General features: G+C 39.8%; 1 protein-coding gene and 3 long non-coding RNA genes across 14 annotated transcripts; all 4 read left to right on the top strand.

Annotated features, from left to right (window-relative positions):
• The first annotated feature begins 2,157 nt into the window (after positions 1–2,157).
• LOC128910050 (uncharacterized) lies at positions 2,158–6,952 on the top strand. 2 transcript variants are annotated; one of them, XR_008466592.1, is made up of 4 exons: positions 2,158–2,268; positions 2,827–3,035; positions 3,604–3,784; positions 6,799–6,952. It is a non-coding gene; the product is annotated as an uncharacterized LOC128910050 (long non-coding RNA). The 2 variants fall into 2 exon arrangements; XR_008466591.1 differs by lacking the exon at positions 2,158–2,268 and having other exon boundaries at positions 2,708–3,035.
• A 19,977-nt stretch (positions 6,953–26,929) lies between these two features.
• LOC128910051 (uncharacterized) lies at positions 26,930–43,243 on the top strand. Of its 2 annotated transcripts, none has more exons than XR_008466594.1 (4): positions 26,930–27,024; positions 33,566–33,641; positions 39,371–39,438; positions 41,344–43,243. It is a non-coding gene; the product is annotated as an uncharacterized LOC128910051 (long non-coding RNA). The 2 variants fall into 2 exon arrangements; XR_008466593.1 differs by lacking the exon at positions 26,930–27,024 and adding an exon at positions 33,010–33,107.
• A 2,534-nt stretch (positions 43,244–45,777) lies between these two features.
• On the top strand, positions 45,778–240,879 carry RAPGEF2 (Rap guanine nucleotide exchange factor 2). 9 transcript variants are annotated; one of them, XM_054204349.1, is made up of 30 exons: positions 45,778–46,300; positions 107,736–107,806; positions 111,956–112,012; positions 126,632–126,715; positions 146,503–146,578; positions 149,302–149,469; positions 191,547–191,678; positions 201,109–201,286; positions 202,894–203,030; positions 203,579–203,737; positions 205,325–205,477; positions 205,861–206,025; positions 209,428–209,535; positions 209,624–209,827; positions 209,916–210,024; positions 212,263–212,509; positions 216,997–217,154; positions 221,739–221,979; positions 222,230–222,613; positions 224,255–224,466; positions 224,554–224,677; positions 225,304–225,327; positions 226,375–226,598; positions 227,444–227,629; positions 229,371–229,523; positions 230,549–230,632; positions 232,192–232,417; positions 234,029–234,588; positions 237,143–237,448; positions 238,681–240,879. In XM_054204349.1, exons 1-30 carry the CDS (start codon positions 46,232–46,234, stop codon positions 238,704–238,706), a joined length of 5,025 nt encoding a protein of 1,674 aa, XP_054060324.1. In that variant the 5' UTR covers positions 45,778–46,231; the 3' UTR covers positions 238,707–240,879. The 9 variants fall into 9 exon arrangements, with proteins under 9 accessions (XP_054060324.1, XP_054060318.1, XP_054060317.1 ...); XM_054204344.1 differs by lacking the exons at positions 45,778–46,300; positions 230,549–230,632 and adding exons at positions 92,832–92,981; positions 93,288–93,529; XM_054204343.1 differs by lacking the exon at positions 230,549–230,632.
• A 4,759-nt stretch (positions 240,880–245,638) lies between these two features.
• LOC128910083 (uncharacterized) lies at positions 245,639–286,023 on the top strand. Its single transcript, XR_008466598.1, has 6 exons — positions 245,639–245,828; positions 257,729–257,850; positions 260,572–260,693; positions 262,408–262,816; positions 266,732–266,968; positions 285,786–286,023. It is a non-coding gene; the product is annotated as an uncharacterized LOC128910083 (long non-coding RNA).
• The last annotated feature ends 2,335 nt before the right edge of the window (positions 286,024–288,358 follow it).

Genomic DNA, 288,358 nt, shown 5'->3' with positions numbered 1-288,358 from the left:
CTCTATTTCTGACCTTAATAACACTCTAACAAGAGGAGTAACTCCTGGAAAAGCGCAAAACACGTTCATTCTGTTTCCCGTTTGTGACTCTGCTTCCAGACCATTACAGAGCATTGAGGAGGACGTGGGGCTGGCAGTGGGCAGGAGCGGGACGCAACAATCCAGCCAAACATCTCCCACAGCTGTGAAAGCTGTGGAAGGGCATCGTGTAGCTCTTGTTTCCTTCAAGAGCGGTGTCCTGGTTCTGCGTGAGTTATGACCGCAAATGTCGGTGCTCTGAGCACCGGCAAAGCAAGCTGCTGATAAATTAGGTGCGGTAGCAGCAGCTGCAAAATCGCTGCCCTGCTGGCTGGGGAAAGGCAAAGTCATCAGAGAATTAAGATGAACTGCTAAGCACATTCTGCGCTCAGAAGGCAGCTTCGTAGGAATTATAAGGAAGACAGCAGCGCCATATAAAAGTTTTTCTAGCTTCTGCTGGAGCTACAGCTGTTGTCCTTCAGGCCTAATATTCTTCCACACGATGAACTGCCCCCACTCAGCTTCTTCACACAGGATCAAAAGGGTCAGCCAGAAAAATCCATAAAGAGGTGGAACAATTCGAAGAAGAATGCAAAGGCTTTAAGCAGTGGCTGCTCGGAAATCAAGGTCAAATCATACCTTAATAGCTCTGGAGTACACTCCGGAGTTCAGATATCTTAAATCAGACCCTAACAGCCCTGACTGGGTACAGGACAAGAGTCCGTATCTCTCTTTAAACTCCTGTCTAGTGATTGGAAAAGCGGCTGTATGCTGCCAACAGAGAATAAGGAAATGTCTGCCTCTTTGAAAGCTTTTTGCCGATGTGAGATTGAGGCTTCACACTAGCCATGCTATAAAAATATCAGTAGGGAACCCCGAAGTAGTAGTAACCACTCAAGCTGTGCTGTGCTGGGGACATGGGAGTCCCACTGGAGCTGGGACTCGGTCATCTTCTTAGTTTAGACAAAATTATATTAACGGTATCAACTTTGAAAATTTTTTATTTTTTTTTTCAAACTTGTACTTCAGTGTAACTTGTCCTCAGTTATTTTGGTCAGGTGTCCCTCCAGTTCAGGACTTGGGACCACTATGGTGCTATTTGCACTTTTTGCAGTGTATTGTTTCAGTTACACATTAAGTGTGGCAAATCTTAGGTTTCTGTAATTTACTTTGCAGCTAGCTTCCTTTGCCCAAGCTAACTGGAAGCTAGTAAAAACTTTCCTTTAAACTAGCAACAGAAATAAAGCTGCCTTCTCTTTTTAACTCTTGCTGGCACCCAATGCTTCCTAGCGCAGAAAAATTCGATTTAAAATTACCTGGAAGCGTGACCAGCTGCACATATGAACTCTGAAACACTAAAACTTTGAATCAAAAGGATTCTGTTAGTGCAGCACTGACATCGTGCTGTCTTCAGAAAATGCTCGGACCTAAAGAACCTGGCAGAAGTCTGTTTCGCTGAGCAGCTGACTTCCACCTGGTCAATACAGAGTAGACTGAAGCAGACCTTTAAGACTAGCTCTCTGTGCATTTCTCACTCCAGAGGTCACGAGCAAGACTTCACAGGCTCTGAAATCGAAAGACAGGACTCTTCTAATATAAATCAGCTCTGATGAGGAATGGATGCCCATCCGCAGCCTCTGCGTCAGGACAGAGTTTTCCCCCACGTGTTGTGTCGGTGGCTGCAGGGTTGCAGCAGAGCTCCGGGCTTGGGCTTGGGCTTTCTCCCTCAGGGGTAAAACCAGACTACGGGCTACTGTGTGCGTGTTCATTTCCCCTGTCTGAGCCCCCAGATGAATCTTGCTCTCTCGCACTGGCAACACGATGCTCCCTTAGTGCGGAAAAGGCAACCCAACTGCAGGTGAGCGGGTGGTGGCTGCCAGAGGCACGTGAACGAAGCAATGATTTAGTCCTTTAACTTGACAGATTTAGGCTCTTTCACCATCTCCGTCTGCCCTGGGATTGTGAAACCTCTTAGCACACTGCAAAATTCCTCAACAATAGTAATTCCTCTTTCCCAAAGGTATAATAAGGTGAAAAGCTGGCCCTTCTGCCTGTGGTTCGGCGTAGCTTCCACGAGGCTATAGGGCAGACTACGTGGCTGATTCCTTTCTCTGTCACAAGACTGCCTGCGCCGCGGTGCAAAACTGCATTATTCCCAGGGGCTGGCCTCGCTGAGGTTAAATACGCGCCTGCCTTTATCAAACGGCTTTCTGTGATTTCCGCATGTTTCACAAGACGATTGAGTTACGGGTGAGTAAAATCTACAACCAGAAACCTCAGCCCTTTTAGAAAACCAAAGAGGAGTTGCAAGGCATTGTATGCATTTCAAAAATTAGTTTTTAGGTGTTCTGACGTGCAAGTTTAACTGATGCTAATGTCAGTGAAATAATTTTTTTTTTTAAGAAACTCTTTGCATCTGAAAAATGCAATCGCTCCAACAAAACACAAAGCTTAACCTGCAGAAACGAAGTGTCTGCAGCCGGCAGTTGGGCTGTTTAATAAACTCCCTCGGCTCACAGCCTGTATCCGTGCTGGCTTAGTATGTGAAAAATGCACTCGGTGCCACAGTGATGTCATGAGCCCCAGGCTGATAGCTGCTTATGGCTTCCAGCTGCGCTGCTGACTGCTGGGAGGCACCGCAAGCCCAGCAGATCCCACTTTCGGTGGAAGCAGCATCCAAAACCTACCTCATTTCCAGTACCTTCTGACCCAAATCCCTGATTAGTCAGGAAAACGTTGACCACCTCTGCTATAGCTCAAATGCAGCGGCTTTCCGTTCATTTTTCTGAGCTCCCTCTCCCCTTGCAGTTTGCTGCAGTTGGCCCAGTTCTGGTAACCTTCCTGTGGTGACTCGGGTAGTCGGAGTCCACGACTGCAATTGAAATCTGTGCTATTGGAGAAGGTCTGATGTGAGGCTGGCTGAGAGAGAGGGGCTGAATTTAGGAAGAATTCCTGTTCTGATGAGAGGAGAAACTCCGGAGGGATGTTTAATCACTGCAGATCAAGTGATATTAATGGTAAAGATTTTTATCCTTTGTTGTAATAACGAAATGTCGTGCTGCGTGGACATGCACTGATCGAGTTACTCTGTTCCCTTACTGGCCAGGGTCCTTTCTTTGCTAACACTACTCTCCCTATAATATTTTTTCCTCCTGTTCATCTTGGCATATCTAAAATTAGATGAACAGCTTTCCCAGGCAGGCACCTGTCCATGCTTATAAAGTTTCTGGTGTACTGTCTGAAGGCCACAAATAGATTAGTTAGCTCTTTCCCTTACTGTACGGTCTCAAAAGGGAAACTGCTGAGACCAGATCTTTCAGGAATGTAAATGACTCCCTTTGTCTATGCTACAAATGAAGAAACAAAGATAAATGTCACCCATGGTGACTCCTTTGGAGACTTATCAAGTCCGGTCAAATTGCTTTGGTTCAGGTGTTCCGAGCCAACACCATTTTCATACCTGAATTGGGAAATTGGGGATTGAACTGATGAATATGATGTATGTATTTTCAACAATTCACATATGTGTATTAGGGGTTCATCTACAGTACAGGATTCGGGGATTAGTGGAGTGCTTCTCCCCAGTCTGCAGGCTGGACTGGAACACAGAACAAGACTGAGGAAGAAATCCAATTTTCCCGGCCAGGTGATGCGGAGAGGGCAGTGTCTTCTGTGATCTGCCTGCGAGTGAGGTGTGCGGGGGAGCAGAGCTCAGCACGCGTGTTTGCACGCACAAGGTTTCAAGAATTCTAGCTCTTCTCTTGTGGTGAGTGCTCTTAGCTCATCTTTTTCACTTCAGAGAGAATAATTCCCAATGTTGGTGATTTTTCTTCTTTTGAGGTAGGTAAGACACAAACCGTGGTGGCACATCCAGGCTGCAGTTTCAGAAAAACTGCTTGAATTTAATGTTGATGAGAATCTGATGTTCCAAATTTGAGTCAATGCATCATGTGTCAGGCTTTCAGCAGCATTAACTTGCCAATACCTATAATAAAATCCTTATCCATCTGGCTATCCTTAGCCATGAAACCAAGAAAAAAATCTCAGTTCCTATCCAGCCCTAAACCTGTTTTCTTACTGAACCAGTCTGGATGTGTCATATGCCATTTAAAAGCTCCTATCAGTAACAGAGTTATAATCAGTGCTTTTGTTTGAATATTTTGCCATTTAGGGCATTAATTTTCTCACAAAACTTGCCTTGAGTAAGAGAGCACAAATTATGATTTTTTTTTTTCCTAAGTTGCATGGATAATTGATGCTTAAGAAGTATGTGGACAAAAAAAGCCTGTATGTAACTGATAGGAAGAAGAATTCATATCCACACAGCAGTTATTCTGTAAGGGGACCGGAATTTCTAGGTTGTCAACTCTTTGTTGATTATTTGCTTTCCCCCTGTGCTTTGCCCAACAGTCAAATCTGATTGTCTTTTAATGCTGCTACAGTAGGGATTTTTTTTATTACGTTGAAAAAAAGAAATTAAAACAACATTAAGGTTGCAGAAGGCAATGTTTAAAGGTAGGACGTGAGAGGAATGAGAAAGCATGTTTTACCCCATTGGGTTTTGTAGTTGTTAGCTAGGCAGCAGAGGTATGTTGACGCTCAAGAGCTGTCTGTTCCTTGTCAAATTCTGAAACAAAGTGTGAAAGAAGACCAATTTAAGACCTCTTCAGTTTTTACCTCTACCTCTCCAGTCTTTGTCTCCTCCTGCCTTGCAGCCTTTCCCCCCGCCATCCTCTGCACTAAAAAAAGGGAGGCCAGCAGGCCAAGGGAGGTCATCCTCCTCCTTTTCTCTGCCTTGGTGAGGCCGCATCTGAAGTACTGTGTTCAGTTCTGGGCCTCCCAGTTCAAGAAGGACAGAGAACTCCTGGAGAGAGTCCAGCGGAGGGCTACAAAGATGATCACGGGAATGGAGAATCTCTCATGAGGAAAGGCTGAGAGGTCTGGGTCTGTTTAGCCTGGAGAAGAGAAGACTGAGAGGGGATCTCACCAATGCTTATAAATATTTAAAGGGCGGGCATCAAGAGGATGGGGTCAGGCTCTTCTCAGTGGTGCCCTGTGACAGGACAAGGGGCAATGGACACAAACTGGAACACAAGAAATTCCATCACAACATGAGGAAAAACTTCTTTACCCTGAGGGTGGCAGAGCACTGGAACAGGCTGCCCAGAGAGGTGGTGGAGTCTCCATCTCTGGAGACATTCAAAACCCGCCTGGACGTGTTCCTGTGCAACCTGCTCTAGGTGACCCTGCTCTGGCAGGGTGGTTGGACTAGATGATCTCCAGAGGTCCCTTCCAGCCCCTACCATTCTGTGATTCTCTAATATCATAGGTAGTGCTATATTTCTCCCCATTCATCTTTTTCCTTGGACAACATTTTAAAAAGACAAAAATTCAGCCAGTACAATCAGCAAAATTCTCCTCCTTCATTAACTAAGTGCCCAAGAGACAAATGGACAAACAGCTAGGCTCTTCTATGCAAGAGGAGGCTGCAGATTAAATGATGCAATAAATTTACCCCTGGGTTAAAAATGAATTTTCTTCTAGCATAAAAATCACCTCTCAAAGATGTTGGAAACTTTACAGAATGCAGGCTAAAATAGTAGGAAATAGCCCTTTAGAGCTCTGGATGACATAATGCAGAAGTGGTGTATATCTATGGTAGTGTCCTTTACACCGTCGCTGGAAACAGCCTACTATGGCTGCAGTCATTTAGGCGGAGAGAAGAAACTCCCTGAAACAGAAGTTTGTCTTAAATACTTGAAGTTTAGTATCAAGTAGCTGTCTTCTGAATAAATGCTGTGGAATGTTGTGCACAATAAGGTAAACTGCTAAACCCAATAGTTACTGTTTTTTCCAAGATTATTGTTTTTCCCGATGAGACTCTTAACGGTGCATTTCCCATATGTTATTCACTTTATGGAACTGCATGTATTACTTCACATGTGCCTCATTTTAAATATTCAGTGGTATGTATTTTTAGTTTATGACCGAATATTTCAGTACCTAAGAAGGTGGGAAAATACTATTTGTCTCATTTTTGTAGCTAAGGCGGCTAGGGAATAGGCAAGTCAATGCTTTGTGATACGATATATTGGCATTTTGCTTGTGACTAGCAGCCTCCTCAAAACTGAAAGCATGACCTTTTGTGAAATGGCACTCTTTTATTGAACAAATGTGGTTTTAATGTATTCTGTTATAGCTGCTTGCTGTTGCGATTATATGAAATTGAACTGCCTTTTGCAACAGTGAGAACTACAGCAGGAACAAAGGGCCTGAGCTGGTTTTGACTCTTCATTCTCTTCTGCAAATCTGCAAAAGGATTTGTTGTAGCCTGTGCAAAACAGTTGCTGGGAACATTAGATCTCAGCTTCCAGAGTTTTGTTATGGGGTAGCCTGAAGTCATGAGTTTGTGACGAGAGAAATGAGAGAAACTTGAGCTGCAATGTTTTCCGGATTTTTATTTTTTTTTTTTTAAGTAGAAACCTTTAGTCAAGCCAAGTACGTCCTTACTCATTTGCTTGCAATTTTAACTCAAACTATAAACGAGTGGTGGCTGAGAACAGGTTATGTGAGTTCTTTGTGAAACCCCTTTCTGCAAGAGACAACATCCTCTTTCCCTCAGCTGGAAGGCTGAGAAAACGACAGGTCAAATTTCTGCTTATACCAAAGCCCCACTTCTCGGTAGTCCTGCAGCAAGCCCAGTGTCAGCAATTGTAATTCCTGACATTTCTAAATTGGAGGAGGGGAATGAGAAGGGTAAAGGAATTCTATTTATTTTAGAGAAATATGGCAGACCTGTTCATCGCCGAGGATGTATCAGCAGAGGGCACAGACAAGAAAATAATTTTGGTAGTTCATCACTTCAAACAAAAATATATTCTAGGCCTTGTACGTAAAGAAAACCTTCAAGATATGAATCAGCACAGCCGGCAGTATGAAGGTAGGAAATCTAACTTCTCCACTGGGAGCAACACTGGGTACAGGGAGACACAACAGTGATGAGCTGGAACTACTGCCTTTGTCTCTGAACGTGTCCAGATCTTGAATCATTTTTCTGCTGTTTACTTTGATAGACATAGTGAAGTACATAGGGAAAGCTCAGAAGAATACCACTGGAGCCTTATCACTAGCCTTAGTTGCACCCATGGACATAGAAGCTTCTGAGGAAGTAAATGACCTCTTCATTAAAAAGAACTGAGATGTTAATTATTGAGATATTCATTATTCCTTTCTGTCTAAAAGGGAGATAGCAGGACAAATGCATTAACATTGAGGAGAGAAAGACTGTCATTAATAACACCTGGATTCAAAAATTGGGATCGGCTATTCTACTAATAACACATGGAGGGAAACTGAAGGCCAGATGGACCCAGTAGGAGCTCCCCAAGGCATCCATGACACGAGATCCACTTAGGACATAGCTCGGATTGGTGGTTCCTGGGGCTGTTTATGAAGATGTGTCTCCAAAGCGTGACTGGGCTTTGACAGATCCTTTCTCTTCCTCTTCCAGAACAACTCATAGCCCAACTGGGGAGTATCTCCAGCCATAAATGACCTCTGCATAGGGAGGCAATTGCCAGCATTTCCTACAGCAACCATGTGATGGCTGGATGCGGTCTGGCAGCTCTGTGTGTGTGACTCATGGTGGATCTGGGCCTGAGGTTTTCTTTCTTTTGTTTTGTTGCCTTCTTATGTTTGCCTTTAAATTAAACAGTAAGGAGTAATGAAGAAGAAGGATGGTCTTGTGGTTAAATTTATCCAAGTTGTCAAACTGGAACTGGGAACTATTTCTGGCTCCGCCACATATATGGCCACGGACAAATAATGTAGTATCTCTGGGTCTCAGGGTTTTCCCATTCATAAGACGAGGATGAAAGCCCTCTGTGGGTGATTGAATGCTTGAGTGCCTTGATTCCCAACCGAGAGAGCTAGAGAAAATAAAAATAGGATTTTGAAATTGATAGTAAAAATAGATAGCTGATAATTATTCTGTCAGCAGCTCTTCTCCGCTCAGTCAGAGCAGTTCTGGTTGTCGGTGGGTAAGGTGATGCCCTGCGCTACCCGTCCCGCAGCCCCTTTGCCACAGCTGGGCTATCGCATGGAGACATAGGCAGGTGCTGGTCTACGTGCCAACGAGATCTGAGACAGAAAGTGGCATACGTGTAAGAGTTTATGGTCTTACCTCGCTCTCTAGGTGTACCTGAAGAAGTAGTTTATCCTGTTGTATGCACAGGAACAGCACTGAGCTGTAAAGCAAGAGTCAATCTCTGGCTTTCTCTGACTACTCCAGTGGGCTTTACAGTGTTAATGGTGAATAGCAGAGAAATGGCGTATTTATTCATTCTGATTTCACTAGCTGTAATGGGAAGTAATTCCCCTGAAGTCAATGGGATTGCAGTGGTGTAAGAGCTGTATCAATTTCTGTGCCCTCAGGCTGATGATAAAAATAATATATGACCATACTGTAGCAAACACCTTTTAGATATAGAAAAAGCCTCGGGGCAGCAAAACATTCTGTAAATGATACCAAAGCAACATATTTAGCAGATGAGCATTTAAAAAGTAGGAGCCTGAGGAAGGCTTACTGCTTGCCCAGTATACAGGGCTCTCGCCAATATTTTGCCTTTCCACCTCAGCACAGAGGTTCAGCTCTCCTAGAAGCAAGACTTCTGCACCGGCCATTGCTGGTGGGCCCAAAAAAGTTCACAGTAAGACAAAAATGTTCTGTCCCCATAAAAGATGGAGAGGTAGTTTGAAAATGGCAACAGTCATCTTTCTGGCTACTCCAGCTTAATGCTTAGTGCGGGAAGATGGACCAAAAACAGGAGGAAAAAGAGGAAGGAGGCTGTGGAACTGAGGGGACAAAACCTTTTGCTGTAGCAGAGGGTAACCCCCTCCTATGGCAAACTCGGAGCACGAGGCTCAGCCACGGCCAGTGACCTTCCCCTCCCTGTGGCCACAGCCGCAGCCTGGCGTGGTGGCTCCCCTCCTCTTCGTGACACTGGCCCGGGGGCCCCGGCGGGTGGAGGTGATTGAGCAATGGGTAGGGAACCGAAAAAGCAGGGTGGATGGAAGCTAAGAAACCAAAAAGGAATTTGGCAACAGGAGGGTACATGGTAAAGATGAAACAGGGAAGAGAACAGTGTTGCTTTTTTGCCTTCAAGAACGTGGTATGGGTCATTATTCCTTAAAAAAAAGAAAAAAAAGGCTTTTGATCCAGCCTCCCCAAGGTTATATGGCTGCAGTTATGAGAAGTGGGATGGGAGGGGGCAGAAGCCACAGGTCGCTGGGGGCAACTAGAACGATGCTCACGTCAGGCAGGTGATGAAGGAGAGGGTGGGCGGTGGGGGGAAGCAGTAAGGAGATCGTGAAGAAATGTTTTCTCTTCTGTGCTGTCCCTGCTTTAGCGCAACAGGGTCTGCTTTGGTTCCGAAGGGGCGGGAGGCTCGAGGGAGAGAAAAAAAGAAGGCAGAGCTCACACCTCCCTTTCACTGCAGCTGATCAGTCTTTTTTTCATCTATAATAGAGGATTTGGGTACATTCCACACACAGCTCTCACCTGATTAGTTAAAGGGGATTATTTTAATGCAACTTTGAGGGTACGCAGCCTTAAATCAGCTTTAACTTTACAGGAGCATATTAACTGCAGTGACTTTTTTTTTTAATAATAATTTTTTTTAAATCACTACAAGCATGTCCTGAGAGAAGGTTGCAGCAGTTTTACTGCAATAGCTGAAACCTTCGCGAGTTTTGTGAAGGAAAACTCTGCGTTTGCCCGTTTCATACCCTGGTCAGAAAAATTGCTTTTCACTTCTTAAGTCAAGCCCAGAGAGATTCACCCAGTAAATGACAGTAAGAAACAGGTTATTCTGCACGGTGGCGGTGGGGGGAAGGGACAGCTTGCTCCAGGGAGTTGAGGGTGGAAGTTCCTCATTGGAAAGCTACCGGGGAAAGTACCAGTACTGTGCAAGGAGAGCGTGATTGGGAGATGGGGGAAACATTTTTAAGGTATGGAGGGAATAAGGGAAGCAAGCCCAGGGAAGCAGTTGGGCTTGGGGGATGGTGGTGCTGGTGGATACTTAAGCAGCTACATCACCAGTCCAAAATACCTCAGTTACTAAAAGCTGCCTACAACTTAGTTATTTGCTTTTTCCAACAGGGAAAATATTATGTCTTGTGGGAAGTCATGAGGATGACATACCCATGAACATTGCATATTTGATCACTAATAATATAAAGTAAACATCTTTTAAATATTTCCAGCAACATCTGTCCTAGTTTAACTACTGGTTCATGTTGCATTCCTTTATGGAATTATACTCATCCCAGAAAGCAGAGCGTGTGTCACTGCCATCCATTACAAGAATTAAACTTGTGGGATTTTCCCTGTCTGTTGAAGCTGAATTCCCTTCAACCCTTAAAACACGTTTTCTCATTTTCCACCATTGCATAATGCTGATTCTCCAAAAGTTTGAGTGCTTGCCTGTGATCTTATATATTTAATATTTGGCTTGGCTAAAAAGGGAGCACGGTGAGATAGTGATTTCACTCACACTGGGGGAAAAATCCAGACAAAGGAGCTGCCCCAGTTCAATAGGAATACAAGATTAATTTTCTGGAAAAAAAGAAAACCAAACCAAAATGTCTTTGAGCCAATAGGAGAGATTAGTCTTGCTCTCCAAAGGGGGAAAAACATCAATAAATGACTTAAAACTGAAAATAGCAAACAATAGCAAAGAAGAATGTGGACAGAACTCCCCCTGTAGCCAAAGATGCTGAAGCCACCCAGACAAGGCACATTTGTCCTGTGCTAAGGTGTATAGATTGTATGTGCCAAAACAGAAAGTAATGTATTAAGCAGGTATACTTATTAGCATTTTGGAGTAAAATATTTCATTTTTACTGACAGGCACTGCCTTCTTGGTAGATTTACCATTTTTGCCAAAAAAGTAACTTTTTTTTTTACAGCAAAATTTACAATACATCCAATACAATGAGCAAAATTGTGGGTATATACCACAACTGAAATAATTATTTTTTTGGGGAAAACAACCTTTCTGGTAGCGAAGAGACAACTTTTTGTTAGAATAAGAAAAACAAAGAAAAAACTGTTCTGTTACTAGAATAGTAAATTTCCGGCAACTTTAAAAAGTTCTGGATGTGAATTCTTTGTGACTTTGAATTATGCAGAAAAGTCTTTGGAGGCCATGAAATACAGACACGTATTGGTCCCTGAACTGCTTCTGAAAAAGTCATTTTTTTCTCTCCCAATATACAAAGCGACTGAGAAAAAGCAAACCAAAGAAATGCAAGGATCTTACAGCTCCATCCGTGCTACAGAGAAACTGAGGTGTGTCAGGTGCCAGTTTCTCTATAGGGATGTTTTCCTCTCTTCCGTCATTGCAGGAATGTTGCCGGTCACCAAGTTTTGGTAACCTGTAAGATGAGGGTAGCTGACATTGTGCAGAAGGAGAAAGGTTGGGAAGAAGAGGGGAAACCCCCGAATTTCGCAATAAAACAGATGTCCAGACATAAGATGGGGCCAATCTGTTTTACAGAGACGGTACCAGCTCAAACACTCCTGTGGCAGCAGTTCCTTCTGTCCGTGAGGTGTATATTCTCCCACTACCAATCTATGGATTGGAAGAGTTGTTTAGCATTTCGGAGCATCGGTAAGCATTTTGGCTCACTCACCCAAGCAAGACAGAAACAAGGAGAGGATAGGTGTATGAGGCCAGGTTTCCCTATGGGGATGTCTACCCCTGCATGAGGTTGGCTTGCCTGTTGATGCTCCTGTGTCAGTTGTCCATACTATCAGTGTAAATCCCCTCACTTCTCATTGGCATTGAAACCACTAACCTGGCATTGGACTGCTGATATCGCAGCCTCTCTTCCCTGTAAAGGTTGTTGGACTCTGGTTTTGGGTACAGAAGTGAGAAAAGGATATTGGGGAGTGGGACTGAAACAGCAACTATGGCTAGGCTTTTGTTTTTCCTCTTTCATTTTCTTTTTTTTTTTTTTTTTTTTTTTAAGATTAGATGCAGACTCTGCAAATCAGAGATAGCAAGACTGACCTTAAGATACAGAGTTAGTTTCCATAGCAATAAGACCTATGAGTTCTCAAAATATTCAAGTCTCTATTAGGCTAGAAGGAGATAAAAATAATTTGCTTACATAAGGGCATGCCAGATCTCCTCCAGCAAAGCTCTCAACTTTAAGCACGTGAGTATTAAGATAATGGAGCTCCACATGTACCTGACTCTTTTGCTTGCCTGGGAACGAAACACCCTTGGTGAAAAGAGGTTTTATGTCCCTCGCTGACCCTTTTTCAACCCTGACCCCCCTGCCCAGGACCTTTGCCTGTGCTTCCTGCTGTCGAGTTATCTTTAATGCAGACTTTGGGTTTTTCCATGGGACAGATTGGTTCCTCTCTACTGAGAATGAGGGGCAGCATCAAGCACCGCTCCTTCCTCCAGCCTCCTCTCTAGCTTGGCTGGGGGCACCTTTGACCCTCCACCTCGTGATTCGAGTGAGATCAGATACACTTGCAAAGAGGAAGGAGCACGCTCTGAAAATACGTGTGCTGAATAGGTATGGACTCGCAGGAAATCTTGTCCCTTCTGCCCTGTCTCTTCAACAGGGTCTAGGTGGACTTATAAAGTTGTGACTGATCACGCACTGCATTTCTTAACCTCTGACCCTGCAGCATCCCAACCAGGATGGCGTGAAGGGAACGGGAAGTCTCCGCCACCACCCCACGCAGAGCACACCGCTGTGGTAGTGCACCAAGGAGGTATGTCTGGCCACCCTGTAGCTGTCCCCAGCAAATGCCACGCTGCTGTTAATTAACCTAATGTAAGTTGGATGGAGCTCATCCAGAATAACATTGCAAGGGCAGGACCTCAAATTCAAAAGACTTCCACCTTCCATTTTCAGTTGTTTTGCTGTAAAAAGGCATAAAAAGCCACCAGTGAACATGCTTGAGTCTAGTCTTTTTGTAACCAGCGGTACCAAGTCATATAGTAGCCAGTGAAACTGATCTCTGAGAACACTGCGTTCCATTAGAAAAATCTGAAATATGTTCCTTGTACTCATGAAGTGCAACAAAGTTATTTAGTTTCGAAATGCTTTTCACAAATTAAGCATTGATTATAAGAGTGAAGAGAGTCAGGACTGAAAGGTATGTCAGGGAAAGGAAAAAGCCTGTGGTGAAAAATAATCCCCTGAATATTTCAGATAGTTTCTAAAAAAAAAAATGGTGTTAATGACTTTAAGAATCTCAGCATATAAGGAAGAACTAATTTAATTTTCTAATAGTGCAACCTTTCGTGAGACACTCCATTAGCTAATTGAATGCATTTAATTTCTTTAGTTCCAACTTGGGTGACTTTGTTTTCCTATCCACCTTCCTACGGTGAAAAGCAAATAAACCATTCCCCAGGAGAAAATTGCTGCTTCTTTGTTCAACAATCTATTTATCCAAGTGCTTAATAAGGTGCGTGTTTCATGAATGCTTTACAAAAATGCAATGCTGCCTGATGGTGCTGGCTGCCTTCCAGCGATGGACTGAAGACCACAGATTTTGTAGAAGGGATTTTTACGTTTTAGCTTGTCACCAGGCTACAGGAGTCTCAACAACACGCTACTATAATAACCAAAATAAGCAGTAAGTTGATAATGACTTCCTACTCCCGGCACACTAGGAAGCATTCCCGTGCCGTAGTTTCGAGAGCGGCTGCAGCTTTTGAAGACCAGCTGGCCCATCTGTTCCCGGTACTGCTGCTACTACCAGCAATGTGGAAGTTCAGCTCGGAGGAGCTGCTCAGGCTTTTTGTGGGTCTATCCATCGCACCCAGTCAAGCCCACAGCAGCTGTGGCAGCTCCAGGTTGTAGAAATAGGCCGGGGGAAAAAAAAAAACCAGCTTAATATGCTGTGAGAGCGCCTTGTGCTATGGGGCAGCGTGCGGGGCAGCAGTGTCCTGAGGGCAGCAGCTCCCATTCCACAGCGTACGGAGGTGAGAGCAAAGGGGAGGGAGGAAGAGGCTGGGCAGAGTCATGTCTGTGTGTCCGTCTGCATGGCCTTGCCCTCCCCCAGCACATCCGAGGCAATGCAGAGATGTGGTTACGTCTGCTGAGCAGGGGCGGGACAGGTTTCCCCAGTCCCGGGAGCAGGTGGGCATGTTTGGAGACCCGCTGTGACTGTCGATGCACTTCAGTCATCACCTGCTGCTTCCCAGGCGAGTTCTAGGGAATTTAGCATTTCCCATTTTCCAGTGGAGGTCATTGCCTTGCACTCATTAATATGCTGTGTTTCCCAGTGGTTATTCTTGGGGGAAGGAGGGGAGGTAGAAAAGACTCCTTGGGTGGGCCTTCTCCATAAATGGCCTTAGTTCTTTCCACTGCTCCATATTTTATATGGGTCTCCATTATGAATGCTTCAGCAGTCTAAACTCCTGGTCATGGTGAACCTCTGGCATGGTGTAAGGTCTTTTCACATGCATGGTTTTGCTGGAAGAGCTTGGCCACTCTCATAAGGGCTTTTTCTACTATTGCTCTCCAATTTCTGTAACACATCCCTAGCTGAAGACGATTATTGCTAATTATTGCTTTATAAACCTGAGATTTCTTTCAAGCTGCATTAATCAAAGTAACCAGAAAAAATTATTTCCCACTGAAAAATAAATGGGATTCTGTGAAACAGGGCGCTCTCTTCAATGGGGATTAAATATTCCCTGGAGAGCTCTTCTAGCTGCTTGAAATGTATTGTAGTTTAGCTCTGGAATACTTCTATTGATTTATGACAAATATCAGCTAAATACTCTATTCTCAATGGTTTTCTGCAGCAGTGGGTGCCAGCAGTAGGCTTTCGTTAGATCTGTTGATCTTCAAAGTCAAGTATGCCAATAATTTGCCTATTCCAGGAATTCTCGGAGAATGTCCTCATAGGGCACAGATTAGAGCAAATTTTAAAAAAATTAATAAGTGGTTACCATGGGTTTTGCTACCGATGTGTTGCTTTATCTTCAGCAGCCTGTCGAATAGGTCCTCTCTGTCAAAGAAACAAAAAAAGCGTGGTACAATGTTAACCTTAAGGCGTATGTGCCACTCTCAAATGGAGGTGGGAAGGAAGACCAGGTCCATTGGAGATATGACAAAGAAACTAGAAAATGCAAAAAATAACAATCGCTACTTGCTTCCACACTGTGCAAGGGCTGCAGAGACAGTGGGCTCAGCAGCAGTTTGACTCACTTAAAATTTTGAAAAGAATATCTAAAGAGGTAATATAGTGTCACTCACAGACATGCCTTCCTGCAGATTTTTTAAGCAGAGGAAGAGTTTTTGGAAAGGTAAGGGATTATTTAAAAGGCATCCAAAGGTCACAAATGGAAAACAGAAAAGGGATAAAACCCAAAGTCCATGACAGACTGTAACTCTGGGATCACGGGACACAAATGCAGCCAGGATAGCAAATATCACTGTAAATAAGTCAAGGTTCAACCTTCAGTAATAAGCCGGTTTTTAAACTTAACTTGCTTGGGTGAGATTACCACATGTATTACATTTGTCTTGGGGAGAGAAGCAGCAGCACAGCGTATGTGTTTGTCAGCAACACCTACACCCCGAGTAGTCTTTATTTGAATTCCTGTCATGCTTATCTGCAGGCAGGACTTGGACCATATGTTGGGAAAAGAATTGGTACAAATAGCTGAATCAGAGCTCCTCTGAAGCTCAACAATCAGAGTGGCATGATTGTCCTGCCTGACTTCCCTGCTTCTTCGTCTTATTTGCTTGGTGCAATTGTTCAGGTCCTGTGCAATCAAACAGCAAAAATGTCAGACACAGATTAGGCGGTGACAACTGCTTTGGCAATTTCTTTTTCCTTAGCCCACGGAATTCAAGTGGTGTTGAAGCTGTAGCTCATGATTTGCCCAAGCTGTACTTAGAACTGGCCCACCTCCTCCAGTTTGTCTCCCCACTCACAGCTGTCTTTCACCCTGTTCTCCTCTTTCTCTTTGTTTTCCGTAGGACTGTACTAAAAGAATTGGTTCTGTCTGGCGGCCTCCTTCAACTGCTGAAGAATTTAGACAGCCACTTGAATAAGTAAGCATCCCCGTTCCCAACCAAAGGCAGAAAAGAGATACCGTTGTCCATGTGAACCCGTGCCGCAGTTGCAGCACTAGTGAGTCTGAGCATTTTTGGAGGGAAAATTGCTTTTCCCTCGTATGGGTGTCGAGTTAGAGACGGCCCAGTTAGAGACATAACGAGGCAGCAGCTGGGTAGACGTTGGTGCTTGGGCTCAGGCGCGCAGATTTATCCCTGTTGCTCAGATGGAGAAGGACTTGCCAGCACTCCCGTGGCTGTTGCAGCAGCCCACAGCACAGCAGGGGACACCGACCCTCCTCCCCACCCCAGGCATTGCAGGCTGGGCCGGGGCAGGATGCAGGCGGCTCCCCCCACAGCAGCCCCCCGAGCTGTCTGGCCTGGTGACGTGGGGGACAGCAGGGCATCCTGCGTGGGCACATCCTTCACAGCAGCCTCTGGGAGTTACATTTCTGGGCGCTGTCTTTTTTCCCCCCGATAAGGCATGTTGAGAGATAAGGAGAGCCTATAACAGTTCTGTTTCTCAGAGACGCCAGAGGAGATAAACCGAAGTTTTTCTGTGGTTTTCTCTGGCAGACGTGAGCAAACCCTAGTGAAATGAGCAGCAGCAAATTACTCTTAAAAACTTTAATTGGGTTTGACTCCACTGTACCATTTGCACAAAAGGGAGATGATTCCTGCCTTGGGGGAGGTTTAAGCTCCCAGATCACTTCTGCCTACTACAGCTTGAGAACCAGAGCTCTACTGGGCGTATCTACCCCCCTGTACCAGCTGGGTGTGCTCAGGCTGGAGTTCATGAGTCAAGTGCCTCAAATCGGTTGAATCCATATTGCCTTCAGGGTCAAAAGCACAAGTCCCTGACACCACTTACCCCACGCTTGCTCTTGCTTGTCTGGACAGGCAGTGTGGCTATTTCGAGAAAGTGCAAGCAACATCAAGGACTGGGGGATTTGGGCCAAGCGTGAGGTCAAAGCCGACATGACAGAGCAATTAGATAATCAGCTTCTGAAATCAGTGGCTATTAAGCATATGTAGCCCAGACATCATGGTGATTGGCACGTAGCAGTGTTGATGCTGTCTGTTAGCTGAACCAGCAGCTCCTTGCTGCAGATACAGGCGTTCTTTGGGGAGAGCAGATGTCCTGCCTTCAGTCCCTCTCCCCCCACTAGGGCCTTTAGGGGTGGCAGGGCGGGTGGAGTTGTCCCCTGGGTTGGATTTGGCCCGTGGATCACAGTGCAAAGCTTTCTGTGTTAGGAGAGGGCTTATTACCGCAGAAGCATTTAGATTGATACCGCTTGAAAAAAGCTTAATGAAAGTAGTATTTTAAAGGGTTTTGGTTTCATGGCCCTAGCTGTCACGGAAGCAAGCACAATTAAGAAAGAATTAAACTAGAGTAAAAGTCAGGAAAAAAAGAGGCAAAACAACTGTTTTGGTCAGCAGGTTAGGGAATGCTGCTCCTTGGGTCTAGCTGGGGGGTTATCTGTCTGGAGCAAGGCTGGGGGTGCCAACTGCAATTGCGCACAGCAAAGCAAACTCCACACAGGTTGCTGACCTGCAGAGATGTCCCACACTGAACAACCAGGTCAGGCTTCAATGCGCTCAACGTTTGCAAAGGTACGAACTTTGTGCTGAAGCCCTTTCTCACATTAAAACAAAGTATGACTAAAGTATGGCTTTTGCTATCATATATAATTTTCCTTGCTCTTAGTAAGCGCTTATGCAGAACTATGAGAGTGCCTGGTACTTCACCAATCAGAAAAATTGCTTCCCCGCAGCGATTGCTCAAGGGGGGGTGGGGGCAAGGATTTCTTGCGGTGAGATTGCATAGCATGAAAGGCAGCTAGATTTGGAGATGGAAGTGCGTAGCCCTTCTGCAGTGCATTGATTTTTACTCTCTAGCTATTGCGAAATAGGGCTGGGTGGTTATATTTGTTAATGATTTTATTTACTGGAAAGCAGCTAACGATATTTATGGATTTGGGCACAATTTTGCAAAACTTTCTACTGGGAAAAAAAGAAAAAATTTTGCAAAAACAGCTTCAAAATGTCTTTTTTTTTTTTTTTTCCTATTTTGAAGGAAACATAAGTGCTTTAGGTTTTCCAATACTAGAAAAATATTTTTCTTTTGGTTTACCCAAAATATTTTCTCTCCGTTGTTTTCAAGTTCATTGGCCAAATACAAATAACAGGTTCTTTCATCCTTTTCTGTGGATACAAAGAGAGTGTCTGTTTGTCATTTTAACTAAGGAATTTCTTTTGCGTTTATTCAAACTGATTGTTGTCTTTCTTCCATCTGAAGGGTTACTGTATTCTTGATCTTGAAAAATTCAGCGTACTACAAAATAATATTTTTGTCTCTACAAAGACATTGTTTAAAACATCATCTAGCGAAATCATCCTCAAGCAACCAAAAGCGTTTGTCTAGAAAGAGGGTGCGTTTGTTTGGTGCAATCAAGGAGACATAAATAAGGGTTGCAAAGTGTCATCTCTATGGCGACAGCATTAAGGCCCTTGTTCAGCATGCAATGTGCTTTCGTGTTCAGAAATTTGGGGGTGTTATCACTGGCAGAAGCACTGTGAGTTAGGAATTACCACTTTGTACAATATGTTTGAGAGCATTATTTTAATCAGGCTGGGTGGCTTAAAACACGCTTGGTTAGAATATCTCAACAGCGTCTCTCTCGTGTAAAGGAAAGTCAATATAAGCACCATATTATAGCTTACAATTCGTTAAAGATCATATGGTAAATAATGAGCTAAAAGCTTTATTTTTTTAATAAATTGTTCTAAAAGCTATTTAATGTAACTTCACTAAGCAGCTTAAATTGTTTTCATTTTAATCTGTGTTGAGAGCAGTATCTGCAGATCAGAAATGAGAGTAGTGGAATTATTTGTTGATGCTTAGATGTTTAAGAGAGATTTGGAATCCATGTCTGTTATTGATTTTACATGAAGAAAATGGTTTAGAGCTGTTTTAGTACTAGAAAAAGCCCACTTAGAAATACAAAGTAGACCATAAAATCTATAGGCTATAAAAAAGAAACCCCACTGAATACTGAAAATTCATTCTATATTGGAGAGTTCATTGATGAATAGACAAATGATAATGGGGAAAAAAAATGTGTTGTATTACGCTAAATTTTACCTGCCCTTTGCCACACGGGGAACCAGAGGGCAAGGCAGGAGGACCTCCGGTCGCCTACGCAGAGCTCAGCTTTTGCATGGCCGGAGCTGCAGAATGTGTCAGGCTGCGACAGCACATTTTACACAGCAGCTTCTTCCATAATTCAGAGATCTAACATCCTCCTTCTCTGGTATTAAATTCTGGACCGTGTGTTGGCACACAGCAGTGCCCCTGGGAGGTGCCTACTCACGTCAGACAAGTCTTTCTTAAATGACTGCTGCTTCCGAAGGACACACAACTCTGCGCAGAAGTATCAAAACACCCCTTCGTACTGCATATCAGTGCTTTTTTTCGGTAAGAAGGAAGAGAATTCAGGTGCACGTTGTTAAATTCAGAAAATATCACAAACCTAGTGTATAGGTATAACACACACATACTCATACACAGAGGTTATGGATAAGTGTAATATATACACACACCCTTATTTGTGTTTTCACAAGTTCGGACTCACACCAGATTTGTTTCAGCAGGAAATGTTTTTTGAGTGATGGCAGGAGATGTTAGCCAATACAACAGTTCTTCCCAGGACTGTACATCTATGCAGACTTTGCAGAGAAATGATAATGAAGATTCAGGGTTTGACCTAGAAAGGTGGTGTACAGCAGGAACGCAAAAAGGGTGTCCTCAGGGATCAAATGAGTCTTGCAGGCTGTCTGAATGCTGTTGACTTTTGTCTCTCTGCATGACATTAAGTCACAAAGAATCAACCCCTAGAAACTAAAGATTTATCAGTTTCATACCAGATATCACTTCCATTCAGACAGATCTGATCCAGTCAGGCTTCTTAATTTCAATGGTCAGTGAACTCAGAAGAGTAGCTCCATCCGCTTAACACACTTCCACCTGCAGCTACTTCCATGCCGTGCTACTGAATATATTCCCTTGCTTGTGAACAGCTGCGAGCAGGGGGAAAAAGATTGGATGAGTTCCTTCTCTTCCTCGTTCATCCAGGTGGGAGGATCAAAAAGGAAAATCTACCTCTTGCTTGCTTTTCTTCTCCCTGGGGAGGGCGGGGGTGGAGGGGATGGTCTGTTCTGTGCTTGGGAGCAGAACACCAGATCCCCATGAGGACTAAAATAGGGCTGCTGTTCAGAGCTGATAACACAGTGGCTGGTCTTTTCTACTTGAGGGGACTCCAAGTCAGCTACAGATTTGAGAAGCCCTACAACTTTTCTTCAAAGGTCCTCAAGAAGCCCAAAAGACCACTTGAGCTCAAAAGCTGATTTCAAATGAGCAGATATTAAGTCAAGGCGAATTTTACAACTGCAGAGAACTGGCTGAAACCAGACTCTGAGAGGTTGGTACACACACCTAACTCTGCTTGCTCAATCCATGTGGCGTTGGTCCTGTCTTCCAGGTCCACTCCTGCCCTAATAACCTTTCACTAGCTTCCTGGATTACAGCAAATGCTACACACTGTCCTTTCGCTCCCCAAAATTGTTTTTCTTTCCATCACTTCAGGATCCTGTGCCTCTGCTGTTCCCGGCAGTTTTCTAATCCCTGCTATGCCCCAGCTTTCCAGTTCCCAAGATTTCTCATTTCTACTTGCTTTTTCTACCTGTCTCTCTCTGTCCTTGGAAAGCTTCCTCCCTGCCAAGCAGGCTCATTTGCTCCCAGGAGGGACCAATTTCCCTTCCCCTCACTGCGTCCACTCAATGACCTGCATCTATTTTCATTATGGTGTCTAACAGACAAAAAACCATGAATAACCTACGTACTTTCTCTATTTTTGGTGTTTTAAGAATGGTATACTTGGAGGGATACACAGCGTTCAATGTAGACACACTGCAGCACAATATAAGTGCACCTTAACTACCGAAAAAGCTTGTTTTAGGAAAAAATCCATCACAGTATTTTTCACACAGCCCTAAAAAACCCAAACCCCTAGGCTATTTTGGGCTTCTAAAACTACTGCGCAATCAACATAGCAATGTTAAATATACACAGATTATCACGTGTGAATTTGCATGTATGCGTATAAGAAAAACGTGATGTACATCATATCTACATATATAAATATAAACTACAGCTTGATTCCTGAAAAAGATTTAGGGCTTTTTATTATAATCTTATGCAATTACAAATTCAGCTGTAACTAGATGCGTAAGCAAGAGGTTCAAAATGAGGGCCTAGAACAATGGAAAGAGGAACAAATTCAGGTGTCTGAAGCTTGTTGGCTACTCCTGCACCCCACGCCCTGCGTGAGACTGAGTAACATGCAGGTTTGCAGAGTTACCGGGGGTCTTTAAGCAACTGCGAGCACTCAAACCCTGAAGGATCCTGGTCACACAAAGGCTGCACATCTGATGCTTTGGGTCTCTTGGCAGCTTTTGGGAACCGGCCAGGCGGAATCACTTGATGGCTCATGTCGTGTTAGACCTCGCTCCCTCAAACGGCTCCTTCCTCACCTCTGTCTACTCTAGTCATGTGGAAAAATCCAGTCCATAGTCACTCAGCCCTTAAAAGCAACTGTGGGATTATGTTAAGGAGGATGCTTTAGTCAGGTTATTTTTCAGGCAGCTTCATCCACCTGGGAGCCTGACTTTGGGCAAACTGTCACAAAAATATTCCTTGAAGGTCTATCTGTCTGGGCTGATGTTTTGTTTAGTGCATTTTTTAATCTAGCTGTATTCTCTCTTGTTCCTTGCTTAGTCCACGGTTAATCTCAGCCCTAATGACAATTCAGAATGCAACTGCAAAGCAGAGCACAAATTCCTTCTGCCTTCTGCAACTGAGGTACTTTCCAATACAAAGTCTTCCTTACCTTAATCTGTGCTCCACTCTGGAGATGTTTCCAGGTGAAATGGCTGAGTTCCATCACACCCCACCCAATTTCTCCAGGGTAGTGAGTTCTGCGAAGAAGTGATACGTATGAAGGGCAGGGGGCTGGACGCCACAAGTAGTTAACATCGCTGGTACCCTCTATTGCTGGAGATGTCGCCCCTATGTAGTGAGTATGGTCAGGCTTCCTTGTTCTGTAATCACGTATACCATCTGGGCCTTACAGAGAGAACAGAGAGAAACTCCTTATTTAAATTATTTTTGCTACTAACCTACTTTGGTACACTTTATTCTCTTTTATCTTACTTACAATGCAACAATTTTATATAGCTGTTCCACTTTGCAAGAACATTGTACTTGTTATCCCTTTTGTTAGAGTGTGTCTCCTGGAGTGGGGGTCACGTATGGGTTTTTTTCCCTGAAACATTCCTTTTTCCTGCTCTGAAAATCTAACTATTGAAAAAGGGGCATGACACGAATTGAAAATAGCTTCCTTCTGGTAAAAAGCAAAGTTTTGTCATGTTTAACGGGGCGCCTACCTGTTAAAATAGTGCTTTCAGATTTATTTATATAAATATGTTCAGGAAATGAATACGTATTAGCCAAAGATATGAATTTAAAGTGGCTTTGGTTTACTAAATGAAGTCAATATAGGTATTCTAATCCAGAATTAAAGTGGCTTTAATTCATTTTAATTGATTTCAATGTCAACTTAAAATATCATTGAATGCAAAGTCACTTTAAATAACAAAGCCCAGTGGTTTTAAGAGACTTCTTCAGGTCATTCAGAGACATGTCTACAAGGAATTTTAGTGCAGAATTACAAAAGGGTCTGAATTTATGGAATGAGATGTTGTTCCAGTTGATCAGGTGCATATCCAGAAGGCACAGAAGAAGAACAGTGAAGAGAAGCCATACTCCTCATTGCTGCTCCACTGAGCCTTCAGGCGGGACATCTGGCTGGGAGGCATCACAGCTCCCGTCCAGGTTGAGTACCTGAGTTTTCCTTGGTTGAAACTCAAGGCATGGGAGGGTGGAGGCTGAGGCCCAGAGCTGACCTCAGAGTTTCACTCACACTGAGGTTCACCAGTGGCCTCCACACCACACTTTCACAGGCTGTAAAACAGAGGCAATGGTGCTCCTTGCAAGGAGCACTGTGAACTTCATAAGCTGCTGTTACGGTCTGTATGGACTAGATATAAATAAGTAAACCAAGTATTTAGAAGCCTGCTTTAGCAACACATAGCTAGAAGCTTAACCTAAGGGCTCGTGATTGCAAGCTGTGTCTCTCACCTGTGCAGACAGGGCAAGAGTGTTACGGGAACTCATAAATCACCAAAGTCTCTGTAGCATCAATTTACAGCCTGAGATTAGTATTGATATTTTTACTGTCAAAACTGAGGGTTGTTAGAGCTTCACAGCGTATGAAGGCAGACTCGGCCTTAATGGTTATTGCAAAGCACTTGGATAATAGCTTCAAAAAAGATACCCCAAATTTAGTATGACTAAGTTAACATTGTGATTGCCTGAGAGGGACAGTCTTGTTATCATTTCCATCATCACCTCTGTAACTGGGACTTTGTAAGGATTCAGCCATCGAATATCAATTAGCCAGACAAACCCCACGCAGGTTTCCCGCTGAGGAGCAAATATCTATTGTCCATGTTTGTGGGGGGGAAAAGAAAAAAAAAAGTAAAGCTCAGCTCTAGAAATGATTCATTGTTTAGTAGAACACAGGTCTTTGTGCATCAACCAGAGCTGCTTTTGCACCAGGCTCAGCCCTAAAGCTTTGCCACAGAGAGAGTTTATAAAGCATAGTGTGGGTTCAAGCCTCTGGAAAAGCCACAAGCCATGTTTTTAGTTAAAAGGACAAACCATTAGAAGCGTGCTGACAAAGTCTCCTACTGGAGCAGCAGCTGATGATGCCAGACGACTTCATTGCTGGTATAGATTTAAATCAATTCCCTGCTGGTCTGCTGATATTTATGCCATTGCTTTAGCTAGTAGAGCTGTATTGATCCAGGCTGAGGATGAAAAAAACCTAAAATCATCCTCCAAACTATCATAGTTACCAGAAAATAAAAACAGAGGTGCAAAACAGGAGGGTGAGTTTTCACAAGGTGCAGCTGTTGAAAATGGATGAAGCAAAACGGGAACAGAAAGGAACTCTTTTTGTGAGACACTTGGGGAGTTGTTCCAAAATAGTTTCTATAATTATATGTTAATCCAACTGAACTTTCAAGTGTAGATAATACTTGACTCCTATTCCTGGGCGAGGGATTCATTTCCAAGCCATATGTCTTCTCAGGATCCATATTAACTGAAAATAGATCACTATGTGCAGAGACAGTTGAAGCAAAGATCGCTCCAGTTCAGTTCAAAGTCAGGTTAGCCTCTCAGTAAAGACTGATCATTTTTGTTTGACTGTATTGCATGAAAAGGGAAGGGCACCTTTTAAAAACAGGTTCGGTCCTATTCAGCTTGGGGGCTAAATTTTAAGCGTGAGTAGTCCGTGCAACGCTTCCTTTAACATCATATCCATGTTTCCAGCATCCTGTGACCAGCAGCTGAGCTCTGAGGAACAGGTACTAACGGAGCCTGCTTCTCTGAGTTGATAGCTGATGCACAGTGTCGTTCCAAAGCCTCTGCATGATGGGGTTCTGCTAATTTATAACATTTTTCGTTGTTAATTAAAGGTGATGGGGAAGCTTTCCCAAGATGGTTTCACTAATCCAGTTTTCAGCATAGCCCCAAAACAGTCACATCAGCACAAGTGCAGAGGCAGTGGACTGTTTCATAGGTGCAAAAATAAAAAGCAGGAACCACTTAAATCAACTTTGCTGCCAGAGAAAATACAGCTTGGAACTATGTCCTGATTTTTCCATCGGGTTTATTATTTTTCAACATCGTAGTCTGAACACTCATGTAACTCCCCTTTCCGGAGAAGAATCTTCACTAATTACGTGTGTTATTGTTCTGTCTGGGCTTCAGAAGAAACAATGTATTTGAATAATTGGTAGAAATTGAACTGTAATTTAATAGAAAGTCGAGCGGTCTCTCAATGCTTCCCACTGTGTGATGAATACTCTGTAAGGAGTGCCTTCTTGTTTGTCATATGGAAAGCAAAGTTTAGACTTTCGTTCTTCCTTGTAGAATAAGGGAAAGGGTAAACAAAGAAAATCAATTATAAATGTTCCATTAATAAGGATGAAGATGGAATATATCTGTCACTGGGAAAAACCCTGGCTCGGTTCCCGAGGGACTGCCTCTCAGCAGTTTTGGCTTAGCAAAGACGTTTGAGCAGGCTATTCTTGGTCAGATAAAGAGAGGCGCTGCTGGCAGTGCACACTCTGTGGAGACTTGAAATCTCTACAGTATGCTCCCTAGCTTGGGCCAGATGCACTGATTCTCTAGGCACCGTGAAAGACATATTTATTTGATCAAGGGTTTGGAGAAAGCTGTGGGTATATTCCGAGAATAATGAATGGGAGAGGAGAGGAGAGGATGGTAAGAATGACAAGTTATTTAAATAACACTGCAACTGGTTTTCCTTTTGTTTCATTGTTACTGCTGAAATATTAATTATAAGCTAGGGCATTTAATTTTATTTATATTAATGTAAATAAATAATCATATAAATCCTAGCAGTCTTATTCCCCAGCAAGCACATATGCGAGTAGAGTATATTTAAAAGCACAGAGAACCAAGTCATTACTAAATACGGAACTGTTGCTCAAATTTACAACACCCTTTAGGGAATTAGTGTCCTCCCACTCCCTCAACAGCAACAGAAATAGTTCATCTTGCCGGCCAAACAGTAACTTCCAGATGACAATAATCTGACCGGCTGAAGCTGGTGGTTAGGATTACTGCTCGTGGTGGATACAGTTAAGCAAATTTTGTGTAAGGTTTCAGGGAATCAAGGCCAAAATCGTCACCCTGTGATGAACATCTTTAACCTGACCTATACCATATAAACATATAGCAAATACCACGAGTTGTGCTTGGTATTTCTCTGATTAACTCTTTTCAAATTAATTCCATATGTGGACTTTCTTTTTCTGGAGCAAGAGTTCCCAGTCCCAGTTTAACTGGAACATCCCAATTGCTTTCCAGTATAAAATGGCCACAGCTGGCGTTATCTAGGAATAGCTATTTCATGAAGGCTTAATGAAAAGCACAAGTAGGCCCAAGATGTGTGTTTACAACAGAACTTGTTAACTTTCATGCGAGCCGCAGGTACTCTGTGATTTGCAGGAGGAGTGAGCCTCTCCGAAAACAGAGCCCCAGGGCCAGTGATTCTGAATCAGTGATAAGAAGGTTTTCTGTTCTGTCTTAAAACTGATAAGTCAAGCCAGACCGAGTGCTAGATATTAATTTGTGAACAAGAAATGGAGAAATAATGAAAAGCTTAAGCTCTGTTACAGACCATAATTTCAAACATTACTCAAAATGCAAATATGTCTCTCTGGCTTATTTTACTTCCATTATTTTCTTCAAAAGATGGAGGCAGAATTTCAGCATCATGAGCTGCTTTCCGTCTTTCATCCATTACGTATACCTCCTCTTGAAAAGCACTAATGGCAGTCAGTAACCAGAGGTAGCCACTTGTAAGGGACAGCACAGGCATCAACAGTGCCCGCATCTCACTGATGGTTTTTTGCCTTTTTTTTTCTGCTTATCTTCAGAGAAAAAGATATCTCAGATATCTCAACCTCCTGGGTATACCCATGCAATTAGCAATCACGATGTTCACCTGCTTGGTGTAGGAATCCATCCTCTGAGAACTACCCTGAGATCATCACCATCTAACACGAGCCACCAGCACTGGGTGGGATGCCACATGCCATTTCTTTGCAGCCCGGCCAGCTTGAGCCCCTCCACCTGCCCACCCGGGGCTGCCCAGGGCGCTGAAACAACTGCACGTGCTCCACCACACGGTAAAATGCTTTGTGTTTTTTTCCTGGTTATTTTTAACACATACCACTTCACTGGTCTCATTTTCCATGCGGCCTCAGGGGGCGGCTTGGGGAGAAACAATTGTGCCAAAACAAACGGTGCAAGATGGGAACAAGTGGCCAAAGGTCAGCACTGCTGAAGCCCGTGTCACCCCAAAGAGGACGGCACCTGGAGCGGTACTCCCACCCTGGCGTGCACACAGGTTTAAATGCTTTTGGGTCCCTGGGGGGAAATGCGGCAAATGAGGGGCTACAGCAATCGGCAGATGAAATCACAAATAGCTCAATCAGTTGCGGTGCTTGTACAGAGAGTGGAAGTTCAGACTCTTGTATAGTCATCTTTCTTCTTTAGCACTTTCCTTCTCTACATATACGTTATGAAGACAAAGATGATAGGGCTCTTTGAGAACACAAGACGTGTCATTTTAATAGCCTAGTTAGGTAGCTTCCAAAGGTAACACGTATCAGCCAAGCATGCTCCAAGTAGCGCTTAACTCTGTTTTCATTTGCTTAGCTTTTTCTCCTAAATTTGATTAAGAGTAGGAGGTTGGAAGAGAGCAAAAGAAAGCTCTACCCTCCTGTCACCTGCTAAGAGTCATTCAAGCAGTTAATCAGGATTCTCTACGAGAATGACTGAAATGACACTGTGAAGAAGTCCTGCTTAGTCAGGTTTATCGTTCAGTTTATCATCTTTGCTTCCTTGACAAGATGGTTTCTGAGGCTATATGAGAAGGTCAAACCCCTTTTGACCTTAAGGTTGCCAGTTGGGTCAGAAGACCTTCTGATCTTTAAACCATTGGAAATAGAACAGTAATCGGGGGCCTATCTGGCATATTAGGAGCTTGAAACATAGATGCTTGGCTCTTTATCTGAAGAGTCCTAGAATGCATATGAATAATATGCTAATTGTGAACCAATCTGCTAACTTGTAAATCTGCAATAACACGCTTGCTTCATTACAAGCAACAGAACTCTATAAATAATCAGGTGAAATTTACTTTTGCCTTTACAAGCTATCAGTGTCACTAATAGCAAGCTGCGCATTCTCGATGAGCGATTATGTTGCCACGATTAAGTTACTTCTGGTGCTTTAAAAATAACCTTGACTATTCCTCTTGTCTCAGAATTGCCTGGCAGCAATCATTCACGGGAGCAACGCCTGTGTCACACAATACCGTCGCAATGTTATTGGACTAAGGACAGTCAGCAAGAAGAGTCCAAAGCACTTTCCAAGATTTGTTTCTCAGGAAAAGTGCTTTCCCCAGAAAACACGTGCTCCTAAGAGAGTGTAATCCACCATCTACTGAGAGTAGTAGCAATCTTACCATGATATTAGATAACAAGCAGGGTAGAAAAAGCTCTTGGGTAGAAAAACCTCTTAGGACAGCACATGGCACAGCCGTTGGATCGAAATAAGTTTATCCAACTCGACATTTTTCTGACACTGGCTCTATTTTTTAATGGTATTAATGATGCTGCAGAAGAGTCGAGTAGGTAAACTGACAGGCTGTTTTTGTCACCGGGTGCTATTTATACAACTTAGACCGTGCAATTTTACCACTGTGTGTCTGACAAGGAGTGGGGATGGTATCGTGTTGGCTCACAGCGAACAGGCAACACAACGTGACCTCCAGGTATTATGCCACTGAATATATTGGTGCTGCACCTCTATCTTGAACACTGTGTGCTGTTCTGGTTTCCCATTCTTACCAATCTCCCGAAATCATCTGTTAAAATGAGAAAGGATACTGAAAGTGGTTAATGTGGATGTACTTATCTACCTGCACCATTCTGTTAATTTTAACAGCTGAAAATTAGCAGTAACCTGGAATGAAAGACAATGTATTTGGCTCCACTTTTTCAGGAAACCTAAATAAATTTTATATTGTCTCTCTCAGAAATGACTGAAGAGGCTGTAGTAGAGAGGTGTTAAATAATGACCTTTATGAAGAAGGTGAATGAGGAGCAGTTGCAACATTTCATAAGCCAAAACCTAGAATTAACTTGCTAGGAATAGATTTAAAACATCAAAGGAAATTCTTTTTCATGCAGTTCATTGCTAAATTGAGTCACCTTTTACCGCAAAGAAGTTGCAAGGCAAAAACTATGAATGAGGTTTAAGCGCAATTCGGCAAGGATATTAGATGATATGAATTCTTAGTCTGACCCCAAACTGCAGTTTTTATGTTCCTGTTGCTTGAACGCCAATAGGAGAAACTACTGCTGTGGCTCACTTGAAGAGCACATGCTTATATATTCAGTGCTACTGGAATACATGTACTGTGTTGTAACACAATTTATACCATCCAGATATTGTTTCTAGTACCTTGGCATTTAAGGAAGAAAGAGAGTATCAAAGTACAACTTGTACAATTCTCATTTAATTATTACAAGGTACAAGGGCACCGAAAGGTGTCAGTCTCTAAATTTGTACTATTCAAAAATCATTATTAGTGTGTATCCACATACAGACCACGACAATAATTTAAAAGCTGGCTCCAGGACAAATTCAGATTCATTTCATAAAGGTACATATTTTTTAGTCCCTCAGTTTTATTCTTCGGTCTGCTCTTTTATACTGGTGCATTTGAAATTCAAATGGAGCTCTAGTAGGAAAACATCTCCGTAACCGCCGTTAACTAGAAACACCGAGAAATCCTTGCTGGCACTCAGCAGGAGGTTTTCATTCAGCCCCTCGGCCCAGAACCTCCTTCTCCCCTCGAACACCACCAGGGCTTTTTCTTCAATAAGCGGGTGCGGGGCACACTTTTTAAGTAATGAATGAGAACTGCTGAGCAGGGCACAAAAGCTTCCAAATTGAAAAGGTATCCAGTTCATACTACTGTCTCTGGGTGTGCGTGCATGTGTGTGCCTAGCACATGATAAATAATCCCTTGTGGTTGAAAAATACCCAGATGCTTAGTTGATATGAAAAATGTAAACAACTAAAGTAGGGGTTTTTTTTCTATTTAGGCATCAAGCTGTTCGAGGGAACAAAAACCGTGGCACCTTTTAACATATATTTTGGCCCACTACTTAATCTTTCTTCTCCATGCTGCTCCTGCTTTAATCAACAGTCCGTCGTGTTAAACAAGGGTTCACTGGATGACCCCAGCAATGCACACAGGCAGTAACGTTGCCCTTCCCCTGTCCCTGTCGGACCTGCAGTCCTGCTCCAGCCTGAAGCAGCACCCCACCGTGTGAGGCCCCTGGTGTCATCACCTACCCGAGAATATCACCCTTGCCTCCACGAGTGGTTTCCCTGCCGAGGCTCCGCGGGGGGAGGAGGGCATGGCGTGGGCCCTCCTTGCCTGGGAAGGGTCCACCCTGTGCTTCACCTGGGCTCCTCTGCCCACCGCTGCAGTGGCTGTGGGCTCTTCTCCAGCCCCACCACAGGCGCTGAGGAGTGATGCATTGTGACGTATTGTCCCCTTGGCTCTGCGAGTGTCCCTGCTGTTGGCCTGGCCCGATCTCCCCGCCAGCAGGGTGGTAGCCCTGGGGAGGCAGCTCCTGCAGCCGTCCTTGGAGACCTGACCCTAAGTGAGGCCCCCATCTGTTTCCATGGGTGCAACAAGTCTGATGGAGCCTGCCCATTGACACATAAAATGATTTGTCTTTAGGAAACTGGAGTTGTAGAGACCCTGACTTTTTGGGTTTCAGCTGCTATTTGCCACTTCAGGGTGTCTTTATCCAAAAAGGTGGCTCCTGGGCTGCACTTGTGGCTCTTCAGGGTCCTCTACTCCGTGAAAGTGGTCTAAGTGAGGACATGCAGGCCTTTTTCTAGAATAACTTTTTTCTGGTTCATTCATTAATTTTGTTGAGGTTTGGTGTGGGGTTTTTTTGGTGCTGGCAAAAGATGCAGGATAAGAGAGCCCCAGACAAAAGTCTGGCTGGTGTGCATGTCGGAGCTGCCTTGATTTCTGCCGATCCTCCAGCTGCTGCTTCCATCTGTTGTCTTCTGCTTTTTATTTCACTTGTAAACACCTTAGGGCACGAGCCTTTTCTACACATGCAAATCCAAAGGGACTGGTATGGTGCAACACAAACCCCCAGTGCTCCAGCAATACACACAGTATTAAAAATGCTCGGCAAGAGATTTCCAGTATATTTCCAACCGCATCTGAAATAAGACTTCTAATTAATGAATAATCAAGGAAGGCACAGTGCTCATTAAAACTCTAGTTAAACATACGTGGCAGCTCTGATTTGTGTACTGGGGTTTTTTATTGTTGCTTCAATAGTTTTCTTTTTCTCAGACGTCCCTAAAGGGCAGTATCTGAGCGTTTGATTGGCGATGCTTGTCTGTGCACGCTTGCTGGCACATGCTGATCTTCTGAGTAAGAACTGAGCTGGTGGACACTGGCTCTGAATCACCAAGGGTTACTTGTTCAACAACATTTTGCTCCTGGCTCCTCCTCTTGACCTTCCAGCTGCTCCTCCCAGAGTGACTTGTCTCCATCTCTCCTCCTCTTCCCAGTCTGGTCTCTCCCATGTCTCACTCCTCCTCCCTTCACTTTCGCAATAATCTCTTCCCCTGGCCTTTCAGCCAGCTCGGTTTGTGCTCTGTCGTGCCAAGGTGGGAGCGCACACAGCCACTGTCAGGCATCTCCAGGGCCTGGGTACAGCCTCCTGCTGTCATCTGCAATGGTCATCTGCAATGGTGTGCCATGCTACCAGAGGCTGGCTTCGTCCTCAAGCCCTCATCTTCATGGAAAAGTGTAGTAGTTTAAAACACTGGTGTCGTTGAAGAGGCGTTACGCTTGCACGAGCAATCTACACTTGTTAGGTGCTGTTGTTGGTATTGCTTTTCATACAGGAAGGGGTATAACCTTTATTTTTCTTGTTTGTCACTATGCTATGCAAACTTCTTCCACAATAGATGCTACGTGTCTAATTATGAAAGTAAAACACCACCCTTCTAACTGGCATGGTTATATTTTGTATAGGAAAAGCCTAATAAGTCACTGAAAGATAAAAGATGGGGAAATGGCTGCTCTGTTGTTGGACTACAGATTAAATCATATGACTTCAAAATTTTCAGCAGGAACAAGAACAGTAGCGTCATTAAAAGGGTTTGCTAAAGCATTCGCTAAAGGTTTGAAGCAGCCACATGGTGGACATCAGGACGTCCTCAGGCCTCACAAACAAGCTGTCTTGCCGGAGGGGTCTGTTTCTGAGATGGAGGGAGGCATGAGGCAACACTGGAGCTGCAGCACATGTTCTGCTCTTTCTACCTGCTTAGACTTGATAGCTCGCTTTATTTTAAAACAGAGTTTCTAAATGAACAACAGTGATAGCTGCATGCAGCAATCTATGAATACATGAATGTATGAACTTGCCGCCAAGGTTTTAGCTGAAAGGCTGGGTTAAAAATATATCTTATGTTTTTCTTCCTGGGATTTATTGGTAGCAGATATTAATGATGCTTTTTACTTGGTAGCAATGCCATTGCAGGTGGTATGAAGATGGTAAGGCATGCTAGAGACTTTGCCCTTAATATGTGATTTTCATGCTTCCCAAGGTTTGATTCTGAGGATTGCGCTTTGTCTGTCACCATATACTGTGGTTTTGTTTGGCGATTTTTTTTTTGTATGAGAATGAATATGTTTGTCAGTAATTATGGCAGGTCTGAATTTGGTAAAAAAAACCAACCCAACCCTGGAGTTCTCAGGCAAGTTATTGCTTTATTGGAGAATTTATTGGCTTTGTCTACATTTGAATCACTTCTCTCAAGCTCAAGTTAGGGCAGCTACACTGTGAAATGCATCCAAAATAACAGCCAAATGAATGCTAGTACTACACTAAGTTCACTTTTGCATGCTACAGACCTTCAATATCACTGTTTCCAGTTGCCAGTCTCTCTTCTGGAGGTTGCCACCCCTGTCGTGTCTGACTGGGTGCCATATATCCCCACCTCGGTGAACAGTGTTTGCTTCAGTCCACAGTGTGGTATCTCAGTTGCAGCTGCAGAGATTTTGGGTGAAGATGCCAGGCTCTGGGCTGGAATGGAACAGCTGAGGCATGGACACATGCTCCTCTGCCATCCCTGCCGCGGAGAGGGGGAGGTCAGGAAATCAAATGCTGGGATTAGTAATGCGATATACCATGGTAGGAAAATTCACCAGGGCTCATCTGTTGGATCCTGAACACTTTTGAGAGCATATTCGAAGTCTTTTGAGTGTGGAGTTTTGGGGGAGGTTGGGGTTTTTTTGTTTTGGGGGGTTTTTTTCTTCTTTTTTTTCTTTACTTTTTTTTAAAATTTATTTATTTCAGTGGACTGAGCTCCTCTATGAATTATGCTCCAGTGAGCCATGGCAGAGCTGGCCTGTTCTCCCTGGGCTCGTGGAGCAAACCGCAGGAAGACGTTAAGAGGACTAACGGAACTCTAACGCAGACGACCTGCAGCCACATTAATTATTGATCATGTTAGCAGTTGATGAGTTGTGCTAAATTGATCTGTGGCAAGATAAGGTGAATTAAAAGCTGCTTAAATATTTAATTCCGGGCTCTTTCTATATGGCAGGAATTTGACTGAAAGGCTGCACATGAGTCATGACTGGAATCAACTTCTCAGTGAAGACGAGCTATCAGAATAAAAGGTACTATCTAAATGTAAATTATGATTTATTAGAGGAGAAATCTTTTGCATGTAAACATTTTAACGGAGGACTGGGAATCTTTGCAGGTGAAATTCTCTAAACATGTAGACGGAGATTTTCTTGTTATTAGTTCAACTCCTGCACGTTTTAATTAGACCTTGCTGCATCCGAGGTAGCGCACGAGTCGCTGTAGGGAGAGAGAGGGACTGAAAGCCCGTAGGAAGTGAAGGAGGACTATTGGCTGAAACTCCATATGTTTGCCACAGCATTGCAACGCTGTACAGCTGCAGCACAGCTTGAGTGAAATGAATCCGTAGATGACTGGTGAGAGGAAGTAAGGGGGCTAGTTCTGACATTGGAGACAGATATGGATATATATATGTGTGTGTGTATATATATCAGAAGATAAAAAGAATTTGCTGATCATTCTGCATGAGGGCTTGTAATAGTAGGGGAGGAACTGGGGAGCCCAGTGCCCTGCACGTCAGCAGCACCTTTTGGAGTGCCTTTGACAGCGAGATAAGTCCCATTGAATAAAAAGGTCGGCATCTGAAGAAGAGCTGCCCAGACCTCCTCAGCATGCTCTGATCACACTGCGTTGCCCCACAAACTTTTTGAAGGACTTTGTGGTGTCGTGAATACAGTTTTGAAGGTTTGCACGCCTTCTTGGTTGGCTTAGGTGCCGCAGTTCCAAATAAATCCTTCCCTGGCTTCTCCCAGCCTCTCCACAGCGCAACATCCTTAATGTAAAGCAGGCCTGGTCCTGAAGTAGAAACATGTTTTATTTCAGCATTATAGTGCGTACAGGCTGGCGTTATCTGTAGTGTGAAGAGGAGGCTCCTGCCTACTGCAGTTTCTTCCTTCCCTTTCGTCTCACTTCATTCCTCCATCTACCAGAGAGCACTTTGGCAGTTGAGGGCATTTGTCTTGTTTTTTCTCACCCTTCACAAAGGCTGTCCTCTGCTTAACATGCACATTTTTTTCCTTTGGAGCCATTTTCCTCCGTAGGCTCTCTGGGCTGGCCAGCCGCCAAACAGTAGGGTGAGCTGCATGAAAAAGCCTTGATCATTGACAGGCTGTCTTACAATTTCTTTCTTGTATTCAAGATGCAGATGGATGTTATTAGAAAGGTTTTTACTTTGAATGTGCGCGGCTTGTCCGCATGCCCGAGATTAGTGCTCAATACTCCTTATAATGCTTTTTCATCCTCAAAAGGGCTTTACAAGCGCCAGCCCTCAGAACGCCCCTGCAAGGTAGGTGCACATGTTTTGTTATGTGCTTTATAACAAAGAGGGACACATGTTGGTGACTTGTTCAAAGATGTATCACACAGGAAGCATTATAAAGGAAGGAAATCTTTACACTTTCCTGGTGCTCTTCTGTGATGTTCTCCTGTCTAAAAAAAAATAAATCATAAGATTTCACTATGCGGCGTGGTTTTGCATATGAAAGAAGTGATTAGTGACATCAAAAATTAAAATGTATCTCAGGTTATAGTACTACTAGATAAATACACAGCATTTCTAAAATTTATGAGGCCAAATTTCCTACTGCACGAAGCTTCAATTAATCCAGCAGAAAAGGAGCCTAAGGGGATCATCAAAGAGACCCAAGTTTGATAGAAGATTTGGAGCGTTTGCCTCAAACCATACTTCAAAACGTAGGGAAATGATATTAGGAGGAGTGATGAAAAATGCCTGTCTTCTCAGCTGAAAGGACAGTGCAGGATTTTCTTTTTCTGCTTTAACTGCTTGATTATAATTAAAGCAGCTACAGCAACAGCAACAGCCCCAGTATGAACTCCCTGCCACTGAAGGCTCTTGTAATACTGTATCTCATCTTAGTGAGGGGGCTGGAATAAGCTGTAGCTGTGAAAGGCATCTTTATAATTATGTATTCTCACTGAGCTTTTACTGGCATGACTACGCTGGCATGCTTTACCTTGCACAGACAAGCCAATAAAAGTTTCAAGTGTCGACCAGCATACACAATCTGGCTAGGGCCGAGATCACTCTGTGAGATGAGGTTTCTAAACTGGGTCGGTAAGCCCTTGAAGGGTGTCTAATAATCAACATTAAGGGTCTTTGTAGCCTCAGTGAGCCTCAGGGCCTGCATAGGTAGCTGGAGGAAATTTGCTTGGAAAACAGTAGTTGCCTTAGCCCCATAAGGAATAGTTAATGAGGCTGTGAGACGGTGAGGCACTTGTCCTGAACCAACCAGCAAGGACTGACTGGTAGGAGATGGTAAGCAAGAGGATTCGCTTTATAGGCATAACTCCTTTACGCTTTCTGGGTAAATAGGTTGAGAAGAGCCTGTCGAGCTCAAGTCACGAGAAGGATAAAGCTACGTAGCTTAAAGCTAGAATTTATTTTAATTCTGACCCATCTTCTCCATTTTGATTAAGCTTTGTTTTCTTTAAGATTCTCTTTTTTTCACTAAGTAAATAATCACATAGTTACGTTCAGTGGACTCTGCAGCATTTTAGGAAAGGTGTTGAGAATTAGTTGCTGAACTCTGGTGCAGCTGAGAGGGCTGTCTTCTCAGGCTGCGTACAGTAGAGTTGAAGGAGTGGAAGGGAATAAACTAGACATGCTTTTTTAACCCCCCAAAATGGATCCTTACCTGTTTTCCAGACTAATTCTATGTTTGGATCTTATCTCCCTCTTGCTGCTCTGGGAAAGGTCTCTGCCCCCAGAAATTACTCTGGAGAAAAGGGAAATGTGAGCTCCTTCCTGGTTTTCTGACCACTATACAGTGTTTCAGATTAATTCAGGGAAATGATGGGCAGATGATTTCGTGAAAATTATTTTATGGGCAATTACAGCTGGAACAAGTTATCACATTTTTATGGATTCCACATCCATGGCCTTTAATGTCAACTGCCCTATTTCACTTTATAATCGTGTAAGTGAGTCCATCTGGGCCAATTAAGCATTTTCAGTTGCCTTCAAAAGATTTGCAAATGCCTGCTAGAGGTTGAAGACACCATATGATTCAACCTTGAACATTTGGGGTAAAGAGGTGCTCTACCAGGCCTATCGTGGTAGCCCTGCATGGTTTTGATGACAAAACATATGTAGGCTTATTGCAAAACCATGAGGTGTTTCAGTTAATATCTCAAAGCTATGTAATGCCTTGGATACGTTCACTGCTTTTATTCCTCTTTAAAATTTACAAAAACAAAGATATGCAAGCACTGCAGAATGGGTTCAGGCCACCTATGGACCATATTTTTTCAAATGCCATCACATCTCCACCCACACACAAATCCCTTTCTTATTTCTCACAAGACTACCCTTGGAAGTGTCAGGTTTGAAGCTCCCGAAAAGTGAAGTGCAACTTGACTCCCACATGCAACAGGTCTTTCAAGATCTACCCATACCAGGAAAAGACTTCCCCTAGCTTCAGTGGTGGTCTCCAAGTTCAAACCAACTGACTAGCTGTACCATTATTGCTGGTTTCAAAAAAATAGGTGATGTTTTTGCTTGAAAGGCCCCTCTTTATGCTGTTAAGATGTGATGATGTGTGTTTTTAATCGATTGTATTTACATCGCCGAGGAGTATCAACCCACTATCTAGCTCAGAGATTGACATAGGTGGTGAGTGAGGCCCTTACTAAAAGCGTATGAGTGGTGAGTGTGGGTTAAGAATCACAGGTACTTCAAATAAAGCTTCAGAAAGTCTATTTGAATATAACAAAATATCCATGCAAATACTTAACTTCTGGAGCATCGGTATTGTTTTTGGAACACGAGGGACCACGACAAATTAATTAGAGATGAAATTTTCTCTTGTACTTCAGCTCCTCTCTTCCACGGCAAGAGGAATCTAGCTTCATACCTGAATGCAATAGTAATGCAAAAGCTTGAGGCAAAATCGTCAGCTATTCACATCAATGGAATGAAGTTATACAGCTCACTTCCACCTGAGAGAAGAACCATTTTAAAAGTTTGTGTGTTGCTAACAAGACACAGATGTCGCTGTTGGGTGAACAGGGGCAAGATTGTTTTGTTGTTCGTCACGCACGCTTTCCCAGGGGTATGGCGGAGCCAGCGTTAGAGACGTCTCTCTTTCCGGGGGTTTAAATCATGTATTCGGGTGTTCTTTTTTTTTAGCTAGAGACCAAAAGGGGCATACCCATCCTCTGCCGCAACGCTGTGAGAGCTCCCTGCAACCCCGACAGGGATCAGAGCCAAGGGACAGGTCCTTAGCTGTTTTAAACTAGCAGGATGTTGTTGATCTCATTGAAATAGATGGATTTCATTCAGATGAGGACCTGGACACCTATGAAGACACACCGAAGCAGGAGAAATGATCCACCTCGGCTCTTCTCCTGCTGAAGAATCTGCTTCCTCACGTGGATGCTAATTGCACACGGGCGAGAGCATGTGGATGCCAATCCCCACCCTCCAGTTTATTTGCAGGAGATTACTTCTGAAGTATTTCAAGACTTCCTTATCCCAAGGACTAAATACACTGAGCTGTCTCCATGCCAGGTTGAGCTGAAGGCAGAGAAACAAAAATTAAACACGGATAACAGGAGTATGCTTATTGTGGCAGCATACAGGGCTCTTGTCATGCCAGTCAGCTGCCAGCATATGTCAGCAGTCTTTTAAGTTGCTAATAGCACAAAAAAGGGAAAATTCCTAGCAAAGAGCTTCCCCCTGACAAAATCTTTAAGAATTCATGTGTTTTTCAAAAACGTACCTCTTCCAAAGAGTCACTTGATTTCCCACAAAACGCCAATCTCAACTACCTCTTTCTGTGCAATTGCTTCCCACATCTCAGTTTCTTTTCCTGACTTAGAAAGCACATTTACAAGATATACTTGGTCAGCTGCAGATCTTCATTGGCAACTTCCCCGTGATAGTTGCTTTGCTAAGTGCAGCAATAATGAGAGGCATTTTTTAATTTTTATTTTTTTTTTAAACTTGTTCTGGAAATGAAAAGTGAACCAGACAGCAGGTTCCCGTATTTTTCCAGCAGTGGTACAACAGGGCAACAGTGGATGGTCTCAGCACAGATCAGTTACAGGAAGATGCGGTTTTATCACAGCTAGCTGCTGAACGTTTTAAGAGTATTATAAGTATCTGCTTCAGAAATGAAACAAATAGTGAAATTAAAAACAAAAAAACTGAGGCAAAGTGATCATTTGTTGCTGTCTGTCTTAAATATGGATCCAGGTAACGCAAGGAATACCCTGTGTAAACTTCTACCCCACAGTTAGTGACTGCTTACCTGTGCAGTGCTGCTTATTTTTGTCTGTTCCTTCGGGTCTCTGTTTTTGCATTAGCCAAGGATTTCTTGCTCCAATTTAATTTAATGCTTGAATTTATTGTTGTGTGTTTGTATGGAAGTTGAAGGTCCCAGTGGAAATAGGGATTTCTTTGTATTAATTCCTTGCAAAAAGGAGTAGAAAGTCCTGATTTTCACTGCTGACATTACTGGTGATTGTGGAGTCTATGTGAAACAAACTTGGTCATAAGAATGTTTTGAACACAAACTATTTTTTTCTATGATCTGTCGAATAAGAGTATTCTTGGACTACGGATGCAACGAGGAGCTCTGCAGCCATAAGGTTAGGTATATTGTCATTAACTTGTCCAGAACGGTCAGGACGATTCCACGTAAGTTTAGATCACCTTGGTAGCTTACCTCAGTGTTGATCTATCCGGAATATGCTTTCTTGGGATGAGGTAAAATTAGATTTTAATGCTGTTTTATTCCAGGTACTGGATGATTTCTTCCCGGAAAAATAAATGGAACATAAACTGATGGAGTGTGGTATCACTGATTTGTAAGTAACAAAAATATTAACTTTTCTAGCATTTACTGAACTGAAAGTTGATTCTGTCTGTTTAAATCGGTACCTAGTACTTGTCACATTATGATATAGGTGTGAATATGCTTTGCCAGGATATGTATGCACAGCACAGAAACATTCACTGAAGCTCACACCCACACATCCCCATATGCTTTGAACAGATCTAAGCGGTGACTGAAGGATGAAGAAGGCTGAACCGCATAAACATTATACACAATGACTATTAATTTCAAAGCAAGGGAATAATTTATAAAGGTTGTTAGGAAGCAATGTAAATGCAAATGCTCTTCTAATAAGCACCGGTAGCATCGTGTTGGAACATATCTGTGATGCAGTATAGCGTCTTAAAGCGAGCAGGGAAGAGCGCGGACGATTTCTGTGGAAGATGGTGACAAGAGTAAAGAGGTGAAAGCCGATGGGAATGTGGCATTTGGGACTCAGTCCAAGGAATAGTTCTAGCACGGGCTCACTTAGCAGTGCAGTAAGCAGTGCTGCTCGGTGCCTGAGCGAGGACAGGCAGTATCTGGAATAATTAATCAATAATTCATTACGGAAAAATGCTACTAGCTGTAAACTTAATTTTGTAGAATAATGCCCTGCAGTAATGCCAAAAGTTATAAATATATTCATTTTTTTTTCTGAAACAGCTAGTACAGACCGAAGCCAAACACTTCAATCACATGTAATAGAGCTGACTTTTTTAAAAAAAAGGTTTCTGATGGTAGACAGTGAAAATGAGGCAATCAGTATAGAATCCTAATACTGAAAATAGCACATTTGGAGCAAAAGGTCTTAATAACAATGTTACCAACAAATTTTTTTCTTATAAATATTTCATATCTTTGTGCAGGAATAAAATTCCTACGTCCTAGGTGTTCCATTTTCCTTGCAGAGCTTTACATGTTTTATTTATCATTCTGCATGATCTATAACTTTATCATCTTCTAGTGTTTCATGAAAAGCAGTATCGTTGGATATTAATGATCATCTGTCTATCCATCCTTAATACATATGAGTTAAATTCTTTTAAAGACTTGGCCAGCTTTGAATAAATAGTAATCCTGTCTAGATTGACTTCTAGACAATTTCCCCTTTTCATACTTTGGCACAGTCATGTAATGTTTGGGTTGTAGGAACTTCAAAAGATTATTTTAAACAACTCAATTACAGTTGTTTTAGAGTAGGTTTGTCTTTTCTTTTAAGAAACATATTGGTTTAAAACCAAAACACCGAAATGTAAGTTTGGGTTTTAATTTGTTCAGTAATGAAAACTTCAAGGGCAGTGAATAAGAATGAAATATTTTTTCCTTATTTGGGATGCTATTTACTGAAATATAGTATTCGAAATATATGTGACACCAAATATACAGTTCCCAAAACTGTGTTATAATATACTTTCAACAGTTGAAATCACTCCTATGTATATCCTGCCTGTATTAGACTGTGGATGACTATTTGGAAAGGAGTAGGGTGCATTTTTTAACCTATCTATGATTCCGAAAAGTGTCATCTATCTAAAAGGACCCTGTTTTCAGTCTGTCCGATACCTTTGCCACTGTGTAGCGGGTGCAATTCAAGAGCCACCCCAGGGCACCTCTCCTTGCTGGCAGCCTGTCCTGCAGCACACCAGCGCCGAACCACCGACTTCTTGCCATGTGCTTTGCACCATCCCACCGAAACAACCTCTTCCACTACACGTCCTGATAATGACAAAAGATGCTATTTGACCATTTCTATGTCTGTGGTTAATCTTCTGTTTAAAAAAAACCTAAAAATGTTGTTAGTGATATTAGTAACAGCACTTTGCAGTGCTTTCCTTATGTCTCAGAATACTTCACCTAAGAACCTGAGTTGATACTTTTTTGCCTCTCTTCACAGAAGGAGAAGCTGAAGCAGATGATGTCAAAGCGAGGTCCTGAGCACCCCTTTCCCAGTGGAGGTAGCAGGAGAGGAGACTCACAATCATCTCCCATCATCACTGCCACTCCCCAGAGATAAGGGGCACACCTGTATCATGGTCACAAGCACAAATGAAGCTTGTGTAGATGTACCTGAGCTTACTTCAGAAGTACAGGCTTGACCTTCAAGAGTTCCTGTTAATTTGTTCAGTCTTATCATAGAATCATAGAATGGTTTGGGTTGGAAGGGACCTTAAAGATCCTCTAGTTCCAACCCCCCTGCCATGGGCAGGGACACCTCCCACTAGACCAGGCTGCTCAAAGCCTTATCCAGCCTGGTCTTGAACACATCTTCATACAACACGTAGCATAGGGGGCCACCATCTAGGACTATGCCTCTGAGGTGCTGCTGCAATACAGATTTCTGCCATTTTTCCTTTTGCCTGGGCGCCTTTACCAGGGCAGCTGAAGGGAACACCCTGTGGGCTGTGAAATCCTCTCCAACGACCATGTAAATACTTGGATAGTATGTAAATACAACGACCATGTAAATACTTGGACTTGGACAGCCAGTCCCTGAGGTGCCACTGCTAGTATTAAACTAACTGGTTAAAGCCGGTTTGCATACATTTGCAACTACAGCAGAAGTCGGATGATAAATATTCCCAAATGTAGCTATGCAAACAGTGGCAAATTATGAATAAATGTATGAAATGCATTATAGTAGTCACAAATTCTTCTCTTTTTTTCTTTTAAGAAAAAACAAAAGACAAATTTTGCTTCATGCCACAGGCCAAACTCTCTTTTATAACCTTTTGAATTTTGTGTTGCCTTATAAGTAAGAAGGACCATAAACCGACAGTAAAGACTCAAGAGTGCTAAGTCCCTGCCACCTTCCTGTCCTACCCTGTGGTTCAGGGGCCACAGGGTGGTAGTTACATGCTCTGTCTGTACACTGGTGATCGCTAGTTGGCAAATAGCCACATAACTAGAGGAAGCTATGTGAAAAAACTAACAAAAGAAGACCCAAACAAACGAACAAAAACCCCACATGCCCTTCATCATGTTGTAACAGATGATAAAACCTGGAGTTGCAAATGGTGATATTCCCAGCCATGTATAAATCCCAAAAGGTGAGAGACGGCATTCTTGGAAATGTTGCCATCCCGAAAGACAGAGCACAGAGGCTATTCTTGTTCAAAGGAGATAGTGTCCCCTTGATAGCGGCCTCACTTGCACCTGAAATCATTCATCTTTGACTTAAAATCCAATAAAATTGGCTTCTGCCCAGCACAGTGGCGATGGCTACTGTTCTCAAGGTCAGCTCCAGGCTGGTTTGCCAGGCCCATACCGCCGTTCCCCTTTACTGTCCACTTCTACCAACCGTTATTAAAGTACCTTTTTTATGGCTGCTGAGAAGGTGCCAGGAGAGAGCTGGGCAGGAGATGGGCAGTCCTGAGGGCTGGAGCTCGGCCATGTGAATCTGCTTCAGCTGCCATGCCGTCTCCAGAAGACAGATGAAAATGAGTGTTTATCCAAAGAAGGGGGATAAAAGGACATCCATGCGTTTATATCCATACTGACTGTATATAATCTACTAAACTCCCCAAAGAGGTAACGTTCTGCTCCCCTGGCTGGGCAGGCCTGTCTCCTCTGAGCAAACCGGGCGCTTAAGTGTGGGTGACTGACAACTGGTGTCACGAATTAAAAGCCATGTGGCCAAATCAAGTGCAAGCCTCTCAATGTGCGAATATCATTTTAAGAATGAGGGTTAGCAAATGAGCAAAGAGCTCATGGAAATGCTGTTTCTTGTTTCCTTGGCATTTTAGTCACTGACCTGACCATTTCAATTTATCCCTTAAAAGAAACAGAGATGTTGAGGAAGGCAGAAACTCTGTATTTCTAAGGCAAAATACTTTTCTAAAATACTTTAACATAGTGCTTAGTTACAACTATCCAAAAGGATATTATGCTGAGCTGTCATATTTTGAGTTGCAGCCTTTTCATATTGCTGAAATATCAATACTGTATGTACTGCATGTAATGTACATGGTTAACTCTTGGTTTCCTAGTGTAACACGGGGTAAAAAACCTATGTAATGTAATAACATGACCGGTGCAAACAATACCTCCCCCTCCCCCAAATCCATTGTAAATCAGGCTGGAAAATGTAGCCTGAGGAATAACCAAAAGCAAATGCAAAATGAATGACAGGTTCCAGTATATATGTGTATTCTAAAACATACTGGTTTACTGTTGAAGTTAGAAAACAGGAAAGACTAAGAGAAGATGAAAGCTGCAAAAACGTTTGATGCTGCAAATTATATTTTGTAGAATATTTGCATGAAAAATAGGGATTTCCAGTGATAATCAGATGTGTTATCTAATAATTATTGTCCTTAATCTGTGTCTTGATGATTGTGTGCTGTTTTTTTCCTGTTCAGATGTAAGAACTATTATAATTTCAGCTAGAAAAAAACAGCATAAAGGACAGACTTGTATCCACCATGGAGAATACAGACAATCAGAAGCGTCTGCATTATACAAATATGTTGCTTACAGACACTAAAAAGGTGCTAATGCAACACTTCCTTAAATATTATTAAGAAATTGTTGAACGTATTTATACATAGTTCTCTAGCTTTCATTCATTCCCTTTTCTAACACTGCAGGTGGTACGTGATAGGCCTTTGACATACATCTGTAACCATCAAGATTTGTTACACTAATCAGAGTACAGTCAGAGCCCCCAAAATCCCATCGGCTGAAGTTAAGTATCACTGTGAATCACAGCTATTGTGTTACCAGATACCACAACAAAAAATGAATCAGAGCGAAACACTTCACTTGATGCTGGTACAGCTCATAGGTCTGAAATGAAAGATAATTGCATATTAAAATGGAGTGGGTAGCTCTGTTTTGATATAGAGATATGAAGATGTCAGGCAAGCTAGTCTGTAGCAGGAGGGAATGGGTGCCCTGAAGTGATTGAGGAGCAGAGCCCAGGAGAGCATTCCTTGCATTCCTGCGGCATTTGCCCTATACATATGCCCACAAAAAAAAGGGAATCTTAGCACTCCCGGGTTGGTAAGCTGAGCTTCAGAAACACTGGCACTTCCCCATAGCTGCGGGCTTGATTAATTTGAAGAAATGATACTCTCTGGATGATGAATGCGAGGCATATTTAAAACTGCTGAGTTTTTTAGGGCAAAGGACATTACACTTTCAATCTGGTGGTTAAAAAAATTAATAAAGAATTTCCCATAAGGTCTACTAATAAGCACCAACAAGCAAGATGTAATCGGGCTGTGGAGCCCTCCCTCGCCTTTTCCCATGGTCTGCCCAGAATTATCGGTATTAGCTGCAAAAATATTTTGCTGACACGTATGAGTGGGACTAAGCCCAAAGAGTTATCTTTGTTAATGAGCCATATGAAGAAATTCAGTAGGTTTAGTAGATTACTGTCTGAAGACACAGCCTGTTTGAGAGCCATGTGTGTCTGAAAGCATAAGATTTTGTCTTCCGAGACTGACAGTGTATGTCCTGTAAGAAAAAAAAATGGTTAACCCCATGAATTTTTGCAAATAAAAAATACAAATAAAAGTTACGCTCCTTTATTTGTGATTAAAATGTGCAAACCCCTGCTAGTGACGGGGAATCAAACCGATTTCTTAATGTTGACATTGTTTACATTGCGTGATCCATATCGGCAAAGGGTACACATCGCTTGTAAAAGCAAATACATTGATAGTATTACACTGCCGTTAATGGCACATTAATAATACTCCGATGGTTCGTATTTGTCAGGCTGCTGTTGAGACCCGCTCGGTGTCGCGGTAAACAAAGAAAATCAGCCATGTTGCAAGACCTTGACTCTTTAAAAACTTAAGTGCACGTGAGAAAAGAAGGAGCCGCTAGATAACACACAACCCCCCCCCCCCCCCCGAAAAAGTGTTAAATTAAAGATTTCACACCCTTCCCTTCCTCCTTTTTATCCCATGGAGCGGTGACAGAGGGGACAGCCGGCTGATCGGGATTACTCTCGAGAAGAGCGACAACAGGTGGCCTCCCCGAAGCTGGGAGTCACCGGATCCAGCAGATCAAGTCTTTTTATTATTATTTTTATTTTTATTTATTTATTTAACGGCCCAGCTTTCCTCCTCACCGATATCCAGAGGGATGCCCATCACCGAAGCTGCCACCGTGCGCGTCCCTCCGGTCAAGCCGCTTTTTTTGAGGGGGGGGGAGGGAGGGTTAAAAACGATAGGGATGGCTTTTCTGGGGGGGGGGGGCGGGTGGCTGGGGGCCGCGGACGGCGGGGTCCCCCCGCCGTCCGCGGCCCCCAGCCACCCCCCCCCCCCCCCGCCCCGTCCCGCCCCGATCCGCCCCCCCCCCCCCCCCGCCGCTCCGCCTCCCCGGGCCAGCAACTTCCCCGTCTCCGAGGCGGGCGCGGAGCTCCGGAGGAGGAGGAGGAGGAGGAGGTGGTAGTGGTGGTGGGAGGCGACGAAGACGACGGTGGTGGTGCCCGGGGGGATGCGGCGGAGCGGGTCGGCGGGAGGCGTCGAGGCGGGTAGAGAGGGAGCGCCGAGCCCTTGTCGCCGCCGCCGCCGTTCCCGGCGGGGCTCGGCTGTCCTTGTCCCCCCCACACCCGTCTCCTCCTCCTCCTCCTCCTCCTGCTGCTCCGGGCGGCGGCGCTGCTGAGCCCCGCGGTGCCTCCGCGCCGCCTCCCTCCTCGTCCTCCTCCTCCTCCTCCTCCTCCCTCCTCTTCTTCTTCCTCGCCCAGCGCTCCCCCGGCCGCGCAGCCCCGCAGCTCCAGGCCGCGGCCGGCCCTCCCTCAGCCCCCCTCCCCGGGAGGCAGGAGGGGCGTGATGGCGTCCTACGTGGATAACAGCTTCCGCCAGGCGGTGATGAAGAACCCGGCGGAGAGGAGCCCCCAGGTAGGGCGGCCCCTTCACCCCCCAACACCCCGCGACACCCTCCCACCCGTGGGGGGGACGGGACGCGGGACCCCCCACGCCGCCCCCACGGTCCCGCTGCTGGGGGAGCGGAGCGGCTCCGGCCCCGGGTTCATCCCCCCGCCCCCCGCTTCAACACATCCTATCCCCCCCTCCCTCCTAACACATCCCACCCTCCCCATCCCTGAATTCCCGGGCGGCGAGCTGACGGGAAGGGAAGAATTGCATGGAGGCGAGCAACTTTCCTCCTGCTCTCTAATTTTTTTTTTTTTTTTTTTTTTTTTGGGGGGGGGAGAGGGAGACGCGGCAGCTGAGTTTATTTTGAAGGTTGCTTCCGGTACAAAGGAAAATGCGCTTAAAGTGTGGATTTCTATTTATTTATTTATTTCTTGGTGTGTTTTGTTTTGTTATTGTCCCGCAGTAGGCTGTGTCCCCGGATTTGAACGCGATCCCTTACTTTTCCATAGCTGGCTGGCGCTGGCAGCGCGGTTTCATAATGTTGGGGCTGAGGTCAGTGGTATTCTTGGCAAGTCCCTGCTCTCCCAAGTAGGGTGAAATCCTTACACAATGGCACCCGCCAGGAATTTTTTAGATACCTGCGCCGGGCTCCTGGAGCCCTCTTTGTCGGAGGAGTGCGCGGGTTGAAGCTGTTTGTAAGCGTAATTGGGCTCGGCGGGGCTCAGGAAGGTTAAATCGGGGACTGGAGCGCATATAGAAACGTTTTGACTTAACATGACCTGAAAAACAACTAAACTGAATGAGTTCCTTCTGCTCCCGAACGGTTGCTGCAGTGGCTGTTGCTGCCAACTGTCTAAAGACTAATAAGCTTTACACTGATCCCCGCATCAAGCCGCGGTTCAATAGCTAATGATACAAGGAGTTACTTTGCTTGGAGTTGTAACGCCATCTGTCCTATTTTCTAAAGGCTTGTCCTGCTCTCCGAGCAGTCCCTGTGTTCTGGTTTTGGGGAAGAGATGGCATTACTGATGATTTTGGCCGGCGGCTGATTGGCTGGTGACGTTTTTGAATTGGGGGCAAAGAGGAAACCTTGACTTTCAGTCGGCACCCATAAGTCATTCCTCCTACTATAGATACGTCATTGTGGTAATGTTATTTTTATCCTCGTGCTCATGGAATATGTGTGAGAAAATAAAAACTCCCATGGAAAAACATACTGACTTGCATAGGCATCGTATTCAGCGGGTCTTTTTTGCAAATCTTCCTTTTTTTTCCTGTTTTTTTTTTTTTTTTGTTTTGGGTGGTTTTTTTTTTCTTAAAAAAGGGCTGCTTTTGGAATGTGTTTTTGTGGTGCTAAAGTTGTTTCTCTGTCCTTGTTTGACCTTTTCCAAATGTCTGTTTGCCTCCAGTGCTGGACCCAGCCCTTCAGTGTGTTGTGAAAGCTGAAGGGAGGCCGAGTGCTCTCTCCTGGGGAGGACTCTCTCCGCCAGCTCCTAGTGAGGTCCCTCGCCGTTGCAGAGGCATAAATTCCAGCCAGGGGAGCCTGCCGGCTGTGTCCGGCCTCAGGAGATGGTTATCGAAGGATGATCTGGTGTCTAGGAGAAGTGACACCGGCAGATGCTCAGAAACCAGTTGGTCAGGTAGTGGGGCCACTAGGCTGGGCTTGGGGAGACAATGCTTCCCCTGTGACAAGATCTGAGCTATGTGGACTGTTAAACTTTCCCCGTCCTTGCTGCTCGGCCCTGCTCTCTAGAAGGGATAACAAAAAAAAATAATAAAAAAAAGAGGCAGAAAGTAAGAAATGACGCAGTGAAGAAATTAGCTGGAACGCAGGGATAAAGCTGGTGTGAAGGGCATGGAGCAGAGAGCTAAATCGGGAACTCCAGGGCTGCGTTAATGCTGTAAAACTTCCCGAATCAGCAGACCCGGAGCCTGCTGTGGCCATCACCACGGGAAAGGAAACCCACCCTTAAATCCATGAAGCTGACACTGGCCAAAATAATCCACAAATAAGACCAAATTTGTGGGAAATGTAATGTGTCATTAGCATTGGAAATACCCGAAACTGGTGATCAGATGTGCCCTCCTGTTGCTGCTGGGGAGAGCAGAGAGTTTGCAGCGGAAAACTCGGTTGGCGTTTTTGTGGAGGGCTCATGTGGAATTGTGTGTGCTGAGGAGTTGTTTTCTAGTGTCGGTTCTCTGTTCTGGAAGTCCAGTTTTATTTTACAACAGTATTGGAATTTGAAAGAAATATGTTTATGCAGGGCATCTTTCAGTCATTAAGTAAAATAAAAAGTTTTGGTAGAAAGACACAAAGACCTTGTTTTTTCTTCATCCCTTAAAGTAACTTTTTATTGCCTCCATTTCTTTACTTGTATTTTCTTTTCCTCACCGCACTAACTTGCAGAAGTAGTTACTTAATTTTGGCCTTTGAGAGGTCATGAGGTATTTTTAAAGCTGAGAGAGGGTTGGAAAGAGAAAATGTATTTATCATATTCATGTCAGTACAGGAAATAACAAGAGAAGTGATGTTAGTAGCCTGTTTGCTGCTTGCTTCCATCAAGAAACTCATTGGGGCTCAGCTGCTCCCAGATCCCGAGGAGGCAGGTGGGCATTTGACGATACTGTTCACCTGGATTGTCGTGGTGCAAATTTGGCAAAAGGACGTGCCTGTGGGTGGAGAGGAGAGCAGTGGCAATGATGGCAGGACAGCCTGCTCGTGTCTGTGTATACAGCTTCCAGAGCTGCCAGATCTGATACACGTTGTCGGAGAAAGCAAACTTAACTTCCCACAGAATTCCCTAGTGCCCAAGTCTCTGGGTAATTTTGGACCAGATTGACTTTTTTTTTTTTTCTCCTTTTTAAGGTAAACTGCGTATTCCGCGATTGCTTAGGAAAATTCTTAGCTTCATATCTCTTTGGTGTATCCTCGCTTACAGAGTTTTCCTGAATTTCAACTCAATGGTCCATTGACTAAAGAAGCTCAAAAATAAAAAAAGGGAATACCTACATGGCCTGTACTTTAACATGCCTGTTGTGTAACAGAGCTCTCCTCTTTAATTGCTTTATTAAACTATTCATTTTCTCTTTGAAGATGTGAACTAGGAAGTTAATTTAACTACTTTGGGGAATCTAACTTCTAAATGTTCATAAATTACAAATGGTTTTATGCCCTTAAGCTGTGTGTAATAGCGATCTTTTTTTTTTTTTTTTTCTCCGAACTTCATCTTATATGAACTGTTATAGCTTTAAGTCTTTTCAAAACAAATTCTCATTGGCATCATAGGCCATCTTAGAAAGCGTGCAGTTTTATACCGGCGTAGCTTAATCTGAAAAAATGGGGCCACTTTTGTTTTCAAACAAGAGAAACCAAGCCCTAATCTCCTTTCTTTATCCTAACAACTCATTGGCATGGCATGGCATGTGAATAACTAGTTACCTCAGAAACTCTGCATACTAGTTCACTTGTTTCCATGCCATGCAGTGACGTCTGCGGGAAGACTTTTTTTTTTTTTCATGTATGCCTTATATATGTTAGGTGCCTAAGGTTTTCTTCTGGACCACTTTCTGTGGTACGTGGAGGCAATTCAGCGTAGTAGTAAGGAATAGCAGAGAAGTAACAGCATCAGGGGATGAGGGGAGAAGTGTACAGTTACCCTTAGTTCCACGCTGGTGCGTCACTTAGTGTCAGAAGACATCTAAACAGGATGCCACTGTTGGGCAGATATTCCCTTCTCGAGCACTCGAGAGGAACAATGGTTTAATTATAGGATGTACCTATGCTTTTTCCAAATAAACTTTCAGCGTGTTTCCCCCTTGTGTTATTTTTATACTTGTGACCACTGATAGCATGATTGTGTGCAATCTTCAGATAAGCCAGAAATGAACGTTTCCTTCTTGCTATAGCGACCTCTTAGCAAATAAATACGAGGCAGACTACTTTCATGGGATCATAGAAAATAAGCGTTTTATGTGCGAGTTTAGCATAAAGGATTATACTAAGTCTTTAAATTCAGGCTTATTGTGTGTATGTATATCAAATACACCAGAAGACTAAAATTATCATTTTCTAAAGAGCTTATTTGGGATTTCTTTCCTTTGGAAAACAAAACTATTTTGGAGCTTGAGTTTTGCTTTTGGGTTTTCGTCACTGTCAGCATGCTGCCATGTTACCATCTTTTTGATGCTGGTATTTAAGGAGGAAGGTAACCCCTGTTATCACACTGCTAACAGCAGTGTGATGCTGAGAACTGGTTCCGTTGCTAAATTCTCCTGCTGGTTCTCAGTAGCCCTAAATAAAGCGTAGGACGGTGGCAGCTGATATTTGGCTGTATTTACACCGTTATAATGGTCTTTCCGTCATGTGTCTCAGGGCTTTGTAATGTGGTTATTCAGGGGTAGCTTTAGTTTGCAAGGTTTGATATTCTGCTTTTTTGGGGGGTGAGAGCGTTTGGCTAACAAACTGAGATTCCTCACTGCACTTCCCATGGTGTAGCACTGAAGCTTTCAGCTGTCTGCAGTAACTAATTCTGAAGTGGGGGCGTGAGCCTCTTGCATTTTGTGTTAACATTGTGAACGTGGTTAGTAATGCAGCTTAATGAAGAAAAAGCTCTGTTGCAAGGTCTTGGTCCAGGCACTTTTCTGCGGCTTGACATCTGGCTTGATGTGAAGTTGCCATCGTAAAGTCGGTTGTCTTTGTCAGCAGTTGGTCTGGGCAAAAATAGCCCTCCAGATCCTGCAGGGATTTGGCAACTTGTTCAAAATAGTGAACATCATCTTCACAAAATGAAAGATCCAGTGTTTGATGAGCTGTACGTTAAGTGGTGTCCTTTGGTGTCTCTTGGGCTGTTAGTGGGGGAGATGGAAACAGGTAAAACAGAAGTTAAAATAGACATGTATATCTGGACCTTTGGACACAGGGTTTTTTGCCGTGTTTCAGCACTTAACTGGGAGGATAAAAAACCAAAATAACTGTTTGGAAAAGGCGAGTCTTTTACCTGACAGAGCAAGTAATGTATTTGTTTAGTACAGAAATAATATTAGAGGATGTATTTTTGAAACAAGTATACCTTTTTTTCCCACTTTGTTTTCTCTCGAGCTACTATTAATATGCAGCATAATTTCATGCCCAACAAACTTAATGATATGAATACGTCTTTTTGTGGCTGATAACTAAACCTGAAAACCCTTGCGTAGCTCAAGTTTTCTTGTGACCTCTCTAATCTCAGTCTGTCGAAACAGCCCTGGAATGTCTCATTCTGAACTTCCACCATAAATTTTCATGTGCTTCCTCAAACTGAGGGCATGTACTGCAACAGGCTGCTCAGTATCCTGTTTGTTTTGAAAGCAAATATGTTTATTTCCAAGTCTTTCTGATGGAGGGTGCATTTTCCCATAGCTGTTCGTATCTTTGTTGCCAAGAGCTTTGAGAACGGTGAGAACATTGACTTTTTAATTTTTTTTGCAGTAGTTCTCCCCTGTTATAGGGCTGGTACTTTCTGCATTTGTAGGCTTCTGTATCCTGTAGTAATATGAGTTTCACCAACACTTGCGAGGACCTCAGTGTGACCAGGAAACCTTCACCTATAGCGTAAAAATAGCTGGTTGGAAGCCTTATCCTGAACACTTGTCTGCTTTCTCATTGCATCAGAAGATGGCAGCTCAGTTAGCTGTACACATCCCAGCCAATTTGAAACTAGGTAACTTGGAAAGCGAGGGGTTTAACTGTAGCCCCGATAAGCTCTGTGTAATTTCCTACTTGATTAATGATCTGTTTGGGAGAGTTTGCTTTTGATTTCTGCCCTGCTGTGGCTGCAGAAGCGTTTGCGCTGGGTTCAGGCTGGGCGTGTTCCTGTGAGCTGTGAGCGTGTTTGACAGCCTTGTGGCCATATTCTCCTGCACAGAAAAGCTGGGGACTGTGACGATGCTGCCATGCCTTTCCAGGGCAACCTTGCCGAGGAAAGTTACTGAAGTCAGCAGTGCTGGGCCTGAAGCCTAGGGATCTACTCCTCAGCCCAAGCTTTTTTTGTCTCCTAATGTGCTGTTCAGACATAAGAGCGTGTGGTTGTACCCTCAGCGATGCTGAAGGGACACACCGTCCCACCTGGCCTCACTCAGCCCTCTGGTGAGCCAGGGGGTGGCCAGTGGTGCCGCGGGTGGGTTATCTGCAGTGAGGAGGATTGTCACAAGGCAAGGCTGATGGCCACAGCTAGGCTTGCCCTTCTGCTTAAGCAAAGTCATCCGTTGAACTTCTAGGACAAAAAAGACTGAGGCTCTTCCTTGTCATGGGGGTAAATGCGTAAAATCAGCAAAAGGAAATGGCACGCAAGTATTTCCCCAGAATCATGTTCTTCCTTGCTAGGAGGATACAGTGTTCTGTGGGTTATCAGGTTATTCATGGAAAACACTTTAAATCATCTTTTTTTTTCCAGGTACAAATGTGATCTCTGAAGATGCTTCACTTATTTTATGCGTATTACAGTAGAGGTTAGCTAAGGTTTTGTGAAAACAGTTATTGTTTCTTGAATTCTATCATTTTTAAAAATCTGTGTGCTTTGAAGTCTTTAAAAAGTCTGTGTGCTTATGTGGATTATTGAGTGGTAGCTACTAATTCATCAGAATGAATTACTGATCTGATTTTGATAGCTTTTTTCCCCCCTAAATCAGAATGCTGCTACTTAATCTGTTAACATGTTTCAAGAATAACCATATGTATACTGAACAGTCATTGTAAGAACGTTGACTTCCTCATTGAGGGTTTTTTGTATCCTCATGAGAAAATATATTTTGGCTTGTGTTTTGGGAACTTTCCCACAGTAGGAGATCTAATTTTTGCGAGGTATTGTTTGGGAATTCAAAAGGAGTGCTGGCAGAAAGATAGCTCTACAAAGATGCTTTGTGAAGGGCAGCTGAGCCTGCACGCCTTGTTTGCTGCAGCCAGTCTTGCAGATTTAATTTGCTGGATATATTTTGCGTGAAGGGATGTATTTGAATAAGTCTCGAAATGGAAGTGGTGCTCCGCCCCCCCCCCCCTTTTTTTTTTTTTTTTTGAGGTTGGTGAAGTTGACCACTTCTCTTGAAAAGGGAGAGAGAGGAGCCCTACGGCAGCGCTTTTCTCACAGCTTTGTTTTGAAGTTAAAATTAGCTGATTGTTCTCCCTCGGTACCTCTGTGTTCTGCCCCTATATCTGTAGATGTATTTCTTTGTGTACCTCTCTCTTGTCTGACCTGAGTAGTAGAGATTTAATATTTGATTTTGAGCAGCTTTAGAGAATTCTGGCCAACAATAACGAGCAGCATGTATATCGTTACCTGATCAGAACGGTGAAGGAATAAGATAAGGTTAAAATATTTAAATGTTCTTAGGCAAAAAAAAATAAAAGCATGAGTTTACTTTTCAGCACTGATAAAAATTGAAGGAATTTTCTTGTATTAATATTTCTGTGGATAGCAAGATCCATAGAAGATTTTTCTCTTATTTGTGTGTATTCTGATAAACACAGGCAACACACGGAAAATGCATCTGGTATCAGTGTAAATTACCTGGGAAAGGGTATTAAGTTTCATGGAAGACATACTGGTCGACCGTGCCTGTTGTTGACTGTCTTTATGAGTTTGGTTGTTTCTGTTTGCTTGCTTTTTGTGTGTCTTAAACTTAAAATAAACTTGGCTTAATAAATAAAAACATTTATTCCATAGTTATTTCTGGTTTCCAAAGGGGAAGATGGACCCTGTTCCCTGTGAGATGATGCTTTAAAATTTCTGAGGGTGATTTTTTTTTTCCCCCAGTTTACATTTGCAGTTCTGTATTTTTAAAGAAGCTCTTATTTTACCGCTTATTTTACTTTTTCTGTAGCTGGGAGAAAAAATATTCATACGGTCTTTTCCATTTGAAATTAGTCACTCAGACTTCTTGTCCCGTTAAGCAAAAAGTAACCCAAAATTTAGAGGGCTGAGATAGGATGTTACACAACTGTGGTTTGTAAGTTGTTGTTGGGAAAACAAGCCTGTACCACCAGTAGAGTTGGAAGAAGCTTCTGCTTGAGATTTGACTTGCTGAAACTAAAGGTTCTTTCATGGTACGTGGTATTTTTCTAGCAGCAAAGCTTGTTTAAGAGCTTTGTTTCCCATGCTGGTGTTCTCCGCTGCCTCGTTTGTGCCGATCCAACTGTATGTGAGGCCACAATATAAACAGGATAAGTGATACAATCTTGTTAGCTGAACAAAAGAAAAGTGACTTACTTTTGAGAGGTGGTGTGTGAGGGTTTTTTTTCTTGCTAAAATCTAAGTGACTCAGTCTGGTTTAGATTATGGCTCCAAATGTCAGTGTTGGTGCAGCTGAAGGTGTGAAGACTCGTGCTACAAGATTGAGAATAAATGCTTATGGTTATGTGTAGGAGCAAACCTCAGAAACAACTTAACATCCCCTAGAGACTATATGGTACTCTGTTTTCAAACGCTATCTTGAAGCATAAAAAAAAATTACTGGATGGAACATTATGAGATTATTTATTCTTGATGCATTTCCTAAAATGAGAATGTGGTTTGGTTTTTTTGTGGTGTTTTGGTTTTTTTTTTTTTTTTTTTTTTGCTTATGAGGCATATGTGCAAGATGCTTCTTGAGAGAGAAGTCTTCCATTTTTGTTTGTTATTCTGAAGATTAACCCCAAAGGAAACCTGAATATTAAGTCTCTAGTCTAAGGTTTTTCCCCTTTAAAATATAGCAATGGTAAGAAACCTGGGTAGTAACACTACCTTTGCATCCACTGAATTGGGTGGATAAGAGATGGTAAGAGCTGATATATTTTTTTATTTCTAATACTGAATCTTGTCTATATTATATCACTTTGTTGTATGGTAGCTGAAAAATGGATGCTGGTGGGCTGTCTTCCTGGGGGCAAACAAAGATGTAAAGTGAAACTTAATTTTGCTGGTGTGCAAGTTAAGTGACATGCACCCTTTTCCATTTGGTATCTGAAGTCTATTGGGACATATCTGAAATACGTACCCTATAATGTTTTTGTTTTGACTTTGAGATAAGTGTTTAATCTTGTCAGGAAACCGTTCCCTCACCAGAACAGAACATTTTCTCAACATACATAATCTTGCTGAAATCAGTAGCATGTTGCCGTTGTGTGAGTAGGCAGCACTGATTTGAACGGTTGTGTGGATTTTGACTGTTTGTCAAAAGACATATCAGAATACACAGCGGTAAATGTTTAGATACATTTTGAACTTGCAGTATTACAGATTTTTTTGTGTCCATTGTCAGTGTTTCTGGGGGGTTTGTGTGTGCAGTGTCCTCCCCCAGCGCTGCTGAAGCAGACGCAGAGCCCCGTCACTTGCCCTTACCCCTGTGCTGTGGCTTCCTCAGTTTTTGAAGGGTAGCATGGCTGTGGCAATAAAAAAGAAGCAGCGCTTTTGTTAGAATGGCTATGTCAATATTTTGAAGTCATGGTATTTTACTATGTTTATGTCTGATGGTACTTAGTGTTGAAGTAGCTTTGATCTTTAAGTTAGCAACTGCAAAGTTAAAATGCAGTTAAAATGTACTGGGTTGTGTCATTGGGTAAGAGCAGGCCCTGCACCAGACAAGATGATACTGTTGAAGTATGGCTGGATTCTGTGATAGCTGATTAGAAATCATTGCTATTAAAAAGGGAGAGGAAGGGAGCTGACTGTACCCGCACTGAAGGTCCTGCCAGGGAGCTCTGCCTGCGGAATCATTCCTTGACTCTGGAGGAACCACAGTCTCCAAGAGGATTCAAAAACTGGAAGAAAAAGGCAGGTGCCGGGTGCTGCTCGAGCAGAATGTGTGGCAAAGATGTTTTGTGTGGTTGGGCTTTTCATCCTGGTTAGTAAAGTCGTAAAAAGATGCTGAAAGCTGAAGGGATGTAGTCGATCTTGATTCACGTTGTGATTTCTGTTGAGGGTGGTTAACGGCTGGCAGTATCTCCAGTGAAAGCAGTAAGTGGCCCATTGATTGAAATTACATTAGTACTGTTCCTTTGTAAAATATTAATTTAGCTTGTGGGTGAAATGCACGTTGGGAACATGAAGAAATACAGTTTGATTGTATAGGTTCCTTTTTTTCCGTAGTCTCAAAGGAACAAGCAGCAAATATATCTTAAGAAAAACAATAACTGTGGGTATAGTTCAGGGAGGATGCTCTGAGTGTGAAACAAGAAATAAGATTTTGTACTGGCTAATGATGAGTGCTGGTCGGGTGGTCTCTCTCTCCAGACTCTTCTTTAATAGTGCAGTACCTAAGTAGTTTATTGAATGTATTCCCTGCTAAGAAGGTTGTGAGCAGATGGCAAACACTCCCAGTGAGGTAGTTTTCGCTCTGAATTATGGAAAGGTAGCCGTGAGGGTCTCAGTTGAAGTTGCATTTCATGTTCTCTGTCCATCTATTGTACACATTTCTAGATGGTATGGTGAATTTCTTGGGGGTCTCTAATGTATTTGTTACAGAAAGCACAAAAAAATCAGACCCCCGTGTAAAGCGCGCGCAGTGGCCTGTCTGATCGGAAGACTGAAGTATTTCAGGAGCACCATAGGTAGGGAAACACAAGTGTCTCCGCCAGTCACATGCTGACCAGGAACAGGCACTTGCTGGAATGAGGATAATTGCGTTTCCGACCTTGTCACGGCTTCTCAGTTACTGCTGAAAGCTGCTAATTAGGGCTGATGCCTTGTTTTAATTCGTGATGGTCTGGCTCGAAAATGCCACCTCTTCCAATTGTAGGCCGCTGAATGACTATCAGATGGCAACGCAATTCTAGCGCAGCTATTAAGAATGATTTGAGGTCACAACGCTGGGGGAAGGATGGTAGTTGTTGATGCTTCCTGAGGTGGAGGAGAGGAGTGTATTCCATCTCTGCCATATTTTAGGTAGCCATCTATTTCAGTGCAACTAGCTCGTGTTTTGCCAGACTGAGTATTGATGGATAGCTGGTCTCCACTGCTCCTGAATCCTCTTTAAGAAGCTTGTAAGACTCATTTAAGATAACTTTTAGGGGAACATCACTTCACTAGTTGAAAAACTTCTAGACTAATGGATATTGCTGGAAAATATGATTGTGTCCGTGACACGGTGCTGTATAAAGGCCTTGTTAGGTTTATAAAGCAGTTCTAAGGACCTAGAGCAAAGACATTTGAGATTTGGGGTAGAATACTTTTTGATCCACGTGAGAAGATGGTATGTTTCTGAATGCCCAGGTAAATGATCCTTTTTTAATTTCTCCCTTTTCTTATTCTTTGTACCTAGCCCTGCATGGTGGTTTAACCTCTGTCTTATTGATTTGATGTCTTGTAGTTTCTCAGTTTCTAAACCTCTCTTGATGTTGTGTTTGGTTTGGTTTGGTTTTTTTGTTGTTTTTTTTTTTTTTTAATTTTGTACCTTGAAGTCATCCCTTCAGATAGTTCTCTTACTAGGACAGCACTTAGAAAGAAGCAGGAAGATGCATTTGGCTAGTGCTTTCATTCACATGTATTAATTTCTGAGTGGGAAGTAAACTCCTCTTTATTTACAAATTGCAATATAGCACATTATACAAATTATTATCCACTTTTAAAACAAAGAGGACAAATACTCTCAGTGTGTCCTCATTGGAATTGGCATATGTCAAGTTTCTAACTTTATAGGATTGATAAACTAGCATTGCCATTTAAGGTCTAATGTTCTTACGTGAATGAATATTCCACGTGAATTTAGAAGTAAAGAGAAAATAATGGCACTTTCTTACAGTCCATCTTAGCGTGATAGTAAATGAACATTTAGCCATGACGAAAGTAACACGGTTTATAGTGACACAGCCTACATAAATCCAGTTGGATTTGCTGTTGACATTGGCCCATGTTCCAGCATACCAGTTACTCTACATTTCTTTTGAACAAAGGAGGTTTGTTTGAAACAGGTGCTCTAATGGTTACTCTGGCCTTTATAAATAGCTTTTAGGTGAAGTATTACTTCTGTTAGCTGTGGGTAACTTCACAAGGCATCTTGGTTTATTGCGTGAGGTTCCTATTTAAAAAAAATTAAAATAAAATCTTGGCTATAACTTCATGATGTTTACTGCCTCATATATTGCTGTTTATTTTTAGAGTGTGCTTGTCACAATTTGTCAGCCAAATATTGGCCTGTCACCTCTGCTGTTAGCTGCTGAAATGCTGTTCCCAAGATGACTTTTTAAAACTAGACATAATGAATTAATACCTACCCTGGTTGTTCCAGGGTACTCTTAGCTTCTGTAGGAAATAATGCAGCTAGGATTTGCCAGCTTTACAGAAACCATAAAGCAGTAGAAAGAAAAATTAGACACTTTCTTATTAAATATTGTGACTGTACCATAATCTGTTAAACTGAATTAATGTGGTAGAATGGTTATGAGAGTCTGTGGTAATTTGCCTGTGTGTGTCAAAAGGCTTGAGTGTTATCTATGAACAGTAGTGAAGAATATTTCTAAATCAGTTGTAAAATGAGCCAGGAGATAAGGAAGAAATAGGAGGGCCAATATCTAGGCTGCTAAGACATTGCTACTTACACACTCTGCATTGCTTTAGGAAAACTATATCAGAATTTCTTTTAAGGAAAAATGGAAGTTCTGCTTTATACAAGTGACATCTGATATCTTACTTGATTTCTTTTCCTGTTTCTTCTATTTATAGATGTCTTGAGTTTGGGCTCTGAAGGCTAAGGTCAGGAAGTGCCTTCCTCCAAAAATGCTACTTGTTGTGGTTTTCTGGCATGTCCTTTCCCCTCTGCTTCCCAAAAGGAACTGTACAGAAAGTATTTTTCCACAATAAAACACAGATCCTCAGCTCTGCAGATTTCATGCTCTGACTGTAGCATATACTGCTTCACATCCAAAAATCGAACTTTTTTAATCATCTCTTGGTGTCCATGTCAGTTATATGACTGTTGGATTAAAATGCAAAAGGCAGTAACCACTTTATTTTGAATTATTACTGCTTTGAGTAGAGTCTACACATGGGTCGGGATGTGGAGGCAGAGGAACAGAGGCTGTATCCTATTTGGTAGGACTTTTATTTCCCATGTGGATTTTCAGATTACCTTAATGACTTTGTTCTAGATGGGAGTATGTATATAGGTGGGGGAGATGCTCATCCCTTCCATAGGCTTCCACCAATCATTTAATGTCATGGAGGACTTTAAATGCAAAAGATCTCTCCCACCTTGGAGGCGATGGGAATAACAAGTACATGGTCATGAGACACATCAAGTGTTTTTGCAAGTATGGAAGAGGTTCTCCCCAATTTGCAAACAGAAGGCAATTACTTAAGCCAGTCCTCTGAGAGAATATGGCAATTCTGAGCGCAGCAAAGGTGTGGGAGCGCAATGAATCCTTTTGGCTAAATAACTGGTTTTGTCATAGTCAGGGTTCAGTGCAAGGTCTTAAATTCAGGATTGATTTCTCATGAGCAGCCTTGTTTAGTCATTAAAGCTTGCCCTGTTGTTTACGCGACTGAACTTGTATGCTTGTGGTATGGTCACTTACAGCAAGCATGTACCTCAAAGTACTTTTGAGAGGTAGCTATTGCCATAAGGAATTTCAAACCAAGTTATGTTTGAAGACAAGATTAAAATCTTTAACTAAATAAAGGCCCTGCCTCCAAGCCTTCTTGTGATGTTCCCCGTTTTTTTATTTTTTATTTAAACCTGTGTGCTTATTGAAACTACCGATGACCAGTAACTCTTCCTTTTTGGAATACAGATTTGACAGTATGTTATATTGACTTAGGTGAACTCTACAATGACTATTTTGTCGTTTTGATTTGTTTTATATTGTTTTATACTTCTATATGCAGCAACTAAACTGTATTTAAAATTAGGGCTGGCAATAGTAGTTGAACATTCTGTTTAATTTCGGATTTCTGTATCTAGCTGTTGTGTAACTCTTATAACGGACCCGATTTGTGTTTAGGACTTTGCGTTTACTTTTAAGAGACTTTGCAATCTGTTGTCTTGAACAGGTTTCAAGAAAACAAATTGTAAGTTTAATTGTCACTGTTTAACAATCTCATCCTCAGTGTGCAGTGCCAGTTGAAAGAGGCTTATGAAACCAGCTCTCTATGTCTGAAAGTCATCTTAGCTGTTGAAATTAAAAGTAGTGACCACACTGTTTTACATTTATTCCAAAAGGTAGTGTAGCACTTGTTAAGAAACAATCGTGAACAAAATCTTTTTCTTTATTCCTCCTGCTTCTAACCTTCATGGTTCCCTAAGAGCCTTTCCTTCTTGGTTTCCCTAATTAAATATAAAATTTTAATTCTGTATTTAACTAAGAGGTGGGATAAAAAAAACAAGTGTCATTTTGATGTGTGTCCCAGTGCTCAGAAGGCGTGTGAACTGAACCCGCTCCTTTTTTTCTCAGCCAAAATCTTCTATAGACTCTGCAGAGGGAGAGTAACTTGTGTGTTTTCACAACTTTTTTTTTGCTTTCAAATAGCCACCATAATAATTAGGCTGCTTTCATGTTTTTCTTGTATTCCTAATTGCTAACCCTGTAAAGTAACAGGGACCTATAATTAGACAAAAAAACCCAACCAACCTTAACATCTACAAACTTCTGTGTCTTGTCTTCCAGCTGTAAAATGCAGAGGGATGGTAAGCATCTTCTCAGGTGCTTTGCTGTCTGTTGAAAGCTTGCCTGGAAATCACTGGAGTTGGGTTGCTTGTCAAAATGAGTAATTTGTATTCAATTTAATGACTAGAATTGGTAGCTCTAAAGTACGGAGAGAGGCTGAAGATGATCCTTTTTGCATCCGCTACTCTATTTCTTAATTTCGTATCTGTACACTCTCTAAAATGTCAGAATAGACATTTACCTTTCGAGATGAATGTGTTGGGTTTTTTGTTTTTTGTTTGTTTTTTTTTCGTCAGAAAAAAATGACAAAGTAATGGCTGTAAGTAGTTGTAAAAGCAAGTTCTAGTTGTTCTGTAGACGAGCTATGGCTGCATCGTGACAGACCACCGCACATGGTGATCTGCAGGCAGCGCAAGGGTGTTCGGCAGCGGGTTGTTGGTGTTGAGGATTTGAGCAAATTCCAGCTCTACGGATAGCATGGCCTCTGTGATACCTGCATTGCAGCTGCTCTGGAAGGGTAACCTGCTCGGAGTGCGCTTGCAAAACTTGAAGATGCTGCAGTTATGAGTCATTTGGAAAATTTTAGTTAGGAGCCTGCTGTTCAGGAGCGCACATTTACGCACAGTAGCTTTTCAAAGAGTTTCCAACTTCATTCATTTACATATTCGTTACTTTGAGAATATTAAAAGGAAATTATTCCTGGGGAATTAATTCATCACCATTTTAGTTAATCTTCTCGGGAGACCTGTGAACAACCTGGTAAAGGTTTTTCTGTAATTAAATAAAAAAAAATACCAAAGAAAAAGAGGGGGGGAGTAAATAAGTGATGTGTGAGACCACCTGCTAACCAGAAGATTGTCTTTTGATCCGAGATAGATATGGAAAAATGGAGTGAGAAGCTTCCAGGTAGGGGCGTGATAGTGACCTGATAAAAAGCCAAGTACAGAAAAAACATTGCACTACTTAAGACAGCATCACCCACGTAGTGGGTCATCTTTTGTGTGTGTCAGCTTGCTTAGTATACTACCATCACCTAATTATATTTCCTCAATAACAAGAAGGCTTTTCTCCTTCCTCTAATTGAGAACCTCCTGGTTAGTATCAACTGTGATTGTTGGTTTGTTTTTTTTTTTTTTTTCTTGGCTACTCTTCCCATTCTGCTGTTTATTCTCTCTGCCCTTCTCATTCTCTTCACAGTTGCAGGCTTTTCTGTGTGTGGATCTTTATTTCTGATTGGTTTGTGCTGCCAGGATTCAGCTTTCAAAAATTCTAAAGTTATTCACTTCGGTAATGAACAATGCAAGAAAAAATGCTTTAGGGGTAAATGGGAATTCGGTCTGTCATAAGCACTAAAGTGTACTCGCTGTGGACAGATTCCTTCCCCAACCTAAAAAATGCCTCTTTTATAAATCCCATATACTGTCAAAATCTGAAGGATGAGATAACAATTGCATCAACCTCTCTTAGTATGCTGAAATCTAAAAAAAACCTGAGGGTTATTTTTTTGGCTTGTTACTCCTGACATTTCTATTTAATCAATGGTCTGTGGTTTACATTTGCTTTTTGTTAAAAAATGAAGTTCTCAGTAACAACAACATGATACTGAAATGACACACATTAGAAATGGTTTCTGACTGTGTTTATATTAAAAAAATTCTATTCAAACATCTGTTTACACTTGGATAAAATCAAGAAAATGTCCTTGCTGTCCTGTGGGGTGTGTGCGGTTTCTTTGGTTTTGTTTTATTTTGCATTAAGAATAAATGAGTTACGGCAACTGAAATTAACTTAGCTACACTGAAATTGTATTGATTGATAGCATGAAATGTTTGAAACAACAGGAATATGCTCTAAATGTTTGGTTGTGGAGTGTTTTCTGTTATTTTGTTCTTATTATGATGTCTTTCTCTAGCTAGTGTGAATTACAGCTCTATTAATATAGATGTAACATTTCGTAATTATCCTCAGTTTCAACAAGTAAAGTATGTTCTTTAAAAAAGGAAACAGAACTTCTCCACTTCATGTAGCAAGACTGTAAAATACCATAAATGAGTGTAAGAATGAGGATGTACTTTGCGAGTTGGTATTTCGTATTTGGGGTTGTACGTAGCAGTTTGTCAGACTTTCCCCTGGTCTGTTAAGGACGTGATCTGGAAAATCATAGGGCAAGTAAATTATTCAAACGTTATGCCAGCTTTAAAAATGTAGATGGCATCTAGAATTAAGTACTAATTAATAACTTTTAGTGGAACCCTGAAGGTGTTTAGTTGGATTTCTATGTAGTTTTGAGGGGAAAAAAAAATAAATCTTTATCTTTTGCGTTTTCTGTTAGCTGCTGTGTGTTTGGCACTTGACAAAGGAGCGGTGGGAAAAATTGTGGATCTTGATACTAAGAAATGCTTTTATAGTCAATGTAAACTTAGAGTGAGAGTAAAAGGTATATTTTTACGTGTGTAAGCAAATACTTTAATGCCAGACTGTTTTGCTCTCTATTGTCATTAGAGCTGGGAGACCGAGCAGAGGACTTGAGTGCTCTTTTTTTCCAGCCAATTTGCTGCCTTATAAATAAACCCTCTGGTGTGTATTTTTGTGTCCAGCTCCTTTGAGCATCTCTGGAAGTTACGGTGCTTCCAATCATAGCAATGTAGAAGAAAAAAACCTTTTTGCTGTTTCTGCATTACGACTGTACTGCTCTTCTGTAATTGCTACCCTGTGGACAGCTGAAAGATGTTGCCTCTTTCATGAGGAAGATTTTAAGGCTTTTCTGTTGATGGGGCTGGTGGTAGGCTGCAGTTTGGAGGGATCTTAGAGCCACTTAAATTATCTGAGTCATTAAAAAGTTAATTTTAAAACACCACAGTTGTTTTATCTGATCCTGTCTTTCTGTCACCCTTGTGCGCTTACTTTTAACGCTCCCAGGAGAAGATGATATTTGTGTGTCTTCCAGTTCTTTAAGGATGACAAAAGATCCTTCTGATGCCCTGCAGTTTGATGTGCTACGTGGATGTGGAAGGATCATGTGGTCTTCAGTAGCTAATACAGTTACACCGCGTCCTTACAGGGGTTCTTGGGTCTCCATGTTGAGCCTATAAAAATACTCAAAATTGTGAGGATGAGATAAAAGTTTTTACCAGTCATTTTACCAGTATTTTACCTAATAGCAACAAAAGTGATTATTAGTGAAACTATCTTTGGAACCTGGAAGACTTGAGCAGACTTTTGTTAGGGAGCCTGCTGCAGTTCCCAATCACTTTGGCCCCCTTTCCTAACTGGAGGAGGGGGGAGAGTTTTATCCCGGTTGCTGACTGGGTCAAGGTGTGCACGTAGGTTTGAGTGTTGTTAATGGACGCGGATGTTTTAACGCTTGCCCAGATGAGATGCTCTGCGTCAACCTGAGCACTGCTGTGCTGCTGTCTGTGTAAGGCTTTTATTCAAATAAACATCTGTAAGTTTTTGGTTTTTTTTTACCTTCAGAAGGAAGAGAGCATCCTGTGACTCTGTTGAATGCATTTTGTATACAATTAGTGTTTTTCCATGTTAATGTAACCTTTTCTTCCTAATGGAATATCCTGCATTATCCAAACCAAAGAAAGATTTGTTATCGATATTTTGTCCTATTTATCTTAGGAGAAACGTAGCGTAGCTTTCCTGGGTGGGGGGAGGAAAAAGTGTTCATATACAAAGGAAATGTAATGGCCGGCTTGAAAGTATACGTTGAATCATAACTTATGAACTGGTGCTAATATTTAAGAATAATATGGGCAATAATTACTCTCTTGGACAACTTGGAAATATTAGCTGCAAGCATTTTAAAATGTTAATAACCTTCAGCCCACTAGTCCGGACAGTTTCTGAAGGCTGAGGAAGCTGTTAAATAATGAAGTGCAGTCATGTTCACCAGAAGCAGCCTAACAGCTAACAGAGTAAGTAATACTTTGTGCGACGTTTTAACATGTCGTAGATGAATATTAACCACTTTACCAGAACGAAGTCTTTCCAAGAGCTTGGTGGTTTTTGAAAGGCTAAGCCCCAGGTGAGTAATATAGGAAAGGGAATGAAATAGAAGAGGACGGGAGGTCAGAGTACGTGATGCGTGTTTCCAGGTAGCTCCTTTTTCCCCCCTCTGTTAACTGTCCCCTCCAGCCACTTGGCACTCGATTTGTGGTTCTTTATAAAGACATATTGTTTCATTTACCGTAGTGGCAGAAGAAAGTAAGTTTCGGAGGAAGGTTATATAAGGAGAAAGTGATGGACTTGAGTTCATAGCGACTCAGCCCATTTTTTTTTGCTTAAAGACAGCCAAGTTGAGTTTTTAAGATAACCTCGTTAACTTTAATTTACAGAAGCAAGTATGTGAGTATCTTTTATTGCCCAAATAGCACGAAGGGCTTCTTCAGTATGACCAGCTTTTTAACTTATTTCTGGTTTGGGTTTTTTCACACATTATTTGTTGCCTTCATTCCGATCCAGGTAGCAATGTGCTTTAACTGGAATCAGATTTTAGCAGCTCCTTGATTTAAATGAACAGTGTTGGCCAAGCTGTCTGTCCACTGACTTAAGAGACTTAGTGTCGTACATAAATTGCATAGAGTACTGTAGCTGTGGGATTTTTCTGGTGTCTGAGCTGAGATTCTCAGAAGGAAGAGAAATGTGGGTGATGCTCTCCTGTAGAGTGGTACCATAGAATCATAGAATTGTTAGGGTTGGAAGGGACCTTAAAGATCCTCTAGTTCCAACCCCCCTGCCATGGGCAGGGACACCTCCCACTAGATCAGGTTGCTCAGAGCCCCGTCCAGCCTGGCCTTAAAAGCTTCCAGGGATGGGGCTTCCACCACCTCTCTGGGCAACCTGTTCCAGTGTCTCACCACCCTCATGGTGAAGAACTTCTTCCTGACATCCAGTCTGAATCATCCCATCTCTAGTTTTAATCCATTCCATGTAGTCCTACCATTACCCGACATCCTAAAAAGTCCCTCACCAGCTTTCTTGTAGGCCCCCTTAAGATACTGGTAGGCCACTATAAGGTCTCCTCGTAGCCTTCTTTTCTCCAGACTGAACAACCCCAACTCTCTCAGTCTGTCCTCATAGGAGAGGTGCTCCAGCCCTCTGATCATCCTCGTGGCCCTTCTCTGGACATGTTCCAGCAAGTCCGTATCTCTCTTGTAGTAGGGGCTCCAGAATTGAACGCAGTACTCCAGGCGGGGTCTCACGAGAGTGGAGTAGAGGGGGAGAATCACCTCCCTCAACCTGCTGGCCACACTTCTCCTGATGCAGCCCAGGATACGATTGGCTTTCTGGGCTGCAAGTGCACACTGGCGGCTCGTGTTGAGCCTCTTGTCCACCAGCACCCCCAAGTCCTTTTCTTCAGGGCTGCTCTCAAGCCAGTCACTGTCCAGCCTATATCGGTGCTTGGGATTGCCCCGACCCAGATGGAGGACCTTGCACTTGGTCTTGTTGAACTTCATGAGGTTGGTGTGGGCCCACCTCTCCAGCCTGCCAAGGTCCCTCTGGATGGCATCTCTTCCCTGCAGTGTGTCAGCCATCCCACACGGCTTGGTGTCATCGGCAAACTTGCTGAGGGTGCACTCTATGCCACTGTTCATGTCGCTGACAAAGATGACCAGCCTAACTTAACGCTCTGATCAGTGTTACATCGGCGAAAATGCTTTTGATCATGTCCTATCACCAAATAGGCGTTTTGTTCTGAGAAGTGACATAAACTGTACTGGCAAAACAGCTTTTGCAGATGTCTCCACTCGTGTCAGCTAGGTTTAACTGCCTTCGCAGGCTGTTCTTTTTATAGACCTGTCTGGAGAGAGAGGGAGTGTAGGAGGGATAATAACAGCTTTTCACGAAATTTAGTGAAGTGTTTGCAGTCTCCTTCATATCTTCCTGTACAAGTATTACTTCACCAATGAATTAAACGACTGTTAAGCTAACAGATCTGCAGATGTTCCTAAATTTTTGGATGTCTGTGATGTTGATAGGTGTGTCTCATCTCACTATGCTGCTATTCATAAAAGGTACCAAGAAAAAACTGAAACAGTCCTCTGTTTTCCAATAAAGTACAGAAAATACGGTGCAACTCATTACGAACCCTTTCTGGGGAGCAGAAAGGGGGAGAGAAGAACGCTGAGGTGATAAATATTGCTGAATGAAGCCATTAGGCAGGCTGACTTAAAAGTAAGGGTTGGGCTACTGACTGTATTTCATATTTCAGGAAGATGAGCAGGGCCGTGAGCTGGCTGGGTCTTTTGTAGTATTATTTCTGATTTTAGTAGTCTGGTACGTCTTTCAAAAAGAAAGCGCTGCTATTGTAAAGGGGGAGGGGAAATCCATAGATTCATGATTGTATGGGTTGGGGGTGATGTTGGTAAAATTTTCCTGTGGGGAGACCAGATATACTTTTGGTAAATTAGATAAACAGCCTTTCTGTACTTCTATGCTTGGCTACAAAACAGTGCTTATAGGGGGGAAAATTTTGTCCCTCTTTCATTGACAGTATAGTATGTGTAAACACAGGTCTGATACATTTAAGTTTTTTTTTTTTGCTTAAAGAATATGTTGTGACAATTTGAAATTGAAAGCAATACTGCTAATGTCAATTAAAACAAGTAAGAGCTTCAAATTTTGGTGAAGCTTCTTCTTTACATGGAAGACCTATGTATGTTCTTCTTTATTTAAAAACAGACAAAATAAAAGAAAACTGAAGGAAGTTACCTGTGCTGGTGTTGGTGGATACGCTGCTAGCACTGCCTCAAAACAGAAGCAACATCCAAAATTAATCCATGAAATAAAACTTTTAACTTGTGAGCGTGAAGAAAGTAAATAAGACTTCAAGATCTCCATTAACTCCCAATTTCTTCTTTTACAGTAAACTTATTGTTTTTCTTATTTCCGTACAGAAATATAATCTAAAATCAGACAAAGACTCAACCTGTTGTTGCCATTAGAAATGAGATATATTCACTCCTTGGGATCTAAGGCAGCCAAGCATTTCTGTGACTTCAGATGATCTTAAAGTGTTAAGAGTAGGATCCGTATTTGTGCTTGGGATGCTCTTGTTCTCTCAAAGTCTGTATTGTGTGCAGGGGGCTGAAATAAAAATAGTAGCATAATATTCATAAATAGATAAATACTTCAGAAAGTTTTTTTTTTCTTAATTCTCGGTGCCCAGCTGTCCTGGAGGGAGAGGTTTTATTTTGGTAATCTGAAAACAGATCTGTTTTCATCATAGCTAAACAGTAATTTTAGAGACAATGCTGCTTGTGTAAACTATAGAGACAAAAAATAGACTTCCAGTAGTCCTAGGACTTGCTTGTTTTTCATAGCTGCGTTGTTGCTCATAGGAAGGTTTGCAATTTGTTTAATTAAAGCTTGCTCTGTAAACAGTGGGAAAAGCTATCTCTTTTTTTTTTTTTTTTTTTTTACTTGATGATTCTTTTTATATCCTTTGAAAACTGGCATGCCAAATTTGACAGGAAAACTGACAGTGTGTTTTATAAGTTTGCTTGTTTTCCAGACCTGAAGTTAAGGAGGAACTTCTTTAAGTAGTCATAATCTAGATTTAGCAGATTTAAAAGTGAATCATTTTAGTGCTTTTGACAGCGTGCATTTAACAGCACGTGTTGTGTGTAGCAAAGAGGGAGCTGCAAGTAGATGGAGCGGTCCATCAGCAGCTGCCAAAACTGTACGCTGGATTTAAGCCATAGCTATTAATCAGTTCTGCTATGAACAGGAAAAAAATGCATCAAAAGCCTTTAGGGCATTGGGAGGGGAAATTCCTTCACTCTGCTAAACAGAAAAATATACTTTATTTAGTCATACAGCAGCTTCTTAAGTTGTCTGAACCAGTGGAGTTGCCTTTAAACCATATTTCACTTTGGTGTGAATTACGTTTGTTGCAAACGTGCTAATAAAAAGGTTTTTTTCTGAAAACGTAACTGAGACCATCAGGATTATTTTATTATCTTCTAAATGAAGCTGCAAAGATTTAATCTATTAAATTTTCTTTCTGCATTTCCTCAGAACATAGAGAGGAGGAAATGAACCAAAATTGGTTCTGCGGCTTCTTTCAGACCTTGCAAGTTCACTTTCCACGTATTCCCATCTGAAATACCTTTTCTGACTCCCAAGAAGATAACGCTGTAGTATTTCTAAGTAATAGGTTATACAACGCTGAAAAGGTACTGAGACATCATTTACTTGTGTGCTGTTGCTGACAAAGTGTAAGTTGTGCTGCGTTGAAAGTAGAACTGTAGAAACGGGTACATTGGTGGAACCTGAAGAAAAAGTTTTCTTTCAGATTTATATAAGCTACCCATACTGCTGGACTTGCTCAGATTTAAAGGGATGTATCTGGAAAAATCCCCACAGTGAGTCACGAACACTTTTCTCTCAGGAAACTTTGAATTTCCATTTCAGGAAGTGGAATATAAATAATCTTCTGTAAGGAGACCGAAAATTCTTTAGTTAATATAAAATTTTAGTAGTAGGAACTAGATTGCCCATGTTTTCAAGGCCCAAAATTAATCAAGTGTGAGTCAGTAGTAGTTGTGCAGGTTTGAAAAGGTTTGGTTTTTTTTAATTGTTTAATGTTTTTCTAGATCACTAATGGTAAAATAGTTGCAAAGATTGGAGTTGGATTTAGTCATAGTGATTCTCTGGTTTGATTTGCTACTTCAAAAGGTTTAATTAGGGATTTGGAATAGGGGATAGGGGCTATAAAAAAAAAAAAATAAATGGCCTAATATGTGCCCGTATTTCTCATTTATATGTGAATCAGTAAAAGCTGGATTTTTCTTCTGAAACTTCTGTGTAAACTGAAAATTAAATCTACTGTAAGGAATGGCTGCCTGTCAGTAGTCAAAATGTCACTTGTATTGCATCATGATTTACACAAATCCCTGGATCTCTGATACAGATCACAATTCCAGAAAAACACCTATTATGCTGTGGCGTGTAGCTGTTGAATTACATACATCAACTTGCATATTTCCTCAAGTACTACAAGGGGTGGTGTTACTTCACACAAGACAGACACCTTAACATTTTTCAAATAAACTTTGCAGATAGAATACTGATGCTTCTGGTTTTCTACCTAAACTTATTCTAAAATGTGTCCTCAATATGAAAATAAACCTGATTACAAATATTTGCATGTTTCTGTTAATTTGGAAGAGGATAAGTCAAAGTTTCCCAGTTATTACTACAGTATCTTAAAAGATGCCTACAAAAAGGAAATTTCTGGCTTATGTTTGTGAAGATAACTTGGCACGTTTGACAAGTTCAAGGTGTTTTGTTTTTTTTTTCATTCTGTATTGTCACAGCCTCGGCATCTCTGCTGCTGCGTATAACTTTCTCATGGTATAAGAGCAAAATGACTTGGCAGCAGCAAAATGAGAAGAAAGATGCCATTCCTCCTGTGAGATGAGGTTTTGTTAGGCATCCACAGAAGAAAACTTGCACGTAGGTTCAGACTCAGGGAGGGGCAGTGTGGACCAGGTAAGATGTTAGGAAGTATGGGATCTTGTAGCCAGTGGGAAAGGCTCCTGAAGAGAAGAGACCACTATTAGCGAACGATGCTACTGCTTACTTTTGAAATGAGTGGGAGTGGTACAAAGCTAACTTATTTGAAAATACTGGCTTTCAAGGTCTTCTCAGCCTTCTCCTACAGATTCCTTGTTTTGCTGCAACAGTGACTGGAGGGGAATCTTAACGAAGGAGAATCCTCAATTAGTACCAAAGTGTGCAAGGAGGAATGTTGCCAGTATCTCTTTTAGTCCTGACCCTCCTCATGTTTTTCGTGTTCTGTTCAGCAATTATGCTGTCAGGGATGCTAACTGATTGACAGCTATGCTTTGCATATTGGACAAGTGAGTGACAGAAACAAAACGGTCTTTGTGGCTTTGAAAGAGGCCTGATTTGTGTTGGGTGGAATATATGCAATTTTATGCTGCTAGTTAAAATGCAGGATTTAATTGAAAGAAGTAATGCCAGCTCGCTTGTGTAGCAAATAGGAAGGAAATAAACATTGTAAAATAAGTATGTGGATATATTCTTGTTTTCTAGGCTTATTAACTTGCTATAATGTCTTTACGGGACTGCCTAGTAATAGCAAAGTTATCAGTCCTAGCAATCATGTTGAGACTTTTTTGTGATTCTTCCATTGTCTCAACTCATAAAGAAGCTAGAGTAATGATACTGACGGGGGAAAATTAGTAGAAGTTTAATATTATAGTGTAATTAAATACTGAGTTAACACCTGTCTTAATGGAAGACAAAGTACTACTTGCCTGCCAAGTTCAAAGACTTCGTGCTGTCCTTCCTGATACCAGCCTAATGATAAAGGCCTTTCTTATGGCAATTTCCCCATATTTGATAGTTTTGGGAGGCTTAGCTGAAATTTCTATAGTACTGAAATATTTTTGTTGTATGTGTTTCGTACTTCCTTCATTCTCCCAGATGTAGGACTTTCTAAGGCGAAGCGCCCGAGTAAGCAGAGCTCTTGAGATGGGCATCTCTCTCTCTGCTCTGGAGAGACTCTGCTGCATCCTACGAGTGCGTTTTTGATGTGCACAATCTTGATACTTCTTAGAAATATGCTCAGAAATACTTTAAACACATCGAAGTACATAGAACAGACTTCCTTGCAATTTCTCGATATGCAAGCTTCAGGTTGACTAAAAACTTTTAGTGGCCAATTCATTTGAAAGGATATACAAGTTTTCTTCTAAGGATTGTAATAAGGATTCTTGAACTCTGTGGTGTGGTTACACCAATCTATTAAACACAACATCGTTAAGAAAAGGATGTGTATACAATTTTTATGGGGTAATTAAATGAGGCCTGAAAAGATAGCCCTTTTCAATCCTGACCCTGTGAATTGATTTAGCTTACAGTTTTGTTATTTTAGTTAAGAGACTTTGGTAATGCTGGAACTTGGTGATGTGAACTGTGTGCCTCGCTCAGATGCTTTCCAACAGTAAAATGGTAGTTTTGGGTGTGTAAATTGTATATGTATTGTCTGGCATCTACCATCTATCACCTTAACCTCTGAGCTCCTCTTGTCACAAAAAATGGCTTTTAAGGCATGTGTTTTCCCTCTGCTTCCATAGTCTGTTGTGGATATAGGGGACCATGACCTGCAAGGGTTTATAATAAGGTGCTTACAGCCTGTGGCTTGATTTCATGGTCTTTCTTTATACAAAATGTTGTAAACAAAGATTTTATTTGAACTGAAAGGGAAAGCAAGATATTTTACCCCAAACAAAATATGTAAGTAATTCATGCTCTCCAAGGGAACTTAGAGTTCATTAAAGGTCATAAGTCAAATGTCTAACTTCTTGGCTTTCCTTGTCATGAAAATATTTTCATGTCACTGTGATGTGTCTAAATATAGTGACCATATCCCCATATTTTTGTGCAGTTCCAAACAAAAATGCATCCTGTTGATCATGTAAAAATATCTAATTGATATCTACTTTAAAAAAAAAAGAAGAGCGGTTTTGTTTCCTTGAAGATTGAGGGTGGGGTCACTGGTAAGGAAGAGAGATGTTTGCAGACAGGAACTCTCAATTTTTTTGAAACGGAGACCTATCTTTCAAGAAGGATGAATATTTTTATTCTGTTATTTAAGTTGATATGAACCTCAGAGTATCATATAATCCAAATGGAAAATAATGTAATGGAAGCTGTCTTCTCATGGTATTTTCTACCTGAAAACAAATGGGAATGGTGCATGCTGGTCCTTTCTGGGGGAGAAACCCAACAGTCCAGGACTAACCAGGTTAGACCAAGCACAGGAGTGTGGATATTCTAGAAGCTCTAACTTGCTGTTGGTTATGTTTATACTCAATCTTATACTTAGGGCTTCATCTTTGCTCAAATCATGGTTTAGTGTGTTTTTGGTTTTTTTTTTTCCCCTCAAAAAAACAAAATTCCAAGTTTGTTTAAGGTAGGTATCTTGATTTGTGTGTGCGTGTGTGTCCCCATTTTATAAAGGCGTGATTTCTTGTATGACTCAATTTTATACGAATAAAAACAGTTAAAGTGTTGAATTTGGTAACAATGAGTCCTACAGAAAGTGTAGAAGGGTGGATTGATTTTTCCCAACAAATATGTGATCCAAATAATGGCATTGTCAACAATTGATTATCAAATGTACATTGTGATTAAGGAAGACTGGGACATGAGTGGTGGCAGTGAGCAAAAGACGTAAGCCTGAACCATAGCGTCAGGATGGGCACAGGCTTGTGATGAGGTGTTGGGTTGCACTGGAATCTCAAAGTATTGGAAAACTGTCGGTACGTGTTGTAGAGTAGCAAGGAAGGTGAAATGAACAGTTCTAACAACACATGTTAGTATATCAAACCGTATCTATTACAGTATGTGAATGTGACACCCCTGTTGGAACAGCATACAGAGAGGTATGAATTGCTATGGAGTAAACCAAAAACAACCACTGATTGTTATCTCACTTGAATAAATTGCTATCAAAGACAGTCCTGCCGATCTGTAACCCTTCCTAAAGGTAGCCTAAAGGGTTTGTCTAGCTTTTATTTCCCTAACTTCTATTTTGCTTATCACCTTATCATCATGACGCTTTACCTGCTTTGACTCAGTAACTTAATATTTGCTATAACCTACCTGGTAGTCCTTGTACGGCTTCTCCTTTTGAGCTCAAAATTAACGAAGGTAAATACAGGAGGGATTAGCTTTTGGATGCTTAGCTGTTACATTTGCATAACTTAATGGGGGCAAAGAAAGAAGAGAAAAGATGGTTGTGATGACTTGTGATTTGTGAGTGTTTTCTGGCCCGGAATTCAGAAAACACTGGAGAGGAAAGTGATGGAAAAAGGTGTTTATGGAATTAATGAAAAAGGGGAAGGAAGACAAAATGGAATCAGAATATTCAGAAAACATGTTTCTAATGAGGGGCTGCACAAAGAAAGTTTCCTGTGGGAGGATATCAAAACCACCCTGACCCACCGCTTGCTGCTTGGTTGCACAAGGTGGCCGAGGACGTGCTGTGGAGGAACCTGGTGGGCAGGTGCTCGTGGAGGACGTGCCATTTGATGCGGCGGTAATCTTTTTGGCTGGCTCTTAATTTCTGTGATTCAGTTTTACAGCACAGCTGCTGTGTGGGACCGGCTCCTGTGTGTGACTGCTGCAGTATTTATGAAGTGCAAATGAGTAGGATTCGTCTTTGTTTGCGGCAAGGCAGGTTAGAGATAATAAATGGTAATTGTTTGGTAATGAGAGAGGTGTCACTTCCCAAATGAGCTTAAGCTATGCTTTTCTTCTAAGCAATTGTAGTCTTTTGTTTGCTACAGCAAATGACAACTTTTACATAACAGAAAAAGATGGTGTACAGAAATTATCCTAACACTGAATAAATCTGTTCAAGTATGATCTCATTCAGTTCCCTAAATGGCTTTTATCCTTGTGTAAAGCAGCAGCTGGGAAGTTGGGAAGTGTGATACCATGGAATACTGGCCCCCCAGAAAGTGCAACGGTGCAAGTCTCTCCCTGCCTGCACCTCTTGAAGCTTTTGCCTGTAGTAGGAGTTAGTTTAAAAAAAAAAACAACAAACAAACAAACAAAAACATTTGGGATTTTTCAGATCATAGTGAAACTTGGGAAAAAATGGGATAATACATTTCTTTTAGAAGTGCTAATTCTAGGTAGTGGGACTCACCACTCAATAGCTATGCAAAGGATAAACGTTATGTGCTTAATGTCAATATTTTTAAAGCTGGATTCACTGTGCACACTACTTAATGCTGAAAAAGGAGTTTAATACAGGAAATCCTGTTTGGGTGCCACTGGGAGGATGACAAGGGAACGTATTTCAGAAACAAACTTATTTGGCAGAACCAACAGCTGGTTTTGAGCCGTGTTGGCAGACGTTGATAGCTCTGACTGTCTGGGGTTTTTTTTCTTGTTAATGTTGTGGCTGCTCTTTTCCTGTTACCTTTCATGTATTGGCTTTCTTCTTTTTGCATACCATTTTAAATTGGTACTCCACAGCACAATTATGGAATTTTTACATTCCAGATCATAGACTCTTATGAAATTAGAATAATGTCATTAGACAACTTTAAGCTGGCGTTTTCCTTTCTGTACTCATGCCAGGATGTGATTGTTGGGTGCATTAAATGAGACATATGAACTGAGCAATTGAGAAGGCTGAAATTCTGTTGAAATGGTGCTGGAGGATACTGCATGCCTGATAGATAGCTCTAAAAAGGACTACCAAAAAGGCATTTGAGGGAACTACCTGAATGATATGAACTCTGTTAGAGACTTGGATTTTGCTGCTTTCCTCCCAGAGCTTTACTTTTGGGGGGAGATCCCTGGTTAGCAGAAGCCTCTGGTCTAGTAGCACTGCGTACGGAGAGACGACAAGATAAACCAAAGAGATTCATGATCTGAATAACTAGGAAAATGTTAATTGTCAGGAAGTGCTTGAGGCAGGTGACTATTGGGGTCTGAGCAGATTTTCTTGCTTGAAATCGTAGATCAAGAACTGTTCTATACTAGTGGGTGTAGAAGTTATAGGTGTGCTTCTGTATGTGGTGGTATGGTCTGCTGCCTATGGGAGATCAGACTGGTGGTTCTGCACTTAAAACTGATCATAGAATCATAGAATGGTTCAGGTTGGAAGGGACCTTAAAGATCACCTAGTCCAACCCCCCTGCCATGGGCAGGGACACCTCCCACTAGACCAGGCTGCTCAAAGGCCCATCCAGCCTGGCCTTGAACAATTCCAGGGATGGGGCATCCACAGCTTCTCTGGGCAACCTGTTCCCGTGTCTCACCACCCTCACAGTGAAGAATTTCTTCCTAGTATCTAATCTAAATCTACACTCTGTCCGTTTAAAACCGTAACCCCTTGTACCATTACCTGATGAATGGCACACTGTGAATTCCAGCTATTACTCTTTTTCTGGAACACTTTGAGGTATTTGGCATGATTCAGTTGCAGTCTAGCTTTTTGCTATTAAGATATTCAATGAAGATGAGTAACTGTACTTGGTGTAGGTTATCTTGATGTTCTCTAGTTTAAAGAATCTCATAAACTAGTGAGGTCTCTAGACTTGTCCGGATCAGCTGGTGTCTGGATTTAGTGACTGACTGTAAACTGTATTCCTTCTGAATTTCTCACTTTGGATTGATAGACTCAGTGCTTATAACAAAAATTTTATTAGCAGCTTAGTATTTTAAAATATGACTTTATTTATCTATACTAGCTTTTCCAAGTTTGTTATTGTGTGCCTGGTCCCATTTGTAGGCATAGAACTATGAATTTGCACTCCATCTCCCCTTCACCCTTCTTTCAAAGGAATCTGTTCATAATTCAACAAAGCAAGCAGCTTGCCAACGTTGATATTTTTCGAGCCGCGTAACTGCTGTGAAGCATGAGAACTAAAGAGCTGAGGAAATACTTAAAGTTGCTATTCTCCTGACTTTAATTGGTTTTGCCCTTCTCACTCATTTTCCACGAATGAGAGGACTCGATTGAAACTTTCCATTTACAGTAAATATATTCAATAGGAAAAAAAGGATAAAATGGGAAAGAAATTTTTCAACTTTAAAGACGATATTGAGGACTTCCCCGTCTTGTTGATTGTGTTGGGTTTATTGAATGCTGAACTGTGCCGGAGTTACCAGTGAAGCAGCCCCTGCTTCCCCTGCTACCTCCGATGCTGATCAGTAAGGATGCAGCTAAGGATATAAGTTGGTTTTGGTTTAGTTTTGGTTGAACAAAGGTTACTAAGTAATGTTTAAACTCAAGTTTATGAACAAATTGATACTAAGTACTATCCTTCTGTGTCTGTGTTCAGAAAGCTAATTGTTATGTGGGCAGCTTAATTTTTTTTTTCTCAGTAGTGGAGGCCTGCTCAGATACTTAGTTTTTTCCTGGTCCATTACTTTAATTTTCATTTTTCTTAACATAGCTGAGTGTCTTCAGTGTTTAATACCTGTGTTTAATACAACTGTGACCGGTTCTAAATTCTCCTGAGTCACCTTAAATAAGGCCAGTGCTGGTGGGAGGAAGGGGGAAAGCAGGAGAAACAATAGTTTGTACCACCCAAATTGAGCAAGAAGTTTCTTGCTGCATGCAATTTCTGAGAAATCCAAATTGCGTTGGTCTCCAGAAGATGGAGCTTTAATTATACCCTCTGAAATGTTGCTTGTCCTTATTTATCTTTTCAAAATTCTGGTCAAGCTTTTGTGTCCAGCATTATTCCAATTTTTGAACAAAAAGAACATGCTCTCCTTTCAAAAATGCAAGTGAACTTTTATATTAAATCTCTTACAGCATTGGTGTCAGTTCACAGTTGCAGGAAAAGGAGAATAAAATGCTTGGCATCCAGACAGTGAATCTTGACACTGGCAGTTGATGAGTAGTAAAAAAAAAAAAAAAAAAGTAATTTTAAGTTTAAAATTGTGCTCCTTAGAAGAATGAAGTATTGTGAAGCAGAAAAAAACACTTATAGGCTTTAGGTTCGGTGTTGAAGTGTTGATAGCTCTACATCATGCAGTGAATTTAATTTTTTGCTTCTCTTTCAACTGTTTTAATTCAGTAATCAGTGTAGTCTATGCAGCTCTATTTTTGCTGACAGCATTGGTTAGGCACAATTTATTTAAAATAGGGCATTTTGAAAGCTTTAATGGCAAGAAGAGATCATTCACCTATTTGTAACCCATGGTTCTCAGGGCGTAGGTGAAAGCTGAGAAAGGACTCTGTCTTGGAGGTACACAAGAACTACAATTCTCTGATTCAGCTCATGGAAGAAAATGATCTATGGTTAATCTTGTCACCTTCCTTCTCCTAATTCATGTGCCAAAAGGTAGGAAGGATAATAGGGAAGGATGTGTGCCAGACCCGAGATGAGTATCAAAGATAGAGTGAAGGGAACTCAACTTACTGGTTTCAGAGTCCTGAAACTAATTACCATGCCTGGGCTGGTACTAAAGAATGAGGAACTGGGGATACCACTCTCCTTACTAATATTAACTTTGTAAGTGTCAAATTGATGCTTGAATGTAATCCCAAGTGTCTGCCACTCATTCATCTGCGTGTCCTATTTCTTAAGCTGAAAACAAGTAGCTCAGTTTGGGGCAGACGGTGGGCGGGGACTCGTGAAACGTGCGTGGTGTTACCCTTGGTGAGCTATACAAACTTCCTAGCTAATCTGTTGAATTATGATTACTGGTCTAAACAGTAAAGCATGCAACTGTTAAACTTCCCTGTGCAAAGCAGGGCACTAGTCTTCCTACTAACTAGGAAATGAATAAATTGATTTTTGTTTTAATTTTATTTTTCCCCCCCCACAAATTGCAGTTCTGAAGTGGGCTGGGACATTCGGCTTGAATGAAAAAACCCTTGCTAGTGTTTAAGTCGTGGTGGTTTTTATGCTGTTTTTTAAAATCTTTTCAATAACTTTCCCCAATACTACAAATAGTTGAGTAACGCTTCTTGGTAACCATAGGAGTTGAACTCACTGCGCTTCCTACTCTTGGACTTGGTGAAATGCGCACATGCTCTCTCTATTCCTTTTTATTTTATGGCGAGAATAACCATCATCTTAAAAGCCAAACATCCTAATTATCAAGGTAATAAATGGTTGATAGTAGCTGTAGCCTAATGATGCAGAGTCTTTGCACCATCTCCTACAGGTGTTTCCTAATGAAGGGCAGATGGCTGATATGTTACTGACTCCTTGGGGACAGCAGGTTAGGAGAAGGCAGCTAGAGCTTACGGCTTCTAGAAAATAAATTTAACTCCGTGTAATTTCATTCCTTTAAGGGTTTCTCCTTGTTTATGTCCTTGCTAGAAACTTTAAAAGGTTTATGTAGCTTTTACTAAAAGCAAAATTAAGAAAGAATACGGAATTTTGAGCTTGCTGTTTGATTTAAGTTGCAAGCCTTTAGGAATTGGGTGAGCATGTGTAAATTGTAATAGTTTGTATATATAACTTGTAGCATAACTATTGCCAAATCTAAGCAAGCAAAAATCACGTGATGGGCCTGAACTGTGTAACTGGCTTGTTAATGAAATGAGAAGAGGGTTTGTTTTGTTTTTCTAACATCATACACTTGAGCCTTGTTTTAGGACTGAAACAGAAGAGCCCCTTGGGTGACAGAACCCATCTTTTGCAGTTACAAACTGTTATGTGGCACAGTGTTTCCTAAACTGTTTGTATTCCTTCCCAAATTTACATTGCAGTGGTGCTTACATTCTTAGGCCAGTTTTTTCTTCTGATAGTCTGTATATTCTGTTTAAGTTGAGAGACCTGCAATTGCCTGTGTCCTCTTGTGTTGTCTTCACATAGCCGGCTTTGGGGGAATCCTCTCTTGCAGAGCAGGCTCTGTTCTGCAGCTCTTCTGCTTTTGAATGAATTTGAAGGAAATGATTAGGTGGGGTCTCAAGAGCAGTTTGTAGAAAGGCTTAAATAGTTCTGCTCCTATAGGATTTACTTCTCTCATGGCTATGTTAATGGATCTTCAAAACTGTCATGTTATCAAGTAGTATGTAAGTATTTTTTATTAGTTTGTATATGTTTTTGCATTGTGTATGACTGATTTTTTTATTATTTTTTTTAAATATTGTTAAAACCCATTTGTTTATGCTTTGTTCATCCACTGGCTGTACAGTCCCAACTTAGTACCTTTAGCAGAGTTTTTTTTTTGGTCATAGCCATAAGTTTGGGGGAAAAAAGTTTAATAATGAAAAGATTGGCTTTAAAATCGGCCCACAAAGGTATTCCAGTAATACCTTTCTATAATACTTTGCTGTATTCCTTTTTAACTAAATCCTCAGCTTTTGTTTCTTTAAAAATAGTTACATTCTCCAGCTTTAAAAGTTTTCTACGTGGCACTGTATTCAATGTGTTGTTCATTAAAACAATCTAATCTTTCTGGATTCTATCTTAAGCAAGCAAAAAAAAAATATAAATAACTGAATGTAACCAAAATAGTGTAACTAAGAATGTGGTTTTGGTTATATCACTGCCTGTGTGTTGTAATGACTTACACTTTCGGATCCGCGACCTTTAAAATTGTTAAAAAACCTTCTATGTTGACAAGCCTAGTTTCTTACATGCCCTGTTTAAATGAAGCCTCTACAGGCGCTCTGTGTGTGTGTGCCCATCACTTGGCAGATATGCTGGAAATCCCAGCACGGGCGAGCTGTTCTGTTTGAGTATTATGGGATGACAGTGATCCAGCCCTCTGATTTAGTGCGTTAACCTTTTTGCCTTCTGCTTGTATTTAGTGTATGGTAGTTCACACTTCCATATGTGGGTATTTTGTTTGGGTTGTTATTTTTTTTCTCCCATTAATGGTTGTTGTTTTGCCTCTTACATCCAGTGTTACGTTTTCTTCTTGACTAACTGTACGGATACAGTTTATTTTGAAGAAGGTGATACCTAATCTCCCATTACACATTTTGGAACAGCCCCGTTTTTTCTTTCTTTGCTCTCTACTAAGGTGCTTGAAGAAGCTTTGGATGTTTAATTTGCCTTGCAAGCTTCAGCTCTGTTTGATTTATGATGATTCTTCTTTCTGTCACTGCACATCCTGGTGTCAAACTGTGGCTTCTGCTATAGAGTGAGTGACACCATATTGAGAATACATGCAGGCTGCTGATTACCATGGAAAGAGAGGAGACAAGCGCTCGGGAGTGTGATGAGGTAGTAAAAATGGCTAGTTTACAAAAATACCTTTCCAAATTTGTTGTCACTGTTTTAAGACATTGCTGTAGAGAGCAGAACAAGTTCTGTAAAAAGCAGAACAAGAGATCAGCCCTGAGTGGAAGGACTTGGAGATATTGGTGGATGAGAAGCTCAACATGAGCCAGCAATGTGTGCTCGTAGCCCAGAAAGCCAACCACATCCTGGGCTGCATCGGAAGAAGCATGGCCAGCAGAGTGAGGGAGGTGATTCTGCCCCTCTACTCTGCTCTGGTGAGACCCCACCCGGAGTACTGTGTCCAGCTTTGGAGTCCTCAAAACAAGAAGGACATGGATCTGTTGGAATGGGTGCAGAGAAGGGCCATGAAGATACTCAGGGGGCTGGAGCACCTCTGCTATGAAGACAGGCTGAGAGAGTTGGGGTTGTTCTGCTTGGAGAAGAGAAAGCTCCGGGGAGACCTTATAGCAGCCTTTCAGTGCCTAAAGGGGGCCTACAGGAAAGATGGGGAGGGACTCTTTATCAGGGAGTGTAGCGATAGGATGAGGGGTAACAGTTTTAAACTGAAAGAGGGGAGATTTAGATTAGATATTAGAAAGAAATTCTTTCCCATGAGGGTGGTGAGACACTGGAACAGGTTCCCCGGGAAAGTTGTGGCTGCCCCATCCCTGGAAGTGTTCAAGGCCAGGTTGGATGAGGCTTTGAGCAGCCTGGTCTAGTGGGAGGTGTCCCTGCCCATGGCAGGGGGTTGGAATGAGATGATCTTTAAGGTCCCTTCCGACCCTAACAATTCTGTGATTCTTAAACTGCATTGGTAATGTCTGAGCCGCAAAACATCTGCAAATGAACATAAACATGTGCGGTCTGAAAGTAAGGCAATTTTGCCAAAAGAGGGGAGTGAAAGCAGTGGTTCTCATTTTGTTCTTGGTATCCAACAAACTCGTCTGAGGGATAACTAAGTGATCAGACTGCATCTGTGTATGGCTTGGGTGACTGCAGATCGAGTTTTCGAACAAGCTGCGTATGATTCTGTCGGTGTTTTTTTCAAAGCTATTGTGTTCTAGAACATTTATAGACAAATTATTGATACCAGCGTCACATAACAGATGTTGTAGAGTAAACATTGGTGATGCCATACAAGGAGAAAAGCATTGACATGTTCATACAAATATTCAGTTTTGTGTAAAATGACTTGTGATTTACTTTCTCTAGTTCATCTGGTAATTGTCCAACACCTGGGTAGGTAAAGAACACAACAGTGTGTAAGTTGCTGCTTAAAATTGTGGTTATCCTTGAAATCGGGGAAGGGGGGGGAGGGATCAAACATTTCATGTTGAAAAAAGGTAATTAGCCTTATTTCAATTAACAAGGTAATGCACCTGTAATTCTTAGGATTCCAGGCTCAGCGTTAAAACCTCGAATCAAGTAGGCAGATGTCCTTTCTACGGAGGATGTTGATCACCTTTGTCCAATCATCTTTCCCCAAAGTGTGCTTTTGCCAAAAAAAAAAAGCAGATATTAAATTCTAACATTCTGCACATGCAGATCCTTGTTCAGGAAGATGAATGGGAAAAGTAAAATTTGAAGATCTGCAAAAGTCTGTTTAGGTGATAGTGTTTCTTCTGCTCAAAAATAAAGAAAACAAGTTGTTTTCATAGACAAGGAAGGAGAGAAGCAATTTTTGTGCTTGTTCTGGAATAACAAGTTTTCTTTTCATCTTAATAGGCCAAAATTTTTGAATGTGCAACTGTTGTTAAATCGTAACTGTGCAAAAAAGGTATAGAAATTGCAAATGCTTATTCAGTCACCGCAAATACAATGAACAGTTGTAGGGCTAGTAATCATCTGTGTATTTGGTGCGCTGTTTTGGCGTTCAAATCTCAGATGCAATTACAAAGTAAATTTAACAGTAAATGTTGGTGCTGTTTGAAAGAATATGAAGTGGTATGTGACCCTTTTTTTTTTTTTTTTTTTTTTTTAAAAAAAAAAAAGCAGACTCAATAAAAATATATAAGTGTCAAGGGCTGGTTGTAAATAAACCAGCAATCTTATATAGCAAGTGCCTGGGGTTGGGAGTTGTGCAGAGGAGAGAAGGAAGGAAAGCTGTGCCTCCCTTAATTTGCTGGTACTGTGATACCTTTGGGAAATAAAAAGTAAGGGGAACAGTATGGGTCGTGATCTTTCCTGATCATATCTTTGCCACAGCGGAAATGCTCAGATGAGTTGTACTGCTATAGCTGTTCTTCCGAAGAGTTTGTTTTGCTGGGAAGAAGGGGATATTTCCTTATGCAGTAAGGAAGGTGCTTCTTTTTTACCCCTGTGTCTTTGTGTTCGTGCTGCAGCTGACCTGCTCAAATTCTTCTCTCTGTTTTGAGTGGCTTTTTTTTTGTCTTAGTATGGCGATGCTTTCTGTTGTCAGTAGCTCATACTTCCAATGCAGCCTCAGTGCATATGGTATATAATTTTGCTTATTTCACACACGTATTGGTTGGAGTAGGAAAAAAAAAATCAAAACTGGAGGAAGAGGAGTTGCTTTGTACTGGGACACAAGAAATAGCTATGTTGAAAGCTGTCCAGAAGTCACTGATTTGGACAGCTGGAAATATTTCTGATGAGAATGTTGTGCATCGCCTTGTTACAGGGGGCAGTCGTACAAAAAGACTTCTAGATATTCCGCTCAGTCATGTTATGTATAGTACCTAATACAGATAATAAATTGAGTGCTGCTGTAGCTTATCTGGTGTTCAGTTTAAGGAGACCTAGGATACTATTGCTGTGCTTTGAGCATATGTTAAAGAAATAATGTGTTTTTCCTTTGGTCTAATATGGTTTCTGTCAGCTTGAACTGCAACTAGAAAAATACCTCTTTGGTATTGTACGGTGTATGATCCGTCACAAACTTTGTAGTGTGCTTTTTTTACTGTGACTTTTTTTTTTAATTGGTGAAATGTGTGCAATAGGCAATTGGAAAAAAAAAAGCAAACAACCAAACACATCATTAGACTTAAAAAAATGCAGTTTTGAAGCTTTGTCCATTTTTTTTTCGAAAATAAGACAATACATTTTTTAAGAAAAACTGGCAGATAAATATGACATTAACTTTGTAATGTCAAGACTCTTGACTCATTGCTATAAAAGTTAATGTGTTTGACTGCACAGTTGTCTATCTGATGAGCTTGTGTAGCTGCTGTATGCTATTTTTAATATATCTGGAAGCTATTTCAAGTCACTGAAATCCTTTAATTGATCGGTACTGGAATGCTATTTTTTTTAAGAAGAACTGAAAAAATAGAGTCCTTTCTGAAAAATGGTTTGAGAACTTAAAAAATACATGTTGCATCATGTCAGTGTGTGTAACACATCCTCTTAGCAGCTAATAAGTGACTTAGCCTGTTTTCAGATGGGATTTTTTATTATAGTTCCAGATGTTTGTAGACTTGTGTGATTCGACACAAAAATGATTTTCAAGTGGTTCTGGCCATGACTAAGAAGGAACTAGATCATCAGTAGTCTGGGGCTGTGTGAATTGGTGCAGAGTTTATTTAATTTTGAATCTAGGCTTGTTCCTTAATGTGAACATTTGTCAGAGGGATGAATATGTATGGTGGCAGCACAATTGGCTGTAAACAGTCTCTAATGCTTTTCTTTAATAAAAACATGCAAGTTAGTTATCTGAAGAATAGCGTAAGGCACTTGGTGAATACTGAATTCAACGTAGTTACTCTTGATGGAAGTCACATTCTTCTGCAAGACACAAAGAGAGTGTCACTAATTGATGCTGGAAGCTTGTGGCAGTATTGAGTGTAAAAATAGGGTTTTCCTGCTAGCAAGCACAAAAGAGAAAGTTTCCTCCAATGTAACGTGTAAACTTTTGAGATTAAAAAGCAAAACAGAGTTGTGTTCTTAGCTGTTGTTCCTTTATTTATAACAGCTCCACTAAATTTTAAGCATATTCTAGATTCTGATGGGTTGTGCTTTTGCTCCATGAGACATGCTTATGGTTTTCATTCTGACTGCAACTTTTCTCCTTCTTAAGTGCTTCTGACAATTCTTCTCCCTACCCCCATTTTTACGTTGTGGGTGTGTGGTTTTTTTCTTTTTTTTTTTCTCTGAGGGCATGCCTACCTTTCAAGTCCAGGTAGAGAACGCAAAACTTAACTCTAAATTTGCCACAGTGGTATGAAGCTCAGTACAGACAAACTACCAAAGATTGTATATAGCGTGTCAGGAATATCTGTCTGTCTATCTATCTATGTTCTTTACAAACATATATAAAAATAGATAATCTATATCTTAATTTTAGGCTGCATAGGACAGGTACAGTCTTTTTTTAGCTCAGGTATCCCTGAATTTGGAGCCTGCTGGAATGTATTTGCCTACCTGGCAGATTGTGTTGTAGATGCGTCTTGAAAGGTGGAACCACTTTCTTCTGCAGGGTGCAGCTTCTCTGTGGGCACCAGTGTTGCAGCCCAAGGTGCACCCCCACTGTAGTAGCCTGACTGGTAGGAGCTGCTGGGAAGAGTTGAGCTATAAGGCAGCTTGGCACAGGGTCTACGAGTCTTTGGAGAAAGAAAGAGTCGCTCTTCTCCCAAAGTCCTCTGCCACCAGCAGCTCCCGAGTATCACATGGAACAGCTGGATCCCAACAGTGGGCTTAACTATGTAGCCAGTGCAATACTGTTGTCTTAATACACTTTCTTAAGAAAAACTTCAATTATACTTTTATGAACTAAAGGTGCTGATGAAAAATCTAAGTATTTCTAATGTAATTTAACTGATAATAGTGCTAATTTGGATTAGTGGATGGTATAACGTAATGTAATTGGTGTCATCAGGAAGAAAAATACATCAGAGAGGTAATCTTTGACATGGATCAGTGAAGTTTTAGTATCCAATGAGGGTAGGTAACGGCTTTCTCCTTTTTCTCCTCTTCATTCGTGGATCCCCTGCTGCTCATGGCACTGGGATCCATCCTTGTCTCCTTCAGATGCAGTTTCACAAACCAGTGCTGAAGGCATTTAGATTTCCTCGTCCTCCACTCCTTGCGTCTCCCTTGTTCTTTTGGTCACTCGGGGGTGAGCTCAAAATACTGGGTACCTACAGATTGGTTTGGAGTGTGATGTATGTTAAACACTTCCTAAACTCATGCTCCTAATAAAATGTTCTTCAGTCTTGATTGTCTGGTAGCACAGGCTTTTGTATTATGTTTCTTCTATGTCCTCCTTGAAAATTTGAGGTATGATTAAAATGCAAATAAATATATACTGATAGGCCTTCCAGCTACAAAAATCTTCATGGCATCTCGGTTTTACTTTTTCCCACAGGTGAGTTGAAGTGTTGCTGGTTGTACAGAATATGACAGCTCCATAATCTGATAAATGAATGTTAAAATAAACAACAGTTCCACTCTTTGTGGTTTCCATCATTACTGTTCAGGTTTGTCTTATGTCAAGAAGCTAGAGTGTATGGAGGTGACTTGCATAAACTATTGTATTTATCTTTTCACCTTTTTGGTCCTTTATTTTTTTAAGATAGTGGTCCTCTCAATTCAAAGAAAGGGGGGAAAAAGTACACCTTGACCCTTACTTCCAATCTTCTCATGTAACCGATGGACCGCTGAAACAATAGCAGTCACATCTGATACAACATCTTATTTATAGATGGAAGCAGCTGCATCCTCTGTCTTTGCATGCAAGAAGCCCTATTGTTTTCAAGTCACCAGGTTAATGAGACTGTGGGAAAACCAAGGCCTACTATAAAAGCATTATTAAAGATAATTATTTAACACAAAAAGGAAGGGAGGATGTGGCTGGTATGACCTGCTCTTAAACTTGAGACAGGTGTGGTGTGAATGTAAAGTTGTCATCACTAACAATTAAAGCTATAGTATAGCCTTGTGTTTACTCATGGATTCTTATATCGCACTTAATGTTTGGCTGCATTAAAACCATCCATTTCCACAGGCCTGCAATTTCTGACGACTGAGGGCTGAACATTGAATAAATTCAATATGTAGGGAAAAGTCCCTGCCTTGTTATACTGCTTTTCCACCACTGAATTCTTTCTACTCGTAGGCTTCCCCCAGGTGGGTTGTCTGTCTGGGCTGCCCCGGTCGGGGCACAGTGTGGTTTCCTAGAATCATAGAATGGTTAGAAGGGTTAGAAGGGACCTTAAAGATCATCTAGTTCCAACCCCCTGCCATGGGCAGGGACACCTCCCACTAGACCAGGTTTTTCAGCAGATACTTCTGTGTCGTCCTCACTGGGGCAGGGGATTGCTGAGGCTGTAGCGGGGAGTGGGCGTCACTGTCTGTGGTACAGTTTTCTTCAACTAGGAAACGCTCCTCTGGGACCTGTGACCAGCTGGCCGGCCTCTGAAACTGGAGCATGGAATTTGGGAGCTGTAATAGGTTGTTAGGGTCCTCTGGGGGTCTTCTGTAGCATACCTGTGACTTACAGCGAATGAGGCTTTTGAAAGCTGTCTGGTCCTGGTGTAAGTGGTAAGATTTGCTGAATCCTTTGGGTGAGCTTTCTTTGTTTTTTACCAATCTACAAGAAAAACAACGAAGACACCAATAGGCCCTGAAACTTCTAGTTTGAATTGTCTTGTCCCAGGTTCTGAGTTATTGAATTTCACTGTACCACATTCTGTTGAACTGGGATTTGGACACCTGAGGCATGATGCTGGCTTGCAGGTGGTCATCAAGTCTGGGTACCTCAGAGCCTTCTTTTTTTCTAATTTCAATTAAAATTTGGCTTTAGTTCACTGATTTGAAACATTATGCTGTTCCAAGTAGGAGGGTTTTGTGTGTGTGTGTGGAGGATAGGAGTGTGGGATTCAGGATTTTTTTTTTTGCATACGCTCTTGAACTTTAAAGGTAATTAAAAACAAGGAACTTACTTTACTGGTCAGTTTGTTACTTGGCTTATGTTGTAAAGTGTTTATCATAATTTTGGCTCTTGATTTAGCCCATCTAGAGAATTTTTTTAAATGAGACACTTTATTGAAAGTCAGCAAGGTAATATCTTTTTCTTCTGGAACATATTTTTATTTTTAGAAGAAACCATTATTAGGGAGATGTTTTGCACTGCTTAGGTCTCTTGACCCTTCTTATCTTGTTGAAAATCTAGCTTCAGTAAATCTTTTAGTATTAGACTGCTTTGTTGCATGGATTCTTTGGTAAATAGATTAATCTCTGGGTCTTGTGACTGTATTAATCTTGCTCTGCTGCTTGGGTTTGTTGAGGGATTTCTGATAATTAGGACGTCTTTGTGCTTGGTCTCAAAACAGTTACTGTATTTTCCCGGGATTCTAATGGTGAAGTTGGAAACGGTGGAGACCACCAAATGTATTAGCAGTGAGAGGTTATTTGGTTACTTTTGCTTTCCATGTTGTGTAAAAAGCTTATAAATACTTCAGTAGTTTTTGTAAGATACAGACCTGAAACAGAACCTTCTAAAAACATAGTAAATGTGGGATTCGGTGTTGATGTGTTCATGTAGGAGATGTTAAAAAGAAAACAAACAGACTTCTTTAAAAAGTGCAGGCATTTTATTGCATCTTCTGATACTTCACTATGGGCGTTTGTAAACTGCGGGCTACTGCAAGGCTAAATCAAGTATTTTAATAATGTCAAAATTATTTCTACAGTAACACAGTTCTTCTTTAATGGCATCCAGGACTTTGGACAATCACATGGTGTCACTTCTTGCTGAAAAATTTGTGTTTATCAAAAGGGTTTGTTTGATTTGCCTTCTCATGCCTTTCATTAATACGTTTGGAATAAAAATGTTGATGCCAGAGCCAGGTACCAAGAGGCCATGGAATATTTCTTGTGAAGAAATGAAAGCTGTTGAGTGTATGTTTCTTGCAAGTCTGTTTCAGCATATTTCTTCCAATTACTTAACTTTCAAAATTTTACTGTTGCTTCAGTCTTATTTTAGGATGCTTTTTAGTATCACGTGAATAGCAAATAAAGGAGGCCTTTGTTTGTTTTACACGATGCTGCTTGGTCAGTATTTTTTTTGGTTTTTTTGGATAAATTGTCAACCCATAAACCTTTTTCCATATGTGGTGTGTGTTGTTATTCGTAAAGCACGCACTCACCCACAAAACACACTCCAGGAGTTAATCTGGACACATGTGAGCCATCTCAGTGTTGTGAATGCATTCCAGGCCTCTGAGACTTTCCTCTGCTGGCTTGAGGTCAGAAATAAAACTTATTCTTGGTAATAGTCGTATTAAGCACTCAAACAGCAGGCTGTTCAACTGAATGAAATGCCATGAACCAGAAGGGCAATGAGAGCATTTTTTTTGTTGTTGTTTTAATTTGCTTAAGAGAATGAGATTACAGCCAGAAAATTGTCTTGTCAGACAGCCAGATATTGACTTCTTGGTCTTCCATTGCCAAATGCTCAAGCTTCTCCAGCTCCCCCCTGCCCAAGCCCTCTGCCAGTTCACCACGAGAGCCAAGAGTGAAAGCTTAGGCTAGCCCTTTCCTTGTTTGTTGGGCAAAATGTTACCCATCAGAGATCTAGGCATTATTTTTTACAAGATCTGAAAGTTTGTGTAAGGTGTGTTTACTTAAAAACTAACAAAGCTCTGTTTTTCTTGAAGTCGTCTCTTATTTGGAGGTGATATAAAAGTATATTTATGACTTGAAAGCACGGAGGGTGCTCTGATTTGCTAACATATAACTCACTTTTAGTAACCGTACTAAGGGAAACTTGGTATTAAATATTAACTTTAATTTAGAAAGTCTGGAAAAGCTGAACTTCTGTTTCAGGTCACTTGTGTTGGTATGAAGTACTTGACAGGTTTTTTAATTTTTAAAAAGAAGTTATTCTGTGAGCATAAAGAATGTGTGTAAATATTTGTGTTTTCAAGTGTTTGATGTTCCCAACTTGTGCCTTCTGTGTGCTTCCCAGCCCTTTAGCTTGTTGCTTCCAGTTTCTTTGTATTTCTTGGTTTCATCCCTTCGTGTTGTAAATCATCCGTGTTGTCAAATAGGTTTAAAACTAAGCTAGTGGGCTCATAAGTGACAAAAATTGAGATGTACAAGTTGTGTACAAAAGCCTTCTTTCTTCAGTCAAAAGAATAAATGTATTGAAATAATAGATGGGGTCCTTGATTCACTTGTTTTATATGTACCTTTGAAAAACTAGTCCTTTGTGTCAACCTTAGCCGTTACTGTCTCTCTTCTCTGAATTATCTTTCCAGTTTTTTAGTTCAGGTTTCCAAGTTCAATCAGTTCCTGTAAAGCTGTTAGCATAGTACTGAGGGTCTTTTTTCTGCCAGGGTATCAAATCGAGCTTAAATACAAGTTTTCATTGCTGATAAACCTTTATAATTCCACTCAAATTAGTTCTGTAAAATGTTTTTTTGGTTTTTTTTTTTTTTAAGACTTCCTAGGTTTAATTGAATGAAAAAGAGAATTATAAGTAACTTTTAAAAAGTCTGTGTGAAATGAGGCCCGCTGCAACTCAATTAGTTTATTACTGGGACTTGTGCTGTCTTCTTCGAGTGTGTCTCGGGATCAGTGTTGAGTTCCCCTTCTGCTGTCCCTCGGGAATTTGAAGTCACTTGCAGCAAAAATAAGTCTGATTTGCCTTATGTAAACTCGGATATTTACCAAGTGAGACCACACTGATGCCACAAGGTGCTCAGATATTGCCAAAGCTTAACAAGAAGAAATACCTAAGCATCTATTACACAACATTGCCGCTCAAAAAATCCTTTATGCCACAGCTTAAAATATAAAAATGATGTAATTAATTCCCAAAGCACTTAATATTTTTGAAGTAACTGCAGAAAGCTCTATTGCCCAGCACAGTAGGAAGCTGACTGGTAGACTTTCTGACAGTAGCCTGAGCGTAGAGCTGTCCTGTGATCTCCCTGCACCCTCACTGCTGTGACCAATGTTCCCCAAATGCCAAAGGAGCCCTGTGCCCACCATCCCCAAGATATAGTTAAGGATACGTTGTTGACCCTAAACTACCTGGAGTTATCAGGTGGTTCACTGAAGGGCAAATAGTCTTTGCATATACTTCCGTGGCCAGCTGTACTCCCTGAGCGCCCTGTGTGTGACTCTAACCTTAACCTAGTAAATAGCTAACCTCTAATAGCCAACCTCTTACTTCTTGCTCAGCTTGTACCTTCTCTAAGTTCACAGGGCAAGTTAATAATTTCAGAGAGTATGCGTTCTTGCATTTGGTCTTGAGTTCAGGCTTTTTTTCACGTGCCGTTGGAAAGAAAATCAAGATAGCCTTGGAAGGAAACTGTTCTGTAATTTCAGGTTATTTGGGTAGAAATTCATGGCTTCTTGATATATTAAAATGAAAATGTATTATTTCAATGTTTTAAAAAGAATAATAACCAAAACCACAAAACAAGGCATTTGCTGTTCTTAACTTTTAAATTAATTCACGGTCTTCCAAACAAACAAACAAAACCAAAAAAAACGAAACCACAAAACAAACCAAAAACAAAAAAAGAAAGAAGCACAAAGAAAGGGAGTGCAACTCAATGTCAAAGTGCAGAACAGACCCCTGGGTGAGACAACTGTACAGAGCCAGCTACATCATGACTGTAACACTGGAGAATCTTCTCTGGTAAAACTTGCCGTGGAAACTTGAGGAGCAGCTGCCTCTGTCTGTCAGCATGGTCTGTCATCCGTACGGTACCCACCCGAGCAGAGCTGGCAGTGGCAGAAAGGAGCACGTAGTACATTTGCTGTGTCAATACATAACTTGTGATCCTAAAGCAATCTCTGGGAGGCTGCAAAAAGGCCTTCCCAATTCTCCAGGACAGAATTTCAATTTAACGGAGGGAGCCAATGACACTGGTGAGTGCAGGTTTCCCCAAACTGCATGCTTTTTCATGGCAAGTTTTGGGACGCTGTGCGTACTAAATGGAAGGGAGCAATTAGGATTTGGGCCAAGTGGAGGGAAGGTGTTAATGTGAACTGCAGATAGCTTAAATCTGTTGCTTGTGACAGCAATCTGCAGCCAAATCTTGCTTTGTTTTCTAGTCAGTTCAGTTGTGGAAGAATGGGTATCAAGCAAAAGCAGTGCGGTCTTGGTGTTCTGCGCTCAGAGGAGGGAAGGAAAGGAAGCCGTGGGATCCCCTATTTGAGAACAGCCATAAAGTATCTACAAAATTTTCAAGAAAATTATCTCATTGGTGATCATTTTCATGGACACATCCAGCCAATGTACTTGTTCTAGAGCTCCTGGCTGCTTCCCATACCTTCACAAGTGCCAAAAAGCTGTAGTTGAAAGTACAGCTGGAACCTACGTACAACTTTTACCAGATTCTGCAGGATTTGGCTGGCCATAAAAACGTGTGGGGCCTTGGAGCTGCTGCTTCATTCATTCAGTCTTTTTCTGGTATCTGAGACTGCCAAGAGAGGTGACAATTTCTTTCCTCCCCTGGTAGTTTCTTAGGGCTCTTTGCCCTGTAGCAGCTGCTTTGAGGTCTCTAATTCATTTCTATGCCGGCCATCAACCATGTGTCTGCCTGTTGTGCCTAAATACTAGTATTAGCGAAAATATAGAAGGGAATGCAGCAGAAATGTAGTGAACTAATTTCTTTGAATTGAGGATGAGGAAAAAGCAAACGGTAGACATATTTGCCAGTCTACAACAATTGCTAGGTTCATGAATGAGCAAAAAACCTCAGGTCTTTATGAAGTGGAGCTGGTGAAATGGGTTAAAAATGCTGGTGAGGGCAGGAAGGCAGAGGATCTAACGTGACAAATCCGGAACTTCATTTGGCAGATGTGCATGTGTCCTCTACATAGAAACAATGACTTTATAACTTGAAACCACTGTAGTTGTATCACCCATTGCAGATGAAAAGTTTACAGTCTGACTACTGTTTCTTAAACTAGACAGTTTCCCTGAGGCTACTAACCATTTGCAGATTGGTTGCAGATAAAATCCGGCAGATGAGCCACCCTTTGATATGTTGGACACTACAAATAATAATCGTGATCTGTGTTAAATGTAACTGAGGATGTTGTTTTAAAAGGAGAAAGTCTCAGCCCTTACAGGCTTCCCTGTCGGTTGTTATCTGGATTACACGTGCTGTGCTGATCTTTTAAAGAGAGGTCAGGTCCCGCCGGATGCTTTAGCTGAGAGGCAGCGCTGCGTGGAGGCTGTGAGGAAGGCTTGTGACAATGCTGGGACCGTGTGAGTCACTCCTGAGCTATGTTTCTAGACCCGGGGGCAGTGAGCAGAATGCAGAGACACCTTGGGTTTCCACAGAGCCAGTTTCGATCTAGCTCTGTTGCTCCTGAGCCGATTCCCTGTGGATCTACCTTCTGCACTTCACTCTCCTGGGTTTCTGTGGCTTATTTCACCAGTGGAGCAGTGCTGTCGAAATGCATGGAGACTGTGGTGGGTATTGCCAGGCTCCTGACTTAATGAGCCCTTCCCTGTGGGGCTGGAGAGCAGAGATCAGAAACAGTAGTTAGCTCTGCTGGTATCAGTGGAAGGCCAGTGGAGGCCAAAGCTAATAACAAGGCAGCCTGTGTCTCGGTTCCTCGTGCAGAACGCCACAGACGTGGTGTCCTCGTGCCTTGCCCTCCCGGTCCTCTGCAGCCTGAGAGCTGATTCACCTCAGTCACCGTGCCCAGCCTTTGTAGGAGTCTTCTGCTTTTAGTCACACTCTCGCTAATCATCCCTCTTCCTCTGTGCCCAAAGCTCAGGAGTGCTGCTGAACACCGACCAGCCACGAGTCCCACGCCCTGTGCTCCTGGAATATCCTCCTGGCTGCCACCTGTCTCCTGGAGAAGGAGACGGTGGTGCTTCTGCCTGGGTCTCCCATGTCTTGTCATCCAGCATCATCCTAGGCCAGCGTACCTTCAGGAAATGTTCACTGCTGTTTGAAATCACGTTTGTCACACCTATGTTCTTGTGCCAGACTCAGGAAAAGGAGTGGAAAGGTATTTGTGTCTCATGTTTTAGGACATTCTAGGGCTGTGCAAGCAGGTAATTAACGTTGGTCATATTTCTCAGTACACTTAGGAATGCTTTGTTATGGACTTGGTGCTCAAATCGGTTGAGAGTTGGGTTTCTAATTCCATTGGAAGGGCTTCTGTGGGGCAGGGATAGGATCTCTCCCATCTCTCACCTATTGTCCCTGGGAGTGCTTTGGGGAGGGGTGCCGCCTTTCGCTGATGGCTTTAGCTGAGCTCTGCTTGGGGTTGCTTTTTGTGTTCAAAGTGAATCATCAGACTCACTGGTAAATTCAGGAGATAGCAGTAATCTCTACTGAGGAATGTGCATAGTTTTAATGTCCAGTTTTTGAGTTCAAACACATGATTTTAAGCTGCTGTGGAGGTATGCATTCAGTGTTTAAGAACAAATGTTGATTGCTTATCAGTTGATAAGCAGTATCTTGGTTTGCAAAACAATCCGTAAGCTGTTCCATAACAAGACTTGGTTTAAAAGTTTGTAAATAATGATGCTTAAGATGTGGGCCAAAAGACTGTGTTATGAAACCAAGGGTATGCATTTTATTATGCACGAGGAATTCAGTGTTATATCTCTAACCCTTTTTTAACTTACACTAAGCAAAGCGTGTGACATATGGTACCCCTCTGGAAAGACTAGGGAGGTTGAAAAACCTGTTTCCCCTTTAATATGGGTCGGATTAAGATTCTGAGAGATTGCCTGCTGCTGTGGACGGGGTTTTCATGTGTTGGTGTGTTTGGTTTCTCCATCACACAACACTTGTTGGTCTTTTGGCAGCTGCACCACCTGCTGACTTGTAAATGCCTGTCTTTGTTGAGGCCAGTGTGGGGGAGAAACTAGTGTAGCAAATGGAGGGACAGTCTTGAATGTCAGTAAATAAATAAAAAAAATCAATTGTGACATGACAGACAGATATCTCATTAGCAGTTATTAGAAATTGAACTCTGGTAGGCAGTTTGTAGACCAGCCGTAAGCAGTCACTGCTATTGGGTTGCCTTGTGTTCTTAACTACGAAGGCCCTGGTCACAAAGAAATAGTTGGCAGTACCTCTATGTCTTTACAGTTGTTGGTAAAGTTATTGAACAAAAAATACAGAGCCAGCCAAGTCAGGGAATGGAGTAAGCAGTACATCAGCTTTATTCACAGCTTCCAGCCTCTTCAGGATCTCCTGTATGTGATAACGAGTGAAAATCTTGTCCCTACGACCATCTCTGTAACCCCAGGTACAAATGCAGTGTTTTAAGGCATAGAGTTGAAGATCTGACAAAAGATATAGGTATTAGGTCTTGGTGTTGAGCTATCTGATGCATAGAAGTGGATTTAGATCTGATGGATCCCTGCAGCAGGTGTGATGAGATGAAAGGGATTTCAAAGTGCTGAGAAAGAGCCATCTAGAGGTGCTAATGGGGGATGTTAAAGAGAAGGGTCTTCCAGATTCCCTCAGAGTGGGGTTTAACAGTACAGCCAAACCAGTTTGAATGGCTTGTTCCCTCCAGAAGGGATTTTTTTTAGGGACTGGCAGAGTGTTCCAGTGAATCATAGAATCATAGAATGGTTTGGGTTGGAAGGGACCTTAAAGATCATCTCATTCCAAGCCCCCTGCCATGGGCAGGGACACCTCCCACTAGATCAGGTTGCTCAGAGCCCCGTCCAGCCTGGCCTTAAAAACTTCCAGGGGTGGGGCTTCCACCGCCTCTCTGGGCAACCTGTTCCAGTGTCTCACCACCCTCATGGTGAAGAACGTCTTCCTAACGTCCAGTCTGAATCATCCCATCTCTAGTTTTAATCCATTCCATGTAGTCCTACCATTACCTGACATCCTAAAAAGTCCCTCACCAGCTTTCTTGTAGGCCCCCTTAAGATACTGGTAGGCCACTATAAGGTCTCCTCGTAGCCTTCTTTTCTCCAGACTGAACAACCCCAACTCTCTCAGTCTGTCCTCATAGGAGAGAATTTTCACCATCTTGAGTTCTCTCTTATATTCGTTAAGCTTCAGCACTGTTCCTGATGTTTTTCCCTTGTGGGTGCAGTGCCGGGTAAGGCGGAATCAAGAGAGTTGAGTCGTTCCCCATAAGGGCAGTGATCCGTTACATCGGCTGAAGCTGCTCCGTGTCACTTCATCTTAATAGGCAGAGGCAGCGCAGATGGGCTGAACCCAGCTCATCCGCCTGCTTCGCCTCCAAGCCGGGGTGGTCCCACGTGCCCTTCGTGCCGGGGCAGCTGCACGTGGGCTGGCTGCGGGTATGCATATGACCTCTGCTCATTGGGCTTGGACCATTAAACTCAGACCATTAGCCTGAGTCAAAGAGGAGGTGTCTTTGGTAAGGGGTTTGGCTCATGGAGGCATCAGATGCTCTCCCAGTTCCTGAGAGAAAGTCCAGCCCATTTGGCGATGGAAAGCTGTTAGTTTGATTTTTCCATCTTGTTTTATGGCGGTACTCAGAGCTGCGTTTAGGTCGCAGGGTGGTGACCTGAGAGGGGCCATGCTTCGCCGCCGCCGTAACCCTACAGATGCGTGACCTCTGTAGGTGTTTCCCCATTTCACTTGAAAATTTCTTAAGTGGTTGGTGTTCTGCTTCTAAGAGTGCAAAAAACTGCTCAAGGCAGATCAGAGCAGTGTCTCCAGTAAGGTCATCTGGGAATTGATTCAGCCCCAAGTGATACTTAAAAACAAAACAAAAGAACCTCAGGTCCCTTTCAGAATCCTACAGTTGCTCATAGGAAGGAAAAACAAACCCAGAAGATAAAAATTTGGAGTTATTAAAAGCAGCCTCTGTTTCAGGAAATACCTGAGCTAACAAATAAATTTAGGCTTGGAGAATACTTTGTGGAAAGTACTTTAGCATTTTTCTAATGTTTGCCTCGTTTGCACAGCAGAGTAATCCCAGCTCTGGGAGGATGTGTCCACTAGCAGCTTTTGAGCTGAATTTTTGGGTGAGGATTGATTTGACGTGCAAATATGTACTTCAGTGTGATCATTTGCCTGATAGTCTGGGAATAATTTTCATGTGACCTACCATTGATGCTTCGAGTAAGATTAATTTCTGTTGGAAGAAATGTTCTGAAATGTGCTGCTGTAAATTCAGCTGCTCCAAAAAAAATAAATGAATGTGAGTCTTCGCTATCTCTTTTTAAAACATGAAATCAATTTATAAAGCTTTTGTTTAAAGTATAAGCTGAAATAAGAGGAGTTGTATGTTTGAACGTGGGAAAGATTGTATCTGTCTAAATGGATTTTAATGCTTTATTTAAACACATGAATATAAAAGATGTGTATTGGGGTATAAACCTCTGAAATTAGCTGTGGTATAATCTTTTCTTCCCCTTCCTCATGTTTTTACTGTATCTGCTTTTTTTGATTCATAAATATAAAGAAACTGAGCAACACGTTTTTTCTTAAAACCAAAACCGCCAAAAGCGAAAAGGAACATTGCCGTTCTACTTCAGCTAATACCTGCTGTTGCCTCTGTGGTTGGAAAGGCGAACTCCGTTTTTGTTTTGTTTGTTTTGTGTTTTTTGCTTTGGTTGGTTGTAAGCCAGCAATATGAAATGGTTGTAGGCCAGCCATAGAAAATAACTCACTGTATTTTCTCTTGATTATAGTACTACTGAGATATTTCTGTTGCGCGTTCTGTCAGAGCGCAGTTTCCAACGCGTGCTGGTTCTTTTGTTTCTGGATGTGAGTTGTCATGGTAATAAGCCAGGGAGCTGCAGCGCAGAGCTCCTCACCAGCTCAACCCGCCTCGGTGGTGGCTGTTTGCAACAAGTAACCTCTGGCGAGGCTGATCGGGGTCTCCCTCAGCACTGGGGGCTTGTAGAAAATCCCAGTTTACAAAGTGGAGGAGGCCCTGATGCTCCAGATGATTCTGGAAATGAGCGTGCCGCTGTCTGGGTTGGGATTGAATTGTTCTTGGGAACTGATTTTTTTTGTTCTCAGCCAGTGTGTGAGGTTTGTGTTTCTGGGATGGTTTGGGGTTTTTGTGCTTGGCAAAGGGAGCAATGCCACAAGTAGAGGGTGGAGCTCGGTGGTGTTCAGCAGTTGGGACAGTGCTGGAACCTACCTGGGCACTCACTGCCGGGATCCTCCGTCCCAACCACACGAGGAAACCAATTCCAAGGTCTTGTTTTAACAAGGTAAAATGCCAGTATTCCCAAGAAGTTAGATGAAACGTGAGCTGTTGGGACCGTTACAGCTTCAGATGCAGACACATGATGACTGATGATTGTGCGGGGGTGACTTATCGTGTTACGCCTTCATCAGCCAAACAACTTTGCTGCCTCAGCCTGTTGCTAAATTCAAAAAGCTTGTTTGCAATGGAAAGCTTAAAATGTTCACATGAGCAGTTATTGTAGAAGAGTTGACAAAAGACTGCTCTTTAATGTCACTGCGACTTACTTGCTTATGATTTGGGGTACTTGCCCCGTTTAACAAATCTGGTAGGCTGTGAAGACCAGCGTACTATAAAGCGTATGTCGTGGGGATTTTTTTAATGATGCATTTGAAGAAGGAATCCTGTGTAGCTGTGCTTACCACTTAGATATGATGTTGAAGTACTGTGACCTAGGCTTTATGGAAATTAAGGGTGTGTGGGGTTTTTTTTTTTGTTTGTTTGGGTTTTTTTTTTTTTTTTTTTTTTTTTTTTTTTTTTTGAAAATAGATTGCTCTTGCCCACTACAAGGAGAATTGTATCAAAAGCTGGCTTTTGGGGAATCCTGTAAGCACAGCTAACTGCAAACCTTCTTTTTAGTAGGCAGCCCTGCCTGATATAATGTGGTCTCCTTTTCCTGGCCACCTTGGTTGCTCTTCCTGATGTTGTTCTCCAGGCTGAGGTCCTTTAAAATGCTTCTATCGTTACTGTAAGGTGCCAACTAGGAGTTACTTTCTGGCTGTTTACTCCAGAACCCTTGTGTATCACTTCATTTTCCCTGTTCGGTTCTTTTTTCCTGATTTTTTTTTTTTAAACAAATTTTGTTATTTAAAAGCTGCCAATCATTGTAGTCCTCTGTATTTGGATAAACTTTATCTAAAACTCACCTCTGCTACAAGTAGTTGTTCGAAAATAAGTCCAACTGTATTTAGTAGCTGATATATTTGTTAGTGCAAGATCGATTTTTTTTTTTTTTTTTTTTTTTTTTTTTTTCATTTAGTAGGATATTAAGTCTTATTCCATATAGCTAATGGAAAACATGGGACAAATAACAGACTGTCTCAAAACAATTTGAGACTCTTCTTAGCATTACCAAAAAAAAAAAAAAAAAGGAAAACCCCCTAGGAACTGGCATAACTCTGCAATAAAAGATGTGAATGTTTGTCCAATGAATGTGAAAATGGATAGAACAGATTTAATGCAAGCTTCCAACTGTTGGCTATAAATATTGAAAAGGTGCGAAAAGGCAATTATATATATTCTTAATGGTGAAAAATTTAAGTGCCTTTCATATTATGGACTCTGCAGTCAGTAGGAGAGATCTCTTGTAGTGAAACCATTTTGTTTGCATTTGGACATGCGACCAACGTTTGGATTTTTGACTAGAGAACTTAGGCTTTTGTGTTAAGCATTTAATTGTCTGACTTCTGAGAGCCTGGAAAGCAGAAAAGAAATGCATAGTGCTACCCTGTAATTTCCTACGCTCATTAGTTTGTTCACTGACTTCTGTGAGATGGCAGGCTTTAATTTCCCATCTACCCTTTCCGCGTTTATCCCCATCTTATGGGATGATTATAATCATGGATGTCTTGATTTCTTTACTTTATTCTGCTAAAAGCTTTATGACCAGCAGGATATGTTGAATCAATTGGACTAATCTTGAGCCAGTGTTAAATGTCTGTTGGTGTGGGTGGGTCACTGAACCTTCCAACTCATTTTTATACATTTGAGCAGGTTCTGCTGGCAAGATTGAAAACCAAAACCTGTTTATATTATTATATGTAAATCTGTGAGGCATTACGTGGAAGTAGAGGTTTTTAACCCAGTTCCCACTAGAAAAAAAAAACAACTAAAATGCAAAAATAAATATGTAATGAAATTGTTTGTTTGAGGGAAGCTCTTTTAAAAAGAAAATAATTCACAAAACAAACAAAATGTATTTGAAAGACAGGAAGGCTAATTTAAGTATCCCATTGAAACATCTTGTTTTTCCACAACTATTTCACTGTGATCCTATGGTGTTTCTCTAGTCTCTGACTTTTAGAGGCAGTAATGCAGCTGAAGGCTTTGGATAAGCATATTTTTGTTCTCTACTGGGACAACTCCCAGTTAAGACAAACCAGGAAAATGGGATTTCTCCTTTTTCTTTATGAGGTTTTGGAGTTGTTCCCGATTAGCTTCATGTGCGGGTACTTCAGTTCCAGATTAAAATTGCCTGTTCCTCCTGTTTCTAATCCAGTTTAAAAATTCTACCCATAACCCAGAACAAATGTCCCCGTCCTCCCCACAGTAGAGCTAAAAATAACGATTTTTTTTTTGTGTGTCAACAAGTCTTAACAAGATCAATACAATTTCTGTATTTCTTTCCCACTGCTGAACTGAAGCAGAGGAAGAGAAGACTTGGGTTGGCTTCATGGCCTGTAAACTGCCCATCTGATGAAGGCTGATGCCCAAGCTTAGTCACGCCTGGTTGTCGTGGAGTCACGTTTTGTTATAAACTTCCTGAGGCAAAGTCATACAGGCTTAAGATGGTAAAGTCAGAACTTTAATGGCCACTAACAGGTTTGGCTGAAGTTCATAACTACTTTGTCTGCAACAGAACTTAAGTTCAGAAGTTGCCTTTTAATCCCAGACACCTCTTTGGAGTATGAGTAGGAAGGTATTTGTTTTTAGAAACTCCTCAGTTTCAAATTGTCTCATCATTGTCTTGGAGAGCTGTGGTTTTGAGGTAAGCCAAGCTGTTGCCTGGAACAGGCAGTCTATGGAAAGGTAGACTAGGCTGGTGGGTGGCAAACTGGGGACAGCAAAACTACTCTGCTACAGTCAGTTGTCTTCCTACCCATGTACCTGGCTTTGCTCCACACCTGTCTCTGATAATTCTTGCTTCCCACCCCTCCACTTCTTACAGTTTTCCTGTGCCAAGCAAAAGAAAAGGAAGAAATGATAATGGCAGTGTAGTGCGGTGGATTGTGCTTATCAGAGCAACCCAGCTGAACTGTGTCCCCTTGAATCTGTGGCATGAATGTTGTGTTTCCAGGCTTGTAGTTTGCCTGGGAGCTCATGGTGCTGCTCCTTGGGAAGGGGACGGCTGTGTTGGGCTGGATGGTGGCTGGGTAGGTCTGGCTTGCTCTTGGCAGGAAAACAGGAGTCCCACAGGAGTAGAGATGGGCAAACGGGATCTGAAACTGTGCTAAATGTGGGTGATGAACAGGATAGGAACTTCTTCAGCCCTGCTGTGAGATCACCAGAAAGGGTAGTGTCACCTGATTCTGTAGGTTTTCTGTTGGAAGAATCAAACTTCAGTATTAAAAATATCAAGTTTTGCTAAAGGAATTGCTAGTTGATCATTTTGCAAAACTGATAGACCAAGCTTTGCACCCTAGACTATGCTTAGGCATTGAATGTATTCAGAATTAGCAGTTTTATTCTCCCTTCAGGAATGAATTTTTATTAGTCTTTGATAGCTTACAGTTTTTGTATACTTTTTAAAATAGATTGATATAAAATAAATAGTTATTTCAGGTACATTTATGAAAGTAAATTACACTATCAATATTCATCCTTAAAATATGACCCGTGGGATTTCATTCACAAAAGTGCCAATTTGGGCCATTTGAGAGATGTAATTTCACTTACTTAAATATTTAATCTGTATCTCTGTAGCTGCCAATTCAGCATCAAGTCAATAAATTGTTTCCTATAACTTTGGCTTTAGATTTTTTAAGCCATGGATCTCTATGTACACTAGTAAGAATGGCTTGCAGAAAAATGCTGTGGTAGCTTACACTGAAGTTAAAAAGATTAATTTATCTTAAATTGTAGTGTAATAGGTTGGACTCTGGCAGGCTTCCTGTGTGGCGCTCTCCCCTCTTCCCCCCACCTGAATAAGAAGGTCCCGATGTAAGAAAAAGAATGTCAAAAATTTGTAGCACATGACAAATACTTTATTTTAATCTCTTCAACAAATTAGTCTTGGTGTGGTTCATTGATAAGTGCATACATACCTGGGCATGCTCCTGCACAGCTGCTGTGAGTGTGTTTAGGTTTTTTCCCCACTGCTGGGAAGCCGTAGGTGAAGATGAATACTTCATGTGTGCGTGGCAGCGATTTTGGTATCAGTAATACCTGATTTTTTTTGTCACAGTGTAAGTTGGTTTTTGTGGTTTTGCTCCTCTCTTGGCAGCTTAATATTTGCAAGATGTGAGGTTACCCTTAGGGTAAGGTCTTGCCTTCAGAGATGGGTTTGGCTACGGTGACTGACGTAGCTTTCCCCCCCCCGGCCTGCCTTTCCTTCAGAGGCAGTAACTTGTATGGTCTCCTGAGCTGCTGTTGGTGAGAGGCTGCCAGGTTAGTGCGAACCAGATGGGAACAAACCTACTCAAGAGCAGACATGTCTCTTCTGTGGACACGGAAATTTCTGTTTTGGCCAGATGGGATTGATGTTGCTGTCGTCCAGTCTGTTTCTTTTGGCGATGCTGGCACTGTTTTGGCCTTGGTGAGCAAGTACAGGCAGGCAGGTGCTAAATCAGTGGTAAAAAAAAAAAAAAGAAAATATAAGTGCTTGGTGTAGCTGCCTGAGTGGCTGAGAGTCAAATGATTTCAGGTGCTGGATGTGAGAAGAAAGGGACAAAGGCAGGATCCTGCAGCTACAAGGAAGGAGAGGCAGGACTTCAGCAACCTGGGTTTGGAGTGGGACTTCGTTGCTCACTAGGAAGAAAAACTTGGCGTTGCTGCTCTTGTTAGTATAGCACGATTTGGCGGGGGAAAAAAAGCATTAAAATGCTTGAAGAAAAAAGGGAAGTTCCACTTGGAGCTAAAATAACTGTGTAGTCAGCCATATAGAAATGATAGACCCCTCCCTTCCTGCCAGCGGTTTCATGGTCTGTTTAAAGCCACCGAAGACTTTGAGGTCCCACCTTCTCCCCACCGTGACTCCAAGACTGGACCTCGTGGGTCTCCTGCTGCCAAGAGAGAGGCTTGATGTTTGGTCCCCATGAGTGGGTGCTCCTCCTGGGGCCAGGGAGGTGGCAGGAGGACAGCGGGGAGGGACCGGGTGGGACCTCCCATTTTCACAAGAGTGAAACCCGGGCTTGGGGTGAGGTCTGGAGCTGCGGGGCGTGATGGGGAGTGGGTGCACCCACCCTCTCCTCCCAGCCGGGTGTATGGGTGGTTGGCTGAATGTGAGCTAAAGATGGGTTATTTTAACAAAGATCAGCCTTTCAAAACCTGGTGTACGCTCAGCAGGCAGATCTTTTTCAGACTAAGGTGAATATCGGGTGCTTTGAAAAGGTCCTTTTTTTTTCTTTTTTTTTCTTTTTTCCCCTATCCTTCAAGACAGTGAATTAAGGAATTACCTTGTATTTTATTTTTATCCTTTGAGCTAGAATAAACCAAACTATTATAAGATGAAAGCTTCTCCGCGCTTGTTTGCCACTTCACAGAAATGAGTGAATTTCTCACTAAGAGGGCAATGAATTTCTTAACTCAGCATTTTGCTTGTTTCACAAGCGTGGCCTGTAGTTTCACAGCATAATGCAAACCAGGACTGAAAACAGTGTAAGTCTAGGATTTTTTGAGAGGTTTAACTTTTCCAGTCCAAAGTAGTGAATTTTGACGTGTCTATCACTTTACCAAAGTAAAAAATTCTCCATTAAGCTAGTATGAATTTGGGGCCAACGTTTGGGTTTGTCAGGTTTGTGTAACTGGTGTTGCCGAATACGTTTTAAGCACAAGTGAAATGGATAGAAATGTCTAGGCATAAACATATGCTTAATTTTATTAGAACTGAGAGTTGAAGAAGGGCTGCAGACCAATGTGTTTCTATGGATCTAATTGAAATTGAGCACTCTTAAAACTTGAGTCTCCCTGTTTCGTTTCGAAGTACAGTCAGAATTTTAAACTGAGCCAGCTGACACTGTGGAAACAAACAAATTAAGAAATAACACTGAATTAAACAAATCTCAGGCTGCTCCACACACAGCAACACAACCATATGACTTTGGCTGCAGTACAAATTTAAGCGTAGATTAGATTTCAGTCTTTTAGCCTGCATTTAAATAAAAACATACTTTAAAAACTGCGCTAATTTGTGCTTCGCATTTAATTTTTGCTTTTGGAGTTCCCATTGAGATGTTTTTTCAAGCTTGTGCCACAAACTTTGCGTGGAACTTGGTTCTTGTAGGAAAATCAGCTGAGCCTTTGCATTGCTTTTTTTTGCTATTTTTTTTTTTCCAATTTTGCTGTCTGGATAAGACTAGAAAGCAGAAAGTTGGTGGTTCCTCTGTGCTTTTATATATATAGTCCTTCCCGTAGCAGAATATTTAACCAGTTGTAGGGTGATGATTAGCTTTGCTCCTCTTGACTTTTATAAACTGTTACAAAGTTATATTTTAAAATATGAAGGGGGAAACCCTGTAATGACCGACTTTCTCTGAAGTTTTCATGGCTCAATCTGCCACCTTGTGGTAATCTGAGTATATGTTTAGTAAAAACAACCAGCCGAAAAGCATGAGACTGCTGCTTTCACCTGCATGCTTTTATATGTTCTGTGGATTAGTTAGAGGCTGCTCTCGGGGACGCTGCGCGCCAGCAGAAATGTTTGGGTAAGTCACAGTGGGGTTGAATTTTACTGCTGCTTTAAGGTTTTGGCTTGACTAGCCGGCATAAATCACAGAGGCAGGCTATGTCCTTCTTGAAAGATAAAGTGCTTTTCCTGAGAACTTTAAAATTTTAGCTTTTCGATAAGTGTCTAGAATATAAAAATTAAAAACTTTCATAGCTTACACGGCTAACTTCATGTATGTTCTTTTTTTTTTTTTTTTGTGAAATGGTTTTTATTAAACCATCATTTCAAGCATTTGGAATCTGTTTAGAATTTTACAACTCTTGGCACAAATATTTTTGAAGGACTCTTGCATTCCATTAATTTACTGTAAATTAAGAAGTTGAATCAGCTACTTATGTGCCATAACGAATATGTTTGCTAAGTAAGCAAAGCATATTTTTTCCTGAGATAAAGGGAAAAGCGAGGTGACCTAATGACAGTAATTTGATATTCTGATTTTTTTCTTTTTTTTAATTTTCCAAACTGCTTTCCTACTCTTTAATGCTGCAGACTGACTAGAAGCGTGCAGTGCCTACTGACAATATACGAAAATATATTCAGCTCTTTTGACTCTACTGTAGTTTTCTGTACCTCGCGCCGTTACGGAGAATTTAACAGAAAGAAATGATGCTGGTTATTTGTGACTTAAATTTCAGTGCCAAGGTTTTGGTGCTAGAGGGAGCTGTTTCCTGCTAGACACCCTCTGGAAAGGTACAGTTTAAAGGTCGGGCTTGCAGCACGCTTTCTGGAAACAGTTGTCTGATTTAATGGCAGTGCACGTCAGCTGCAGTGTTATAATGACTATTTGCTTTGATAGGACCCACTGCCTGGAGCACCGGTCTGTTTTCTTGTTGCGTTTTTTGCAAATCAAAAGAAACACCTTAGTTCTCTGTGAGATGTCTTCAGCTTTACCTTCCCCACGTTGTTGCAGCTAGCAGCCATGATGGAAGCAAAAGTAAAGACTTGTTTGGGTTTTTTGTTTTGGTTTTTTTTTTTTTTTCACCCGCTCCCCTTTTTTAGATCTCCAGGTGCAGATTTGAGAGGCAATGAGCTCCGCCAACCACAGTTCCTAGTATGGGGACTTATGGGATGTTGTATTTGCAAGTATTTGACAAGTATGCTTATATTTTGAAGAGGGGTTATTTATTTTTTTAAAAAGTGCTCCCTGAACTTACCTTGTTGTTTGTGGTACTGATCAGAATGACTCCCTTCAGAGATTAAACGCATTCCCCCTGTTTGAGTCACTTCAGCTCCATTTCTCCGTGAGCATAACCTGCGTTCCTTACAGATTTGTACATCTGCAGGGTTGGTCACTAGGTTCGGGTCACCCAGTAGTTTTGGAGACTAAATGTCCATGGATCCCTTTTAGCACACACCGCCACTTCTAGGACCCCTGTAAGCCAGCAGCCCTAATGGTTCCTTGTTCGTCAGTGAATCCTTCAGCTGTGCCGCTCGAGAGAAGCCTCAGTGCAAGCCGGTGGCAGAGGGTTATTCTCCTTCTTTTCCGTGTCTGCTTGTTGTTAGACAGGCTTGCTGAAAATGAATTACAGTAGCCCCTTCTGGCCGGGCGCTTTTCCATATAATCCACTCTGTGGGCATCTGATCCTTGGTGGTCCACTCACAGCTTCCCACGGTTGCCGGTGGCTAGTGCCGCAGAGTCTGGCACATCAGATGAGCAGCAGCGATGCCATGGGGACTGTCGGGCTTCCCTCTTACCCTGCTGCTGGCACAGAGCTGCCGGGAGCCTCTGCTCACCCCCAGCCTGTCTGGCAAGTGAGCAGGTCACTGACTGCGGCAGACATGTCATTTCACACGCTTTTATTCATATATTTAAAAAAGAAAAAAAAGGGTAAAAAGGCAAGCGACTACTGTATTTTCTCTTCAAAGCCTTCTGTGTGCAAGGTCCCTCCATCCCAAACCATGCATAATTACTTTTGTCCTTGGTGTGTCCTCTGCTCCTCACAGGAGGACCAAAGCCTCTAGAGGGCAAGGGAACAGAAGGAGCAGAATAGAAGTGAAATCACAGCATTTTGACTTGTGAATTTCTTCCACTTTTTCAAACTGAATATTTGCTTGCGGCAGTGTGAGAAAAAGACATTCTTTTCGATACTGAATGAAAGACATCTATTTAGTCTTAACCATTGAGTGTAACTCCTGGTGTATTTTCTGATCTGTACTGTGGCTTAAACAAGTACGGTAACATTTCTACACTTAATGTATTTAACTAGATTTTATTTCTATTTTTCTTACTTAAATACAAGTTCTCTGTGTGACTTCACTCCTAACGTTGTTGCCCAATACTGCATCTAGCATTCCTTCATTGTGTTGAAAACTGAAGTATTTCTGTACTTCGTGGTAAATTTTAAATACACAAATATTTCCCAGTGACCAAATCTTCCATAAATTTATAGCTTTGATATATTCAGTTACGTGAAAACATATTCTTACAGTAAGTTATGGGAATGGAATTGGTGTTAGTTTATTCTCAACTTTGTCAGTCTCAGCTAGCGGTTGTGAGTCACTGCTCTAATTTTCCGTGAATTGTGGATAATGTGTTGTCTCTTAACTAGCATGTTTTAAAAAATGGATGATGAAACAGCGTCAAATCCATGAGCCAAAGTTGATCACCCTGGAAGCTGTGGGCTGCCCTGAAGTGTTCTCTTACATACTGTCGTGATTTTTAAGTATAACTTTAGCAAAGCCTCTAGACTGACATTAGTGTTTCCAGAGTTGCATCTTAGGAAGTTTTACCCTTGGATGTTGTTTTCATATCTTTGTTAGTGTTGTTTTATGAACTGGCTGTTGGAGGTCCACAGTGGTTGAATGTAACACTTCGCGTGTAACTAGAATTGTATTTATGATTTTTTTATTATTATTATCCAGTGCCTACAATTTTCTGTTCGTGCCAACTTTTTTCTCATTTAAGCTTGTGGTTTTACCTTCTGTTTGAAAGGATACAGTTTTATAAATATTTATGTACAATGGGGTATTTTGTTAGACTGTCTTGTACTTTTTTTTTTCTCTTCCCCTGAACATGAAAAGGCCAGTTTCCATGAGCTTGCTTTATGACATAAATGAAGGGCTTTGGGTACGTTGGCACAGGGAAGCAGGACAGTAGTAGCTGCAAAGTAGCTCACTGGAATTCTTGACCAGGCTTGGTTCCTGGACGTGAATAATGACAGCAAAAGCAGAAAAGCTTCTGTTTGTATTTTCCGATGTGGACATACCATCATTCTTCCCCATGTCAGGTTCCAACGTATAATCAAAGGTATTCCTGCAACTTGCCTTTAACCTCTTGTAAATGTGTTATTTCAAATAGCCCTGCTGCCCCTATTAGGAGAGCTCTGGATGCTTTGCAAAACTAGTATTTTAACAGCTTGTACGAAATTGAGACTCCTAACCATGTTTTCCTTATGTTTTTAGGATTTGGAGATTGTGTATTCCTATTTACATGGAATGGAAGCCTTGTCTAACCTGAGAGAGCATCAGCTAAGGTATGATACTTTATCATTAAAAACACATATATGTTAATGCATTAACAAAGCAAAGGCATGGTAGGTTTGGTAACTGTACGCTACTCTTGTGTACTCTACCTCAAACTGAAAAGCTGGCTATCACTGCATCTATTTCTTCCCTTCTTTATCATCCTAACACTTTCTCCTTCTATGTGTGTATATGCGTATCCCTGTTTGTTTCTTCTGATTTCTATTATGGATGTGTCTGTTGTTCTTCTCAAACTTTTCGGACGAGAAGTAAATGCTTTACATATGGAGTACAAGTTCCAGTCCTGAAAGAAAGTCCATGTATAGTCCAAATCATTTATGGAACGTAATAATCATGAGAGCAGAGTCTGTTATTCAGCTTCTGTTTCAGTTTGTGCTTGCTTTCCCGTGGAAGTTTTAGACAAATTGTGTACTACGCATGCAAACGGTACTTAGTAAAAATTACTAATAAATGTCATCCACATATTTTGTAATTAAAATGCTTCATGAAGCAAATAAATTCAAGTAAAAACTTCCAGATGAACTTCCTATTTTTTCCTAAAGACTTGTGTTTGACATTTAAATAATAGTTCCACTTGTCTTCACATAAACATCTTACAGCAGAGGTTTCTAGGGGTATTTGGACAGTGGTGTGAGGGTGGCAGATAGGGAAGGAGGCCAGCACGTCTCCTGTACGCTTTATGGGGACAGAGGGTGAATTACTGCTGTTTTTATCCTGATGTTTGCCAACACTTGCCACATCTGAAGATGCTGAAGCAACTTTGTCTTGATGAATGCTGATTTAGGTTCTAATTTCTGGCCTCTTGCTTCGTCATTCTGTCAGAGTCCACATTCCCAAACCGATATTCTGTAATTTGGAGAAAATAAAAGGCGGGGTTTTCTTTCTCCCAAAGTGCTTAAGACACATTTCGCAATGTGAATGTTGACTTCAAATGAGTCTCTGTAATTACTTCTGCTTTTGAAAGAGGCCACGATCACATTCAGTTAAAGTATTTTGTGTTATGCTCTTATATGCAAGACTTCTAGCACAGCAAATTTTGCATAGCTGGAGTTGAACTGATGTTAACTTATTTACAGAGATCAAAGTGTGCACATATGGTTGCGTGGTATGTTGATATGTGCTTCTTGGCTTCCTGTGCAGAATGAGGTTCTTGCTGAGGAATGTGTGGAACTCGCTCTCCCAGCACAGTGAATTCCTAGAAGAGAGCTTCTGTTTACAGTACCATACATGGAAAAGGCTGGGCTCCCAGCAGATGCGGGACAGAAAGCTTTTATAGTATCCTTTAGGATATGACATTTCTTGTGGCAATGGGATGCCACAAAAACCTCTGAGATGCATTGAAAACTAGTGTATTAAATATAGCCTCTAGTACTGAATAACTTACCTTATGACTTGTTGCTGATCTCCTCTTGAATTTATTACGTTTGTTTAGGAAGCTGACAAAGATCACGTTCAAGCAAAAATTAGACACCAGTGTTGACCAGAACTAATTCAATTTTTCAAATATTTGAGGAAGCAATCTACTTTGTACTACTTGGTCACTGTAATTTCTAACTGTTCCAGTTTAACACAAGAAGTGAAACACTTGGTTACCTTCTGTAAGAGGCGTTTTCTCTCCTATTCATATCCTAATAACGGGACCAAAATGCTGAAAAACTCAGAGAGTGCCAGTGGTGAACTTGCGTGACTTTGTCAAGAATGTATTTCCTCCGCTCCCAATTCAGAAGGGAACAAAACTTGCTTGTTAAAGTGATTCTGTTTCCTATAACTTCTGCTCTTAGATGGCCCATTGCCCAGCATCGTTTCAGACCAGTAGGACACAGGCTATCCTTGAGCAGTATTTTAATTCTTAAATCTGACTGCTAGGAATGACTTTTCTTCTGGTATCTTCTACCGGTAACCTCATATCTGCTCTTCCCTTCCCTCTCAAAACAGAGGATCAGAGAGAGAAGATGAGGACCCAGGAGGTAGAAGCAGACAGTAGTAGTCTGTAAAGGATTTTGGCAAGACCCAATGTTATGGTGGGGAGCAGTGTCTGAAAAAGAAGGTTTTGTGGGTCAAATTTTTTTTTTTTTTTACTGTGCCGGGAAGCAAGAAGACTTTTCATTAGCTGAAATTGATATACGATACATAGTACTTCATTATATACAATGCAGAACAAAAGTTCTCAAAGATGGTCCAAAGCGTAGATCTAAAATAGCGGGGTGGGGGAAAGGCCATGGTAGTAAATTTTTGGTTTTTTAAGCAAAGAGAATTAAGATTTCAAATTTCTATTAACAATTTATGAATAATCAGGGTACCGCTATAAGCCTGCCACTTCTGGACGGAAAAAGCATTATTTCTTAGTGGGCTGATTTAATAGGTAAAATCCTGAAAGAGACGAGGACTAAGGTAACTTTTGTAGCAGTCTGTTGGCTGTTGAAATGGATGACCTAGGAAATAATGGGAAATGGCAACAAGAAGCCTTTTAAATGTCACATCAAACCCAGACCAGTCTTCCAGGCTGCAGATCAACTTTTTTGAGACTTTTTACCTGAGCAGAAACTCTTCAGCACTTTTGTCACGGAATCATGGAATCTTCAGAGTTGGAAGGGACCTCTAGAGATCATCTAGTCCAACTCCCCTGCTAGAGCAGGATTGCCTAAAGCACATCCCTCAGGGCTGCATCCAGGCGGGTCTTGAAAATCTCCAGAGAAGGGGACTCCACAACCTCCCTGGGCAGCCTGTTCCAGTGCTCTGTCACCCTCACTGTAAAGAAGTTTTTCCGTGTATTTGAACGGGACTTCCTATGTTCTAGCTTGTGCCCATTGCCCCTTGTCCTGTCGCTGGGAACCATTGAAAAGAGCCTGGCTCCGTCCTCCTTAAACCCACCCTTTAGGTACTTGTAAACATTAATCAGGTCCCCCCTCAACCTTCTCTTCTCCAGGCTAAAGAGTCCCAGCTCTTTCAGCCTTTCCTCATAAGGGAGGTGCTCCAGTCCCATAATCATCTTGGTTGCCCTTCGCTGGACTCGCTCCAGTAGTTCCCTGTCCCTCTTGAACTGGGGAGCCCAAAACTGGACACAGTACTCCAGTTGTGGCCTCACCAGTGCAGAGTAGAGGGGGAGAATGACCTCCCTTGTCTGCTTATGACCTTGCCTGCTTAGTATGTCATTGCAGGCAGCTGGTCATCGGTGCATTGAGGTTCTGATGATTGATTCTGCGAGGAATGAGACTTTCTTTCCCAAGTTTAAATATAGTTCCTCGTTTGAATGTTCACATGAGCCTCTTAGGCAAATCTCTGTCTCACTGTCTGTCAAATAGCCTTGGTGTTTGCAGTCTGCTTCAGAGCCGTAGAAAATCCAAGGGAGGCAGTGGGGTTTGTTTCCTTCCCACCCCCCCAGTAATTTATAGTGTCCATGTCCTTAAAACAACAGACAGAAATGACATGTTGATTTTTATTTTGTTTTACGCCAAGTTAACATTGCCTTTCCTAATACATGGTAAGTTCTATTATAGTTGCTCTCTATTATGCCACATTTGTCAGGCAGACAGTGAATGCAAAAGTGCTTTAATCCTCCCCTCTAGACAGGCGATTTTCCTGCAGGAAATTCTCTCCACTTTGAGCCCTGTGGGATTTCTGCATTAAAATCTCATGGTAATTTTTAAGTTGCTGAATTTGATCAAAACAAGAATCATTGATCTACCATGCAACATAATTTCTTGTTTTATCTGTTGGGCCTGACTTGAAAAAGAGAGCAGTTTTTATATCATGGTATTTCTGATCAGTGTTACATATCATAAATTTCCATCCATTTTGAAAATTCTGAATTTTTTCCTTATAAAGCAACTTACTTTTATCAGATAACTTTATAAAATGAGATCAGTATCATTTTACCCGTTTTGTAGAATTTTTTTTTTATGGGAGCAATTCCATCTAGTGTCCTAAATCGAATATGATCTTGGATGAACTAATAACTTTAATGCTTAGATTTAACAATTTGTTGTATTAAGTTAAAAATCAGTTCAGCTTTAAATTGATGGTTAGTTTCTGCAAGTGCTGGAGACAAACGTGGAAATGCTGACTAATTTTAGAAAGTGAAATCTTTGTGGCACTGATAAGAATCATAATTAAAAATGACTTCTTCCCTTCTCTTTCAGACTGATGTGTGAAACCGTTAGATATGAAAGGCACGAAGCAAATGAAGTTCTGTACTAGTAAGTATTTCTGCTTCCTTTCATATGGTGTTCAAAGAATTAATTCATTTTAGAGTGTGTTAAGGACAGTGTTTAATGCCAACTCCCTCGCGCAGCGCACGGTCTGTAAACATAAATGAGCCACTTGGTTTTCATCGTCAAACAGTGGAGACATTTGCTGGTGCCAGGGAGGGAGCTAACGGCGACTCTTGCTTGCTGATATGAGTTGTATTACTTTTCGTAACCGGCGAGATTATGTAGAATTTGGGGAATGTGGGATGTCTTCTCGTTAGAATAAGTTGTCATTTAGTCTCACTTCAATTTTCCCAAAGTAGTAGCGACCAGCTTTTCTTGCCAGAGGTGCCAAATCGACGTATCTAACACGGCTTATAATTAGCAGGGATGTGAACTAATGTCACCTCGGGTTTACAGTAGAGATCTGAGGATTGCAATTGCTTTGTTTGTGCGAGCAATTTAGGAAACAAAAGATTTGTCAGATTTTTCATTTAACGGCCCCTAAACTAGACTCTAACTAAATGCAGATTTTTCTGGGGTTGTCTGGTATTATTTGAACAAGGAATACACCTGTATGCCTTCTTTTATACATGTGTAATTTTTCCTATATTGACCATCAGGGGGAAGATGTGATTGAACAAACTTTAATGCTAAGCCTTGACCATTCGGCAAAGTTAAATTAATGTCTAATGAGACCCACTAATCAGTTATGTATGGGAAATGCAGAAGGTCAAAATCTATAGGTGGATAGATAATTTTAATTAGACCAATATAATCTTTATTTGTTTTACAGACTAATTTTCTGGTGACCATTGCGCTGGTGATTTGTCCTTTTCTAGGCAGTTGTTTTGTGTCCATTATGTGTACTGGTGTCTTTGTTTAGACCCCATATCTTGGTTTATTCTGACTCTTGGTTACATTTGAATTATATGCTGAATGAATCAAGGCTGCTAGTTGTGCATATACTCAAGGTAGGCAAAAGTTACCAGGAGATAAGTACCTGAGAAAATACAATGCACAATCAGAAAATTGTGAGATCTAGGTTAACTTGAAGTGCTTTTTGCCATTCTTTTGCACTGATTTCCTTTGTCACTCCTTTCATGTGACTTCATCTTCGCTTTGGTTGTTTGCCTGTCATTCCTATTTACTCGCTTCTTGACATTTTTTTTTTTTTTTTTTCCCTCCATGATTTATTCAGTAGATTTAATGGGCAGTTTGTCAGTTTCTGGATAGAGATGCTAATGCAAATTGTGCTTCCTCTAGCATTTCACATCTGATTTGACGTTTAATGCACTAAACCTAAAAGTTTACACTAAATATTTTTTTTTATTTAAAAAAAATTTAAAAAATCAGTACTTCGAAGCCAGAAATATATGTTCTGTTTCTCTGAGCTGTAGCTTTACATTTTATTTTAATGAACAATTTGAGATCTACTTGGGAAGAAAATCCCATGGAACCTGCAGTCTAATTTCAGTATTCTATTTTTAGGATAATGAACTTGGAGGAATCCTTTTTTTGTTTCACAAATTCAGCATATGTATTGAAGATGTATTCTTCTAAAAAACAGAATTCCAATTTTACAATAGACATGTTTGGAAAAATTGTTTGAGTACTACAGGAGAGAAGCAATGTGATAGCCAGGTTAGAATCAATCCACTCGGTTATGAACTACAGGAAATGAGCTTGGACAACCTGGTCGCTTTTTATTGAACATGCCAGAATTGATCACTTGAAGCTCTTACTTTGGTCACGAAGGCTAAGGTTTTAAAAAAGCATTAAATTTGAACTCTAAGTTGCAACTTCTTTCCCCCCAACCCCTCCAGTGATGGTATGACTTGCAATGAAATCTGAAATTGGGTGCTAATCTTCTGTGTTCATTAGAAAAATCTATTAAAATAGCTGCAACTGTTGGAGCTGTTAATTGACCTCTGTGTGTGACCTCCCTGAGGCACAACTTAATGTCTCAATGCGGATAAGCTAAATCTTTATCCCTAAATGCTAACATGAAAACTAATACAGTTGCTCTGTTTAATTGATCAAATTTTTTTTCATTGTGACCATTTTGTTCACATCTGCATCATCAGCTGTACTTACAAAAAGGTAAATTTCTATTGCATGTACGCAATGCTGAAAATAATTATACCCATTCAGTACAAATGTAGTAATTTTTTTATCTTCCATTCATTTGAAAAAAGCTGTTAATTTTCATAGTATCTCTATAGATTTATTTTTTTTTTATGACCAAAGGGATAAAATGGAACACGTTGTTTAAAATTGGCTCATCTCATCTCCATTTACTTTACTATCAGCGGGTGTACACGGTAGTGACAAATTCTCAAACCCTACAGCCATATCGCTGTTTAAATGGAAACTGGGTTATTAAAAGTGGCAGTTCAGCTCGAGTTATTCTTCATTTGCCAGTCGTCCTACTGCTTCCATTTGATGGGGGGTTAGTGATAAAAGGGCTTATAACCTGCAAGGCAAAACTTCGGAATTGAGGTTTACTTGACACATATACCTGATTTTTTTATTTTATTTTTTTTTAACCTGCTACTTTTTTCAAATCTACTTAAAGATCCCATTTAAACAATATTTAGTTTGGTCACTTGATATATATTTTATCAGTAGTTCAAAGAAAAAAAAAATATTTTTTTTTTCATATCTCATAATTGTTGTTCTTGATGTTTGCAACAGAAAGTTTCTAATTAGCATTTTCTTTGGAAACCAAGTTTTAGCAGATTTGTAGAGGGTGTGTATACCTCTTGACAGTTGAACAAAATTTTTCAGATCAAAATTGAAATGTCCGCTGTAATGGCAGAGGAATCTTTGGCAACACATTTTGCTTATGAGCAAATGAATATGTCTCTAATGAAAGAAGAAACACCTCCTCTTCCCCCCCCCCCCGGCCTCATTAGTCATACAGGGGCTGTATGTGGTTTTCGGCCATGCTTTTTGATATTTCTGCCTGTACGCATCAGTGGTGCTTGGCTTACGCTTTCTCTAAGGAAATCTTGTATGTCTTTAAGGTTCCCTTATTTTCTTCTCAAAAGATATTGGAGCGGTAGAAAATATTTTAAGTTTCGATGACCTGCTGCCCAGAGTCACTCAATAATGAACCGCATGTGTTTCTGAACGGCCATGCTGCAACACAGTGTGTTTTTGTGATCTCGTATTTGGTTTCTGTGCAGTTAGACTTGGAACTAACTTGCTGCTGCTTATAATATTTTTAAAAAATACAAAACAAAACCTAACCGAGGTTATTGTAAAGGGTGTTTTAGCTTTTTAGAGAACCTTCCAACAAAAGCCTGGTAGAATATATGCTCCTGCCTCCCACATGTCTCTTCTGAGAAGATTGCAAGATGCGTATTTCGGATTTAAGCTCTTATCAGTAACAAATTTCTCATTCTGTAGCAATTCAGTAGCATGCTAGTGGTTTTGATTGCGTTGATTCTTAGAAAAGGATGAGTGTTTAAAGAAGAGTAGTTATCTCTTGGGCATCTTGAACTAAATTTTAGAGTGTTAGTGTCTATGGCTGGAAAAGCTCTTGTGTAATGTCAACGTGCTTGTGCGCTTTTACGCCATTCAGTCATGCAGCCTTCTGTGCTGTAATGAAATTCAGTGTTTTCAGAGGACTAACGTGAAACCGAAGTAGAAGGCACACATGTAAACTGGAGATTGGAGAGGAGAAAATGTTACGTGTAAAACTGAGTTATTACTGCAGAGAATGCCCACAGCTGAAATGAGAAATAGCCATCTCTTAAGTTTCTAAATTGCTGACTGTGATAGGCAGGGTGTGTAATACATAGCTGTATTTGCACAGTTATGGTTTGTCTTGCCTTTTTTCTCGTTCCTCACTTGTCATACAATCTGGATGAAAACCATCCACTTGTGTTAACACTCTAGTGCTTATAGTGGGGGGGCGGGGTGGGATTAGAAGAGGAGAAGGCTACAAAACTGGTAAAGATACATAATTTCAGCAGGTCTCTTTGGATACTTCCATGTTTAGGAGCAAATTCTCAGGTCTGGTAGCTGTGATATCACCATCCAGTCTCAGCCAGGTTTTCTGAGTTACATCACCGTGGCACATCACAAGACTCAAAATACTTGTTTCGTGCTAGCTGTGCTTGGCCCAGCCACCAAAGCCTGAAACGAAGGAAACCTGGAAAGGAAATAAAAGGAGCATGGCTTTTTGTTTGTTACAAAAATACTTACGGTTTTCTTGGATGAAAATGTTAGCTTTTTTTCATGAGGCAGAGCAGAATGTCAGAGAAATGCTGGGGGGCATTGCTTTTGTGCAGCTTTGGGATGGGTTGTCAGAGGACTGCCCGAAGACACAGGGGAGATGGAGCCAGGGCAGCGACTCAGGGGCAACTCGCAGAGCTTCTTTAGGAGGATGCTTCTCCCAAGGAGGAGACGTGCCATCATCTGGCCAGGTATCGTGCATTGCACAAAAAGTCAAGTAGGGATTTTGGATGTAGCTGTAAAAGCCTCTGGGTGTGTCTCAGCTAGACAGCTAAGCTGTAGTTTTATTTGCAGCTGCCGGTCTGTGTAGTTACTATACAGTAGTTCTGTGCAAGGACAGGGGAGAAATAGATCCACGAGTCGTTTTTAAGAGTGGGAATCTGGGAGTCAAACTTTTAAGTCCTACAAGAAGAGCGACACATCGCAAATTCATGGTTCTGTCACAGTAGCAGATTGCCCTGAAGACCCTCAGGAGGATAGAAGCAGCGTGTAGAAAAAACAATGAAAAGTTGATGCCAAAGTTGCCGTACGCTTCTGCATAGCCTGACTTAATTGTGCAATGAAGTGTGACAAAAACGAGCTAAAAGCTTCTTTGGTGCATGATTTTTGAACAGAACAGCTCTGCAGAGACCACCTCGCTGGAATTTGTCTTCTGACGCATACATTTGTGTTATGAAGGAGTGCTTTTATGTTCTGTACATGTTCAAGAAGTTTTATGATGGTGGTTTCATAAAAACAATTTATTCTGTATAGATATAATATATATATGATCTATAGCTATATACGTTTATATCTTTTAAATGTAAAACCTAAAACACTACAGAAAGGAATTGCGAGAGAAGTGTGAGGATCAAGCTGATGTTTCCACTGTGATATTTTGAGTTATCAGTAAAATTATTCTCTTGTATGCTTTAATACTTTACTTTTAACCAGAATGTCTGAGTTTTTGGAGAGGATGGACCTGTTTGTAGAGGCTTGGGTCACATTTCTGCGTTTACTGTTCCTGTTTAATGAATATTCTTGACTTCAGAGAGCCCCTGTAGAAGATGTCTTCCTTGGTCTTATAGAAATATGAGGTGCTTTGAAAATTACTTAAAATGCTCTGAAACACAATAAACTCAGAATATGTCTGTTTGAAGCATCTCTCTGGGTCAGTATCTGAATTTTCAGGTAGACCTCTGCAGACAATATATATTCATTCTGCTTGTGCATCCATAGGTTTCTGTGGAAGTCGTGTAGCGGTATATTTAGTAATGCAAAGAACTGCTGCAGCAGGGCTGATCTTTTTTTTTTTTTTTCTTTTTTCTTTTTTTTTTTTTTCGCTTAAAGTATTCCTAAAGGTATATTGTACCTTAGGACAGTCAGGCAGTTGCCAAAGTGGCGTTGGGGTACTGCCAGTTTTGCATTGCAGTAAATCAGGAACCTGAATTCATATATTGTGTTGTGGATACATTTTCTGTGGGGAATCGCTTAGACGAAGTGTATTATTAAAACAAATCCATTCAATGACTTGGCAGTCGGCTCTGACTCAAGGCTTCTTAATAGTGTCAGTGATCAACGTTACAGTCTGTTGGCTTTGCACAGCCAGTTCCAAATTTCTGTGTTATTGTTTGACCTAATTTTGAGACTTCTTTGGATAAAGACTAAAGTAAGGGTTTTTTGAGAGGATTTTAATTTGCACTTTCTTTACTGTAAATGTTTCATTAAAATCTACCATATTTTTGTTGTAGTAATTTTGAGAATAAAAGCTTTGATTTTGGAGAAATATTAGAAAGATGTAAGATTTAATAATAGAATTGTCTGTCTTGATTTACCTCAAGAGTATTTTGGATGCAAGATCATTTAATTTTACTACTTCTGTCATTGTTTTCCTGATGACTTAGGAGACTATAATTTTTTCATTCTGAATTTCTCTTCTGAAATCAAGGGGTAATTCACTGTACAAGTTTAATACTAAGACTTCAATGACAATAGGTCAATTAGCTTGCATATGTATATTTGAATAATGTAATTATTGATTACCTGTTTAATTAGCTGCCTTAGACTGACATGCATTCCTGACAGTCTGCAATAATCTCTGAAGGCTGAATTTTCTGGTTTTTTGTACTGATTTTATTTCAGAAGTGGAAAAGAGTACAAATAAATTAATACTCTAAAGGAAAACATACTTCTGATTATTTGTTTTCATGAGTACTGAGGCATTGTTTCCTGTGGTTCATTCTTCTTTACTTCCCACTTTTGCTACCAGCAGACAAGACACCAATTTTCATCTTGTGTCCTTTAATAAAAGATAATCTTGGACATCAGTTGAAATATGCACTCTAAGATGCCTGTTTAGTGAAAATTAGAAGTTCTAAATTCTGAGTTATTGGTTTTACTACTGGATATTTTTAAACTTTTTCTTATATTTAGAGCGAAGAATAGGAGTAAGAATAAAAGTAACTTTAATGTGTTCATTACAAAAAAAGAAAAAAAAAGTATTTGAAAGTTGTGTGTGGCTAATGCATTAAGCACCCAACGTGTTTTACTTCTGTGTTAGGGATGTAGCTCTTAATGTCATCAAGAGACATTAAAATGCTCTAGCAGATGTCAGGTAACTGCTTAACTAGCTTATTAAGGAGGGTTATAGACAGTGCTGACAATGTGGGTAAACGGTTTTCTGATTATTCTGAGTGTTACAACAATGCAGTGCTAGTGGGCAGGATCTTCAGGCGATGAGATGTCTACCTGGGAATCACTAAACTTAAAGACATGTTTGACATCCCAAGGCACTTCAGGGCTAATGTCTAATTGTGGCAATGGTTATTCAGTTAAACGATAAAGTACCTATAGCTTTCAGCATACAGAGGATAACCAAAATGAGCAAAGAGAAACAGACAGATTAATCTGCTGAAACAATATCCCATGGAGCATAAGCTTGCAGAGCAATGTTCTTTCTAATTTCTTCTTGTGTAGTGCTTAAATGCTTGAAAGAGGTACCACTTCTGACATGTCAAATTTTCATTGTTTCTGTTCCTCTCAAGTGGAGATCTGGGAGTATGAACAATGTCTATTCTGAATTACTCAGTGTTTACTTTTTGAAATTTATTCAACTTTCAACAACATTGAGTATGATTTCGTGAAAATGTAATCTGCCAGATACATCTTGGTTTGTAATATAAGTTCTTTTATCAAAACAATTACAAATGTTGTAGCTTGTAGGAATGGTACTATATCCAGTTTAAATGTAAGTCTTGAATGAATCCTTCAGTGGTTGGAATTTTAATGATTTATGGAGAGAATAATTCTAACTAGCTTTTTCACAACCAAGAAATTGTTCTTGATGATTTCATGACCTTTTTATGAAATAACTTGGAAAATTCCCCTGAATTGGAAAGTAATTCTGGATGCTGATGTTTGACTTACGTTAGGGGTCCTTGCAGCATCTAGTGTTGCTGGACCATTCTGTTGAGTGTTGGAGGGAGAATGACACCTCTGTTGCTTAGGTCTCCGGAGAGACACATCTCTTGTAAAAGGAATATTAAGCAGTTACTAGATGGAAGCCATTTCCATGCTTGTTTCCACTGAGACCTGCATACTGCTTAGCTTTTTTCAAGTGCTGTCTTAAAGGAGTTGGCTGAGACACCAGTCACCAGAAGGTGGTCAGGGCAGCAAAGACTTCTGTTTAGCGTGTGCTTTCAAGTCCAGATGCTGAATTTTGCACTGAAGTGATGTCTTATTTGACAGAATTAAAGCATGTTTGACAGCAGTCATCACAAAGACCTGCAAATTCTTGCTACTGTACATATCTCAGTTGAACCAAATGCACACAAGCAAGCATGTGCTGAATATGATTCATTAATCCAGAGGTTTTGGTAGTGCTACATCTCATCTTGATGGCGAGTAAGAATTAAATGGATGTCTCTCGTTAAAATGTAGTTATTTCTAAAGAAGTTTTAAGGGTAAGTGATGCATCAGGACTTGTTAGGATAGAAGAAGACACTAGAGATGGTGTGGGTATTTGAGATTTATTGGGTCTTTCAGCAGGTTGACTTAAATATTTATTGTAGCTGAATATTTTGGAAGGTTTTTCAGCATCTTATGTGATCAGGAAGTCTGAAAGCTAAAATTGGAAACTACTGTAGGCAGATGCCTTATAGAATAGGTATGTGTGGAACGTATTGAAAGAAGTTATTTTGTTGCGCAGGATTTCTTTGGTATGCTGTTAATACTGATTCAGATTTATAGTTACAAACTCGGTGTACAAGTGCTGCAGATTCCTTCAAATCAAAATAAAATAATTATAAAATAAAACTTCAGTTTTAAGTAGTGTATATTCAGCTAGCTGTGGATCTGGGAGTATGAATCTGCCCCTTCCAGTGGAATAAATAGACTACAGCTTCGAGAATTTGATACAAGTGCTGAAGACTTTGAGAGAACCTGCAAACTTCTTGGATCTCGGCAGTCTGGAGGTTGATAAACAGTTCCTGATTTTTGAACTTTGAGTACCTCTGAGGTCTCCAAGAACAGTCATATGCTAGAAAATGTAAAGAATTAAGTCTGAAAATACTGTCTAACCTTATTAGAGGTGACAGCCTGGTGATGTCATCATAGGCTACCGCGTAATTATGTAACTGAAGTTTCCAAACAGAACAGTTAGTGACAGCTATGAAGTTACTTTGCAAAGTTCTGTCTTCAGTTTTTTGTGTCATTTTCAAAGCAGAGAAATGTGTCTGGCTGCAGGTTGTAGTTGCGTAAAAGGGCTACATCCAGGAAGCTGGGGAGGGAAAGGCAATGGGAAGGCATTGCAATCCAGTCTCTGCATTTCCGTTTCTAGATCCCAAATTCCCGTAACTCAAGCTCTCTTGCATTCTGGGAAATTAAATATAAATTCCCCAGGAAATCCCCTGCTCTCAAAAGTGCTATAATACAAGAGTCAAGAATTAAAGTAGCTTTATTTAAATTTTGTATGACTAACTTACTGCAGATTATGACTAAAGTCTGCATATTGGTGACTGTTTTGGTGTTGGCTTTCCATTTTGCACAATTTTGAGGTTGCTGCTAGAACCTGAGAGTTCTGAAAAGTTTATCAGTAGGTAGCTCTATCATAGTAGTTTTAAGAGAAGAATGTTAAATCTTTGTACCTGAGTCCTTCTGTTGCTGTCTTCACAGAACACAAATCCTATCTTCTGCTGAAGATCTCTTGCTCTGCTTTTTACTCTTAAGATTTAGGCTCTTTCCTCTGCACTGTAGTCAAATGCTTTGAGCGCACATAGACATACAGGCATTAGTCTAATCCTAGTGCGCTAACACAAGTTACCGTTGTGGGGCAGCCAGTGTCTTGAATCTGGCCATAGTCCTGTTGGTTCTGTAAAGGATGGATGGAAGTTTGCGTCACCAGAGTTTCACTGGGGCTTTTGCTGGCTTTAATATAGCTAGGACAGAATGACTACGTGTATTGATTTTGTTGTTCTGACTGCTCCTTAATGTGTGACTCTTGGGCTGGCTTAGTTCTGATTTCTCTTGAGGATAAATTGCCTGTGTCATCTTACTTTCTTGGTAATAAATGTTGTTTTCTCTAACTTGGGAAAGTGGATAGCTGTGCTGCATTCGGTAGGCAATATAGTTTTACCAGTCCTGAGTTTCATCCAGATGAATATCCAGAACAGTAGATGAGCTGGGAAAAAGCAAACAAAAACCACACCACCCAAAAAAATGCCAAAGAAGCTCCCACCGGTTTTACATATTTGAAGCAATGTACTCCATCACTGGAGGCCAACAGGTAAAGTTATTTCTTGCCTGCAAAGAAGATCAGTGAATGCCTGCTTGGAAATGTACACGTGCCAATAACTCCTGATTTCAAGTGTTTCCACTGCTGTGCGTGCAGCCTTGCAAGACTGGAGAGAAGGTGTGGAGAGGAACTCGCAACTAGGTAGAAGTGCTGTTTGCCTGGGTTGGGCGGGCTTGGCGTTCAGCCCAACATGGATCCTTCACTGCACTTCCAGTTTCCTAGTGTCTGACAGCTGCTGCTTCAGTGCTGGTGGTGATGATAGGCAGCAGTGGCACCCTTTACAAAACCTAGTCATTGGAAAGATCTTACCTAAGCAAATGGCTTTCCTTTCTACATCAGCTTGACTGACACGTGCTACTGGACCCTACTCTCAACTAGGCCAAAAAAACCCTCTAAGGATGCCTTTGGGGGGAAGTCATCAGCATCTATGCTGCTTCAGCTAATTCTGGATTAAGTGCTTACGCGGGGTTAATAACCCTCCTGCAAACCCAGTCAGTGATGTGTCCTGTCCACAAAAGAACCCTTTTAAGCACAATTTGCTGTCATCTCTTTGACAGAAGAAATATCTTTAGGTGAACAAATACAGTTTCTAGATACCTCTGTGGGCTGCCAGTGGTAGGCAGCATTCTAGCAGTGAAAGAAAACTCCATAATTAGGCTTAGATTTACTATCTAGAATTCAATTTTGATGTTTAAAAATAAAGTATAAAATGTGATTGCAAAGAAAACCTTTCAAACGTGGATATTCTATGTTGGGTAAAAAGGAATTTGCATGGGTCTTCCTGTGGCTTGAAGGATTACTTTTGTAGTTCAGTATAGGCTTAGTCTATAGTCCCTTCTGTTGTTCATTACAGGCACAAAAGTCCTGAAGAATGCAAATGCATTGTTGATGAACAAATGTCAAGTGTAGAACAGAAAACATGGAAACTTGATTGAAAGCAACCTGATGTTTGAATAGGATTGTGGAAAGCCCAGGATCCTTAAAATGAAAGAATTGCATGTGTTTATTTGTAATGCACTCTCTAGCAAGAGCTGGCTGCCAAATGGCTTTGTTGAGGCTTAATTCTAAACAACTGAAAGTGTAGCAAGTGTTGAGAAGTGCGGGAGTTAAATATATTTTCATATGAAAGGAATAGATCAGTCTTTCATTTGTCTGTGGTTTTGTTTGGTTTTTTTCTTGGGTTTTTTTTTTTTTTTTGGAGGGAAGCATGTGTGTTCTGGAGGAAGGAATGTATTTGCTGTACATGTTGAGGGTTTTTTTGTTGTTTGTTTTTTTTTTTTTTTTTCAGATGTTTTGTTCAAGACTATATAAAGACACTAGTAGTTGTAAAAATGAAGAGAAAGAAAACCCATCTGCATTCTTTGCTCTTGAAGACTGTCTTGGAAATATTTATGATGTTTTGGCTGGCAATGAAAGTTTAAAGGAACACACAGTGTATTTTGGGGAAGATACCTTGAATACGTGTATGTTCTGTAGTAACCCACTGCTATTGTGACACAGCAATATTGAAGTTTTTTTTTTAATCCAGATAATAAGTTGGTCCAGTAGATATCCATGATGCAAGTACCATCGAGCTTAGAAATTCTCAAACATGACTGTAAAAGTAAAATCAATTATCAAAGTACACATAAAGCAAAAGGAAAATAAAATCAATCAGATAGTATTCCTAAATTTTGATTTTATTTTTTTTTAGTCAGCACTTTCAGCTGTCAAAAGAACAGATGCTTCTTTTGATTATATAAAATGTGGATAAAGTATGATGTTCATGACAGATAAGTGAGAAGGAGCAACAACTGTTGCTAACTTGCAGAGAAAGCGGATAAACCTGTGAACTGACAAAAAAAAAAAAAGATAAAACTGAGTCGGATGATTAACTGAGTGAAAAGTCATGCTGTGTTGTGTGTGATCAAATAAGAAAAGCTTAAACCGCTGCAGTTAAATGTGTAATCATTATAGCTGTTTGTTCAGTGATTCAAAGGTAGATTCAAAAGTAGCATTAAGAATTTGAACATATTGACTGGTGCAGCCAGTGGCTGCCTTTCTCTTTGGAGATAAAAGCTCTCTGGTGAGAAAACATAACTAAAGCCCCTTACAAATAGGTGATTTGACAGAGGATTTAAAATAGTTCATCAACTCTTAAAGGAGGCAAATAAAAGGTTGTATACTGGTAGATTTGCAAAAGTTAAAATATTTTCTGTTGGTTTAAATAAATTTTTTATTTTTGCTTCTATTATTCTACCCTTGGAAATGGTTTTCTGTAAAAGTATAAACAGATCTTCTAGATTACTTTTGCTTTAGAGTTATAAAGCTTGTGACCCCAGATGAGCTTCTTTTCTATCAGAATATACTTTTATACTTAGTCACACTGCCAATTTTTAGGAAAAGGAAAATAATCCCCAAACCCACAAAACTTATTATGTGATAATATAATGCACTTCAGTCCACATGGAAAAATTAACATTGACATCCTAATAGAGTTACTTCCCGGCAATTTGGGAAATCAGTCCGTCTATAGACATTGCTGAAAATGCCTATTTTAAAAACTTTCAACTGTGCTGATTTGTGCAGATTATTTGTATTAAGAATGGCATCTATCGACAAACAGAAACAACAAAAAACCCAACAGCCTTGCAGTTCAGCAGCAATGCTGGTTGTATGCCTGTCAACTTAGGCCTCATTTGGCGGGAGGAGTATTTAAAGATGTGTGACTTAACTCGGGTGCATCTTTATGCTTTTGAGAACGGTATTTTAATTTGAAGTGGTGGTTTTCTTGAGTTTATTGGCTTTAACCCGGTTCTCTGTACTTATGTACAATTTTTTCTCGACTAACAAGTTTGAGGGCAATACAGGTCCATCTGAGAAGCAAGCACGTGAAGCACTTTGGAAAAGGCAGCTTGGTGCTCTTCAACTATGTAAATCAAAATGATCTGTTGTTTTAGCTATGACATGATGTTATTGCTTCATTTTCTATTGTCTATCGGTATAAAGAAGTGTGCCCTGAAGACTTCATTTTGAAGATGTTAAGTCTTCACTGGTGGGTGTGGGTGACCAACATGGCTTCGCTCGTCAGGCCATAGGCTGGTAGAAAAGAAATATGGGTTGCATCATCTTAGTCAGTTCTTGTGTTCTTAGTCATAGATTGTGTCCTCAGTTTCCTCTGTTATTTCTTCGTGTTTCTGATGTTTGTCCTTTCTCTTGTGGTTATATTATACAGTGCAAAATGGAAACGGAGCAGGTTTTTAGATTGGATGGTTTGCTGGTTTGCTCTCAGCTGTTTTAGGCCAGCTCCCTCTCTCTCTCTCTGACTTCAGCTTCCCTTTTAGAAAGTGTAATACAGTGAGTGCTGAGGAAATGGCACTGTTGTTCTGAAGACCCTGCTGTATAGGTACTTCTTAAATTGCAGTTCTTCAAATGAAAAACACGCTGCTAACACGTACATAGCCTACTTAGATTTAAGATTGGGTTTTAATACTATGCTGTCATCGTCATTAAAAGATGTGGGCTGTTCTTGCTCAAAGTTAGAACTAATTGTTGCTAAAGACTTGAGACATGTAATTTAAAAAAAAAAAAAGAAGGTGCTACAGATTAATTAAGTAATCTGCATCGCTTAGTGTCACTAGGGATGTGGTTTTCAAATAAGAATGCTCATGCACTTCGTAACAGCGTACTGGAATCTAATTAGTGAGCTTCTTCGGAAGAAGCAGGAGTGGTAAAAACTGAAGTAAAGTACAGAGATTCTCAGTGTTCACTGTCAAAACGACACAAGACTTCTACTCCAGCTATTTCTAGTAACCTTTAACTATTTTATTTTCCTGTCCAAACGTTATTTGAACTTATTGAATAAGAGTCTAAGCCTATGAAAAAGATTTTGTGTTACTCAAGGAGCAAGATCTGAATCCACAGTAGAAGGAACAGGGCCTGGATGACAAAGTCCTCATCCAGTTCCTCTACAGGATGAAGAGAGTGGAAAAGAAAACTCTGTCCCTTTTACTGTTGGAAATTTATTCTTGTGCTGGGAAGAGGCGTGAAAGGGGCAGTGCGCTGTAGCAGCAGATAAGGTTGACTAGCAGATCTGATGTAGGTTTACCATCTGCAAATGTATTTCATGCTCCCTTACCTTGTGTGAAGGCAGACTGATGCCAAAAGACAAATATCTGTCTTGAAGAAAGAGTGAAGGAGGAGATGGCTAGAATTGGGAAAGGAAGCCTTATTTATAGAGGGGAAGATGCTACAGTTGTCTTCATCAGGAAGAAAGTAATAGATTTGACAGAATACAATAATATACATTTACTGTAGCTTGACTTCATTTCAATTGCTTTCAATTACATTTCATTGGATTTGTGCTGTTACCAAATGGATAGATGTATGCTTTTTAATGCTTTTTTAAAAAGTGAAGTAAATGAAATAAGGCACTCTAATAATGTATATATTTGCAGGTGGAAATTAGAATTGTTTGACAGAATCGTTTTGTACATGATTGAACTGTGGCTTTCTTCCATAATTTTGAGTAGTTTTGCCTCTTTGATATTCTTCATACTGCAAATGAGTAACTGAAATCAAGTGTCTTAAACTGTGTCCTTTCTTTTTTTATATTTTTTTTTTTTTTATTCCAGCCCTGATGATATTGGTACCTGTTGGTATATCCTGCTGTCTGGCTCAGTCTTCATTAAAGAATCTATGTTTCTTCCAAGGAGCAGGTATGTCAACTATGAATGTACTGCATTCTGTATTTTAAACATAAATCCTGAGATGTAGAGAATTTTTAGAATAAAAGGCAATGTCTTACGCTTAATAAAACACAGAAGTACACGCATAAACACACTTTTCCTTCCTTTACTAGCTGTGGTAATTGTTTTAAGCCCATAGCTAGAATTGAAAGCCCATCGTTGTGGGCAGTGTACAAACATTCAAAGTGTCATGCAAGTGCTGTCAATTTAAAAATAAAACCACCAAAACCCCTACAGATGGAGTAAGTGCTGGGTAGTCTGTTCCTGTGAATAATCAAACTTTAAATCATAGGATGCACTAGACCTTATGATGTTGTCCTGAGGCTTTACTTACCGTGCACAAGTCTTCAGTGCCTGTTTCAGCATATGTTTAGATCCTGTTACTGCCAGTTTTGCTACTTCTGTTTAGGTTCTGCTTCATGTAAATGGATTTGCAACAAAGAGTGGTATTTTACATAGAAAAAGATAAGTTTGAGTGTGACGCGCTCAAAATTTATATTGCTATAGTAAAAAATTTAATTATTTTGAGCTATGGAAAAACATGCAAATGACTGCAAGGATTTTAGACTAAGGTGGCTGAGCCTGATCATTTTAGTGGAAGCAGAGCAGAATTGCTTTAAAACGCTGGTTATATGCATATTCATTCAGACTACTATAAAAGTCTCCTTTGAAGTAAATACCATGTGATAAAATTTGTGAAAGGCGGAATGAAAGAATGACCCGTCTCTGTATGGTATGATGAGAACGAAAGCACTTGAAGCTTCCTTACAGTTTTAAACAGTGGGAAACTGCTTCAGAACTAGTCTTGGTTGACATATGAACAATTAGATGTTCAAATCTCCCTTTCAACGGGAGAGCAGTGTTGGTCTTGGGACTCCCATTTGATGATGGTGACATGTTCTTGGTGTAAGCAAGTGTCTTGCATCTGTAAAAGGACAGGCACTGCTGATAAAATGGTGTATTTGATGTGCCTTCAAACAGTATATGCTAAAGGTGCAAAACTGGTTACTGTAAAAAGTAGCACAACAACAGATTATAGGATCCCTGCTGCTGGCAGATGGAAGAAAATTGTCCCATATGTCATCCATGAACAGGCAATGCCAGAAGAAAAGCTGGCAGAAAGTGCTACCTTTAGATCCTGGGAGAAGGGATATATGATATCTGAATTAATGTGGGGTAGTTGTATATAGTCTGTGGCAAGAAATTTCTGTTCCTTTGAATTAAAGCAATGCTTGTGCTTCAGGCATTTTTTTGACACTTGATGAGAGGTGGGATTTAATATGATAAACAATGAGCTTGAGATTCTTCCTGGCAGAATGAACAGAAACTTACAGGTCCTGTGACTCCAAGAAGAGCGTTCACCTAGTGAAATTCAGCAATGACATTTAGGAGTGTGCCTGAGATCTTGCTGAATTGCAAGTGTGGAATTTGGCATTAGGAGAAGTTTCATAGTTGTGGATGGAGTCAAGTAGCTGCCAAAGCTGGTGTCATGGGAAGCAAATGCAAGAGAGATGAGTTGTTAATTAACAAAAATAACCTAAGTCCAAGAAAGCAAAATTAAGAAACTTTAATGATATAAGATAGAAAGGATTTCTGGAGAGCAATATCAGAGTCATTCAAGTGAGAGGCTTTGTGCACAGAAGCTATAGTTATTAAAGGGTAGGTGAGTGCCTTATTTAAAATTAGGACAAGGCTAATCAGGATTTTTACTTTGTAGATGAGTAAGCTGCAATATCTGGGCGTTGGGCTCACCCATGAGTAAGAAACTCGGGAAAAGTGAGAGGGCACCCAAGTTAAATTTCTGATTTGGAATACCGGTGGGTAATAAGCGATTTATTTATTAAAGCAAAGGCTTGAGAAGAAAACTTAGTTGTCCAGCTTGACTTCTGCTGGCAGTGAATTGCTCACGAGGAAATAGTAAACTGCTCAGATATATGGACAGGGTAGAAGAGACTGATTAGCAGCAATACTACAGTAAAATTTTAAAGTGCTCTAGAAAAAAGGGAGCAAGACCTCCTGGAAAGACTGCTATTTAGAAAGAACTGATAGGGTGGTATTTTGAAATAAAAAGCTGGTAAAAAGGCAGTTATTGGGTAGCTGTTTACTTAAACTGAATATAATATTTACACATACAAGGAGTAATGATTTCAAGAGCCTTTTGAGCATTGCATAATTTGGGAGTCTTGATGTCTTATTGCCATTAAGATGAATTTGCTACGCTTTAGCAAATAGAGCACGGCCTGATGCATAATTGATGTCAGGTAATAGGAAGAGACCTAAACATTGCCAGGTAGAGATCATCTAATTTTGATCATGTTTGGCCAAAACATTGTCATTTGAGCAAACTTATTGTAAATTCATATTTAGACTATTTTAGTGGGGTTTTTTTTCCAGTTTAGTCCATTTTATCTTTGCCCATCTAGAAAGCTACCAGAAAATAATTTTGCAACATGCGAAGCTTGTGAGTAAGAGAGCAGGATGGAGCTGAGAAATCCGTGTAGGAGCAGAATGCAAGAACTATATTCCTCTCTCCAAATCTGGGTGACTCAGAAAATTCTCATTTCCTTAACTTTTCCCAGAGTGTCCCTCCTATACCCAAACATCTCACTATCCAAAACTCCTCCTTTTTTTTTTTTTTTCCCCTACCTTAAAATTATTCTCCCTTTTTTGACAGCCTGCAGTAAATCCCTTTGCCCAGGTTCTCTGGGCTGCACCCAGCTGTCCCAGAGGGACCTTGGGAGCTGCCGGTGCTGCTTAGACTGAGGGCTTCCCCTTGCCTGTCCTCCTGGCTTTGTCGAGCTCAGCTTCAATTTCAAGAGCATTTGCTATTCTTTGTTGGGTTTCACTCTTTTAAAATGTATGTCTGTACAAGCCAAGGTAAAAGTAGTACCTAGTTAGGCTAAGTCAGATAGCCCTGGTGAATAGATCTGCCTGCCGTTCTGGAGGGTTCTGTGCTGAATTCCATCCTGCTCTTAACTTCATGGCTGTTGGCATGTGAACCTATGAGGAACAGGATGAAGTGCTATCATCAGATTTATAGCTGACACTGGGAAGTACTTCAGTGCATTTGACTGCATGTGCTCAGCATATTATTTGCATTTGGGGCCACTATTACCTAATTTAGTCGCATTAGTTTCAGATATAGCATCCTTAGAGTATATCCACCATGCGGGTTGGTAGATAACACTGGAAATGCTCTTTTGTTGTGTATTTTGTGTCAGGTAGACTTTTTTTTTTCCTTCCAAATCATTGTTTCCACATCTTTGATTGCTAGTGTTAGATACCATTTAAAATTCTTTGGGGAGAGGGAGTGATGAGTAGGTTTGGCAGATAGATAATATATAGAGGAACGTCTTAAAAAAATTAAAAAAAACCCAAAACACCAAGCTGTCTAAAAGCATAAGAAATGACCACCCCACTGCTTTCCCACTCAAACCAGAAACAAATAATAGTATAGCAGCCCAAAAATAAGCAGCTTTGTAATGCGCTATATATGGTCAAATAACTGCTACTTGAAATAGTTTGAAAGGAGTGTCATATAGCTGCCAATTTTGCCAAAGTTCTATAATGTCCTGGGTAACTTGTAAAACTACTTGTAACTGGCTACTTGACAAGTCTTTAATTCAAAATGAAAAAAAATATGTTCAAGATGGAATATTGGAATACATGAGGTCCTAAATCGTGTAACTTGCTTTGGAAACCTTAACATCTAAACTACATCTGTTTTGTGAAAATAGCATAAGTATAATTTTATTTCCTTGTTGTAATATAGTTTGTCTTGTATTTGTTCAAATGCCAAGCCATCAGCCAGCAAATAGGGTTCATAAGATAAGATGGATTTTTTTCAGTTAACTTATTATTTTGGGAAAATTTACAGTTCAGAGTTTTAAAGAATTTTGACCTGCACAATTAAAGCTGCCATATTTTTGGTGACACAAAGTAAAGCTTAATCTTGTTCTCCTATTTAATTTCTGTAAATTGCAACAGTGAAATTTATTCTGACAGCTTAATGTGAGGAAGATTCCCCCCATATTTAACTATTAACAGTTGTCATACTTCTCCTTTTCTTTAACGTATCAGGCACATATTATGGTCAAACTAAACATTCCCCCTTCCCACCACGACCACTAAATTAGCGAAATTAACACTTGGTCCCCTCACTGTTTCCCATGAGCTTCTGTACCCTGAAGCAGTTCACATGGTAGAATGCGGTTTATGTACGAAGGTCCAGAAAATAAATGAGCAGAAAGTACAATTCCCTGAAGGTTGTCCTGGTTCTCATGTGTTTTCACGTGGCCACTGACAGCAGTAATGTGACAGTCCCTCAAAATATCTTTTGGAATGGCCTCCAGCATCCCTAGGTCTGCTCCATGCTCTCATCACATTTGCTCAGCTGCTTGGACTTCCCGTGTGGTTTTTGTTCCAGGACTTTGCTTCTAGTGTAAATTTTACCGTGGTCTTTCATCTTTATTTGCCTTGGAGCTGCACTACAAAAACGTCTCCTGGATCTCCCACAGCTAACCTTGTGCTTGCCCGTGGCTTCCACGACTGGAGTATGCAACAAACTCTTACCAGCAACAAAATACAGAATTGCTGGGCAGTTTTTCTCAGACTGGTAGGGCTCTGGTGCTTGGGGTTTTCTGCTTTTCTCCTAGAATTCTTCCAAGACTGTCTGGATTGTGTGTACTGTGCTGCTCGGGCAAGCTGCAGTGCCGACTTGCCACATGCAAACCTGGCTTTGCTCGTCTTTAACTACTCACTCATGTATGCGCTTTCCTTGCTGTAGCCTCTTCTTTTCCTTCCTTCCTGCTCACATCCAACCAGTTATCCCCTCACCATTGCACATGGCGATGGAGAGCTGCCCTCCCTTTGCCAAATTCCCAGATTTTACAGATTTAAGTTTTTTCCTCTAGCTAAAAGATTAATTTTTGAAGTTGAGATTACATCTGCTTTTTCTCTCTTAAAAATTAAAAGGGGGGTACCTATTTGAATATTGATGACTGGTCTTTCCTATACTAAAACAACTTAAAAGACGGAATGGAGTATCAAATTCTACTGGAGAGCCATTGAAGAAGTTGTGGACTTGCTTTGAATGTGTTTGAAGCAATAACAAAACTAAATTTGTGCAAAAAAAGATTTGTCCTTGTCCAGGTGTGTCCTGATTAGCTTAAGGAAGTAACCTCTCTCAAAAGAAAATGTGTTTGGGATTTTGGCAATTTTTTATTTATTTTGACAAAAAGTGCATATGAGTATAATAACGCTGGAGCAGAGCTCGTGGCTACGTAGATGCATTTATACAGCTTTATGTATCCTGAAAAATACTTCCTAATTTTTGTGATGCCTGGGACGTGCCTTTTGGTGTGGTTTACGTATATCTAACTGATGATACATTTTGAGTAGAGAATTGTCTTTGAGCAATCTCTTGGGTGAATAAAATCCTCCTCTCAATATATGACCCTAATATGTTTGCAATTTAGGGTTTATTAATAATGGCTATTGCTGTCTGAAGCTCATGGGGTAAGAGAACAAAACTGGTGCTTTAAATGAAAGAGACTGACCAATATACACAAATATTTAAACCAAGATAAATTTTGAATTTGACTAAAAAGGGATTTATTTATTTTTTTTGCCCTGAGCAGGAAACTGAGAGTTTTAGAACAACGGATTTGAGGGAGGCTCAGGGTTGTACTTTTGTGAACTGCTGGTTTAGTTATTTAAGTTGCAGAGGGAGCTGATCAAGAGCTGTGCTGAGCTTACAGGGCTTTTCCCTGTTTGAGTTTTCCTTATGGCTAAGGTTTTACAGTGCCATGATGGAAACACAAAGACCATACATTGGATCCTTATAAAGAAAAATAACTCCTCAGGTTATGGTTTAAAGTCTACTTAAGAAATTACTTGAAAATGTGTGCTTTGGATTTAGTTTGCCCTTGGAACTCTTGGTCTTTAATATTCAACTTTATTTTTTTGCTGCTAGTTGATTCTGCTGGGTTTTTCCATGACCTGTTTGTTGCTTCATTACTTCTGTATCTGGCTAGCGCTGTTCTGAAGCCACGCTAATGACTGTCTCTCAAGGCTGGTGGGAAGGTATAGAGTTCTGGTACTGCCATGGGCTGACCCTCAGTGCCATCTTGTCTTCTGTCTGGTTTGAATGCCTTGCTTCAGAATTTAGTCCATCAGCTGCAGCTGAAGCATGAAGGAGAGTGAGAGTGATCATAATGGTTTAATCTAGGACAGAGTGAGATCACAAGATGAAGAAAGAAGTTGGAAGAAGTAGTGGAGATATCAGTCCATTTATGATTCAGTATATGTCTACCGTTAATTACTCGCAATGGATTTTTAAATAGACATTGAGAAAGCAACACTAATTGCTTTGTACCATCTGCATCCACCTAAAAGACTGTGTATGTCCTTTGGGAATGCAGATGTTTACTGTTACCTGCAAGCACAAAATTAGACTATCACAGTGCATGTGACTATGAATACTTTTTGAGACTCAAACTCCTGTAGAAAATAAAAGCTTGCTTACAAGGGAGAGCGTTTTATTGGGAGTGCCTGATCTGGCCATCTACCTTGAATCTGTTCATCTCCGTTAGTATCATGGCCAGTGTTACCAGTGAAGCCTGGAGCTCGCTGATGGGTGGCATCACTCTTCTTCCTCATGAGGTGCCGGAGGAGCTGGAGCTGCCGTGGGTCTGTCCCTGCACTCAGCTACCCGAGGGCTGGCTAGCAGGGAGGGCGTGCAGGGAGGCTTTCAAGCCCTCTGAATCTGGCTTCTTCCCCTCAGACACAGCCAACTCCAGGTGTAGCTGAATTACCCAAGCCATAAATTAATGGGGCCTTGTCTTGTTGTATCACCTGCTGTTACAGCAAAGCTCGTGGTGCAGAGCACATGCTGCTTGAACCAGTAATGTCAGCTGAGACCATCCTTACTGTTTGCAGAAATTGGTATACAGCTTTTTAAGTATGAATACTAAAAATGTTTGTGTTTTTTTTTTTTACAGCTAAATGAGTTTGGTGTTATGTACATTTTTGCTTTATTCTACCAGTCTCCTGTTCTGCTGAATAATTTAAGAGTTCATTGAGGTTTGAAATTGGTCATCTTCCAAGTGTGCTGCCAGTATCTGAGGTGTTGAGAAACAGAAGAGCACACAGTTTCTAAATGATGAGATTGGGTGGTGTCTGGCATTGTTCCTGTCAAAACAATTATTTCAACGCTACTGGAACTTTGTTCTTGCACAGCTGATAAAATGTTAAGGGACTTAATCTATTATGCTGGCATCTTTTGAAAATAAAAATAGAAATCCAGTGTAGTGGGGGCCAGTGCTACCAGGCTTTCTTCCAAGTTTGTAATGAGGAGATGGGAAGGTAACAAACAAAGAAGCAGAAAGTGTCAAATGACCTGAATAACTTTTAAGTGAGCCCAAATGTGTCTGTTTTCCTCTTAAGGCGGAGGGTTCAGGGATGGAAATGCTCTATCCTAGGAGAGAAGCCAAGAAGCCCTCACAAGCTGACAAATGCAAGCCTTGTACTGGTTTCTAGGTTTAAATCCTAGAGCTACAGACTTCTGTCTCTTTCCATATGAAAGACCTGATGATGGACTTGAGAGAGTCTGGATCACCTGCTGATGCTCAAGGGTATTGGTGGAATGTTCAGAACAACTTCATGCACTTTCTATAGAGAGACACCATTAATTGATGGTGTAGAGCTTGTAGATTCACAAGTCCTTGTTCTGGTCCGGTTTCTCATTGTTTCACGCACGGTAATTGTTAAGCTAAGACCAGATGGCATTTCCTGCCACTGTTCGCCTCTAAGAACAACAACAATCATAAAAAAAATCGAAATGCTTGTTATGTAGAATAAGTATAATAAAATTTTTTCAGTGGGATGTGAGTATAGGATGTAGGTCAATGCTAAGGAAAACACAAAATCTGGGGGTAACATGGAGAGTAGAACTTTTCTGTGTAAGCATGAGTGTATCTTAAGGAAAAATTCAAATCAAGCAAGCAGAGAGGTTTAACAGACTAGATTTATAGGGGATGATATCAGAAAGTAAGTAGAGGAAAGGAGAGAATCCTTGACAGGTAGCTGACAGAGGAAATATAATCTTTGACCTCTATGAGTGATACCAACTCTTACATCCCATTTTTTTAGATGTTAAAACATTGGCGTTAAAATTGTGGCTATTTAATGTTTGAAAAATGTGCTGAAATGGTGGGCTTTTTGTTTTTACTGGGAATGTTTTAGCATGCTCTATAGGATGGATGGGAAAAACGTGCATTCCACTGAAAACTTGTTTTTCCTGAAGATGTTGACATACCCTCGTTGTTGAAAAAAAATTGGTGCTTCTTAGTTGATACCTGGTTTCTAAAATGTGCTGCAATGAAAACTGGCCCTGAAACAGTATGGTTTTTATTGCTGACTCTTCTCTTTATCTTATTTTGTGTCTCATTGGTTAGAGAGACCTTTCTAATCCCAGCATTAAGGTTTCTAATGGAGCATGTCACAATTTGAAGTAATTGAGAACAACATCTAATCAATCTTGGAAACATTGTTCCTCTTTGCTTTTGCTTTTATTGTTCTTCCGTACATTATAATTATGTGATATTCATTTAATTTCAACAGTTCTCACTTATACTGTTATTTTCTTTGTAAAATTTCAGGCTTGATTTTAATATTAAAAAGCTGTTATCTGAAATTATAGTAAATTACTTGCATACAAATGTGTATGTGGAAAAAACCTGAGAGCTCTTTTTTGAGAACTTAAGGAGGAGAGAACTCCCTATGTAATAAAGTACGTGGTTATTTTCAAGTTAAATGTGAGACCTGTTGTACCTGGATATTCACTACTGCTTACATTGCTAATTTAAGATATCTATCAGAAGAAACTGTTTGGTTTTTTTCACAATTGATACCGCAGATGGTGAGATGACCTGTCCTGCAATCTATTCTTTCTGATTTAAGGTTTCTTCTGATTCAATACTCTAGTATTTAAGTTTTTGAGGTTTAGTACGAACCCGCAAAACATTAAAAAACCCCTCAGTTACTTCATGAGATTCTTGCTGAGGGCAAAAGGAAGACCGTGTTTGTTTTACATGCTCACAGGGTTTCTAGGCAAGTTTTATACATGTAATGAACTGAGAAGTTATCTGGTCATTGCTTACCCCAAAATAACAACAAAATGAACCATGTGCAAAAAAAATAGCATGAAGAATACCAAAGAGGGAGAAGTTTACTCATGTGGAGAGAGGGGACGGAGTGCACTGCAGAGCAAGAAGGTCTAGATGCTGGTCTAGGCATGATATGCTGGGGAAAAGACCATTTTCATCAAGGCTATGAAGTTTTCACAGCCTTAACATTAACTAGACAAGGAGGTCCATTTTAAATCTTGAAATTGGAGATAATTTGTTACTGCTGAACAATTATATTTAAATGAAGAATATAGAGAGTGGAAGATCATGCTTACCATAATTTGTGAACTCTACATAAAAGTCAAGAGGTACCTTATAGAGTTCATCCTGTGCTTACAAGTGCAAGACTTAAAAGTCTTTTTATAGATATATATTACAAAATGTCCAAGAAAGATCTTGAGGGAAGTCCGATATAAATGTGATATGGGATGGCTGTCGCTGCATTTAGGTTTGGGGTATATGTGGGGAAGAGCCTTTTCTTTGCCTTATGTGGAACTTGGGTGATCTAAACTTCTATGGACTTATCTTTGGTGAAGGACAATCTTGATAAGCTGAAGTAATAACTCTTACTTACTGATGTATTTGCAGGACTGTAGAAAGGTGGAAGGAATCAAAACTATTGTTTTGATTATTAGCATGATTCTGCTACTATAATTCTTCTACAAATAGTGTTTTTAACAAAATGTTATTTCGTACTGTAGAAGACTTTAAAATGTCTGGGAGTTTTCTTTCAGACAATGCTAAAATTTTCAAATGTTTCTAAAAAATAAATCCAGGGACACTAGATTTAGTATAACATGGTAAGTGAGGGATAATTTATTTTCAAATTATAACCTAAATAGCTGAAACAAAATTGTCAGTATTACTTCACCGTTTTAGTTGTTTATTCATTTACATTTATAGGGCACTTATTACAAAGATATCTTGAATATATCTGCATTGTACTAATAAGATTTATGGAAACTAGTTATTGAGGTCATGTGTTTAGCCTTCCATGTGAGTTAATAAGTGGGGGTGGAAAATGTCAATATGTATGGTCTTATTTTACAACTAAAAACCTAGATGGCATGTCAAGCTATTAATTTTTAAATTTTTTTTAAAAATATGACAATTTCTAATACCTTAATTATGGAAGTCTACAGGGGGACTTAAAGAAGCTTACTTTATGTTTTTCAAGGTAAAAAACAAGAGAACAGTCTTCATTTAGGATCTAACATCTAAAGGCTTTGTATGAGGTTGGAAAAATCCTCCTCTGTTTTAATGAATTTCATGAATGTTAACAAGCCAAACTGTGTTCAGACAAGGTCTTGCCTCTTAAGTAATGTTTTCCTACTACTTCTCATTCTTTGAGACCATTATGTAGATCTTGTGATGTCACAGTAAGCTCCATGGCAACACAGACGTCATTAAGATGAAGCACAAGCAAAGCTGTCTTTATTCAAACCATTCATTAGTTATTTTATTTTTTTTTTTAATGATAAAAAAGTAGGTTAGGAAAAAAGCTTTCATCTTTGAATGTTTTCCAAGATAAAGTAATAGGAGAACTTCTAATTTAAAAATAAAATAAGGAGAATGTTTTTTTTTTTCCCCAAATAAAGGTCTCTTCTTTCAGCTGCTCTGATGAGGTACCAGCCTCCTAGCTTTCTGTACGGGAGATGCTTCAAAGAGGAACTGCTGCAACAAGCTGAACTTTGTTGTTGACACTACTTCTGTGTTCCAGTTTTGTTTATCTATGTATTTGTGTATATAGTTTATAAATACACAGCTAGAGCTTTACAGGAAAATTTCATAAACACATTTCTCTTGTTTAGTATATATGAAAGGGTCATAAAGCACCCTAAGTGCTATTCTAGTCTGAAAAGTATTCACGATTATCTGCTGCTATAAAGGCCCTGAGCACCTACCCTCATTTGCAGTAAATTTGCAAAACAATTTGTTATTCTTTATAGCACTTTTTCAGATTAGGTTTTCAACCATTTTTCAGCTTAACTTTAGTTTTAAGGTAACATTATAAAAAGCTAACGTGAAAAGCAACAAATCTGAAACTTTACTGTTTTTTCTTACTGAAACTAGTAAAACTCGCTGCCATACTGAGTCTTGAAACCAGGTAAAATTTTAAAATTAACCACGCTTTTCAAAACAGTAGTCTGTACTAAAAGAAAAACTGTGTGAAGATCATAAGGCCTACGTTTCAGGGGTTGGCCGAAGGGGCTGTCTCTGGAAGCAAACCTCCAGAATCTAGCTAATTTCAAATTATTCACTGTTTCACTGTGGGTTTTCAGGACCTTCTTTTGAAGTGCTTTCAGCAGTCAGCTATAAATCACCCGATTAATGCAACCTCTGATCTGGGTTGTATTTGCATAAGAAATAAAGAAATCCCTATGAGTATTACGTAGGCTGTCATCTATAAGGATGCTAACTAAACGTGTTCAAAATACTGAATAAGTTTTGGAAAGCTTTCAGCTGGAGTTCAAATTAACTTTCACACATTTTTAGCAGCAATTATTTAGAGCATTGATATACTATAAATGTGCTTATCCGGTAATTTTAGTGTCCGTCACGTGGACTAGTTAGACATCTCAAGCGTTCTCTGTCTGGCTTGCTGGCTTCTTTCCGCCTCTGCACCCTCCTGCTGCAGCACCCGGGTTATTGCCCATGGCACCCTCGTTCCTCTTCCCCCACAGGCAGCGGGCAGTTTGGGTCCCAGGGCAAGCAAGGAGCTGCAGGGATGTCTGAGGCTTAGTTTTTTCCTCTTGTGAAATTACTCCCTCCCTAGCACCGCCCCCCCCCGCCCCCCCAAGTATTATTAAGTGAGATGTACTCAGCTGTGATGCTGTGAGTCCCTTCCCTGACAGGTGAGCTGTTGTATCAGAGCCTGTAAACACCTAAGCTATCACGTGACACTGGATAAGTCTGATCATCCTTATCTGTGGTATGTAGTGAGCTCACGTCTCCAGGATTTGCAAACAGTGACAGGTTTGCAAATGCCTCTTCAACTCCTATTCCTGTTGCCAGCATCTCAGTTTTCCTTTCAACTGAAAAGCATCTCTGTAAAGCAGCTATTTGCTCTTGCTGAAAATAGTGCTATCAATAGAATAACATTGTGAGAATTAAAGAAGTTTAAAAAAAAAATAAAAGGTGAATCTACTGATTATTTTGCTATGCAGATGACTGCCACGTTTTAATTAAAAATAATATTTTAACACAAGTCAAAGAGCAGCTTGGGGATTCACTCACATACTTGCTTATTTTTCCTAAAAGGCAGGCACTAATTTGAATGAGAATCAGAAACATCAGCCTATATAATACAATTATGTATATATATCAAATTATCAGATAACGATCCTCTGTCTTTTAGCTGCCAAACCCCTTGCTTTCATAGTTTCCAGTGTGTGGCTTTAAGCGTGGGGAAAGCCGCTGCTGCCTCCCCCCTTGCCCCCTCCCCAGCGGAGGGCTGTTCACGTTCGAGCAGCTCTGCATGCATGAAGGCCTCTGTCTTTTTTTTTTTTCTTTTTTCTGAGGGGTCAGAAAATGGCCACGCCAAATTTAGTTTTCGTCAGAACACTTAAGTGCTCCCCTAGGGACGGCTTGTGCATGTATGCACACTTCTAAATTGGAACTTTCTTCTTTTTTTCATCCCCGGCAAGGGCGAGTCAGGTGGAGGAACAGTCTGGGTTTCACAGCACGATCAGGGGAAACACAGCTAAAACCTATCTTGCTTAGAATAAGCCATTAAGAGGGACTGCTGTTTTTAATTCTAATCTGGAGGTACCAAAATGAAAAAATGGTTTTTAATTAAAAAAAAAAAAAAGATACAGGAGGAGGAACTTGACTGAATCCCTTACTATCTCCCTAAACAGCAGATAGAAGAGAGTCCTTGTTTCCCCCTCTCTCCCCCCCATCTAGACATCTACTAAATACCGCTCTGTAATATTTCATTCAGGAATTCAGCGTGGCTGGTTTGCTTTAGAACTAAATCTAACGCGTTCTGGCATCGTTGCAAGTTAAACGTCGATTATTACATCAAGGTTTGACTTTGGGATTTGCCAGAGACCAGATGTTCTGCCCATGTTTGCTTCTGTATCCCCAGGGAGTAACTGATGGGGTGATGGAGAGCAGGTGCTGGTCATGGCCGAGGTCATGGTGCTGGTATGAGGGAGCAGCACGTGCAGCAAGTGATCCATCCAGAGGAATGGTGGCTCCTCTGTGCCCTGGGACTGAGAAGTGGAGAGCAGGGGGAAGATGGGAAACGCAGTAGAGAGCATGGGAACGTAAACAGTGATGGCAGTAGTTGCATTTGCAGTGGGGGTGCTGCCCAAACGCAAATGAAGACTCTTTGGCTTACATAGCTTCAAATTATAAATGTGCTTAATGCAATACCTCTGTATTTCATTTTCGTGGTTTTCTGTGATTCTCCTAAATGTAGATGTCAACTGGAGCAATGTAGTTTTCACAAAGAATTGTATTGGGTTTATGTAACTTAAGATCTCTTTTTATCGTTAATATGTTAAAAGTGTGAGAAACTGAACTCAACTATGCATAGCCTTGTGCTTACAGATCTATTCAGGCACAGGCGCAAAGAGAAAAGGACTGGTTTCAGGGAAGGTGGGAGAGGGAAAATGTTTACTTTAATCTCCGTGTATATTTAGATGTCCCGCATTGGCAAATATTGCACAGCAGTGATCTTAAGCTTATTGTACATCCCACTTGAAAATTTCAGAACAAAGAAAGCTTGTCAATACCTGACTTCTAGAGTTTTGGCATAAATCTCCGCAATGCTCATGTGTTATATTTCTACTTTTAATATATTGCAGATTTTTTTTAAGGAAACAAAATTTATATGGAATTCATTTCCTTGCATAAATGTACCATAGCAAATTCTAAGAACTTGAGAAACAAGAAAATGTGTTATTTGTATTTTTCCTTGCATTAGAACATATCTAAATGGAATATAGTTTTTCACTTAGAGGAAGTGCCAATTAAATGGACTTTATTCTAAACCGGCAACTTTGTTCCAAAAATTGTATTTACAAATACATAAAACTATAACAGTATTTTGCTCTTAAAAACGTGCTGAAGAACGTGCACCATATAGATGACCATACTTTGTGGAGCTTTCTTTGAGGAGACTTAGATGTAGTTTTGCTAAGACTTGTAATTCACATGTGAACTACTTCCTGCTTTAAGCTAATGCAAGGTGGTGAATATCAAAAGAAAAAAAGGTTAAGACTGCATAACCTAAATTTTTGTATGTCCGTTTTGAAACATAGTTGGCAGTAGTGAAATTGGGTTTTCTGCGAGCGATCTTTGAGCTTTAAGAGGGAGGAAGAAAAGGGCTTCTCACTGAAAAACCTTTTCTTGGTGCGCGTCGTCAGCGGAGTTTTCTTCAGATTCCGCATCACTTTTGATGAATGCATTTACATTCCAGTGCTGAGAAATAACTTTCCATTTGGGAGCTGGGCTGACGTGAAAACAGGAATGTGGAGGCCCCGGGCGAGGGGACAGGGCTGAATGCTGACAGGGAAACGTTCCCTCTTCAGTAGCTGCCGCCTTCCCTGCGAGCTTTGAAAAGAGCATCTGTGTGTGTGCGAGTACCAGTATGTCTGGGGACCTGGGGAAATGGATGGGGCACGTCTGGAGAAAACGGCTGTGTCCGCCAGTGTCACGATGATAACAGAAAGGATAGAGCTAGTCCCCCTCAATACCTGGAAGGTTTTGGCTGTCTCTATGCGTAAGTGCTTTCAGAAATTAATGCGTTGCTTGTATCCTTAGGTGTTTCAGTTAATGGAGGTATGTTGTCGTTTGGGTTTGTTAGTAAATCTAATAAATTTGAAGGGGAAGAAATGCAGACAGCTGCCTCAAATTATTCTCAGGTTGCTGTTTGTTAGCCACTGCACTGATTGTAGTTTTATAATGGAAAAGGTTTTTATTTTTTAGTGAAAACTGGAAGTATAAACTTGGGAAACATGGAAGCCTTTAGCTTCCACTTAAAACTTGTCTTCTATTATCCAGCATGTTATAATCTGTAGTACATCTGTTCTGTAGACAACTGTGTATGTTGTAAGATATATATGTATTGAGGTACACTTTTTGAGGAGGGAACTGTCATCTACAGTCAGCGTAAACTCGATTTTAGAATGCATTAGAATGGAAATTAAGTTGTATATTACTTACATGTATTAAATACCTGCTTTTTATACATATAGTGAGCAAAAGTAGGTGGTTTTTTTAGTACTAATGAATTTACTTGGAAATAATGCTTTTGAATAGTCAAGCGGGAAATTGGACTTTTTGTCAATTGATTCAGGGAACAGTATAGTTAGAGAGCAGTTGGTTGGGGAGAATATTTAACCTTGTAAGAGTTTGGGTTTTTTTTATCATCCGCTTTCAAAATTGCTACTGTAAAGTGAATTCCTGCAAATAAAATTGTTTTGTATATCTTTAAGGTTTTTTTTTTAAAGTAGATTTATATTCACATCCTGCATTCAGTAGGTTTATGGGGAATAAAAGTAACTGTGATAGAAAAGGACTCCAGAAGTGAGGTTGCCTCTAGGACAGGTACTGAGGAGAGCATCTGTGAAGTTTAATACTCAGGGAACCTCAAGTCAGAGCTTAACGTGGTAGCAGCAAAAAAAAGTGTTGGAAAAACTGCTGCAAAACAAGGTTCTTTGGGGAATTTAGGTGAGGCCGCAATATCCTAACCAGGCAGCCTTCTGGCTATCTAAATTACTGTTATAACCTTTATATCCCATGTTGACAGCCACCATTGCAGAGATAACTTTAAACTGCCTGAGCTTCCTTTGGTGAAATTCTCTCATGCACATCACTGATGGGGAGAAAATAGTTGCAAAGCTGGGATTCTCTCAGGTGCATCACTGGCTTAATAGTTGCTATTTTTAGGAGCTGAAATTAATAAGGCTTAGGTAGGAGAGGAGATTTTATCTTTACATAATAAGGCAATTTTGAGTGAAATTATTAAGGAATAATATGATACAATCGAATGTGAAGTGTACATTATGTAAAATTCTCTACTGTGTTTTAAACACAAAAATGTGGTTTAACCTTAAGCTCCCTAGTGAAGTCATACATCCACAAGCTTATTTCACACTGCAGTAAGGGAAGGAATAAATTTGTCAAATCCCTGGTCCATTGAAATTGGCTGATAAGGACTTTCTACGTTTTACTTTAGCTAGCTAGTGCTCATGTAGGCTGCATAGTTTGTGATAAATCTGGGTAGTCAAACTTACTTTCTGTGGTAAAGCTGGTCTAGCATCAAAATTTGAAAAGAATAGTGTCTAGCAGAAGTTACTAAAACGGAGCTGGTATTATGAAGATAATCTGTCAGCCCTTCTGCTGAAACTTTATTTGCTGCTACTGTTTCTTTGTGATACCTAAGATCCCTCAAGCCAGTTTGCATGCCAGATTGTGGTCCTTTGTGTGAACCTCTTCTCCTGGTATTTTATAGAAGCCTTTACAGCTTGGGCTTTTTGATCAGCTCACTAAATGCAGCAGACTGCATCATGTGTTGGGTATTTGCTTCTTTTTACTGCTTACTAATATTTTAGGTAACTTATTTTCAATTAAATCAAGCTTGTTTGGTGGCTTCCTCTGCCTACTGGCCGGTTACTACAGCCAGGGATTTCGGGTGGAGCGGAGTGTCACATGAGTCCTTTTTTGTCTTTGCTTTTTGCTTTTGTGCGAAGCTCTGAGAAATTAATTCTGATAAGACTCACTGACTTTGATATCAGTCTTCTGAATTGAAACAGTAGGATTGGCAGTGCCCTGAGATCCCAACTGTTTTTCTAAGTCGTGTGTCAACAGGTATTTGTTTGTGTCACCGTGTGTAGGTATCGAAGTGTGGTTCTACAACAGCTAGTATGCAATACTGTGGTGGATGTTCTACCACAGTAAGAGGTGGACACTTCTGAAGTGTCCAGACGTAGTGGACAGTGACAAGAGAATTTCCTGATTTTTCACTCATTATGTGAATTCCTCACTGATGATGAATTTTCAGCAGCAGATTGGAAGTCAGGAGGTTTGGCTGGCATGTCATGTCTGAGAACTGCAACACTTGAAAGGTCATTTGACTTTCTTCTGCCTCGATTTACTTGTCTTCTTGCCTACAAAACTTCACAAAAATTACAAAGTTTGTTTGCAGCCTGCATTGTCTTGTGATCTTTGGTCAAAGATAATATATACGTGTGATGCACTGTCTGCTCTGATAAATTTTGTGCTGTCATAGGAATCTGAGCAGTGCGGCGGTAACGTGGTTATTTGCTGTGAGAACCAGTGTGTAACCGGGAACAGAAATCGAGAGTTTTCTTTATAGTAATTCAGTTGTGCCTTCTGTCTTAATATGTTGACTGCCTGTTTCCTTGTGCAGAAGGGTAAAATCCAAACAAGTTATTCAAGAATAGAAAAGCACATCCAAAGTACAGCTTTTTCTTTTTACTGTGTTTGCTAAAGCTTGAAACTTTTGGATGTCGGCAGTGATTAGCAACAGGCAGAAATTTAAAGTTGATACTTAGAGACAGCAATAGCAGAAGAAGAAATCGTGGAGTGGAAAAGTGCATATGCATTTTCTGGTGAAATTAGTGTTTGCTATGAGGCTAGAAAATGGGCTGGCAAAAAAATACTACAGTAGTGCATTCTAGACTAAAACCAATGGTTATGAAGAGGGGGACAAGAATCTGCAAGAGGAAAGGGACTATTTCTGTGTTTAATTTCAATTAGAATATCAAATAAATTGACTTCCTAATCACCGTTTTTGCATTGTTGTTTTTCAATCAATGAGTTGATTTACTTTCTTCTCTCTTCCCCTCCTTTCCTTTTTTTTTTTTTAAGGAAAAACTGTGCATGTGGATCAGGTTAATGACCAAGAAAATAAGTTTGTCGCTTTTGCAACAGTCTAATGAATCAAGATAATGGCTTCATTTTCTGGTATCTTTAAGAGTAGTTGAAATTGTATAAAATTCAAGATGGCATTGTAGAGTAAAGCACCCTGTGTTTTGTTGCTGGACTACGGGAGGAAGCATGTGTTTGCCTCTAGGAAAATACACATTTTGTCGAGAGGCTTCTTTATTGAATGTTTCTTTTCAAGAGGCTTAGTATTCTGGAAAATTTTTTCTATTGTAGAAGTCCCATGTACCATTAAATGCGATTATTATTTTGATGAATAAGCACAGCTGGCATTTCTTTTCAATATCTGACTGCCTTCTTTTTGAGCTATAAACGTGCTGTTGTCAAGAGATTAGCCTTTGGGGTAGCAAGTTAAATTGTTCATTTCTACTAATTGCCAGGCGGGACAGGAGAATAGATATAAACTGGCTAGATATACAGTTCCGAATTGTATATGAACTTCAGTTTGCTTGTTATGAGGTAAAGTTTAAAAAAAGCTACTTTTCACAAACATCGGAGCTTAAGTGTGTCACCCTGTGCATTACAGGGTTGGTTAAAATTCAGATTTTACAATTTTATTGAGTCGGGTTTGTTTTTCATAAACTTATTTAATACCTGTTACCCTGTGAACTTCAGGTAGGAAGGTTTCCCGTGCCAGTTGCACAGTTGAAGAAAGGGAAAAAGGCTAAATAGTTGCATTGGCTCTTGCCAAATTTTAGGGCAGGATTGTTCCAGCAGGCTATAAGAGGGGTCCTGAAGTTCCAGGCATTTTGTCATCTGCCCTGCCTCTCTGCGACTGGAAAGCTCCGACATTGACCTGACAGGCTTAAATATGAACTAGCCGGAGGGTGAAGCACACACCCCAGAAACAAACTTTAACCGGTTGTCTTTTCTTCCACTCCGATGGCTCACGATTAAGGATTTAACCAGGAAGATCTTGTATTTCACTGAATTATGTACTGGTTCTCTGCACTCCACCTTTACAGCTGCATTTTGAGGATTCTTTGCTGTTAAGTGTTGCAGACACACACATTCATTAATATGGGCAGAGCACTTCAGAAACTGAAACTAAAATAGCTCTCTACTTTATCCCACAGGAAGCAAAACAGTATCGTGCTTAATTATTGCACTAAGGTGCGAATGTGTCATGAAAGGCAGAACAACCTTTTGTCCTCATCTGTTCAATTTGGGAATACTCTCACATGCAGCATCCTTATGTTAATTATTTATTTTAAGTAAAGAACACAGCTAATTGAAGTTGATAGCCTTTTCATTCTTTCCTTGGTATGCTAGTTAGCTTTCTTCATAGAAATGCAGATGGCTTAAGTAACTTAATACTGTAATGTCAGAAGATACTAGATCAAACTCTGTAATGTAGTTCAGAATCAACCATGCATCTTCAGTAGGCAGCACTTGATTGACACTTGTTTTAGGGTTAATAGCATTATCTAGCAAATACTCCTAATAAACTACGTAAAGACAAAAAAACACAGCGCTTGATGTCCTTGGGTATCAGTTACTTGTCGAAGGACATATGCGTGAAACTTGTATTGTGCAGAGGTATGTACGTTTTTTTCTGCGCTTGATGATACCGGGAGAAGATGTAAATATGCTTAGGGATTGTGTTATAGCTCTGATTTTTGTTCTGATTGATGTATTTTTGTTCTTCAGTTTTGGCAAGCGTTCCGCAGGAAGCTTCAGGCGTGGCTGTGAATGCATTGTTTTAGAGCCATCCGAAATGATTGTGGTAAGAATATTTTCATTCAGTTGCCTTTAAATTTTACAGACCAGCTTTGGTAACATTTCAGCTTCTAATAAAACTCGAAGTTTTCTGTTTTGCATGCAATCTTTTCATAAATCTAAGATGTCATAAATAACTTTCTTGCCATTCTTTGCACACATACTTGCATTGTTTGAGTGATAAAGGCACCTTTTATATTGCTGTTACATTTACTTTTGCATATTTCTTAAAAAAAATAAAGTTTTCTTGTGCTAGCCAAATAGTAGAACTTTTTGTGTGTGTGTTTTGGGTTTTTTTTTTTTTAAAGCTGCTGTATTATTATAGGTAAGCATAGATGCTTTAAAGTGTTAATCTCAGGTTAGCATAAGTAGTTAATGTTTGATTCTAATTAAATTTATCATCTGCTGCCTGACGTTTTAAGAAGCAGTTTGAACATTTTTAAAATTCTGCTGACTTCTGGGTGAAGGTTACTTCCTCAGCAGTATCTGCTTGTAGTCCAGTGCCAGAATAGCATCGTCTCTGAGGGTTCGCAGGCTCAAAAAGTTCTTAGTTGCCACCTCAGGGTGCATCATCTGAACAAATGCACAACCAATGGGCTAAACGTGGGTTTTTTTTCTGTCACTGACATAGTGACCACTTCATAATACAGGTATGACAATGATCTGAGCCATGTAGAGACGATAGCTCAAATACAGGCTGTGGCGCTAAACTTTTTTTTTTTTCTGAAAAAATGACAGTTTCTGTAAAACTTGGAGAAGCTCAGAAAATTGTGGTATAGCTTTGGGCTCGTAGAAGAGATTAGGTTACTTGCTTAAAGTTGATCGGTAGAAAAAAAAAGTAGCTTTTTAACTTTATGCAAATGTAGGCATGCTTTTGTGGGTTTTAAGCTCTTTGTGATTTCACTGTAAACAGATAAAGATGATTGTATAATGGTAGCTTTTTCTGGCGGATGTTTGATGATGTATCTCCCTCTTCTAATTCTAATTAAGAAAATCATTTTAGGAAGCTAATACAAAATAGTAGAAGACACAGAAGGCATATGTGAGAAATGCCAATTGCCTTTTTGCTATCCCTAACTAAAGCTCTCTGTAACTTTATTTTGTAAAGGAGCAGCTCCTCAAAAGCAGCCCCTTCTGCCTCCCCATTTGCCCCTGTATTGGCCCCCCAATTTGGCTGGCCAGTTTGTGTAACTCCTATCTGACCACAAGTTCGGGAAACAGCTTGTTGTCCCAGATTTGTTCTCTAGAGGTATACAATTTGGGTGGTGGTAGCTGTGTGGATATCTCTGTCTCATGTGTGCCTCGATAAGTTATAAAGAAGAGTGATATAAAGATAGGTATAGGGAAGGGAGATGACTAAACAACAAGATTCCAGAAGGAATCTACTAGACTGATGGATAATGTTGGGTCAGGGGAGGTACTCCCACATGAGTCATCTTAGTCCAAAAAAAACAACTTCTAGAGTTTTGGGAAAGCTGAAATTGAACACTTCAGTCCAGCCTTTCAAAGGAATAATTGTACCTTGACTAGAAAGAACCCCATCCCCAGAGTTTGGGCACAGTAACTTTCAGTCTCAGGGCTGGATGGGGTCACTCTGTGGGGAGGAGAGGCGGGAGAGGTGTCGGGCGTGAGTGTCCGATCTGCAGTAGATCACCTCAGTGGTGAGGAGGTAAGCGTTACCAGCTCTTCCTGGTGAACCAGGGACTGTGCTCACCCCCTTGTGTTCGTACGCTGAAAGTTAAGTGACAGGAGCTGACTAGTACGTGACACTTCTGACACAGACACGCCACAAATTCGTAGGAGTATTTTGTCTAATATTTCTTTTCCCCGTTGAAAAAAATATAGAGGAACCTTGCAAGGTGCCTCATAAGCTCTTCTTTGCATCTTCATAAATACTGTTTATCCTTAGGGGGTGGAACTGCATAGAAGGAGTTAACTGAATCCCCATATAGAGCCAGTGCTGAAAGGTTGGCTTTCTTTTTTCTCATTTGCCTGTTAATCTTGAGTAAGGTTTCTATGAATAGGGTGAACACGGAAGAGATGTTGATTTTCAGCCGAGTTATACTGTAAAAAGATTGTTCTCTTTCAGGAAAACCAGAATTCCTCGTTCAGATATTTTCATTGCAGTATACTGTTATGTAGTAATTTAGGACTTTTACTTGGAAGACGCTGAAACTGAGAAGAGTAATTTTATATTAGGATATACCTAATAGGTATTTTTTATTTTCCCTGTTGTTTTGAATTGATTTGTTTTTACGTAAATCCAGTCTGTTAGAAGTCCTTCTTTTACGCCCTCAAAATATTTGAGGTAAATAATAAAACCAGTGCTGCCTATTGGAGAGTGAAGCCTTTGCTGTAGGTTAGCTAGGGAAGATCCCAAGGGACAAATAGAGGTCAGCAGGAAAACTACCAAAGTGGTCTCTCATACCAGTTTTCTTATTGTAACGTATTGAGTGGTGAAATGTTTATATTTGTGCAAGAGTAAGAAGGGGGTGAAGAAGGGAGAATTTTTCTTCTGTCATTTTTGAAAAGTGGTCGTATTCAGTGATGCTGTTCATACCAATGTTGATTTTATTTTATCTTTTTTTTTTTTTCTGTGGTGGCTTCAGTCAGTGCTGAAAATGCAGGAAATTCAAAGCTAACTGCTTTTTTTTTTTTGAATAGGATTTTTTGTTTTTCTACCAACATTTTTATTTCTTGGGGGAAATGACACTCTTGCATCTGTTGTAGGTTGATTACATGGATGAAAATGAGGAGTATTTTCAGCGTCAAGCTTCTCATAGGCAATCTCGAAGAAGATTTAGGAAAATCAACCAAAAAGGGGAGCGACAAACAATTATTGATACTGTTGACCCTTATCCCGTGGGGAAGCCACCTCTACCTAGAGGCTACCATACGGTAAGTTGTCTGTATTTATGCTCCACAAAAACATAAACAGGAAAATTACTGGAAATAAAACAATCAAAATGGCTAAGCTTGCTGGTATCTTTAAAGAAGTGTGCTTCTGTAGGGAGGTTTCCCCTTAAAATACCGTGAATTTGGCCCATCAGTATGTGAACATGTGTGCAGCTTGCATTTCAGTTCAGAGTTGAAAGCACATTTCTTATGACTGTGAATGTCATATATTATTTCTTAGCGTTCTAGTCATTATTTGAAATTTTGAAAGAAACTGTGTTCTCACTTCCTTTTGATATTAAGTTACGTAAAAATAGTTTAGTGTACAGTGTTAAAAGTTCCGTTAGTGAAGCACTCATTCTCCTCTATGATAACAGTTGTTACTGTGCTGCATTGCAGTAGGCCAAATACTTGGATTACATCTGTTGTTTCTTTTTGGTATCCAGAACTTGAATGTCAAATTAACCTTTACTGGTGTCTGCCTCGAGCCCTTTATGCTTGGGTTTCAGTGAGCTACATAGTCTGCCCATTATCAAGATCATTTGGAGATCATTTGGTCATTTTACTTGATTTCTTTTTTTTTTTTTTTTTTTTTTTTTTAGGGGGCGTAATCTTACGTGTTGAAAGTTTCCAGGCTTTTTCTTGAGATGAAAATAAACTAATAATTACAACTTAGTCTGCAAAATATTTGGCTTTTAAATTGAGAAAAGCTCTATTAGATTAATGTTTGGTTGGTGGTGATTTCAACTGTAAGCAAAATACTGGAAAAGCTGTTTGTCTTTGGCTCTCATTTATTTGTTTAAACCCCCAAATCTGCTAGAACCATAAAGACACAGGCATAAATAACTTTGTACATATTTAATCCCATTGAGTTCATTGGGCTGAATTTTGCACGACGTAAGCCACATGCATAAAAATTTGCAGGATTAGAGCTTTGGTGTTTTTGAAATACTGTCTTCGACCCATTGCAGTTGTAGGTTTTTTCCATTTTTCCTTCTTTATCCTTATTCCTTAACTTGTTTGCCAGTTCCCTGTATATTCAGTGTGTGTCTGTAAGTGTGTAGATGTTTGATTACATCTGTTAATTATACAGGCTTTTCCTCATGAGTTGAATAATTACATTTTATGCCAACAATTTGGTTTTGTTTATACAACAGCTTTTAATGGTTTAATTTTCAGTGCAGTTTTAATTGCCTCTAAATTTAATATGGATTGAGCCAGTTCACTTGGTTTGAAGATTTACTGGTCTGTTTTTGGGAGAAAAAAAAAAAAAAAAAAAGTATGTGGTATTGTACTTTGTAGGAATTACAGGAAGAATTACTTTTGGTTGTATTTAGATATGTATGTTGTGCTTAGCAAACAGTTCAAGTGTGATTTTTATTTAACTCTAGAAGGGCAATGATTAGATTACACACAGTGCCATTTGCATTCGTAGGTCCTTGCCTGTTGTATAAATTTCACTTTAGGTATGCCTAATGAGTTTTTGTGAGCTTAACTGGTGCTAAGAGCAAGAGCCCATTATGTGTCGTTCTGTTGTGTGAGAGTTCATAATGATTTCGTGTATGTGTTGGGAAATTCATTGCAAGCAAGATTTCATGTTGAGTTGGAAGAGATTGCCAAATAAACTGTAAAATTTGCAGTAATTACAGTCAAATGTTGCTTTAAAAAGTGTAATATGATGCATGTGACTGACTTTTCTCCCCACCCCTCCCCAAAGAAAATAGAGTCAAATAAGCTCAAATGAGTTTTACAATGTAGTGAAGACTCTTCATGCTGGCCCATTCCCTCCTATTTTTACAGTATTTGGTGATCTTGTATACGTCGTTCTCTCATTCACTTATACTACCAGTATTCTTTCTATTGCTTTAACCATATGTGTTAAAGGCTGCATTGTCTTTTCTCCCTTCCTATTTTATGTCTCTAGACCTCATTGTTTTAGTCTTAATTTCTTGAAAAATTGACTGTAGAAAGCAGGGGTTTTTTGGAAACATATAGGAAGTCAAAGCATATTTATAGCACATATCTTGTGGGCTTGTTGCCCATCCATTCTTTGGTCAGCACCTGTCAGGGTCTCATCTTTGATTCTACTTCTTAATTTTGGATAAATAATGGAAGAAGCATTAAAAAAATGCATATGTTCAGATATTGCAGTAAATAACATGCTAAAGCCAAATTTGAAAAGGATTAACATGATGCATTTGTTTTCAAGTTTGCTCTTCCCTGTGGTTATGTTCTGATTTAGGTGTTAGGTACATGAGATTCAAACTAATAAAGCTGCTTTGATAGCATCCTCAAAATCTTCACAAAATGTGTAATTTTCTTATACTTTGTTTTACTCTAAATCTGTAGCTACCATGTAGAATGACTTTTTTGTTGTTGTTGATAAATTATTAATGCTTTATTTGCAGTAGTCTCTGAGTGCTTTTCTTCAGAAAGTTCAAACAGTATTTTCTGAAGAAAGTTTTCTATATCTTTGTGAAAATGCAGTGTGAAACTTAGAGCTTAAATGAAGGTGCATGGCTGTGCTTTTCAAGAATTGAAAATTAAATGCAGTGTTCTCAGTTGTGGCATGGCTTTCTGCAATAGAGTCAACTTGTAGGGGATGGTGGACCCTCATTAACATAATTTTAACATTATCTTCATAGTGGTGGAATGTACTATGGCATGTCTGATAATGTTCATCTTTTCCTTTCCTCCTATATGGCATTCATTTCATTTTGGCTCACAGGAATGCACTAAACCTCAGGTATTGTAACTTACTGTGTATGGTCCACTAACAATTTACTTGTGGGTTTGCAGTGTGATATCATAATACTGATATGCAATGTTATGACTAAAATTGCCTCCTAGCCTTTGCTTTGATACTTGGGCAATCTCACTATGATGTAAAAATACTAATGTCAATGTGGAATTTGGTGACAGCACAGTGTCTCTTGCCCAGCCTGATTGACCTTTCTTCCTTGCTTTGACGTCCTGTGATTTAGAGAAAACAGAGAACAATAAGCAAACGGTATATGTAAAATATTAAATGTTTGAAAGACATTTCACTCAAGTGTCTCTTCCATGACATGGAGGACTTAATCTTTGATTTTGATTTAAAAAATAGGGCCCTTGTTGCTGTTTACTATCTATATGTCAGTAGGAGAGGGAAATGGAGTGCGACAAGATGAGCACCAAAGAAGCAACAAAAAGTTTGTGTTAGCTGAAAACTTACAAGAGTGCTTCTTGCTTGTCTTCTGTTCTGATGATGCATACTGATTTGGTATACAGAAGCTGGAGTTTGCAGACTCCTGTCAAAGTATGTGTAAATGGTCGTTATTTGAAACATAGGCTTGCCAAGCTAGGGAGAATAGTGTGCCTGGGTGAGTCCAAGTACCTTGGAATGGTACCAAACCAAACAAAATATAGAAGTTTTGTCTGACCTTGGATCTCAAATGCAGTCAGAGTAATCTGAATATCTGAGTGGCGTCTTTTAAACTTAACTTGTTTTTGTAATTGCATTTGTCAATGCCAAAGTGAGTAAATACTGAGCATCCACCAAATACAATGTTTGATAGAATGTGTCTTGTCAAACTGATAAACATCCCCACTAGTGTGCTTGAGAAATCTCTTGTGATAGAGTCGAAAACAAATTAAAACTATTTTTTTAGCTTCAAAATTCTTCCTTTCCTCATATATTACTTTAATCAATTCTTCTGATATTTTATCAGGAAATGTGTTTATTTTTAAAGTTCCTTCTGTGTCACATTAGTCAATTCATTTCTTTATCTAAAAGACCTAGAGGGTTCAAATTTCAATACGGTTCCACTGTCATAGGCAAGTGCTAAAATGCCCTCTTTCTTCAATATGTCTGCTACGTTTCTTCTAGGAACCCAGTTTCTTATCTTCTGATCAGTGCTCACCAGTTTTTCAGTGGAATGGTCACTTGGCATTAAGTAACCTATGGTTACTAAAATATTATGTCAAGAGTGATAATGTGCTTCTCAAATTATGATAGGAATTTGAAATACTTCGTAGTATTTTGATAACTTACCCTAATGCTTGAAGGACCATTTGAAGTGAAATCTAATGTTGAATATCGTACTTTGGCATGTTACATTTGGAACAAGTGTTGCTGATTTCTAGGGTAAGGAAAAGAGAAACCTCATAACGTATGGAAATAAAACGAATGTGTTTTATCAGACTGATAAAATGGCATCCTTTTTGCCTCCATTTGTAGTTTGGTAAAACAGATCTGTTCTTTTTCAGGGTAGGGAAAAAAAAAGCCTAGTAAGTTTAGGTTGAGCTGTTCTTACTTGAATCTGGAAAGCCTTGTTCAGATTTTTTTGATAGAAAATTTTTGCTTGTGCTTCTAATGTGTCAGAAAGTGATTTTAACTAGATTAGCGTTAACATCTCCTTACTTAATAACAGAAATTGGATTTTAACTTCTGAATGTGGATTTTCTTTCTGCGTGTGTCTATACTTAAGGCTACTTAATGTTTTCAGTGAAAAGCCCTTTTTTTTTTTTTTTTTTCTTTGAACGACTTGACTGAAAGAGCGTGGACCCTTTCTCCCAAGAACCTACATGACTTTTCTTCTGCTTTAGGCCGATTTAAAAAAAAAAAAAACAAAACCAAAAAAAAACAAAACCAAAAAACAAACTTTAAAATAGAATAGTCACCTAAGGAGTGAATTTAAAAAAGGGTAGACTTTGTTGTAATGCTTTACTGACAATAAGCTTTGTGGCTGCTTTAGTGCATCCATGAAGAAGCGGTCATGCCCTGTCTGAGTGTTGCTGAGCTGGTTATTGTGTATATAATGCATGACATATTTCGTGTAAATTAACAGAAGTTCGTAAAGGGAAAGAACTTCATCCAAAATAATATGCTGTTCTTTAGTGGCACAGAGTTTATGAGTAGTAATTTATAAACCCCTGGTTTGTGATAGTCTGTATGTCCTGTGCCTTGGACTTGATATGTAAACTGAGGTGTGGGCTTTCACTAGTCTGTACCGTAGCCTTTGCTTTGCTAAAGGTAAAATACCAAAGCTTACTGGGGGCTATTTAGAGCGCTGCAGGTAGGCCTGTAAATAAAACACTGAAGCACCTGTGAGTAGCCCTGAACAGAAAGTATAGTGTGTGGGTTTTGACTCTGTGAGAATCTGTCCAGATTTGAATTAGTTCAGAGGCTTATGAAAATTTCCACTAGTGCATCCTCAGCCGGGCTTTTTTAACCCAGCTGCTGAAATCCATGCAAAAGGTCTCTCTGCATTGAGTAGCCTTTCTTATCCCATTCAGCTTGAGATTCACGTGAGGGGACAATCCGTTTACCCGGTGTCGGAAGGAAAAGAGCAGTGGGCATGGAGCCATCAATAACCCCGGCTTCTTCCCCAAGTTACGAGCATGCAACAATTTTATCCTCACACACTGTGCTACGGAGCCAGTCATCGTGCCCATGTGTTAAGGGCAGACAAATATTGACCCTCTGGATTTTATTTGAAGGAGGTGACTGAAAATTTGAATGAGAAGAGGGCTGGAAATGAAACCATATGTATAATGTTGCTGAGTCAAGTCTCACCTGCAGCCATGACTACCTGAAAAAATAAGTATGAGGGGCTTTTTTCTAGCTTTTCAAATATTTTTTTAAAAAGTATTAGAAGCTGCTCACTTAGTAGCAAATTGTAGAAACCTTGCTTCCTGCCCCCATTGTCTCTTATAACTAATACTTAGTGCAAAGCATTGGCAAAATAGCCTTATTTCCTTGATACTATTTGCATTTACGTTGTCTGCTGAGGGTCTAAAATTTCCTATATTGAAAATTTATGTTCAGATTGTCCTGTCTTACGAAACAAATTTGCCTTTTCCTTTGTCTGCAAAATTACATTTTAAAAATCAACAAAGCTGTTGTATGTCATACTTCCACATTTAGGGAAGGATTTTAAAAAAAATATGAATTTTAAATTTTTCTGCCTGAACTTGATCAAAAGCCTAGTTTTCCTTTGTTCAGTGTGTGTGGCTACTGAAGCAATGTGGAAGTTTACAAGATGACAAGCAGTGTATTCTTGTGGGTAATATAACAGATGAGAATTCAATAAAGGTGATTGTATTTTAGGACTTTGTTACAGAAGTCCAGTATAATTTGGGAGAGCGCTTCATGTTAAAAACCAGCATAACACAGTTACTTCTCTGCATGTGTGTTTATGCTCATGTTGTAAAATACATATTGCTGGGTGTCTTTCCACGGACACTACAAATGATCATGAAACACCTCATATGTGCTTGCTTCGCAGCAATGTGGACTTTACAGTATTGTGATATACCTTCTAAAATGTATTCTTCTTAGTGCATTGTATTCTACATTGTAAATTGATGCCAATATAGTAGTGTACTCAGTCATCATTATTACATATAGAATATCAGTTGTTTTAGTTTGAATCAGTAGGAACAATTGTCAGATACCCGATCTACAAGAAATCAGTTTAAAGGAATACTGTCAAATCTTTCAACCCTGTAAATAGCTTCAACTTTCATTGTATCTGATGGTTTTTAGGATTATCTGGCACTTTCATTCTAATACAAGTTCACTTAATAAAGCAAAAAGCAAACCACAGAATCAATTGTGAGTATTCGCATTAATAAAACTTGCTTTTAGGAAGAAATAACTACATCTAAGCTAATTTGCCAAGTCTAAGAAAATTACTTGATAGGGCAATGAACGAGGAGGTGTGGACACATTGAAAGCTTGACGTTATAGACAGGTATAAAAGATATGGTGAGGTCGTGGGGGTGAAAAAAAAACCATCCTTGACCTTGGAAGTGTTGTGCAAGTCTATTTACAAAGGGAAAAAGGCACAGAAAAACTACGGGGGATCTTAGTCAGGTACACTTGGTCGTCAAAAATGTTTGGGGAAGCAGGATGTTTGAGGTGTTTGGCTTTAGAGACTCGTATGTGTTATGGCAGCTGAGCCTATTTAAATAGATTCCATTTTTGAACTGGATGCTAGTTTAGTTTTCCCCCAGATAGAGGATGAATGTGAAGAGCAAGGAGAAAGGAAGCTGAGAAGGTCCTGTTATGTGCCACATGCAAAATGAAAGCAAAAAGGTCATCTCACTTAAATAAAAATTGGACTGGACTCATTCTGTTCCTGGATATGAAACTAATTAATTTAAGTAATGTAAGCACAGAAATGGTATCCAAAACATAATTGTACACACACCTAAATTTGCAGTGTATTGCCGACAGGAAGTGTCGTGGTATGTGAGGGTGATTTAATCACATGTTTTTGCATGTGTGATTAAACACCTTTCTGTTTTTGTTTGCAGAAACAAATTTGTCTCTAGTGATAACACATTCAGTTTAAAATAATTTATTTAATATTTCTAATGTTTATATTTAAAATGAAATAAACTGTAATGATCATTCCATTAATAAAAGAAAGGGGCTAGTTCTTAACATTGTCAAGTGCAAGTGGAAAGTTCCTTTTACCAGGAAAGCTATCTGTTTAGTTGCTTTTGTTCATTTACAAAATTAAGTGTGCAATTTCAAAAGCAGCTGGTTTTATTATTCTATGATGGTGACAATCTACTCTTGGAATGAGACTGATCATCATGCTAGGAAGTAATACAAAATACTAAGTAGATATACATAGTATTTGTAATAATTGAACACATGGAGTAATGCTAATTCCTGAAGCGCGTGTCTGTGTTACATATGCAGGTGTATTTTGAAGTGAGACGCTACAAATATTGTGGGGCAGTTTTATCTGAAATATGAAATTCCTGAGATGATCTGGGCAGTTCCATTAACCATTTTTTGTATAGGAGTTGGATGTTTCATTATGGGAACAGCCCCTGGTAATGTTATTATGACAATATGTAATTCCCATCCCTGTGTTCTGTGTTTGTCGCAAAACGCAATGTTTTTAGTCACACGGCTTCTTTCCTTCCTCCGTGTTAAAAGGGACTATTGCTGTTTAAGGTTATGTAGTATGTTATGTATTATTGTTAATATACAAGAAATGCTATCATTTTATTTTGTGTAGCACCCGAAGCAAAACAAAATTGTTAGTTCATCATCCTTTTAGTAGTGTCTACTGGCAAGCTAATGCAAAATTAATGACATGCAGTGTGTTATTTACTCGACTTGCAGCTTCTGTCAGAGGATGTCTATTTTTATATATTACATCATCCCTGTTGCAGGACTCGGATATCCATTGGGATTTGCTGTTCTTCCATTCCCTTTGGAAGGGCTCACATTGATGAAATAACTGGATTTGTAATTGTGATTAGATTTGGAAATTCAAAGAGAAACATTGAAGCTGTGCAGTATTTTCTGCAACTGAAGTGTCAGTAATGTTACTGAGTTTCTTTTTTTTTTTTTTTAAGATATATTGCTGACACTAGGTCCTGTTTACCGCTTGTAGAGTTTCCAATACTTTGTGACCACACATATGTGAAACTTTGCTTAACAATAGCATAGATCTTGCAAAGTAGCGTGAGCTTTTTTGTGGTTACTGACTTGTGATGTGCTCTTTTATATTAAATGAAAGATTGCTTTTCTGAGATGTAGGGTATAAAACTAAATGTGAGGTTTGTCATCAAAGCAGACAGTTGTTCGTGCCACGGAAAAATGAATTTTTCATAACTCTTTTCTAAACTGATCATTGCACAATGTAACTAAACACAAATATTGAATTTCCACCACTTAAGCTTGATTAGAGCTGAGGAAGATTAAAAAACCAAACACATACATGTGTTCTTAAATATTTTTTTAAATAGGATATCCTCATTAGCGTAAGGTTATTCATTTAGAAACAATGTTTGCATATAAAAATACGTATAGGGAAATGGGATCTGCATATGCATTATATTTGTAGAATACCAATACAGATCCTTTCAACACTGGCATTTCTATACAGATGAGCATCATGAGTGACAGTCCTAATGTGGACATTTGCTTACTAAAGCATGGAAAGAAGCTGTCAGTTCATTTTTTCCCAAGCATCTGAGCCACTCTTGCGTGAGCTGTGCTTGACATAAAGACTTAAAGATAAAATGATTAGTATTTGGTGTCAATCTTTCCACAAAAGGTTCTGTTTCTGATCACAACAGTGCTCTTGTATTTGATTTGAATCATTTAAAATGATCATTTTGCTGAGTGAATTTCAAACTCTAAAAAATTAATAAAAGTAGTAGTTTAAATATCCTGAGCAACTAAGGAAGTATGTATAGAATTGAAAGATGGGAAAGATGGAACATTCCAAGAAGGCCAATAGCATGCTGGCTTTTATCAGAAATAGTGTGGCCAGCAGGGCTAGGGAAGTGATTGTCCCTCTGTACTCAGCACAGGTGAGGCTGCATCTTGAATACTGTGTTCAGGTTGGGCCCCTCACTACAAGACAGACATTTTGATGCTGGAGCGGGTCCAGAGAAGGGCAATGAAGCTGGTGAAGGGTCTAGAGCACAAGTCTTATGAAGAGCGGCTGAGGGAGCTGGGGTTTAGCCTGGAGAAAATGAGGCTGAGGGGAGACCTTATCGCTCTCTACAACTACCTGAAAGGAGGGTGTAGATAGGTGGGTGTTGGTCTCTTCTCCCAAGTAGCAGGTGAATAGGACAAGAGGAAATGGCCTCAAGTTGTGCCAGGGGAGGTTTAGATTGGATATTAGGAAAAATTTCTTCACTGAAAGGGTTGTCAAGCATTGGAACAGGATGCCCAGGGAAGTGGTTGAGGCACCATCCCTGGGGGTATTTAAAAGATGTGTAGATGTGGTGCTGAGAGACATGGTTTAGTGGTGGACTTGGCAGTGGTAGGTTAACAGTTTGACTTGATGAAAAAGACCTCTTAAAGGTCTTTCTCAACCTAAATGATTCTATGATTCTAAGTCCAGAAGGTCAGTTATTCTTTCACTTCAATTCAGGGGAGCTAACAAGTCCTTAGTAGAGCAAGGTAGTTACCTTGAATTTACCGCAAGGTTTGTGTGTAAATTCTTTCCCTCTCCTTCACCACCCTGTTAACATGGTTACGTAGCCATACTCAGGTCACGGTGAAACAAAGTTGTTAGATGTGAGGCTGAGCACCCTTGAGCATTTCTTAATTCCTCGTATTTGGACATCTCTGATGGAAAGATTTATTTTTTTTTGTATAATGAAAAAAACTTTTGTTGTTTCATGGAAGGTCTAGTCAAAGTGTTAGTATTCTGTTGTATGCGTAATGGGTATGGGGAGCTGGATTTTTGTTTTGAGCAGTTAACCTTAATTATCTTTGAATTTTCAGATAGTAAAGTTTTTATACGCACCTAGAACAGCTGGCAGGTGTTATGTGTATTGTTGATGTGGCTGGCATAAAAACTACACAGATTGTGCTCTTGCTCTGTTTTGCATTATTTGTATATGTGTGCGTGTGTGCATGTGCTAAAATGTAAAATATTTTACCTTTTCTTCGTTTCACTTCACTAAATTATATTCTCTATATTACTCTTGAATGTTGTAATTTGGTGAGTATAAAGGCCTGCAGCTAACTTGTTTTAAAGTCTGCAAATGATCCATGGTGCGCAAAAGATCATCTTAAAAGTAAGCACGCTAACAGGTCTTCTGATAATCTTGGAATACAAAACAATATAGAATCAAATTATTAGGGATACTCAATCTGGTAGATGCACTTCTACCTCATTTTGTTTAGCACTTCTATAACTAGGTAACTGATGTTGAAATTGCAAGGGAAAAGCGTAGTTTTAAATTTGCAAGATGGGACATCAATCAGTTGATAGTAGTTTCCAGGCCCCCTGTTTTATTTGATAGGGGAAGAGGAGAGGGAAAGGGCATTTCTTAGAATTTTATATTAAGGTCTCCTTATTTCAAGGATATAATGTTGTGTTTTGACTTTTTTTCCTATCTAAAACCAATTTGGCTCATTTTGCTTGATAATTATTTTTAGAAGTAAGGGTCAGCTATAGTTTGTTACTGATAAAAGCCAAAGGTCTGGATAAATGATTTCTGTTCAGCTGCTAGAGCCAGGGCACAAAGCTCTGAAGGTATGTTAGTGCATGGTGCATTACACAAGGGAGGATATACAGGGGCATGAGAAGAGAGTTTTCCAAAAAGAAAATGATCTTATGCTGATAAACTGGTTTTAGCATTGATTTTAATTGGGAACCCCTGGAGTGGGCTCTTTGGAGAGTCTCCCTGGGAGGAGACTGTGACTGGAGACAAACCCAAAAGTTACTTCCTTCCAACAGACAACCGAAGTGAATGAAAATCCTCTGTAACAGCAAACGGCCCTTTGAAAGTTAAACTTCCTCAAAATACGAGAGAGAAGTAGTTAGATGTTCAAATAAACATTCAAGGAGATGGACCGAAAGGACTCAACATTTTACATATGGTAGTAAAATTGATGCGCAATCTCCACCATTATTTGGGGAATCTGGAAACCTAAGGGCAGACTGGAGGATTTCTGCCAGTCCCTGTCTATGTCTGCACCTGGAACATAGTGATGAGAGTTTCAGATTCTCCCTTAAAGCTTCTGAGTAAAGTTCAAGAAAAACTGTTAGAAAGCGTATTGTGTTTGCTTAGAACAAAAATACTCCCCCTCCACTACTGCCAAAATCTCCCAATGAATAAACAAACAACAAAACCCAATAGAAAACCAGCTAGCATTTAGAGAAGAATGGAAAAATCTGGGTTTTGTTTGCTTTTAATCCATTAATATTTTATACTGAAACATTAAGTAATTGTTCTGCTGCCTGGGGTGGTCTCAGACACATTCAGTTCCGTGCCAGAACAACCATCCTTCTGTTTCAAACATGTCGGTGTATTTCAGGTAATGGGATTCAATGGGGCTGGTAAAGAACATAACGGTCTAGAATTTGGGCAGTTGACTGACCTCAGAAAAATCACTGAGTGTTATTCTTACCTTTAACAGTGCAGCAGTAGGATACATATGAGAGAGGTGTGCAGTTATCCAGCTTCCATAAAGTTTTCCTGCATTATTATACAGTGAAGAACATGAAATTTTGGGGGTGCCTCACATAAGTGAAGAACTTTTGTCCTTGGATTCCTGCTGTGAAATTAGTATGGACACAATGATACATGGCTTTTTGTGGGTGTTTTTTTCTGTCTTGTTTTTCCTCCAAGATAGTCAGGCGATTTCTATCTCGGTAGTGAACTTCGTCTCCAGCAAGTATGGGTGTCAAGGTATTGTTTAGATCTGGTAAACAGGCCCTGCTAGTCATCATTAGGCCCAGCTAATATCATCATTCTTGACCTTAAGAAGAGTGTTTGCTTTTTTTCTTTCATGCTTGTTTTCACAGTTTAAAAGCAGAAAGCACATTCTCATGTTCTCTGATTTAATTAGCACATTATCTTAAACTCTTGTCCTTACACCAAAGTGAGAAAGTTTTATGAACATTGGGAAAAACTTCATCTAGCCTAACAGACGGCACTTTTTTTTTTCACGTCTCAAGTACTGAAGCACTTAAGGCAATCAAACTAATCTGTGACCATTCTGCCAATTGGAATCATTAATAGCTCAAAATTTTCATGTCTAATTTTTAACATTTAATAATGATAATATATACTTATATGCATGTTATATGCATCAAACTTTAGGCTTGTGTAAGTAATAACCCTTTACTTTATTTAAAAAAAAACCAAAACACAGGTAAATCAGTTAAACATCACACAAAGTGACTTCACAGACATACGTACTAAATATGATTTTGATCTTGCAAGTAAAATTTAATAAGTAAGACCTTACAAGTGTTACAGGAACACAAAAGATACGTTGATCTTTATTTTATTTTTTCTTTAAAGCCTTGTTAGATTTAAAGCATAAGTAGATATGGAGTCCAGAGAAAAGTTTGTGTGCTGTGTTACTGTGGTGAGCCTTTGCTCAAGTCAGTTTTGTAAGCTAAAATAGATACTCTGGAAATGGGACATCTTGTCACGTTTGGGATGAGTATCCATCAGTTATAGGTTTTCTTTGTGTCTATTCTAACATAAGTGTCGTATGTAAGATAACTCGATGGCAAGTATTTTAAATGAATACCATCACTTGCTTCCGTTTTAAGATGGATGGCACGCAAACAGAAAGTTCGCTCTACTGAAAACAGAGCTGTGCACAGAAGGTGACAAATGAGCCTGCCGTCAAGGGGAAGATTGGCAGTCTATGGCACATCCACCCAGCTGAGGCACCAGCCTGACTGCTCTGGGCTTGTCATTATTTTAAAGATCGGGATTATAGATTCATCTGCAGCAGCAGCTCAACAGAAGGGCATTTGCTCAAATGGTCTGTAACATTAGTAAATGTGCTAGCAAAACAGCACTCATCGCCCCATTGTAACTGTTGCTTTGGTGTTGCCAACAGGGCGGTGAGCATCGTTATAATGATGTTAATGCCACAGCTTTGTGAATAAAAAAAAAAAATAAATAATTTGACAAATACCGTTACTTTTGGGTGAGGTGGTATTTTAGTCGTAGCAACTCACCTTGGAGAATGTATTTGGTAATTTTCCCTTATTCAACAGAGTTTTATTTAAAGTTCTCAAAGTTCTTGAGAAAACGTGAATAGGACAAGTGTGCCTGGACAATCCCATGTCTGCGTTATGCTGATAAACAGGAACTCGCTTGCATGAAATTGGGTCGTATGGACAGAGATTTAAATTACTGGCAGTAAATTTGCCTAAACACATTAGAATAAAGCTTTCATATTGTACGGGACATTTAAATGTACTGTAGCATTTGGAGTGAATTATTGTTCTGGGGTTTTAGTGGTTTCAGTTGGTGTTTTTAAATCTGATGGGAGCATCAGATTGTTATTTAGCAATCTCTCTCCTAAGGCTAGTGGGAGGGAGAGAGCATCAGCTTTATAAAATTCAGAAGCATGCTCCTGGGAACCGAACAGTTTTGTGTCCAATAGCCCTGAGCTTAACATCAAGTTTTAAACCTCCATTTCTTTCCAATTGAAAGAGGCGGGGGGAAGCAAAGATACCTCTGCCTTATTTTCCTTAAAAGGACATATACCATTTTTGCACTCTGCAGTGTAGCTGTCTATTCCACCTACACAACTGTGCAATACCTGTGTAATAGTCCCTTCACTGTGAAGGTTTCTGGGGCACACATAATGGTTGTGGGTTTTTTGCCTTATTCTTTGGTGTTTTTTTTCTATTTCTTTGACTCCCCCCCTCCCTCCCAGTTTCTAGCTGCTGGAGTTGTGAAGTGGCAGTAAATTTGGTGACCTTACAGTGTTCTGGCATCTTTTGCCTAAGATTTTGAACACGAAGGAAATGATACTTTATATTGTGTTTAAAGGCAAGGGGAAAATGTGCTGATAAGTTCTGTTTTTGAGGTACTTCAGGAAAAGGATGGTTTCTGTCTACGTAATCTGCATAAATGTTTAAGTTCTCCTGTAAATAGACGCGTGTTAAGGTGACTGCTTGAAATTGAAGATTTGAGGTAATCTGTTGTTGCAGCATTTGCCATTAACCTAAAAAGGTTTAATGCTCCGAGCATTGTTGACATTGCTTAGGAGAATAACATCCATGTGAGATTACGTTGTAGAATGTAAAATAGCTGAAAGGCATTAGTCAGACGCTGCTGAGGTCTGTATCATTTTCTACCTAAATTCAGAACTACTGTTCATGAATCCTGTGGGTAGTCCAATGATGTCCTAATGTTTGTAGTTGCTTTTGAAAGGATTTTTTTTAACATTCTTTTCTGCGACTCTGATGCCAGCTTTCTCATAAATACAACATTTTGAAAGCAGCTGGGGATAGCCCGTCATGTCCAATTATTGCACATCAGGTTTATTAACATCTCACTTTAATTGCCTAAAAGCATCAGCAAAACTGTTTTGCTCTTTTCAAACTTTAAGTCTAAGTGAGGAGTTCTTACATGGGTTTTAAAGTATGCATGAACACGAAGTTGCAGTTAGGTTTTCTTTAAGCTATTCGTGCTTGCTTAGGATAGAAACTTCCCAGGATATATTGTTCTAGTGCTTTACACTGATTTAAATTCTATTCATTCTTCACTGAAACATATAATGATTCACTGAACTTCTGCTTTAATTATTAGGTTTTTTTATAAAATGTAATTTATATGTAATTATTGTCTGAACTGATAATGGACAGTACATATGATTACACTGCACCACAGTACCTGGAAAGTGGTGGAAGTGGTGGCAGTTGAGGAGGAAGGAATAGGGAAATGGAATCAACTGTTTATTTCTTGGAATTGTTTTGATTCGCAAATTGCCCAAGTGGTGTTTTCTCCACCTAATTACATAAATATCACTGTCCACCTTTTGAATGTGAAGAGGCTTTTTTTGGTTTGTTTTGGAAACCAGCAAGTTTTCATCAGTCTGATGCACGTGAATGTCAATTAGACTTTGCTAAGTTACTTTAAATTTTGCATTTATATACGAAGTACTGACTTAATTTTCTGACAGGGCAGTAGAAGAGTATAGTAGTGGCCAGTAAGGAAGTGTTTGATGGCACCATCATCTGGAAGTTTAGACTTTCACTACCGTTTTAATGGTTTTGTTCATGTTTTCGTGTTAATCTTCAAGGCTTATGCTACAGAAACATAGGCTAGATTTTAGCTGGAAATACCAACTGATGCAGAGTAAGATGTGTGTTGATAGTTTCGTATGTAATGGAGTTCAGAAGGTGGTGTGCTCCCGTGCTACGCTGGGGAGATATTTCTGTCTTGGCTGAACTTCTTTTTTTTTTTTTTTTTTTTTTTTTTTTTTCCCCCTGACATGAGCCTAGAACCCCACGTTCCAATTCTGCTCATGGTGTTAACCGCAAGGCCACCAAATCAGGCTCAAGAGGGTTGTAATTGCTTTGTCAACAAGTAATATTTTTAAATTTTGTACTAGAGAGGGTTTGTCTAAGCTTCCTAGAATGAATAACTTCCGCTATTTCTGGTCAGCACTTCATCAGAAAATTGATTGCGCTCATCATTAGACTGTTTTACAAGGCTTAAGCATAATTTAACGTTTTTTAAATCATCTGTTAGTTGCACTGGCGCATTACAAAGACTTTTAAAAATTCTGAACTAATTTTTGTAATTCAGTCGTTTAAAGAATAGCTTATCTTTTAGCATATACTAGAAGACCAAGAGCACAAGTGTCATTAAACTCTAACAAATGTAAATATATTCGATTTATTATGTGCTGTGTGTGAAATGGTGTCCTTAGAATAACTGTGGAAAAAATAGACCAGATATTTCAGGATATTTTCTTGCCTTACTAGAATTCATTTCCACTAATTTTTATAGCCTCATTTACTAGCAGTCATTGTCATTACTGAAAGAAATCACTGTGTAACAAACTAAACTAATTATCAGTGGACATGTTATTTGGGTGGAAGGCAACTGCTGGTTGCATGACATAGTATTCTGTAGTAGTCATATTTTTTCCTGTGTGTTTTTGCCTGTGTAACAACTGTTAAGTCTTTTTTCTATTGTTCTTGTTAAGGCAGGGGCGGGGGGGGAAGGGACTTTGAAGTTACTTTAAGTACAGATGGTCTCTGATTTTAAAGAACGTGTTGTAAATGTGTTAGAGAACTGTATTAAAGTTGAAGCCTAATGGAAGAGTGGCACGTTCCTCTTTGCCCTGGCTTGGGCTCCCCTGTGTCAACTGGGGAGAATTTTTGGCACTTACTTTTTGGCACATTGTATAGGGCTGACAAGTTTATGGCTTAAGCGTGTTCCCCGTTGCGTTTTAGCTCCTCTGCAGCATGATGTGGCTAGTATAACAGGAGAAGTGGTATAGTGCAAATGGGAGTGACCAGGGAAATTTCTGTGTTTAAGATATAATTGCAGTCAGAGAGGAGAATTACAAGAGCCATATGTATATCAATCTCTTCCAGATCTCGCATTTTTAGTGGGATTTGTGTATTCGGTGTGCAAGGAGAAGCAGGAGCTGTGTTCAGAAAGACTTTAAACGATGTGTTAAAGGGTTCTGGACGTTGACCTGCCACAGTCCCTGGCTATCTGTGGCCTGCGTCGTGGTGAAGCTGCTGAAAATCTGAGGGAGCTCATCAAGCGCGCTGTTTATAAATACTTGATAACAATGTTTACAGCTCTGCAGCAACACTCTTTTGGGTGGGGGAAAAAGGAAGGTGATGTCAAGCCCTCTGCTTTATCCTCACCTTCGTGAAAAGTCGTGTTCGGTTCAGGATTTGGCGAGGTAAACGTGGGTCCTTATTCCCACCCTGACTTCGGTGATATTCTTAGGAGCCGGCAGCGAGCGGATCCCTCCCCTCTGGGGCTGCCCCGATCTTCAGAGGCTGATACCAGACACAGGCAAGAGCTTGCTGTTTTATCTGCATTGTCCATCTCTACCTTAATGAGTGAAATGGTTAAGTATCCGAGGGGGCGAGCCTCGAGGAATGTGTCTTCCATTTGACTTGAATATTTCGGTGGATAAAGGGAGAGGAAGGGAGAGGGAGGGAGAGGAGAGAGTGAGAGAAATCCACTTACATCACTGGAACTGCATTGAGTGTGTGCCTGTGTGCAGGTTAAGAGACAGACTACAGTGTCTTTGCTTTCTGCAGGAAGCAGCAATGCCGTTTGTATCCTAAGAGGAATTTTTTATTTAGAAAAGGAAGCATTCTTTCTACCCAGGAAATGGCTTTCCTTGTGCGTTGCTATGCCAACTGCCTGCAGCCATGGTCTTCCAAAGTAAGCACAATAACGTAATTATATTGGCGTATTGCATTCAGAGTCATGATTCTCTGGGTTTTTGTGTGTGTGTAACTGTGTTGTATTTCTGTTGCTGACTCTTTGGGCGGTAGACGTGCTCGTCTTGATTGCGAGGAACAGGCATCATAAAATTAAATGTCCATCAATGTCATGCTGTTAAGATTAATTGTGCAAACTTGGTTAGCTGAGTGGAACAGAGATCACTGGTCACTACTCTGTCAGCATCATTAGCAGCCAGGGGAGGAGGTCCCTATCCGCGGGCTCTGCCCTGATTTTGGGGGAGTGGAGGGTAGTGGTGGAGCCGGGGGGAGGCTGCGTGTGTGAATGTGTGTGATTGCAAATGAAACAGGAGTATTAACAATGCTTGGCTGAATGCTGGAGGCTGGTTCCTGCACCCTGACTAATATAATACTGTATTAAGCCTTTTTGAGGGAGTCTCTGTGCAGTCAGCCATTTTAGCTTTTTTCCTCCTTTTTCTTTGCTTCCCATTCCTCGGGCTCGGGGAATGGTTTTGTTCCCTTGGATGAATGCTGGCTATGTAGGGTTTCATCAGGCTCTCTACGTCCTGACATGCTTAGACTTTCAGCGTTACGAAAATGGAGCCTAACGCTGTCGTTTGGATTGCTGCTCTGCACTACAAGTGCGAGGGGGGGGTTGAGCTTACCAGTAGTGACACTTTTAGCTCCAGCTTGCTTTCCCCCCCCTCCTCCTCTTTTTAATGTGATGCTGTAGAGGGTGACTTGCCATCCATAAGAAATTGGTACATGATGTGTAAATTCAGTTCGGCTTATGTTTCTTCATTATGAAACCACTTGCAATCCCAGCTAACCATGGAGTTATGGGCCAGCAGGAGAAACACTCAGTAAGTATTGCAAATTCTGTTTGTTCTATCAATAACCTGTCACGGGCAAACTGCATGGAGATTGAAACTGCTTGCCGTCCTGCTCACGGGCTTTCCTGCTTGTGAATTTAATATAGTGGGTTTCGAGGGAAGGCTGTACCTGAGGTGGCGTTAGAGTCGGTGACTGTATTTAAGATTGCTTTTAGCTTAGAAAAGGCAACTCTCTAGGCTCTTTTTGAATGTTAAAAATTTAGTGGGGAAATGCTGACATACATGGGGCAAGAAGCGATATGCATTCAGTTAAAATTGTTATGCATTTGTTAAAACTTCAGAGAAATATTCAAGCTGTATAACAAGTGATATAATTGCAGGTGGTGATAAGAATAGATTTATTCTGTCTCGTGTATGGTACTAGCGTGCTGTTGCCTTGTAGCATGGCGTTTAACATCTGTGATATACTTATGCTGAAAATGCAGAAACTGTTAGTAAAACATGGAACGAACAAAAGGCGTAAGTACTGATGCTTTCTAATTGATCCCATGAGTCAGCTACACCTTTGTCATGCTTTAATCCCATAGGCTGCCTGTGTTTATTGTTTGGGAAAAATGCATTCATAAGCAGAAGAGCAAACATTATTTAACAAGGCCTCAGGTGTCAGGAATCAGAAATTTAGGTTTTTCATGATAAAAAGATTCTAGAAGTATATAGAAGTATAGATTCTTATTGCTCAGTTAACATGCTTAAATCTTCCTGCTAGATTTTCCTACGGTTCAATATAATTTTCAACCTGACAATGTTTCTTGAAAAGATATTTATATAAATATGTTCTGTGCATACTATGTGTGTTGGAATGTGTACAGTATGTTCAGCATATACAGCTAAGAATCGTGAATGTTGGGAAGATGTGATAGCTGGAACTTTTTAAAGTAGGAACATTTTCTTCATAAATTCAGTTTTGATTGTGTAGAAATACGGAAACTAATCTAGAAACATTTCAGAATGCATCTAGTGGATTTTTCTTATGCACATAGCAGACACATCACACTTTCTTGTTGTAGACTGTCTTGTTCTTTTCCCTTATTCTTAATTACATTCTAAGTATAAAAGAGTTCACGTTACCCAATCATTTGGTGTTCATGAAATATTTAGAACTTAATCTAAAAAAGAAAAATCTCCTTTCCTCCTGAATCTCAAGTACTGAAGAAGCTGAAATAGACTAGGATACCTTGAATTTCGAATAGGAATAAAATGAGAAAGCTCTTTCTACTCTGTGAAGAATGTTGATGAAAAGTTCTAGATTGATTCTGGTAACCCAGCAAGTCTAACTGTTTATAGATAAAGGAAAAAATTAACCTGGCATTTTAGAGACTCTGAACAAGTTCTGCCATATTTTAGTTATATTACTTTGAATTAATTAAATCAGAGATATAAATTACACTCTCTGGACTAAAATGTAGGAATAGTAAAAGGGGAAAGCTTACGGTATTGCTTTACAAGAAAATGAGGTTACCTCAAGAAATGTCCACATATATGTAAGAGAAAGAAATCATACTTTGACATAGGGCTGACACACAATTGCAGATTTTGACATAGTTTATAGAAGTTATAGAGTTATAGAGTTTATATAGAAGTTTAACATGGAACTGTTAGGACAAAATGTAGCTTAGCAGAAAACACCACTTTGGCAAAGAAACTTTACATGCTTGGGTCTCCAGGTAGAGCTTAGTTTGCTTGGAAAATTGAACTGAAAGATGTGGATTCTTGGTAGAGGGGCAAGGCAAGCTTGGAGTTTCAAGGTATATAGACTTTGTCTTGCTTTGCGCAAAAGGAAAACTTATTGAATTAATCACTTCTGGTGATGAGTTATTTCCATATTAGTATGTTCCCAAAATCCTAAATCTTTTATTGATATCCAACTTGATCTTATTTCAAGGAGAGAGCCTTAATTACTTCTGTGACATCCCCGCCTAGAGTCTCACAGCTTAATTTGCTGGGACAATCTGGAATTGAATGCAAAAATCTTCTCCGCAAGGTTTCACAAAATTCTGTGAATTAATTTTAGTTTATGTTGTTAAATCTTAATTTTACATTTGTTTAGTTAGGGAATGAGGGATATGCGTTAAATCTACTGTTGTGTGAAAATGGTATGCAAACTGACCATTATGTTTGTTGTGGTGAGAATGGAGGGAGGAAAAGTAAAAACTTGTGTTGCGTTTCTGGGATTACTTAATATAAGAAATAAAATCAGATGCACCAATCATGTACTGGTGCTACATGTCTCACACTTTCTAAATTGGAAGAGTTTGAAGCAGTGCTACGGATGCCTGTCTGAAGGTGGTGTTGCTCTGTGGGTGACGTTCCTTGATACACAGCTGTTGTCATCTGCTGAGCAGGGACTAAAAGTATGCTCTGGGTGAAGGATGGCAGAGAAACGAAAGCTGGATTGTTGAAAAAGTAGTTCTGCTTAGTTATTGTATTTAAAGTAATTAACCAGATTTCGTGTAATTCAGTAGGTTTGTTCTATTTGGCTGTATCCTTGCTGATTTTTAAGAGGCCTCTCAACTAGCCTTGTAGTGCTGTCGTTATAATTTTCCTAATTTTAAATGTTAGGAGGATGAGTGTTGTTTCCAAAATGGTCACTTTGTGGATGTTGAAACAACTAGCTCTTGAAAAGTTTTACACATTGCATTGTATACTTGCTTTATTATGTGGAAAAATCACGTGAAGGTCTAGCATATGAAGGTTCCCACGGTAGATTTGGGCCTTCTAAAATGTTATCTTTCCATCTCATGTCTCCTTTTCTCTTGTATGTGTTGTTTGTAGGAACTTTGATTGAAGTTAGTTTAAAAAAATATGAAAAAATTGACAGGTGTAAAGGCTCTTAAAAATGCGACTTGAGATGCCTAGTTCTTTCATGAGTATGTAACTTAGGAATTGCAGGGTACATTGGAGTGCCTTATGTACAACCTGTGAGAAAGGATAAGTTACATTTTTACTTTGGGTACTATTGATATTAAGTCTGCTAATAAGGGTTATGTTTCACTGCCAGCCCAGTGACTCTCCTTTAGTCATCATGTAGCTTGACCTGTCTTGAATTACTGAAAAATATTGAAAGCAGTAAGGCAAATCTTTGTGAACTAATTTTGGGTCACAACAACCAGATGCGGTGTTACAAGCTTGGAGAAGAGTGGCTGGAGAGCTGCCTGGCAGAAAAGAACCTGGGGGTGTTGGTTGACTGATGGCTGAATATGAGCCAGCAGTGTGCCCAGGTGGCCAAGAAGGCCAAGAGCATCCTGCTCTGTATCAGGAACAGTGCGGTGAGTAGGACTAGGGAAATGATTGTCCCCCTGTCCCCCTGTACTCGGCACTGGTGAGGCTCCACCTCGAGTACTGTGTCCCATCACTACAAAAAAGACATTGATGTGCTGGAGCGTGTCCTGAGAAGGGCAATGAAGCTGGTGAGGGGTCTGGAGAACAAGTCTTACGAGGAGCGGCTCAGGAAGCTGGGGTTGTTTAGCCTGGAGAAAAGGAGGCTGAAGGGAGACCTTATTGCTTTCTACAGCTACCTGAAAGGAGGTTGTAGAGAGGTGGGGGTTGGTCTCTTCTCCCAGGTAACAGGCGATAGGACAAGAGGAAATGGCCTCAAGTTGCGCCAGAGGAGGTTGAGATTGGATATTAGGAAAAATCACTCCACTGAAAGGGTTGTCAAGCATTGGAACAGGTTGCCCAGGGAAGTGGTTGAGTCGCCATACCTGGAGGTATTTAAAACATGTGTAGACGTAGTGCTTAGTGATATGTTTTAGTGGTGGTTTTTGTCAGTGTTAGGTTGATGGTTGGTCTCGATGATCTGAAAGGTCCCTTCCAACCCAGGCAATTCTATGATTCTGTGACTCTAAAATATGGTAAGAACAAGCCAAAGATTTGTGGCCCTTTGCTAGGGCCCTCCTTGCTCCCAGGAATGAAAAGGAAGTGAGTGGTATTTTGAGGAAGAGTCTTGTCTGGTAATTGTTCAAATATGGTTATTTTAGCTTGGTAGTAGTGGTGTTGACATAATATTCTGGAAGAGATTATCCATATTGTTTTATAACTCAAACAATACAGTAACCTGGGATAGTTATTTGTCCTTGGAGTGAGCATCACGCAACACTAATAAGACATGGGAAAGAGAGGTGTGATGGTGTGATCACTGGCTATGCTTGGTAAGCTGAACAATCTGAGGTGGCATCATACCTGGATATTTATATATACATCTCTCTGGAAAAAAATACATGTATGCAAAAGAACTTTGAGTAGGTAGTAACCTGTTAGCTGCTGGTGGTTCTGATTTTTCGTCATCTTAATGAATTAGATTGCACTGGGACTTGATACAGATTTTTCCTGTTGTTGCACAGGCAACCTTTATTTTTATTGCCTGTTGAAACGAGGTTTCTGGTTTGGCCCCAGCTGATTATTCCTTTCCTTTTGGAAAAAAACATCTTCTCTGTAGACCAGTGAAGGAGTTGTGGGTTTTTCCTGTGATTAGGAATAGTATTTCACCTCTTCATAGATACAGTCTTCATGATACAGTCCTTAATTACATGACCATATATCTTCTGCAGGATTCATCTCGAGATTAATAGCTCTGGTTTAATGAGCAGCTGTTTGATATTTTGGGCTAGCTTCATTGCTCAAATGGCCAGGTTGTGTTTATGGCATATTATTCAAGTCCTGCTCTGAAACTGAAAGCATTACTTTTTGTTTCTTCTGTGGCTTTCTAAGGTGTTTTTAACTACAGTGTTCATATGATTTGTTAAAGTAATGCAGGGGTGGGCAGTATCTTTGTTTTTCATGTAGCTCTGTTGAAGCAAATCTTTGGCAAAAAGTAAGGAAAGAATTTTAAGAACTTAAGATGCTTATTCCTCAGCATAGCTAGGCCTAAGTGAGCGTTCAAAGCATGGATTTTGTTATTTGAATTTTCTGTGTATTGGCCCAGTTCAGGTACTCAGGGTTGATTTTAATTGACTTGCTTGGCATCCTACCAGAGATCCGTGGTGGAGTCTGGCTAAATTCCTGTTCTCCAGGACAACATTTAACTGCAGATATTCTCAAAAGCTTATAAATGGTGAAATTTGGGTCATTTCATAGAAATGACAGGGAATACATTAGTGACCTGTAGAGATGGCAACGAAAGCATCCTTGGCATATAGGAGATGTCCTGCAGTCTTTCTGTTACTGCTTCAAGGCCTGGGGATTGCACAGCACATTTAAGAGTCGGGGAAGAAAACCACACCAAAACCCCACCATCTGTATGTAGATTGTGCACGTGTGCACAAAACTGCTTTCTCTACCTTCTTAAGAAGTAGATGAAATTTCTTCAGGTCAACATGGTTGGTGTTGAAGATCTCACAGTAGGACACTTCTTTAGAAAGTTTATGAAGTAGGAAGAGTTCAGGCATCACAATGAGAATGGCGAAACTAATGTAATCAATATTACTGGTTCTGGTTTATGTTCCGAAGTGACCAAATCTGGTGGTGGTGTTGGAGTGCTTGCAAAGTGGTATTTATGATGGTGCACACTGAAATGTGTCATTTATAGTCACAATACAGATGTGAACCTGGAAAGGAAAGTCAGCTTCTTCCAAAAAGCTATTTTGAGACTAACAGACTAATACTATTTATCACTACTGAGTTGTAGGCACTCCTGCCTGATCTTCAGGCATGCTGAAAATCCAGTTGAAATTGCGAGCTGCCGATACCCAACAATTAAAAAAACAAAAACCCAACAAACAAACAAGAACAACAACAAAAAAACCCCAAAACCAAACCCAAGCAACCAAAAAGCCAAGCATCTAAAGAAACAAAAAATCCTGAAGCCCTTAATGTAGTGTTGATTTGCTCCTGATTTTATGAGTTAATAAAGACACGGGAATAATAGAAGCTCTAAAAAGCAGAAGATAATGGACTGTGTTGAGCATAGTAGCGTAGGTTAAAAATATCAGGGAATTAGCAAGACGCATGTAGCAGAGCATGAAGTTCATTGTAGCTAGAAGCAGGCACAGTCAACTAAGGAAATCCTGTGCCTCAAGCTGATTCTTCCACCTGCAAAATATTTGCACTCCCTTGCAGAATACTGGTTGAAGAGTTTTAAACAGTGGTACTTGTGCTTGTACTTAAACACAAGTGACGTAAACTTAACAGTTTAAGTTTAGCAAATGGACCGGGAAAAATATTGCAACAAGATGAAGTAGATTAGCTTTTTGGAAATTTAATGCTTAATTATCTAAGGCAGGGAATCTCAGATAGTGGTATGCAAAGAAATATGTAGCTTATAAGAGGATTGGAAACTGCTGTCAGTTGTGTTATTTATTTTTGCAGTTGTGATTGCCCCTGCTGGTACTACTCCAGTATGCAAAAGCAAGGAAAGTGTTCTGTATCTGCTGCTGAGACGACATGAAGCTCATCTGCAAAATACTGTAAAATACAATCTGTACTTGATAGCGTTACAGGTTGTCTGCAAATCAATGAAATATCAAAAATAACTGTACGTGATTTAACAATACAAGCATTAGGAACCATGATTTCTAATTTCTAAAATAGAATTGGATGAATATTTGAATTGTGTTCAGACCATCAGCTCTCTGGGATAATGAATGATGTTGATGCTGGAAACTCTTAAGTATAATTATTTTAAGCTTATTTAAAATTTGTTTTCCTTCAGCTCTCTGAGATATTTTTTTATTCCTTGGCGTATACTAGGCTTCAAATTATTACTACAAATTAGTCCTTAACAGCATCCTTGATGTTTGAAAAGCTGAACTAATTTTGCTAACCCTTTCAGGAATACACAGTGGTGTGATTTTTGTCTGGCTGAAATAAATACAAGATTTTCAGGATCTCAGGATTATTTTATTAAAGTCTGATTTTGATTTTTGATATCTTAGTTGCAACAGCAGATATATAGCCAGTCTATTAATTCTTTTCACTTGAATTGATGCATTCTTGTTAGTATTCTCTAAATTTAAAAATTCATTGAAGTAACATTACTGGAAAGAAAAAAACACCTTGAAAGTAGAGTATTTAGGGAGTTCGTGAAGGTGAGGAAAATACTGAAGCAGTGTTTCCCGTGTTCTTTATTGCCAATGGATGAGAAGTACTACTGACTGTGAAGACCCTACGTGATAAGTATAGTTAATGTTAAGGATTTGAGAAAAATGAAATATTAATGTCTCAAGATTTACCCTTGACCAAAGAACCTTGTACCTGCCACACTTCATTTTCAATGTTGTATTTAAAAGAGTCTGGTAGCTGTAGTCTGAGAAGTGTGGGATGACCTCTGCAGGTTTGCAGATTTTTTAGGATTCTAACCTCTGCGTGCTTAATCCCTCAATCTGTTACTGAAATGTAACTGGCACTCGTCCGATATCCCAGTACTGGATAGTTGGTGGTTCTTCCAGTTTTGTCAGCTTGCCAGTAGTCTTTTTTTGCTGTTCATTTTGAGATGGTGATGATTCAGCTGAGAACCACAGGAAGAATAAACTGTACTGAAGGGGTCTCTGCTCGGTGGGTTGCTTGTGAAAGCTGATCCTATGCCCGAGAGCTGGAATTTATAGGAGTGTTTGTCATTCCTTCCTAAACTCGTGTGTGCATGGGGGTACTAGAAGGGCAAATGAAGGACAACAGATTGCAGTGCTTTTCTGTGGGTGATGTTTGACAGTAAATAGCCTTATGTTAACATGGCAACATAGCACCTGACCCAAATAGTGCTGCTTAGTCCCTAATACATCTGAGATACAGGGGTGGAGATGAGCTATTGCCTAATTGTTTGTTTGTTTGCTTGAAAAAGAGGAAGGATCACAACCAGTTGCGTTTGAAAGAACTGGAAGACAGTATGAAATTTTGTGTAAGTGGTGTTTGTAATTTACGCTTGTGATGCTGGACTTGGTTATTAGATTAGTGCAGTATAGTAGTGTGGAAGAATGTGGGTCCAGCCTTTGGCCAAAAGGCTTCATCTGTCTGTTTGGGTTGCACTCACTGCAAATGTGAAGCTTGCTACCACGAACCAGCCTCATAGTATTTAGTTAATCTGGCGTTCTCCGCTTGGCCTAAACCTTAAGCTGGTCAAAAAGCTAAAAATAAGGGCATCAGTCTTTTTGTGGTCCATGGTCTCCATTGCAAATGTTGGAGCACAAAATCCAGCATTTTACTTCCCTTTTCATGAAAAGTGAAAGAGGATTTTCTGAAATGGAGAGTAGCCTGCTAGATCTCACAGCTTGGACTGGCTAGTGTGTTAGCCTTTACCGAGGCCCGTGTTACAGGCAGTCAAGTTAATATCCCCTACAATATGCTATTCCTACCAAAGCTTGTCTAGAGCACCGTAAAAAGGCATCAAATAATTTGATCTGCTACAAATATCAATAGCTCCTGTGCTTTGTGGTCCTTGTGCTAGATGGTGGGTGGGAGTGTGAGTGCCCCTCCTTTAGTTCAGAGAGGCTTTCTGATTTTTCGTTACGTGTCTTCTGAGTTCCAGTTTAGTGACTATAGTAAATGACAACAGAAAGCTCTGAACCATTTGACAAAATGTGAGAATTTTGCCTTGAATATGAAGATGGTTGTGACTCTTCACACTCAAATATATGCACACCTCCATGGCATTTGCAGCTTGTAATGGCGATGACACTTCTCCTTTGGACTGGGAATATGAAAACTGGTTTAGTACCAACCTTCTCTTTCAGCCCTGGCTTCTTGACTTGAATCAAGAGCCAATTGCTTTTCAAAATAAAGGAGAAGCAGGCGTGTGAGTTAGGATGCAAAGAAGTGCAAAGTATTACATTATAGCTGCATTTAGTATCTGTTAATAAGCTAACAGATGCTGTGGCAATGGTAACATGTAGCCGCATGCAATCCTTGTAACTTCTACCTGTCCTACTTATTCCAACTGTCCCAGGGTTGGTTGGTGACCAAGTGAAAACGTTGCTGACGTTTGGTACCAGTAATGTGTCCTCTTGGTAACTGCAGTTACCTGATCTTCAGAGGGATATGGACAGCCAGGGAGGAACCACATTGTAAACCCGGACAACAGCCCAGCGGTCAAATTCCTCAACCTGTGATTTCTTTCACTCAATCTATAAATATTGCCTCATTTTATCTGGCTGCAGCCTGTCAGCTTGCTTGCTGACAAGCCTAGGCGCTGTGCACTGGGTCATTTGGACGCACTGACTGCGTAGGATTTATTACTTTACAGCCCGACTCCAAACTGTGACTTTGCAAGTAAGAAAAATGGATTAAAGCTGGGTTTTTGTTTTGTTTTTTTTTTTTTTTCCTTCTCTGAAGAATGATTTCATAAAAATGACGTTGTGCTATTTTGCAGGTCTGCTCCCTTTGTGTATTTAGTTGTGTTGGCTTGCTTTATAGTTAAAAATAGGCTTTTTACTGTTCTGTGCTGCTGTTATTCCTGCAGAGCCAGGAGAATGAGAGCTGGGTTGTGCTCATAGGACTCCATCCATAGCATTGTTTCCTAAATGCCTGTCTGCTGCTGCGCGCCTGCCAACCTACCGAATGCTGTAGGAGTTACATGAGTGTCAGGAAGGTCTAACGTGGGATGATTTGAAAGGGCATGGTGAGGCCTGAAAAAGAGAATATGGCTGCAGAACTGGACCATGGATTTAATATTGGTAGTGGGATCGGTGGCTTGAAAGTGGAGCGATGAAGGACACGGTACCTGAAAACTGGATGTATTTGGTTGCGGTTGAAAAAACTAATCATTCTAGATTGTGGGAAATCTAAACTGAATTGTGGGAATTATTTCTTGGTTAGCTATATCCTAGGTTTGCTGAACCGTCAGCGCTGTTCTTGTTTTAACACATACATTTTTATATTTTTTTTTTGTGCTCTTGATTTGTTTGGTTTTTTTTCCTTATACGTAAGCAACTAAAGGTTCTTCAAAACTTGCATTGTACATTTTCTGCCTCTGCTGCTTCACTGATCAAGGTACAGCTTGACCTCTAAATCTTAATGTATTCCTGATAACAAGCTAGGAAAAAAAAAAACCACCTTCCAAATGCTTGGCAGGCAGGAGCTCTTTACTCTTCTAGATTGCTCAGGAAAGAGCCAGATGTCAGACTTGGATGTGTCTCCCTGGCACGCTTGCCTTTTCAGTTTTGACCCACATCACCGGTGGATTTTCAGCTAGGTTTTTTGTCCTTTGAATAAGGATCTGACTGTAGAGGGATTTTGTTTGAAATATCCAAAAATAATGTAGAAGGATCGTTTTTTTTCCTGTTGTCCTCACTTTTAAGGAACCATGAGTAAAAGGAAAATGCATGAATTTATGGATTTCGGAGCCTTTGTAAAGTGTCCTACTTAAATAATTAACTCCGCATCTGGAAATGGTGGTCCACTGAATTTTTTTAAGGCAAGTGAGAAGACTCATAATAATTCTTTTGAAAGTGAAGCTGTTAACAGCTGTAAGAGCAGAATAAAAAGCAAACTAAAATGAAAACGGTGTTAGTTTCTGTTAATAACTGTAGGTCTGTATGCTAGGTGTACCTCTCCTTGCTCGTTGGTGTATGACTTCTGCAAACATTTTCTGTGGTCTGACTCCAGGAGTTTCTGTCCTGTTTAATTTTGCTCGTTTTGAAAACAGTAGGTTCTTTTAGTTGATAATCTTGGGTTTTGTGGTGGGTTGGTTTTTTTTTTGGTTTTGCGAGAAGATGAGAGATCTCCTGCATTTCAGAGCAAAGGATTTCAGAAATTTCCATTTAGCAGAGAGTTTCCAAGATCCCCGAATACAGCTGCTATTCCTAAATAAACGGATACTAGATCTTAGTTTCACAAACAGTGGCATGCATGTCAGCAGTAGTATACAGAAAATCTAGTTATCTACCTCTTTCCTGTTGAAGGAAGAGGTTGTTTAGACAGTTAAATGTCACTCCTACACCTGCCACTTCCATTAGTATTGTACATTGCTATTCTTTCTGTGATGATGGTACCCAGGGAAAACTAAATTTAGGCATTCCTGAGTTAGAGTAATATGATTTTTTTTTTTTTAAGTGCAGGTTCAGTGTTCCAGCTGGGGTTTTATTCAGTTAAGCATGCAGAGATAACATGTTTTAATGCAGTAAATGACTAAAATGTCTACCACTTTTATAAAAGAAAGTAACCTTCTTAATCTCTTGCACCACGGGGTGTTACAACAAAGACCATTCTGGCACTGTCACGAATCAGCAGTGAAGATTTGACACTCAAGTTTTCTGGTGACTGCAAGGTGACCTAGTGCAGTAGGTGATGCACATGCAAACATCCTGGGTCTCTATAGTTTATCTTCTGGTAGGTGGGAGGAAAAAAAGATGAACTTCACTAATTTTATTTGTAGAATGGGATTCAGTTATTGGTCCTGGTATTTCCCGCTGATTTCTGTGCTGCTTATTTTTCTGCAGCTTGGCAATCTCTGATTTAAAATCTCTTCCTAAATAAACACCATTAAAATATTTCATGGTGTCCATAGAATATAGAAGCTGCTACGTGGATTGTGTTTTTTAGTATGCTGTTGGCTTAAGGCAGGAGTATAAAGGGTGATTTAAACTCTGTGTGCACACCTGCACAGACATGAATAGGTAAATTTCTGGAAGCCACATCTGAATGTCAGCATTTTAAGCAGAATAGCACGGTGCTTCAATTGACAATGTCTCTTTGCTCTAAAGCAGCCTTGGTTTTAGCGGGCTCCATGTGGGGCCTTCTTGTTTGCTTATTTTGTTAATATGCTGTTGTGGACCTTTGTAAAAATTAGGTCATTTTTATTTATTTACTTATTTATTTCTAAAAAGGAGAGGGCTACTTGAACTTAGCATTTAATATTACAGTTGTGAATAACTACCACTTAGACGATAAAGAAAAGCTCTGCAGGTTGCTCCAAAATTTAATGGAGATATTACTAATATAAAAGATGCTTCTGTGTTGATCTGTGTAAATAATTTTAAATGGCTTTGCACAGTTATTGCTGCACCGTGCTCCAGAATTTAGGGAATGTCTTCGCACTCACTAAACGTGCTGATGAAAAGAAGAAAAATGATCCTTTACTTTTTCCCTGCCAATGATCACAGTGAGCACACACATGTAGATCTTTTGCCCAAACTAGTAAATATTCGTAGTAGTTCAAGGAAGTTGGAATCTTGTTCTGTGTGACAGAATAGAAACTCTGGAGGTATTGGGAATGCATGATACCACATACGGTTTTAAAAGCTTGTGTCAGTGTGAAAGAATTTCATTAATTTTCTTTGGCTACCAAATGAGGGAAAATGAAAAAAAAAATTTAACAAGCAAAGCTGGGAGCGTTACAGCAATGTTCAGTGTCGTTATATTGCCACCGCATGAGTACAGTTCCACTGTCAAAACTCATAATATAAGTAATAAAGCTGTTTGAGTAGTCATGTTAGTATAGCATTAAAAAAATCATGGATAAGGTAAAATCGTACTATTTTAAGATTTTGCAACGTTAGTCATGTATAAAGGGAAATGCTTGTCATTTAAAAATATTTTGAGGTGTCTTGTTGCTATACTGTTTTTACATTATTCAGAAAAACAGCAAGACGTTACCTGTATTACACTATAATGCAAATATGACACCTTTTTATTCTCTGTGCATTGGTCTCAGAAGTATTATCTATAAACTTTAAGATGTTTTTAAGTAACCTTTATTTTAAAATTCACCTTATTTTAAGACTAAAATACCTGTTTTTAAGTAAAATTATTTGCTCATTGTTTTGACCGGCATTTTTTTAAAATTTTGTATCATTGTTTTGAAATGCTTGCTATTATGCAATTAGCAATCTCAAACCAGTGATTATGGTAATACACGTTTTTGCTTTCTATTAAAGACTGCTACAATCAGAATATTCTTAAAAACAAGGTTTAGCAAGTGCTTTGATGTCCACTTGTGTGTTGAGATGCGCATCTTGTAATATTGCAGTTCCTCAGGGTTTTTTTTGTTTGAGGTGAATCAAAAATGTGCATGAAAATAGAGGAAACTTCCACTGTAGAGCAAGCACACAGAAAAAAAGGTAGTCACGGTGCTTGATTTCTTATTTGGAGCCAGTCGTTAGCAGAAGAATTATGCATGCTTCTCTCCTATTGCTTAAGTTACTGAAAAGCACAGTCATTGCATTAGGAAAAAAGGAAGCCAACCCACTTTTCTCATGAGCTATTCCTTGATACTACAAAGCAAAGATAATCCCATAGTTAAAACTGCCAGGGTGGCATTGACATGGCTGCAGACATCAAACATAAAACCAAAATAATTTCGTTTAATTACTTGTGAATTGTCATGTCTCTATTTAAGTTTTCATCAAATTTCTTTCAAATAATTTGGTATTTTATAGAGGTAAGACTCAGTTTACAAATGGAAATCTCCAGTTTTTGCATCTGTGCACAGCATCTTCCTACATATCTATATCTTTTAAAAACATTTTCCTTGGAAGTGTACAGAATACTTAAGTCTTTACTAAGAAGGTACCAGTAAGAAAATCTCAAATGTTATGATGGTAATAATGTTGAGTTTTGTCTTTTTTTTCCTCCTTTGGTTAGTCTGCTTCTGAGTAATAACTACATAAAAACACAGGCTGGCTTCAGATTTTTCTGCTTGGAGGAGTGACATGGATCTGGAAGGGATTTTCTGGGTCACTGCCATTACACACTATTGCACAGCACGTCCATAACTTTGTCTAGCTTTGGTTTGAAAGCCTTCTCTACCACAGCTCCTGTCGAGCCTGGTTTTGAGAATCTCTGTGGTTCATTAGGTAGCAACCTTCTTTCAACTTCCTGCTCGTTAGGCTTTGCCACCTGCATTGCCTTTTACTGGAAATATTTCTTTTCCCTCCTTCCTATTTCTAGATAGTGATCGTACCCTCGCTCAGCTTGGGCTGAATAAACCATGCTCCTCTTGCATTTTCTCAAATACTAGTTTTTCTTCTGATAACCTGGTGGTTCTTCTCTGAATCTATGTATGTGTATGGCTTTAAGTCCGCCTTTATTGCAAACATGCAGCTGGGAATGTGTGCTACATTTCAAAATTAGGTCTCTCCTGGGGCCACGGAGAAGAGCCCAGAACTTCTGTATTTCTGGATGATGCATGCTGTGATCTTACTGGGTTCTCCTTCTGTTGCGTCACCTTAACAGTTCAGTCACCTTCTGATTAGCCGATACGCTGAAACTCTTTTCACAGTCATTTCTCACAGATGAGTTCCTAGATTCTTGGGTTTTGTCTCCAAGTGCATGATCTCATGTCTTCTTATACTGTATTTTATTTCTCTTACTCCAAGTAGGAGTCATCCTACTCTCACACAAGACTGTCCTGCTCATTTCTTGTACCAAGAGTGTCTCTTTGCACTGTGTTACCAGCAGGTTTTACGAGCACTTTTGGTTTTTTCCCCACTTGGAAAGAGGGGAATTTTAAGATCTTTCTGGTATCTATCATTTTTCTGTACATAATTATTTGGGTAGCCCTTAATTTTTTTTTCTTTACTCTAGAATCAATTCGCTTTGATTTCTTTTGCTATTGTAAGTTAGTTCAGTGCTGTAGTTCAGCAGTGAACTGCAGTCGTTCAGATTAAACAGCTGCAGTTCAAAACTGAGATGTCCCTTCATGAGTGTTTTGAAAAGCTTAACCAAGCTTAGGTAGAGTGGGTAGAGTGCTGTAATCATGAAAGGAAATATTCTATGATTTGTATAAAACAAGAAAAGCAACACGTGCTGTAAGAACACCCTGCTGATGGAGGCTTCAACGCTTGAAATGTATACATATTGGAGGTCTTTGCTTTAATCGTTTAAAACGTGCCCAGGATAGATGTTTTCACCTTTGGGCTAGACCCTTTACTTGTCTATAGTGGTTTTCAATCCTGAGTGGTGCTTTGAAGCTGACAATAAAATCTGGCTGCGGGTGCTGTTGGTTTTACCCCTGCTGGTGTAATTGCTCTTTAGCGGCCCCCTACGTCCACTGCTTTAGACCCAAAATGACTCTCTGTACAAGGTGTACATGAGCTTACTTAAAATGTCCTGCAGTATTTAGAACATCTTGCTTGAAAATGTTTGAATTAACATTTCCTGTAAAAGTATGTGCCCGCATAAAATGTTCTTGGGCTTTTCTTGCTTTTACATCCTTAGGCATAAATCTTTTGTCTGATTTCCTGTGGAAGCAAAGTTTGTGACCAGGTTCTCTGTTCCTTCCTCTCCCACAGTGACTTGTAACAGGCCAAAGAGTTCAAAATTTAACCTTATAGGTCTTCAAAAGTCCCCAAAGTAGGCCATTTAGTTTCCAGCCCAGCAGTAGTTCTCAGTGTATTAAACACGCAAACAGCCACAAGAGGAAGTATTTAGAAATAATCTAACTGTGGGAAAAACACCAACTGGAACATGCATTATGTTAGTATGAAAATCAGTTATTCCCAAGAGAGAGATCTCTGCAAAGCCGGGCTTTATTAATATTTTGTCCTCCATGTCTACTGCTACTAAATAATGGGGAGCTTTTACAGAAATTCAGTGGTTGAGCTCGGTTTTCTACGCTCCTACCCTAGAGAGATTTCAGAAGTCAATTGAGATGCCTCAGAACAGTCTTTCCTTCAGCTGAAGCTGCAACCGTCGTGGAGTGCCTGTCCCTAGTTGTCAGTTCTTGTTATGTAGATTTCCACAATGTGAATTCCCTTCCCAATTTTATTCAGTGTTTTAGGGAAGTTTGTGTGCGGGCCTGGGCCGTGCCGGCTCCATCAGTGCTGGGTTGAGGCAGTGGGTGCTACCAAGAGCGATATAAAGGTGCGGGCATACTATACTCGAAGAGATTTTGCTTTTCACACTTTGAACTGCTGTTCAAGGATGGGATCGGATCTGGATCATAGACATTTGTAAAGCAAACCAAGCCAATCATATAAAATACCAGATCCCGCTGGTGAAAAAAGAGGAGGAAGACCTGAAAAGCCTTCGTACTCAGTTCTTCAAGGGTTCACTTCCACTGCACTGTTTGGGAAAAAATTTAGAAGATAGGACAAAAGAAAAATCTCACGGCAATTAAATGGAAGGTACAGACAGAGACGTGGATCTCTTCTGTGAAGGAGATGGGGGAAAAAAATGTCTGAGAAATGGTGTGCTCTGTAAAATCAGCCTCTCCCATGCAAACAGCACCACTTCGTCAGTAATGTTAGGTGAGGTGAAATGACTGAAGTGTAAGAGGGGAAGACCACGTTTCTCCATGTGGTTGAGGTTGCCAGAGAGTTTTGCTACTTAAGTGTATATCCACAGGCAGAACAGTTGTAGAACAATCTCTTTATTTTGATCCCTGGAGCAGACCTGCTCTAACTTTAAACCCACCACAGATACTGTATTTCAAAAGCACTAAATTATCCTTTGTTGTCCAGCGAAGAAGTTGCACTTTTACCAGGCATTTTCTGGCTGAGAAAGACTTCTGAATAAGCTTCTAAATAAAAATACTCTAATCTTGCATATTGCTTGCTGTTCATTTTAAATATGGTTTGAGTTCAGAATTTCAGAACCCTGAGAAGAGCTTTGGAAAATTCAGTATGTTTTAGTTCAGTATGATTTAGTGCAATTTAGTATGATTTAGTTCAAATCCATTCTGCATTTTTTTTACTTATGTATTCTTGGTTTACACTCACTGTAAATAGCTGCATGATGCAATTTTCCCTTTTTTTTTTTAACATTTTTAACATCATTTTTTTAACATTTTTTTTAACAATTTATGTTGCCCATAAATTGACATGTGTGTGCAGAAGGAATATTGTTTATGCCAGGTTTCCTGAAGAAGGCACTTTTGAATATAAGGCACTGCCTTGAATTAGTGACACAAATACGGTCAAAAGAAAAAGCAAATATTAAGAGTTCTGGTCCTACAACAGCTAAGGTAGTTACGTTAAATAAGAAGGGGGGGTGGCGAGGGCGCCTGTCAGTGGTGCATTTCGTACTTTTTCTTTGGAAGGAGTTGTCCCTGAGAGCTTTTCTCCATTCCCCAGATACCCATTTACGTTTCACCACCTCTGTCCCTATGCAGAAGTCAATAATCCTTCAAGCAAAGGATAATTATGTTCAGTGCATTGAACGCTCATAGGATTAGCTGCTGAGAGGTACGAGGTGTATAGGAAGTGGCAGTCTCTGTGTGTTTTGCAAGGGAAACAAAATGAAGTTCCTGTGCACTTGCTCGGTCTCGCTCTCTCTTCGAGACCAGCAGATCATGTTGTATTAGCTTAAACCTCTGAGTAGTTTTATGGGGGGCTACCTATAGCAAAGTACCAGCGCAGGGCAATACGAAGAGCTTGGCAGAAAAGATCCTTATAATGCTTATTGTTTTTGTTAGAGGTGCTCTGCTGTGGGCTTTGTATATAAACAACTGCTTAACAGCATCAGTACCCAAAGGCAGTATTTTCAGAGCATGGGTTGTGTCTTGTGTTGTACTCAAGATGAAGAACACTTTGAGCCACAGTTTCACATAAAGATGCCTATTTGAGGAAAATGTAGAGATTCAAAATACATGAGATACTATTGTATGAAGTGAATGATACACAGAAGACATAATTCAAGTCGGAAGGTTTTTGTTTAACTCCCAGTGAAGTTTTCAGAGAAAATACACAGAAACATCTTAATGTTTTCCATCCCACCCCTAAATAGAAGGAAATCCTGCTTCCATGGGAATTGCGTCCTAATTTGAACTGTATATAGTTTAAACTTTTATTTTAGATTTAACTCTGCACTGGACATGTCAGCCTGCATCATGTCTGTAGACAGAATCGATAGAAATTACTTTATTATTCTGTAATTACTTACATTGACTGCTGTGTTTTAAATCACTGAACCATAAAAATGTTTTCCTTGATGTCTCTCTTGGTTAGTGAAAGAATTATGTTGAAATAGCATGTTGATGAATATACACCATTACTAGAAGTATTTCTTCCTTCAGTCATTAAGTACCATAAATCTGGGTACATCCTTAAAACACATACAGCAGACTTATAAACATCTAATATAAAAATGAACATTTACATAAAACAGTGGGATAAAATGTTAATGAATTGATAGGATACTGAAGAATACTGGGTTGGTAATCTAGACTCTTGTAGTGCAGTAAACATTTTAGAATTTCTATCTTGGTGGGGAAAAAATGGGAAGGACTAAGGCATAGTATTTATTTTGTTTGGCTGCTGTTGTTCTTTACAAAAAGATACAGAATACTAAAATAACTTTGCAATTTACTTATTTAGATAAGTGGGACTAAATTCATCATCTATAGAAGAAATAAACAACGTTGTAGTGTTTTAAGGTTTGTTTGTTTTGGTATTTTTTTTGTATTAAGGTGGCCTTTATTATATTTTATTCGTAAAGAGGTACTACAGAATAAGCACAGAGATGCGTGTGTTCAGAGGCTGAAGAATCAGTGTTTGCTTGTGTTTCTTTAATTGCAGAAAGTGGAAATAGTTTATAAAGGTGATATTTTGTGTTGTCTTATTGTCTACCATAGTTGCTCGGCCTATCTCAGAGGCACCTAATTACCTATAGGATCATTCATCAGCAATTGCATAATAGAATGTTATACCTTTTGCTCTCTTAAATTCCATCTTTCTGCATATGTACTTCAGTCACTTTGCAGGTTTTATAGATCTTTCATAAAGTGCTGACTGGCCTTCAGTAGAAGACCTTGTTCATAAAATGCTTACTGATATGTTTGCCCTAAAATGAATGGTATATTGGAGCTCTCCAGCCAGCGTTCCTCTTGTATTTTAGAATTATATTTGTGTGTATATCTTTCCCATTGGTGCATTTATATTTGTTATTTTCACATATAAGCGCATTTATAAAAAATAAAACCAAAACAAAACCAAAAATACCCTGCAATGAAAAAACAGAGGAATGCTATTTAAAATGAAGAAAGGATTTTGATATCTTTTCACTCTTGCTGTTTTCATGCTTTTTTATTATTAAAATCTGAAGATTTTAATTTCTTGCCTAGTAAATATTCTGAAAATATATTAAATTTTTTAAAAATAAATACTGCATTAGTCGGATGAGCCCAGTGCTTTCTTGAGTAGAAGTTGCACAGAATGTAGCGGAGCTCAAGCATTTGGCCAAGAGACTGAGAAAGAGGAGAAGCCCAGCACAGTCCCAGAAGTAGCACATATACTCATTGCCTTTTGTCATACAGAAGGGCACGCTGGAGGGTAGGAGAAAATCATGATGTTCTTAAAGTAGGAGGAACATATTCAGAGCAAAGTAATTGTTAGCTTTGCATGCATAAAGCGGTGACTCACTTTGAGGGTGGAAGTAATGAAATGCTGCTTTTAAGATAGGAAGATGTGATAGGGTTTAAGGTATTGTACAGTTCAAAATGGAGATACCACTTTGTCCTTAAGATAGTTTCACATGATTGTTTTAAGTTTTCATTTGTTTTATGGCTTTCAAGAAATAAAAGCATGGAGTTCCCAGATGTGCTGTTTTTCCTCTGGTTTCTTGATGTGTGTGTAAACTGTTTAAATGTGCATATATACGCACATGTGCACACTTATTAAGTGCTATATACATATTTATAAAATAATGTTTTGACCTCTGTCAAATGAAGATTAAGGCTTCAACGTTAACTGTTTTATTGCTCGTGTTTTATATTAAAAGCTTTTTTCCCCTGTTATGTCATACTTCATTAGTTCTATGCGTATTCAACCTTAACATTTTCTCACTTACGGAGTTTGTCCTGAAAATAGGTTATGAGTTATCTGACCCCTTTGATGACTGTTAATTGTTTAATGTAGTGTAATGAAACTCTGTTTACTTAAGAACGACTCATGCATTTATTTTTCTAAATTACCCTGCCATGTTTTTTTCTGTCGCCTAGTTCATTTGCATGCTTGGACTCCAAGTGTTCAGTAACAAAGCTAAGAAATATTGTAGTTGCTGTTGCATCAGCAAAGCTGTAGTTTAAGTGTTGTCACAGAAAAACAAGTGCTTGTTATGGAAAACATACAAGTTGCTTTTGTTTCTTATTACTTTGAATGACACCTTAAAACTAGCCATCATTTAATGAAAATGCAAAACAAGATAAAAATGTCGCTTTGGTTCTGATGCCATTTGTGGTGTCTTTAGTTTGTTATAGCTGATGTTACTGAGGCAAAGGGTATTATGTCCTTAGACTTTCCCATGTTGCTGCATGGTCTGGAGGATAAGGCATGTGTTATGTATCTAGTCTGTACGTGCTTTAACGTTACATGAAAACCTTTATTTTTACTGTGATACTAAATACCTAAGTCAATACTAAACTGTTGAATGGAGCGATAGCTGAATACAAGCACTGTGTGCTTAAAAATTTCATGATCAATTGTTATTCACTAGCGCAGCAAATACACCTGTTGCAGTGAAGTTAACTGGCTTATGTTTCCCAAAAGCAGAATTGATGTTCCTAGCCATTTTTTCACTGGATATAATAGCACAGTTTCGTGATGCTGTTTTCTAATGATTTTTCACTGCAAGTAGGAAATCAGATGTAAACAGCCTGGTCTGGGGCAGACAGCTCTACGCTGGTTGCTGGCACTACTGAGGTGGTTGAACATTGCATTTTATTCTTGCTCTGCTTGGCGAAAACCATTTACCAAACACTGTGCTCCAGGAGTGACAGCTGTAGCCTCATATGTAGAAGACATAAGCGCATGTGATTTTTTCATTGTCTTCAGTGCTTTACTTTTTCCCCCCCATTGTGTACAACTCTGTGCATAAAATATTTTAAATAGCAATGTGTGACTAAGATAGAAATTCATGTATTTCTCACATGCACTTTTCATTGAGCTCACAATGTAAATGTTTCAGCTTATTTAATTTTTGGTTTGTTTTTGGTTTGGGTTTTTTTTCCTTCCTCGCATAATGTCTCACCTTAACTTCTTTGGGGATGGGGCAGTCGAAGTGGATGCCGCTCTGGGGCATGTAGCACAGAGATGTAGTATTCTGCAAAGATGTGAGCATGTGCTTTCTGCTTGTGAATAGTCCTATTTGATTAGGATCAAAGTGACTAGTTAGGTCGCCCGAAGTAAAATGCCTGCTTCTGATCTTCTGCTGTCACCGCTTGGCAAGTCCAGCTCTCGTGCAGCACGGCTTTGACTTGAGGAGTTATTCTAAAACCAGTAATCACCAAACATTCAGCTCATTGTCTACAGCCAAAAAAATTCAAAAGTCTTGCTTTTATTTGCAGTGTATTTCATCAGTTATTGTGGAATCCCCTACCTCTTCCTATTGCTCGTGTAGGAACAAAACATAATTCCTTGCTGTTCATTTAAAACACTAAGTGCAGTCATTATGTTAAGCAGAGATTGATTTTATTTTGTAACATACTGCCAGCATTTGCTTTGATGTAAGGTTCTTAAGAATTGTTATTGCACTGGTAAAAAAGAAATGCACTTGTTAATGATGTGGAGATATTTGCAGGGTGCTATGAAAAATTGAACGTGTTTGGCTGGGCGGAAGACTGTGTTGACATGCACCTCCCTATGGGGTTAATACTTATTTGGGATTGAAATGGTTATTCCTTTATAAAATGTGAAGCTCTCAAAATATTGTAACTTTGAGTTATCATAAAATATATGAATCTTAGATGATTTGTGCGTGTATCTTAAAATAATATGTAGGATTTCTACATGGAAATAAACCTGAACTCCTTTAATTCTAAGAGATTGTATTTTTAGGAATATTCATTGACACATAGCAAAAGCTATAGTGGCTCACTTACTATATATTTTACCTATGGAGTGTATCCTTATTTGTATAATAGTTCTAATCATGATCAAAAATGGATATAATGGCCTGATTATCAGTAAATACTGTTCAGTTTGGTGCTAATTCAAATTTACAGATTGAAAAGAGAAGTAGCAGAGACAACAGATATTATAACTAATGCCCTCCGTCATACTGTATTTTCTCCTCCTGGTATATAATCAGCAGTGGTGAGCTTAATTAGATTTTTCTGCAGGCAGCATCCGTGGCTGTATGTATTAGAGTATTGCTTTTGTTAATTGCCCTTTCTTTGTTGATTGGTATATGAAGATCAACTCTAGCTCTGGGCTTACTGAAGCTTTTTAGGATTATTAATTTTTAGGATTATTATTACTCTTCCAGGTAAAATATTGAGAAATAATTGTTTAAAATGTAGACATTTTTGCTATCACTGGATGCAGTCATATTATGGTAAGGAAGAAATCCCTTTCAGGTGTGTTAGAATAAGAACTACAGGTCAGTCTAAGTAAGTGCTTCCACCACAAATCCTAAAGCCAAGGTTCTTTCAGGGCATGTTCCATAAACAGGCAAACAGCAGTAAAATCATTCAGTACCTTTAAATGTATGTAGCTAATCCTTTTCTCAATCACACTTTCTTGTGACTTGCAGATTACTTGTTTCATAACCTTTTATAGTGATTGACTTTATTATGTCTTAATGCTGAATGAGCGCTTATTTTCATTACCATCCGGGGAGAATGGTGTCAAGGTGTAGTATTCATAACTGACACGGGATGGACACACTGTATATGACGTTCTCAGTACAAAGCACAAATACACCTCCATAGAGAGTATCTACCTTGAAACAACAACAACAAAAAAAAGAAAACAAACAAAAGAGCAAAGTTGTTTGTTTGTTTAATAATTGAGGCATTTATTGCGTACCAAAATTGATACATTAACGTATTTTTATTAACTAGCGGAGGGATACAAGCTTCTTAGGGAGAGGAGTAATTTGTTCCTGAAATTGTATTTAGATACTTTTTCAGAAAGCAAAAATTTTCCGTTATCACAGTTCACTTTCTGCAGTCTGGCAGTATTTTACACTTCTTACAGAATTTCATGGGAGCTGTGTGCACAAAACAGTCATAAAAATATACATCACAGGTCTTGGTAGATGGTTGTTAAAAGATTAAACATACTGTCTCGATTCGTTCCTCAGCACCACGTGTGAGCAGACTCATTTCAGGGTTGTAGCTCTTTGCAGTTGTGTCAGTCTTCCCACATTTCCTATTTGCCATCATACCGTTTGACTTCAAGTATAACAGATAGTTTGGTGCCTTGGATTTTACTTGTCTGTAATGTACTTTGTCAACTTCAGAAGCAAAAGTGTTAGCTGAATCCAGAGCAGTACGTGGTGGTTGTTTGGTGGGTTTTGTTTGTTTTTTTTTTTTAAAGTATGTGACTTTACTCACTGTTAATCCCATTCTGGGGGAAACCATTGATACTGAAACTAGCACAATGTTCGTATGTGCTTTAATGTGATCCAAACCCCATAGCAAGATACTGAAGAGTTTTGGCATAAGGATTGTTGCTTCACTGGTGTGAATATATGTTTTTTTTAAAAATCTCTCCCATCTGTAGCAATTTGGTGGTATTTTGCTGACCTCTGCGTGAATTAAAAATCCTGCAAAACTCAAACTTTTATGCTGCATTCTCAAGCCCCAGTGGTTTTATTTAATACACTTGGTACTGGCAGAGAGTAAAGTATGACATAAATGATTTGAATTAATTTTGCTGTGTATCTACCTCAAATTGTAATGATGCTTTTTCTGCTCCACCTATAGCTTCCTGCAGATTTCACAAAGCTGCACCTTACTGACAGTCTCCACCCACAGGTGACCCACGTTTCATCTAGTCACTCAGGATGTAGCATCACTAGTGACTCAGGAAGCAGCAGCCTTTCTGATATCTACCAGGTAAGACTGGAATGGATGCTGATGGGAGGTGTAATTGCCGAGAGTTTTGACGTTAATAGCTGAACGCCCGTGCTATTGCGTATTGTCAAGTTTTGTCTGAAGAAGCGCTCAGTAGATTTCAGAAAAACTAATTTTTTTGTTTGAATTGTAATAATTTCAGGTTTTTTTTCTGCCACATACTAGATTTGGTGTTTGAAAACTCAGCAAGTAATATGCAGCACAGTGACTCAACATGTGTTGCCATAGTTTGTCAGGATCCTAGTCAGCAATGTAGAGGTGTAGTGACTGGTAACACTGCAGGCTTGCGCTTCATTAATTTTGTTTGTAATTTGTGATTTTGGGGGAGGAAATCTTCCCGAACTTCAGCATGGAGAGCCAGTCTGGCTTCTTCAGCAGATGTCCATGGTGGGACCTTGGAGGTAAGGGGTTTCTGCTCCTGACTCTAGCACTTCACCTCATCTTTCTGTCTGTCTGATTTGCCATACGTGTAACAGCAGCTGTGATGTTTGCGGATCAGAATTTCGAGGCTATAGATTTAGGACCTTGTAACATGAGGGATTTTTCTTCTTGATGCTGTATTTTACAGTTCTTAGATGTGCTGGCTTCGAAATCTGGAACATATTCAGTGGCAGGGAGAAAGAAACGCCCAGTGAGCAGCCTGTGCTGGCCTGACTCGAGGGGCACGTTCTCTTTTCCCCACCCTGTAGAGACCTGGTGCCATCTTCTTGGTAGTGCTTTCTCTCCTGGCTGTCCTGGGAAGGGTGGGGAGGTGGAACTGGTGACACTCTTTATGTTGTTATACTTCTGAGGGGGCTTCTTGTTGTAAAGCTCTGTGCTCTTCGTTTGGAGCAGCTTGAGTTTAGAGACACTTACTGGGAAACTGGTCCAGAGGGTCCTTAGAGCGCTTGGGGCTCTGAGCACACGCATTATGTGTGCCTCCTCTAAATATAAACTGGAAAAAAAATCTGAAATAAAATAAAATGGGGAGGTCTACATCCTTCACTTGATGCTTACGGTTCTTGCAATGTCAGAGGAGGATTTGTCCTTCTGATATCAAAGTATAGCAGTTTGTTATTCTGAAAAATAGGAATGAAATGTAAACAAAATGTTGTTCTGTCAAAATGATCATAAACAAATCAGCGAGACCACTTCTACATGAAGTACTGTTTACTAGAAGAAGAATAATGTTTGTTTGGGATGCTTCTAAAAATGCAAATGTAGCCATTTAAACAATGCGAAAAGCATTGTCCATACAGATACAGACTGAACTTGTGTTCAGTTGTGAGGGTAACTGTAGCATCTAGTCTGCTTCAGGTGGAATAAACTTGTAGGCTTTTCTGTGGGAGAAGATAGATTATAAAAAGGTCCCAGTTCAATTTAGACAGTAATTGCAATAATGCAAAGGTTTATTTTTGTGAAAAATGTCAAAGTATCTGAACACTTAGGCATAGCGTATGCCAGTCAAGTATGTTTGTCAGAATTTCTTCTGAAGCGAGGATTGCTTAGAGACAGGATTTAGGTTTATACTGTGAGGGTGAAGAAGATGTAAAATCAGCTTTGTTCTTCAGGTCTTCTATAGATTTTCATACCTTTCATTCCAAAGATTCTTCACTTTAACATAAAAATAACAAGTACCTCTAGAGACACAGTTGTAGGTGGCATGTAGTCATAGTCATACAGTTACTCTCTAGATAAGTTGGAAGTAAATTTTTGCAAAGATTTTCAGCAAAACTTTCATAGCTGTGAAAAGGATCACTGAATTTCCTGGAAATTAAAAAAAACCCCAAACAGCTCTTCAGAAACTTCAGAGAAATGCTTATTTATGTAATCGCCAACCTAGTGTATGACTCCCATGATAAGTTTTGTTTGCAATAATGGAATCAACAGAATGGTTTGTGTTCAGAGAGGGTTAATGGTTTTCTGAAGTGTTTGCTGGGAGAACATCTAAAATATTCTTTTAAATTTAATTTAAAAAATAATCTGTTCTTGGTGATCTTAAAACATACTATCTGGTTTCTTCAATTAATCTACAATTAATACCTCATTTAAATATGTCTTGGCACAGATGTATTGAGAACTGTGTAACTGTTCAATGTCACAGTAATTGTTAAAATAACCCGTGTCCCTATCAAGACTGAGAAACATGAGCATGTACTGTGGAATGTACACAATGGTTTTGTGTTAATGCATATACTTGAAGAAACATTTATGAAGGAAATTAATTGATAATTTCAGGTGTGGAAATGGGTAAGGTTCTTAAATTCTTGAATTTAACTTAATGGTACCAAGTATTGTTTGACTTCATGATTTCTGATATTGTGGTAAATCATGAATTTCTGACCTCAATGTAGGAATGTAATGTAGCAATGTTAAGTTATGTTAAAGTACTGCTCAAAAAACCCCACAACAAAATAAAATGGACGTAATTTGAATTCTGTAGGGTTAAGTCAAGGATTAAATAAACAGAAATTCTTCTTGAAACCAAGAGATTGGATCAGTCATTCTCCCTCAATTGTTTGCCTTTTAGTTCTCTCCCAAGTGTTTACTCAAAACTAGTAATCCATAACCAAGTCATCTACATGTTATTGTTTTTCTTCAAATTTAATAGGTCTTAGTCAAAGCTCAGAATCGTTGTTCTTCTGATTCTTATGTTCTGTATATAATGGTATTTTTCTGTTCAGTAGGGTGGACTTCGTTATGGCTAAGTAGAAAGCAATGATTTAGAAAGATTGCCCTCTTATCTTGCAATTGATAAAATAAATGTTTTCTTTTTTAAAATTATACTATTAATTAGATCTTTACTGTTGAAATCTGAGGTAGTGATATGCCATGTTTTGCATCCTAGTAAATTTTAGCTCTATAGCCTTAAGAGCAGCTGTTTGCAGTGAAAATATGTTCATGGTCTTTTAAGATTTTTTTGAATAAATTATGAAGCTGAATCTTCAGATGCTTTCAGCATTGCGCTGAGAATATTTCCTTTTAAATATTAATGCTGTAACTAAATTTGTTTGTCAAATGTTGCACATGAAAGAACTTCTTTTAGGATGAGAAGTACTTACCAAAATAAAATAAATAATCCTTTGTGTTTACCCTACCCGAGTCTCAAAAATATTTCAGGTGCCAATCAGTAAGTTCCTTAAATGTTGTTACTTTTATTTTAGGAAATAAGTTCAGAAAGTGACTAACACCGTAATATGACTGGAGAGGAAGGGGATGCTGAATGTTAATCGATTGTGTGCCGGCTTGTGTTTGCCAAGAGCAATACTTGTGTTGATTTGGCAAAGCAGATTGTTCACTGCTGCTTCTCATGCGTGGCTTCTCACTCCTGTTTCTCATGCTTAGTTAATGCTTCCTGTATGGAAGCATATACCCATTCCTATATGCTCCTGAAAGCTTCCTATACCTGTTACATATATTACCATATGACGATCCTGGTTTGAGAGCGAGGAGATTTTAAGCCTGTGAACGCCTGTTATTCAACACACACACGCATACACACCCCTCCCCCGTTTTGGGAAGGTGCTGTTGTGTTGGCTCAGCTCTTTCCTTTGCCAGCCTTCCTTTGCCTTATCCTGGCCTCAGCCCGGTGGCTTCCTGCCGGCCCTACGTGCCCTCTGGTCTCTGCCCAGATACGCCCGGCGGTACAGGAAACCGGGAACATCCTTTCTGAGACCCTCCCAGGATGTGTGTATTGCTTGGAAATTTTCAAGATGTCAACTTTGTTTTCTCATGAGTCTGACACAGTAACTTGTAGAAGAAAGGTTCACCTTCCAAAAAGTCTTCCCAAAGGAGCCCAAACCTTTTTCTCTCAAACCGGAGGATCCATGCAGCCTGCCCCTAAGTCACTGTATGCAAAAATAAAGAGGTTTTACCTTAAGATTAAGTCAGTCTTTCTGACCGTATCAGCCTTCAGGGCTCTGGGTATCGTAGCATACCAGGTCGGAAGGGACCCCAAGGATCATCTGGTCCAATCTTTCTTGACAAAAGCACAGTCTAGACAAGACAGCCCAACACCCTGTCCAGATGAATCTTAAAAGCGTCCAGTGATGGTGAATCCACCACTTCCCTGGGGAGATTATTCCAATGGCTGATTGTTCTCATTGTGAAAAATTTCCCTCTTTTCTCCAGTCAGAATCTCCCTGGGACTAACTTGTACCCTTGTAATGCAAGGATGTCTGAAATGGCTCAGGTAAACTAGGTCCTGCTGAACTCCCCCCCTGCAGCTTCGGCTAAGTCCTGTGGAGTACCTTAGCACCCACCTGGATTCATTCCTGTCCAGCCTGCTCCAGGTGAACCTGCTTTGGCGGGGGTTGGACTAGGTGATGTCTGAAGGTCCCTTCCAACCCCTACCATTCTGTGATTCCTGCTGAGTTTGGGTCCTCTAATCTATTCTGCAGTTTATAGCCTAAGAGTAACTTCCAGAGTCTTTGTTCCATATGCCTGTGGTCTCAGGAAACATTGCTCCGATAGGGAGGAAACATTGCTGGCGATAGGGGAGGATGCTGCTCCTGGTGTGCATTATCTGGATTATTACATTTTTCCATCTCTAGGGAGGAATAGTGCTCAGACTGACTCCGGTGACAGACGTAGACTACTGTGCTGTAAATTTTATAGTAGATAATGGAAGAATAAATATGAAGAGAGAGCAGTAGAAATCTTAGACTGAAGCAGTTTTAAGGTATTTCATGGCCATTTGCACTTGTGTTAGTAGAATATAAAAAAAAATTTTACTACCTTAGATTTCTTTCTGTATGATTTGTGTACATGTAATAGTTCTAATTGATTGTTATATATGCGATAATTCTTTAACAAACAAATACATAGTATAATTACATGGAATGAATTTCATAGTAATTTATTTCTATTGTAAACTTTTGCCCAGTGAGTTGAAGCCTAATGTAAAACAAAACCCCAGCCATGTTTTCTCTCTGTGGAAAAGCTGGATCCAATGTGCCTATGTAGTGACAGGAGACAGTCTTTTCAAGCTACTACTGGAACTTTTGTAAGTGATTTCACAAGACGTGTAGTGCCAGTGGTCGTGGTGTTTTGTATCGTCTCATTAATTATGAAGTAAAAAATTAATCTTTTCACTAATAAACATTCTTAATTTCATTTTTTAGTTTATTTTTTGGCCCCTAAACTACTATAATCAAAAAATACGGTGGGGGAGTTATTTTTCAGCTGAGCTTGGCTGCTTTGTTAGCTTCATGGGCTTGAAGGACTGCACCAGACAACGAACATATTTTTGTGCAACAAGCGTCTTCTATACTTTAAAATTCTTTTCCAGTATTTTTCACCTGCACGTTTGGAGATTTTGGTTTGTTGATTTAGGTGGTGACGTTAGTTACAAAGGGGATTTATTACCCAAAACAATGCATTTTTTTTCTTAATGTTTCCTAAAGGAAATGGTTAAAATAAAAATAAAATTAAAAAAAAAAAGTCTAGGCTAAAATATTCTATTGAAAATACTAAGAAATCAGTAGTTAATTTGGTTAATTTTAAGGGTTTTCTAGTTTTTTCTCTTTATATTGTTAGAAGCAGCTGAAAGCTTGTTCACCAGACCAGTGTAGAAAAGAAAACTGTGAAGGCCACCTAAAACAGAGCCAGTCATCTTGTAAGCAGCTCTCCAAGTCTTTGCACTTTCTTTCCTATAATAAGGCTGGTACGTGTATGCAGGTGCGTGTGATGAAACAGTTATAATATGTGAGGGAGAGTTACTTGGTTGTAAAGGCATATGTCTGTTGAATAAGCCAACATCCCCCTTGGCCTCTGCTGTTCTTGTAGTCCATCAGCTCTCTCCTTATGTCCGTGTTCATGATGCCTCCAAAAAATGAAAGACCAGTGGAGTTGGGCTTGATCAGTTTCCTCTTGTATCAGTCTGAAGTGCCCAACAGGATCTTCCATTTCCCAAGTCCCACCAGTTTAACCTCATGAATGATAGTTCTTTTCTTTGTTGTTTTTTTTTTTTCTACCCCTCCTACAATCAGTCAAGGAGCCAAGGGCTAACTGAGAAAATGTACACAAGGCTCCTTTACTTTTCATGTTTTCCTAGTTATTTCATGGTATTTTTTTAATTATCTGCTATTACTCAAAACTAGAAGTGACTTTGGCCTTGGAGATCCTTAGCAGCTGGAACAACCATTTTTGTATTACTACAATATTAGCCTGAAGAGACAACGCTTAAAATTGGGCAGGTCTCCTTAGGTACTAAATGTGAAGTAACTCTTCAGCTCAGGCTTGAAAATGTCTGTCTTAAGCCTCCTGACTTTTTTGTTGGTGATGCAACAAATAAAATATTATGCTGTCGTTATGTGATTCCTTTGAAGCTTCAGCAAATTTTTCATGCCAGCGTTCCAAATGTGAAGAAAATTTTCATTGCAACTGGTATTCAGACTTTGGAGAGACATTGTTTTCTACTTTAAGCTGTAGCCATCATTTTTCTTACATGCCATCTCTTTAGATTTATTTAATTGAAGCTAATTTCTCTTATTACCCAAAAAACAAGGGACAACCTGCGTCTATGAAAGCAGTGATTTCCAAGTTGTACTTCATCCTTGACTAAATGCCCTGGGAAGCTCTAAGCCTCATGACCAACTGTAGTGCAAATTCTGTCGGGTATTCTTCTTGTGTTCTAGATTTTCTGCTGCTGAGGTTTATAAGGAAGCCTCTGTCAGCAAAGGAGCTAATCGAGGTTTTCCCTTTAGTCTTATACAAATGCATGGCAGTCGCTTCATAACGAAGGGTTCCTGTGCAGGTATGCTTGACTCTTCTAACACATGAGGGGGTACAAAAGTACTTGAAGTAGGTGGGTTATGAAGTTTAATTAAGTGTCAGCAAGAGGACCTTGAGTACCTAATGTCATACTTGATGCTACTAAGCCTAAAGAAGCTATTCGCAGTGTTTTGTAGATAAGTTGGTTCGTGCTTTTAACATGAAGACAGATCCAATTATTCTCCATAATGTAACAAAACTCATGCAAAACTTTGTGTGTGTATAAACTGAGAATGAGTCCCTGTGGGAGGAATTGCCTGATTCTTTACTACTGTGAATGCGTGTTGCCTATGTGAAAAGACTGTGTTTGTGTTCCTTTGATAACTTTTGCATAATCAGATCTTTTTCAGAAAATTGCTTTTAAAAAAGTATCTTTTTTTCTCAAAATATAAGGTTTATTTTTAAAAGTTAAAGTTACATTAGTAAATTTTCTTGTTACTCTGTGGATTTGTTGCATTCAGTTCTGAGCTTTGTTGCTGTGGTTCATATTTTTGGATAACTAGGAAGTTAGAAATATTTGCTTTATCATTCAGATTTCTTCCAACGACTTCAGTTGTCAAAAAGATTTAATTAGCTCTGTAAAAAGTGATCATCTTCAGCAAATACTTGTAACCTTCAATTGTAATTTTTAAAGTATTTTCTGAATACATAATTGCATTTGATTTATGTGAGATTTTTTTTTTAAATAGCATCAATAGATAATAGAGCTTCTACTTCTGTTTGGTTTTGGTTTATTGTTTTAAGACAGTCAAATAACTTGTCTTTTAATAATCAGTTTTGTACAATATGTCTGATTTTTCTCACGTGTGTTAGCATCGTGTGACTAAATTTACTTCTGCATTCATCTTACCAACATGCTTTTGAGAAAGCTTATTCCAGGCAGGTTGGGGAGGCGCTTGTTAGTAATGGGAAGGTTTGCAAAATTGGCTGTGAATTAGTCAGTCTCACTGCCACTGGAATTATCACTGTTGGAGACTCCCGATTCTGACAGATCGGTGTCATAAGCTGTGTGTCTACTGACTCATCGTCGCTAATTTTTCCACCAGTCGCTTTTGATGAAGGCTATTTTGTAAGAGTAGTTAGAGCAACTGTTTCAAATATATCATAGGGAACATGCATGTTAAGCACAGTAAGACTGCTGATGAAAATACTGCTATCGGTGCTATCATTTTTGTAATTGATTTGTATGCCTGTATAGCAACCTTCTTTAGCCTGCTTAAGAAACGCTCAGCATTTCTTCTTTAAAAAAATAAACCGCATTGTGAATAACTTGAATATTGTGTAGGTGCTGTTATGCTTTTTATATTAACAAGACCCTGTTACAAAGCTTGTGTTGTGCTGTAGGACAGAAGCATTTAAGGATGACACCGGCTGCCCTGGTGGTCTCCAGCCATATGCTGCCATTCATAAGGTGGCTGCCTATAATGGCATTAAAGTAACAGATGTCAGCCACAGCCAGTGAGGCAGGACTAGGGAAGATGATTCTACGAAAATACCAACATAATTTGTTTTACCCTCTCTGTGTTTGGAGGGTGACCTAGTTATTGGTTTGGTTGTGTTTGGTTTTTGTTTTTCTTTACCAGTGTGAGAGACTGATCAATGAAACTGTCTTTAGTCGCTGTGTTTGCCCCATCTAGTATTTTTAAAGTAGACATGTGCTTCTGGAGTCTCAGAAACAAACCATCCCTATAAGGCGTGTGAAACTTGTTTTCTCGAGCCACGGCTTTAAACTTGGTGATTAGAAGCTTGCATTTCCTTCAAAATTGTCATAGATAAGCCTTGGCAGCTGCCGTGGTATTAAATCAAGTTCTGAGAAAAAGCAGCTTTGTCAGCCGTGACAGACAAATGTTTGTGGGATTTATTAAGTGTTTGGTCTTAAACCGAATCATTAAAATGTAGTTACCTTTAGGTGCTATACTGATGACCTCAGGCTATATATGGACTATGTTTTCCTTCATTTTAATACAATTTAAATGACGTTAAGTTTGGTAGATAATCTGTGTAGTCCATCTTGTGGTGTTTAAGTAGTGACTTTGCATTTTTTCTGCATCTGTAAAATTCTTACACAGTTTATCAGCAAATTAAAGCCATATTTAACTATGTTCGACTGGAATTTTAAAAGAAAAATACAGTCCTAGGTTACTGCGACATAGCAAAATTCATATAGTGTTTTGATGCTGTACTTATTTTCCAAAAATCTGTCTACTTAAAATTATATTGCATTTCTAGCTGTCTGAAAATGCACAGATGAGGCGGGAACGGAAACTGTTTTAAATGAACTGCTTATTTAAAAAAATCAGCTAATATTCCAACAAATTCTTGGAAGAAATTCCAAGAAATTCTTCCTTGAAATATAACTGCCTTCAATTCCCCCAAGACCCACTGATTAAATAACGTCAGTTGAATCCTGTTTGTGTGTGGCTGATTGAAACAAGTGTTAAAAGCCCTGTTTAAACAATAGTTTTGGTTTGATTAATTGTTAGTTGTTTTAAAAAGATATGTAAAGAAGAAAGCAATATAAAAAATATTGAGTAAATCTGAGTGATCTGTTAGGTGATAGAATTAATTTCTGTACATTTAACTAGAAAACTGTATCGGTGAATAACACATTTGAATGTTTTCATAATTATTTTTTTACATTTTTTACACATGAATTTAGGCTACAGAAAGTGAGGCTGGTGATATGGATCTCAGTGGGTTGCCAGAGACAGCAGTGGATTCTGAGGATGATGATGATGAAGAAGACATTGAAAGGGCATCGGATCCTTTAATGAGTAGGGATATTGTTAGAGACTGCTTGGAGAAAGACCCAATAGACAGGACAGATGATGACATTGGTAAGTATTGAAGTGTAGTAAATTACTGTCAAGCTTGTTCTCCTTCACCAAAAAAAAATTACTTCTTGAGGTTTTATTTTAATCATTGGCTTTTGTAGTTGGTAAGTTTAGTATTTATTCTGTGAGGTGATTCATAAATGCCATAAATTCAGCCAGTGAATGAGTACAGCCAAAGAAGAAGAAGAAAACATATATAGTACGGGTGAAAACCTCTTAGTTGCTGGCCCTTTTGACCTCAAGCTTCAATTTCTAATTGATATTAGAACTGGTTTACGAAGTAAACATCACTGTGTACTGAAAGACAGTTAGACAGAACTGTCAATATTAACGTAAGTCAACATTAACGTCAACACTGGATGCTTATCACATTACATTTTTTAATTGTAAGTGGTGATGTTGTGTCTGTTTTTAACTAGATATACATTTGTGTTAAACATTGGAGCCATTAAGACATTTGCATAAATGTGCATCTAATCAAACTAATTTGCTATGATTAGAGAAGAGAAGGCTCAGAGGGATCTCATCAGTGCGTACAAATATCTGGAGTGAGGGTGTAAAGATGACAGAGCCAGGCTCTTCTCAGTGATGCCCAGTGAGAGGATCAGTTTGTGGAAGGGGCACAAACTGAAAAGCAGGAGGCTCCATCTGACCAGTAGAAATGCCTTTTTTTTTTTTTTTTTTTTTTTTTTTAATACTGTGACCAAGTACTGCACAGGTTGCCAAGAGAGGTGGTAGAGTCTCCCTCCTTGGAGATATTCAGAAGCCATATGGACACGGTCCTGGGCGATTGTCTGTAGGTGGCCCTGCTTTAGCAGGCAGGTTTGACCAGATGACATCCAGAGGTCCCTTCCAATCTCATCGATTCAGTGATTCTGAGTAAATAAAAAATGACTAAAAAGATGGGGTCCTATTGACTACTTTCAGTAGTTCTTTTAGATCAAACTGAATGCAAAAATGTCTAGCATTTAGGACATATAATCCCTCAGCAGGACTACTAAGAAAAATTGAGTTCCGTAGTTATGAACAATGTAAAAAGCAGAAATACGTGAGAATTTCACTGTTGAGTACAAGTGCAACTCCAGTGACGCAGAAAATAGAGCAGCAGTAGTCACCTTTAAGTCACTAATCCTGTCTGATCCATCCAAGGAAACTTTGTGAATCTGCCTGATGATGATCAGGTACAATTTACTGTTAAGTCTAGCCTAGGAAGGGATGACTTTACCAATGAACTTGCTCAGTTTTGTGAAATTTCCCTTCTTAATGTCTTGTTGTGTTTTATATAGGCCTATCACAGTCTTAAGGGATTACTGCCCTGGCTTGGAGTATTACAAATATGATTGGTTGTATTCAGAGCTCTTGGTTACATTACAATTCTTCCATTATGCTGACTTTTACTTTGCAGGGCTTCTATTGATGGTATGACCAGCCAGTCTGTGTCTACAGAATACCCAGTAATTACAACAGGCCACTGTACATGATTTATTAGTATACAGAAACGATTGTGCAGCATTTTAGCTTAAGTAGCCTCGGGCGTCTTGCTGAAGAACTGTCTTTACTGTGCTTTGTTGTTTTGACATGCACGACTCAGTGGGCTTTTTCTCCTTCAGAACAACTACTGGAATTCATGCACCAATTGCCTGCTTTTGCCAACATGACAATGTCAGTGAGGAGAGAGCTCTGTGCTGTCATGGTGTTTGCAGTTGTGGAGAGAGCAGGAACTATTGTACTAAACGATGGGGAAGAGGTCAGTAGGAGTTACTTTGGACTCTCCTATTATACCAGACATCCCAGATTCCGCAAGGTTAAGGTCCTCTTTCGTTGCTAAAAAAAAAAAAAAAGAGGTAACATTGAGCAGGTAAATTAAGCCCTTTTTGTTCTGGGTTACTTTGAAAGCATTTGTTTAAGCACTTGCACATTTCTTATGCAATAAAAGCATAAGAAAATATTCTTCGTAATGTAAAAAAATGCTTCCTGCCTATTGGAGCTGATTTTGTGAGTTTATTTCAATGTTTAAATGTATTTTAAAACATAAACATCCCTTTACAAAAATATTTATTTATTTATTTTACAGTCTTACATAAACTCTTAACATTAAAGATAAGCTTAAGATCCCGGTTTTCTTGAGCTGGAAATAGCTGCACGTTGAAGGTAAACTAGCTTATAAATGCTCTTAATAGGTACTAAAAAATAACTTTTCCTTTGGAAAAACTGTGAGGGTTGTATCTGTAAAGTATGATATTACAAGGTTAAGTAATTCGCTCTTCATGTATCCTGCACTATTTTGGTTTGTAGCTGGATTCCTGGTCAGTCATTTTGAATGGGTCTGTGGAGGTGACGTACCCTGATGGAAGAACAGAGATACTCTGCATGGGGAACAGTTTTGGTGTTTCCCCTACCATGGAAAAAGAATATATGAAAGGAGTGATGAGAACCAAAGTGGATGACTGCCAGGTAGAGTGTCGGACTGTAATACATGCAAAATCCATACATGTAGGCGTAGTGCAACTCAATAGCCAGACAAGTTTTTATTTTAAACTGAATATATGTAAAATCTCCAGTGCGTGACCCTGCACAATAGTTGGGAAATACGACTCCTGCATACCCAGTCTGGGAAATTGAATTCTCTTCATCTGGATAGGGATAATTTTGGATGAAGAGGTTTGTCTACATGCTTCCTCCAGAACTTGAGGCCCAGCAGCCTGTTGCATACATCCATTGCTTCAAATTTTCCCTTACTAGGATCTCAAGGTCCATTAGCCATTGTAGGCTCTTGTACAGGTAATAACCATTCTTCCTTCCGTGAATCAGCTGTTGAATCTTAAAGTAATACAAGCTTCATCTCCAATGGTTTGAGTGGAAGATCTTCTGCTTTCTGCTAATCTGGCCTTTCAAGAAAAATGCCTTAATGTTTGCTGTGACACAAGCAGTCAGATATAAGTAATGCTTCTCATAGCATAAGATTATTAGGCTAATCTGGATACGTGATTGCTATTTGCTTATTCACATCCAGAAAATAATAGCCAAACGAAATGGGTGTAAATGGAGTCACCTGGTTTAATTTGACCATCTGACTTCCAAAAAGTGCGTAAATAGTCTCTTGTTAGGATAATGTTTTGCAACAAATCCAAACCGTGGGACTCCTGTTTCAGCTACTACTAGCTGCTAGAAATAGAAAAGGTATGTAAATGAAGTATAAAGAATGCAGGAGAAAATACTATCTCTGTGAATCTCATTCCTTTGTCCTAAGTGTGTACATGATGATTTAACAGGTTTTCAATCAGAAGAAACATTGTTATTTCCTTTCAGTTAAATACCCAGGTTCATATGAGAAGACAAAGGTATAAAAGTGTTAATAAGTTATGGAAGGCAATTCATAGCGTGTATTTTCTTTTTCTAAGCTGTAGTGGGTGGTCTTAATTATATTTGCATAGTGTAAGTGCTAGGAATATTCTTAAGATATTTATTCTTGCACTTATTCGTGGCTGGGCAGGTGATTGTAGAAAATATTTTTCTTGCTGTATGCCTTAATCCAGAAGTAATTTGTTTCTGTGTTCATGTAATTGAATAAATGTTAGTTTTCTTAATGATTGACTTTATTAATAACCAGCTATGAAAAATGAAGCTTATTTACAATACAAATAGGCACAAAAAATAAAAGCTAGGTTTTCTCTTCAATCTTTTAACCCTTCTAAATACCACACAAAAGCTTGTGTGGGAGAAACAAATACCAGCTAGGATACTGAGCTTCCTATCTTCAGCAGAGCGGAGGCCAAAGGAGCTAAACAAAAATGGCTGATAATGCTAAATCATTTTGCTGTGATGAATTTTGGTCTCCTCTAACTGCAAGATTGTAGTGGAAGTACTGTGCTTGCGTATTCATCTGCTTACTACAGCTGAACTGCTGGAAAGACAAATTTGGCTCACTGCAGGTTGAGAAACTACTTTATATTTTCTATTAATAGAGTACTTGCATCTTAAGTCTAAATGCTTTTCTGGAGATTTTGCCTTTTAATACTGGTGCGCGATGATTCTTTCCAGTTTGTTTGTATAGCCCAACAAGATTATTGCCGCATCCTCAATCAAGTGGAAAAGAACATGCAGAAGGTAGAAGAGGAAGGGGAGATTGTGATGGTGAAGGAGCACAGGGAGCTTGATCGCACCGGAACAAGAAAAGGTCACATTGTCATCAAGGTAAAAGCAAAAGAGGGAGTATCTTGCAAATGTCTGAATTCTGTAAACTTCTTAACTTGGCAAGTTAGGTCCAGGATTAGTTGAGATACATATTATAAAAATATTTATTTGAAAATAGTTAATATTTCTCGTTTTTTCTCTTTACAATTATGCACATTGATAACTAGGTGATTTCCATAGAATGCAATTACAGACATTTTTTACATTTCTTATCACAATGGTTACGCTGTTATTTGCTTAGCTTGTCAGTTAATAGATGCCAGTATTCTTTCTAGTGTAACGCATCATCAGTATGTTATGAGAAGACAAATTTGCATTTATTGAAAATCTATTTTAATAACTAAGGTTTGGGTGTTCTGGTTTTTGTGTTACTTTTTTTATAGGGAACAGCTGAAAGGTTAACAATGCATTTGGTGGAAGAACATTCTGTGGTAGACCCAACATTTATAGAAGACTTCCTGTTGACGTATCGGACCTTTCTTTCCAGCCCAATGGAAGTGGGCAAGAAGTTGTTGGAGTGGTTCAATGACCCCAGCCTCAGGGATAAGGTTAAAATCCCCTGAATTACATACCTGTTAGCATTTGCATTGAAACATAGGCTATTAAGAAGAAAATAAGTTTTAGAGGGAGTGACTAAACTGAATAAGACACAGATAGCTCATTATGTATCTTAATGGCAGAATATATGGATAAAACTGAGAAAATGGTTTTTCCTTATTTTATTGTATTTTATTTAAGTACTAATCGTAGAATCATAGAATAGTTTGAGTAGGAAGGGACTTTTAAAAGGCCATCTAGTCCAACCCCCCTGCAGCGAGCAGGGACGTCTTCAACTAGATCATGTTGCACAGAGCCCCATCCAACCTGACCTGGAATGTTTCCAGGGATGGGGCATCTACCACCTCTCTGGGCAACCTGTGCCAGTGCCTCACCATCCTCACTGTGAAAGAATTTCTTCCCTGTATCTAGTCTAAATCTACCCTCTTAATTTTAAAATCATTGCCCTTTGTCCTATTGCAACAGGCCCTCCTAAAAAGTTTGTCCCCATCTTTCTTATAAGCCCCCTTTAAGTACTGAAAGGCTGAAATAAGGTCTCCATGGTCTCTTCTCCAGGCTGAATAACCCCCAGGTCACGCATGTGTTCAGGCAAGGTAAATTAGCCATGTTTTACCTTGCTGTGTTTTTACAACATAACCTAGTTGCTTGCGATTACAGGAAAAGTTTTTTTCCAGTAATTAATATTTTTATTTAATATAATTCAATAGAATTCTATTGTGTCTTGAAATTTGAGCATATAACTAAGTTCTGTGTTTTCCATATATATTACTAGTTAACGCAACTTGGCAAACATTTTGTGATAATTTATTTTTGTATAAAGACACTATAAAATAATCGCCATTGTTAAGAATCTGTTGAGCCTTACACAGCATTAAAAAAAAAAAAGCCACCCAAACACAAGAAACCAATCAAACATCCTTTTCCGTAAACGAAACCGCCATGATGGAAGAATAAGACCCTGTATATCCAGTTTTGGCACACTGATTGCACTGTCTATTGAGGCTATACTGTGCTTCACACTCCAATGCTTTATTTTCGCTTGTGTACAACTTTCTCGTATGTCAAAAAACTAGTGAAAAAATTCAAGATGTTATTTGCAAATTTGAAAGCAAGGGAATTATATCCATAAGGTTAAAGAGAAATTTGGTTTTCAACTTTTATTTAAATCTGGGTATTTCTTCTAGAAATGCTAGTATATCTGTGCCTCGGGGGAAGGATCTTACATTTGGCAGAGAGGATAGGCTTTGCAGCTAATATTATTTAGCATAGCCTTGTTACAGCTTCAGAGCTGTAATATTGGAGTTCATCTTTAAACTTATTTTTCTTGTCCTCCAATGGATAATCCCCTCAGCCTCTGTAAAAGCATGAGCCGGCACAGTTGCTGGTATCAGGTCTGAAAACAGAGCAGCACTTTGTTCTGCCATCTTAATAACCAACTCTTTCTGACACCGAGCAGCAATGACAAAAAGGCAAGAGTTGAGAACAGCTTGGGACAAGCGGAGATAAGCGAGTAGGGAACAAGGAATCTGGGAGATCTTGGCTGTTTTGTATTAGGGGTTGATAGGCAGTGAGGAGAGGGAAAGGAGTGAGTAAAACTTCCTGAGGATGATCAGAACTCAGTAGGAATCAGACTGGGACATTTGAGATACAGCTTTACTGAGGATTTTGCCCAGAAGCAGGGTACTTGACTTTAATCCTCTTTTAATGCTGTGTCTGGTTGTGACACAAGTAATGACATTCCTCTGGAAGTCACTGTTCAACCCTTTTCCTTTTGTGTGCAGTAGTAAGTCCCAACTCTGACAGCAGCATTGATATTGAAGGTGTCACTGTAGTGATTTAAAGTATATTACATGGTATGGCTTGCAACTTCCCAGCCAATTTTAAAAATCTGCAATAAGCCTAAATTTAACCAGACGTTGCCTGGATCTTCTAATGTCATCCACGTTAATAAAAATCACCACAGATGTTTAACAGAAAGGAAGTTCATCTTCAATTTCAAAGGTAGAAAAATCTCAAATATGTCAGAAATGCTACCCCTAGCCTACATCCCTGTGGCTGGGGGATGCAGCACATAGTGCTGTGCAGTCGCCTCCTGTTAGAAATCTGAACTCTCGGAGTTCCGAAGTACTTGATTTGTTTGGTCATGAATTTCAGCAATTATTCTGAATTCACTTGCTTTTCTGATATAAAAGGGAAACTACTTGGAAACTCCATAAAGACAATAAGCTCTACAGCTCCCATGATGGTGGCAGGGTTTGGTTTTTGGATGCCTTGTGTCAGATCTTTAGCAGAAGAGGCTGCAGAGGTTTAGATCTTGTGCAGATGCAGAGAACGGACAGTGCTTAACTTTAGCTGATTAAAATTTGTATGAGATTTTTTTCTTAAGCTCTAGTTTTTGAAATGCTTAGGGGCTTTCCCTTACTAACCTGTTTGCCCACCATAACAGAAGAAACGCAGCTGTATTTTTAAGATAACTTTGAGTGGCACATCCATTGTGTATTCAGGAGCTTTTAAAAATAGCATGAGTCAATACTAATTCGAGACATAAAAAATCTTTTATTTTGTCAGCACAAGTGCTGCTGATGTTCCAGGTCAAATCGCATACCAAGATAAAATTTTATAGTGGAAGCATATATTTTTAAAAATTGTGGCTCTTATTTTGTGACTTCACCTTCAGTAATACCAATTGATAGTATTCCTTTAGGGTTTTTTTCTTAACAAACTGTAATATACCAGCTAAGATTGTTCTGAACTTGATAATCATAGTCGCTTTGAGAGAGTAGGGGTGGAGAAGAAAGGAGGACTAGTAAACTGAAAGATTGACTCTAAGGAAAAGAATTGCATGTATTTGCTGTTAAGTCCTCTTTCCTCCTTCTGACAATAACTCCTTTTTCCTCCCTTTCTAAACGTACAATAGCTCTTTTACACAGGTAAATGCCTAATGAAGTTAATAGTGGCTTATCTAAAGATTTGTGAGATGTGAGAGCCAATATGAAATAATATCGGAAGCTTTATGATCATGCGCTTGAAGAGTTAAGCAGATTTGGAAATAGACATGAACAGGAAATGAATCTAACTCCTTGCTTTGTACATGTGTGCTCTATTCCCTACTCAATCAAACTTGATACAGCCAGTGTTAATTTTATAATTCATAGTATCATTAATGAAATACGACATACAATTGCTTATACAAGTAAAAGCAGTTTTAATACTTAAGTAGTTCTGTCCTCCCGGTAAATGATTGCATATTAGTGAAGTTAAGTTTGAGCGCGTATATATAATATTTAGGATTCCAATGGAAATTTACAGGGACTTGAAGGAGCAGTATTTTTAAAGGACTTAGCTGTTCTGGATATTCCTGTAAAATATTTATATTATTGATTAATTTTCAGGTTACACGGGTAGTATTGTTGTGGGTGAACAATCACTTCAATGATTTTGAAGGAGATCCTGCTATGACTCGATTTCTGGAAGAATTTGAGAACAATTTGGAGAGAGAGGTGAGAGCGAGGGTTTTTTCTGACAGTTTGGGATGGCAGGGAGTAACCAGGCTATCGATACATCATTCATTATGCTTTTCTTTTGTAGAAAATGGGTGGACATTTGAGGCTGTTAAATATTGCTTGTGCTGCTAAAGCTAAACGAAGATTGATAACCTTGACAAAGCCATCTCGAGAAGCCCCTTTGCCTTTTATCTTGCTGGGAGGATCAGAAAAGGGATTTGGAATCTTTGTTGACAGTGTCGATTTTGGTAGCAAAGCTACAGAAGCAGGCTTGAAACGTGGAGACCAGGTATGTAATTTTAATTTTATTTTAATTCTTTCCTTTTTTTGTTTCCTTTCTCTTAGCTAGAAAAAAATAACACTACCTGTATTTTTAGATTCTGGAAGTGAACGGTCAAAACTTTGAAAACATTCAGCTGTCAAAAGCCATGGAAATCCTTAGAAATAACACTCATCTGTCTATCACTGTGAAAACCAATTTATTTGGTAAGTTTGTGTTCATTTCTTTTCTAATTTCTGTTCTGATTTAAATGGGATCTTAAATTATTTTTTTAATGGTTTTAAATAGTTTTGTTTGAAGCACTTTTGTACTGGGGAGCATAGAAAAAGGAAGCTTGCAGGTCCTAAAATACCTTAGTTCACAATTACAGAGAAAAATTTATGAAAAGGGTCTTATGTGAAGTGACTTCCCTCTCACAAGTGCACGTTTCTGTATTAAAAGGAACTATTGCAACTATTTAACTTGAATGTATAGAGTGTGCTTATACGTGTAACTTTTAGTCCTTTCTCAGGAAAGAAGCCTCTTTTGGAATTTCCATTGATCGGTGATCTTAATCTGACTGCTGAACTTGCTCACAGTTTTTTCAGTCCATGCCTACAATGAGTGCAACAAGGTTAATAAAAACTTTCTTGCCAGCTGGGTGAAAACAATCTCTCCACCCTCCAAATCTATTCTCTTCGTTTCTCTCTCTAACAAGTACTATAGCAGTCATGAAGGAGTCTTTAAGCAGCTCAGGACCTCAGTTGGCATCATAAGTAATTAACAGTTTGTGGGTTTTGTTTGAAATTTTTTTTTTTTTTTTTTTTACCACTGGATACTTGGATTTTTTATATGATTTAGTGATATGCTTCCCAAGTATCTCGTTCGGAATCGGGTACTTCATCACAAATAACTAGGGCAGAATATTACCACAGGATGTCACTGCACTAACCGATGATTAAATATGCTTAGGTTATCTCCAAAAGTCATACTGGGATTTTTTTTTTTTTGCTTTACAGTAAAAATTCCAATATTTCAATTATTTCTAATAATTAAGGCATTTCTTAATATATCTGTATATGCCTGTTTAGCGGTATGTGCTTGTTCTTTATGTATAAGTTCTGTGTAACCATCCTTCATACACTTGGCTTTTGGATCTCATGTGTTGCTTTAGTACGTTTAAGATTAAACCCGATTTCTTCATTTCTTCAGAAGCTGTGTTTTTCAAAGTTTTTAATCTTGTTGCTCCACTCCAGATACTGAAATCACATCACAGTAGAGTCTCAGAACAGCTACTTTCTGTGTATAGCATACAGTATTCCTTATCAACAAATCCCAAAAGCAGAGTTTCCTGTTTTTTTTAAGCAGCATGTTCTTATCTGTATCTAATTTGTCTCTCCAGCCCCCAGCTCCTATTCAACAGTACAGTTACTGGCTCGGATTACTCTCCTCCACTTTTCTCTGTGGGCCTTACTTGAAGCTTTTGAAGTCTCTTGGTGACTTGTGTACCTCTGGAGATAAGGATGAATATCAAGGACAAAATTAATACATAATAGTAAAACCTAGCCCCTAATACTCATCCTTAGCTGGTTGCCCTTGTTCCCACTTTTTCTACAGTGCCTTGGTTTTAATTATCAGTTTTCATGTATTATTAAAAATCAACTCATCAGGTTATTTTTCCATTTATATATGGAGATTTCCGCTCACCCTTAGAATATATGACTTGATCTCCACATCAGTTTTGTTTGATGTGTTTAAGTATGTCAACATTTTTGTGAAGCTGAAAGTTGCAGTAGAAGAACTAATTTGCAAATTCATCAGGTATTTCTGCCTCAGCAATGACTCTTTGCTAGGGAGCTGAGGGAGTCGGAGAGCTTCTTTTTGTCTAGCTGGCAGATGGACACAACAGCCGTGTCAAACATCCAAGATGCCTCAGTAGTCTCATACTTTCTTACATTTTCCTTATGACTGTGTTGCAGTTGTTTCCCCTCCAATTTCTGATTTTTTGATCCTGTTGCTAATAACTTCTTGTCCATCTGAGAGCTCTTTTTGTTGCTGGCTATCTGTTTAAAACCTTCCTTCTCAGTTGTCAGCTTTCCTATCTCGTTTTTGTCCAGTGTGCTCTTTTTATGTGTGCTACTGTTCTGCAGAAGCCCATGTCCTTAGGTTGAAAGGTCAAAGTCCTTCTGTTGACGCCATCCGTGCAACCACGTGGTCATCTAGTGTATTTCTATTCTGAGCTGGGCCAATTTCTTGATTTTTGTAATACATACTACAGAAAATTAATGTCCATTTAAAAATGTAAATATTTTTTTAAAGACTTAATCTAAATTAATTTAATACTTGAATTGAATGAATATCCCAATCAGTTTTTTGTAATGATTAATATTAAACTGGTCTGGCGCACAGAGCTTTCTTTTACGTTTTTGTTCTTTTTCTTTCCTCCCTTTTCCTGTCTTGTGCAGTTTTTAAAGAACTCTTAACACGGTTGTCAGAGGAAAAAAGAAATGGTGCTCCCCACCTGCCTAAAATTGGTGATATTAAAAAGGCGAGTCGTTATTCCATCCCAGACCTTGCCGTTGATGTGGAGCAGGTGATAGGATTAGAAAAAGTAAATAAGAAAAGTAAAGCCAACACAGTTGGGGGAAGAAATAAATTAAAGAAGATACTTGACAAGACTCGAATCAGTATTCTGCCTCAGAAACCATACAAGTGAGTTTTTTATTTCCTCTTAAATATTTGCTTTGTATTAAATATCCCGTGATACTTAAAATTTCTAATGATACTTTTTTATTTATTAAAGTGAGCCATACTTATATCTGAAAAAATATACTAGAAATACTAGTCTGAATGTTTGAATGATCATAGACTACTAACAGTGCAGCTCCTGACGTCAATATGGACGTATTTTACTTCTTATAGATAAAGTAACAGGAAAAAGTATTTGTGCCATTATTTACTGTTTCCTTTTAAGAGGACTGTTAACTGGAAGCATCCCGGGCAATTAATTTCAGAATAACTCTGCAAGCAGGTTTGCTTGCAAAGGGTTGATAGGAGCAATGGATTTCAACTTATCCACATTCCAGTGGTCTATAAGAATTTCTGCATACTGCTGTGAGGGAAACTGAGGTTAAAATTTTGACTTGTGTTCTTTGATAGAATTGAGCATTTTTTTAATGAAAGCTAAATATGGTATCTGATATCATTTATTCCATTAACACATTTTAGAAGGAGTTCTGATAAGGATTGTTGGAAACAATAGAAGAATGAGATTTGTATGATTTTATGGGAATCTGGTTCTTTGTGAAAACAGGTGGCATCGATGGGGAAAAATGAATTGTAGAGCGTAGTCGATGTGTAATCAGTGTTTTCTCTTGCGTTTTTCTTTTCTGTGTCACATTGAGGAAGAAATTTGTTCTGGGTACATTCATGAAAAAGACGCTTGTGCTGAAAATGTAGGATTTTTTTCCTGGTATTACTTTTTTTAAAAAAAAGTTTGCTTAACTAATGTTAGGTAGTCCCTACTAAATGATACTGTTGTGAAACATAAATAGAATGTTAGTACTGTAAAAGTTAAATGAATATAATTTATTAGATGCAAATAATGGCTATTTCTTAAATTGATGCAGATACATTTCGATGGAGGAGAATCTGTAAATCCTTGTTTTATGTTGTTTATCTGTAGAATGTTTTCTTTTATTTCACTGGTCTTGTGTATTTGTTCCTCTGAGCAATTCATACTGTTAGGTGTGGATTTTTGCATTGTTCACCATCGTTCACAGCTTTTGCATAAAATTTTCTTGTCGGTTTTCTCTTTTTCCTTGATTCCTTTCACTTTCGCACTTTTTCTGTGCAGGGACCTCTTTAGGTAAGACTCAGGAAAACAGTACACTTGACCTATTTTCTTATCCTTTTGCTAGTTTTACTTCATGTGTTATATATAGCAATTTGTCTGCAAAGCCTGTTGACATTCAGTTGTTTGTGTCTGCACGGTTTCTGCATAGAGATGTGTAGCTGTAGACTTTCCTGTTTGTGCTTTTTTTTCCCCTATTGCATAGAAACTTCTATCTCGTTCTTCCTAATAATTCATGATATTACATATATTAAGGGACTTTACATATTCTCACATGTTTTTAAATACCAAAAATCAAGAGGGATGAGAAAGTTGATTTACTCCCTAATTAAAGTAGGTATTTGAAGACTTCATAAGTCAGCTAGTTTATGAGGTGAACCTGTCCACCTATTTTTGAACATAAATACCACAGATGCCTCCAGTGCCTCCAGAATGTATCCAGATAAAACCAATCTTTAAACCAGAATGAGGTCACTCTTAGGGGGGGAGAGCTTGTGTGTGTTGTGAGATGTTAAATCAAAGAGGAATCAATTTGAGCAGGAGATAATGCCTTCTTCAGTCATGCTTTTTGGTCCAATAATGTCAAGTAACTTCCCACACTGAGCAGACAGCACCATTTCCTCCGCGTCTACTGGGAATTCTTCTTCTTTCCACCAGCTATGAGGCGTCTCTGGAATTGTGCTTTTGGCTGTAGCCTTCACTCGAGCTCTTTGCTTTCTTTACTCTTCTAATCCGCAGTGTTTTTGTGGTCTGTAGGCTCAGTTGCTCCAAATAAGGATTAAACACAATCCCACCTCCATCTCTAGCAAAGTTCTGCCTGGTCCATCGTGCTGCATCCCAGACAAAGAAGCAGCCCCCCTCTCTCCTCCCTATTTGCAACGCTGCAGTGGGATGTGCAGTATACTATATTTTTAAAGGAAGAAGCATTGAGACAGCTCTGCCATTCCATTATCCCTTCTATCCTGTTTGGCATTCAGCAGGAAAGTTATTTCTTAGTTAATGTTATCTCCCTGCATGGCAAATGCATGCAGGAAGCAATAGAAATGTCTTTCCTTTAAAACCACAATCTCCTTTCACTGGCATAATAAAATATTTTACCAAACAGCAGGGGCAGTTGATATTCATGGGACCTGGAGTTTTCTAGTGTTGCTGTTTGCGCCTGAAATTTCCGGGGTTCATTTCTTGTTTGTGTTAAGTTAGAACTCACTCAGATTCTGGTATAAGTTTTAAAAATAGAGTAAAGTAAGTGCAAGGTATATACTTTCCAATTCATCCTATGAATACTTAGAATTGAGAAGAATTTTGGAAACGTTTTATGCTTTTTAAGACTCACTATTTGTCAGTTGATCCACTTTACTGAAGCTGCTTTGGTCATGACGCACGCGATAGGTATAAGATTATATAACACTGACAAACCCCAAAAGGAATACATAATGCAAGTGAAACTATTAATGTAAGGTGGAGGGTCATATTGGTTTCATTTGATTTGAAGTTAGAGAAAAGACTGGTGTTGGCACGTTTATGAAATAAATTATATGGTTTTTTAGAACCACCAGAAAACATTTTGAGGTTTGGGGAGTTGGGGGTTTTTTTTGTTGACTTGGTTTTTGTGTGTGTGTGTGTGTGGAGTGGTTCCTATTTGAAACACAAGACGTCGATTGCTGGGAATGCTTTTAGTTGTAGTGAAAGACTTGCTTGCTTGTGGCTTAGCATAAAAGTGCTGTGTGCTGAGTTGATCATCCCTCCTTGTCACAGTATTTTGTGCTTTATGTGCAAGTACAGAAATACAGATGTTCAGATTCAGCTTAACTTCTGATTGAGTGAGAATCCAATAACTTTTTTTTCAATGGACTTGAATGTTTCTGTCACTTCTGTGGCTTGAGGTTTACACTTTGTAAAATACAGCATTATCTTGTTTTTAAAAAAAATAAAACGATGAGAAAACCCAAGCACATCATACGGAGATACTCATCCAACCTTTTTCAAGTTGCATTGCGTTCCAAAAAGCAGTTGCTGTGTCCATGTAATTAAAATTGTGTCTTCAGTGCCCAGAGATACTGTCCTAGCTTCCCGGAGTACCGTTCAATTCATAGCACTTAAAGAAGTGGTACAAGAGTGTACTGGGTAAAGTAATTCATTGGTAAGCACAGAAGGATGCTTGTGCTGTAACAGCTCAACAGGGATAATTAAGGGCCCTTAATTACTTCTGTTTAGGTTTTCTGAGGATGGATAGAACACTAGACAAAAGCTTAAGTGGCCAAAATTAGGGTACAATTGGTCATTTGTGTTGCATCATTTAATTTAGTAGCTTGACTTTTTAGAGTTGCAGCAGTTTGCGATGAAATCTAAGTTCTGGTTTATGCTTTATTTACACGTGTAGGTACAGATTTAGATGCGTTAGAAAATTTCATTTTCTATAATGGCTACCATTCAACACTTCACACCCTCAGAGTATTTTATTAAGGATTTGCAGCTATATATAGAAAAGTTCACTGGCTAGCTCCAACTTCGTCCTGCTTCATTTGCTGGTTATGAACTCCAAAGCAATAAGCAAATTAGCGCCTGCTATAATATGACGATAGCTCCGTCTGTGATCCATCTAGCACTACTGACCTCCTTAGAATACCCTGCCTTGCGCAATTTAAAAGACAAAATCCTTTACCTTTGTCACTGAATACTTTATTTACAGCTGTCAGGCACTTTGGAGGGGCTACTGATAGCACCCAAGCGCCAGCGCTTACCTTAGCCTCCTGAGTTAGCTGCCATCCCTTCAGTCACATCCAGTGAAAAGAAACTCTGGGGAAGGTGATTCAGGGTAGGAAAATGGATGATCTCAACAATCCTCTCTTACCTATCCATTGAAAGATCTTAGTAGGCTACAATATGTCCCGAAGGGCAGTTACAAGTCATATCTGTGACAGAGTGAAAGATCTGTGAAATTCACGTCTTAGGAAACAGCACTGAGGGGACAGCAGTATTAGTCAAAGTTTGGGTGATGCAAGAAGGATGAGGTATGTACCAGCTTTTGAATAAAAGAACTTGGTCACTGTGAGAAATCATGACAAAATAACAAGCCTAGCAGCTCCTCAGAGCTTAGTGGTGAACATGAGGATCTTCCAGCAGTGTGAGCAGCAGATCTAAGCACTTTGAGTGGACATTCGGGTGCTGCTGACAAAGCTAGAGAGCAGGCTTTGTTGTCTGGAGAATTTTAACTTCTAAATAGTGATTACTGTACTAACAACTGAAAGTGTGAAAATGTAGCGATATAGATGTCCCTGCATCCCTCTAGTATAGCCCAAGCTCTGAATGCCCTTAAGTCCTGATTTTATTTTATCTCTGGATGCAGTGACATTGGAATTGGCCAGTCTCAGGATGACAGCATTGTGGGACTGAGGCAAACGAAGCACATTCCTCCTGCTTTACCTGTCAGTGGAACCCTGTCATCCAGTAATCCTGACCTACTACAGTCTCATCACCGCATTTTAGACTTCAATACTACTCCAGGTAAGGATCTTTCTTTGTTGTTCTTCTTGACCTTATAATTTCCTTTCATTGATCTCTTTTTTTTATTTTTTTTTTTACTGGACTTCCAGAGTCTGAAGATGCATATGAGTTTTTATTAACTGTATGCTGTCACCCACAGATTAGCCACATGTTAATGCATTAGGATTTATAACCTTTGCTCCAATATACTTTACTTAAATGTGTTTGGATGTCTATTTTTCAAGTATGATGTATACAGAGTGCCTTTTACTGATCGGACAGCCTTGGCCAGGGAGAACGTACTTTGCTTGGTATTTTATGATTTGCCCTGACAGATCAGTCTTTACGAGACTGCAGTATTTTCAACTAGCACAGTAGATCATTAGCTTACAGTAAAGCAAAAGGGCATGGGGGTGGGACACGGGACATGCATTTCAGTCTTTTTCTGAACAGACTTCTATGATCTTGTACTACATCTGTAAGGGACAGAGTTTCAAAGTTCCCTGTTAGTCATCCTGCCCTACAGCTGTATGCTGAATCCTCTGTATATAAAGTGATTTAAAACCCCAGTCTGAAATACTTAAAAAATGAACACATTTAGCAGAGAGGAACAAAGCATGGGGGCGAGTGAAGGGGGGAAAGGGGTAAGAATATGAGAAATTTGAGAGCCTTATCTTACGAGAAGGGTTTAACCGGAGCTCCTGGTGGGGCTGGGATTTGGGCTCTTATCTGGCTGCAGGAAGGTTCTCAGTGGGAAACCTTCTCCAAGTTAAGTATCCAAATCTTTGCTATTAAAACGTAGCTGCTGGAGGAGGATATGGTGACAGTAGCTGTGCAGACACTTGGTTATTTTAGTCTAATCTTTAGAGTATTTCTCAAAAGTAGAACCAAAAATGCAGTGCCCTCCTAAGCCTGAGGGATTTCAAACCTTACCTAAAAGGGCAGTGCTCAAACATTAGCCTGCATACTGTCCAAATTGGTGCGATCTTTGCACTTGCAACTGTGATACTGAGTATGCTTCACCTCAGGTTTTTGGGGGCTAGAGAACGCTACAAGAAAGCGGTGTGTGATTTTTGTCCCTGTGTCTAAGATTGCTCCTGTGAGAGTGAGAAGATTGGTATTTTTTTGTATTTTATCTAATGACTAGTGTCCAACACTTTGAAGATATTCATTAGTAATAAGAGCCTAACGTTTTGTCAGCACTTCATCTGTTAAACAGGTGAAGATTCCATTCTCCAACCTGCTATTTACCTAGACCAGACGGTTCTCGGTGACTAAGGTGTCCCTAACGCTAAGCAGAGCAGCCGGCTATCTTCCAGAGCTCTGGGCATTGCCGTCTTGCACAGCTCAGGCAAACTCCATTAACTGAGAGGGAAAGCCATTACAGGTCTGAAGATCCTTCAGTCACAGATGGAGTTCAGAGAAGTTTAATAAATGAATAATGTTTTACTGTTTGCCTTTTGCTTTGAGGAAACAAGATAAATAATGATGAATGCTGTTGCTTCAGCATTATAGCAGCTTTTCCATTATCTTTACAGAAAATGTATTAAGTAATTAATACTTTCTCATTTGAAAAAAAGGCTCTTTTTTCTATGCTTAAAATTTGCCCAGATGTCCACACGTTGAATATTTTTAAAGTGATTCACAGGTGTAAATTTCCCTGTGTTGGAAGGAGGGGAAAGGGGGACTGAAATAAAAAACATACACCTTAAGGGCTTTAGGGATGGTTGCATTGTAGATGGAAGAGTTGAATTATACTTCTGTATACTTTAAGACTTGGAAAAAATTAAAGCCTGCAGTTTTAATTTCTTTTATTACCTTGGACTAAATTAAAAATGGAGATGGAGACAGCTTGCAAGAAATTGAATGCACTGAAGAAGAAAGAAAGAAGCGGAAAAGTGGTACAACAGCCATCCTTTGAGGCTTTGGGGAATATCCCTCAGGATAGAAAATAAAACAACTCGCTGTTTTGGAAGGGTAGTCTTTGAGGAGAAAATGAGAACATACTTTTTTTTTTTTTTTTTTTTTAAGCTTGAAATCTGCAAGGAGTCATTTTAGTTTCTCTTCTGATTTGCCCAGGCTTTTTCAAATATACTTGTTAAGGTTTATTTTTAAATGTTCAAATAGTCAATAGCACTTTGATTTCTCTTCTCTTGTGCTGTGTTTGCGATTCAATTGGAAGTCAAAGTAATACAGTAATGATGGGCTGCCAGTCATCGGTACTCCCCCCCCCCCCCCCCCAAGCTTTCTAAGGGACTAGATTTCTATCCATAAGCACTGCTTTCTTCAGACTGCCACTCCAGTTTCCTGTTTGGAAAAGGAGTGAAGGGGGTGTGTGTGTGTGTGATTACAATTCTCTTCAAGTGCTGTTTTATTTTAAAATTATTGTCCTGAGTTGCTTGCTGCCATTGCTATAGCTGTAATCATTTCAATTGCTGGCAGACTTCTCTGTATTCTGCGTAGTGCTTTTGCCACCAGCTCCGATAGGTGTGCAGCCTGAGAAACTGCATGGTAAAATACACTGCAAAGGTGATGCTTTTCTATTTGCTGTTCTCTACGTTTCTTCGTATTGACCGGAGTGATCCAGCAGAGCGGGGTTATTTTCTCCTTGCGCAAAACACTTCTTGGGAGTGTTAAGAGAGTTTTCACCTTGGTGTTGTTTAAGGTAGCTTCCCGTCTTCAGAGCATTTCTTTGCGCGGCAAGTATTTCTCTAACAGCAAGAGGCAACAAGATCTAGAGGGCATTCTGGTTTTTAATAAGGTCTCTGACAGGCTGTGCCTTTGGCATCTGCCTTCCTCAAGATGTCAAAATAAATGTAGAACTTAGGCACTGCTCCATATCCCTCTTGAACTAATTACTGAAGGAAGACAGGTCAATACAGAGTTAGTGATAAAAGGCAAAATTGCCTTGCTAGTTATAAGTTATATACATTTGACTCAAGTACTTAGAAATGGCTAAAAACTGGCCCGTACTGATGCCCATTATGTGTAACTGATGCCGTAACCACTCACTTCTAATGTGTTTCAGTATTAGTGGTTCTCAAGCTGCAAAAATACTACTGTGATCTTAAAAGTTAGGGGCTTAGTTGCATGAAATTTGTAAACTAATATATTTAAGCCTAAACAGCCTTTGTGGTAGAGAGATTTATCGTAATGCTTTCCAAACGATTATTTTGGAGACATACAGCAGCAGTGGGAAGACGTTAATTTTTGGTCTTCTGTCACAAGATTTCTCTTGCTGAATAGGTCTTTCTGTAGTAACTTGAATGCATGTTATGCACATTGAGGTCTTGTCAAAAACGATTGTGGTTTTATCAAAGTGAATGTTTTCATCTGGCAGCGTTTTTTTCAGTATTTTTCTAAATAATGATATTTTTTTGGCTGTGGATTCCAAAGGCTTTCTATTATTATCTATTTTCTTGTTCTTGATCTAAAAAAAAAAAAATTAAAAAAATATTGTTAAAAAAATATATTCATTAAAGGAAGAATAATGACCAGATGTCATGCCACACACAACTAGAAAACTGTTATTTTTAACAGCGGGAAGAAATTCAATTAGTTGAAAGTACTTTATCTTGACAGTTAAAAGTACCTGATGTTAAAAAATCCAGTGGTGGATAGCTGTACAATTTTAGCTCTTTTTTTTTTTTTTTCCTTCTTTTTATAATATAATGATGACAATCAAACTTCAGTTGATTAATGGGTCTAGATTTCAATCCATTAATAAGCTTATGAAATCCAGCATTTGGAGTTAGGCTGGTAATTTTCCAGATTTCCTAAAATCAGCCGCCTTGTAGGTGTTCACTGTAAGTTTTCTTGTCATCAGTCACTTGAAGCAATAAAATATTTAGAACTTGAATATTTGTGAAGTGTTTTTCTACCTCTGGCTGCTTTGATTCTTAATTACTAAAACACTGGCACAGATAAATAAAGAGCAAGTTTTGAGTTTGTTACTTATTCATTAGTATGATTTAAATATATCAAGGACAGAGTATTTTTGATAATTAAGTACTTGGATGCATTAATACTGCTGCAGTTTATTTGTGCATACATGAATGTTGGCCATTATATGTACATATTCCTAGCTACTTATATGTATGTGTCCTCCCTTTGTGTGTGGCACTATGGTTGAGCATCAGACTTAGGTAAATGCATCTATTTTCTTAAAAACATCCTTAGGAAGATTGACACTCTTATGACCTAATTTGCTTAAACTTCTTATATGTCGGTGTATAGGGTAGTGTTGTTGAGTGTCCTTGATTTTTCTCGGACTTAAATGGAATTTACTAGGACTCAACACCTGTGAAAACCAGACTGCTCATTAGTTTGTTTGTCCAAACTTTGGAAATGTTAACGTATTTTTGTTACTTGTCCCATCGATGGCCTAACTAACTTCTTTTCCTGGTTGTTAATAGAACCAGCCTTTCATTTAAAAAAGGCAGCTGTTCTATAAGAAGGAGAGGGGTGAAACAATCATACTGAAATAAAAACTGATAGCACTAGTAATTAGACTCAATGTAACTGATATTGTTGCGTGTTCTTATACCATTTTTTTTTCCTGTTTCACTAAATTGCATACTTTGCATGTAATTTTTTTTTTACCAGACTTACCAGATCAAGTTCTGAGGGTTTTCAAGGCAGATCAGCAAAGTCGCTACATCATGATCAGTAAGGACACAACAGCGAAAGAAGTGGTCATCCAGGCTATCAGGGAGTTCGCTCTCACCGCAACCCCTGATGCGTATTCACTGTGTGAAGTCTCTGTCACGCCTGAGGGTGTCATCAAGCAAAGGAGGCTTCCTGATCAGTTATCCAAGCTTGCTGACAGGATACAGCTGAGTGGCAGGTGAGGTTGGAGACACTGATCTACGGCTGACAATGCCAGTTTATTAAGTCAAAATCCTATTAATAGGAGCATTATTTAATTATTAATGTTCCGTTTCTTTACAAGAAATTGCTCTGTATGCAACTTGTAATCGATATCTAAGCCTGATGAATTTCAATTTATTCTGCAATTCCAACTGGATCATTACTGTAACTTTCACTAGTATTTGAGTATATTGTATCAAGTGTCTTTTTGAATTTTGTTTTTACAGGTATTACCTGAAGAACAACATGGAAACAGAAACTCTTTGTTCAGATGAAGATGCTCAAGAGTTACTAAGGGAAAGTCAAATTTCCCTACTACAGCTCAGTACTGTTGAGGTGGCTACTCAACTCTCCATGAGAAACTTTGAGCTATTCCGTAATATTGAACCCACGGAATACATAGATGACTTGTTTAAACTCAAATCAAAAACAGGTTGCACTAATCTAAAAAAGTTTGAAGAGGTGATAAATCAAGAAACGTTCTGGGTGGCTTCTGAGATCCTAAGAGAAACCAACCAGTTGAAAAGGATGAAGATCATTAAGCATTTCATTAAGATAGCACTACACTGCAGAGAATGCAAGAACTTCAACTCGATGTTTGCCATCATTAGGTATTGCCTCTTAATAGTATTACTTCTAAGTAAAAAGCAAAGTCTTACTTATGTGAGTCTGGAAAAAAAAGAAAAAGTATTTAACAGAGTAAACCAATTAATACTGTTAACATCAACACTTGGCAATCCAATAAGGAGGGCATTTTCTGGCAATCTGAACTTGACATTGAAAAGTTTGCTGAAATATTATTTGGAACGCTACTGTTACATAGTTATTGCTCAAGACAGTGAGGCAAGGGTCACTGGTGAACCCAGCATTAGAGACACTACTGCACTTACTTAAAAACAAAGACCAAGAGAAACGGCAGTTATATGAAGAAAAATGATAACATTGTCATGAATGAATGGGTTAATTTCCCAAAGGGAGCTTGTCATTTTATGCGTAGTTCCCAGTATCTTGAATTTATTGAACCATGATATGTTGCCTTTGGTTTTCTCTGTATCAGCAGTTTCTTGGATGGAGCTCTGATAATAATCAATAGCAGACTACGATGCCATATAATAACTTCTAAATAAAGATCTCTTAATAAGAATAAAAAAGTACTGAAAATCTCAGACAGAAAACCTTCCTTAGTTTTGGAATGAAAAGGAGAAGAGGTAACTCTAATGTGTGTGTTTAAACACTTTTTTGGAAAGCATTCACATTTCCTTAAAAGTCTCCCAAGTTAGGCAGAAAGAACCTAACCAAAAAAAATTAATCCCTAAATATTGTCTCTTATGAAAAAGCTTGAGTGAGTTGCATTAAAATGACAATTTTATCACTGTCTTCTAGCAAAAGCCCGTGTCACATTCAATCAACAGATTGAACGTGACACTTTTTCTGAAGATCACTGGTTTTGAATACCATTCAGTCAAATGCGGCAAGTTCCGAAGTCAAGGATCCATGCTGATAATCAGTCAGCACCTCTGAGACATAAGATTACCAAGATTTAGCTCGGCTATTTCCGCTGACCTCAAGCAGCCTGCCTGCTAGCAAAATCTTGAATGAAGTTAAAGATTCCAGATACCAAACTTTCACATTGGTAGAAATGAATAGCAAGACTGGCAATGCCATTACGGGGGCAGGGGGGGGGGTGGGGGAACCTGGCTTTTGTACCAGCTACAGCTTCAGAATAACCTTGAAATATATAGGGTCTATTATATCCATTTGATATAGAAACAATAAAGTCAGATGGATTATTGCAGCAAGAAGCGGGATGTCACTGTGCTGTCACCACCTAAACTTTATGCAGGTGGAAGATGCGTTTTTTCCGCAGTCTGGGAATGTAGAAATAAGTGGTGATCCAAAGGTACTTCTAGATTATGATATTGTTATCAAATTCAGACACTGTTCCAAAGTAGTAAGAATAATTACATACACTCTATAAGGTTTAATTACTTATCCAAGTGTAACTTTTATCTGTTTATGGTTACATCATCCAGATACCTCCAGTTTTTATAGCTTTTATTAAAATGATCTTAATTGTTCTATAATACATGCTGGCAAAAGGCAGTTTTCATTCTGTTGACATTGTTGTGCTACGCTATTCTGGCTCTATGGTATTTCTCCCACACAAATTTTAACACGGTCTTTTCTAGGATTTTTTTGTTTCTTTCTATTCTTCTTGAACTTTTTTGCACTTTTTGTTTGTTTGTTTCAAGTGGCCTGAATTTGGCACCAGTTGCAAGGCTCCGAACTACTTGGGAAAAGCTTCCAAGCAAGTATGAAAAACTGTTTCAAGATCTACAGGATTTGTTTGATCCATCTAGGAATATGGCAAAATATCGTAATGTCCTTAACAGCCAAAACCTACAGCCCCCCATTATCCCCCTGTTTCCTGTTATCAAAAAAGACCTTACGTTCCTTCATGAAGGTAAAAGCAGAAGTACATCATCTTTTACCAGCTAAGGAAAACTAACTTTGCTGCCTAATAACTGATGTTGTTAATTGTTGGTTGTAGGAAATGACTCAAAAGTAGAGGGCTTGGTCAATTTTGAGAAGCTGAGAATGATTGCGAAGGAGATACGCCATGTTGGTCGCATGGCGTCTGTGAACATGGATCCTGCGTTAATGTTTAGAACAAGGTAAGTGTGTTGTATTAGGCAGAAGTTTTCCCAGCTGAGAGACGGCTAGGTGTCAGCAAGCGGTGCTGTTCAAGCGCCCCTTGTTGTTTTGGAGCAGTATGAGTTTTGTGTTCGTTGTTAACAATTTACCAAAATTACGTGGTGTTCTAAAACTGGAGAAATCATTACGTTTTATGTTTATGAAAATACATTAAAATGTCTTGTATTATTCCTTAGCTGCCAGTTACCTCATAAAAATGAGATTCCATCAGTGGGAGGGAGGGGGAGATACTGTCTTGAGCACCTGTGTATTAGCCTGTTTGAAATGTTGATGTGTGCCAGCCTTATCGTTTTGATTTAGTAGAAGTGGGAATGTATCTGAAACAGTGTCAGCTAGTGGTGTTAGAAAACGTGGCGTGAATGCTCTTTGGCTTCATGTTAGACCAGCTTATTGCATACTCTTTTTCTTAATTTGAGCCAGAAGAGTTTGTAATATCTGGCTGTATGTCCGAGTCAAGGCTCTTTTTAATGTTTGTGGGCTTCCAGAACTGCTTGTCCTGAGGTCTGGTCTTTTTCTTTCTGAGCTTGTGATCTTTCTCTGTCTCTTCTTAAACCCATGCTTTACTCTTCCTGGCTCTCACTTGCAGGAAGAAGAAATGGAGGAGTTTGGGGTAAGTGGTTGGAGACAACGCACACAAACATTCATTCTTCCCTTACCATTTGCATTGTTTCCTACTGGCTATCTTTAATTTTCTGGTGCTTTGACTTTTTTTCTTTTATTAACCCTTTTTTACTGACAATGCATTTTAATCCAGGAGCGCTTTTGCTTTTGAGGTTAAAAGACAAAAACTGTAAATTATTTATTAAGTGGTTGTAGAGAGGAGTGGGGTCATCTTCTCCCCCACTTCCAATTCAAATTGCCAAAAGAAGTAAAAGTGAAATTATAAAATGTCACGGTTGCAACAGCTGAAAATTGCTGTTAACTTTCTTATGCCTAATAAGTAACTATCATAATCAAATACAAAAGTTAAAACTTAGAGTGTCTGCTAAACTAACTTATTTCCATGTTACAAGTCAGCCATCATTTTACTCTTAACAATTCAGGAACAATGCCTAGCTTTCATATAGACATACATACGTTGAAATGTGCATGACATTTATTTCATCATGAGCTACCTGATCATTTTATTTAACAAAGAAGCTGTCTTCAACGTAGCAAGTTACAAGGAATTTCTATTCCATAAAACTGAGCTGTACATTTTGTATACAGTCTGATTGAAAAAGTATTCAGAGAGCTTTCAAAACACTTTCCATATATGTATTTAAATTTGAACCTCAACTATAGTTTTTCTGTCAGCATTGCCTTTACTGCATGAGCTTTTCCTAATGCTCTGATCTTCTCAGTAGCTGGCTTATGTGAGAGAGCTAGCTTGAATGCTTTTTTAGATGTGTGAAGTGATATTGCCTAGTTGGAGCAGAGCAGGTTAAAATATTTGTGTAATTAAAATAGTGCCTGAAACCAAGTAAAAAGATTTCCTGACCCTCATCTTTCTATCTGTTATAGCTGTTTGACTTACTGGAATGAGGCATGTAAGCTTTGACCATAGACTGACATTCATGCAATCTTCTGCACATTTCATGTTTCTCAAGTGATACTCTGTTGGACTAAGTCGTATTTTTCCCCTTTTTCCTCCCCCTCCTGCCCCCCTTCACTCCAGGTCTCTCAGCCAGGGCAGTACGAACGCAGCCGTGCTGGATGTCGCGCAAGCTGGGGGTCATAAAAAGCGGGTCCGTCGGAGCTCCTTCCTTAATGCTAAAAAACTGTATGAAGATGCTCAGATGGCACGGAAAGTAAAGCAGTATCTCTCAAACCTGGATCTGGAAATGGACGAAGAGAGCCTCCAGACGCTGTCTCTGCAGTGTGAGCCAGCCACCAACACACGTGAGCATTGTCATTTGTTATGCGTTTCAAGGAAACTATTAAAATATACCTCTGTTTCTTCTCCAAGGAAGTAATTGGGAACAGTAACTAGACAACGAGGTGAAAAATGATGTGTCTAGTCATTTCCAAGTACTGAACGTGTACGAATCTTAAGGAAATCATCTTGCAGATTAACAATATAGAGACATAGCATTTACGTGGGAGATAAGGCTTTCAGATGATGTCGTGCTGAAGTGCACAAGGGTTCTTTAGATTTGTCTGTACAAAGGGTATGGAGGGGCCAAAAGTTTCTCTGCAGTTCTGATGTGCTCAGGCTATTGGTGTGAATAGGGTTTGTCATCCTAAATATCCTGGCCTTGAGAGAGAAAAGGGGATTTCCTTATGTCCAGGTGTTTTAGAGACACCTGGAGGGCGGTTCCTGGCTGCAGCAGAGGGGGACCTCATGCTGGATATCTGTTTCATTTTGATTTGAGGGAATGCTATGTCTTATGCCCTTCCCTTCCTTCGGGGTAGCAAAAAAATAGTAATTATATATCCATTTTAAACCAGTTATAGTCCTTATGATAGCCCAGTATAACATCTGGTCATGTTTTTGGTAACTGTAACAATAGTCATTTATGAGAGTTTTATTTTGAGGAAGAGAGTAATGTTCTTTGATAATGTACATATTTTAAATGGAGTTAAATCTCCCCCTCTTTTCCTCTTCATCTTTTCTCTCTAAAGGCATACAAGTATTTGAGCACCTTTTAATTATTAATTGGAGGGCTTTGCACTGCTCAGATTAAAACTCCCACAATTATTTTTAGCTGGTGGTCATTCTGTGTTTTCTCCCATTTCTTGCAAAGTGCCGAAGAATACGGGAGACAAACGATCTGGAAAATCTGAAACGTCACCGGTGGCTCCCCGGGCAGGCATCCAGCAGAAGGTGCAGCAGCAGCAGCAACATAAAGTAAACCAGGCATTGCAGGTCCCTGCCGTATCTCTTTATCCCTCTCGCAAGAAAGTGCCAGTCAAAGACCTCCCACCATTCGGTAAGCAGAACAATGAAGCATTCGGTTTAATACTCTCAAGTTTGTTTGCTTATGTCAGGGAGGCGTTTTTCATCAAATAAGATTCAGACGTGTATTTCTGGTAGCGTTACATGCAGGTTACGTAAGCTCATGTAGTGCGTTTGTCTGCATAATTCTCCTCTCTAGAAATCGAAAGAAAGAAATCTAGGAAAGCATCCTGTCGATTTAATCAGAATAAGTATTTACCTGTTACTAGCAGCTGGAAAGAATGAACGTTTCTGACTGTCTGCCCTGGGATCTTGGCTTAACTCTGCCAAAGGGATTAGTGCCTTGGAGTTTTTGGGTGACCCATCTGAGATGCCTCAGAAGTTTTTGTGTTTTTTCAAAATTTGAACATTTAATGCGAAATTCAGGCCTATTCAGACTGGTAGTCCTGTTAGAAATGTAGGCCTGAATTCACGTTGAGAATTGTCCCTTTGGCTTCTACTCCCTCTTGTCATTCAGTCATTGCTGCCTGCGTGTTGCTCGGAGAGATACCAGACTACAGGAATGTCTTCTGATCTGATTTCCAAATCTGTGTCCCAGCATGTGTCCGTAACACATATGCATTATTAAAGAATTTCTTAAATATCACTTAAAGTATGGTAATATTCATAATAAATATATGTAGCGTAATTGGCCCTTCCTATTGTATGATGGTAATTTCACAAGAGCTTAATTCCGATTTCGCTTTTTATTAGTTTTATTTGTGTACTGCTTTGGCTGCTAGCGAAACATTAGAAACAGCAAAATGCGCAAGAAACAATTCAATATTCATCTAGTTCTTGTTGATTTTACCATTAAATTTTAATCTTAAAAGGACTTTGAAGCACCATAGACTGCATTTTTGCTCGTGGTGGGAAAGTTTCTGAAAACTGACTAGGTTATGTTGATGACGCAGCTGTAAATTATTGATAGCAGCATTGTGATCCAACAGATCAAAGATAAGTTCTGTAGAGTGCTTGAAAATAACCTCTACCACAGACGTTGGCAAAACTGTCAGAGAATTCACTTTTAAGACTGTCCCAGGGTGGATTTTTGAGGGGAAAGGAAGAGAAAGATGGATAAACGTTGCCTAAGAAAAGCGATTCTTGATGCCCTAGATCTTTACATCATACATCATCTTCAGGATGTTTTTACTCTTTAGTTTCCCAAAATAAGCTGGTGCAGAGATATTTCTCAAAAATGAAAGGGAGAAAGGCAGCTGCAGGATGGCCTTGTTTTGTAAGCCTAATCTTGCTCATCTTCTTTCCAGCTTTCTTTGGCCTTCTAGGCTACTCTGAATAGAAAAGAAACAGAGAAGTTTCAATTCTTATATATATAACTCTTCAGTAACCAGTAAGATTTGCTTGTGTGTGTATTCAACATCATTTTAGTTCAGGTTTCTCAGTAACCATTAGTATGCATATCCTTGATATATACATTGTATAGGCAGTATTCTGCAACACCAACTCTGCACTGTGTTTTTGGTGACAAAGCATTGGTCTTAGGTGGCCAGCATGAAAGGCTGGATTCACTAATATGCAGAAATAAAGCGCTATGTTTTAAATGGGAGTAGGTTTAAATGTTTTGCTTCATTTAAGACGGTGTCAAAAATTCACAAATATACAGAAAAAAATGTAGGTTTATTCCTGTATGGTGTCTGCTCTATAAATGCATTGTGAAACAGAAAGATGTGTTTATACTGGACTTTACATTTGCCTACATTAATTCTTATTTAAAGGCATTAATTCCCCGCAAGCTTTAAAGAAAATTCTTTCATTATCTGAAGAAGGAAGTTTGGATCGTCACAAGAAACAATCTGAAGACGCGGTCTCAAGCGCATCTTCACAGCTGTCTTCTCCTCCCACTTCACCACAGAGCTCTCCAAGGAAAGGTATCAGATGCGCAATATTTCTCACCTTGTTTCCTGAAGCTTATAGACTTTGGAAACTTCTGAGAGAGAGTTTGGGCACTCAGGATAAACTACTGCTGCTCCTGGCCTTTGTCACACACAGTCAGCAAGAGGGCAGGAAGCGTAGTGCACAGTGGGATACATGAAAGGATACCTGGGAATCTCTTTCCGGGGATACCTGAGAGCCCTCTGGTTAGCAAAAGCCAGGAAAGATAGCCTGATCTGCCACAGGATTTGATGCAGTAGGTCATTCTCACTGCAGCTGATTCTGACAAAAATATTCCCCCTGTCATTGTTTTCTGCCAGTGGAAGGACCTGCAGATTGACACTTAAAAATCTTTGTACAGCGTTAAGCACACGAGCCTATTAGAGGAATTATTTGCTGTGTCATGCATCTGGATGGGATGTGACCTACGTATGACAGGCAGGCTTAAGATATTTGGGATTCAAATCCCTAATACACGACATTTTACTAGCAGCCTGGTTAATTATTTAAACAATGTATATGCATATTTGCGGAATGCTATTACACATTGGAGCTTTCTTGACTGACTTCTTCTTAAGTGACCTCATAGAGTTATTTTTTTAGAGTGAATTTAGGATTTTAAAGGGATTTTTTTAAGCCTGTTTGTTTTTTCATTGTACTTGTTCTGGTTATGAATTGACAAAACAGAGAATGAAGGCATTTTCCTGTAGCTTAAACAAACAAAAAAACAGTCCCTTTGCCAGTATGATAGCCTAGTTGTATTGCAGACAGCTTCTAAGTTGTCCTTTTTTCAGAATATCATAAAAGTTCAGTTTAACTGTTACATAATGTAACATTATGGTAAAATACATATTTTGGGGTTGAGTCCCCATGGAAGTTCAGAATGCTAACAAAATGAGTATGCTGGAGACTTCCCTGTAGCAATAACTTTCCCTAAACTGCACAGGGACTTGAAACTGATGTGTCACTTTTTCTACGTTCTTATCAAATGGATAGCGAAGCCCTTTTCTTAATGTGGTAGGTGGCCGCGCCGATCAGTTGAGGCCTTATGGCTCCAGACTAATGGACTTAACCAGTTCCTCCTCTCCTCTTGGAAGGGAGAACAGTAACAAGAATAACAATTCACCAAGGGCCTCTGGGATAGGTGGGGCTTATGGAAACAAAAAGGAAAACATAAGTCCAATTGGATAAGCAGAGATCTGAAAAGGGGAGAGATGAATATGGCAAGGAAGTACAAATGCCTATTCAGAATCTCTATTGAAGTGATATTTGCCTCAGGTTAGGTGGAGGAGGATGTTACGCAGAGAAGACCTCAAGTCCTTGCAAGCTATCATCATGATTTCTCCCACATACTGCATTAGAAAAGAGTGAATTTATGTAGATACGGTCAGGCCTGTGCATTTCTTGAAAAAGGAATTGGGATTCTGTACTTGGCTCATAGTGGGAAAAGTACTTTATTTTTGTAAAAAGCAAATCATAAACATATTTATTAATTTTTAAAAAATCCTTGTTTTGATGGCAACGTGAAACATGGTATCATAGAATCATAGATTTGTTAGGGTTGGAAGGGACCTTAAAGATCATCTAGTTCCAAGCCCCCTGCCATGGGCAGGGACACCTCCCACTAGATCAGGCTGCTCAGAGCCCCATCCAGCCTGGCCTTAAAAACTTCCAGGGATGGGGCTTCCACCACCTCTCTGGGCAACCTGTTCCAGTGTCTCACCACCCTCATGGTGAAGAACGTCTTCCTAACGTGCAGTCTGAATCGACCCATCTCTAGTTTTAATCCAGAGATGGTGTGTTCTTTCAGACAAAAAGAGTAGCAAGTGAACCGGGATAGATCAGTTGAACTCTTCTTGACACTTATGGGTAAACTGAAAGGAAATGAAAACTGCAGTTACTTGTGGATTATGTTGTTTAATGATCTTTAACTTAGCTGGCAAGAGCATTCAGCACAACTTTGTTTAATACTAAAACAAAAGCTGAACAAAACCTCTGTGACACGGTTTGCAGATTTTATCTCAGTCTAGCGGTGTCAGTGCTACCTCCAAATGACGGTATAATTCTGGTAATATATGCTATTTGAAATGTAATTAGTTAGCCAAGTACCACAAAGAAAGCTTGAAAATCTGGCCCTCTCAGCCAAGATACGTAATAAGCAGTCAGCCCAAACATCTGTGCTTCATATTGTATCTGCTGTTCATCTCTGAAGAGTAGCTTTGCAGAACATTAAAACTGTGTGAGAGGGTCTCTTGGATTACTTTAAGCAGTAATCTTGTCCAGGGCATCTCTTTCATTCCAGTCTTGGAGTCAGTGCTTATGTACAGGCAGTTTTTTGAGAAGTGAGGTTTCATAATGCAGGGATACAAGAATGATGATGCATTTGAAAATAAATTGGGAGAGGCGGGCAGAGAAGGAAGGTGAGCAGTTGGCTTCCAAATGAGAAGCGCATGTTCCCACAATCTTAAACCTTGAATTAATAGAATACACAGCGTTGTACAGTTCTGCTGCGTATCTTTCTGTCTTTTGCAGTGCTGCTTCTGTGAATAAAATGTAACCGTAGTTTTGATTTACTATGGTAGCAGTAGTAAATATTGCCGGCTGCCTGGCAATAACTGAGCAGGCTACTCGGAGAGTCTGAATAATGTGACGTTCCCTTTGCAGGCTATACTTTGGCTCCTAGTGGCACGGTGGATAACTTTTCAGATTCTGGTCACAGCGAAATTTCTTCCAGATCTAGTATTGTCAGCAATTCCTCTTTTGACTCTATGCCAGTCTCCCTGCATGATGAGAGGAGACAGAGGCATTCTGTCAGCATCGTGGAGACAAACCTCGGTGTGGGAAGGATTGATAGAAGAATCATGATTGAACCAGATCAATACAGCTTAGGGTAAGCATATTTTTTTATTTGTGCTTACTCACATTATAATTTCATATAGTGTGTGTGTGTGGCATGTATATGTATATTTGTTCATGTAATTTTCCCTGTATCTCTCTCAAATATTTTTTTTCTCCCCTGCTCTTAAAACCCGCTATTTCAAGGCTGATAATGCTCCATTTTCTGACAAGAAAAGGTTTTTCACTCCTGAGTGTGTGATGAGGTCTACAGCTGTAAGACTTCACCTCAATAGACTTTATCATCTGAGTATTTAGTAGTGCTGTAGATTATCCTCTTTATGGCAGACTAGTATCCCGGCCTGTTTTCTAGATGGGGAATTAACTGAATTAGATGAGAAATTATTCATACAATTATTCAGTGATCAAGCTGAGAGCAGAAACAGCTAGTAATTTTCCAGTCTGTTTCATAGAAAAGTGCATATTTATCTAACCCAAAAATATTTTACCCCAAATATCTCTCCTAGTCAACAGTAATTGGAAGCTAATATTTACATTAGGCTGCTGGTTTTCTAGGTAATTTTCTAGGTAATTAACTTCTGTAATGGTGGGGAAGCTAGTGCTGTGAGGAGTTCTCTAAATCTCTAGCAGTGAGTCTTGGTCTGAAAATAATTGTAGCTCTGGCTCCTATTTAGTCTCAACTTTTCTGAGCTGTTATTTGGATGCTTCACTCCTTTGAATGGTTTGAGGGCTTTTAGTCCTGCGGGGTCTGTGGATGGCAGGCCTGTTCCAAAACTGGTGTACTTCAGCTTTGGGAATCCCAGGCTATGCAAACTCTTTAATCAGATCTCTTAAATATTTGGAGGAGCAGGGTGCCAGTCTGCATAGCAAGCTGCCCTAGAAGGAGAAATCCCAGGAGCTCGGGTAGCTGCTAAACAAAAGTGACACTTTGTCGGTTTTCACTGCTGCTGCATAAGTGATAGTGTCAGGCTTACTTAATTGCTGAAAGGCTACGGAGAACATACTCGCTCTACAAAGTAGCATGTGTTTCCAAAATTAAGGTTTAAGTATGTTTCCATTTGCAAGAAATACCGAAAATTTTGCTTTCAGAATTTCCTAAGCTGAAAAGAAACACGAAAAGCTGAACTTGAATTTTGGCCACCTCCTGCTAAAAATCTGTTTCTAACTTCTGATCCTTTGCTTCACGTGTCTGGAAAAGCAGTAGAAACCCTATTTATCACTCTCTTCCCCTTTATGTATGTCAATGCAATTTGCCTGTCTTAAAGGTCTGCTGCAAAGTTAAGATTTTACCTTTTGAAATCACTCCACTGAAGTGTTAAGTTTCATCAGAATATCTATCCAGTAATTGTGGTGGGTTGTTTTTTTTTTTATTGAGGATGAGCTTGAAAGGAAAGTGTTTTATTCTCAGAACTGAATTAGTCATTAATGTAAAAAATACTTAATATAACTTGCACCAAAACCTTCAATCACAGAATTGTAGAATGGTTTGGGTTGGAAGGGACCTTTGAAAGGTCATCTTGTCCAACCCCTCGGTGCATTTACTTTTCTCTTGACTGTTGAGTTCTTCTTCTGTCTTGTAAATGATCTCCAATTCCAACACTGGATTTATTTTATTTTTTTTTCCCCCTCTTCAATGGGCATCTAGCTCATATGCCCCGCTGTCAGAGACCAGAGGCCTGTACGCTGGAGCAACGGTGCTTTCTTCTCCTAGTACAGAAGAACTGTCACAGGACCAGGGGGACAGAGCTTCACTCGATGCAGCTGACAGTGGCCGTGGTAGCTGGACTTCTTGTTCAAGTGGTTCTCACGACAACATACAAACAATACAACACCAGAGAAGCTGGGAGACTCTTCCTTTTGGACATGCTCATTTCAATAGTTCAGGCGATGGGGCAGGACTGTGGGCCTCGGGCAGCCATATGGACCCGCTGATGTTCCCCGATCATGGCACAAAGTATGGCAGGCAAAGTCAAGGTAGGGAGGGCCTTGATCAAGCACAGTCCAGAGCAAGCTGGGCATCCTCAACAGGATACTGGGGAGAGGACTCGGAAGGCGATACAGGTACCATAAAGCGGAGGGGTGGGAAGGATGTTTCGATTGAAGCTGAAACCAGTAGCATAACATCTGTACCAGCAGAGGAGTCGAAGCCAGCTCCCGTGCCCACTCACATAGCAGTATCACCAAGTAGTACAAAGGGGCTTATTGGTAAGTTAAGTTTTGTTTACCGTCAAGTATTTTAATGGATTTGCCTGTAGTTCTTTATATTATTCTGAAACTGCATTTCTTCTGTCTGGTTTGAATTTTTTTTTATTTTTTTTCATTTTGAAGCAAAACTAAACATTTTGTAGTCTCTCTCAAATTTTACCCTTTAACTGTGCATTTATTGCTAGGGAAAATATCACGTGTTGTTGATTCTCAGTTCTGGCAGCTTCTTTGTGTTTCAAGAGAGCCTGCCATACATCAAAAAAACTAGCTCAACTGCTGGACAGTGTTTTGAGAGGTTGATGTATTTAGGTGTCTGTTCTGAAATGTGAATTCCTCTTCACAGTCAGGCTCCACATTCTATATTTAGATATCTTAAGTGGCCTGATTTTTTTAGAAGCCTTTTACTTTATACATCTGTATGACTTGTCTGGTGATTATGAATATTCCTTACTTCTGAAAATGGGGTCACTTTGTGCTTAAATACTAACTGAGATGTTTCTTTGGACTGATGAAACTGAAGAGGTTCCTAAGAAATTCGAGCTGAAATACATTTATAATCATTCAACAAAAAAACCCCAAACAGATAATATATAAATTAATATGAAAGTACCTTTGGCAGTGCTTGACATTTTTCTCATACTGTTGCTTCTATGCATCCCAGTCCTTGGGCCATCCAAGACCTCTGCATTTTTGCCTATTTCTTTCCTTTCATTCCCCTTCGCTTTGCCTTGCTTCGGGTTAATATGAAGAACTATCTAAAAGCCGTTTTGCACTGATACGGCTGAAAAAGTCTGCCAGATTGAGGTCATGCTGAGACCACTGTGATAAACGGCTTTTCCATTTTCTGCCCAAGTATATTGCTTAGCAAAGGCCCTTTGCCTCAAAGCTTGGGTGCAGATCTGAATCCCTGAACTGTGAAGAGGAGGAAGCTGTTCAGTTCAGGACTCCGGGTTCTGATTCATGCCGCTCTCTGATTTTACTCATTGAAGCCCTTAGTTTCCACTAAAATGTGCAACAAGCCTGTCCAAACCTGCCTTTCAAGGCAGTGCTTTCCACTACGTTTTTAGAGACTTAAGAGAATGTGAAAGTGATCTCAAAATTCAAGCCACACGCTTCCATGCGCTTCGGTACTATTGACTAATTCTCCTGCCAATGTAACTCTGCATATCGCTCCAACAGATGCCACTATTTTTACATGGTTCTTATTGACTGAGTAGACATTGATCTCTTGCAGTATTTCAATAGATTTTTTTCTACGTAATTTCTTCTCCGTCAAAGTTACTTTTCAGAAATCTTTGAATAAAATTTCTCAGAAACTTCTTCATGCTGGTTTGTTCAGTTAGAACAATTTGTCCAAGAAAAATACTTAGATTCTATCAGAAACTATTTGGTTCTGTTATAATACCAAGGCTTTACTTTTGGTCTATAAAAACTCACATCCAAGCATCACCAGTCCATTTTAAGCTTGTACTGCCCTTTCACTCAATTCCACGCTGCATAATGCAGGGTGATGTTGTCATCGCCACTTGGGCAAGAATATACAGGGTGTGACAAGCTGTGGGAGAGTAAATTGCCTGTGTCAGTGGTTTATCCTGCTGTGTGTGCCTTTGTACTGTAAGTTAAGTGTTCACGTGTTAAAGGACTAGACCCACAATAAGTGTTCAGTATCAAAGCCCCAGCTGACGTCTTTAAGTACATAACTCCAAAACAGAGAGTCATGCCTCTCTGCTGTGTGTCCCTGCAGATGCTTAAAATTCTTAATCGCTGTTTTGCCCCTTGAAGTTCTCTGCAAGTATGCACAGAGTTAAGCCTTGTTCAGGTAAACAGTTATGCCTCAATGAGGTCCATCTCCTATGTAAAATCATATTCAATCATTGTTCTTATGGGCATACCTTCAAGTTTTCATTTTGCAGAGAATACAACCGTGAGAGCAGCGGGCAGTAACACACACAGAAAGCACGAAGCCCACTTCTCTTCCTTACCTTTTGGAATTGTAGCTTATGTCTCATTTAGTAGTAAGATTTGTAGGAAGAAATAATTTATCGGGTGCTTTCCTCCCCCCCGCCACCTCCTCCCCACCAAGAGGCTAAAAACAGAAGAGATGAGCTCTTAGGTACAAAGCCCATCTTTGGGATTAAGATAGTCATGCTTCGGGGGAGATGTCAGCATTCCTGATGTTTGCCGCTTCTGTGGACTCTCGAGTCTTCCACGTTACTTTGATCAGTGTACATTTTATTCTATACGATTGATGGAATAGCTTCAGTTGCCAAGTTTGAACAAATTCCTCATGTAATTTGGTGAATTTTATTAGACTAATGCCTCACTACTGGAAAAAATAGCTATGTCCTGTGTATGCTGTATATTCTACACTTTCTTTCATGGTTTATTTTTCAAGACCTCATTGTCTACCATGTGGTAGTTAACTTTTGTCCTTCGCATTTTCTCCTCCTGGGCTGTTGTGTTGGTTGATGTTTATTTAATTTTCACTGTTGATTTTCCTTGGAGCAATTTTCCTCTTACTATCTTTTATAATAATCTGTTGTTTTTCCTGCAGCACGAAAAGAGGGTCGATATCGGGAACCACCCCCAACTCCTCCTGGTTATGTAGGAATACCTATTGCTGAGTTTGCAGAAGGTGGCTCCCATCCAACCAGAAAGCCTCCAGATTACAACATAGCAGTTCAGAGGTCTAGAATGGTGGCACGGACATGTGAGACTCATGGGACGTCAACTCCGCAGCAGCAGTCGCATGGCCATTCAACTAGCAGGCCTGTGAACAAACCCCAGTGGCATAAACCAAATGAGTCAGATCCACGTCTTGCTCACTATCCGTCTCAAGGGTTTTCCACAGAGGAAGATGGTAAATTTCTAATTGTTAGATTTTGAGTGTGCTGCATGCAGAAATGGTCAATGCTTTCACAGACACAAAGCAAATTACCCAAATGTGTTCCGCCATAGAAATTCTTGCCATAATTTGAGCTCTCTTCCGTCTTTCAAAACTTGCTCTTTGTTAACTTTTTGGAAGGGGAGGAATTCTGTTCATCCAAAATACAATTTAAAATTTGGAATCTAGGTCCACCTGAATCTTGGACAACCAAGCAGTTGGCTTAGACAGCTTCTCTGGAGGTGCCTGTGTTCACCAGGTACAGTCCTGTCTGCCCTGAAAGTTTCCAGCGTACCTAATGGTTGGCACTAGCCACGTATTTAATGGTCAAAAAAGTATCCCGGTCTATAGAAACCAGCCCATCCGCCCCACAGAGCGTTGCTGGTCAAGTTTATTTGGATAGTCACATTCTACCTGAAACTCTTACACTGTGGACACTGGGTCTTCCAAACCAACTGCTTCACATAACGAGCCCGCTACCCTTTTGCTACCTTGCTTGCCCAAGGGTGTCTGCATCTTTATGCTTTAGCTCAACTATAATGATAGAAAGACTACGTAGACATAGTCTTTCTGGTTTTTCTATGGAGTGCGAGCGTAGCTGGATTGCATCTTTAGGGCTAGATGCTCAAAATTTAGGCAGGGCGGTGCCCACATCACACATTTGAATGCTTTGTTTTGCTTAATGATAGAAAGGCTAATGTTCCCTCCCTAACTGCTTAGTTATTAAAGTTTTATGTGCAGGATGAACTCTGTAGTTGAACATGATGGAAAAAAATTAAGTCTACCTTGATCGAATTGCCTCAAACTTTGAGAATTAACGTGACAGAGAATTGTAATTGTTTCTACCAATGATGACTAAAGCTGCACTAAATTTTTATGCAGTCTTAATTTGAATAAATCACAGATATATTCAGGGGAAAATGTAAGATGTCTCTATGAAGCTATCTAGGAGTAGCTGTTGTGTTCCTCAAGTGGAGGAACTGCATCTAGCTCGGTTATAGCAATTGTCTTATTTTCTTTGAGAACAAAATGACAAAGGAATACTTGTCATGAGACATGAAATGGACAGGTACTTAGATTCTTTTAAAATAAATGCCTAATACAATGACATGGAAGACACGTGAGCACAGTACAGGTTGTTTCATTCAGTAGCAGTCTTGTTCTATATGAACTAAATTCTATTTTCCCCTATCCTGTTGTGTTTGCAGAAGATGAACAAGTCTCTGCGGTCTAAGACTTGGGCTTTTCTGGATCCAGAGTGAGCCACCTTAAAGGAGAGCACAAGAAGACGTCCCTAGAATAGGAGCCTTGGAACTATAGTGAAAGGATGGTGGACCTATTTGCCTCCTTCCCTGCCTTAAAGCAGCATGGGGCTTCTTCCTCCGCCCCTCCCCCTTCTGTCCCCTCTCCCCTTGCATGTGAAATACTGTGAAGAAATCGCCCTGGCACTTTTCAAACTGTGTTGCTTGAAATGCACAGTGCAGCAATCTCCAAGCTACCACTGTCGCTGTCTGCCACATCACACAGTATCATTCCAAATTCCAAGATCATCACATCAGGATGATTAACTCTGGCTGCACTTCCCAATGCCTGGAAGGGTTTTGTTGTTGTTGTTTTTTTGTTTGTTTTTTTAAATCTTCCTTTTAGATTTTAATCACAATCCTAGCACTTAGTCTCATTGGGATAATGAGATAAGCTAGTTGTCGAATTACATTTGGCCTTTAACCTACAAAGAGAAAAATGCATTGAAATCCTTCAAGGAGGCAGTGCTTATTTGCTTGTTTACAATGCCTTTGTTACGATTTTGTATGTTTGCGTTTCGGAGATCAAATACTGCATCTGCATAGTAATTACAGTATTATTTCGTACCTGTAAGTAGGGTTGCCAGCCTGAGCTCCTGGAAAGAACATTGCTATCACATGGCTGAGCAGGGCAGAAGGGAGGGCAGAGGTTATGGGATGCAGCCTTTCGGGGATGCAGCCTTTCCTTGACCGTCTCTCGCTTCACTCTTAATGTGCCCCACCCTGGAATCTTCAGAAGTTTGTAAATGATAGCGTTAATGGCATCCTCAGCCGTTAATGGCATCCTCAGCCGGGTGTAGTGTAAATGCAGAAACACGTGCTTGCAACTGGCCGGTAATGGAAGAGGACACTGTGTGTCTCATACCTGTGCCTTGCGGAACACAGGATGGCATGCTGAAAAAGAAAGTGTCCCATTCTAATGAGACGGACAGCAACCCCACCTTTAAGTTATATATTATTTTTATTTTTGTTTGGTTTTGTTTTTTTTTTTTTTACTATATAGTAGTTATATTAAAAGAAAAATTAACTGGATAACATTGCAGTGAAGGCACGTTGGGATGTCACAGCTCGTGTCAGCTGTTAACACTGATCTAATAACCTCCATCTATTGACTTTGGCATTAGGGGATAAACGAGCCTTTAAGTAATGAAAAATAACACGTTTAGATTTGCCAGCCTTTGCAGAACTAGTCACAACTGTTAATGGCTTCATGGAACACTGCATGTGTAGAGAAGGCCAATGTGTAGCAACCACCTGCTCACAGCTGCTATTAACCCTATAATGACTGAAATGACCCTCCCCTCTATTTTTGTGTTGTTTTTGCACAGACTCCGGAGAAGTGAAGGCTGCCAATCCGAGTAGTACTCAAATGTGAGGAACTGCTGGTCTTGGATTTTTTTTTTTTTTCCCATTGAACTCAGCTGATCATATTGATCAGTAGATAAACGTAAATAGCTTCAACTTTTAAAGATCAAATTGCAGTGTTTTTTCACTGTATCAAACAAATGTCAGTGCTTTATTTAATTCTCTCTCCTGTAATCATAGCTTTTGTCTATTTGCTTATATATCACATTGTCAATTATGCATTTGTAATTTTACATGTAATATGCATTATTTGCCAGTTTTATTCTGAAGGCTATGGACCTCATGTGCATATAGAAATACAAAATCCTAGCTCTATCACAAGTTGCACAAATGTTATATAAGCATTAAGTAATTGTAGACCATAGGACTGCTAATCTCAGTTCGCTCTGTGATGTCAAGTGCAGAATGTACAATTAACTGGTGATTTCCTCATACTTTTGATACTACTTGTACCTGTATGTCTTTTAGAAAGACATTGGTGGAGTCTGTATCCCTTTTGTATTTTTAATACAATAATTGTACATATTGGTTATATTTTTGTTGAAAATGGTAGAAATGTACTATGTTTATGCTTCTACATCCAGTTTGTATGAAGCTGGAAAATAAATAAATATAACATTAATGAAGTCCATATTGATTCTTATGCATTTTACATGTTCCACATACTTGAACAAATTTATGAAAAAATTTTACTTCTCTGTGTATTAATATTAAAGGGACATTGCCAAGTGATGTGGGCAAGCCATTGGTGTGGAGTTTTTCTTAATATACAGTTGTGTTGCTGATACTATTTTTGAAAAGTTTGCTGTGTGTACTGTTGAATGAGAATGACTGATACGTTGTGCGTCCCTGGCAGAAACGGTGGAGGTGCCGAAAAAGGAGTTCCTATTGGAATGGTCTCAGGTACATAGAGCATGTAAACGGGTTTAAAGGAAGGATCGTATTGATTTGATATTCTGTATGGTGTAAAAGTAAGGAATGTGTGTTGTAACATTTAGGTAGGGAGAAGTATGGAAAGTGATACAGAAGAAGGTATTTCAAGTAATAAAGATCACCCAATAGCATCCCCGGTAATAAAAGTTGACATTAATTCAATGTCAAATCTGTGGATTTTTTTTTTATTCCCAGACGTTAGATTCATTATTTTCAGTAATATGCGGAAGACTGGGTTAAAATGTCACTGCTAAAGCCATTATCAGCTATATCCCATTTAGCTTTAAAATGCTTGACAGGCATTGTTTCTAAATCTAAAATTAGCTCGTTGCAAAGAGAAGCAACAAAAGGCTCCGTATAGATTTAATTCTCCCTAACATAATTCTAGAAGCATTCCTCACTTAAACTACAATCATACGCAAGTTAAAAATAATTGAAAAATATAGGACTCATGTAAACATTCTCACTTCATCACTGGAATCTGTAGCACTGTAAGAAAAGAAATTACGGAGAATACTAGATTTGTGTGTGGGGTGTATGTGTGCGTGCGCGTGGAACTAATCTCTGCTAATCTGTGGCTAATACTTGTTGGGCTCATTTCAACGCGCTAGAGAACTATTGTTGTTTCTGATGTTAGTAGAATGAAAGTAGGTTTTTACATGTCTTACTTGCAAATCTGTCCTTTGGTAATGCTAAAGGTATGTCGTTAGGGAAATAATTCCTCTTATCGACCTGTGAGGTATGTGAACTGTTGGCACGCTTGTCGATTTTCTTTTTTTTTTTTTTTTTCTATATGTTTGGTATAGTGTTGAATTAGGCAGCATTCCCTTCCCTCCCATTTATGTATTTAGTATTACTGTATTAGTATTTTTAGAACATACTATGTAGAGACATCCTCAATGCTTATTGTCCAATACCCATGGCTTAATTCACTGTGGATGGGGAGATAAAGAACAGTTCACGCAGCAACCGATTCAGTAGAAGTAAAGGCCTTGCTGTGGTGTGACGACTTAGGAAACAGATTTGATAGCTGTTCTAGTACGCGTAATGTGAATTTTGTACTCATTGTGTGGCTGCAGCAAGATGCGGACAAGTTAAACTACCAGTTGCTGGGATTTGGTGTTGCATTAACTAAAATTGCACTGAAACGCTGAAACCGAAGGAAAATTTTTGTCTGAAGAAATGTCACTCAATGATTTGTTCTCTTTTATGAGTTTTTGTTGTTGTTGTTTTGTTTGGTTGGTTGATTTTTTTTTTTACTGAAACTTATTGAAGCGGAGGCTACTTCTTTATGCAGTATATTACGCATTGGAGTCAGACATAAAAGTTGCAAAAGCTGAGGTGTTGAAGGTACCACTTTAATGGATTAACCTTGGTCATCTGGAGAAGCACGTGTGTTTTACAAATCTGAGACTATAGTATTTGGTCCACCTAAAGTGGGGAATAGCGTCACCACTTTAAAACAAACAAACTATTTGCTTCAAAATGAGTAGGAAATGTACTAAAGTTCCAGACCGCCCGTTCGATATGGATTGTACATTAGTTCAGACAAAATCAACTCTGGGGAATGCAAATAATGACTTAATTACACGTATTAATACTCCTATGTTACTTGGTATGTGACAAAACATCAAAAAGACTTTTGTGGACAAAGATTATATATCAGCAACAGCCTAACATCCACTAAGTAACACGGATCTCTTGAGGAAAATATGAACATTGTTAAAATTACTCTGAAAATTGACCCCCTCAGGAGAAAGCAGCCACCTGAGATGATTAGTGTAATTTGGTCACCTATCCCTAGATCAGCCATTAATGAAGCATTAGACTTTTTGCATCTGGAAATGGCATGCTTTGAGAGAAGGCTGGGAGTGAAAGTAGGTTTATTACTCACCTAAGATGGAATAAACTACTTTGTTTTCCACACCACTGAAAATGCAATAAATGAAAATTTGTAGGTTTTACTAGAATACAAAAATCCTTAAAGCTCTTTCTTGCTTATATGAAACGACTATTTAGGATGCAGTAGATATGCCCTGGGAACCAGAATATTAGCTGTTCTTTAGATCCATTAATTGTCATAATTGTATCACAGGAACAAGCCAGGAAGCTATAAACCTTGAAGGCACTCAACTACTAGCAACCATCAACTGCATAATCTAAACTATTCTCATTTGGTTTGCCTGGAATTAAACTCATACAGTGACACTTAACAGACGCGGCTGCATTCTTCCTGCAGAGAAATGAGTAATGACTCTGTTCTATGTGTCAAGACTCAGTCTGTGTTAATTAGAAGTGCTGGCTTCTCCTTAAGTGTAGAGTTGTCTACCTCAGCCTTTTATTTGGCGACACTCTCTCATGGCTTGACACGCTTAGTCTTGCAGTTTGGAGAATTTATGTAGATATTTATTTATTTATTGGTGGGTCCTTCAATGGGTAGTTTGGTAGTCCAACCTCTGAAAGCAGGAGCACTTTCTTTGCAGGACTGTTCCCCTTGCTGGCAATTGTGTACACACACACACCCCCCCACACCCACCCACCCCCCAAAACATTGTATAATAATGCAGCATGCACTTTATTTTTTTACTAGGTTCTCTGCACTGGAAAAGAAGCCAGTACAGCATTATTTAAAGGCATTTGAGGGGTGCAGTTTGTAAATCTTTTTTTCACTGAAACTTCCACCAGAGTAACGATGTTTTAAAATGCCTTCTCGGTCATTGCCAAACTATTTTGACATGCAGTTGTTATCTTCTGATACAGTTCCAGAAAAAAATTGCCACTTGCCCCAGGGTCAGTAGCTGTGGCAGAGATAAATTGCCTAGGTGGTGTGTTCAATCTTTCTTGAGGCTTTTCTCATCACTAGAGAAATATGAGGGGTTTTTTAAACTGGTTTCTGTTGAATTTTGTGTAACAAATAAGATTATCTGGACTGTGGCTTTTTCTAACTGAAGGTAGTCCATGTGGCCCAGGATGGCTTTGCTTCCTTGGTGTCTGTGGTCAGCGTGCAAGGGAAGCATAGGGAATTGCACTGATAAAAAGCAGCCTTCCAGACTGGGGCGCTGCTTTTCAACATCAGTGTAGAACTGGAAGGGTTGTTCTGGTTTGATAGCGCAGGGAACCCTCGTATAACCTTCTCAATGCATGTTTTGCTCTTAAGAAGAGACAACCTTTGTTGCTGCATTTCTTAACTGGAAGACTGATCCACACCCCCAGTAGTCAAATTGTAATGAGCCTCCACGTGCTGGTTTAAATGCGTACGTGATTTTTGTATTAAGCATTCTTTAAGCTGAGTAGCTCTCTTCCTTTCTCTTTTCTTCTATGTCTTACAGAGGCCATATGTTCTTTCTGTCTGTCTTGACAGACTAAGCCAGACTTCAGTAGAACGGGTGGAAACTTGTGTAGCCGCTCTGTATCTTGTGCAGTTTGCATTTTTTTTTAATATAGATGTCCAAAGCTGCTGCTTGAAATGAAGCGTGATCTGCATCTTGATCTGAATTTTATCCTATTTCTGTCACTGGGTATCCTGTCATCACACCCTCATACAATATTCTGATCTATCCATTTTCAATGCCTTCCAACACTATTCACAGGCAACTGTATTTGTGCTATGATGATTATTATTAATTATTACACTTAGTCCCAACCTGATCATCGAGAACTCCAAACTGATAATTTCTCTTCTTACAGCACCATTTAAGCACAGGTTATCCCCACCTCCCATGTAGGTAGGAAGTTTCTGTTACTTGATACCATCTCTACCTTGCATTTTATTCTTTTCTGTGTTTAGTCCAGGATCTATAAACAATTTTCTTTCTTGAGACTTGTTTTCAAGGTTTCATTAGGTCAGGCTGATGGATTGGGTGTTCCCCCCACTTCTCTCATATGTTTGTTTTTCTTGTCACCCAGTATAGCTCCTCACCTGGTAGTGTCACCAAGTCTTGTTACGCAATCCGATATCCAATACCAGTTCTCTCAGAGCTCTGGGTTGAATACTGTCACCATTTTTGTTAGCTTCTCTATTTAATGGTATTTTCCATATTGAAGAAGAATATTTCACTTTGTTAGATAGCTACAGATGGATTATTCCTGAGCTCTGTTCTTTCCTGGCCATATGATGGCTCATTTTGGTTTTGAGGTATTTATTCAGTTGAAGAATCTTTTGCTTTTTGTGTCAATGAAAAGGTCTATCTTCTGTCAAATGGGATTTTCATCTCCATCCTCCAAAATAGTAGTTTATTACTCTTTGTTTCCTTTACTGATTTTGATTTGGGTTGGAGGACTGGGATTAAGTTTTTCTGGTTACTCTCAAAATTTGTTTGGTTTTGGTTTGGTTTTTTGTTATTCTGGAGCCATGCCCTGCGTGTTTCTTCGCCTTGCTGATGACACAAATTCTGGACAGCACTTGTATGTTGGGCAACCTACGAAATAAGTAAATCTTTCACTCTATGTAATGTTAGCTGAGGCCTTGGCTGAAGAATTTCACTTGGGTTTCAGTACTGTGCTTTGAGAAAGTCTGCGCCTTCATGACAGAGTTAGAGGAGAGCAAGAAACTTAAAGGTCTGTGAAACACAACCTCCAAGGAAAGGTGGAGTCCTATTTCCTATGACTCCCTGAGTTAAAGAACTTGGCTGTCCCTGGGCTCCGTGGAATGCCTTTGAGTCTGTATGATGTGAGTGGAGATACTAGCACAGGGCAACTGTTTAAGCTGAACAGACCCGAAAACTGATGGAGGCCCCTCTGTGATTCAGGCTGAACGTGTAAGTTTCTAAATAATTTTGAATTTTGTTTTATGTTCAAGTAATAATGTTGGCAAAATCACTGAGATTCCTGAATTTTGCGTGCTGTCTCGGTCCACCTTGAGTTCATTTGGCAAGTCAGTGGTTGCATTTGTGAAAAGCTCATAGCAAAGGCTTCTCTGAAATTCATGTTCCTAAGGCTTTATGTATTTATTGCTCTTGAATACGATTCAACAAATCACTCATGTTTTAAGTGCTTTGTTGACTAAGAAAGGGTGTACTTAGCTGCTTCTCCTCTTCCCAGTGCATACATGCTTTTCCTCCTTCTCATGCCTCCCTTGTTGTTCTTTAGATGCACAATTCTCCCTCCCTATTAACCTCTTCCTGTTGCTTATATTAGCTGCTTTCTCACACAGCTTCTCTTTGCTCCTTTGTAGAACACAGTACCACCCATTTCCTTCCTCCCAAAGTGTGTTTTGTGTGCAATCTGCAGAAACAATGGAAGGAGGCGGCACTTCAGTGCTCAAAAAGCTTGAAAGGAGCGTACCCAGGCAGGGCAAATTCAGACTTCAGTTCTTTGTCTGCATATTCATAGCCCTTTTCTCAATTGTTTCCTGAAAGCTGGTTTGTTCAGGTTTCTATGTAGTACCCTATATATATATCTGTAGCGCAACGCTTACTTTGTTGGACTCGCAATAGTTATGATCTGATGAATACAAAACTTTTTTTTTCCTTTTTTGTTATTTGCTGAAGTCTTTGTCAGATACAAACCGAGTGTGGCTTAGGACCAGTGGAGAGAGGTGGGGAGGAGGGGAAGCAAGGGAGGGATGGTGGTTCTGGCAAGACTTCTCGAATTCAAACAGTAATCTTACAACGTACAGGACCCTGTGTAATTCAAGGGGTCTAGTCTATCTGGGTAATCACATTGCTCCTGCTTTTAATCACATTTGACCAATATACATTCTCCCCAGAAAAACGTGATTCTTTCCAAATTTATGTTGAAAAACCCCTGTTGTTAATGACCTGTGCAGGGCTGGACTACTTCCACGTTGAGTATTGCGACGTTTGGTTGGTTGGGATGTCTCCATTCTGGCACTTGCTCTTCAAATGTCTGGCTTTCCAGAGCGACGAGCATAGGCACTCTTCTTTGGTGTACCTTCATGTTTGGATTGTTTCCATTCTCTTTATGGAAACCAGCATTTCACAGCTTTATTTAATGTTTTTGAAGTCTCCCTGTATCTTCTCCAATTCATTGAAGATTGTTTCCAGTTCCTGGTAGCTTATGCTGCAGAACTACTAGGGTTAAGGAGCCAACCGAATACATCCAGCTTCTTTTCTTGGGACATATAAGTGGGATGTAATGCAGCAATTTCAGTCAGGATGCAGTAATTTACCATTCCGATAAGTTCTGAATAGCTGAAGTGAAGTAATGTCTTCAGGCAGTCAGTATCCCCCTTTTTCTTTAGGGGATTGGAGGAAGGCTTGCAGAGGTCAGCAGGTGTCCTGTAGGTACTGTTGCAGCAAGTTTTGATTTCACTTTTGTAGGTATTTGTAGCAGGCATTTGAAGGTTGTCGCTATAGCTTCCTTCATGTTATCTTTGCATTAGGGACATAAAAATGTCATCAGCTGTGGGCAAGGCTCCCTTAAAAGGCCTATTTGTGCATCTGGTTGATACAGTGAGGACAAATATAATTTTCAAAACCTCTGTCCACTTGCAGAGATTGTAGTTACTCATTTATTCAGCCAAGTGATATTGTCTATAATTATCACTAACTGGGGATGCGTTGGTTTAGCGCTTGCATTTGCTGCAGACATTGTTTTGGTGGGTGTCTTTGCAACTACAGGTCTGAAGTTTAAGTGTCTGCTTTCAGCAATTTTGCCTTTCTTTTCCAGGGTTTGTTTTTTCTTTGCTTGCAATGGGTTCCTGAGGTAGGTGTTGCATGCTCTGCATCTTTTTAAATCTTGGAGACCTCTAAGCTGCTGGGGTGTCATACTGCGTTGTTTGCTCTTAGTACTTTTTTGGGGGGTTTGTTGTTGTTGGGTTTTTTGTTATTATTTTTATTAATTTTATTTTATTTACTTCCCTAGCTATTAATTATTTGTTTCAGGTTTAGGGTCATCGAGGTTTCTGAATTTGCATGTTTTAACTGAAATCAGGAGTACGTGGTGGTTTTGTAGTACCTGCAGTGTCAGCCTTTATCCCCTTCTTAGTTGTAAACTTGTGTTTGGTTGTAGAGTTATCCTGAAGATTGTGTCCGCGTAATTTTAATAGCCTCGGCTGAAATTTCACTTTCCTCTTCTGCATACTGTTAAAGAAATCATTGTAGCTGAGTGCGTTTGCTGCCTGCTGATGTGCTGATATTCTGTTCCTCTTTGCATCTGGTGCCAGTCCGAGTGTCACAAACAATTTCTTTTTCATGTTTTGAAGTGCACTAATGCTCTGTGCACAACATACGCTTGACGCTTAAGATGGGCTTTTCTTGGGCATATTTTCATTTGCAGTAGTTAGTGTCTTTGGCCAACAAGCAGGACAGTTTCTCTTGAGGATTCATCTCAGCATGCAGACAGATGGCTATGAGAGAAAATGTTGATTTTCCTGTATCTTGAGAAGTCCCGGCTTGTGCTTTTATAATTCTTAATTCTCCATGCAATTCACAGGTGCCTGAAGAACTCGAGGTTTCTCATGGCAGCCTGTACTGTAATGTCTTGTTTGCTGATTATTTTCTTAAAACAATCTTCCTTACTGCGTACTGATACTGGTTGTCCTGACAAGATGTTCCTAAAAGAGTCATTTTTATGGTTGGGAAACTGGGTAGCACAGATTTACAACTGTTTCTGCTGCAGAGAGCTACTAGATTTTCCCTCGTCCTTACTGCCAGTCTTTGCCAAATGGAAAAGTGCGTAACTATCTAGGTGTGTAGCTGGCATTCTGAACACTTTATACTGTGAAGAAACATGCTTATTTGTAATCAGTGGGAAACCAATAATGCTATGTTTTTTAAGAAGATTTCTATAAGCAAAAGTTATACTTCTTTCAGTTAGGTGATCTACCTTTCATTCCTCCCTCCCGCTCCCCAATATTGCAGCTATATTATCCAATGGTTCAGCTCTGACCCCGTTTCATTAAGACGTAGACCTGAATCATATTCCATAGTAGTGAGCCATCCCAATGGCTACATGATTTGCTACGTACTTTTTCCGCAGCATAAGGTCCTGGTTTAGCTTGCCCTGGAGTGATCTGCGCTCTGTAGCTGGTCCCTGTGGGCGTTTATGAAGGTTGCCTCTTGGAGTGGGTCACTACAAAACAGCGTCGTGGTGGAAGCACGAGCTTCTGCAGATTTCTCATGCTCTGAAAGTGTGTGTAAATGAAAGAGACGCATAAATAGAAGGGGGAAAATGCAAATTGCTGGTCCACTGACAGCGGTCACGTCCCCCTTCATGCCGCATGAGCTGCTTGACAGTAGTTCAAGTTCCTGTGGCATGGTGGGCTGAAGACCCTCTTGTGGGCTGTCCCACTTGCAGTGCCTTGTGGATCCCTGCCTGCTCTGTGTCCTTGTGGAGACAAGGGCGTAAAGCTGATTTAGCTTAGTGATCAGTGGTGTTCTTTTGATTATTCACCTCGGACTGTCAAATAAATTGCTGTTGCTGCTGTTCAGGAGTTTGGGGGTTGTAGGTTAATGTTTTATACATTATTTTAGTGCTTTCCTTCTCCCCTCAGCTGTGTATCTTGCAATCTTTGTAAATTTAGCCTATACCAATATTTATTTAACGTACGAGCTTTCACTGCATTGTAACAGCACAGTCTGCCCTTCATTCCGGTCCCTCCCCACTGTTTACCTTTACTTACTACATCAAATATGGATGCTTAATTTAGAAAGGCAGTATGCATTTATAAAATAATGCATTATCAGTGGATAACACTTCTTTCCCCAACATTTTTTTTTCCTTTCTCCAAGCATGCTCTGCATTGTCAAGGTTAAAAAAAAAAAAAAAAAAAGCCCCTTTGTCTGCAGATTTCTTAAATTATAGATGCACGCTTAAATAGTTTAAAAAACACTGCTTGTTCAGTGAAGGTCACCTTCTTTCACCTGAAATATTATTTTATAAATGAAATGTGTTGGGATTTTAGAAACATGGTATTGGCCAGATGTACCCAATCAATACCTTTCACCAATCTGCTAAAAATACGTACTTAATAGAATAGTGCATGTTGATGACATAGCGTTTATTCTTATTACAATAAATTGGGTTTTTCAAAGATGAGAGTTCAGTTAAATTTATTGACCTCTTACTTCATCCATACTTAAGGGAGAAAAATAGTGATGGAATGACTAAGATCGCTATTGTTATAATGGTTTGGAGAATGTGAACAAATATAACGCTTATTTCAGTCTTCAGCTTTTACCTGTTGCAAACAGTGACCTTAGCGCTCCTGACTTTTCGTTACAAAATGGCATGTTTTGTTCCAAGGAGAAAAATGCACAAGGATGGTAATTAGTCCGAACCACAGAACGGATATCACGCCGATCTGACCTTTTGTCAGTAATCTTTTAGGTATGCTCCCATTCTGGCCAAACCACAAGCATGCAGAACACGGGTAATACACACACACAAAAAAGTCATGAATGCACCTAGTTCTGCAAGACAGAGTGGCAGCAACTCTTTCACTGGCCATTAGTGTTTGAAAGGTCAGTCAAATGAGATTAGATCTCTTCTGTTTAACGATCCTATTTCTTACCATAAATGGAAAAGTAATCCAAACTAATATGAAGAACAAAGTACAATTTGGGGGGGGGGAAAAGGTATAAAAATAATATGAGAAAATTACAGCTTAATATATGTCATGGGAATTAATACCTGTGGATAACAATTCTGAAATGTCGTGCTTTAAAATCAAATTACCTGTATTCATAAAGACAAATTACGTTTATAAATTGACAGGCTGATTCTGCCTGCTGATCATTACTTTGAGCTCTTTTGGGGTCTCCCTTTCATCTAAGATGCAGTAAGTAATAAACCATCCATGCCTACATCGTATTTACAGATGAGTAAAGCGCTGGGCAAATAAGGCTCAAGGCAAGCTCAGTACGTTTGGCATGTGTGTTGCCTCCCGTGACTGTAATCTACATGGAGAGAGAAGACCGGGTTTTTACCTGTACACAAAACGTATGCTGCCTTTTTAAGACATCTAGAAAACAGCTGGAGAAAAATATGGATGGGATAACAAAGCATAGAGAAATTGTGTTTGAACAAGTTGCAAAGAGGAGTGGAAATATCAAGGCTGTATTCCCAAAATTCCTAATAGCAGTTTGGGCCTGAGTATTGCAATGCGCTCCAAGAGGCGCGTGCTAAATTATATTACAAATAGGTGGTGTCGCTGTGTACAGAGTGGAAATAAGTAAGGGAAAGGCAGGATGAGGAGGAAGGCGGCTCAAGGACTATGGACCATAAGCACTGAGAGTGTGACTGCTCTGAGGATGTCCCTGTGTGCCCGCACCTGAAGCGCAGCGATACTTCCCACGTGCGCTTTTGTAACAATAACAACGACAATGTCAGCTCTCCATTTCTTTTCTAAAAAAAACTTGCAGCTTAAGGGTTTTGTCACCTTGCTGATGTGGGCCTAGGGCCCTGGCTGTTTCGGGGCCAGGTCCCAGATTTCAAAGGTAACCTGCGAAATGCGGTCCTTACTGAGCGGTGGGTGAGGAAAGGCTGAGGGACGAGTCTCTGGGTGCGCGAGAGACCCTGTGCGCCGGCGGTGCGGTACTGCCCCGCTGCCAGGCAGGCCTCAAGAGCTTATTTTGGTTTCTCTGCTTGTGAAAGTGTTGCACGTCTCTGCCTAAAAAATCCTGAGATGATTTCTTACCACCACCCCACCCCCCCAAAAAAAAAAAGAAGATGATGCAGTAAAACCTTTTGATTTTAAAGTAATAGTTTTAAAAAGAAAATTGAATCTCCTCCTAAGGTAGGAACAGGAAGAGCAGCTGGATTTTAAAAAATGGTGTGCGATCCACACATGGTAACTACTTGTATGTTGAAGAGGTACCATTTATTAGAGCAAATTTCAGAGATGCTGGAATTGCTGGGGATTTTTGGTTTGCTCTTCTTTTTCTTTGTTCTTGTTTTTTTTTTTAAAAAAGTATGTGGTGATCATAAGCCAGCCCTGAGTTCTTGGCAATGGTTAACATGTCCAAGGAGAATGGAAGAGTTGAGACTATGATGCTCTAAACTGTGTAATCCTACTTAAGCTCTTATAAATAAAGAATCCAACCTTAAACATCTTTATTATTCCATTTTGAGTAATCTGCTTTCAAGTCCAAGTTCTGGGAGCACACGTATCCTGTTTACAGTTGGAGATTGTTACTCTGAAGATGAAGCCTGCGACCTGGGATGAGGGAGTGAAATTGCTCTTTGAAATGATTTACAGGAACCCGTGTGTGTATCTCCAAACCTTATTGCACCAAAAATGTACTCGTATCACAGGAAAATATAGTGTCTTGCTAATAAGTTATCTCTAGAAGTGAGATGTCTCTTATGGAATGAAATATTGGTCTTTCCAAACTTCTTATTATTGACTTTCTATTATAAATTCATTAATGTGTAACTGCAGGCCATGTGCAGTTTGAATTTTTCAGCCATGGTAAGGATATATGCCCGGTGCTGTTACTGCACCAGTATCAAAAGATACAACCTAAAAATGGGACAGCAACTGAAAGGAAGAGTAGGAAACAAATATACTTGATTTCCTTTATCCTTGTTTCCTGCATGGATTTTCTGACATTTGAAGCCAAATAATTTCTCCTCCATTTTCTGTGCATCAGAAGAACACTAGTTACACGTTCCAGGGATTTTGTCACGTTTCAAAGAGATGGGAGCTGTATGTGAGTACAATATAGTGTAGAAAACTTTGGTTATTCAGGAACGTAGAGTAATGTCTTAAACATATTGTCAGGTTTATCAAACTTTATGGATTTTCTTCAGTACTAATTAAATGCTTGGGGGAAGGGTTGCCTTCTGCAAAACATGCTATTAAGAAGCATGTTTCAAGCTGCTTTATTATAATACCAGAACTGTGAAGCAAAAATCTGGGCGCTTGAGCTTTTTGGAAAAAACATGCACCAAATGCTGTGAGCCTTGTTTAGAAAAACAAAATCATGCAAGCGGACAGCAGGTGGCTGTTTTCAACTTGGTCTATCAGCAACAAGTGTGTCACTGAATGTTTCTTGGCGGTCAGCAGGCCATCTTGGATGAGGGCTGGTATGCAGACATTTGGCAAACAGGCCAATGTTCCCACTAGCTTTGCTCCCAAGCTGGTGTTCCACTTGACTACTCGGTCATTGCCTTTAGAAGAAAAAAAAGTAATTTACGAATACTTTTTAGTAGCGGGAGACACATAGGAACAGTGACCTGGTAAGTGTTGTCAATAGCAAGACCAAAAATACTTTGCTCTGGAAGGTACCAGCAGCTATGGCTAAACAGACAACTTCAAAATCTGTCAAAATACTAGAGCAGCTCTAAAGATCTCAAAATCAAGTGTAAATGCTGCTCAGCGGAATGGCTTTTGGAAAGCCTAGAGAAGAAACAAGTTCAGCTCATGAGGGATTTAAACAAAAACTTTCCTTGTCAAATAATTTAAACTGTTTGCATTTACACTCGTTGCTGAATGTAGATCTGCCTCTAAGCTACTTGACATTTGGAATGGTTTTCTGTAGCTCTGCTTGCCAACTCCTTGTGCATGATGTTTAGCTTTGCCTGTGTACGTGTTCTTGACTGCTAAAAGTATGTATTACTTGCAAGGCATAGCTTGCCTAAGTTTTCACAGAATAACCGAATAGTTGAGGTTGGAAGGGACTTCTGGAGGTTATCTGGTCAAAGCTGCCTGCTCAAGGAGGGCTACCAACAGCCAGTTAGTTGCCCAGGATCATGTCCAGATGGCTTTTGAATATCTCCAAGGAGGGAGAGTCTACCATCTCTGGACTCACTATTGACCCCTGGGGTACACTGCTAATTGCTGCTGCTGTTCAGCTGAACTTCCATTGATTTCCACCCTCCGGGCCAGGATGTTCTGTTAGTTTTCAATCCACCTCACTGCTCATCCAGCCCGTGCTTCAACAGCTTCTCCATGAGGATCTTATGTGATAGTGGCAAAAGCCTTACTGAAGCCTAGGTAAACAATATCCACTGTTCTCCCCTCATCTATCAGGCTAGTCATTTCATTGTAGATGTTTATCAAGTTTGTCAAGCATGACTTCCCCTCGGTGAAGCCATGCTGACTACTCCTGTTCACTTTCTTGTCTTTCATATGCCTGGAAATGCTTTCCAGGATTAGCTGCTCCACCACCTTCCCAGGGACTGGGGTGAAGCTCATGGGCCTGTAGTTCCCTGGGTCCTCCTCCTTGAAGGCAGGAGTGGCGTTTGCTTTCCTTTAGTCTTTGGGCACTTCTCCCAGTTGCCATGATCCATCAAAGATTATCAAAAGTGGCCTTGTGACAACATCTCTCTGCTCCCTCAGCACTTGTGGGTGCATCCCATCAGAGTATGTGGAGAGTTTGTCTAGGTATTCCCTGACCTGATCCTCTTCTACCAAGGGTACTTCTTCCTTGCTCCGTATTTTCCCCTTGGTCTCTGGGACCTCGGGTTCCTGAAGGCTGATCTTGCTTATAAAGACTGAGGTGAAGAAGGCATTTTGTACCTTAGCCCTTTTCCATGTCCTGTGTCACTCACCAGAGGCCTCGCTTCATTCAGCAGTGGGCCCGCGTTTTCCCATATGTGCATGTGTAATCGAGCTCCTAAAAATGTTCACAGGCGATATTTTCAGAGAATGTACCTTTGAAATAATTTACTATATTAACATAAGGGCCTTGCTACAAGCATTGTGTACAAGCAAAATTCTCTTCTGTTACTGTATTAACATAAAGGCCTTATTACAAGTGAAACCATCTCTTCTGTTTCACAATCTGTTACATTATAATGATGCTCTACATGCTGTTATTGCTGTTGGGGATAGATCCAGCTGGTACTTATTATCTCAACAGATTCATTGTATAACAGGAAACTTCATGTACTTGTATCAGTTGACTATAACCTACTTGAAGAATAGAAAAGTATAGTCTATTTTAGTGGGATAGCTATCCACTAAAATGAAAGAACAAAAAATGTTCAGAGAAAACCAGCTGGGTGGGGGGTTTTGTGGTGGGGTTTTTGTTGTTGTTGTTGGTTTTTTTTTTTTTTTAATCTGGGTTTTTCTCCTGATTTATATTCCTAAAATTTATTCAGGAATTTTATTATCATACTTTTTCTTTGAATTGTGAACTGATAATTGTTCAGACATATATCCAAGGAATAGATTTGTGTGATAACGTCAGCCAAATTTCAAGTGTCTTCGGTACACATTGTATGTCTCTCCATGTGCAATGTGCATGGCTTGTGATGTATACATGGAAGCTGAGAATGTGTGCAGCTACAAAACCCCCACATCTAGGCTTAAAAAAAATGCTGTAGTTCTCTTTCAAAGCAATGTTTATTGGCAGATTCATTCACAAGCCTGAGAAAGCTTCTGCCTTCAAACACTATCCTTTCTATAGTCGTTATCTTAATGTTGGGTAGTGTAATAATACGTTTTCAACCCTCAAATATGAGGGTATTAAATAATTGAAGAGAAATTGTTCTATTTTAAGAAGAAAGGACTTCTCGGATGACAAGTTTCACAGATCCAAAATAGGGCTTAAAGCAGTCCACCCTTTCTGCAGAGTTATCAGACATTTTAAATGGAAAACATTCGAGTTCGAGTTTCTTTTTCATTAGGAAAATTATCTTTCCCTGCTTGTTCCTCTCTGCATCCCCCTTCCCACCCCGCAGTGTGCAGCTTTGCAGTGTCACTTAAGCCAATCCAAGCATTGGCTGCCTTTGAAACGGGCAGCCCCATCTTTGGCAAGCTGTTCCCACTTGGTGTTAGCACAGACATTTGATATGCCTGATACAGAAACTGATATAGCTGGAAACAACTTCATGGGGGAAAAAAAAATGTAGCTGGATCAGTTTCCCACAGTGAGTGGTGACACAGAAGGAGAAAAAGTAACATGTGGCCAGGAAGGGGAGTGGCCCAGAGCAGAATGATCCCACTTGGCAACTGCAGCCTTCACTCATCCTGCAATTCCTTATCACCCCAGCTTCTGTTACCTTTGTGTGGTGCTGGCTGATTCCTTGGCTGTACGGAAATGTGCAGCACTTTGCTGTCCCTGCCACCTCGTGCAGTTTTTTGCCCTGTCCCCAGGCCCAGGCAGTCAGTGCAGCCAGGTTTGCAGGGCAATGCAGGGTTTCTGTCTGTATTACAGGGTCTGCGTGCTTCCAAGTCTTGTAAAATGCTGCTTTAGACGATGCTACGCGCACACTGCAGCTAAGCCATTTATTACAATAGCTTTTTCTGTGAATGATGTGGCACAGCGAGGGGATCTTCAAAGGAGAAGAAAATAATTTGGTGCTGGAGGCTTCGGAAGATTAAATGTCGTATTTACTCTCTCCATTTAGACATTAAGTGTGAATTCAGGTGATGTATGCTAACATTAGTCTAGCTACTTTCCTTATACTTTAGCTGTGCTCTTTCCTTGTAGTTTACTTAAACTCTGCATGTGTGTATGACAACAATATTTGTACTCTGTGTATGTATTTTGCAAGAAAGCCTCAGTGAGTTTGTGTTTCCATCTATGGTGTTTGTTCCAGGCATAAACTGAAGCTACATTGTTGGTACAAAGGCAAGTGGCTCAGCTTCCTTCCAGCAGAGAGGAATTCCTGATACCACTTACGTAAGAATCTGAAGGGGTTTATGAGCAAATGGCTCATAAAAGTGACTCTCAACTCATTAAAATAGGATTCAGTCCCAACACAGATTGTGTGATGAAAATAATGTTAAATTTAATTAAACCCCCTCTTCCCCCAAAAAACCAACCAAAGCCCAACAACCTCAAACTCCAGTGATTCCTTAGTCTATCACCAAAAAAAAAAAAAAAAGTTTCTAATTAAGTTTGTGATCTGTGTATTAAAATGATCAGGTTCATTTTTAAGAGAGGAAATATATTGTAAAATACTCCTGTTTTCTCCCTTGATTTAGAGATATTAAAGTGTGCTGATCGGAGAGTTTATAGATTTCTTGGAACTCTGAACTGTTCACAGCATAATTCAGTTTGCTGTTTCAGGTAGCTGGTTTCATCAAGGTTAACTTCACTTTAGTTCTCAGAAGTTGAGTTAAACCCTGGTTTTCAAGGAGGTAAAAGAATGCAGACAGTCATAACATTCCATATTGTGTCAAACCCCCAAGTTTTTGTCAGTAAAGTGTTATGAGGAAATGCAAGGAAATAAGATGTAGTCTAAGGAAATGAGGGTCTGTGAAGAACATGGAGGCTATCTTTCGTGAAAACCCTCAAATGTGCAAGAGGACGCTGGCATTCAAACTCGCTCACTGCTCTGTATCAGGCTTTCTAAACTTCTTGATGCTGCAAGAGGTTAACGCGGGTGAAAACTACAACTACTGTCAAACTGGACATACTAACCTGATGTGTTAGTACTATTTATCTTTACAGAAAAGTTTATACAGAGGGTCCAGGTAGGGTCTGCAATGCTCAGTACTCCGCAACAGCCATGCCACTTGCTTTTTGCCTCTGACTTAGAAGAGCTGCCTTTGGGCAGAGTTAGCAGCTAATGTTCTGTAGGTACCTGGCAACAGGGTCTTTACAGTGCCTGTCTGAAAGGGGATATTTCTTGGGGTAATTACAAAGGCAAGTTTATACCTCCTGAGTTTATCGGGGGTTTTGTGTGTGTGTGTGTGTGTGTGTGTGTGTGTGTGTGTTACAGAAGGTATTAAAGACGCCTCTGCAAGCAGACTGAATACAAATGCAGTAGTTCTTACTGCCCATCTATCCCCGCACAGAAAGCTGCAGCGGCAACAGCCACCTACGTGCCTTCAAGTCCAAGGTGGAGGATCTGTGTTTCCTTTTGTTGGACCTAAGGAGATTCAGCTGGAGAATGTTGTTGCAGTTGTGCTAGAGAGAGGTAGGTGATGACTAGATATAGTATTTTACAGAAGTGCTATGGTAAGAATAGACTACTTTTCTAACACATAACAGCGGTTCCCTGAACTAAGACAAAGGTGAAGAAAAATTTAGCGCTTTTGAGCTGGGTTTGTGTACAGTTGAAATTAATCCTGCCTTTGAGTTTTCAAAAGGTGAAGTTGCAATTGCTTTTTTGTGTCTCTGTGTGTCTACACACTTATATATTGACAGATGCGTGTATGAGTTCTGAGTTTGATCTGAACTAACACATCTCCTCTAATGTTCCAGGTAATTTCACTCTTCCCTAAGATGCTTGGGTTTTTTTATCTTTATGTAAATATAGGTACAATGAGGCTTTTACTGCAACACAAATGAACCACAACACAGAAGCTCACTTTTAAGACCAGTTAATATAGAGTTAACAACTCTTCTTGGAATATGAAGCTTAATAATGTCTGTAGTATAAACATAGAGCTAGAATTCCAGTCTGAAAATAATTTTATTTGGAAACAGTTCTGGCCCATTGTTTTCTATTGTTTTTGACTATCCCACGGGGCGTGGGGGGGAGGCGGCTTTTTGCTTTCAGAATTTGAAGCATAATGACATGTTATAGGAACGTGAATGAGGATTTAGAAAGCGGGTTTATTTGTGTTTCCGCTTCTCTGAGGCTTTAGTAGTTTTCTTTGCCCTCGCTGCTCTTGCTGCTAAGCGGCCGCTGTGCCGGGAGGTGCGCTGGCGGTCAGCCGTCGCCCCGCAGCGGTGACTCGCGGGAACTGCAGAGCAGCGCCCGCAGGAGGAGCCGCGTACGCGCCAGACAGCCACGTGCAGAGGACGCTACCATCCAAGCGGATTCCAAGGATGCGGATTCAAGCAGTGCACCGTTTTCTAGATTGCTACTTACACAAACTAAACTTTACCTCTAGTATATTTCAAGGATGCGGATTCAAGCAGTGCACTATTTTATAGATTACTACTTATGCAACCTAAACTTTACCTCTTTCTGTAAGCCCTCAAATGCACAATTAATATAGATTAGTCCCACGTTAAAAAGGTTGCACCTGTAAACTGCTTTAGATAACATGGAGCATGGGGCACAGTGGCTAGTACCATCTCTAAGCCCTTTTGTACTTAGTTCAAAACAAATGTCACATACTTTGGATTATTTGTGATCTATATTATCTAACAGGGCAGTAATATTACAAGTTCACAGGTTCATATCCTACACAGAGTTGTTTGCTATGTATTATTCAGTTTTACTACAAAATAATGATATAGCTAAACTCCAAATAGTTAGCCAGGGAGAACAGGTTATACAATATTAACACTATTGCTTACTGAGTAATTGCCTGGGTCTGCTGCTTCAAGCTCGTTTTCTATGATGTAAGCTTAGGCGACTAACTTTTAGATACCTGCACTCAGGATCCCTGTCTGGAAGAGCTCTGGCTCTTAGAAGCTCAGTTCAGTTGTGCACTCATCAGTATTCATTGGAGGTGCTGTAGGGTATCCCATCTAGTCTCCAAAAAGGGCATGGATCTATGGTATGTGCCTGGCACTGCAGTAAGCATGTGTAGGCTCGCCTTGGACACAAGGCAGGGGCAACTAAGCCGAGTTCTAAAAATGTTTCCATCCAAAATAACTACTTGAAATACCAGATGTTCTGTGACACAAACCTCTTTTTTTCTTTTTCTAGCCTTTCCTGAAATTCTTTCTACCAGCCAAGAAACTTTCATGACTGATTTTTTGTTATGTCTGTTCTGATATTCTAAATTAAGTTTTGATTTTTAGAACACTGAAATACTGAATGCTACATTAGCTGAGCTTTGTTGTTATGATATTGCAAGGCTACAAGTTCCATTGTTTCCATAGGCTTTACTGCTTCAATGTGCCCAAGGTGACCTAGAAACCTCTGATAACTGAGCTAACTAACTGATCTGAACAGCCCAGGCCTTGCTGTGTTGGAAAGAATGATTGACTGCAGGGATCTGGTATTCCTGTAGACAGAGACTGAGCTGACTGCATATGCAGGCTATTAATATTGGGATATATTTTCCTGAGTTACACAAGCATAACATTCCATTGGAAAATGTATTTACAATGAAAAATGGCCTAAATATCCTTATGCTATCATGAATCAGCATTGATTTAACTTAAACTTCTCTTTTGAAAAAGGATCTCTAGCATGAAACTGCCAAATACTTATTATTTAGTATTTATTGCGTGGCATCATCCAAAAGATCCAATTCAGAATGGACTCCTTTGTAGCATCTATTGTTATAAAAATATATACAGAAAAAGACAATGCTTGACTGAAAGGGAATCTAATATTAAGTTCTGTATTTAAACACAAGTTAGTGGGCAGAAGCATAAATGCATCTGAGCAGGAGAGAGTCCGGTGTTCAAGGGCTAAGCTGACGTTAAGAGTGTCAGTGCTTATCGGGGGGTGCTTTTGAAGTCAATCTGCTGACTATCCCCTCCTAACGTACTCCAGGTTTGTATCCTGGAGCAGTCTCAAAGTTAATGAGTTGGATTCCTCTTGGATGAAACACTGGCAGCAATATTCCAGGAGCCACCTAATGTTCACCAGCCACAGCGGGGCATTCTGTTCATGGGGAAAAGATGAATAGTCCAAAGTGAATAAACGGACAAAACCTAACAATGTGTGGTGGTGGGGACCTCAGGATCAAGTGGTTTTCATTATAAATCTGCTCCTATTTGTCCACAGTGCCTTCTGGTAGTCTACAACATCACGCTGGCACATGCTGTCACGCTCCATTGGTAGGATGCAACTCCACAAAATGTTGTCATGGCTTGGTAAGACGTGAACTCACCTGAAATTAGTTTTGGGTAAGTAAGTAGCCTGAAGCTCGAAGTTGGAGTGGAAGGCAGGAAGGCATAGCGGGTGGGAGAGGGGACCCTTTTCAAATACTCTTTTCTAGTTCAGCAGTGCCTCCTTGTCCCAAATGAAAGCATTGTTGTTCGTTCAAAGTAGCATATACAAGCTGGACAGAACCTTTCCCTCAAGAGCTCATGGCAGCTAAAAGAAGTTTAAAAATGACTAAAATAATGCCTACAAGAAAAAAGAACTGTTCCTCCTGAGTGAGAGCAGTATCTTTCAGGAAACGAGTGTCTGTAGTTAATCAGTAGCCTCTGCTGTTTCCACAAGCAAACTAGACATTGATTTTTTGGGGGAAAGATCTTATATATACGTTTGACATTAAATTAGTGACATTCCAATCCTACCTGTATTTTTACTGGATTCAAGCAAGTTGATTTGCACATGAATGATATTCTGAATGATATACAATTACGATGTATTAATAGTATCTTCTGTATTACTAGCAAGAATGTCATTAGCGTAATAGGAAATCGTAGTTAGGACTGAAGGCATATATCTACTGTGGGTTTAGTTATCATATTAAAAATGAATATCTGAGAGATGTGTTACACTTACTAAAGTTTAATCTTGTATCAAAAATAACAATAATATTACAGGAGACTTCCTGGTCTTGCAGTGTAAATTTTCTGCTCCTAAGACAATTACTAAAAGAAGATGACTATTATTTTCTGTTTCTTCTTGGCTAATAGTCATCAATGACATAAAATAATGACGTTATGGGCACATGTCCCCACAGTATGGTAAAGTTTTCTGCAGTGTTTCAGTATAGCGTGTAATACTTGTTGCCACAGATGTCTACAATAAAGGACCAACATGCTGCAATTCTAGAAATATAAGAATGAAAGCTTGCAAGAGTGTCTGCTGTCAAATTCTGTTATAACAGTGACAATGAGATCAAATGTTAGATATCTGTATTTGCTGTTAAATCTAGCTCTTGGACCTTAAAGATATGACAGGGAGCAGCAGTACTCTGTTGGGATGTGATTAGGCAAGTCAACAAATACTCACTGTACCTAAATGCTGCTGCTATGCCTGGGCCTGCCTGCAATACACCCAGAGTCATTCTCAACCTTTCAATGCTTGCAAAATGAGTAGAGACCAGCCGTATACATTTGGTCTCTCCCACATAATATGAAAATACAGTAATGGTTGGGGCTGTTCCCTGTATGTGCCGCTAATGAGGGCTGGCAGTGTAGATCAGTCTACACTTTACAGACGTGTCCATGGGGAAATGTTTTAAGTATCCAGGAGCCATCAGCTCAAGCATCTTTAATCTGTGAATCCTATTCCGTCATTAAGTTCCATAATCCACCTCTTCTTCAGTACATACCCTTACAGTTGAAGTGAAGGATGTCTCACCACTGCCAGCTGTTGACAGCTAAATTAACCAACTAGTAACACTGTTCTCTCTGCCCTCACTGAGCAGAAAAAGGCTAATTTGGTGTGTGATTTACAGTGTCTCACTTAAATGCTCTGAATTGCACAAGGAAGGATCCTGACTATGGAAAGACTTTAGATCACCTAAATTAAGTATCTAGTTTAGGTAATATGAACTATTTTCTGTGCTGATAATGCTGCATTCATGTTGATTATTTCAGAGGTCTGCTAATTCATTTAATATTTTCATATAGACATACCTTTTTTTCTCTTTATTTCCAATAGCTTCCTTCCCCTATATGGAAAGATCGTTTCTCTAACAACATCAGAGAAAGCTGATCTCCACTGACTGAGCACTGAGAGACACTGGAACACGAAGAAAACAAACCAGGAAAGTCCAAGGATGGGAAAATGGGGCAGCTAAAACTTCGGCTGTTGTTGAGATTCATTAGAATCTGTTGGGGGACAATGGGAGGAAGATTTTTCAGTAGTTGTAGCTACAAAAAAGAAAAGAAGATGATTGTTAGCTTTATTGTAACATCAGCTGCTTTTAAGCCATTTAGTCTTTCCAACTGTTAATCAAATTTAGTCAGAAGAAGCTGTGAATTGCAAAGGCTCCAAAGTACTGTTTGTTACGTGAGAAGAAAGAAGTAAGAAATGTTTTGAAGAGTGAGTGACCTTTACCTCCCACAAGGTAGAGAAATTATTTTTTCCAGTTACAGGAAATGATTTGTAAGGGGAACACGAGCCTTAGGAGTTGCAAGGAGTTACCAAAAGACCACTGGAACAAGGTTCAGAGCTAGGTTAGGTACCTCTGACAAAAAAAAAAAACCCAACACACAAGATGACATGTGATTGTTAACATGATAGCTGAGGAATTACATGAAATGGTTAGGGAAACATAAGGTAAGGTATGTATTTACAAGTGTGAGTAAAGGAACTGTGCTTTTACTATCAAACAATGCTGAACGTGTTTCTGCTTGCACTTCTGGCAGGAGGCAGCCATGTATCTATACAGACTGCCTGCCCCTGCTGAGGACAGTGTGGTGAATGATATGGAAAGGTTATTTGGGGACCAGAAAATCTAATTGAAAGGCCAGAATTATATTAGGTTCAAGCTAAATATCGCATTGCAAAAACTCTTAAGACTTTCACACAGGCCAAAAATACAGACTAAATCAAACAATATACCTCATGCTTGATGCTACAGGAAAAAATATATTGCCAGCAATAAAGTAGACAGAGATTTTTTTTGCACTGAAGGGAAAAAAGACCACAAATAACTTGCTGTAATATTGTGTTTATTTCCTTGAGATAAATTCACCAGAGAATGTTACAACTAAAAAAGTGACGATGCTTAGTAAATATTTTTTTTCCTTGCCATATATTACCTACTTTTCAGGATGCAACAATCATCTTTGATAATGGGACAGAGTTTGCTGAGAATGAATGTAGTAAATTGGTGGAAGAGTGGAGGTTTAGACATGAAGTTGCTAGAACCAATTATCTCTAGTATAACAGGGTACTGGGAAATGGTATCAGAAGAATTGAGGTCCTGCTAGAAAATACAAGAAAATCACTCTGATCCACATTTAACATTGTTAAATTCCAGAATAATGTTAATGAAGCATAAGTTGTTATGTGCTAATAATTTGGTTGCTACTTAGAAGGATGTCTGTTGGGATTTGAAGGTGTATGAAGACCCAGATAAGGAAAAAAATCCCCCAGCCTGGCTACCCTGTAAACCTAATAGAGCTCGGTATGATTTAGTGTGCAGGGAATTCTCCGTATGTTATGAAAATAATGATGTGCATGAATCTACACTGTGCGATGAAGCACTGTGCAATTGCCAGGACAGCCATAGAGAGATAACCTCCCATAATTACGAAAGTTTGCACCCCCAGGTTAGAAATATGCAGTATTTTTACTGACCCTCCCAGAAAGAGGTAAGAATAAAAGGTTATAAATCTTCTATTTACCTGAGAAAGTAGCAGTTACTGCAGAGGCTATGTCTGCGCTCCCATCCTCTCTGCAGCCAGACTGGATCTGGAAAGACAAACTAGCTCTGAGTAAACTGGTGTCTACCTGACTATGCAAAGATGCCTGCTTGGTTTCTGGAAGCGTCATAGCCACATTAAGGCGGCTGTTCCTGTGCTACTTAGCCATCATGACAAAGCTAGTTAGTCTGGGAGCGTGCTGTGAGGATGTTACTGCACTGCTTCTGACGCTGGGGCTGGTTCAGGGACGCACGCACTGCTCTGTTTTGTGCACCGTAGATGTGCCTTGTGTACAACTGCTGGGAAAGAAAGGCCATGGCTGTCACAAGAAATAACCTTCAAAGTCATATGACTTTGGCATCCCAAACAGCTACATGCTTTGGAGAAATAAGCAATGCTTATTGAACTTGAGATGGGAGGGAGGGAAATGGGTCAGACATGGGCATTTTGCCTGAAAGGGCGTCACCTTTGTCCGGGCAGCGTTGACAGGGGCAGATTAAAGCCGGTTCAGTTACTGAGCCAGAGAATGCTGCAGCCAAGGTCTGGGGCAGCCGGCCCTGCTGTGACAGCTGAGCTTGCTGTACATTTGTATTTCAAGGTGATATGTAAAAAGCACTAGTCTCTCTTGGATAATTCAAAACCTCCTGTGTAAGGACTGCTGAATGAAGGGTCACATTCAGCAAGCATTAGTTTAACCTCAAGCAATGCTATAACTATGATGTAGTTTTGGACCAGTGAGATTTGTCTATCAGCACTGCTACCTTTTACATTTGTAGATGTGTTTAGTCTCACAGTTTTTTAGCTTTCTTCTAAAGCCATCTTTAGAATAGCTGCATATATCCACCCATTTGTGTTTTCATCTGCATATAGGCCTGCAATTTTCTCAACCCTATTAATATATTTTACTCTGGCTTTCTGGTCCATACATTTAAAGAAGTATGAAGTAGTACTGAAATGTGAGATAGCATCATAAAGAGAAACCCCTAAAGTATTACCTGCAATGGATTTGTGTGTGGTATGAAATAACTTTCTCTACAGTTGGAAGAGATGACTTTACTGTACCTCCAGTTTTGGGGCAAAACCACAGCTGTTATTTGAAGATCTTTTATTTTTAGCTGAGTGTCATACTTCTAGAAATGTATTAGAAAAAGGTCAATGAAGCCACTGTGCAATTTCAAAGAGAGATTCTTTTTCCAATGCATTTCTGAGGAGACACTGAAATAAATATTTGCAATCCAGTTTGGTCATTCTAAGCACCACCATATCACTCATCAAAATGTCCAGTTGTGTAAGCCCTCTATAACAGTGTGTGTTATTGCAAGGCAGTTTATAGAGCAAACAATAGCTAGTGTCAATGTACAGTACTGCGCACTAAATCAATGAGAGGTGCTTTTGACTTCAGGTTTGCACAGGTTCACAAAAGAATTTGTTCACTTCAGTCTCAGCAGTTGTCTGTGAGATGTGTTAGCCTCCTGGTGAATGCATTCTCATTTCTTTGTTCTAGGACCTGTAGGTGCCTTGCTGACAGGGAATGCTATTGATTAAAATAACCGCATGTTTTTTTCTTTTCTTTTTTTTTTTTTTTAAATTCCTTTCTTCTTTTAAGCATTATAGGGGTACATTACTGACCTGGTGTCCCCACTGAAAACCTTCAAATAATTCCAATGTGCTTTATGACGAAATACAGCTGGTTCAACATATTACACCCCATTCCTTTAATATTTTGTTGTAATGAGACAGGATGCTATGACTAATGAAAATCATTATTTGGTACTGAAAACTTGTAGAACTTTTAGCAGGATAAAATTAAACTCAACTTACTTTGAGTAATAGCAAATTTGGTACTGATCTCACATAAATTCCCCACTTCCTATTAAAAACAGTGCAAAATGTGGGGGGAAAAAAACCTTGCAAGATATAAGATAAAGATATGAAGTATTTTGGGTAGCAAAATGCCAAATTTTTTTTGCCTTGGAAGCGGATGAAGAAAATATTTCTAATCCCAGCTCAAAGACATTTTAAAAAATATTCTTGAGTCTGTCTCTTGCCAGTGTGCTCCTATGCAAAGATTACCACAAAAGGCGGTTAAAGGGGTTAAATAAAGATTTCATCTTGATGTACCATTTAAAACTCCTCTCTTCTCTACCTGCCGAGTTCCTCCCATTCCTTAAGCCCCCTTTCCCAAGAAGTGTGCGGCTTTGCACCATGCCAGCTGTAACTACTGCAGACAGATGGGATGCAAACACACAAACTCCCTCCCTGCAGACGGGCGTGAGATGGGTGTTGCTCTGAAGCCACCCCAAACACCGTCTTGCTGCCGGGAGCGAGTGGCTGGTGCTTAGAGAGGTGGCGACGAGCAGATCGATGCGAGAGGGTGTTACACCGTGAGTGGCACAAGCAAGAAACCAAGGAAGGAATCAGAGGAATTGTGAATTAGCGAGATTTGCCCAGGAGAGGGGTTGCCACCAAATTACCTTACAGCGGGGCATGCTAACTGACTTGTGGAAAAGGGAGCCTGATGCCACCATGTCACCCACATTTATATTTGTGGAAAAAGAATAAAAATTGTTCACATTTTTTTTTTTTAACCCGTTATTTTCCTTCCCTGTCAGTCAGTCCCAGGGCATTGAAGCGTAAAAACAAATTCATCCAAGGAAAAACTCGTTCCCGAGGTGGACGAAGTGGCAGCGATGGTCCAGGAGCCACCAAGCACTCAGAGAAGAGCTGAGGGAAACAAGGTCCTGCCCTGACGCCTGCCAGGGCCTTCCCCGTTCAGGGCGGCACACCGGGGCCGGTACCCACCTCTCCCACGGATGGAGGTTCTTCAGGCACCGTCAGTTTGCTGTCAGGTGAGACACTGAGCTGTGCTTCCATCCAAAACCCGCAAGGCCGGCAGCCGCCAGCCCCATGCCACCCTCCCCTTCCTCCCGCCTCTGCCCGCCCTGCGCCTGGCCTTCCCGCAGCCAGGAGTAACAGCCCGTCACTCCACCGAAGGGGCAGGCTGCTTGTGTTTGGATGGATTCCGCACCCCCCGCCCCGCCATAAAAAAGCATCTTTTTGGAGGCTTTGCCGGTGTGCTGTAGATTACACCGTGCCGTTGCTAGGTGGCAATGTGTCTTCAGGAAAGGCTGGCGGCGGCGGTGCGGGGAAGGGGCCTGGCAGGGCCTCAGCTGCGGCCGGCCGCGGGGACCTCCGAGGTAACAGCCTCCCCACCGACTGTGGGGTGGTGGGGCATCTGGATCAACCCCCATATATATACGTATATAGAATTTTATTTTTTTTCCTTTTTAACTGCTCGAACCGTTTTTTATTATATAATTAATTGACTGGGGGGAGGGGGGTGGGGATGGGCGACAGAAACTAAATCTCTGCTCTACCTTTAAGTTAATTTAAGACACCGGCCATAATGCGGATGAAGGCGGCGGGTGCCTCAGCAGCCGGGGTGCCGCAGAGCCACCCGCTGCTGCCCCGGCCCCAACTTCTCCAACCAGGAGGTGCTGTACATGGCGGGTGGTGGTTGGGAGCTAACAGGAAGGGGCTTACTGACAAGCTTCAATATAAAACCTTCTACAGCTTAAAGCAACTATTGGCAGGGATAACTAATACTTCAGAGGCTGCTGACTATTGGGTTTTGTATGTTTTTTACTTTCTTTTTTTAGTCATAATAGGAACATGCTGCAAGATGTGAACCAAAGATGTGTCAAAATCTGCCTGCAACCTTTGCATGCTCGAGAGTGCGTTACCTTCAGAGTGCCTTTCTTTCTGGCTCTCCTCTTTGCAAGAAGACCTCGTGTTACTTGGCTGAACATAAATTAAATTACCCTGTGCTAATTGATGTGCTGGAGGTAGATTTTACTCAAGAGCAAGACACAGTCCTGGGTTCACAAAGCTTTGCTCTGTATAAACAAATGCCATTTGTTATAGATGATATAATGTGTTCCAACTTTATTTGTTCTTAGCAAGATGTGCCAAGGATACATCCAGTATTTTTTTATACTGGTAATTGGGGGTGGAAGGGAAAATTCTTTTCATCCATCTGATCCTGGTTGTTATTTACTCAGAAACGACAATTATTTTAAAGAGAATTAATTATGAGCCAGTCACAGAACTCTAGTTCAGTGCAGCTGGCTGGCGATGGATGATTCAAAAGTGGTAGTTATTACAGGTTTGGAAAGAGAGCTGAAATGACCCAGATGGTCAGCCCGATTAAACTGATCCAAAAGTCACCAGAAGTAGTACTAATCCTCTATTTCCACTGGATAGAGCAGTGCATAAAGACCTGTGATAGCAGGGGACAGGTGCTGGTGAGTCAGGTTGAGGCAACTGAGAGCTGTACCATAAAGGCATCCTGCTGTAAGCCAGCTGGATAGACTTTTGAAGCACAGGGGCCCTGGTGGTGAAAAGCTGAGAGGTTAAAACACAGGCACTGAATGAAATAGACCTCTTCTGTCAGTCGCTGGCTGAGTGGTTTTTGGTCTGTACACAGTAAAGGGATAAAAGAAACCAAGAAAATAATCTGAGAAGGGGAATGAGGGCAAGAAGAGCCCTATACAGAGTTGAAGCTCTCTGGAAAATAATCAGGACAGACATTAGGCCGTGTTTTGTTTTCTATCGTATCTGCAAGTGTTATATTCCAACAAAAACCAAGATTGTCTGGCAGTAGTCTTATATGTGACTAGTTTTGGAGCACTTAATGTACTCTGGCAGTCATAGCTGTACAAATGTGTTAGCGGAAGCTGCTTCTCTATGATAAAAAGAAACACGTGACAGAAATGTTTAGAAGAAGTGAGGAAAAAAGCAAACAAGTGCCTTGATGTGAAAATGTATTCATGACTGCTAAATCTGGTAATGTTGAGGGATTAGGATAATAGGTGAAAAAGAATGCAGAAAGGACCCTTAAGATTGAAAAAATATGAGAGAAGGATCATAGGTGCTGTATGTTTTCTTCAGGGTAAAGAGTGACATTAAGGAAGCTTTTAAAGTTGGGCAAGTTGTTTCCAAGAAATTGGGCCCCTCATGCAAAGGACCTGTAGTAGTATCAGGGAATGCAGAAGTCTGGTGGCTATGAGATTGCAGTGAAGAGTTGGTGTAGCATGTGTAGTCCATGAATTCATATTTAATGATTTGGTGGCAAAGGATTGTCAAAATATGTGAGTGCCTGCTGGAGGGGTATGTAGGTTCAGCCTGTGGTCTCTTCTTAGCTCTGCTAAATTGCATAATGGAGACAGTGAAGTGTGGTTCGTAATCTTTGACGTTTTGTTCAAATGAGAATTGAAAACAAAAAATGGCTCCATAATTAAAAAAACCAGTATCTGGGTCAGCTGGGAATTGCAGATGTATATGGAGGCAAATAAGGCAAATCAAACCAAACTTTGTTATGCTTTGGGATCCTGGGAGCTACCCTTAATCCATAAAGATGAGACTAGGAAGTACTTGAAATAGAAAATAAAGGCGATGAACAGCAGGAGTGTCTCAAGACACGGCCACTGGACTAAATGAGGTTGTCATTCCAGACAGTCCCATATTCTAAAGTTACAGTTTCTGCAGGTTCCAGAAGGAAATAAGAGAGGGGATCTGAATTATCTGACCTGACTGAGGGATAGGCAACAGACAGAACAGTTTTAATTTGTGGAATTAATTATCTTAGTATCACCTGATAACTATGATGCCCGTGTGATGGAGAGATCGCAAGAAAATGAAAGGATCCACAAAGACATCTTTAACATTGCTACTAAGCTTACATATATATGTATATTTCTGGCATTCTGAATTACATAGAAGCTGGTGGTTAATTGTTGTTATATTTGCATGGGAAGGTAAGGCACAGTGAACTGTCCCCTTAGGAGTCTCTGGAACAAGCTGCTGATTGTTGTGTGTCTTCTTATGTTGAACAACATTGTGCAAGAAGTCTGACACCAAATGAAGCTGATGTCTCCTTGCCTTGAACTCCTAAATCCTACAGTGTGCACAAGACAGACGTGTATGCAACTGATAAAAGTATCATACCAGTCAGTCCTCTTTCAGGAAGACTAAATTCCAACATAATAATGGCTCTTTAGAAAAGCTTCATGTGATTCACATGAGGGTCTCCAATGATTTGCAATGTACTTACTATATTTTGAACAATGAAATTGGGACAGTCTTTCTTCAAATAAACTAATCTCATCCTTGTCCTCTGTACTTATTGCTGTAGAGCTTAGAAAATCAGCAATTGCACTGTGCTGTTAATTCCATTTATTTCTCTATATATTTTACATTATAAATATTAAAAAAGGGTAATTACCTGAAAAGTCAAAGTTAACTGATCTTTGTTGACAAGCTGTAATGACTTAAATTAGAATCTTGTCCGCAGCACTCCCCTTGGAATGAAAGCAGTTATAAAAGCTTATTCATAAGTTTGCTTAGGCACTGTACAAATATTTTAGAAAATAAGGTCTTTGCTCCAAGAAATATCAATTAAACAGATACTGAGCCAGCAAAGACAACAAATCAAATGGAAGAGATAGGGAAGGCCGTTAAGAGAAAGGATTAAGTTGTTCATCTCTGAATGGCGTTTCCATTACTGCGAAACTACTTGGAATGAAATGGGCAAATAACTTTGAAGGAAAAATAGCTGAGGTGTGGTGGTATCATTTGCTTAGGTTATTATGAGATGACTTTGATTTGGAGGAAGGGTGAAGAAGAGTTGGAAAGGAATTTTAATCAGTGTTAGTAGCAAAAAGGAAAGGACAGAATGTGATTCATGCAGAGGAGCATACTCTGGGCAACACAGAGGGGCAGACTGAGTTAATTTCCTTGAGCGTTGCTTTCTTCCTCTTTCCAGCCAGGCTGTGGATATATCGGGCAGTGTTTGCACAGTGCCACGTACAGCCTTCCAAAACCTCCCTCTCTACTGGTTAGTGAGATTGGCAGTGCACTGCTCTGTTCTGACTTTATGTGGGGGAAAGAGGAAAGAGTTCATAGAAATGCAAAGGAGGGCAGTCTGAGGCAGGCAACACCATCACAAGACTCCTGCTTTTGATCAGATTGCTTTATCGCTGGTAACCTAAGCATGAGCCTGGATTTGCACGGGATGGTTTGAAGATTATAATGAGCGTTATGGGTAGTGGGAGAACCAAACACCAGCGAAGGGAATTTGATTGGTATTGTGCTGGGGATAATAAGTGGTTGGTGCTTTGTTCTTTTCTCTTCCCAGGGCCATTGTAAAAGAAACTAGTTTGGCTTCAGTTACCACAATGAGTTTTTCATAAAAATGAAGCAGGCAGTGGTTTTGGAAAGGCCTGAAAGCTTCCCAGCCTGAAAAAGGTGCACCATCGTATCTTCTGTTGTTGCAAGGAAGAAAGATATCCTGTAGGGACAAAGGGATTACTTGGGAATGCCAGATTGCTTTTCAGAAACCTCAGTGTTCTTGATATTGGGAAAGATGATCTTATTGCTATTTTCACTGTTTAGGGAAACTGGGAGGCTTGGTTTTGGATTACTTTGTTTTTTAAAGTGGTAGGGATCCTGTTACACAGAGGATGGAAAGGTGTTTGATTTCCTTAGTTCATCTTGCCATTTCCTGGCTTTTGAATTGCTCCTGTACCTTTACCCTATTCACGTGTGCGTACCTGTCAAACAGGTTGAGATATAAATATATCAGTTTCTCACTGGGAAGCAGGTATCCTGGTACCAAATAGGTATAGTAGTTTCAGGATGCGATGGAATGAGCTTTGAGACAGAGGTGCAGTTTCCTCCTTTTTTTCCCCCCTTGACATTAACAGTGTCAGAGGAAACTTAGAAAATTAATCAGTCTAGTTTATTGCTCCTCTGTACTATTTCGGAACCCTCCGGTGCTGTGAGGTTCTGTTACGTTCAGAGACACTGCTGTCTTGAGTCAAAGATATTTAATTTTTGAAAGAGTTAACGGGATAAATTGAGTCTGTCAAGTAAAGCAGTCAGCAGATCTTGGTGGCTGTGTGAGCTGTGTGGGAGAGCCAGGCCACAACAGATATGACCGAGAGGGAGGAGAAGGGTGATACACAGTTGGTTGTTTGCTGCATGAATTAGACAAGAGAGAGGGAATTTCAGAGATTATATTCGGTACTGGCAGCCTAGAAAAAAAAAAGGGGGGGGGAGGGGGGAAAGGATCTCGTTCATAGTCCAGATATGCACATTTGCCATCACAGAGTATCTACATGACCCCTTTCTGCAATTTAGGGAGAGCCTGTGGTAAGAACTGTTTGCTTCCTTAGGACTTGGACCCAGAGTGCTCTGGTGGCTCACTGTTATGCTCTCTATTACACTATAACTTGTTGAACTTTGATTTTATTTTTTTTTACCTTTTTTATTTAGCTGCTGCCTTTCCTTTATATTTTTCTTTGTCCACTGAACAGCCTGTTCTTCTAAGTTCAAAATAGTTTTATAACATCTTGTGATTTTTTTAAGCCCTAGTAAACAGAAACAGTATTGAAAGAAGCACACAATAAAATGGTAAAATGAATGCAGTAATGTACATCTTCATCTGTAAATTCTGTGTGCTACCATGAAGCAGCGATGTCAAACAGTATAATATTTTATCTACAAATATAGACATACAATTGTTCAAGTCGTCCAAAAGTAGCCACGCAGGAATACAAACTGACTTTCATTCCCATGGCTGTGCTATACTGATACTCCCTTGGAGTTTGTTTCCAGTCTACAAGTCAGTATAATTTCTTGCATATTCCAATTTGAAGTACTCTTTTTGCACAGCAAATGTCCTGCTTTGTAATGCTATCTTCACTAATGCTAATCTAAAATTGTAATCCAAACATTGCAGCAGGACACACTCTTATACTCCAGATGTACAGAATTGTGTTTGAGTACTGTGTTCAGCATTTGCTTAGGGTATCGCCAAGGTACTTCAACTGGGTAACCTTCTAATATATATGGTGGACAGAAATACCACATTAATATTCCAGATCTTTGTTGCTCTCCAGTGGTTCTTCCAAAACGTGCACATACCTGATCAAGTTCGATACCAGTGTTTAGTCTCCAAGCATCAAAGCACTGTGACTTTAATTTCACTTATTACTAAAACAATGAATCACTCCAAATTTTCCATTAAAAATATTTACCTTTAGTTTCATCTCTCCATCTGCAAGTCCAGTTTAACTAGCTGCTACTAAAGATAGATACATTAACATTTAAACCGAAAATCTCTCCTTTTCCTTTCTATTGGTATGCTTGCCTGCTTTGGACTGAGACATCTATGTAATGTTTGCTCCCATTTTCAAGCAAATTCAGGACTCCAGTATTGTCAGTTTCCAATATATATTACTTATGTATATATGCTGTAAAGCCTTTTCAGCTCCTGTGTTCCTGCTGATCTGTAATCAGGTTGCTCTGATTTTTTTAATGTGTTGTGACACCATAACAGAATATTAGATTACAGTAGTGTAATGTCATACATAATAACGTGAAAACATGTAAAGACTGGAGCTTGACTTAGCCAATATACTCTCATCTTTAAACCCAGACTTGATTTCTTTTCAGAAGGCTGCTTCAATGATTAAAACATTTTGAATACTTCCGTAAGAAAATGCAAATATCTTTTTTAAAAGCAGACTTTTCAAAGATTCACACCTTTGTGAATCAGACATTTTGCACTCTGGAGCAGTAGATGAATAGATTAGGTTCTTGCTAAAAAATATTTAATAAGTTGGACTGGCAAGCGCTGAATCAGACTGCATTTTATGTCTTAAATAAGTCAGTATATTGTTTCCTATGTCAGACTTTGTGTTTGTTTTCTCCTTCTATCTTTTCTCTATTCCAAGTTAAAATCTCCAGAACCACTAAAGCTCAGACATATAGAACAATTTTTGTGAGATAGCAAATCTCAAGTCTGGGACTAGAGCAAAGCCTGAATGAACTCTTGTTTTGATAACAGTTTCTTGCCTTTCTCACAGGCTGTGCTCTGCTAATTAATCAATCTTTGAATTGTGGCAAAAGCACAGACATAAAAATACATGTATATGTGAAAAAGAAGACAATGACGTATAGTTAGGGATTTGTTTGAAAGCTGTCACTTTCAGGTTTAGATACAAGAAAAAGCCCCTATTACCTACCATATGTTCAAAATAGGTATTCTTAATCTTTGCAAGTTCTCTGAGGCTAGATTTACATTGCATGGAGTCCTCTTGCACACCCTGAAAAAATAATCACTATATCTTCTTTCCAGTGTAGGTTTTACCCATTTACAGCCATTCTGTGGCAGCTGTTATAGGTTCCTAGAGATTCATTGTCAGATTTCTTTTTATTTTTGCTTTGCTATCACTAACCATCTATACTGCCTGCCTTTGACTTTTTTTCTGAGCAGCGAAAAACATTGATAGCTTCATATGGTCAGAAAAATGTGGCAGATCACTGTAAAGAGTATCCAAAGTGACACTCCCTCAAATACGTGTGTATATATATACATGTATAATATACATAAGTGTATGCCCAAATTTTAAAGCTAGGCAATGCTAGCCCCAATGATACATATTTATGATGAGCAAACCTGACAAAAAAAAAAAAATGGAAAGAAAGTACTGGGGAAAAAACCCAACACAACAACAAAAAGTCCCCACAGCAAAAACTGACCTTATTTACCATTGTTGGCTAAGAGAAGTATCGCATGAGCCTATGGGAAGCCCTCTGAAAAGACACAAGGGTTTCAGAAGCTGCAGGGGATGGCAAAACATTGCAAGTGGCAGGCATGAGTAAAGCAGGGCACAGCTGGATGTTAGGTGAAAGCAGGCCTCTCACCATTGGAGGTCATACAGACTTTGGCACGTTCCTTGTGTAGGAAGGACATCACTTCCTACACAAGTCTTGGGAAGGAGCCCCTGTAATGGTTAAATGATCCAGAGAATAAAGCTAGCCATTTGGGATTAAGATAGCTGATTTTTTTGCTTGAGTGACTGAAATGAGAAAAAAAGTAAGGCAGGTACTGTCTCACAACAGCTTAACACCAAGATTTTTCCTCTTGGTGAAAAACGGCGAAAACCCAAAATGATTCACTTTCTCTTAGAAAACGATTCTGACTGTTCTGATTAAATGTAATCATCTTTGAAAGGGGAAACTGACTTTTTTATTTTTTGCAATCTTAAAACAGATTTTTTTTTTAATGGTATTAAGTACTTCTTAACTATAAAGATATGCTAAATTTGACTTGAATTCACAAGGGCACACAGTTGAAACTCCTCTCAGTTTTGTTATAGAAATGCAGAATTATCAAGTTTCAGCTGCTGCAATAACAACATACCAGATGTCAGTCAAAGAAGCTGGAAGAAATTATGGCATCTGAAAAAGACCAGTTAAAAACTACCTGTTTGGCCTGCCTGTTGCTGTCATGGCAAATCCTCTGTTGCTTCAGTGAACTCCACTTGGACGGCTGTGTGCACTCATGTGAAATACCCATTAAAATCAAGGGGGAGCCTGCAGAGGCTCAGGGGTTTGCAAGTGTAGGATTTACTGCTGCATTATTGACTAAACTACCCCTCTAAGGCAGGTACGGCTAAAAAATAGATTGGTCTCTGAAAGCACCAGATGCAAAAGGTCTCAATTCATGCTTTCGCCTTATTAAATAAGGAATGTAATCCAGAATGAGAGACAGCACAAAAAAATAGTCATGATGGAAAGTTAAAATGTTGTGTCATGCTTCCTATTAGTGTGAGTTAGGTCTTTTTAGAACTTCAGGTTTACTCTTAATTTCTGATGCAGCCTTTTTCTGCGTTAAACACAAAGAGATGCCAAATCTTTTGTTGACATTGGGATGAAAATGATTGATGCTCCTTGTTATGAGCAGGGTGATTGAAGGGATGAATTTTAACGCTGTAGAAAGAACACCAAAGTGTTTGCTCTTCTGATGAAGCTGATATTCTTGTTCAGCAGCAAAAAGAGGGTGAGCAAATGGTTAACGTTAATGGGATGGCAAAGCTATGCACCTAAGTAGAGGTCTGTACAAAATGGCTGCCTGCAGCCTTAACTGTTAATTAGCTCCAGTACTGGTTCAGCAACCACAGCCGTGTTTCATGTGACCTCACTGGTGTGGCATCTGGGCAATTATCTTTGGGATAATGAGCCCCTTCATCCATAGCAGAACAACAACATCTCACTTGGCTTGCAAAAGATCAGAGCCAATCTGCTGCTCATCAGGGTGCCTGCCGTCCCCTTTGTATCACACCTTATTTCAAACCTAACCTTTCACATCCTACATTAATTGTTTTTAGATTAAAAATTAATGAATCAATTTTAACAGCATTGGGGAGGGGTAATAAGCGCAAAGTATCGTCCAAGTGGTAATTTGGATCTTAAATATTCCTGTCTGAGTTTTGAAAAGAAAGAGAAACAACATTCCAGATCACTGGTTACAAACGATCATAATCTTTTTCATCTACGAAGAACTGTAATTAACAGAAAGTATGGTGGTTCTTCCTCGACAGCACAGTTTTAATGAAAATAATTCTTACTAGCTATTCACATAATGTACAAAAATCAGAGAAACAGCCACCAAAAAACTGTACCTTTTTTCTTTTTGTATTCCACACCATGATGTAGAGCAAAGCTTTTAAAACATTTGACCCTTCACAGAGGTTTTTCTCTTATTTCAGTTCATTCTTAAAGGGTAAAGTGAAGACTTGCTTGATTCTGCTGAAATAATTGAACATGTCGTGACTAAATTTCTGTAAGACTACTCTTTCATGTTTATTTATGAGCTATGAAGCTTTTCCCCTTGCTTTGAAGAGCACTTACGAAGATATGTTGCAGTTTCATAAGGTGTGGCAATCAGTGCAGAAACATGACACGAATTGCTAATGTTTTGAATTGCTTTGTTTCAAAGAAGTGTTAATAGGGAATACTTACAGAAGCTCAAATTCTTTCTCCATTCCCTATATTTCGCAGAGTTTATGTGGTTTCACCTTTTCTCCCCCATGTGTACAGTACAGTTAGGCTTCTTCTGCAGACTTTGATTAAACTGAAAGATAGAGAATTATGGTTTAATTTTCCTCGTGGTCTGAGGCAAGGGCACTTCTTCAAGCTAAGAGTAGCTATTGAGTTTCCTTGAAATGGCAGCTAGAAAGGTACCCATTGCCTAATATAAAGCAGCAACATCAAAATTTGTCCTGTTGTCCTTTTTTTTTGTTTTAATATAAGCTAACAGTAATAAATCATGTTGAGAGACCTACAGAACATATCTTTGATGGCTCTGAAAATATCTTCCTTGGTTTTATTCACATTCCTATCTCAAATTTGCTTTTATATACATTCAACTGCAACTCTCTACTTATGGGTTTCCATGTCTTTGAACTGTTAGTTTCATAAATCTTGTTTTTCTTTGCTTTGGATGGAACTAATAAAATACAAGTAATTAATTTACATTGTAACCAGCCGACTTTTCATTATCACACTGGGAAGGTGAGAAACTAGGAGATTAACATGTATGGGATATTTGCTTAAGAAAGTCAGGATGAGATTTTTATGTTCTTATAAATAAAATATATATAAAATTCTATGTTGCTATCCTTAGATCATCCTTTTGCATGGCTTAAAAATTACTTGGAATTTCAGCTGTTCAACCTTCATGAATGCAGTAAGTTGAAAAAAACTGTTATGGAGTTTAAATTATACAGGTAATTTAAAGGCAAGGTATTTACTGTCAAAAGTTACCTCTGTCGCAGTCATCCCACAACTCAACTTTCTGGCTGGTTGCATGGTGTGTTTTGAGAGATGACAGCAATGTTCTGGGGAAGGTGTATGTCACCCTGGACTCCCCATGCCTCATCAGCTAGCGCGGATGCCATCTGATGGCTCTTTCTCATCAGAACCTGTCTCCTTTTATTTTGGATACCTAGTGAATGCAGCTTGTGTTGCTGTGCTTAAATAGCCATTTTCCTACATTAATTATCATCTGTGCAGTTCCCTATTGATCCATTCTTGTGTTCTGTTTGCCCTTTCAAGTGCTGCCCCAGCTTTGATGAGGGAAAAGTAAAAAAAGGCTATTGTTACCTGCAAACACTCTTCCTTTTCAGTGGATAGATAATTTAGTATATAGGCTCTGTTGCCATTAAAATCCTCCTTACGCATCTTTATGAGACATCACAAATGTGCAGAGTGCAAATACCACGAAGCACAGTTCAATCAGCAAAGGTTAATGAAGACAGCCTATTAGTATCCTGCTGGGTTTGTTGCTGAATGCATCGTAGCAGTGCCTAGAGGCTTTGCTCCCAAGGGAGCCCCAGTACAGTACAGCAAGGCACGCACCATATGCAGACAGAGAAACAGAGAATGCTTGCAAGTTCACAGAGACAAGGCTAACAAAAGAAGTGTAATTAGGATGAGTGACTGAAAAATATAATTTAAACGGCATGCAAGGGCCATTTACAAGGGTCCCTGTCTTCTCTTTTGCTAAGGTGACTATGGAAATGTGTAAGTTATTAAGCACATGGCTTGAAAAGGGAGGCAGCGGAAATTCTGCATTTCAGTGAATATCTGGTCCAAAAGAATGTCTCAGACTGTTTTTAGCAATGGTGAGGTACTTTGCACTGTGTCTGTCCCAGTCAAACCTTTATATTTCTAACTTTACAGAGGGAGACTAAAGACAGATGAAATTTCTTCTTGTAAATGTGAATGGGAGTGACTGGCTAAGGCTTATGCTCAAGGTAAGGAGTTGCAAAATGAATTCCCATCTCCTGCATCACACTTCTACGTCAAAAGTATTATCTTGCATTTGCAAGATGGTTTGCATACTTGCAAACCTTGCATTCCATGTTATTATAAATCCAAGTGCAATGTCTAATATGAAACAAAAATCTTCAGCACAGTTGTTTACCAGTTTTATACTTTTTCTGAATTTTCAAGGCACTGTCCATCTGTAATCAAACTCTTTCTTTTGTAAATTCAAGTTAGCTCTTTTACATTCAGGGTTTGAGTAAAATCCTTCAAGACAATGGTTTGCTGGGGACTGCCCTGCCCCTCCCAGTTTTCCTTTCAATTTTTCCTGGGAAATATTTTGTTGCATCATTTCTGGTGTTCTGTGCTCCTTTTATAACCAGTATATTAGTGTGTATTTTTTTCAGATTGAATAGAAATGCACTTAGCAATTGCTGTCTTTTTTTTCTTCCCTTTATTTGCTAGTTCTTTGCCTGTAAAACATCATTTGCTCTTTTTTTTTTTTTAAATCTAGTTAGATTACATTACATGCATGAGTATATATTGTAAAAGACATCTATCAGCCTAGAGCTTCTTATATGTCTTTTCACTTTAAATGATCTTGTGCTCTTACTGTATTGCAGAACAAGAAATGATGGCTAGTGCTAACAGGGAGACTTACACAATGCTGATGCCAGAAATGTGTTCCCAGCTCCGCTGCTTGCTAGTTCTGAGACCTCTCTGATGCACTGTCATACTTCACTAAAGTTTTCCAACCTTGGCTTTAAAAATTACTCTCTCTAGTTGCCTGTGGATAACACATCAGTGCTGATTTGGAGTTGCTGAATATATACAGTTTCCTCCCATTTTAAATAATTGCAGGCCTCCAGAAAATCGGGTTGCTTCCTCTAATGCCAAGCTATGGATATAGACTCCTCATGTTGTACATACATTTGACTTTGTAGGTCATCCACCATCGTTATTTAAACTGTCTTGCGCTCATGCATTTTTTGCCTGCATTTTTTTTTCCCCCCAGAGCTCGTGATTTTGCCTCAGGTCACTTAGGTTATTATTAATGGTACCTCTTACGTTGATAGGAAAAAAAGAGGCATTTTAGATGAAGCAGGCTGAAGTACTCCCCTTCCCCTTTTGTGATTGTCAGAGGAAAGTGCTGCTCTTTGCTGCCAGGCCAAAGTCAAGAGTTTGGGGGTAGGTCAAGTCATCTGAAGGTCATTAAGGCCCAGGGTCTAGTTGTTTTATGTACCAGTCTGGTAAGGGACGCTAGAGACCACAGCACGGAAGCTGAAGTTGCTCAAAGTATTCCACACATTGCAGATGAGCACAGTTGAGGACAAAACCCAGCTTTTGATTCTAGGCGTTGTTTGTGATCTGTAAGAGGAAGGCTGTTTTGGTACTGAAGTTTTTTCTCAGGGGTGATCTAGAGAGTTAAGCTGCTTGATGATAGCAAAGGACATCCGTGTTGTCTGTTGGAGGCTTTCGGGATTCTCCATCCTGGTTTTGAATGCTAGGGGAAAGTCTGGCCTCTCTCTATTTGGAGCTGACTGGCAACTGGTGCTATTTTAAACAAGTCCTTTGCTTCTCTGGGTGCTGACATATGCAGGGTGAAGTATTAGCATTTTATAACACTGTGAAGTGTTGCCAACTCAGGAGCTCCAACCTCACAGGTCAAACACCCAAATTATGAAGTGCAACTATTAAGTTTTTTAAATTTACATTTTTATTGAAACTTGAAGAGTTCTAGTTTCCAGGCCGCTCTGTTTATGGCAAAAAGGGCTATGAGACTGCTGAAAACCCCAAAGGAAAACTGGAGGTTCTTCAGTAGCTGATCCCCTTCAGCTGGAGTGACAGCAATAAAAATACAAATACATCATGGCCTGCTGAGTCTGAAGATACCATATCTTGCTGCAGGAGAGAGATGTTTGAAGAAATCCCGTTTTATTATGATTCCGATATTTTGGAGTCTGAAGATATCCTCTTCAGTATTACAGCTGCTTCCTGCCAAGCTCTGTAAAATGGAAGGCTTGTGCCATAGGGCTTAAATGTGGGGCATTACCAAATGCTGTTGGGGAACGATTGATAGGAAAAACTGCCTCCTCCCTCTTGAGACATTCCTTGAAGCAATAGCAGAGTTAAGAGGAACACTTTGAGAAATGTGTTTAATCTAGCAAAAAGTCCTGTAATTTGCAGTCTCTCTCTCTCTATGACAGCATGACAACAATGACTTTAAATACTTGTGGCTATGCATGCTTTAACATGAGATTAGTGTTACTCTCTTGTTATATGTTCTAGTTATATCAGGATGTGCTTGAAAAGCATGTTAAAAACAATATAAGCCATTCATGTAAATATTTCTCTTTCCTCTGAATGACTTTAGGCATAGAAAGTTCTGATATTTGAGAGGTAACAAATACATTTATAAAGAAACTACTCAAATCAATGGTTTGTGAAGGATGTTAACATAAGTTAATACCATCTGGAAACCAACGATTAGATGAAGATGGAGAAAATAAAAATTGGTGTGGCATAACTTTATTAGATGCTATTTGTCCGTGACTAGAAGTTTAAGCTGTATCCTGAGTTTACTGAAAAGTTACTTTTATTTAAATTTCAAGTATGTAAACATTTACTGAATATTGTAAAGTTCAGTAAACCATTTTCTGCTTAAGAAGTCACATGCAACTTCATGAGCTTAGCAGGCTTGAAAGTTGCTCTCTTTTGAGTCAAGTTGCAGCTATGTGGAACAATAAATGTAATGATGATCACAGTTTTTCAAGTTAGTTCCTTCTGTATCCTTTTATTTGATCCTTGGTGTCAAAGAAGGTTGAATAGCTTTTCACTATTCCCTTTCCCAGCAGTGGAGATCTGCAATTCTTTAGTTTTTATGACATATCAACCAGTAAAAGTTTAAGAACTCATCTTTCCCTGCCTTGACTACTGAATAACTCCTGTCCAGCTGATGCACTTCAAACCGCAGTTTGCTTTTTTTTGGCTATGTGGAGTGCTGATCCTTGCTGAACTTCGTGCTTGTTAGGTCTGGTGGCAATTACAGTATAGTCAAAGCTCCAGCAAAAGACCACCAGGTGTTACATATAATTTCTGTTTGTTTGCAGAGACCAGACAGACTCAGACTTGTGGCTGTGTAACGCACTGCCAGGTGTTTCTTGTATGACCTCATGTTCTCTAGTCAAGAATTTCAAAATAAAACATTAAGAAACAACTATAACATATCCACATGGTTCCTATAAATTTAGCAGGGTGTAATACAAAATAATGCACGCGTGCAAGAGCATGAGTTATGATGCCTATGGGAACCATAACTTTGTGTTTCTTGACTTCGAGTGTTAAAGTGGATTTTAAATTCCTAGTCTTACTAGCAGTAATATAGTTTAGTGCAGCAAATACCTTTCCTGGCCCTCGCCCATTTTTCTTCCTGATCCCACCACCAGCTTCAACTGGTTTTTTGCAGGAAAATAAACAAAAGTCTCAGTATGTGCTTAGGGTCAGCTGATTCTTGCTGTCCCCGAGTTAACAAATCCAAGCCATACTTTAGATAAAATAGCCCTCAGTATTTTGCTTAGTTTGCACAGCAGGACTAAAGGAGAAGGTGAGAGAGCTATTCAGCTGTGTGTGCTTGTTAAACGGTGGGGAATGCAGAAACTTCTAAATAAAGCAAATCATGGTTGCAGGCAGAAAACTTGAAAAAATGAGTTTAGATCTCTACTGCTTCTATTTAGCACAGAGGGGGTTTCACAGTGCTGTAATAGCAATTTAAAGGTTAATGCAGACCTGAAAATGTGAAGTTGTTTCAAACTTAACATGGTTTCCTCTCTGTGACTATAGTAGTGGCAGTTCTGAACAGTAATTGTGTCAGCAGTGAGGAAGCTGTGTTATTCTCAAAGGCTCTGTCTATATTTAAAATTAAAACATCCAATGAGAAGATGGTGGGCCTGGACTAGAATGCTTCTTCTGGAAGAGCCTGGAGCTTTGATCTTGATAGTGATGAACATGTTTCCTTCTTTGCTTCCTTGAGTTAAAATGGAAAAAAATGATGTTTGAAACCATGGTGATCTGGAGCAGTATCTTCTGCCTTCATGAAGCCCTTAACTGTCTCTAGACCGTTACTGTAGGGATATAAAAGGGAGACTTAAAGAATGAGCTGTTACTGCCTGACCCATTTCCTTTCTGAAATACTGGCAGATGCAGCTGTAGACTTCCCCCTTGAACTGGCACTGCATCGAAAGAGTGTAAAAATATTCAACATTCTAAATAATTCTGAGGGCATTCAAATTTCTGGTTTAGTTTGGGTTTTGTTTCTTTTTTCCATTTTGTACATAATGCTACTCATTTCAAGGTATTTTTTTATTTTGTCCTGTAAATATTTATATTTGGCCACCTTAATCACAGGTGGTCGTAGTGGTTAGAGGCAGAAATTCTAGAAGCCAGATATTATGTCCCTAGTTCAGAATATTTTTTAATATGGATAGAGCATTGTAGCTACAGAAAGATAACGCAATGCGGAGTACTCTGTATTTTGTATGTTGAATAATAGGTTCAGTAATTCTGGTAACCATTTATTCTGTTAAGTCCATTTCGTTTTATTGCATCTTCCTAATTTTGCTGCGCCTGGCACTTGTGCTTACTGGACTGGTGCAGAATTGATGAAATGCCTATCATTCAGATGGCTGATAATCACATTTGTTAGGATCCATGATCATACAGCGCAGACACACAATTACACAAGAGATAATACCTTCATTCTATGTGCTTTCATTTTATTTTGGATTTACTGTTGCTACTCCACTAGTTAACATTAAGCTCCATTTTTCACTTTAATTCTACCTATTAGTTTTGTGCAGCTAAACCAGCATATCATACTTATGTTCACAGCACTTCTAGGTGTCTATAGATTCAATGGTTTTGATAATTTAAGTTCAATGCTTAGCTTTACTTACACTTTAGAAATTTGGGAACCTCCGTAACGAGTCCTGTTTTCTTTGTTGTATTGCGCTTCAGAGTTTTGTGTTGTTTCCTGCAGTTTCACTGATGAAAAACTGAATGCACAGGTGTCAGCCTTGTTTCTTAAGAAATAAGGCTTATATGCTGTGCAGCTGTCAGCTTTATCAGTAATATTTTTTGAACTCATTGCCTGGCTTCAGCCATACTGACAGAGGGTAGACATCTCAAAGGCATGAAAGGTCTACAAGCTTGTGTAAATTGGTGTCTGGATAGAAGAGGGAGATCCAAATCAGTGTCAATTACATGGTGTCAGCAATGCCAGCCAGCTGTGAGATGCAGCAGCCAGCCGGCGAGGGCACACCATGCTCTGAACCGGCCCCGGCACCGGGTGCCTGTGAAGGAGGCAGGAGACTGAGGGAGCGAAGGGATGCGATGAAGGAGGAGAAGGGGTGAGAGGGTGGCACTGCATGCAGATCCATGCAGAACTGAGTGTCTTCTGTTCAACCTGGAGTTCTGCTGCCTGTTTGAACAGCCTGTTATGGAGCTGATGTTGTACTCTAGGTAAAATACGAAGGATTGCTATACATATATATGTAATTGCTTTGCTTATATTAGGTCAGTAACTGCAGTTATTTTTCAAATAAAGCCATGGTAGCAGCAAAGGTAGTTTAATCAGCCAAGACCTTGAGTGACTCTGTTAGTAGAAATAGGTGAGGGGGAAACCGAGCACGGTTTGGTCATACTGATAGAATACTTGGGCCCACGCCTTCCTCTGCAAAGGTCCCCATATGGCTGCATGGTTCTTTCCTATATTAGTGGAACTATTGCTTTAGCAAAATCAAATTTGTAATCAGATTCACATCAACAGATGTTATCGCTGAAGGGTTTGAACAAGTGTGTCACTTGCCTTTCCTTTTATCCAAATTGCATTATATTCTGCACTTTGTATATCTTCGTAAGTTTTCTTTTTCTCTAAGAAAATTAATGATTTGTTAAAGCCCAGGTTGTGTTCTATTAAGACTCATTTAGATGTGGTGTTGGGGGATATGGTGTAAGGGAGAACTTTGTAGAGTGGGGTTGATGGTTGGACTCGATGATCCCAAGGGTCTTTTCCAACCTAAATGATTCTATGATCCTATGATTCTGTATTACTAATTTTATGTCTTGTAACTGTTTACGATAAGAAAATAGCATAAATAATATGGCTTCTTGTGGATTCCAAAAATGCTTTACAGGAAAAATTGTCAGCTACTATAATTTTAAGTTAATGGAGCCGTAAAACGGTGTAGCTGCTAAGATCATCCATGATTGTTGCTGACAAAGTTTATTATACTCTATTTTTGACGGTACAATAGGCTATTACATTTTCCCTTGATGCATACGTCTCTGCCTGTATAATATGCCAACTAACGCGTCGTAGAATATTCTACAACCTGAGAAACTTTGGGGATGAAGCTTGGTAGTAGCAATTTTGAATTACACTGCATGGAATTTTCTACATAATTCTTAAGCATGCTAAAATATTGTCACATGCTGAATTTGAAGTCTGTTTGATTTTGTATAGGGATTAAAGGACTAGAGAGGTGGGTAGTTTTGTGCTCCAGCAGAAACATTAGGGATATAGTACATTGTAATGTGTAAACTGTTCTGAGGGCTAAACAGTGGCTGTTCCTTCTGTTGGGATGGACTTGATTAATTCCTGAGATAGCTGCAGTTATGAAGGGGTTGATACACTGTGCGGTATCAGCCTGGCTTGGTTGGCAGCTGCCTTATGTCCTCTTCTACTTTGACAAGAGTTGCGATGTGCAGTCTTGCAGCATAGGCAGGTTGCCCAATATTCAGATTGCTCTGTATCCTACTAATGGGATTTTCACCTTGCTAGACTGGGGAGATAGTTATGGCAAATAGTATCTGGCCTTAAATTTCTGAAATTAGAAATACCCTGGGGCAAAAAAGAAAAGAAATCCCAAGCTGTTGCTAGTATACTTTTTGCAGTTTGGGAGCACTCACCAATACGTTTTCCTCTTTTTGTAGGGTGCAGATGGTGCTATGCAGCCATATGGTCCATCCCCGACGATGGATTTTTAAAGCTGTTTGCTTGCCAGCCGAAACAGGAGATTGAAATGTATGCAGAGTCATTGTTTGAAGAAATGGTGTTTCCTGCGCACTGTGGTTCATGTGGAAGCAGAAGAGAATGTATGCCGGCGTACGTGCATCCTCAATAAGCAGGCATGTCCATATTGTGTATTTCATCACTGAAGAAGTTGAGTCAGTCAAGGTAGTTTATTTGCTTATTTGTGTCTTATTCTGTGTGTGTGAGAAGAGCAGAGATTGGTGGATAGGAATTTTGTAATGAATAGGATATGGTATTCACTGCAAGGAGAAGTTCAAGATATGAAAAGGGACATTTATGTAGACCTTTGCTGAACTTTTTACACTGGAGCAGTGTTTTGACTCAACCGCCTGAGGAGGTTTTGGTTTAAACTTAGCATTAAAATTAAATTGATCAAGGTTCTGACTATGGTCACATTTATCAAACAAACACCATTCTGAACTGAGGAATTGTTACTTTACGCTTTGCTATATGTGACTTGAAATTTATTTCCTTCCTGGGATTTGTGAACTTAAATTAAATAAAAAATTGCAAAACATCCTTTTTTTTTTTTTTCTGTAGTCAAAGGTGATTTCAATATTTTCTCTACAGATTTCCTTGCCCTAGATCCAAATTCTGTTACTCTGTAAGGAAATATGCTTCTCTACAGATAGCAATGTTAAGGAGGGAGTCACTAGGAAACAGATAGTACTTCCCTGAGGCATCTAACACCTGCTAATAGTTTCATTATACAGAATGAAGCTGAGCTTGATTATAGTCTTAGAGAAATGTAATCTAGCTGTTCAGAAATGTTTACTTCTTGTAAGATTTTTAGCTTAATTGACTTTTAAAACTGTTTTTAAAAGCCTATCTCAGGTCTAATACTTTTTGGGAGTCACAGAAATTTAAAGAAAAAAACCAAAAGACATTTAAAAGCTGTTTTCAGTTATACTTTAATGTGCTTTTTCATGGAGGCTTTAAATTATTCTATGTAATATTATTGTATCTTAACTTAGGCTCATTTAAAGGGTATTATTCCAATACACGCAGCAACGTAGTCTCATGATAACTGATGTTTGGAATCAGCCAAAATCTTCCCCTCCCCACCTCCAACAGTTACTAGAGACATTTATGTAAAAGTTGTGGCGGGCTATATGTGTGTATTTTGAGCTGTGTGAGTGACTACAGCAGCAAAATGATTTGAGACATAAAGCTGCATTTAAATACACTTATTATCGAAATAGGTGAGAAGTAATAAACCAGAATTTCCACTATGAAAATATGTGTAGGAAGGTAATACAGAGATGAGAAACTGATAATGTCATAGTATTATTGTTCATTTTCCTATAACAAGGTTTTTCCAGTATTTCTGATGTTACTTATCATTTTAGACTCAGTGTTCTGAGAACAGCTGCAGCACAAGTATTCAATTAAAATTAATTTTGACATATAGAATATTTAAACTTAATTCCCTTAAAAAAGAGTTGCGTGGCTTTTCATGTAATGTGCTTTTTAGTAATCTCTAAATTCTCCATTTTTAGACAAAGTTTGTGTTTTATTGCAGGCGAATGCTAGCAGTGAGGTGAGTGTTCTAAAAGAACATGTATTTCACACAACCATGGGTTCTGGACTAATAGACAAAGAACTGAAGATAATATTTGTTCTAAATTTAGTAGTCAGATTCGCAGTAAGTGCTTTCTGACAATTGTGGAGATGGCATGTACCTCAAATCTAATTTCTTGCAGGCATTTTTTATTTACTAAAAATGGCATTTGCAAAGTAACAGAAGACGGCTTACAAATTTGGAGGGCATTTGGCTAGTAGATCTTTCAAGGGAATAAAAGGAATAAATCTGGAGCAATCTGAATCTTTCATTTTAAGCATTTTTTCAAAGTAACGGTTCTTCTTTTTTCATCAATATGCAGCTATTCAGAAAAATGTGGAAAATTATAACAAAAATAGTTGTGGAAAAAATAATCTACTCTCTCAATCCTTCCTCTTTTAATAAGTTACCAGAATGTAGCAATCTTCTGAAGGTGAAGAAAATTAAAAAAATTGTTTGTTATTCAATTCACACAGCTAAGAAAAAATAAATACCCTAAATCCTTTACCCACCTGGTTCTAATGCAGTTACTGTTATTCCATGTTCTGCTTAAATCCTGTGTTAATATTCATGTATATTCTCACCCTCATGACCAATTTCAGTCATGACATTAGTAGGTGGTACCATTCTGTGGAAAGAGAGAATGAGAGGGAGACAAAAGATGAATATAACTTGGGTGGGTATTAAAATAATGGATGTTTCAGAGTATGTTTTCTTCTCATTCCCGTTCTTGGTTTGTTCGAACACAGCTCTCTTTCCTTGTTGCTGGTGATAATATTACTCAGTGGTGAAGTGAGCATTTTTTTAAAATGTGAAAGAATGTGCTTGAAAAATTCAGCACACTAGGGAAAGGTGTAGGCTGTAACCCCGTTACAGGTTTATTTGTGTGCTCTGGTTTTACCTCCTCCTGAA

The sequence above is a fragment of the Rissa tridactyla genome, chromosome 5, assembly GCF_028500815.1.
Source record: "Rissa tridactyla isolate bRisTri1 chromosome 5, bRisTri1.patW.cur.20221130, whole genome shotgun sequence".
NCBI classification, from domain to species: Eukaryota; Metazoa; Chordata; class Aves; order Charadriiformes; family Laridae; genus Rissa; species Rissa tridactyla.
Note: the sequence above shows the minus strand (reverse complement) of the source record. Positions and strands in the feature narration are given on the sequence as shown.

Bases quoted from the DNA above. Each gene is read 5' to 3' on its own strand.
- RAPGEF2 (XM_054204341.1), top strand. From the start codon at position 92,793: ATGTTTCTAGACCCGGGGGCAGTGAGCAGAATGCAGAGACACCTTGGG. The intron at 201,287-202,893 runs GTAAGTATTGAA...TTTCTCCTTCAG, and splicing joins CAGGACAGATGATGACATTG to AACAACTACTGGAATTCATG. The intron at 229,524-232,191 runs GTATCAGATGCG...TTCCCTTTGCAG, and splicing joins ACAGAGCTCTCCAAGGAAAG to GCTATACTTTGGCTCCTAGT.